The sequence below is a fragment of the Chionomys nivalis genome, chromosome 2, assembly GCF_950005125.1.
Source record: "Chionomys nivalis chromosome 2, mChiNiv1.1, whole genome shotgun sequence".
NCBI lineage: Eukaryota > Metazoa > Chordata > Mammalia > Rodentia > Cricetidae > Chionomys > Chionomys nivalis.
The window spans coordinates 8,345,375-8,633,732 of record NC_080087.1 but is presented as its reverse complement, the minus strand read 5'-3'; the positions used below and the strand labels follow the sequence as shown (position 1 = coordinate 8,633,732).

At 42.6% G+C, this 288,358-nt stretch overlaps 2 protein-coding genes and 1 long non-coding RNA gene across 8 annotated transcripts in view; 2 read left to right on the top strand and 1 right to left on the bottom strand.

The window, feature by feature from the left end:
- Positions 1-9,056, bottom strand: part of LOC130870449 (uncharacterized) — a 13,841-nt gene extending 4,785 nt beyond the window's left edge. Inside the window, exons 1-2 of the long non-coding RNA XR_009056706.1 lie at positions 8,680-9,056; positions 1,974-2,011 (exon numbers count right to left, since the gene is read on the bottom strand). This is a non-coding gene — a long non-coding RNA (uncharacterized LOC130870449). The remainder of the gene's footprint in view (positions 1-1,973; positions 2,012-8,679) is intronic.
- Pacrg (parkin coregulated) overlaps positions 1-67,447 on the top strand; it is a 452,266-nt gene extending 384,819 nt beyond the window's left edge. The window contains exon 5 of the mRNA XM_057763180.1: positions 67,031-67,447. Within this exon, the coding sequence (XP_057619163.1) occupies positions 67,031-67,191 (161 nt within the window). The 3' untranslated portion in view covers positions 67,192-67,447. The remainder of the gene's footprint in view (positions 1-67,030) is intronic.
- Positions 67,448-144,155: 76,708 nt separating this feature from the next.
- Qki (QKI, KH domain containing RNA binding) lies at positions 144,156-255,604 on the top strand. 6 transcript variants are annotated; one of them, XM_057794816.1, is made up of 8 exons: positions 144,156-144,801; positions 173,359-173,501; positions 192,546-192,662; positions 227,805-227,948; positions 244,531-244,618; positions 245,958-246,257; positions 248,943-249,017; positions 252,728-255,604. In XM_057794816.1, exons 1-8 carry the CDS (start codon positions 144,660-144,662, stop codon positions 252,742-252,744), a joined length of 1,026 nt encoding a protein of 341 aa, XP_057650799.1. In that variant the 5' UTR covers positions 144,156-144,659; the 3' UTR covers positions 252,745-255,604. The 6 variants fall into 6 exon arrangements, 5 of the variants coding, with proteins under 5 accessions (XP_057650799.1, XP_057650818.1, XP_057650809.1 ...); XR_009058769.1 differs by having other exon boundaries at positions 144,508-144,801; positions 246,958-249,017; XM_057794789.1 differs by having other exon boundaries at positions 144,508-144,801; positions 245,982-246,257.
- Positions 255,605-288,358: the final 32,754 nt, after the last annotated feature.

Here is a 288,358-nt window from a genome sequence, read left to right as displayed (position 1 = left end):
CTCCCACATCACCTCCCCTTTTCTGTTAAAACAAAAAGGAAGGTTTTAACTTTAACATAGTAAAATTACATATAACAAAACAGGTATCAAACAAGAATTACAGTTACAATATTTATATCTACTTTATCTTTTATCATAGCTAAGGAAAACTATAACTATAAATTTATTAACTCCATCAAAGGCTCCAGAAGGATATAATATTACCTAAGTAAACAGGAAGTGCATTGTAAGCAACTTCCAAAATTCTAGAATTGGCAGAGACATCTTGCTACCTGGACAGTCACCCAAAGTTTTTCTGTCCCATTGTGGCATCCAATCTTCAGCCCACATGTTCATAGCATCTAGCAGACTTTTCCATAACAAAGACAGTTCTTCCTATATTGGCAGTTTGCCAGTTTCTTTTTCTTTTCTTTCTTTCTTTCTTTTTTTTTTTTTTTGCCTGCAGAATGTCTAGTAGAGTCTTTTATGAATCAGGAACCCTGAAGGACCATCTCACCTTTAGGCACATTCAGCAGTCATTTCTCTGTGGGTCCTGCATGTCCAGTCAAGCAGTCTAGGCAAGAGCAGTTTCTTGACCAAATGGCCAACCAACCCCATAAGAAGACTCTTTGATGCCCATCTTCCTCTTGAAGTAAATTGGTGCTGCCAAAAGCCGATGTGTCTCACTGTCAAGAAAAGTCCTAAATTTTTAAAACATTTAAATGCCATATTCTGAAGGTCTCTGAAAGATTTGAAGAACACCTAACTAACCAAAATATACCTCTATATATCTAGAAAACCTAACTAGAGTCGCCATGATTCTCCCATTCGACACAGACGCAGGTTAAAATCTTTCCTGGTAAGCCACACCTTGTGGGGCTACACAGATATTAGAAATGGGTTAGATCAATACGTAAGAGCTAGCCAATAAGAGGTTAAAACTAATGAGCCAAGCAGTGTTTAAAAGAAAACAAAAAGAAGAAAGAAAGAAAACCTAACTAACATGACTACAATCTTGGCTATTATAGATGACTATTAACCTATATTTCTTAATTATACATTACATTTTAAAATGAACTACACAAACACAATACCTTAATCAAGGGCAGAAATATACATATACAATATAACAAAATTTACCTTAAATTTGTATCAATAAACCAAGATCCATACCAAAGCAAATTATTCATCTCTATAGCAGATCCCCCTTTAAATGTAAACAAACATTTATAAACAATATTTGGGAATATGGGTGTAGTTTTGTCACATCACGTTCCCAGTGGTCAGAGCAGATATGTTTGAGATACACTCTTGCCTTGTGAGGACTGAGGAGTAGATCCAAGAGGCAAGTGTAGAAGACACTTTCCAGAAGTCTGCTTGGAAGGGGTTCTCAAGCTGTGGGTCATGGTCCCTTTGGCAAACCTCTAGTTCCAAAACTACTTGCATTACAACTCATAACAGTAGCAAAAGTACAATTGTGAAATAGCATTGAAATAATAGTGTGGTTGGGGGTCACACAGCACAAGGAACTGTATTAAATAAAGGGTGGCAGCATTAGGAAGGTTGAGAACTGCTGACTTAGGGGGTTAGAGGAGCCACTTCTAGAATGTAAGATGTAGCATCTGCTTTTTCTTCCCCTGTACCCAGAAGAGTTTATCATGAGGAGCAAGGCCTTTGTAGCCTCCTCTGTGGATTCTTGGGGGCAAATGTGCCACTTCCTTAGAGTTGGCCTGAGGACACCAGGATGCTAGGCCAGGAGAAGTTGACAGAGGAGGCACAAAGAGACACCCCTCCCCAGGGCAGAGAGAACATTGAAACAGTGAGGAGGGGCTTTCACGTCATCAGGGAGGCCATCCCGGAGGAATCTGGACCTGAATGTGGAGGAAGAGGTAGAGGAGAAATCGGGCCACCAGATTCTCATGGAGACCAAAGGAAAAGACAAACTAAGAGGAAACAACTAACTCAAGGCGGTCTTTTCAGGGAAATATACTTACAGATACTGGAAGTTATTCTTAACACAGAGTTCGACTGCCTGTAAAATAGAAAAAAGTCTGAAATGCAGCGTAGGGCATGATAGCTTAAGAGGACAGTCTATCTGTGTCTTTCAGTGAACACAACACACACACCCTCCAGCCTTCACACATGCGTGCACACATGCACACACACATACACATGTGTACACACACACACATAAGCATACAATACAAGGAAACAGTTTCATCATAGTTGTGAACTGTCATGCTTAGCACATTGCTGTCTTTTCCCCTCCCTTTCTTCCTGGTTCATAATAACTATTTCTACACAGGTAACCGCTGTCTAAGAAAAATATACCCATGTTTAAAGTTCTACTGATGTTAGCTATCCCTGCAGCCTCACTGTCCAAGCTGGATGTTTTTATCTGCTCTTTCTCATGAATCTCTCAGTAGCTGAACTAAAGAAAACAAACTCCAGTGTTTGCTGCTGCATCTTCAGAATTGCAATCTCTGAAAGAGATTTGTGAAAGCCTGACCCGCCAATTCCAAGTGAATCTTCCAAATTTCCATAAACACTTCAACTGACCCCAAGTAGGAATGGAGTCTCAGCACAAGTGTAGTTCATGATAGGACAGCCACCGAACATCCCTACAAACATGGGGATACTACCCCATTGGTGTCAGTATAATGCCCCAAAGGCTAGCTACACTCTGGGCAAAACCTAAGGGATCAATCAGGCTCAGGGAAGCCACCCACTGCAATAGGTCCTCAACCCTCACTGCAGGGACAAGAGTGGAACCCGCATAGACAGGTCTAGGTAGATGCCATATTGCAGCCAAGGCCTACGTACACGGAGACAGAGTTCGCACACTGTGACAGAGTCCACATCCATGCTCCTGTAGGCAACACCCACTTTCTCCCTGTGATCATGGATCTCAAATGACCAACTGTCTTTCTGTGGATCCCTAGACAATTCTTATTCGCACAGTCTTCCATATCTGTCACATCGAGGACTCTTGCAGGGACTTCCCTTCTCCTTTACTGGAGAGACAGAGCACCCGGGTCCTGAGGACCTGCACAGTGGTACCTGAGGGAGTATTTCCAACCAACAGCTCTGGAATCTGTCACATTCCTTCAGAATCTGAGAATCCAGACAGGTTACGCTGTGGTGACCAAGATCCAGGCTCTATCTTGGTCAGACACAGTTCGGAGGACACCAAATTCAGTAAGTTAAGGAACATTGCTCCTGGATAAATCAAGCCATTGAGCCATGAGATTGTGGGAGTGAAGTGCTAAGCAATTGTGACTTACATTATAGAACATGCTCTTAATTGAAGTCAAGAAAGGCGATACACTGCAAGGAGATTTTATTAGTACATGCATGTGTGCACTGAAGAAATGGGCTGAAATTCCCAGGGATTGTTTCTGGGTGTTAGAGTCCCCCAGGCTGCCCCATCAGCTTGACTGTGCTGAGATCAAGAGGTGGAATGAAGGGCGCGTTGCTTGCACAGAAAAGTATTCCTTCCCTTCAGTACCATTTTATACATAGGTACAAGTGCGGTGTTTGCTGTCATTGCGAAGAACCTAGGCATTTGGGCAATTTGCCCTGGAAAGAAGGACAAAGAAAAGAATTTGATCCACTATGAAATAACACAGATTCTTCAGAAGCAGGACCCAGGGCACTCGACAGGCAGAGGCAGGAAGATGGCAAGTTGGATGGGGAAATCCTTTCAGGACAAGAAAGATAGAAAGAAAGAAAGAAAGAAAGAAAGAAAGAAAGAAAGAAAGAAAGAAAGGAAGGAAGGAAGGAAGGAAGGAAGGAAGGAAGGAAGGAAGGAAGGAAGGAAGGAAGGAAGGAAAGAGAGAGGGAAGAATTCGGGGAAGAGGAAGAAGAAAGGAAGGAAAGAAAACTAAATTGTTAAATGCGTAACTGCATAGTTTTACACCTTCATAAAATTATCCAGGAAACAGATGGAAAGATATGGGAGCAAATGGCAGATTGAACTACTTTGTTGGGCCCCAAGTGACCACCAGTTGAGGTAAGGTAGAGAGGCTGTTCTTGTGCCCGTACATCAGCCTGCCATTGCTCTCTGCAAACTGTGTGAGGAAAAGGATGACCCTGACCAGGCAGACCACATCTGTCTTGAGGAACAACACCCCCAGAGAGATAGCCTATAGGGGCTCCATTAGTTCTTTGAGGGATCTGAGAAGTACAGCAGCAGCCTGTTGGGCAGGGAAGGGACTAACTGGAACTGGGCAGTATTCCCTTCGTTTACCTTGATTGTGATGGAAATAGCCAATTGGATACAAAATGATGACAAGCCAAAGAAGATCACATGCTAGGTTTACAGCTTCTCACTGCTCTAGTGAGCCTAGAAGTTGAAGATGTACCAAGCTTATGTGTAAGGGCAAGGAGGGGACAGTAAGATGTTCCTACTGGACTGACATCTTTCTCAAATGAGCAGATACCGTCATCGTCTCAGGATGTGCATTGAGCCATGCTTGCAGTGGTAGATAGAGCTCTACACTGACTGAAACTGCCAAAATGTCTCAAAGTAGAACATTATAAACTGAAGAAATCTTTATTAGCATATACAGAAGTAAATAAAAGAATGAGCATGATCAAACTCCAGAAAACTTAAATTTCCGAGTAAGTAGTTCCCTTCCTCCCTAGAAAAGGCGGCCCTTCCTGTGGTGTGTTTACACAGCGGGAAGGTTTCCCTGTCATGAAAGTACCTGAGCTTCATGTCTGCCCTGAGAGCTCAGTGTTCCTTCCCTGCCTTCACCATCCCCCTCTTCTGAGAGTCCCCATTTGGCAGAAGGATTGCTCCTGGACTTCCCTTTCCTGGTCTCATAAGCTGTCTTGAGTGTGGCCACCAGGCCAGATGAAATTATTGGCCACACACAAGTCCTGGGCTTGAGCACAGTGGGACTATCAACTGAGGAGTCCTCCACTTCACACCAACTTCCTGGCTTCTTCGTGGTATTTGTAAGAAAAAAAAATTCTACAGTTGTTTTCAATATGAGGTGAACTAGTGTTCATTGGAAGTATTGCTAAGCATGGGTCTCCCACAGCTGGCTACCTGCTTGTCTCCCTTTGGGAGCTTCAAAGTTACAGGTCATTTTCTAGTGATTGAGCCTGGGGAGAAGGCAGCCTCAAGGTTCTCCACTGGATAAGACTCTATGTCCTTAGCCAATGACATGAGGAAGAGAGCCACCCTGACCTATGAAAGCAGAGGACAGGAACTTTACTTTCCTGATTGACTAGCCTCTTCTCTGTTGTCTACATGGTTGTGCCTGGCTGCTACAGTGGTAGTGGGGGGGTAGGGAAGAAGAGACCAGAAGGCTGCAAAAGCCTGGTCAGAAACACTTGCAGGGGGTAGGAAGGCTGTGTTTAGCACAGGTGCAGGGCTGGGTCTCCCAGGAAAAGCAGGTCTCACGTGCAGGTATCTGGAAAGCAGTGGTGGGCATGTTGGTGAGGTAGCCAGGGAGAGACCAGTTGTACTCTTATAGGTAGCCACATATGTGAAGGCCTGTAAATAACACAGCCTGTGGGTTTCCCAGATGTGCCCTGAAACAGAACACAGTTGCTTCCCGTGAGCAGTGAGGATCAGGTCTCTCCCACACATCATGGGGTTCCTGCCCTTTCCTCAATCCTCCTCCACTCATCTTCTCCATGACCTCCTCAACACCATGCCACGAAGCTGCTTTCAGAACAAAAAGGAGCCCCTGCCACTTTAAGAGCTTCCTGCTGGGCCCTCATCAGACTCCTAGGTAAAGTGAAGGACCTTCGAGAGAGCCCTGAATGGAAGCTGCACTGTAGGCTGCTATGACACAGTGATGTCATACCCACCCTGGTGGATGATCCCATATAGGCCAATGGCTGCTGATGCAATTGTTTATATTGTTCTATTATTAAATAAAACTCAGGAGTCAGATATTGGGGTAAGAATCTGGTAGATCCACAGAGCAACAGATAAACAGTCTGCTGACCCTGCCTCTCCGTGCTTTCCCCATCTGTCCTTCTAGCCCTATACACTCAACCCATCTTGTACTTTGTTTTACCTGAGATAAAGTTCCAATCCCTAGAAGCTGAATATTTACCTCCTAAAGAGGCCAGTCTGGATGCCAAGATTTTGGTGAAATTAATTGTTATATCTGCACCTGTGTCAGTAAACCTTCAATCACAATGCCATTTATTTGTACTTTTAGCTGTGACCTTTGATCATTTACAGAAGTGTGCCAAAACGCTCATTTTATGGTCTCTCCTGAAAATTTTGTTTTTTATCCTGAAGTTGTTCTGTCATCCAGAGCAGTATAGATTTTAACAACAGGCACTAAGTCTTTTAATTGCTCTCTGGAGGAGTTCCCAGTGCTGACAGGGAATGATTGAACCAAATTTGATCCTGGGGCCGGAGAGAGGCCTCCTAAGGCACTTCCCAATGGCAAGTCCCATGTTGATCTGTATACCTTAGTCCAATGTGGCCTTTGCCGCACCTTCTGCATAATCCAGAAGACTGGGACCTTCTCTTTGAATTTTCTCTAGAACAAACACTGTTTCTAGGAATGCCCTGCCTATAGTTCTTTTTCAGGTGATCTTGTTTACCACAATTAAAACATCTTTTGATTTTTCTTACAATTTTTAGAACTCACTTTTCCTATCAAAGTATCATCATAAATGTGTGATCCAATATCAACTACATTTCTAATCCATTTATCTATTGGTGCCAACCTTGCCTTAAAGGACTAGTTAACATTTGTATTCTGAATTAGCATTTTCAAAAGCCAAAGATTTAATTGGTATTTGTGTAACTTCTGGATCTGAAGTTATTTAGAGCTATTTAGAGCTGAAGTCAGTCTTTGTAAAAAAAAAAAAAAAAGAAAGAAAAAAAAAGTAAAGGCTTCTTTTGTGCTTTGTATAATTTTAGTAAATGACTCAGTCCTCTTTCCTGGTTTGACCCTGTCCCAAGCATTCAAAATTGTGCTATATGATATAGAACCAAGGTGTGGTCATCAAATATAGACTGTTTTTGCAAACCAGCATACTGGCCTTCACCAAGGAGCTGGTCTGGGGAAATTTCAGCACCTCTAGCCTTACCCCATTGTTTTATGACCCTAACTTCCTCTCTCTACCACGCTTTCTATTGTAACTGAGGACCAACTTACAACACTGTTGTCCATTCATCTTTCCAGTCTTGTGGAATAATTCTGTTCCAAGTTGCCCATAAATTTAACATCTTCTTCACAAAGGGTGAATGCATGCTATATGAAATGACTGCTTCCTTAAATCTCTTCAAATCTAAAATTTCTACAGGATCTCAGTTAACTTCTGCGTAGTGTTGGGGGCACCTATCATCTGGTGGTCATTTTTGTCTGGTAACTTAATAAGTTAAGGTTGGTTTTCTAGTGACCTTGGGCTTCTCCTGTTTAGTTTCACAATGCAGTGGTGTGGTAGGTTCTGCTCTAAATTTCTGTATGTGGTTGAATATTTTTCTTAGGTCTTTCTAATAATTTTATCTTATCAATTTTTTTTATATTTGGCACCAAAATCAGACCACTTTTTTAAGGATAAAACATAAATTACCAAACAGATTCAAACCATCCATTGTGGAATCATACATAGTCCTAACTTCCTTTATCATAATATTGTTCCCCACTCTTAATGTAGAAAAGGCTTTTTAAAAAATAAATAAATAAATAAAACCTAATTCCTCCCTTTAGAATGGCAGGTGTCTCACCAGATCTGCTGACTCTAGTTTTTCCACAGCAGCAGTGGGGGAGCTGCTCAAGGGGTGAGCAGCTAACTACAGTGACAGTGCCTGGCTGTGCAGGCAAGGGGGGCAGGCACAGCAGGATGCCTAGAGCTGGGATAGTGTGCCGCAGCTGGCTGCATGTCCTGGCTGAGGGCAACTGCAGCTGCTCACTTGCTGTACGGGCTGTATGGGTAAAGAGAGTGAGCCGCCCGGAAAGAGGACTTAGGGAGACTGATAGACGAAGCCTGCAAAGCTAGGATGTGGCATGGGAGGGCACTGGTCACCTGAATGACAGAGCCAGCTAGCAACGACGTCCTTTGGGGGTGGGGTGAGCAATGTTCAGAAGCTGCTGCAGGGAGATGGAAACAGAAAACCCTCAACTCACAGGGGGTAGGGGAGCCACCTAAGTGGAGTCTGCCAACAAGAAGAGGTGATGGCTTTGCTACCACATGATCTAAGGCTCCATGTTGAACACCAAATGTAGTAAGCTTTCTCATCAGACTTTCTTTAGAACACCAGCCTACAAATAATGATACAGAGACTTGTTATTAATTATAATAGCTTGGCCTTTAGCTTTGGCTTGTTCCCAACCAGCTCTTATAACTCAAATTAACCTGTTTTTATTAATCTACATTCTGCCATATGGCTTTTTACCTTTCTTCTATTCAGTATATTTGATTCCCTCTGTGTCTTGCTGGCATCTAGCTGGCATCTAGCACCTAGATTCCCCAGATATCCCACCTATTCTCTTTCTGCCTGGTTATTGGCTATTCAGCTCCTTATTAAACCAGTCACAATGACACATCTTCACACAGTGTAAACAAATATCCTGCAACAGGCTTCTCTGAAGCTCTTAAGAGTCCTGGAACCAGTTCTACTTGGCCAGCACATCGCGATAAAGTGATTTCCCATAGTGCCACTGAAGGAGGCAAACTATCTTGATGCCCCAAAGCCCATCTGACCATTTTACTCACCCTCTTTATCCTTGGCATCTTCTCTTTTGTGCCCTCTTTTGTTGCAGAAGCTGTGCATATCCAGCTTCTCCTGTGTTACGCATATATCCAGAAACTGGGGTAGCCAGAGAGGGAGAGCAACAGAGAGATCATTTCCACAGCTGCACCCACTCCAGCCTGCGATTGGCTGGATAAGTGGTCCCTGAAGTTTAATGACTGCATTAAGCCTTCTCTCCTACCATGGTTTGCGGTACTTGAGACAAAGAGAGGAACCAATGAACCCTTCCTACTTCCCTCTGCCAAGCAAATGCTCATAGACACTGCCCCACTAATCACAGCTCTTGCTCAGAATTGGGATGTCTAGAAAATGGTCCGTCTGTATAATTCCATGCAGCCACTAGCCCTTGGGCAGAGGTAGCCTGTAAGTAGAATCTGTGAGCTAGAATGTGTTGTAAGTACATGAGCCTTCTAAGCCCAACCAGAGAATGCTAGGCATGCGTTCAGTGTTTGAAAGCGAACCCTTGTCCCTCTCTGCTAGATGGGGGCTACTCATCTAGAGTTCATGTAGAAGTGGGCAGGCAACCACTTAGAACAAATGGAATTAACATCTTTTATTTCGATGAAATGAGCTACCTCCTTGCCGTGTACCTGTGCCAGCTCTGCTCTTAGTGTTGACCTCTGTTAACGCAGGTGGCATTCCACAGGCCTCAAGGCTCCAGGCTGAAGAGGGAGGAGCCTGAGACTAGTGACTGGGGATGACCACACAGTTATATTCATTCCAGTAATATTTATTCCTAAGAGAACACGTAAGAGCAAAAAAGTGGAATCGTGTTTCTACATCAGAATGAGCCTGCCTGCCCTGGGTATGACTTTCTACTGGAATTTGGAGAACTGTAGATGCCCTCAGCTGCTGGAACAAGGTGATCTAGACACACACCTCCCCCATTTCTTCTGACATGTAGGCTCTCTGCTCCACTCTCGGGAACAAAGAGCATCGTACAGAAGCAGGTGGCCTCAGCTTAGAGAAGGAGACACTCACTTAGAACAGTACGGTCCTAAGGAGTGTTTAGGCAGGGATTTAGGAGACCAAGTAGAGAAGCTAATTTTTATGAATGTCAAAAGGAGGTAATAAACAAAGAAGACACCACCACTGGTCCTTGAAGAGCAAGAAGTAAGATGGAGACCACGGATGCCCCTTGAGTTGACCATCAGCCTTGGTCTTCAGGCAGCTTCCATGGAGAGATGAGACCAAAACTTGGCACCAGCCGGGAAAACAAACCCATGAGAGTGGAAGAAAGAAGTCAATCCACTCTTGAGAGAATTTGGTTGAGAATGGAAGTCAGGGTGTATCTTGGTAGAGTTGGGTTTAGGCTGATTTTTAAGATGAAAGTAACATGGCCACATTTAAAGGTAGATAATCTACTGGCTAAGACGTACTTGGATTTACCTAAAGTTGGAAGAAGCAGGCAGCAGCAAAGAGGGCAGGCAGGATCAGATCGCTCAGCATGGTGGGAGGATCAGAGGTGGCCCCTATTCTGCCTGTCTGTGGAAGGCTCACACACCTTAGAGGGCCTTCTTTTGATTACCCAATGACAATCTTGAAACCTGTCAGAATACATTCCCTGTGTCCCCTGTTGTCAGTAGCTGCTTCCCATGCAGACACCACGGCCACGAAGTAGGCTGTCACGGGAGGGCCTTATGATTAGAGAATTTATAGCTCAAGACTGTGGTGCTCTTTGGGTTCTAGACTATGAAATATCTGCTTCTGCTTCTTCAGCGTCTTCCTTGGAGAAGGACATTGTCGTATGTGCAGTGTTGGCCAATTTTGGTGGCTGTCCCCCACAAAGGAAATGCTATACTGCTATAGCTCAGATTCCACAGCTGGCCAGAGCCTCTTGTCTATCCTTTTACTCCCGAAGACATTCTCACTTTTGAAAGGTTTTTACATCTATATTACGGAGATTTATTTTTAATTTTTCAAAACTTCCCTGCTATCCTCCAAAGAGCCCTAAACTATAAGTTCCTATTTAAATTCTGCCCCTGGCAAGCTGATTTATACTTGAGTGTGGTGTTTTATTATTGTCGAATGTCACTTATAAGACAGGGGCTTTGGGGAAACCTGCAGACTTTCTGATTTTTCCAAAGGTCGCTTGGTATATGACTGATCTCTGAGCACTTTTTCATCTTCAACCATCTGGATGTGTTCACATGTCCAGGGTCACCGTGCTGTAGGAAATGCCAAGACCATGTGGTTAGCAATGCCAGAGAAGAACCACGGCTCCCCTCCTGCCTGACAGAGAACACCCATTTCCCCTCAAACTGAAATGTAGTTTACACCCAAGGGAGCGGATTGGCTGCCACCCTTGCACCGCCATCTTCAGGCGGCTGCTTCTGTGTGTGCTTGGGTCTACCTGGTCGTCCATCTTGGTTTTCCATGTTTGTGTGTGCCTCCCATCTTTCCCTCTTGGAAATGCATGTTTGTCACGGGAGACTAAGCTTTATCTCCACTGCAGCCCCAAGCCCAGGCTTTCTGAAGAATTCCATCAGTATTAACCTGCTAACTCATTAAAGAAGGAGTCAAGCAAATGGCATCTCTTTTGTGCTCTCTGGCTCATTGGTCGGGTGGCTATGTGATGCGGGATTCTGGGTCTCTGCCCACCTTCAGATGACTGAAGGGCCATGACCAATTAAGGATGTCTCTTCTGGAGACAAGAACATAGTGAGAAGAGGTAGAAACATGGCGAAGTTCCACCAAGTATTTGCCTTCCTCTAAGAGAAACATTACATCATGGTTTGCATTCACCCCATTTTGCAGTAGATAAAATACTTAATAATTTCCAACTTAGTATTTTCTATAAACATTTTTACCAATGTAGTTGAGTAAATTATGAAAATGGGAGATAAATTAGCTGTTGTTTATTTTTTGTTTTTCTTGAGCAAAACAAAAACATTCAACTTTTGATGACAATTGAAGACAGTGGTAACACTGTCCAAAGCGCAATCCTCCTAATTATAATACGGAATGGGGTGGGCTCTGTTACCCTATTAGTCTTTAGAAAGCTACATTTCTGCTTGCCTAAGGGGTCATTTGAAAAGTTTTAAATGCCACGAATAACACTAGTATAAGGTCATGAGCTAATCCCACTGAAGTCTATTTCTCTTGCAAACTCGTCCTCTGACATGGAATGGCTTATACTGTTGATCCCAGTAGTCTTTAGCCTCAGGGTTTGCTCACTATTCTAAACCACATCATCAGCTAATGCTTGTAGTTACCAGATAACATAGCCATGGTCTATATTGTTGAGAAGATGCTTGATTTACACATGCAAGTGCCGTCTGTTCCTGTCTTAACACATGTGTATCTCACATGCACCTAAAACCCCTGAGGCCTTTTGCTGATATAGAATATTCCCTGAGAAATACTGCAAGAGAATCTCTGACCAATCCTTCCATTTCAAATTGGTTAACCGATAAATAACATGATTGATGGTATTCAGCAACATAAAAATTAATTTTACTCTACAATTGAATATATGGTCAAATTTTCATATCTCCATCTTTTAAGGAGGTGTCAGTTTGGTTCTTAAATGAAGTGTTTTGCTAATTTGTTAGATATTTTGTTTGTAATAGAATAATAATAGCAATGGAAAAGTCTTTGTTTTAGCAAATGAGTTTGATGTTCAGTAGCAAGTCATTAAATCCAATCAATTCCCAGGATTCACAACTCTGTTCTTAAATAGAGACAAATAGGTTTTTGATTTGACTCTATGGAACATGGTGGTTATACTTTGATCGAGCCTATAACTTAGTGTCATTGGGATGACGGGAGAGCTGAATACCAAGACAGAACAGAATGTGAACCATTTAACTAAGAAAAGTCTCCAGAAAGATCTGAAATGATGGGCAAGTGATTCGACAGATTCTCTCTGCTGTTGAAGTCTAAGGCAACACCCCGCAGTTTCCTGCTCCATCTCAGGTGAGAACAGCGTTAGCCTGACCATCACAGAGCTCACGCTTGCTCTTTGGGTGGCTCTCCTTTGATCATAGTGCCTTCCATCTTATTTCCTCTCAATATTATAAAATACGACACAAGATCTTCCCCTTCTGAAGAGTTCCCTAAGCTGCCGTCCCTTCTGCGTGTTTAGGCACATTCTTCCTTCTTCGATCACCACACTGGTGTTGACCCATCTCATCCTTCAAAACAACTTTGGGGTTTCATTTTTTACATTTCGTTGTTTATACAAAGGGAGCATGTCTGTGCCAGAGGGCATGTGTGGATTTCTGAAGAAAATGTGAGGAAGTCAGTTCTCCTCTTCCATTTATGTGGATTCTGGGGATCCAAGCCAGGTCATCGGGCTCAGTGGCAGAGCCTTTCCTGCCTAGTCATCTCACAGTTTCATTCTAGTGTGCTGTCACTGGCCAACAATTTGGTTGTTCATGTCTGTGCCCCCAAAATGACTCTCCTGAAATAAAATGGTACCTGTTCCAGCATCCCCAACAACTAACCCCGTGGTCAGCACTTAGCATGAGTAACTGATTATATATGGGGCCGGTCTTCCCACCTCAACTGACTTTGTCTAGAAATTCCCTCACAGACACCCAAAGAGCCATCTCCTGGGCAATTCTGCATCCTGTCAAGTGGAAAATTAGTGTGAAGCATCCCACTGGGTTTCAGGAACTTCCTCTTTGAGAGACTACGAGGTCTGAACTTCAAAGTCTGATCATTGACACACACACACACACACACCCCTGCCTGGAACTGTGAGCTCTTCCAGAGTCACAGAGAAGACTCCCTGGTTGGGTCTCCTGCTGTCGCCACACACTGAGACTCAGTGCCTCCCTGCACAACTTCTTCCTTTAATCATGACCAGACGGCGGGGCATTTGTTCTTTAATTTAACACAAATGCTATTTGTGCATGCATGCATGTATATGTGTATCTATGTGTGTGTGTATCTATTGTGTGCATATGCATGTGTCTATGTGTGTGTGCAAGCAAGTTGTGCCAACAAGACGGTGGGTGGTCAGCAACTTAGCCAAGTCCAGAGTTTGCCTCAGAAGCTCAGCTTGCTGAGCCACCAAGGAGCGGAACTGGAGAATGGTGACCTGGAAGAGGTGGGGAAAGATGTAAGGGGCAGCTGGGTAGGGAACTGGCATTAGGAATGGAACTCACAAGATAAAGAAGCTGCAAAGTGGAGAGAGAATTTTTAAAGACAAACACACACACACACACACACACACACACACACACACGGTACAATTTGTTTCTCTCTAGGCACAAGCTCTCTGCTCCCATCCCTAAGGCGTCCTTACTACTGTCCTCCTGAAGAAATCTATAGAATCTCTACTAGTGAATGCAGCTTTTGTTGTTGAACTTTAGGTCTAAAACGCCAGGGTGGGATCAGGGGGGTCAAAGATGCTGAAGCTGCCTCACCATCACTGTGGTCTGACCACCTGCGAAGTGCTGGCCCTTCAGTACCCCGCAGGGTAAACTCTGTTGAATTCCGATTGCCCCTCCTCCTTACTTTCCCTTCAATGTGCAGTCTAGTCAAGTGAAGGCTACTGTTTCCTTAGGTGTGAAAGCTAGCAAACCAAGAACTCCTTCTTCACTGGAGACCCCACCAGAGAGATCTCATGGGTGGTGCCTGGGGTAGGGAGATGACCAATCAGAGTCTCAGGTCCTGGCCCTAAGTGTGAGTGTCTGATGAGCAATGAGAGCAAGTTCTTGCCCTTGGTGATGCAGAACTATGAGAGGCAGGATCCCTCCAGAGCCAGCAAGTGCCTGTGTCTCAAACGTGTTCATGTTCTACAGAGATTTTTCCTGCCATCTTATTGAATTTTTGTTTGAAAATGAAGAGAGAAAACTATTGGATTTCTCTTAATGTTTTTAAATCCCTCAAAAAGCAACTTGAGTCTACTTGATATATTTATCTGTCAATCTCGCTTTAATTCTTAACATAAATTACGGAGAAAATTGATGTTTGGTGGTTTTAGGCAAGTTTTTTAGAGAAAGATGAGATTTTATGCGCCATGTGTATTTCATTACCTCATAGAAAAAGGTGAAAGTGCAGTGTGCCTTGGGAGTTAATACCTTTATGACAGAGTGTCCATGGGTTAAAATCAGTAGAATAACCAGCTGTTCACTTAGGTTATTTTTAACAAAGTTCTCATTTTTTTCTCAAGCCTTTATATATTTACACATTAAATATACTAGAAGGGACAACAGGTTGGAATACAATGCAAATTCTTAAGATTTATAATCTTTCCAACTTTGCACTGGAGAAGTGGGTGTTTAGAGGACTGCTCAGCCATAATCATTGTCCCCTCTTTAGTGGGAATGGCGTGGCCAGTACCACAGCTGACCAGCTCACTAGGCTCCACATACTCTCAGCTCAGGAACTCTTCAGACGGGTAGAATCAGGGCCGTCCAAGTGACCAAGGCTAAAAGAAAGAGCACAGAAGCAGCCTCGGAATTAGACCTGCTGGATGGTTGGAACAAAGAGGAACACACTTTACATTGTTGGCTCAGACAGGTGAGGGACTGAGTCCCATTGGGGAGCCATAAAGCTCGGTAAACTGGTTCCTTGGAGGCTGGAGGAGAAACATGAATGAACTAGAGACCACACGTAAGCTCAAGGGATGGAGGCATGTGGTCAGAGGTACAGAGGCATCTAAGTCTCAAGAAAGTCTAACTCCTCCAGAATCCATGCCGTTTCCTAAGGATAAATATGGTGGAAAACGGGACGGGATGGGTGAGGGTGTGCTCTTCTGCAGAGTCAATAGTGTCACTGCCCCGTGTGTCTAGCCGAGAGACAAAATGCTTGCTTGCCTTCGCTCCCTCCCTCCCCTTTTCTCCCTCTCCCTCCCCCTTTTTCCCTTCCCCTCCCTTTCTTTCCCCTCCCCCCTTTTCTCTCTCCCTCCCCCTTCCTCCCTCCCCTTTTCTCCCTCTCCCATCCTCTTCCTCCCTTCCCCTTCCTTTCTTTCCCCTCCCTCCCCTTCCCTCCCTATCCATCCCTTCTTTTATTTCTCCCTTCCTCCTTTCCTTTCCTCTTCTCTCCTCTCCTTTCCTTTCCTATCCTTTCCCTACAAGCCAAAACTGAGCTCATGAAACAAAGCAAACAGAAACCCTTTCCACTGAGCGTTATCTTGACTGTTTTCATCCGTGCAACAACAATAAAGCAACAAAAGAAAAGTGAGATCAAAAGTCAGGAAATGGGTTTAGGTTCGATCACAGAGAGCGCTTTCCTCCTGTCCTGTGGGGCCCACTGAATGGGGCTGGATGGAAATCCTGTCCTCACGACATATTTAGGTAAATGGTAACCATCTGTTGAGTTGGACCGAAAGCTAAAGGCCAGCCGATAGCTCAGGTCTTGATTCCATCAGTTAATGCTGCCGTCACGGCCCAGGGGCACACTACTCACAGGGCAGTGCTGGGGGCTGTGTTTGTCTCTGCATATTCCTTGGTACAGCTCAAATGCATTTTAGAAAGCACCACTTGCCGACTGGCAGGCTGTAATCACTGTAGCACGCTCACCTGATCTACAGGGCACAATTATCTTCCCTCCATCATATAAAATGCCTCTTCCAATAAAAGGCCAAAGAGCGAGAGACAGCGTGTGGTCACCACACAGAAGGACGATAAGATCACGTCAGACGTTCCTGTGCATTAGCAAACATTCACAAACAGGGGAAATTGGAATTGCTCATCCAATATGTCTCAACCTACGTGAACTCAGCTAATAAAGTAACCATGGAAAAATTAATATGTGTAAGCCGGAGCACCTTTATGGCACTTACCAGATTATTGCGTGGCGACGCTTGTAGCAAGGACTGTTCCCAAACTGCAAGAAGGAAAAATTCTTTTTTTAAAATACTTGTTTATTTATTTATTTATTTATTTATTTATTTATTTATTTATTATGTATACAATATTCTGTCTGTGTGGATGTCTGCAGGCCAGAAGAAGGCGCCAGACATCATTACAGATGGTTGTGAGCCACCATGTGGTTGCTGGGAATTGAACTCAGGACCTTTGGAAGAGCAGGCAATGCTCTTAACCACTGAGCCATCTATAAGCCGGGCGGTGGTGGCGCACGCCTTTAATCCCAGCACTCGGGAGGCAGAGGCAGGCGGATCTCTGTGAGTTCGAGACCAGCCTGGTCTACAAGAGCTAGTTCCAGGACAGGCTCCAAAACCACAGAGAAACTCTGTCTCGAAAAACCAAAAAAAAAAAAAAAAAAAAAAAAAAAAAAAGGAAAAATTCTTTTTATTTTATTTAAAAAGATGATGATGTCTCAAAATATTATAGAGAAAATTGTTTCTTTGGTGTCCAAATGAGTGCGCTCAGGCCTAAACCAACACTAAATGGGTCTCCATCATGTCTCACACACCGAAGGCAAAACAGACCTTGTTTTGCCGATATTTCCATCTGCACGCAAATGTCTTTTTCTCTACCCAAGGAAACACTGCATTATGATTAAGTGGATCTGGGTTTGTATTTCTATTGCTGTGGTTTTCTAATCGGTCGGATAAGTTTGAATAAATGTATTAACCCATGCAAGCAGACGTGGACCTATCCATGTCTGTCTTTTCTCTGTAACTGAGACTCAGTAACCGTGGCCATGTATTGTATTCCTGGATAGTGCCATGGGCCGATTCCACTTGAGTTCTATATGAAACATCATCCCTAGCAGCGTAGGACCGGCCTCTCCCTCAGCTCTGCACACCTGGGTGCGCTGCCACTGCCATGCAGAGCCAGTACGAGGCGAGACTACCGCTGGGGAGAAGCTGACCCACTAGACTACCATGGAGAGAGCCTTATCCGCACCTGGCTTGGATTTACTCAGGCCATGAAGAGGTGTCACATCTGAGATGTCCCTGCAGCTCTGTCTCTGTCCTTTGCAGACACCAGGGGACATTCCTGGCCACCCCTGGCCTTCAGCATTCCCCTAAGTGTATGCTGAGATCCTCAAGCCTCTTTCTATGTTTGTCAGAAACTGATCTTTTATTTCCAGAACAGGACACGGAGTTGAGTTGAGCCCCCATGTCCACATGTAGGTAGGCACAACAGGGACAGCAGGGTCATGGACGGCCACCTCTTCATCACTGAGTCCATGGGCCCATCTGACCCCTACCGTGGTGTCCCTTCTTCTTTCTTGTCCATCCCACAAGTAACTAACATTGCTCAAAGGCCAAGAGCACTTGAGTCAAACTCTGGAATCCTAACTTGATTAGTGTTGTAGCATTTTACTTTAGGTGAAAAGCAGTTCTTAATTGATGTGTGTGGAACATGTGCATGAGGCGGCCAGACCAATATTGGCTTCTTCCTGAGTTGCCTCTACCTTACTTCTGGAAACAGGTTCTCTCAGTAGACTGGCTAGCCAGTGGATCCCAGGGACCCTCCTAGCTGTATGTTCCTAGTGCTGGAATCACATGCCAGCTTTTACATGAGTGCTGGGGGCAGAACTCAGGTCCCCACACTTAGCAATCGCCTGAGTTGGTGATGATGATGATGATGATCATGACCACAATTACTATTATCATTATTGCTTCAACATTTAATCTTGCCAAGCATGGTGACATACACCTCTAACCCCAATACTCAGAAGGCAGAGGCAGGTAGATTTCTGTGAGTTCTAGGCCACCCATGTCTATATCATCAAACCCTATACAAGAAAGAAAAAAAATTAACCTAAGTCCAAGTCCTGGGGATCAGAAGTAAAGTCCTAGAAGCTGTCTCACGGCGGCTAAACCAGGGCAGTGACCCTCCGTGTCCTACAAAAGCAGTAGGTGTGACGACCAAACATTGCCACAGAGGCCTATGAGGGCTCAGCACTGTCACTCGCGGTCTTAAATTTGACCTCCTGGCCGCATCTGTGCGTTTACCCAGTGACTCGCAAAGATGATTTCAGTGCCACGTGTGGCTTCAAATAAATCCCAAGTGTCTGTCTGATCAGGAGCCTTCTCCACCCCATGTCCCCGAACAAGGGAAAGCTGCGCACTTGCTAATGTTGATTCCATCCTATACTGTGTCTGAGTCTGTCCTTTTGGTGGATCCTTCTCTGAGGAGAAATTCCTCTCCTGGGTCTCATCTTTAATTCTTCCCGCTGCATTTGGTTTGTGCAGAGTGAGTTTGTGATATTTTTGTAAGAGTGTAATCTAGGATCTACCATAAATGATCAGCATCTTCTGTAGGATTGGACCTAAAATGTGACCTTTAGGAATACACTCTGGACACTGGGGACACTGCACCCAGTGCCCAGCTACTGTACAGTAACTGACGACCTCTATCCTGGGAGCAAGCTGCCTTGTTTGCCCTTGTCACTATTCCCCGAGTTGAAGCCCTGCTGTGTGCGGTCTGTGCTATAGAGAAGACTCCCCACCTCATCCCTGCAGGGCCAGTGAGACCCAACACAAGCCCCAGGCATGAGAAGCCCAACCACAGCAGCAGTGTGTATCACAAAATGTGAACTCCTGCTTCATTCCCAACGTGTCGGTCCTGCAAAGATACCAGCCCATCCCGGTGACACACTTAAGTCTTCAGAACCTCAGTGTGATCTTTAGGGAGAGTGAAGTGGATAATGTTGAGTGAAGTGTGTTTTAGACAACACCGGTGTTAGAGCGTGAGATCTTAGTATTGGCAAACAGTGTGTCTCAGCCCCTGAGAAATCGCATAGTGATAAAAGCTGCTGGGCTTTAGTAAATGGCTACACGGCTGTTCTGAGTGTCCGTCTAGGAAAAAACTAATTGTTCGCATGTTGGTGGTGGGGGGGTGAGGGGGCTTCATCTTCTGCCATTGATGCTTTTAAGCACCCATTTCTGTTTTCTAAACTACATTTTCCAACAAACAGTATCGATTTCGTACATTTCATCATTTATAATTGAACTAAGTAAACCAGGACGTCATTTTGCCAGAGGATGTTAAAGAAAGATTATTCTGGTTTTATCTTTGAACATCAACTTTGGAGGCACGTTTTAATGCAAATCAATTCCATAAACTATTTCTGTTAACTGTTGGGTTTGTAAACCATCGCCTTTTCAAAATGTCCATTTCTGTCTGAATTATTATTACTGCCTGAAGTGAAATATATCATTTAGCAGGTTATCAGATTTGGGATGCTTTTGATGTAGCCATAAAGGACCCCCATTGAGCATGGCCTTGTTTCTCAGAAAGCAGCTGACCCAGCCAGGCCATCACACACAAAGGAGGGTATTGATGGTTGTGAGTTGAAGAAAGGCAGGATCACACTTCCTGGAGCCCCCACCCAGTCTTCTGTCCTTTGTCTGTCTTCTTCCTTGCTATCTCATTCAATCTCTGCTTCCTAAGCCTTCATTCCAAACACAAACACACTCACACGTGAGCGTGCACACACACACAAACACAGAAACATGCACGCACTTGCACACACACATGCATGCACACACACACAAACACACATACCACTAACTCTGCTCTGCTGAACTCCCAGCCAGCAGATATGCTGGGGCCCTTGGGCCTTTTTAAGGAAAAACATCCAAGGCAACTCTTGACCTTACCCCTGAGCATTGTCTTTTCCACCTCAATTCCTATATCCAAGGAAATGAGAGCATCTTCCTCTTTGTCTCCTATCCACAGCCACATCCTAGAGAAACAAAGAGCCCTCTTCCTCATCCCCATGAGTCTGTCCCCTCGGGACTCCAGAGGCCTGTCACCTAGGACGCAACAGTTGCCCTACAAAGTCCTCCACAGCAAAGGACAGGCTGTCTACATCTGTGAAGCAGATACAGAGGTCCTTACAACTCTTTCTTTGATAATGGCCAAGGATCCAAATTAAAATGCAGGACAATGATGGGGAGGTCCAAGCTCTGAGAGTATAGTCATCTGGCATCCTGCCTCCAGCCAGGAAGCCACTTCCCTTCTAGGAGACCGGCCTTTTGATGTGGTGAGAACCCAGGGGAGGTCAGTGGACGTGTACCTTAAGGAACCCATGCAAGGGTTCCCTTCTGGGCTGGAGAAGGCGTTGCCCTTTCTGCCTTCCATGAGCCATCCTAGAGAAACACAGCACAGTTGCTGTTGGGAGCCATTCTTCTACAGACACCCTACTCCCTGTGTGAGGTCAACTCTGCCCTCCTCTCCCCATAGAACCCTGCAGTTCTGCCTTTGTTTACTGTTTGTCTCTGGACTTTCTTAGTGAACCTGTGACAAGAAAAAAAAGTAATGTTGCTAAAAGCATTAAATGTCGAGAATTACAATGTAGTTTGGCTCTTCTCCCGTATGTGCTTCTATATCCTCCATAACATAAGGTGCTAAATCAACCGCTCTCGTCATGGCTGTTCCCGCATGAACACAGAGTGAAACACAGGGCTCGGCTCAGAGCAGAGCCAGAAGTCGGAGTGTGCCAGGCCCCATGCTCCTGGTAGGCCGAAGCTCCTGAGCAGCTGGCAGGCCCAGCTAAGTCTGCGAGCCTCTGGTCAAAGCTACACTCTTCCCATTAGCTCCTCTAGCCTGTGACTTCTGCGCAGCCCATCCCAGAAGCCTTGCCACTGTCCCATCTCATCTGTGAACCAAGGAAATGTATCTCCATCTCTCCAGCCCCATCCAGATCAAGAAAAACTCTTGCTGCTTTTGTCTACTATGAAATTGCTTTGTTCTGCTTTGTCTTGTGTGCTAAGCAAGCTCCTCTGAAAAAGCAGATTCCTGTCAGGTGGAAACTCAGAGTGCTGGTACAGTTTGTCATCTCTCCCCTCGGTACCCCACAGACCTTTTAGTAAAGTCAAAGACTGCCCCATGCCCCAAACCCTCTCTGAGAGGCAGCCGCCTCCACACTCCACAGAATGGCAGCTGGTACCGCATTTCTCTCTGCTCTGCAGAGGGTAGAGTAATAACAACAAGAAAGGGATGCTGGTGCCAGGCAGAGAGCTTGCCGAGTGTCGCATGGGTAGTGGAGAGGCCACCACCATCATGTGCCCTACAAGAAAACATTCCCTTTTGTGTTCCATTCAGCTGTGGTTGAGAATAAAAGAAGGCTTTGGTACCCGCTATTGTGCACAGAGACCATGCTCACAGTCAGGCGGCTGAGGTCTGCTCAAGCGCCGTGTTGCATTTATTCAGTATCTTCATAACATTGAATGAAAGTGTGTTTGCTTTGTAGGTATTTGGGGGCCAGTGTTAGGGTTTGGTTTGGTTTTGCATGTACTTTGTCAAAAGAAATCTTATTGCCAATCCTCTATTATTTGAATATTTTCGCAGTACGATCTATTACAGTAGAAACTCACTCTTGTAAGAGGCGGCCTTTCTCTCCCCTGCACACCCATCCAGAAGTGACCTCTCCGCTACATTCCTGTCCAGAAGTGACCACTCCCCTGCATTCCTGTCCAGGAGTGGCCTCTCTCTCCCCCCCCCGCTCCCCCCCCCCCGCATTCCTGTCCAGAAGTGGCCTCTCCTCTGCATTCCCATTCACTGTTTGTCCAGAAGTGGCCTCTCCCCTGCACTCCTGTCCAGAAGTAGCCTCTCCCTTGCAGCACTCCATCCTCTGCTTGTCTGGATGTGGCAATGGGTGAACAGTCACTTCATCCCACTAAACCGTGCATCCCTTGTTTCCAAGAGAAATCTAAATCTAATCAAAAGCTCCCTGACATCTGACAGCTTCCAGGTTTCTGAATAGTCTTGACTGAGCAAAGGTGAAGGCTCCCTTCCAGGGAAAGTGCTCAGCTGTCTGCCAGTGCAAGACAACACTGGGGCCCAGCTTGTGTGTGACCCACATTTTCGGCATAGGTGATCCTTTAGCTGCAACAGAAACACAAAGCCATAATATATTGGTAATGATGTGTGGCTACACAATAATTATCAGCTGAAACGTTAGGGGGTCTTGTCCAGCCTGCTCACCACCTCTCCAGGAAGGTGGAGGCAACAGTGCTGTGTCTGCTTCATAGAATTCCACATGACGATGAAGAACCAAGTGTGCAGAGAGCCCTTGCCAAGGACTCCGCAGCTCCGGCTCTGCCTTGAGGAGCTTTGTGCCCGCCCAGGCAGCACCTGTGACTTCGCCATATCCCTGCCTCAGCATCTTAGCAGACCCTAAACCAGTTGCTTACATCAGTCTAAGGGTCATCTTCAGCCTAGTGTCGTAGGCTGTGCCAGTTAGATTCTACAGCTTTCTGCTGCTCGCCACAGCTCAGGAGATCTTCGTCCCAGTGCACAAGGGACAGGGTGCCTAAGTCCCGTAACTGGCCCATCCTAACTCTCATCTATAGAGCAACGCAGCAGGTTAAATTTCCAAAGAGCAGTAAGCGGCTCCTTCCCTCCCTGCAGTGTAAGACAGTCTTGTGTCCATGGGCATCGCAGTCTGCGGCTGGCTCCACGTCCAGTGGTGGCCCTAAAAAACTGTTCTGCCCAGTGGGATCTCAGCCATCGTAGGTTACGTGAGTACCACTCAGACACCCCATATAACTAAACCACTTCACGGTGCATCTCCCAGAGTGTTGACATCCTTGAGCAGTGTGTGACCGCCCTATAAACACTGAGCAATCAGGACGTCTGAGGCACCCTCAGAGTTAGTTACTACGGGTCGCACGCGGTGAGAGTCCAGGCAGAACCGTTATACTTTAGTAGCTGCGCGGCGTCCGGTCAATCACCTAGCCATCATCGCTTCTTAAAACTCAGAAACAACCACAGTCATGATCCCAAGTCTGTTGTGAGGTAGATATTGTGCACGCTACTGGTGTCGCTGGCTAAAATGTGCCGTGGCGGGAAAGCCGCTGCAAAGACCATCACAATTCATTCACTGTCATTCCTTCCCTCTCCAGTCAAAAGTGCCCACTCCACCTGTCCCCTCCCAGGGACCACATGAGGCAAGCTCCCCTCCATTCTTCCTCTGGCACAGCTGCAGCATGGAGTCAGTGCCTGCCAGCACGAGACAGGGCTTGCTTCTGGGAGACCAGCAAATTTCCCTTCTCCCACCACGTAACTCCATGAAGCAAGTTCTGTCCAGCGACCATGCCCTGGCTCTTCTCCCCAGGACATCAGATGGTAAACTCTGACAGGGATCACCAGGGGTGGGTGGTTCAGAGAGTAAAAACTCCCTGGATGAGGACCAGAGTGGGAACACTGAGTGAGGAGCAACACCTGAGGTGAGCCTGAAGGTTGGAGGGACCCAGCCTTGTGAGCTCAGAGACAGACAGGTTCCAAGCAGGGGACAGCTACAAGGCCCAGCACAGACAGCTTGCACATTTGGGGAACAAATAAGAAACCCTTTATACAGACAGAAACTGGAGCATGGGGGTGGGGCAGAGAATGAGGCAGGCGTGGTTTAGCCAAGGTTCTCCCATTGCTGAACAGACCTGACAGGGAAACAGGTGAGCCTGGCGCTGCCCTGTCCCTAGACCCCTGGACTTCTCCACACAGTTGTCTGCTTCCCTGTGTTATATACACGCCCACTCCATTTCTTCCCCGCCCCCACCATGGTAACCTGGTTTTCCTCTAGATACTTTCTATAATTTTATCCATTCTACATGTAAGTGGGATCCTAGGCCAGGCAGTAGTGGCACACACCCTCAATCCCAGCACTCGGAGGCAGAGACAGGCAGATCTCTGTGAGTTTGAGGCCAACCTGGTCTACAAGAGCTAGTTCCAGGATAGCCAGGGCTGTTACACAGAAAAACCCTGTCTCAAAAAAATCAAAAACACCAAAAAAAAAAAAAAAAAAAAAGGAATCCTAAAAGTGAGATTCTGCAATATTTACTTTATAACTGGCTCACCTCAGCATATATCCTCCAGGCCAATGTAAGGATAGTGTTACTTTTTAAGGTAATAAAATATTTCATTATGTACATATATATATATACATATAATATAAAACTGATAAATATCGGGGTTTTTTCCACTCATGCCTAAATGGACAGGGCATTCACATATTTTTGCCACTGTGGCTATTGCTGGATGAACGTGAAGCCTTAGACTTTTTCCTGAGGCCCTGATTTCATTTGACAGATGGGGATTCAGCAGTACTGAGCAGCTCTGTCTTCTGTTTCTGTAGGAACTCTCCGATTCCAGTGCTCTGTATAGCACCGACATATGCCTACCAACCCTCAAAGCCCCTTGGTCCATGTGCTGTGACAGGGACCTGCAGCAGCCTCGCCTTCATCTTTCTCTCACGGTTCAGCCTTTCAGTTAAAAACTCGTGGTCCTGGAGTTGTGTAGCAGCTTGGTGCCAAAAGTTCTAGAACATAAAAACAGCCCAGTCAGTATTTTATTCACCAGTGGCATAAGAAGGAAATGGGTGGGATCCCCAAATGTCTGATGACGGTGCAGCCAGAACCCCTCCCCAGCTCCCCCACACAACCCAGTACCATCTCTTTCCGTTCCGGGGTGCTGGCTTTGAGACTCCCTAAGGACTCCCTAGCTTTCCGGTTGTCCCCATACCTCTGCTGCTGATGTTTGCCAAGGCTCTGATCCATGCGCTGGTGCTTTGGGCCGCTGGAAAGAGTCCAGCTCCTAGCAGGACGAAAGATGATGTGTAATACCCAGTAGCCTGGGGTGAGGAGGCCAGGAGGGGTTAGCTCCTGTGCATGTACACGCGTGCATGCATGTATGCGTGCATGCATGTGTGTCTTTGGGGAATGGATTAACACATGTATTCAAGGGTGGTGTGTATGTGAGTGCGTGTGCATGTTTCTTCTCCATCACTGGTACAGCCCATTTTGATTTCAGAAACATCAGAAAACATAACCTGCTAAAAGAAGCCAGAAGGGGGAAGTTTATGGCAGTTCTAAGAAACATCCTTTTGGTCGGGATCTGAAACCATTTTGTAGTTTCTGAACAAATGGAAATTTTTTTTTAAATTTCAGGACAGATGTTTAAATCTCTGTGTAAACACTGGAGATTTTAGAGGTGGGAGGAACGTCAGATTGTCTCTCCAAAGCCACCTCATTTACAGGACAGGAAACAGAGACCCAGGAAGTGGCCTCGCTCTGTAGAACAGTAGCAAACCATCTCCCAGTTAAAGCCGTCTGCACCCTGGCCCGACCTGACCAGACTCTCCATTTAGAAGCATGATGCGTGTTCACAGGGCCGGAGTAACAGGAGAAGAGGGTAACAACACAAAACCACCTCCCCTTGCCAGGTGCCTCCCTGAGCCAGAAATTCCACCCTTAGATCATCCCTCTCTCCTCCAGTGGAAAAACCGACAGCCCAGCCAGAGCTGAGGAGACGGGGGCAGAGGAAGAGACTAAGTCCCTTAAGGCACAGCCACTAGGGCAGGGGTTTCACATGCCACCCTGCCCACCTCCCTGATAAACTGATCCATTGTTGTTTCCTCACACTCAGCCTTGAAGGACAAAGCAGTTGTGTAGTGATCCCCGATGTCAGCACATAGTCTGGGTTCGTCAGCTCGGGGTGGGGGAGCGTGTGGGCTCAGGGAATGTGACGTGCTCTGCTCAAGGTCACTGTAAAGGTTGTGCAGACAGCTTGAACAGGCGGCACCTCTGCTCAGCCTGGATCCGCTGCAAGCCAGGGGATGTCGTTGACAGGAGCAGCCCCACCTGCCTTCTGGGCGCCTGTGAAGCCGGAGCAATCAGAGCAGAGATGAACCCCAGTCTCCCACGTTGCCTGGGGCCCTGCTTTTCTTAATATGTTCTTTTCCAGTCAGCTACATAATTACACAAACCACAGGCTTCCTCAGGCAGGATCCCATTCCAATCAGGGCGAAACCTGGGCTTCACCCCGGGTTGCAGTGCAAACTAAAGAGCTTGTCACACGAAGAAGTTAGTTGCATCACCTAGATGTAAATCCAGCATCCTCCAAGGACCAAGGACCCAGGACCCTGTGTCTGCCCCTGGCAACACCCATAAGTCCAGGCTTTTCCTGGCCACAGCCTTAGTGACATGCAGATGCGACTGCTTCTAGGGTGTGAGGAAGGGGGGGGTGAGCATGGAAAAAGGAAGGGCCGCCAGTGCACAGGGTAGAGCCAGTTCCAGGAGATCTGCCCAGTCCAGTGTAGGCCAAAGGGTGTGGAGAAGGCTGCCAGGCAGGCAGGTGACTCTCCAGGTTCAGAGGTGGCTGCTGAGTGGTGGCCACTGACTGTCTTGAGGTCACCAACATGGTCCCCTGGGCAAGAGTAAACCCAGGCATTGAAGAGGGAGCTGGGCTTGGCTAATGGCGTGCGCACCCTGACAGGAGGTCAGTGGGGGAAGATGAGACCCCGAGAGTTGGGGTAGGACCTGCAGACAGGCACTCTGACCCCACTAAAGTTTTGGTTTCTGAGCGGCAGAACTGATCACTGTTAGCTGTGAAACTTGCTGTCCTGTTTCTGGGCTTCAGGACCCGTACTCTCTGGTAGAGCGCAGTATCGGACTCTAGGTTTTGAAGGTCCTTACACGTTAAACCAGTCTTCATTTAGCCGACAGGAGGGCTATGTATCTAAAATAAGTTTTGCTCTAATATGCTGTATCTCAAAATCATGTATCAGCTAATCCTCCCCCACTGATTCTGAATGCCTGCTTTATCATCTGCTGGATCCCAGCTCCTCGTTCAGTGTCTTTGTGTTCAACAAAAACAGAGCCCTATCCTCCTAACCATGCTCTTCTGGGGTACGGGGTGCAGCAGAAAGCACAGCCAGCTCCTATCTGCATCTGCAGAGCAGCTAGTCTAAGAGGAGACACCGTAAATACCCGGGGCGAACTAGATGGTGAAAAATTCCATGAATCAGAAGTAAAGCTCTGAGAATCCAGGGTGGCTGAGGAGCAATGTAAAACAAAGCACTCAGGGAAGATCTGGATATGAAGGGGGCACTAAAGTTGCAAAGGATGATGGGTGCACGCCGGAGGCCTTGAGGAAACACCATGTCTGTGTCTAGAGGCCATGGGAAGAGATGAGCAGAGAAGGGAACAGCCAGCACTCAGGTAGAAGCTGTCCCACATGAACAATGGTGGTCTCTACAGCTCAGATGACTCAAGTACTATCAGAGATGCAGCTCACACATCCATGGAGAAGAGATGCCCAACATGAATGTATTGCCACGTGGATGTGTATCCCAAGTTTCTGATGAGTGCAAGGCACATTGGGCGTCCTGAGCTGGCAGACGTGGGGTTCTTGTCTCTGCCTCCACCTTCACGAGACCCTCTCCCGTGTGACAGGAGCATGGGTCCTTGGATGTGGGGTCACCCCGAGTTCAGGATGGGTTCACAGCAACTGTTTCGACATCTTTACTTTTGCTGTGTTGCCTACAGTTTGACATGTATTCCCTTTGCATACTGGCTACTCTCTCCTCCTACCTCCCCTCCACAAACCTCTCTCCTCTCTCCTCCTACTTCCCCTCCACAAATCTCTCTCCTCTCTCCTCCTGCCTCCCCTCCACAAATCTCTCTCACCCACTCATGCCCATTGGTCTTGTTTTATGAGCCACTACGGTGGTCAGCAACGACCTCCTGTTTGAAGCTATCCATTGGAACCTGGAGTCAGGAATTCACCCAACCTTCCTTTCCTAAAATTTATCAGTAGTCAATAATTCAAAGGTAAAGAGCACGGCCCTATGAGCCCCACCCCTTTCTTAACTGTTTGTAAATTGCCTTGAAGGGTCCCCTCAGGCTGTGACTTACTGATTACAATGCTTGTCTCTGGTCTAAGGAATGGCTTTTCCAAGCCCTGTGCCCTGGTCTTACATATGTCCCGCCCACTCTTCCTCAGGGCCCCAGGGCTTAGAAGGGTTGGGCTCTTGTGGCTGGGCCCACATCCATTGCTTAATTTACACATCTTGTACAGCCACGAGTCTCCACAGATGCTGGGATGAGCGGCTTCTCTGTTGAAGGCTATGATGCGCTTTTGTCAGTGGTGGAAACACAGGTGTTCAGAAGGCATTTGCTGCTGCATCCCTTTGGTTAACCATTGGAAATAGGTTCTCACGTGGTCCCACTCCCTCCCCATGCCTGAGCTGTTAGCCCGGCTCACAGTACCAGGCTTTGATCCCCCTGCCCCTGTGGAGTGGGTCTTGAATCCTTTCAGAGGGTGGTTGGTTATCTCTCTACAGTCAAGCTGCTGTTGCAGAGAAGGGAACAGTTTGTTCCCACTGGTCTCCTTACACTCTTTTTTCCTAGTTAGTTCTCCCCCACATCTTCACAACCCCCACCTTTGTCCTTCTACTTTTTAAAATCTATGTTGTACTATCTATCCCCTCTCCCTCCTGACCCTCCCCTACCACCCTATGCAAACCCCTGCCCATCCTCTGGCTTTTGCACAATATTCATGTTGGACACGCTATATAGAGCTGACACTAGGATCCTCATGAGAAAGAACATGCAGTGCCCGTTACAGAGCTTAGAATGATCTTTCCCAGTTCCGTTCGTTTCCCTGCAAATCTTACGGTTTCGTATTTCCTTCCAGTTGAGTCATATTGTCGTGAATATGTACCACATCTTCACTACCCACTCGCCAGTGGCAAATAGCTGTGGGCACGGATGGGCAGGTATCCCTTTGGGGAAAAGCCCAGGGATGCTAGGTCTGGCTTGTATGGCAGTTTTATTTTTAATCTTTTGAGACCTCTCCAAAGCAATTTCCAAAGTGTCTGTCTGTACTCGTTCACAACCAACACATCGGTCACACCAGCGTTTATTGTTCCTGGTGTCCTCGGAGATGGGCATTCTGCCTGGTGAAAGAGGGAATCTTACATTGATTTTAGTTGGCACTTCCTAATGGCTGCTGATGTTGAACACTTTTTTTTCTTTTTTCTTTTTGGTTTTTCGAGACAGGGTTTCTCTGTAGCTTTGGTGCCTGTCCCGGAACTAGCTCTTGTAGACCAGGCTGGCCTCGAACTCCCAGAGATCCGCCTGCCTCTGCCTCCCGAGTGCTGGGGTTAAAAGCCTGCACCACCACCGCCCGGCCTTGAACACTTTTTTTTTTAAGTGTTTCCTAGCCATTTGTATTTCTTCTTTTGAGAACTTTCTACTTAGTTATGTAGTGCATTTTTAAAATCTGAATTGTTTGTTCTCTTCTGTTTAGGTTTTTGAGCTCTTTGTATACCCTAAACTCTGATCCTCTGTCAAATGGAGAGCCAGCAAAGACCTGCTCCCATTCTGTGGGTGCCTCCTCTCTTGATTGACAGCTCCCTTTCCTTTGCCATTTCATCTCGTGAGATCCATTGTTGATTGTTGTTCTAATCTCCTTTACTGGCTTGTACCTATGTACCTAAATGTCCACTTTTTCCTTTAGTATTTTTTGAGGGTGAGAATACCTCTTTTGGGGGAGGAAGGTGGCATAGAGAGTTACAGGTAACTTTTTTGGAACTCACTTTGTAGTTAGGATGATCTTGAACTCCTGGTTCTCCTGCCTGCACCTCCACGTTGCTGGGACTGCAGTCTTGTACCCCACACCCAATTCCCTGAGAGCCCTTTCCAAAGTAGGTCACATCCACAGGACTCCGGCAGGACTTGGGATGAAGAGCCACATCAGGAACTTGCACACAGAAGTAAGTTGGTCCATCCACCCTCGGGAGGTAGGGAAAAGCAGAGACCACTTAGGAAATCATCCCAAGGGCTGAGGTTTGCAAAACAAGTCCGCAGCGGCAACAGTAGCAGGGAAGAGTGGCACTTACAAAAGACACAGCAGAACGAGATGCACCAGTAAACACATGAACACATGTTTGACACTCTTAGCCATGAGGGAGATCCAAACCAAACACAGGGGAGATCCCATCTCACCCTAGTCAGAAAACAAGCCAGGGCTGGCGAGGGTGCCAGACAAGGAGCCCTCACTGGGCCCGCTGGTAGGAATGTATGCTTCAAGGCCACCATGGAAACCGGTAGGGAAGTTCTGCCAGAAGCTGAAAATGCAGCAGCCATGTGACTGACTGTCCCACTAACATGTTAGAGATGTCAGCATGCCACCTGCAGCGCCCTGTCCCACAGCTGAGTTACAGAATCGGCCCAGGTGAAATCCTACATGTGCATGCACACAACACACACACAACACATACATGCACACACACACACACACACACACAGAGACACACACACACGTACCATTTGGCCATAAAGAAGAACAAAAGAAAATGGATAGACCTGGAGGTGACCATGTAGAGGGAAATAAGCTAGACCCAGAAAAACAGTGTGCGTTTCTGCTCATGTGGAATCTAGATCATGCAGTTGTTTTAAAGATGAAAACAGAAGGGCTTCTGTTTGGGAAGAGAAAGGGGGTCCATGACAGAGACCAGTGAACAGACTTAGGGAGATACTGTTAAAGGACATTCCATTCATATAAGAAGAACTCTTCATGGGACCCATTATCTATTGCAACTAATACAAAGCAATCAAAACTACAATCAGTGGTCACAGAAGAGATCGTATCGGGCCCTTTCACTGTTCTCTGAGTACCGCCGTCCTGTCTGAGCTCCTCTGGGTTAGCCTGGTAGACTAAGTCGCTTCTCCCTTCCCTTGGTTAGATTATGTAAATCTGTTAAACCAAACTATCTTGTGTCCCCACTCAGGAATACTATCAGTAAATGTATAAATTGTGGGGGAGATGAACATCCGGTATCATTTCTTCCATGTCTCTTCGCATTAATCAGAATTTTCAGAACACTGTTAAGCAACCGTCTACCCAGTAAGCATGTCATGGTTTCTCGGTTTCCTAGTTTCTACTTTTTATTGTGATAAGGAAACAGACCGTGCCTACCTAGCATTTCAGTATCTTTAAGAACCTCATGCACGTCCTCTACGTGAGGAATGGGGCATCTACACACAGACACCTACTCAACTGAGACTGGAGGCAATGACCCCAACTCAGGATGTCTGATCCCAGTTCCGTGTGCTTTCCCAGCCCAGGCAGACAGATAACTTGGACACACCCATCTGGAATGCAGCAGGACCTCCTGCCGCTGTGAAACCTCAGCAGGGCTTCTCGAGAGCTCTCCCAGAAGTTCTGCGCTCCTGAGGCCTCGCCCAACTGTCCCCACCCACTATGATTAGGCTGTTCCTTTGTTGTCAAGACCAACTGGTGCTCCAACCCCAGGTCACCTTGGACCTGGCCTAAGTGTCTCAACCCCTGGTTCCCAACCTCCAGGTGTCCTCAGGTCCTCTCACCTGACCCAGCCTGGGCCAAGAAGGAGACTAGCTTCTAGAGAGTTCTACAGTAGCTAGCATCAGGTTCTGAGCACTGCTTCTCATCTTTTAATCTCTTACCTTTTCCTTGTCCCTCCTTTTCCAGCATTTGTCCCTTCCTCATCTGAGTGACTACCACAGCTATCCTCAGAGACGCAGGGGAAAATGCTGCAGGGGAGGGGAGCTGCTGGGGCGGGGGGCGGGGTGGAGGTGGTGAGGGGGCTGCAGGGGGGGGAGGGAGGTGGGACCCCTCTGCAGTGCCACCCCGTGCCCAAGTGCTGCAGGCGCTCTGCCCACTGGCACCCAGGCCATCCCCAGAGCCCATTTCCATCGTCAGGTCCCGGGCAGGCCCTGCCCCACCCCTCTTTTCCCTCTTCCGGCGCCAAGCACATAGGTGGGGATTGTCCTGGTACCTTCCCGGCTCCCGGCAGCACACAAAGAACAAGGGTCAGTTGGTCTCTAGCTCTGCTATTACTCAGAGCTCAGTCCTCTAAAGCTCTGAGATTTTTCTGCTCCTTCTTCCCACAGCTCTGGCAACTGTACTTTTGTGGCTATTGTCATTTCTATTTCGGTTCCTAATTGCTATTGTAGAAATCTGTGCCTTGCTGAGGCTTCGGGAGTTGCCAATCTGTGAGCTCCCTTCAGATGTAAATGCGTTATGCAAATGCAGTCTGGGGCCCTGAGTGGGACCCTGTGGCCTTCCCTGGATAGCGACAGGGAGCAGACAATCCCCTGACCTCCTTCAAAGCTGGCTGCTCTAGGAAGGCTTCCTGTCTCCGAGCTTCCTCTCCCACTCCCAAAGCTGAATATAAAGAGTGCTCACACAGACTGCTGCTTGGGGCCGGTGTTCCTTGGCGTGTGTGTACTTCCCCAAGGTCTCAGGACCCGGTAGGAGAGGGGAATATTATGTACAGGACTTCCTTTTTTCCATCACTTGTCTGACAATGTATTAAAATATAAAATAGTCTGTAGTTAGCGGCATTGTGTCAGACAGATACCTTGCCACCCTAGGAAAGGTGTGTCTAGAGGGGTGCATGACCCATTCCCAGAAGTCCTTCTGCCTCCTTGTCCTTATACCGGGCAAGGAACACAGTGTTCTCTGTGGGCATTAGCTGTCTCAGAGGATTCCGAGATTCTAATAGCAATCTAGTCCTCAGAAAGTTCTCAGGCCATAAATTCATAAGCCTGCCAGCCCATTCGGCGTGTGACTTTGGGCTCTACTGTGCCAGGAACTCTTCTGAGCCATGGGAAGGATAAATTTATGAACCCCTTTGCCTGGATCCGTGCTTGCTTCTAGTTTCAGTGTTGTTTATTGGTGTTATCTGTGAATGTGAGGGGAAAAGTTACCACAGTGTATAGAAATGTATTCTGTAACAAACTAAACTCTGGGAAAATGCCCCCAGCCCATGATGCTGAGCTATTTGTCTTTATCCATAATAATATATAATATTATTTAAATTGCCACAGTTCAGCTGTATCGTTCTGAATTTGAGAGAAAGTAAGGGGAACCTGTTCTCTGCTAAAATATCATTTATGTTCTAAAGTGCTAAAAAAATTAAAGCAAAAACCTTTCAAGTGAAATTAACTTAAAAGAGTGTTTTCTTAGTTCTTGCCTGCTGAGGTCTCAGGATCCACGGGAGGAGACACTATGTAGAAATGGGCACTTGAACTCCGGAGTCCAGGGGAAATCCCCTTCATGTAGGCTCACAGTAGCCTCCTAATTCCTCAGCAGCTCCCAAGGCCTGATAAACTGGAGTCTCTGATCCACTCAGTGACAACCTGCCTCTCTCTTTCCTCATCTAATAACACAAATCACAAATGAGCACCTCTAGGAAAGCGATTTGTGATTCAGCTCTGTCCTCACCTGTACTGGTTCCATCCAGATCTACAGACAGCAGTCTCTGCCTTTGGTGGCGTTCTCAGGGAAGAAACGGATCTGGCTTGCCTGAAATATGAATGTCCTGATAGTGTGGAAAATAAATGTATATTCTTGCCTCTAGGCCTCAGGTTTTAACAACTTCTAAGTTGGCTATTTTGCCTCCCCCTGCCATACAGGGACCTGTAACTTATGGCTAAGACTTTGAGGAAAGGGAGCCAGACGTCTGGAGTGCCTGCGAGGCAGTCATTGTAACAAAGGACCTCTTTCCCCAAGGAGCAGCGGCTCACCAGAGCATGGACCAGACTCTCGGCACAGTGGGAGGATCGTGAGACAGCCATATTTCCCTTTCCCCCCTGCGTGACAGCCTACAGGGCTTGCCTGAGAAGGCCGCAGTGAAAGGCCGGGTTCCCTGAGACACAAGCCGCTCTGCACACCCTCCCTTCCAGTGACAGAAGTTTGTAGCCGGCTCCCTTGTGCAGGCAGCAGCAGGAGAAACTGTCTCACAGGGCGTACAAGACATGTCCCCGCCGATATCAGGAGCTAATGACCTAGAGTAAGGTTAAAAATGGCATTCCCCCAAAACAATTTATGAAAGGCCTATTACCTAGCAATTTCATATTCGAATGCAATTATGTTCATGTTATTAGTGCATCATGAATGGTACTAATATGATTATTGTTTTGTGTGGTATTACAGGAAATTGATTTAAATAGATTTACATATTTTTCAGATAAAGGGCACTGCTAAGGTGGATAAATAAGAAATTTGACATTGCTTTGAAAACAAACAGCAAGGCGAAGCTGGGTTAGGTTTCATTTGCGATGCTATTATAGATATTACTGTGCCTTCTGGTTAGTGCCAATATTTTATAATTTCAAAAGGTTTTGTTTTGTTTTAAAGGAATAATTTGACTTCACCTCACTAGGCCCCTCCACAGTGCTTTTAGCTCCCTTTACAGCTAAGTGAGGACCATGGCATAATGAAACCTCTTGTCCCAGATGTCCCCAGGTCCAGACACTGCACTACTTAAACTCACCTGCCCAGGCCTCTCTGTTCATGTCATCTGCAAATGGAATTTATTATATCAGATCGGTCAGTTTCTGATGAAATGAGGCCAAGGTCACTGGAAGAGGGGTCTCTCTCTGAAGTTCACTGGGCCAGCTGATTTCAGCATCCAGGGACCACTGTATCGTCTGGGAGTCCAGTCTCCCTTCCAGCAGACAGGCCCACATTTGCTGTGTAGCTGCTGTGTGCTGTGCTCTCCCATGAGGACCAAGTGTAGGAGCTTACAGCACTCAGCCAACACAGATGCTAGGGGGCTGCTGAAACAGTTTGATGGGGACAGAGAAGTCACCGCGATGGTTCTGAGAGGCTACTGTAGGGTAAGATCTTGGCTAGGCCTGGACAGAGCCCAGACAAGCAGTTCCACAGCCCCTGAGGTCAGTGGGCTGTGAGGGCAGCAGGAGGAGGGGAGACTAGCCAATCAAGCTTCACCCTCCTCACGGTAATGTTTGTTCATTTATCTCCCATGCTGAATGCCATGGCAGTCGTCTGGTACCAGAAGTGATTCAACCTATGAGGACAGAAAGCATCTTAAATCCCAACTCTGCTGACGGATGTGTTTCCAAGATTATACGCTCCCCATGGGACCACAACCCTGTGCTTGTTCTGTGTGGCGTTCAAACCACCACACATCTGAAAGGGCCTTCAAAGCAGTGGTGTCGGGAGATATCGCAGAGGACCTAAAACACCAGATTAAAAAAACGATCATTACTGAATGGATCAATTCTACTTACACCGACAGGTCTTAATTCTCAACTCTTCCACAATGCTTTAAAATAGCTTCTTCTCAGAAGACGTCAGACCAGTCCCAGAGAGATGTAGATTATTTGCTGTGAGTGAAGACAGACCAAGTGGGCAGACTAGCAAGTCCCCTACAAATACCTGACCCGCGTGTAATGGAGGCGCAGAGAAGGAGAAGTGAGGTAATCAGAGCAGCTATTTTACTGACGAACCACTTTTAATTCTGAGAAGAGCGTATAGCAGAGAAGACGCTGGTGCCCTTGATATGCGGCTTTGGAAGATATTAATTTTAAGAGAACAGAGGTTATTCAAATGACATATAAATGTAGTGCATTAATTTTAACAGAAAATCCAGTCACTTGGGATGTGACAATATTGAATTATTGTAGAAAATAATCTTCCATTCAAATAATCTGCAGTTTTAAATCTCAGAAATGAAAACATTTTACTTACAAACATATTACTTCAGACTTCTGCCATAACCAAAGCCGTTTGCTTTCTTTCAGAAGAAAGGTGTCAAAAGTTCAGTGCAATGCTCATGTTTTTTCTTGACAACTAAGTCCGTTGCTTTTCCCCATTGTGTGTGTGTGTGTGTGTGTGTGTGTGTAGCTGTGAGCTGCAACCCCAGTCCCTCCAGGCTTCAGCTAAGTCTCTCAAGGTCAATGGCCTTGCTCATTCGTACTTTATTATTCCCCAACCTCCCTCAGAAACAAGACAGGGGGCATGAGGATTACAGCTTGTGTGTGCTCTCCCCCGCCCCCCTGCAGTATACACTAGCTGGGAGCTTTAAGGGTTCTCTACCCCATCTCCATCTCCCCATAGCACTGGGATTACAGATGCACGCATTTTTGCATCAGAGTTAGGTGAGTTCTGGGGCTTTGAACTCAGGACCTTATGCTTACGTGGCAAGTACTTTATCCGTGGAGTAATCTGCTCATCTCTGGTTTTGGTTTTGGAAACCTGACCTCACTGTGTAAGTCAGGTTGAACTCAGCTTGTGGCCCTCGGCTTCTGCCTTCCAAGCACTGGTGCTGGTTCTGGGCACTACCGCACCTGTGGTCGTCTGCCTTCGTCCTCACTGAGTTTGTCAATGGTCTTCATTGATCCTTCCAAGTTGATCTCCGCTTCTATAACTTTTCCTTTTACTTCTTTCCTTGTTCGTCAGCTCATCTCTAATTGTCTCTAGTCACCCTGGAGTCTGCGCCCTGAGATGCTGGACTTTGATTTTCAGGGTTCTATTCTTTCGTGACCTCCTTTCCATTCAGTTCAGCTTTCTGATGGAAGTATTACTCAAAGGCTTTGTCAGCCTTGGAGTTTTGTGGCCGTGTATGTGTGTGTGTGTCCTTCTAATATGCCTTTCTCCATGTTCTCTGTATGCTATCAGTTTTCTGATGACCTTTATTTCAAATTGTTCACTTTCAAAATTCATTGGATCTTTGTTAATTGGAAAGACTTCCTATAAGGGAAGACCCAGTGCAGAGGGATAGGCTGCTCTCGGATTATCTTATTTGGCAGAAAAATTATTCTCTCTAGTTTCCTAAACCAAAGTGACGAAGGAGGGACGTACTTTTAGGTCATGTTGTGATCCACTGCTGCATCACAGGATGTTGCCTGATACACGACTAATAAAAACTCAGAGAGAGATATTGGGGTTCAACCTGAAGATCTGAAAAGCAAAGTAGCATGGATCCCAAATTCAATTAACTTTAGCCAATGTCTTGACAGCATGCTTTCCTGTCATTAAAGTAAAGTCTCTGAAACATTAAAGATAAAATCATGTCCACAAGACACAGATTGGGCTTTTCAAGAACATGTAAAAACACTGTAGGTAGGAAAAATATATGTATTAAAAGAGTAAAACCAAACAAAACCACTAGGGCTGAGCAATGGCTCAGTGGGAAATGCATCACTTTGCAAGCCCAAGGGCCTGAATTGGGACCCCCAAAATCCCATGTAAAAGCTGGGTGTGATATCACATGTGTGAAACTCAAATGTTGGGGGGAGGGAGAGACAAGAGGATCCCAGGGACTTGCTAGCTAACTAGTGTAGCTAAAACCATGAACTCCAGGTACAGCGAGAGACCCTGCCTCAGTAGTTAAGATGCCGAGTAATGGGGGAGGACACATGACGTCACCCCCTAGGTGAGCACAGCCACTACCACACAGTCACCCCATACATATACACGGCCCTACACCCACACACAGCCACTCAACCAGTCCGTAGAACACCTAAGTAGGTAGAGAGGAACAGGCTTATTATTAAGACTATTCTGCTGTTGTGATTTTCTGTAAGTAGAAAATAAAATCTCTTCTTTGGATTACTTGAAGAAAATAATACAATTTTCTTTTTCTAACTATTCATAAAGATATTTAAACCAATACACTACAGAAGGAAAATTCCACCAGAATAACACCAATGGAAAGTCAAAGGTGATAATGGGGTACATGTGCTGTATTCATGCTAATACACACCAGACTTATCCAGCTGGGCAGAAAGAACCTCATGGTCCCTCTGTAACCCCCAGGCAGACACCCTCTTAGAATCAGAGAGGACATCCAAAGTCTGGACCCCCACGACTCTTCCCGTGGCTCCATTTTGGCCTCTGTAATATACATATCCCTCCACTCTTTCAATAAAAAGAAGCTCATTTCATTGGTTTGGGATGTGGAGACACAACCCAATTAGTTGTGTTTTCTACACTTCATTTCCAGCATTAAAAGATAATACTGTTGGGAGCAGCAGTTTCCTTCTGTAAACACGGGCACCAGATTGCTTGCTCATCAGGTCCTCCCAGGCCTCCAGCCCCATTCCATGACTATGCAGTGGCCAGCAGCTGCCCCATGCACGCCGGTCCAAGGAGCTTCCTTCCTCTTCCAGTCCCACGCAGTAATGATCAGGCCAAAGAGGCCCTTGCTGGAGAGAAGGCTGATATGTCACACAGCGCATCTCACCTCTCCTTGGTGTGTGCTTTCGTGTGTATGCATAATCCGAAAGGTTTTATTTTATGTGTATTAATGTTTGGGCTACATTGAAGTACATATATGCGCCATATGTGTGCCTAGTGCCCATGAAATCAGAATGCGGTGTCAGAGCCCCTGAAAGTGTAGTTACAGAAGGCTTTAAATGATCGTGTGCATACCGGGAACTGAACTCCATTCCTCTGCAGTATCAACAAGTGCTCTTAACCACAAACCACCTCTCTAGTCCCCCAGAAGCCATTTCGAACATAGTCTACACGTTATTAAATGACATCATCTTCATAGTAAAAAATCACAGATTAGTTTTTAAGAATTTTTTTTAAATGTGCCAACTTTGCGAATGTGTGTGGGGTAAAGAAATAGATGTCACCATTCATGGTTCAGTTGGTGATGGAGTGGTTTAACTAAGTGCCTGAACTCTCTACTCGGATATACAAAGTTCTTGACAGTGTCCCCAAAAGAAGGTTGACTTAAAAGACATGGAAGGTGTGCAGAAGGAAGTAGCTTTCTTCATTTGTGACCAATTATCATGGGCCAGGGTTGAGTGGAAGAAACGGAACAAAGAGAGCAAAGAAGTAGGTGTTGATCATGTCAGTACGCTCACAATAACAGCATTGACAGCAGACAGATAACTAGTGGATATTCCTAGTTTTAAAAAAAATCAATAGCGTTTCATTAACAGATTCCCTTTAAATGTTTTGAACCATTGTAACCCAAAAACATTGCAGGATTATAACAGGCTGAGTGCTCTCAGGGCTGAATTTGTTCCTTCTACCATCTTAGACAAAAGCAAACCCCAGTTTTAAAAGGATGCATCCACACCCAGGAGTGCTGGGGTTACCGAAGGAAGCCCCAGAACTGCCCTGTCCTTACCGAGTTCTTCCACACCATGAAGAACAGCGCTCTGGCAGAGGGCCTTGGACCAGGAACCTGAAGAGCAGCAGCCGTAACCTTGCTCATTATGGTTCTTAGTGTGCTCGTCAGGTTAAACCCATCTTACCGTGGATATTTTCAAGCATAAAACAAAACTAGTATTGTAGCACTAATGGCGTCATAGGGTTCCTCTTCCAGTCTCTGAGCCGTATGAGAGTTCTCGACATCTGTCTTCCCCAGGCACCTCCAAAGGACACAGCCTTCATGTGGCCAAAGGCAAATCGTTGTTCCTTCCTGTCCCTCAAAGCTTTGTACTGTCCCAGTGTCCACTGTTAATGCCACCCAGCTCTCAGGCCAGCAGTCTGAGCTGAGCCACCCTCTGTCACTTTCTCACGTTCAACACCAACATCCGCCACTCTGTGATTTTTCAAACCACGTCTTCATTTCTCTATCTCCCTATAAGCCACTCTGGTCTCACTACACCTAGATGGTGTAGCCCCGCCAAACCTTGTATGAAGGGCAACCAAAACAAAAGACCAATCATGCCACCCATAAACCCTCCATAGCCACCTACTTGACACTGAAGATAAAGGTGATCACCCTTCCTGTGGTCCCCAAGTCACCTGCCTCCTCCCCTCAGCTTCAGGTCACCTGCACTAGCCCTGCTCTGCGGACTGCTCCCCATCTCTGCATACCCGCCCTCTCAGGACTCTGTTTGCCTGCAGCCCTGCATCTCCCCTCTCTCTCCCTATGCGTTCATCAGGCCTCTCCTAAAGGTCCCATAAAACACAAGCATTTCTTTAACATCCCTCTTCCCTGCTAGATTGATCCACACTGGGCCAGAGCAGGCCTTTCCTACCAGCCCAAGTGCTCAGATCTTTGTACAACCTGGATTCCACCAGGAAGGAGGAACATGTCTCTAACCTCTGCTTTGTATTGGTAGTGGCCAGAGAAGCCTCAACTCTGCCTGTGAAGAGATGAGGGGATGGCTTCTGCTCAGGCGTGGGGTGCAGGATGCTGGCTGAGCAGGGAGCAGAGCTGTCTCAGGTATGAATGAGGAGGCTCCAGTATGGAGAGACCATGCTGCACTGTTACTGGGCTGCACTGTAGACAATAGCACCCAGCAAAGACATTCCCCACAGCAGGTCAGACACGTGGTGGGCTCCACCTCACTGTCATCTGTAGGCAGAGTCTCCCTGTCCGGCCAAGCAAGGACCTCAGGAGGTCACCTGTGTGACTTCACTCCCAGCCTTGAGGGGAAGTACTGGTGGCATGCTTCTGCCACAGACATCACGGTTTGAAGTGATTCTCCTGTCTGTAGCTGTGGGCATGCTTCGAGCCTCAGTCTATGCTTCTGCAGATGGAGGGAAGAGCGGAATATTTCATCAGATAACTGTTTACTGACGTCTCGTGCTGTTTTATAGTCTGTGTCCTTTGGAAAGGATGGAAGTTCATTATTCAGGACTTATAAAACCCTTCAGACTGAACGATGAATTTCCATGCGTTACAATTGGTATGCGTGGTAAAACAGGTGTGAACTGTCCATAAACCTTTACTGTCAGGAAACATCAGAGTGCGTTGCTGTTTTTAGGAAAATAGTACATATTTTATTATCCATAAAGCAGGGCATTTGTGTTTACTACACATAATAACATAAGTATTTATGAAAATTGTATTCAGTAGGGAAAAATCAGAGAAGTGGAAATGAGAAGGAAATTTTGGGTTCATGTGTGTATGTATACACATGCATACATTGGGTAGGTGCATGCATGTGTTTAAGGGTCAGAAGTGAGGCCTTCTGACCTTCTCCGTCACTCTCTGCCTTAGTTTCCGAGGCAAGGGCTCTCACTAGGCCTGGTGCTCATCAGTCTAGCAAGGCACACTGGCCCGCGAGCTTCATGGATCTGCCACTGCCACCCTCTCTCCCCCAGAGCCGGAGGCACAGGTGCATGCTGCCACACCCGGCTTTTCCTTGGGTGCTGGGCTCATGCTCTTGTGCCAGGCACTCCACTAGCAAGGCATTCCCCCCAGCCCAAATGTGGGGATCTGAAATAAGTTTCACAGAAACTTCTTAAAAGTTCATATGATAATATAAACTTCCCGTAACATATTAAGAGCTTCAGCTCCGTGGAGATCTGACAGCTCAGTCCAGAATCTACAGCAGTGCTATGCTTTGCATCATAGTTATGAGATGCTCTTCTGAACGCTGCCCTAAGACCCAAGTTTGTCTCCCAGTGCCCACAACAAGCAGCTCACGACTGCCTGAAACTGGAAGTCAAGATCCAGGAGAACCTGACACACTCTTCTGGCCTCTGTGAACCCCTGGAATGTATGTGGTATACACAAACTCAGGCACACACATAGACATACACACATGCATGTATGCAAACATATATATACACACATAAATATATACATGCATAAATAAATGCATATTTTAAAAAGAGAACCCAGAACGTGATATAGCCTGCCTATCGAGTACTGTAGGAAATCAGCTTTCCTTCCTTTTATGTGGATAAACAGCAGGACAAGGTGGCCAGTGGGTACTTGGTTTTAACTGGGCTGCCTTGTGCATGACCCCATGGCCACGGGGGACATATGCATGGTTGGAAGGTTACTGAAGGATTGCAGAATGAGGACAATCACAGGAACTATTTCTTTGATGTTTTCTTTAAAATTAAGGCAACCATTGAAGAGGCTGGGCCTGCAGGCGCTATCTCTTCTCTTCATAAAGTTAAGACATTGTTCAAATAATGTTTCTCCTGTGTCGTCTTTATATTTAGAGTTTACTCTTCAAAATAAAACTGTGTTGCCTATGATGATGGTCATTGCATCATACTAAGATGGTCAGGAGTTTTCTTCCTTTCCATCTCCTCCACTTGAAATTCCAGTTCCTGAGAGGGGAAGGGAAGCTGTCCTCTGCTTTGCCTGCTGGGTCATACTGGACTTTAGTGTCAAGAAAAGTGAACTTGGAGTGCTAAGGACAGCTCATGTCTGTCCTGGTCCTTCCTTCCTGTGTCCCTAACAGCAGACACAGGAGTGGTAGGCATGAAACGGGTCCCTGCCCCCAACTCGGGTATGGCCATGAACCTTGCCAACACTGTGTTGTTGGCTAAAATTGTCAGAGTTGCTCTGTCTTGATGCCATGCCTTCAGCTATTGATGATAAGGTCTGTCGTGCAGGACAACGGCAGAGTCGGAGTTGGTGTTTCAAGGTGACAGCCCAAAGCCAGCTCCCCTGAGCCATTGCTGTCAGATAACCCCTTTGCTCTGCCTGGCAGTTTAAACGGAATCGCTCAGATGAAGAGTAAGGAGTTGAGCTGATGCCATGTTAGAGCTCACCCAGCTGCAAACACCCCATTGCCAGAATTGCAACACTGAATCAATGTTACAAGCATTTTCTCTGGAATTTTAACCTAAGATTCATTTCTGATTGTCTGGAAGGAAAATAATAAACTGAGAACTTGTCAGGGGAGTGTGTGCATGCCTGTGTGTGTACACGTGTGCAGGTGTGTTTTCCTTGGTGGCACATCTGGGCCAAAGGTCAGTGTCAGGTCAGGGTCAACTGTTTTTTTATAGCTATCATCCCCTGCCTTATTTTTAGAAGCAGTCTGCCACTGAGCCTGGAGCTCATCTGGGTAACTGGCAGCAAGGCCCTGGCACCCTCCTGTCTCTGCCCCCTTGGTGCAGGGGTTACAGACACGGTCCACCAGGCCTATCTATTACATGGATGTGGAACATTCAAATGAATGCCTAATGCCCACTCAGTCAGCATTTCACCCACTGAGTCATCTCCCCAGTCCCAGTCCAGCCCCCGCACCCCAGAGGGGGGAAAATTTTTTTTGTTGTTGTTGTTGTTGTTTTTTTTCCACAAAAGCTTTGAAGTAGAGTTTTCTAGCTACCATCCCAGAGTGCAGCAGGAGCAAACCAGTCGGATGGGATGGCTAAAATGACCTGAGTCTGTTGAATGCGAATGAGGGCAGTCGTCAATGCTTCCTTAGGAATCCAGAAGTGGGCTAAGGGTTAGGTTCTTTGTTAATGTGATTGTCTGTGAGCCACCTTAATGAAGAGAGAAGCCATGAGCACTGAGCAGTGGGGTTAGAACCCAATGATAAAAAGTCATCCCTCCACTGTCGGCCACTCCCAGCCAGAATGCTGGAGTAATAGGGAAGGCTGGGAAAGCTGCGGAAACGTTACTGATGGTGGAGAACTGAACTCTGTCGTTTATCCTGAGGGAGCTCACAGATCACCACATCCTGTGTGTATAGGGCACATACTGTTGTCCCAAACCTCCAGTGCAGCTTTGATCCACTGTCTTGAGTAGACGTCAGACCTAACTGGCTAAAAGGTATCATTTTTTTCTGTACTTACTTTTCCTAACCACGCCCAAACTTCACTTTCCATCGTCAGAGTCGAATAGTGCTTGTATTTCTCACAGTCACTTGGCTTCAGCTTTCTCGTGGAAATAGTTTTTAACTTGCCTTTCTCAGTGTTTCCTCTTCTGTGTTATTAGTTTCTAAAGACTCAAGATGACCTTGGAAATAGTTAGGTGGACATTATATTTGCCTTGTAATTAATTCAGTCCTTCTGTGTTATTATATAAAATAACCCCAACATGGTGCCAGCATAAACAGCAGCTACAGTAATAATAGTGTGTCCACTGGGAAGTCCTCACTCTGGGCTCAGCATTGTGCGGTGGTGTTCCAGATAACCCTATTCTAGTCCCCGGAGGGCATTGTTATGAGCCCATTTTCTCTGTGAGGAAGTGAAGGTGCTCAGAGGTGAATGACTTGCTATTCAAGTTCAACTGGTAAGTCAAGGTAGGAGAGGAGAAAGTGGAAGGTGGTGGTTTTGGCAGCCAAGCTGTGCTCCCAACTTTGACCATACCCAGTTATGATTTAAAACTCCGAACACACACACACAGCAACCACTGAGTGGTCATCTTAATAGGGTTAGGTTGTGTTCAGAATCTACTTTGTAAGAAAGAATTTTCCAAGACCCCCACACTGTTTATCAGCGCCTGGCTCTAAACATTCTTGCTGTATTCTGTCTCAGGAGCAGTGCACAGAGGGAGCCCGAAGAAGCAGGCTGGGAAGTCGGTCACTAGGAAGAGGGTCTGAGAGCCTCTGGGCCTGCCTCAAGCTACCCACTCACATTTGGGCAATCACTTCTTGCTCTGATATTCTATCACCTAAAATCTAAATAAGGGGGGTAAACAGAATGATGCCTCACAAATCGATTGCAAAGATTGAGTCATGCATATATACATATATATGGTTTATGTATGTGTAAGTATACTACTCCATACATTATATATGTGTGTGTATAGCTTTATACACACACACACACACACACACACACCACCTGGCACTAGATATTTCTCATCAGATGTTAGCACTATAACTATGTCACAGCTCACAGGAGGAGCACACAGTGGTCCTTTACAGGTGACACTGAAATGGGTGGAGTCAGACACACCTGAGCAGTCTGTCTCTTGAGCACAGGGTCCACAGGGCTCCCCTCTCTGCTCCGGTGTTTCCCTTTGGACTCTCCCTTTCCTGATCAAAGCTTCTTAAGAAGTAGTTGCCCCTGTTTCCAGCACTGGCTTGCTTTCCAGGAAGTTAACTGCCTAGATTTTGTCCAAAATCCTTGAGATCCTGGCTGCATCCTAGTCAGGACTTCTAATCCTGGTTTTCATCCTGCCTCATCCACAGATGACTCCTCTGGGGGCAGGCTGTCCCCTGTCCTGTGTACTGAAGCCCACACCTACAGTCCTGCAATAGCAACACTATTCTATTCTCTAGCCTGGTTTCCAGCAGTCACCGCCTGCACATCTACTGAGTTCACACAGGTGCCACGGACACCCTTGGATGGCTCAGAGGCGGCTCCCAGCTTCTGGAACTTCACTGCTTGAATAGGAGACATTCTTAGAGTCAGTTGATTACAGCAGCAAAACACCTACTCTTTAGAAGATAAGTTGATGCTGGTTCAGAGTTCTTGGCATCCAACGTCAAAGGGGCTACTTCTCGTGATAGCCTTCTTACCTGCTGAGTTTAGAGATAGCAAACCAGCAAGACAAGGACTCTGTGTGTGTGAGAGAGAGAGAGACAGAGACAGAGAGAATCTTCTTCTTTATACGATACCAGGATTCAAACCTGGGGCTCCACACTCAGGTTATCTTAATTCCCGTGCTAAGATTTTCCCCGTCTCAACACTTGAGTGCCATACTTGGGTGAGTCTCCCTGGTCTCAGTACCTCCCAGAACAGGTGTTTCAACTCACAGATCCCTGGGGGACTGTCACACCACATCCAAGCCTCAGCACCATAAGCTGGGTTTTTCTGCACCAGGCGATAGGGACACCAGAACACCGTATGATGATGAGCTTAAGGGGTCAGAGCGACTTTGCTGATGATCCAGCCTCATAGAAGGGGTGCAGACAAGTGGGCAGTTGCAGGGAAGTATGAACAGGAAGGTGGGAGTCCCTAGGGAGCAGCTGGTGCACCTCAGGCTCCTGAGAGGGAGGCGTAGAAGACAGGAATGACCTCAGAGTTCTCAGGCCTAGGAAGCTACGGTTCATGCATAGATGGTGGGACACATCCAGTGCTTGCCCTAGTGGAGAGATGCAAGGCAGGCTGAGTCCATGCAGACTGGCAGCTGCAAAGGGTGGACGTGAAGGGATGGAGAGGACAGGAGAGGCCGTGGAGAGAGGCATCTCCACGGCAGCCAGGTGTAGTTGTGTATAGCAGAAGTGCACACGGGTCCAACCTGGTAGCCAAGGTAGCGTGACCCCTGAGCCAAACACCATGACACTTTAGCTAGGGGCAAAACCTAGAGCTTTGGTAACAGGGATTCAGTATGCAAAATGTTTCTTTTGTGCAACAGCATTTGTTGGGTAACTACAATAAAACAGTAAATTCAAAACGAGGGAGAAGGCATCATGGGAAACTCCCATTGGGCCAGTGTTTGCTTTTAAATAACGCACAATTCAGAAATATTTATGCTCTTTGACTGTTTGCTGCCTTGATATTCTTCAATAATACTGAACAATCTAAGCCAGATAAACTAAAATCTTGGTTTCTTTCGATTCTTCCAGGAAAAAAATATACTTTTTGTTTTGTTTTTGTTTTTTGGCCTTTTCTTGTAAACCATCAGTATAAAAGAGCAAGGTCACTCTGATATGAGAAGATGATCTCATGTTTTTGCAGGGATTTTGTTTCCAAAGGTGGAAGCAGGTATCAATTTATCCCAATATAAAAATCAAGCGCCACCCAAATGTTTAGCTCTTCCCAGCCTACTAGGGAGACTTCTCCTTTCCTCTGATGTGAGATTGCCAGCAAGGAGGCCAAGGACGCCCTGTGACCATTCTGTTCTTTGGAGATTTTAATAACACAGAGGTTGTCCATAGCAGCCACTGATAAGCCACTGACTTCAGGCTAAATGGAAGTGCCCCGGGCCTTCCTGCCAAGCATTATAGCATTCTACACATAGGCATAAGCCATGCGTGCACGCATGCAAGCAAGCAGGCGACTCTGCAGAGGGTGAGCATCAAAGTTACCTCTGCAGTTTGTGACATCCAGAGACCTAAAGGCAGTTCCTGTCTGCATACTAGCTCTAATAATAAGTAGAACAACAAGAAGAAGTAAATAAAATTTAAAAATAATAAAAACTTTCCAGAAGGCCCAGAGGGCAACCATCAACACAGCAGTAACTTCCAGCTTGCCACACCTGCTTCTGATGTAATGACCTTGCAGCCACAGCTGCCCTGCCTCCCCCCCCCCCCCCCACACACACACACATAGGTCCCTGATGGTGTCAGTTCCACCATGGTCTGTAGAGATGGTAACTTAGGTAAGGTCTGGTGATCTGGTCCCCTAAACCTTGATCCATGAGGTGAGCAGGACTTGTGACTAGAAGTTGTAACTTTCACCTAAAGAATTAGAAATTAAGAAGACCTATAAACTACAAGATAAGCATCTAGTTCATGTCACCATGGAAACCTTGAGAATTCAGCGTGTGAAAACGAGCTGTGGAAAGACATAGGCTTACAGCGCTGTGTTCTTATGAGGCTGCAGTCTAGACAAGAAACACTGTTACCATAAATATAAAAGATGAGTAAGCAAAAGACATCACTAACATTTTAATCTCGGTCCAGTATTAATGTCTGCTAACACTCTCTGACCCTCCGGTTCCACCCTAGTTTTTATTTTTGCTGAGATTGTCTCTAGTCTGAGACCTCCAGCAGTCATTACAGAAAATGACCCAATTATTTCTTTAAGGAAAAAAAATTTGGAGGTTAGGAAACCAAAAGCATTTTAATGAAAATGATCTAAAACAAAAAAATGCAATTGTAGGAAAATAAATGAAGAAATTGTACTTCTTCGTATTAAAATATTTTTCATAAAACATTAAAAATATATTAACGAGAATTTAATCTCATATAAGAGACTTAATCTGCTATAATATTGCTTTATATATGTTTTTATGAAATTGCACACAGTAAAACAAATTATGTCACCATAATATTATCTTGTATCCCCTACGGTAATACTTTTATAAAACCATTAAAAAACATATTACAGTGTGGGGGGAATCTGTAGACTTAATCTTGGTGGTACCCAAAAACAAATAATTTTTGTGTAAAAGCAAGGAATCTTAAAAAAAAAAAAAAAACCACTAAATTTACTTTTGAAATCAGTCAGTGAAAGTGGAGCCAAGGTCAGTCTTTACTTTGCCCATGTGTAAAATGGTGACTTAAGCAAAAGAATGCCACTGGGGAGCCTGGAAAAGAAGGAAATTTTCTGTAAGGAGCAAGTGTAAATTTTTTTCTTTCTTTTGCAATAAATTTTATGACAACCATTTCTGTTTTGACATTTAAAGTAACAGTGACTCGGGGTTACAATATATAGTTATTAATTGGTAATTAATTTTGTAGATGATTTGGAAGCCAGAGATGATTGATGGAGTGAGGCTTAGAACACAGATTATCATTTATTTGTCATGTATGTGCATGCATGTACATGTGGTGGCTGTGTATGTGTGTAGGGGTGTCAGGGATAGCTTTCAAGGGTCCAGTTCTCTCTTTCCACCACTGTCTCAGGGATCAGTCCCAGGTTATTAGATTTAGCAGTAAGTGCCTCTTAGCATCCCAACTGCCTTACTGGCCCTAAAGTGATATCTCTATCTTTTTATATTATTTATTTTGCCATCATATATACACATCAGAACCAAATGGGCAAAAACACCAATAACGACACTAGCCATTTTGCATATGGCCGCTCACATTTTGTACTTGGTAGAAAGACCTGGCCTTCCTTCCTGCACACCCCTCGTCTTTAAGACAAAAGAAATAACCCACCCCACCGAGAAGCCTGTGGGAGATACATCAGACAAGGTTAAAGGAGCAGGCAAGAGGGCACCAGTGCTAAGAGTGCGGGACGCTCTCAGAGAGGACTCACGATTGGCTGCCAGCACCCACGTGCGGCAGCTCGCAGCTTTCTGTAACCTCCAGCTAGTGAGGAGCCCACAACTCTGGCCTCTGTAGACACCTATTCTCACATCTGTGTACAAGGGCACACATACACATGCACACTCAGAAAATTTAAAAGCAAATCCTTTTACAAAGGATCCCCATACCCACGCTTGGATATGTCTCATTACAGAGAGAAGGGAGATCAAGCGGGAAAATGCACTCAGACACTTAACACAGTAAGGGTTGAAATTTAGGTCAGGTTTATGAGTCAAAAATAATTGAATATAGGCTGCACTATCAGATTCAACAGAAAGCAGAATGAGCTTTTGTTAGTACTGTAGGCAATGTGCATATTTTTAAATCAAAAATCTTACTAGCTTTCCATTTTCAACTGTTTCGTTGTTTTAGTTTTGTTCTTCTCCATTTTGTTCCCTCCTGAAGACAGAGGGAAGAATGTCCTAAACCCAAATATTTCCAACAGCCAGTAGTGCACAGAGTCCATTGGGAAGAGTTTAAGGGCCACACTAACCTTGGGATTCCTGGGCATGGAGGCAAGTGAGATGGAAACTGGTTCGAGCTCACCTCTGACAGTTGCTCGTCTGTAGTGTGAGTGTGGTTGGAAGAGTATTAAGCATACAGCAAGCTTCTCAGATCCACCTTAGTAGGAGTGGAAGGACGTAGGACCCTGTCACCTGTCAAGCATCAGAATAGTGTTAGCTCACCTTCTTAGCAGCCACCTGTGAGGCCCAGCGCTGACTTATAGTAATCCTCTCCAATAAATGGCAACAAGCGGTCACGCTTCACCATCGGCTCACACGCATGGCTTTATCTAACCTGCAACCAGCACTCTAACATACCTGAAAGAGTGGTCCGTGCCGGCGTTTTCACCATCACCATCTTCATTGCCAAACCCTCAGAAATAACAAAACCTCTGAGCCATGTACCCTCAGAGGGTCAGTTCCGGCCCCAAGATGCGCGCCTATAGCTGTCTGTCTTAGACCTTCTGCCAGTCAGAACAGTTTGTTCAACGAAGCCTAGGAGAGCACTCTCCCTTTCTTCTGAGCGGCACACCGACCCTCCGTCCCTAGCCTCCCTCCACCCTCCATAGAACAGCAGCCGTCAGTGCTCTGGAACCTTCCATTCCGACCATAACCCACTGAGACAGAGTCTTGAGGAAGCCTATTGTGAGGCCCTTACAGCTTCACGCTTGCAGGAAATAGAGATGCCGTGGGCTAACGGGCTGTGGAACTTCTAATTCGTCATCTTATAGATGTCAGGTTCTTCAAGAGATCAGTAGAACTGATTTTAAAAATGAGCCGGTTGAGTTCTTCCAGCAGAGAACAATTGTAAGAGGGCTTTGGGGCGCTTAATGTTTTGAGTGGTTTCGTCCAACAGCACAGTTGTGTTGGGCTTGTTTGAGGGTCCCATTCTGGAGTTCTGCTGTAGGGTGAATGGATGGTTTCTTGACAGACTCAGTTTTCGGGTAATGGCTGGGTCAGGTGGAAACACATGCAGCCTGAAGATTTATTCTCTCCATTTTATTGTAGCATGATCTCTCAAATAGGCTAGTAATTAGGCCTGCCAGTATTTCCATGTGAGAAATGGCACTTCAGTGATTCACCCAGATCTGTGAACGGCCTGCTCTATCTCGGTTTATACAGCATTTTCTAACAGGTTCTAACTACATAAGAGATAATGAAGAGATTTAAAGGGTGAGCTGATTCTGAACCAAAGATTGCCTGTGCTGAGTGGTCTATCCTTTACCTTAGTTCATTAAATGGCTGTATCAGTTATCGAGCTGACTTTGATTCTGATCACCCTGTGTTAATAAGAAATTCAGAATGATTTCTCAATTTGTTTCAAACTTTGGTGTCTACTCTTCCTATTCCAAAGCCTTTCTTTATACAGGAACATATACATTTCCCCACTCTCCCTATTTCAAAGCCTTCCTCTATACAGAAATGTCTACATTCCCCCTGTTAGCACTAAGGAGGTAGTCACCCTTGCCCAGCCAGCTATGCTTATGGATGCTTTGAAAGGATACCAACTCAACCCTGTTCCCACCAGAGGTCACACTAAGGCACAGGCTGAGGCTGCTGGCGTGGACTTATGTGGAGGCTCCTGTTACAGCTGTCCGCACTGTTCCCTGCCTGAAGATAAATAGCAAACTTCAGTCTCCCCTGCTACTGGTCATTCAGAGCAAACTAGCCTTAGCTTCGACCCCATCCAAGTTCAGCTTCCAGCACCTCTTGTGCCATCTCTTGCTCTAACTCCTGGCCTTATTTAGCTCCTGCTTCCCAGACATCAGGGGCGCTAGTCCTAGACAGCTTCTGTCTTTGAAAGAGCCTATATATTGCAAAGCATAGACATGCCAACTCGAGACTATCAACTGCAGTGTTCTGGGATTGTATATATTTAACAAATTAACACTTTTCACGCCAATGAAATTAACAGTGGTGTTTATGTTCTCCTTAACAGACAATCCAGTTAAAAGATAACCCCAAAGTCAATGGATTGCACAAGGTGGGCCCAGAGGTAGAGTGTTTGCACAGACAGACTTCCTGGCCTCTGGTGACAGGAGAGCCACAACCCATTTTTTTCTCTTGTAACCCTAGGAGGCCATGTGTCTGCAATACTTGTGACCCCTGCTCCTGCTGTGCAGGGTTTCCTATGAGAGAATGTCTAGGCACTGCCTCTCTGAGCTGAAGATCTCTGTGAAAACACAGGGCCCAGATCTAAGAAGCCACCATCATAGAAGCACACCCTTGAGTTAGAAGTCAGTGTCAGTAATAACAGGAATGTGTGTGGGAGCAGAGTTCCCCTGGGGAAGAATGCTTCCTAGGCCAGACCAGAGCAGGGTAGCTCCTAGAGTGGACAGCTGAAGAACATTAGGTCCCCACTGAGAGCCTCTGGGAAGAGGCCAAGAAATCTGGTGAGGCTTTCATCTAGGTCTCCATCTGTGTCCTAATGGGGTCATCAATGTCCTGACCTGACTTGGATCTGGAGGAAGATGAAATTACCGAGTGTAAGCTTAAACTAGAAGCTGCTGGCACCCAAAGTCCTACAGCCAGGGACTCAGATCACCTGGGCTGAACAGAGAAACGGCTTCCCAGTAACAGTGCATGGCACGGGCAATCACACCGTGTTTGCGGTCAGTCTGGTCACACTGCCCTTGAATTCAGCATGCCCCAAGGATCCCATAGCCGTGTTTTAATATCACTGCAACCCTTTGAGATGGCAGAGCGAGCCTATTTTATCATACACTAAGGCAAGAAGTAGACTGCCTGATGCTCAGGGGGGGTCTCTCCCTGCCTGTCCAAGAGAAGAGCTACATTGTAGATAATCTGATGTAATGAAGGAGGTGTGTGCTGCAGCTGTGATGGTCAGTATGTTTCAGCGGCTGTTACAGCATCACAGACACAGCATGCAGACACATTTATCATTGCTGCCAACCTTGGGTGTGGTGTCCAGGCTGTTTCAGAGAGAATTAGTAGCAGGGCTTGGAGGCAGGGCCATGCAGGGTCAACAACAAACCTGTCTGTGCCCTCCTGACCACCCACCAAACTATCATTTTATTTCCATGCTGTCTTTGTCCCCACTCATCTAGACAGAGCCCTGATTCAGATGAAAGTACACGGAGCTCAAGAATTTCAGGAGATAAAAATGTAGCTCAGGCAAATAAACATTCTTTATTCAAAAGTCTCAAATGCCAGCGTGTTCCACTCCTCAACACTTCCAGCAAGCTCTAGGGTCCTTTCTTGTGCAGATCCAGTTCTGCTGTGGCAAATTAAATGGTCACATTTTAATTCCCCCCCCACACACACAGATTCTCTCTCTCTCTCTCTCTCTCTCTCTCTCTCTCTCTCTCTCTCTCTCTCTCTCTTCGTGTGTGTGTCTGTGTGTGTGTATGTGTCTTCAGACTTTGGACTTAGCAGAGCCCTTGACGCTTGTAAGAACATTATTGTTAGGCAAGCCCCAGGGTTCTGCCTTGAGACAACTGGTTACTGTCCCTTGCCACATTTTGCTCACCAATGTGGAAGCTGATAAAAGTTGATGGCTAGAGCTTTGAAAGCGATTTCGGGGTTATTTTTAACTGAGACACTTATAGCGGCTGGAGGGTGTTAACTCTGTCCTGCTTATAGTAGTTAGCTCAGTTTAGCACAGCAGATTGCTTCGATTTGTTCATTAAATATATAATTTTTGCATTAATTGAGCTCATTTGATGTGAAATATTCCCACTCTATAAAATTTCTGGCTAATGGCTTGGAAATCTATTCAAATTCTGTTCTCATAAATACATCTCAGAACTTTCAAAGAATAGGTTCTTCAAGCAAGCAGCCCACAAACCCAAGCACAGCCTAACCCGTAGAACGGCTAGGGCGGCATAACGTGGGTTTTCCATCCAAGTACAATCACCGAGTTATCTATTTAATCTTTTTAAGAAGAACAAATCGTGCATCACACCTGCAAATCTTTAGCTTCCGACTTTGTGCCCTGGAGGTAGGCTTGTCGCCTACAGGGTTCCCTCACCCTGCATCACTGTACGGAGCTTGAGGTCTTGGGAGCTGAGTCCATTACAAAGACGGAAGTCTTTTCTATATGTATTTATCTGTGAGGGCCCATGCATGTGGGAACATAAGTATTCATACTCATGTGGAAACTCGAGGACAACCACCAGTTTCGTTCCTTGGGTGCCACCGGCCCTTTTGCTTTTCATTCTTTGAGACAAGGTCTCTTGCTGACCTGGGCCTCACAAGAAAGGCTGGGTGGGGTGGACTGGCTGATGAGTCCCACAATCCGCCCATCTCTGTCTCCCTAGCACTGGATTGGCTGATGAGCCCCATAATCCGCCCATCTCTGTCTCCTTAACACCAGGACTGTGGCCACACCTGGCTCTTTCTGCATGAGTTCTAGGAGATGGGGACTGCCTGGTTCCCATGCTTGGAACAGTGCACTCTGCTAACTAAGCTGTTTATCCAGCCCTAGATGAAAGTCCTTGGGACCACAAGTCGTAACATCAAATCATGGAGAACTCAGCCTACTGCATTTAAGGATAGCATTTGTTCCGAATCTGGTGTCTCTTTTCTCACCTTTTCGCCTCAGTTACAGAGAAAAAAAACAAAAACACAAGGCTGAGGAGCGGCTTGCATATAGCATCATTTGTGTTTCATAGAAATGAAGGATGATGCTAACGTCTGCCACACAGGCTGGCAGCGACAGCTCCCAGCATCAACCCAGAAGTAGTTACAACTGTCCCAGAAGCTCTGCGTCATTCCTGAGTATCCGTCTATAAGTTCTTTCAAACCAAACCAACCCAACCCCCCCCCCAAAAAATCACTTGCTTTAGTTTTCATCAGACTGACTAGAAATGATCAAGTGACTCTGAGAAAAAAATAATCAAGCAAAACTTAAATATTAATTACAAGCTCCATATGAATCCAGTGTTTTCTGCTTCCCGGAGTAAAGGGTGCTAACAAAGTCACTGGGATACTCTGTTTCACTGCGAAAAAGAGAGATTTCCCAGTGCTCAAAGTCAGTGCCCTCCTTCCCCTTGAGGTTTCCACATAGCATGGCGGGCCAGGTGAGAGCGAGGAGGAACAGCGTCCTGCAGGGAGCCTGGGAACCCCAAACATGGATTCAGAAACGTCCCAACACCTGAGACTTGAGTGTGGCCTTTTGTGTTTGTTCTGAAAGGTATTGACAGGTCAATCCTCTCCCTAGAAGGTTCCCTCTTCCCAGCTTCCCACCTGGTTCTTTAGACACGCCTCTAAGAGCAGCAATAATCCCTCCTCATCTGCAGGCCGTCCAAAGGCACGTCAACCCTGATAAATGCTCATGAAGATGGGAAGATAAAGCGTGAAACTTATCCTACAGTTTCTCCATGCTTAGCATGGATTCGTCGCCCTGAAAACAGTCCTTGAAACAGCAGCCCTCGTCCTGCCATCCTTCCTGTGACCCAGTGAAGTGTGTGTGACTGCACTCCTACGACATGAGGATGAGATGTGCCAGCGCCCACACAGGGGATACCAGGGAAATTCAATGCCGCAGGTCCGGTACCTGCTGGCACGTCTTCACCTGGGCCCTCCCTGGGGCAGCGATGCCTACTCTGTGGGGCTGGCACTTTGCTGTACTGGGGAGGAGGTGTTCCTCAACCTCACAGCCTTCTGCGGTGACAAGTGACACCTGGACCCTCTCGCAAACCTTCCTGTCATCTTTCTTACGCGGTGCAGAGTGCTGCTCTGTTTCTCCCTGTCAGGACCTCATTGTCACCTCGGCCGGCTTATGTCACGGCTCGGCCATCTCACCTATCCAGACATGGCTGCTCCTTTCCTTGGAGGGAAGTGGCAGTAGTATTTGGCTCACACAGCTGTTGTTTTAAAAGACCCACCATGGGTAAGAGATGCCGCGCTCTTGGTCTTCTTACTCCAGAGGTAGCAGATGGGGAGTAGTTGTGGGGTGGAGAATTTGTACCTCCCGTCTTTCCTGATACATCCTCTCACTGAATCATGCTGCCCACGTAGGAAAAGAGATAATTTCTCACCTCTGGGGCTTGAACTCTGTTCACGTCACTGCTACAGACTCTAGATAACTTTATCCCAGACCGGGATAAACTATTTTTTTTCTCAGTATGATATCCACATGGAAACAGTCATTAATCAATGAAGACTCCAAAGCACCTTTTTCTTGTCTTGACCAAATCATTTTCAACTGGACATGTAAAAAGATTATGCTATACTAAGGATGAATAAGCCATAAGGACTTGAAATCATGGACTCAGATAGCATTCGGCATTGTGTCAACAAGTCATTTGAATTTTGACAGTGTTCTTTTGCTTAACTAGAATTGATTTTCTAAACATTTGGTCCCTTCAGATTTTCTCAGAACTTGATGCAAAAACTGAACTTGCCGTTGACGGTATTTGTGAGTGACTTTGAAGAGCTGTGATCATAGGAGCTGTCTGTTGAATAAAGGCCACTTCACGGTGTTTGTCCAAAGTCCTGCTGAAATATAAAGAGCAGTATTAGGATGAGAGGACAAAGGTCCAGCCCTTCTTACACACAGGCAGTGACCAAGGCTGAAGAAAAGCAGCCTTCTCTGGAGTAAACGGCTGCGAAATTACTGCTAATTTGATTTTTAATTGAAAAATGATTTTTCCATACGATATGTTCTGATCATGTTTTTCCTCCCTCACAGCACCTCCTGGATTCTCCTGTGTCCCCAGTTACTGAGGCATTTTATCCTTGACTGTTTCTCTGGGGTGCAGTGTCCTCTCCCATGCACCCGAACTGAGGCAATTAGGCCTCTGCTGATGTTGGGCAAAGACCGTTGTTCAGAAGCACCCGGTGTCTAGGGGAGGGAGATTTAGGTATTGAATTGGCTGTTGGCCAAGACCCATGGTATTTCCGGTTCCACGAGTGACTGGTGACTGCTCAGCACACACAAGGGGACTCCAGGAGCCCTCTGATGGCTCAGCCGCCTCCTGCTTCTGTCCCCAGCTTTGGTGTCAGGGAGAGGCTGATAGTGGGACCTCCAGCTGGGCACCCAGGGTTTGCTTCAAAGCTTTCATCTTCAGAGGAAAGAGGCCTTGTGAATTTCATTAACGTCAACAAGATCTGAGAAGACTGAAGGATTTAAGCCCTTGGGCATCTCCAGCATCCCAGCTGCTTTGGTTATTAAAAGTTTTTGGTTGCAAACCCATGGCAGCTTGGATTCACACACCACAAACCAGGGCCTTGGAAGTATCCGTGGTGGAGACATCCTTCAGGGTGCAGTCTTCAAGGGAAGCAAAGTGTCTGGGTGTGGCCTCTAGCCCAGAATCACCGCCCCAAAGCCAACACCCCTCCCTCAGGGTGGCGAGTAAAATCTGTGTGGAGAAGAATTTTGCTCCAGTTCCTTGCTTCTGCATCACCTTCAGAGATGATCAGACCAGAGCTCACACTCATTTACCTCATAATTATCCAAACTCCAGAAAAGATTTTCTCCTTCTAGAACAGACAAAGCTATTTGGATAAAAGAAACCAATCTGATAGCAAATAAAGAGTGACTTCTGCCAAAATCAAATTTTGATACTTTAGTTACTGAAAGTTTTTTAACAGATAAAGTACATCTGTGTGCATCCTCTTCTCCTCCTTTGTAATTGGAATTAAAAGAGAAAAGGACTCATGTGCCTGCTGCTGTTCCAGCACACAGGAGGCTGAGGGAAGAGACTCTTAAGTCTTGGTGTTCAAAACCTGCCGTGTGTGTGTGTGTGTGTGTGTGTGTGTGTGTGTGTGTGTGTATCTTAGCCATTCTGTCTGGAGTAAGAAATTTCAGAGTAGTTTTTTTTTTTTTTGACAGGGTTTCTCTGTAGCTTTGGTGCCCGTCCTAGAACTATCTCTTGTAGACCAGGCTGGCCTCGAACTCCCAGAGATCTGCCTGCCTCTGCCTCCCGAGTATTTGCATTTCCATGATGGCAAAGATATTAAGGATTTTCCCAAATACTTCACAACAATTTGTGTTTCATCTTTTGAGAACTCTGTTTAGTTCCATGTCATATTTTGTAATTGGGTAGTTTGTTTTCTTGATTTTTACTTTGTTTAATATTTTAAAATTTTAGATACTATTCAAATACAGATGTATAGTTGGGAAAGATTTGTTCTCAATCTGCAAGCTGCCTCTTCACTCAAATAATGCTGTCATTTACTACACAGAAGTGTTTTGTTTTCATGAGATTCCATTTATCAGTTGTTGGTCTTAATGCCTAAGCTACCAGGGTTCTGTTTGGAAAGCCCTTTCCTGCGCCTGTGAGCTGAAGACCATTCTCTGTGTTCTCCTCTGTCAGATTCTGGGTATTGGGTCTTATGCTGGGATCTCTGATCCATTTGTAGTTGAGTTTTGTTAGGGGTGAGAGACAAGACTCTAGTTACATTCTCCTACCTGCAGACATCCACTCTGACCAGCATTTATTGAAGATGTGTCTTTTGTCCAGGGTATATTCCTGGCTTCCTTGTCAGAAACCAGGTAGATTTAGGGATGTGGACTTAAATGTAAACCCTTAATTCTAACCCATTGATTTTCATGTCCATTTTCATGCCAATGTCATGCTGTTTTTATTACTATAGCTCTGTAGCATAATTGAAATCTGAGGTCATGATATCTCTAGCACTGATTTTATTGTTCAGGGTTGTTTAGGCTGTCCTGGGTCTTTTGTGTTTCCATATGAAATTTAAGATTATTTCTTCAATTTCCATGAAGAATTGTGTTGAGTTTTGATGGGGATTGAGTTGAACCTGTGGATTGCTTTTGGTAGAATGGCCATTTTCACAATACCAATCCTACCAATCCATGAACACAGGAGACCTTTCCTCTTCTGGTAACTTTTCAACATTTTTCAGTGTCTTAAAGTTTTTATTGTCCTTCCTTTTGTTGTTGTTGTTGTTGTTGTTTGTTGTATTTTGACTTTGCTATTGTGAATAGCATTATTTCCCCCAAGTACAAATGCTGGTAAGAACATGGAGGAAGGGGACACACACAGCTAGCAGGTGTGCAAACTGTATATCACTGTGCAAGTTCCTCAAGAAGCTGGAGACAGAGCTATCACATGATCCAGCTGAACCACTCTTGGGTGCGCTCCCAAAATTCTCCAAACCCTCTTAGAGAGACACTTCCTCGTGCATGTTCACTGCTGCTCTGCTCACAATAGCCAGGAAATGGAAACAGCCTAGATGTCTGTCAACAGTTGAACGGATAATGGAAACATAGTATGTCAGCACAATGGAGTCGTATTCAGATATTAAGAAAAATGAATGAATGGGGCTGGAAACAGCTGTTCTGAGGGAAGTAACCCAGCCTCAGAAATACAAATATCACGTTTTTTCTCATCTGCGAGTGCTATCTTGATCTTTAAACATGTGTGTTTCATGTCTAATACATAATCATAGTCCATATGGAATACCCATAGAGGTCAGAAAATTAGTAAGGGGACATGAGGGAGGGGGTCTCCAAGGGAGAGGAGAGAGTTTGTATGAAGGGGAGGAGAGATAATGTGACAGAAAGGGTTAAATGAGGTGGAAGGGCAGAGTAACAGAGACCTTATGACTTAAGACCCTACTTAAGTCATAAGACAGAGAAATCCTTCTGGTGCTTCAACCAGGATGCTCCATCTGTGTGGACCAGTTGTCTCGTGATGCTCCATCTGTGTGGACCAGTTGTCTCGTGATGCTCCATCTGTGTGGACCAGTTGTCTTGTGATGCTCCATCTGTGTGGACCAGTTGTCTCATGGTGTTCCATCTGTGTGGACTAGTTGTCTCGTGATGCTGACATGGGCTAGGCACGCTGCTGGAAGAGAAAATCTATGTCAGTCTTACCCATCTGTGAGTCCTGTGAACTACAATAACGACTGGTCTGGTAAGACATGCCCACTGGAGCAATGGGGACACAAATGTCATGGGATTAACCGACCACTTTCTGACTGGATTTAATGCCCTCTCCACACAGTGGGTAAGGACAAACTCCCAGTATGGAACTGGGAGGTAGACACGCAGTCTTATCCCTAACTGAGGAGTGAGTCAGCTTTCTGTAAGTCTTTAAAGTATGACCCCTGGCAGATGACCACACATGTAAGTGTGTGTGTGTGTGTGTGTGTATTGTGTGTGAGTGTATTTTAAAGAGAACACAAAGTAGGGTAGGTAGGGAAGAGGATGGACCTGGGCAGAGCTGGAGGAAGAAGATTAAATGTGGTCAAGATCCATTGTATGAAATTCTCAAAGAATTGATAAAATATTTTAAATAATAAATAATATCCTAGACAACATAATGAGATCTCATCTAAAAAGAAAGGAAAAGTAACTCAAAATTCACCTTTTCTAAACTCATAAACTTTATATTATCTTAGTGGCATTTTTTAATATTGTGAGTTATCATTTAAATAAAATTCTTTTTAAAAATTTGATACCCCCTTAAGTAGCAGTTATCACAAACAGGAAATTGCTATTCTGGCTTTCTCAATCTTCCAATGCTAAATCCAGCAAGCCCGGAGCAAAGTACCACTTAGAAGCATAGAACAGAAAATCTACAGTGGTTCAGTGTCCAAAATAAACATCTCTGATAGTGGCATTTGCCATAGAGTCTGCCCAACTTGCCTGCTGAGACCTGCACCTGAACCCTGGGCATTCTTTATCTCCTGATGACATCACCACAAGTCACTTAAGGAGGAGGGCAGCTTTAACTGTAACTGGTACCATGAGAAAGAATAAATAAATAAATAAATAAATAAATAAATAAATAAATAACTTCAATGTCCAGCCTGGCCTTGAACTCACATCCCTGCAGCCTCTACCTCTGTTTCTTGAGTGCTGGAATTACAAGTGCATGCCACCACATCCAGATATATCACAGGAACTTCTGAGTTTGTTGAGAACCAGACGGATGCATTTTCTGATCCAGAAACAATTATATTTGTTCTGTTGGCATACTTTAAACTCCGCTTCGTGTTCCTTCAGCAAGCTCACCCAGCCACAATAGACAAGAGTTTGAGTATGCCACCCAGGGCCTCGGTGCTCAAAGGTCCTTTGGCATTTCGTTTGGTGTTGGTGAGAACTCCCTCACTGGGGCAGCTTTGATCTTGTTTGGCCTGGAGTTGCATTCAAGCCCTCACTTTCCAGCTGTCATTCAGTCTCTGGCGTGCATAAGCCTGCTTGTCCCCATAGCCGGTGCTGCCCAGCGTGAAGGCCAGCTCAGCCCTGTGTGCTTGCTCTGCTCTTTATCCCTGGCTTACTTCCTGGTTTCTTCAGTTACCTAATGGGCTACCAATCTCTTTGTTGTTAGGCTTGAGTTATATAAATCCAGAATTTCTAGACGTTAGCAAATTGGGCAAGGAAGATTGTCAATAAAAGTCTAGGCATCGTCATAGTCTCCCCTCATCTGGAGTTCTATTCTTATTTTCTCTTAGCATTTTTACTGTGTTTAGTTTTCACTTTCAACTTTAGTTTTTGTTTTGCTTTGCTTTGTTTTTCATGTGTAGAGGTAAATGTTTGCCGTGGCACGCGTAGAGGTCAGAGGACAACTTGTGGAAGTCAGTTCTCTCGTTCCATCATCCAGTTCCAGGAACGGAGCCCGGGTCATCAGAGGGTTGGTGGCAAGTGTCTTTGCTAAGCCAGACGTCTCGCCATCCCTCTGCCCCTCATCTTCTGCTGACCCTTACAGAATGTATGAGGCATTGTAGCCCCAAAGGTGGAGGTGGGGCAGGAGATATTTTTGACATCATCACATGGTAACATTGCTTCCAGCTGTGTGATCTTGTCCCCTCCTGAGGGCCACACTCCCGCAGCCCCAGACCATGGTGTGTCAGAGCTACCAAAGGTGAAAGGGGCTCCTTTCCTGGGGTGGAGCTCTTTATTCCTCAGTCAACGTCAAAAGAATCAACATAGTTCATTCTCTCGTTGTGATGGTGAAGGACCTGAAGTAGGCCTTTGTCTTTTTTTATATATTTCTCTTGACTTAAATAAGCCTTTTATTTCCAAGTAACAGGGGCTGTGACTGCTCATGAGACTTTCTTCCCATTTTCCATTAAAGATCATTACCAAAAACAGCATTCAAAGCAGAAAAAAACAAATCTGAACTGAACTCTTTATGAGCCCAATAACCAAGCCCATGTTCTTTATTGCTTCGCCCTTGGGCACCTAGCTAAAACAAATGGGGCAGAGTTCTCTCAGAGCCCATGTCCAGTGGACAGCAAAAGGGAGACCGAGGTCTGGCTTCGTGGGACACACGTGTTCCCACAGGTACAGGTCATCTGTCCTGTGTGAAGAGTGGACCTATGAGAGTTCCTTGTCCAGCTGGCTAACTCTCCTGCCACCGGGGGCAAGGACCTGATGTCTTCTCACGTCCCTTCATCCTGCCAGGCCCAGCAGAGCTTTCCCTGTGCACAAAGAACACCCTGTAGCAGTAGCCACGGTTGCCGCCAAGGCCAAGGGTGGGCTCAGGACCGAGGCGCAAGGCTTCAAAGCCGATCCCAAACCTGGCTTAAGAAGAAGGTGTTCGCTCCAGCAGAACTGGCCTTCCTTCCTGCTTTGAATCTTGCCTTGGATTGTGCTCCTTTTTTTGTGTAACAATGGCAGCTAAATGAAGAGAAAGAATGAGGCTCCTACAGTCTGGAAATTGAAATCACACTGGAGGTATTTTACCAAAATTCTACATGATCCCTGTGTGCTGTGGCCAGCATCCAGCAAGCAGCAGGTTTCTGTGTGTAACATAAATGTCTCGTGTAACTGTCTTTGCCTTGGCCCTTGGTGAAGGGCTAACCACTGCTCAGGCACGAAATGAGTTCTTTCACCAGGAAGACGCTATCCCTGGGCACAGAGGGAGTACACACACGTCTTGCTCTGACCTGAAGAGGAACAGGAAGTAGTATCCAGGGCAGGACCACCTCCATGGATTAGAGAGGAGTTTGAATGTGTTTAATCCTGAAGCAGATTGCTCAGATAATCAGAGAACAGTCAACATTCAAAATGCTAAACACTGTTCAAATAACTTGGAACTGGGAATTGCCTCCTGGAGGCTGTCACCTGCCTCCTGTGTGCTAGCATCTCTCAGGACATTCCTCACCCCTTGTTCAACTATTTGCATGTCGTTCTGATGGGGCCCAAAGCCTGGCTCATACCCTTCATATAAGCCCTACCTGTTTATCTATAAATAAAAGTTAACTTTTCCATGCGATTGTAGACCCCCCACACACACTTTGTACATTGGCATGCTATCTTCCTAACCAGAACTGACGATTGTAAATAACCACCTGGTTGTTGTTGTTGTTGTGGTTGTTGTTGTTTTAAGTGAACTCTTCTTACAAACATGTTTTCCAGCAGTGTTGTCTGCATTTAAATCAGGGAACTCAACTCCTGCTTCTCAAGAAACTGAGAAGGCGTAGTTTCAAAATGGAGACAGCATCATCACCTGCCTGTCAACAGCGCTCAACATCAGCCTGCCCGTCGTCATTGCAGCATGCAAAACAAGCCGCAGGCTCCTGATTTTTGTTTTGCCTTTTGGTCTTCTTCTGCCCCCGCGATCCACATTCTGCAACCACAAAACAGCGAGCGCAACTCCAACAGCCTCCTGAACAAGCGACTTCTATTCTGCTCTGTTCCTTTATCATTGCGGTTGGTACACAGTGAGAAACAAAAACAGCCTCAGAGCTACTCCTACAGCTAAACATTTTTTAAAAAGTAAGAACATGGAATAAAGTGTTGCTTGTCGCTGCTGCATTGTGAAAGGGAGTGAGCAGCAGGGCGTGTGGAGCTCTCCATTGTGCGCAGACTTCCCGAACCCCCTTAGTGCCATCGGGAAAATGTGCCTGTCCTGTGACCCATTCAGTCCTTGACCTTTTGGGCACAACAAAAGGCGCTATTTACCAGTGGCTAATACATGGATCTTTGTTTAGAAGGAGCCGTGTCAGGGTTGTCACGGCCATGCATCACCAATTTTATTTTCCAGGTGTCCGTGAAGCAGAGGGCTGCAGGTTGGACAGTCTAAGCCCAGCACAGCCTGCTTAATTCTCCCTAGCTATATGAAAGTCCACGAGCTGGTACTGATGAGGAATGTCACTTGGGAGGAAGAAGGACACAAAGAATAGCCAGAGACACCCTAGGACACTCTGTCCACTCACGGTGGACTCCTGGGACATTGACTTCATTCCTAAGGATAAACTTGCACTTAGCTATTACTTAGCTAAGTAAGTAAGGATAAACTTACTTAGCTAAGGATTACTGCACTTGCACTTTCTTGTAGCTTGGCCTGACTTTTGTTATCTTATTTCCTGGTCCCCTTTTGATTTCATTTAGGACTGTTTTTCCCCCCTCACACTGCTACGGAATAATGCTCTTGTACCCTCTAAAGATTTGTCACTTGTATTAGTTAAATAAAACGCTGGTTGGCCAGTAGCCAAGCAGGAAGTATAGGCAGGGCAACCAGACTAGGAGAAATCTGGGAAGAGGAAAGGCAGAGAGAGTCAGTCGCCACCCAGATGCTAAGGAAGCAAGATGAGAATGCCTTACTGAGAAAAGGTACCAAGCCACATAGTTAAACATAGACAAGCATTATGGGTTAATTTAAGTTGTAAGAGCTGGTTAGCCAATTAGTAAATGGGACCTCCTGAAACTGAAAAGCTTCTGTAAAGTAAAAGACATGGTCAACAAGACAAAACGACAGCCTGCAGAATGGGAAAAGATCTTCACTAACCCCACATCAGACAGAGGTCTGATCTCCAAAATATACGAAGAACTCAAGAGATTGGATATCAAAATATCACATAATCCAATAAAAAAATGGAGTACAAACCTAAATAGAGAACTCTCAACAGAGGAATCTAAAATGGCTGAAAGACACTTAACACCTGTAAGAATGGCCAAGATCAAAAACACTTATGCTGGAGCGTTGTGGGAGAAAGGGGAACACTTCTGCATTGCTGGTGGGAATGCAAGCTGGTACAACTCCTTTGGATGTCGGTGTGGCGATTTCTCAGAAAATTAGGAAGCAACCTTCCTCAAGACCCAGTAATACCACTTTTGGATATATATCCAAAGGATGCTCAATTGTGCCACAAGGACATGTGATCAACTATGTTCATAGCATCTTTATTTGTCACAGCCAGAACCTGGAAACAACCTAAATACCCCTCAATTGAAGAATGGATAAGAAAAATGTGGTACATTTACACACGGAGTACTACATAGCAAAATAAATAAATAAATAAATAAATAAATAAATAACGACAGCTTGGATTTTTCAGGAAAAAGGATGGAGCTAGAAAACGTTATTTTGAGCGAGGTAACCCAGACCCAGAAAGACAATTATCACATGGTATTCACCCATGGGTGGTTTTTAAACATAAAGCAAAGAAAGCCAGTCAACAAACCACAATCCATAGAACTTAGACAACAATGCGACACTAAGAGAGACTTACATAGATATAATCTACATGAGAAGTAGAAAGTAGAAAAAGACAAGATCTCCTGAGTAAATTGGGAGCATGGGGACCTTGGGGGAGGATTGAAGTGGGGAGGAGAAAGACAGGGAGGGGAGCAGAGAAAAATGTAGAGCTCAATAAATATCAATAAAAAAAAGAAAAAGAAAAAATAAAAAGAGCTAGTTAGCAATAAGCCTGAGCTAATAGGCCAAATAGTTTATAATTAATATAAGCCTCTGTGTGTTTCTTTGGGACAGAATAGCTGCAGGACTCAGCAGCAGAGAAACTTAGGCCTACATCACACCTCCTCTGTCAAATAGCAGTCACATCCACCCCTGCCAACCCACGCATCTTCTCCTCACTCCTTCTCTCCCAGTTCAACTGAAGGCCCCTCTGGTGTGGAAGACTTGTGTTCTTCCTGCTGTGGCCATTCCCACCCACACCCTCTCTTCTCAGGGTACACCAGGTCAGTCTGTAATGATGGTGACAATGGTGATGGTAAAGCCTGTTTGCTTAAATGAACTCACCTGTGTGGTTTTGACTGATATTTACGCTCTCTTTAAAATTATGACAAGAGTCTTTACCAGGTTTCTCTCCTGGTGATAAACGTTCTCTTCACACAGTGAATACTGTTTTGAACAATGTTCACAAATGTGTTCCATATGTTTGACATTTTGAATAACCAGCCACTTTGTGAGTCAAACTTGAAATGGTCTTAAATCTAGTTTGCAATGTGATGGAGAGGTATCCACGATGTGGGGAGAATCACCTAATTACAAAGGTTGTGTAAACCTTTTTTGTAAGTTCACTTTACGGAATAAATTAAGATGTATTGCAGTTATAAGACTGCTTTTGCAAATTTATTGTATTTCTACCTGCCTTCATTTCTGCCAAGCAAACTGATCCAAATGGCAGTCTGTATTTCTTGCGTCATCTAAGACAGTGTGTTCTTCTAGGAAGTTTCTGGGAGAACGTCAAGGGACAGAAGTGTCTGTCTGCGCGGTGTGGGGCTGTAGTTATCTCTGCTCTGGTCTGAGCCATTACTCCACCTTTTAGAAATGTCCCAGAACAACCCGGATGAGAAGTTCTAAGCCCCACTTCAACCCCCACTATTTTTACCTTCAGCTGGGTAAACATCTAAAGCCTGCATTTGAGGTATGGAGGAAGAAATCCTTCCTCCATGAGAAGGAAACTTTCAGGCTGTGCTGTGCTCCTCGGGCCTGAGCTCACGTCTTCATTCCCCTGTCTCCTAGAAGCCCAACTTGTTGCCTTTTCTATGTCACCAGACAATGTGAGCTGATTCTCTAGGTGCAATGATCTCTCCCTTCTAAGGACTGTGACACTAAAGCCCTTGGAAATGGGTGGCTGTGGCAGAAAGCATGCAATGACTGCGTCGACAGAAATGTGGTAGTGTTAGAGTCGGGGGGCACCCAGGGGGGTCCTTCTATCAGCCCTGTGGTTCCTCTGGACATCTCACAGTCTGGGCTATCAGGAACCTTCTGTCCAAGTAGCTGAAGCCCAAGGTTATTGCATGGGAGATCTAAGTTTTGCCAAGGCCATCTAGGACTCGCTTCCTTCTTGGCACCAGCAAGGCAGCCACAGTGGCTGGCTGCAGGCAGTGAGAGTCTGGGCTGCAGTCAGGCTTCCTGAACTTGCAAGCTCCAGCACTGGCAGCAACACTAACGTCCTGGCCCGTCACGACCCTAAGATGGGTCGCCAAATATCTCACGTCATTCAGGAACAGCCACAGCAAAGTATTGGAAGTAATTCTCCAAGCAAGACTTTGCCATGTACACAAAGTAGTGGAGACATGGGGGTATAACTTTCTCTTGTTCATTGTGAGCCTCATGGAGCTACCTGCCCGGTCCAACCCTCTGTTTGTGCTGAACAAAGCCAAGGCCCAAGGGAACACTCTGATCAGTGACAAAGAGTTCTTCTGACTGGAAAGGGGACTCATGACATGATTCTCTCACATTTGTTTTTTTATTTTAGGTTGATTTTCACCAGCTAAGCTCTGGGATTTGGTGTTTTCTCTTGCCATTTCTTTAATGGGTTGGTTGGTCAGTTGGTTGGTTGGTTGGTTGGTTGGTTGGTTGGCTGACTTTTTAAAAGAAGGGGTCTTATTGGTCAAGGTTAACCTCAAATTCATGGTGATCCTCCTGCCGCAGGCTCTCAGGCATGGCATTAGCATCACCTGAGATTTGGTGTTTTGGTGGAGTTTCCACCAGCCTCCAGTTTCAGCGAGACAGTGTGAAACCATCACCTGTTGGTGTCTCCTAACATGCCCTCGGGAAATGCCTGACCTGTGGGGTAGGGCTCTCAGGACACGACACAGAAATAACTGCCTCTTTGTCTGTTTACCTGAACCAGTGAACTCCGGGGACGGCATTGACTACAGCCAGCAGAAGAGGGAGAACATCGGCGACTTGATCCAGGAGACCCTGGAAGCCTTCGAGCGTTACGGAGGGGAGGATGCCTTCATCAACATCAAGTACATGGTACCCACCTACGAGTCGTGCTTGCTGAACTGACAGGGCAGCTGGGGGAGGGGTTCTCCCTGGTGCCACAATTATCTCTCTCTGCTGCTCCTAGCATCTCGTTACTTGTGGCTTCTACAGCTCTTTATCTGCAGCTGCAAACATAGCGGCTTCTGGGCCCTATGACTGTTAGCCCTATTGAGAGCGAGGCTTTCCGATACATAAATAGTGCCTGTTTCTTAGATTACAATAGTGTACTGTGCTTATTTTTCCACAAGGAGAATTGCTTCTTTATCCAGCTCAGATGGAGGCAGGGGTCCGAGTTAAACCTTCAGTTGTAGAGACAATAAAACTATAATTTTCATATGCGATTCAGCAATTGCTGTGCTGTGTCTGCCTGCCCTGAGGGTGATATCTGGGGCCGTAAGGAAGAATTTGTGCTGACTGCTTAATAGGTGTTTGTCAGGGAAGAGAAGCATCACTTGAGCGGTGCATCTCCAGCAGCTGTGTGGAATAATACGCTTTGACATTTGATAAAGCTGTTGAATCTATATTCCAATTATAGCAGGAGATTTTCACAGCCTGTTATAACCTCAGCTATAACTGTAATTAATGTTTCTGGCCAACTAGTGATCTGGGCTTCTTTGCAGTTCATATCTGGGTGCAGGTGAGAAGTCTGGGGAGGGTCTGGAGTCAGGGTTAGGTGTGAGATGTTACGTTTGCAACACAGTTCTAAAGAGAGCTGGCTGGACTCCGTGCTCCACCATTGCAGGGATGCCGCTGTACATCTCACGGCGTCCCAAGGCTAGGTGTGCTGTTGACAAGATGTTGCCCCGCAGTTTGTTTGGGGCTTTTCATCATCCCTGAACATGGCTGTGTGCCTCTTAATGGCCCTTGGAAAGGATCGATGTCGCCCCTAGCAATTCTTCCCTGACCCCTGCTTCCTCTTGGTTGCCCAGTTCTCACGGTTTCACTCTGTGGGCCTGATGGCAGGATTTTGAAATTTTGAGTAGAGAAAAGACAAAGGACATGTACTTTCTCATTCAGCAGAGAAAGAAAAAAATTGCAAAGCAAAGAGAAACCGGAAAGCAGTCAGCCTTGGGTCATGGCTGCTCAGACATGCCAGGCAGGAAGCTCGGGGCACTTGAAACCCAGCCCAGAAAACTTCATAAAGCAGTAGCAAGGGCTGCACACCTGAGAAATGGCTTCACCTCCCAGACACGCCAAGCCTCGAGTATCTCGCTTCTGAAGCAAAGCGCAATCTCTGCATAAAAGTGGGGAAAGGTCTTGTGTTCCTGCTCTCAGTGCTCTCTGGCCTCATCTTTAGTACTAATTATTTAAGGCTTCCTGATTCCTAAAGTAAAGACCCAGTTCTTCAAGAGAATTTATCGTTCATTTCCTGGGACCAGCCAGGGACAGGGTCTAGCTTTGGGGTACCGCCACCTGCTTCTAGGAGCTCACTGAGGGGAGAGAGAGACCAGGTCCAGGTGAGGACAAAGGTACTTGTAGGTATTTGGAAGGCATAACTGCAGGTCTAGTGACAAGCAAAGCTGTGGTCCTGGCATTGCCCATGTAACGCAAGGAGCCCCCAGAGTCTGTGATACTGTTAGTTAAGAAGACTACAGTGTGCTGGTGCCTCCTAAGGTCTTACAGGCTCTACCCTTTCACCCTGGCACACATGTAAAAACTGCCTGATTTCAAGCAGGAAGACTGGCCAAGAGCTCTGACTTCATCACCCGGCACTGTTACTCATTAGCTGTGCCGCCCTGGGAAAATTCCTTAGCCTGGCTGAGCCCCTTGTGCCCTCCACGGCCAAGTGCAGATTGGCCTGTCTGTAGGAAAGTGACCCACATCGGAAGTTAGCTCTACATATCCATGAGTTGGGTGCTCACTGCGGACATCTTGAAGACAAACAGTGTATGAAGAGTGACTCCCATCTGCCCCAACAGAGCAACATACACCAGAACACCCCTCAGGCAAGACAGCACTTCCTACCCAGAGATGGAAATCACCTCACAGTGAAGCAGTTTTTCAGAGGACCAAGCTACGCACAGAGACAGGACTTTGTTATCTAGAGATTAAAAAGCAAAACTAAACTTAGCCACATATTGTGTATAGAACTAGGAATGGCCTGCTTTTTCTGACCCTACCCCAAGGCAAGTCCGAACCGTTTCCAAGGAAATTAAGAGCGAAAGGCGTAACATGGAGGCATTGGGTTTTATTACAAGCGGAGACCCAGAGAGAAAAACAGAGACACATAGACAGAGAGAGACAAAGACAGAGACAGAGAGAGGCAGAAAGGCAGGCAGGCAGAAAAACAGATACACAAAGAGCGTGTGAGAGAGAAAGAGCTGAGACAGAGAGCTGAGAGAGAGAGTGAGAGAGAGAGAGCTGTTACTGGGCATTAGACCCCCAAGGGGGACATGTCTTCCTTTCAGCGTGTGTGGTGTAGTGAGCTCTGGTCTGTTAGTGAAGGGTTTGTTGATTTGTCTCTAACTTATCCCTGTGTTCTATGGATTGGAACACCTGCATCCAGGTGTCCCACTTCTTAAGGGAAGCAACAGGAGACATGGGGATGAGGACTACACCAAGCCTGTTTGTTTCAGGAGCTCTATAGCTTGAAGCAAGTCATGGTTTCTGACTGTGAAGTCTTTGTCCTCTATACCATGCCAGCAAATTATGTAAATCTTCTAAAATGATAGCCACTTGTCAAAACAGACTCCATAGCATCTACCTGCTTGTTTACATGAGAATCACACACAAAAAGGCTTTTGTTTAAGGGTTCAGTGGGATCCCCGGTTCCATTGCAATGCCTTGGCCAGGTGTATGCTCTGCCCCTCTTTTCCTGACCTCATTCTAATCTCACCTAAATGTCCCTTCCCTATTTGCGGCCCCTCTGCTCTCACTTTGCCCACTCAATTGCTGTGCTTACAAAGCAGAAGTGTCTGGCCACGGTGGTGGGAAGTGTCTGGTCACAGTGGTGGGAAGTGCCTGGTTATGTGGTGGGAAGTGTCTGGCCATGGTGGTGCTGTGCTTACAAAGCAGAAGTGTCTGGCCACGATGGTGGGAAGTGTCTGGCCACGGTGGTGGGAAGTGTCTGGTCACAGTGGTGGGAAGTGCCTGGTTATGTGGTGGGAAGTGTCTGGCCATGGTGGTGGGAAGTGTCTGGTCATGCAGTGGGAAGTGTCTGGCCATGTGGTGAGAAGTGTCTGGTGATGGTGGTGAGAAGTGTCTGACTATGGAAGTGTCTGGCCATGGTGGTAGGAAGTGTCTGGTCGTGCAGTGGGAAGTGTCTGGCCATGTGGTGAGAAGTGTCTGGTCATGGTGGTAGAAAGTGTCTGACTATGGAAATGTCTGGTCACGGCTGTTGTTTATTTACTCATGCATCTACCAGCTCAGTGAGAACAGGGACTGGACTTCACACATGGCAGGCTTAGGCCATGTTCCTCCTTCGTGCGACATTTGCTGAACAAATGACTAAGGTTGCTACCCAGCAACATGGACAGTTTGTTGTTCAGTCAAACACAAAGGCCATCCCAGTCTGTGCTTGTGACTCAGAGAACATTCACTCTGTGAAGTCCTGAAGAGGGACACCTACCAATCTACTGTCAGACTCTGAAGAATGAACCGGAAAGTACAGTCTGGTCCCGCTGCTATTCAGAGGCAAATAGCACACTGTCAAAGGGGAATGTTTTTAAATGTTTTCTGAAGGTGCACACATGCACACACACCCACACATACACATAGGCCCACCTGGCCCTTCCCTAGGTAGGACATAAGCATTGTATCAAGCTCACTGTCTCCTCCCGAGTCTGACTGGATGTCTACCTCCCTCCCCACCCTTCCTCTGGGGAACTGTATCAATTCCTCTGCAGACTCCTGCTGCAACCAGGATACATCAGCCCAATAGGTCCCAGTCATATGCGTGTTCCTCTTCCAGGAAAACAGCCTCAAATATTCCAGTACATATCCCTATAGCAACCAAAAAGAAGGTGCTGTTGTGTCCTAACACCTTGGACAAGCAGAGTTGCACTGGCGAAGGCAGGAAGGCCTGAGAGCTGGGGTGGAAAGCACATCCTTGGGGCCCTGGCTGGACGGCTGTGTCTCAGCCTCCATTCAGGGCCTGTCACTCTGCCACACGACTGTGATGCACCCTGAGGTTTGTAAGTCACCGTTCCAAGCCCAGGCTTTCAGACATCAACTCCCAGCCCTTTGCAAGGTCCTGGCAAATTGAAAGCCGCTGCTCTTCAAGCCAGATTCTCCAGCGATGCCATGAGCCAGCCTGGCCACGCCTGCCGCCTCCACTAAGAACAAGCTCTCAGGTAACACGAGTGTTGCGATCTTAGGGACGGTGGAGTGTCGACGTCCCTTTGGTGGGAGATAACTGTGCTGTCCTTGGTCCAGAGGAAGAAAATTAAGCAATTCAGCACCAAGGCCATTGGCAAGAACCAGTTGTCTTTGTTGTTGAGTGTTATCAAGACCAGAGAAGTCTCAGAGGTCTCGAGGCTCTTCAGCGTTCCCAAATATCCATGTGATTGTCGCCTTTATACTTGAAAAAAAAAAAAAAACTTTAAAAAAAAGAGAGAATCGATTCCTTTAATACAGAAAGGGAAATTTCTAGCAAATATTCAAAGCTCAAAGATTTCAGATCAGCTAAAAGGCGGGCTCGTGAGGCTTCTTTCAGCAAATGCCCACTCTCCCTAAGGAAGATGTCTCCTATATCCTGTCTACTGCAGATTCAGTGTCCCGGCCGGTTAGTGGAAGTAACCTACGGCTAAAACTGTGGCCATGCAGAGCAGAGCTCGTGTGGCACTAGATTCAGTGAGAAGCATAATAGGGCCATTCTAAGACCAGGGCTTTAAATGGCCTTTCTGTCTCCTCTCTCATGCATCTGGGGCAGGGGATGCTGCATTAAAATGCAGCCAGAAAAATGTCTCATAAAGAGCTTTATTGACAAAAAGGTAAAATTTTAATAACCCTTCAGTAGGTGCCATTTGGGCGGGGGGTAGGGGGTGGGTAATATGTCATAGGACCAGGGTTTTCATGGCCCTCCAAGGGATTCTCCATATTAAAAGAATGTTTTCAGTTTAGAAAGAGCCCAATGGGCAAGTATTCTGAGGGGGTGGCAGTCTTCACCCCACTCTTGCTATGTGGTGAGCCTTTGTGTGCGCTCTCTGCCCCCGTCCCTGTGTATATGTGTATGTGTGTATGTGTGTACATGCATGTGTGTGAGAGAGACTACATCCTGCTGAAGGGATTTTCCCCTCAATTTGTAGCTTCACTGCAGAAACACAGAGTAAGGCCTTCAGATTAGCTTAAACTGTGACTAGTGACCCCAGGACTTCCAAGGCCGCCTACCTGACATACACAACGGAGTCTCACAAGCGAGGTCAAGGAGCCCCACTAGGGAAAAGCTTTCCCTCTATAAAGTATCTACTGGGGATCTGCAGAGACTTCTCCCAGCAGCCGCAGAGGCTACCACATAGCTCACAGAAGGAGGCTGTGTGCCTTACTTTCTTGCTCCTGTGGCCATGGCAGAGCTCTGAGGGTACCCTAACACACAGACAAGTATGGACGAGGTAGATGGGGGTTGCAAGCACACTAGAGAAAATACTGTAGCGTTGATCCAAAAAAAAGTGTTAAAATATGAGTCCAGGCTTCTTACTCATGGCAGGGCCATGAAGGAAGTGAACACAAATCGCCGGGGGCTTACTGGTTGCTTGCGGATGTAGCTAAGGGCTTGGTGGCACAGTGACTGTGGACGCACTGAAGCAGCTAAACCCCAAGTGGAAGGATGAAGTTGGTTCCGGGAACCAAGTCTGAGGTTGTTGCACAAATAATAAAAACCCAGATACTGGGGTTCAAGCTGAAAATCAGAAAAGGAAAGCAGCCAGCCTCTAGAGAGACCTTTTACCTCTACCAAATCTTGAGACCAAAAGAGAGCGAGTTCCTGTCTCATCCACCTTGCCTCTCTAGCGCTGAGATTAAAGGCATGCACCACCACCGCCAGGGCCAGGCTGTAACACCGATTCTGTGTTACCCCCGTGGTACCGTTCGCGCACCACACTACCGTAGTGAGCTGGGCAAGGGCCTGGAGATTGAAAGAACACACAAGAGACCCTGGTCATTTGAAAGGAGATCAGCCTAAGTCATTTATTCAACCTTGGGGAAATCCTTAAATACCTAGCTGCTGCACAAGGAATTCACCCCAGGCAGGTGGGAAAATGCCACACCCAAGATGGAGTAAACAATGCCCTACAGCTAATCACCAGGAGGGGCAGAGGGAGCACAGGAACAAACAGGATGTTTTAGCTGGCTGACCAGAAACTGTCCTCAAGATGAACCCCAAGAGCAGGGGTAGACACGGGCCCTACACTAGGCCTCTATGGCTGAGTATGGTTGCTGGGATTAAAGGTGTGTACCACTACTGCCTGATTTGTATGAATGACTAGTGTGATTGTTTTATGTTTTGATCTTCAGGTAAGCTTTATTTATTAAAACACAAGTGAAATATCACTGCAGGAGATGATGAACAGAATCGTTTAGTGAAGGTTAGGGTCAAGGCCAAGCTTTAAACTGCAACTCTGCCTACATCCACAGTGGGCCATGACAAGGTTAGCACGGCGCTCCCGGCCTGTTTCCCTATGCAAAAACTGCAAAGAAAGCATTGAGAAGACAGTGTTCTGTGAAAATCACTTAAATCACGGCTCAGATTTTATTTCTCAGCAGACGGTGTTCAGAACATATAACAGAACAGATTATGTATGTAAAAGGTAAACACATTATATAAAAATAAGCAAAAATAGAAATTAGACACTCTCTGAAATCTCTGTTCATCTTAGAACACATTGCCATCAACGTGGTCACGGTTGGATTTGAGTGACTGACGGGCCACTGTGCCAGGTCGCTCCACACAGTGTGTTAAGATGCTGACCACGGATGGCAAACCCTGTTTGTTTACGGCTGAGAAGACCAAGGCATGAAAAATAATTTTTTTTTCCACATTACACATCCGTGAAGCGATTTTGGTGTTACTACAGAACTCCAGGGAATGTCTATTTTTAGCCCTAGCAAACACGGCCTCCATCACTTTGGAGTTTGTTTCCTCAGCGTTTTGCTGGTGAGACTGTCAGCTCAGCTCAACTTGGTTCACCTCCAGAGAGGCTCAGCCTCCCCCACTCCAACTCTCCCGCCCTCAACATGTCTAACCTCAGCCTGCCCCTAAACCTGACTGAGGGATGGATAAACATGCCAGCTTCCCAAGAACCACAGTCATAAACCAGGGTGAAGGGTAAAACTAGGGTTTAATTACAGCTGTGTTCCTTGCTGTAGTGTGTGTGTGCGCAAGCGCGCGTGCGCGCCAGGCCCCCATGTGGAAGTCACGGATCAACTTGGGGTGTCACCCTCACCTTCTTCCTTGTTTGAGACAGGGTCTACCATTACTTGCCACTTGGTATATCAGACTGGCTGTCTCCCAGGCTTCCCAGAGTCCCTTGCTTCCTCTTCCATCTTGCTGTAGGATTCCCGGGGTTGCAGATGTTACTTACCGCCACATCCGACCTTTGCATCTGATCTGAACTGGGGCCCTCACACCCCACTGAACCATCTCCCCAGCTCTGCTTTCATCTTCCTCTGGAAGCTTCTGCTAACACCACTTACCTTATCCAAGGTCACTGAGCATGCCATCCATCCAGGGCATGGAGGAATAAGGTGAGAAGGTCACCAAAACCAGGCCTGGCAGTGCCTTCTTCACCAGAAATACTTGTTCCAGGGGTGGTGGCCACCATGTAGAAGAAAGGGGGCATAGCTTGCTGGCCCATACTGTCTGGCAGATCCCTGATTCTTACCCAGCATCACCAGGTCCTGGTCTACAGCCCCCTATTGTCTCCTGCTCAGATAGAACACTCTGGCTGCTCATGTGACTGCCTGGGGGTTGAGGGAAGAGCCGTGAAAGGGGGTCAGGAAGAGTCAAGGGGCACAGGAGTGAAGGTTGGGTGAGGTAACTGCCAGTCAGCAAGAGGTTCCAGGCACTTTGGGGTGAGCACTGTGATCGCTGGTCACAGCCCTGGAGGTGGGGCACAGCTGAGGGGACAGTCAGAGAAATGAAACCATTTGCTCAAGGTCATGTAATACCATTGATACCTACCCTGGCAGCTCCTAGGCATGCCCTACCTCCAGGTACACAGCCTCGGCTTATTCAGAGATGTCGGTAGATGCGGTTTCCAGTTCTACACACTCCGTGAAATGACATCCCACCAGGAACTGGTAAACATTCAGGATTCTGGGTGACATGTCAGCCCAGCTCCCAACCTGACTGCCAGCCCAGGTGCCAGAGGCCTCTCCATCTCCAGAAGGGTCTAAAAAAGTCAGCAGTCATGGGGAGCTGGCCAACAGACACTCAGACTCCCTTAATTCCCTGAAATGCTACAAGTCCGTGCAGGGCATCCTACACTACAAGAAATGGATAGACCATGGATAGCAGTTGACCAAAGGCCTTGGCCAAAAAGCAACAAAGAGTGCTGTGCCCTCCCACACTGCCCATCCCTTTTCTGTGCCTTCACACACATGCATACATGTAAATGGCACACAGAGTGACAGCTCAAGAGGGACTGTGCTAAGGTCATGAGCATATCCATCATCTCGGTGTTGGGAGTCTTGATAAATTCCTCCCTCACCACCACCCCAAAACTGACCTTAGCAGCCCTTTCCTCATGGGGTTCAGAACGAGAGAGCCCTCTTCTTTTAAGTTTTATTTTCAGTTATGTTATTTCATATGGGTGAGTATTCTGCTTGCATGTATATCTGTGCACATATGTGTGCCCGGTGGAGGTCAGTAGAAGGCACTGAACCCTCTGGAACTGGGGTTATTGAGGGTTGGCAGTCATCCTTTAGGCATAGGGAATGGAACCTGCATCTTCCACAAGAACACATGCTCTTGGCCCTCCCTCCAGCCTCACAAGAGAACACTCTACTGGCTCTGGGTTCTTCTGGATCCCACCTCTGGGATCTTTTCCACCCATGCGTTTGGGGGACTCATCCTGAACTAGAATTTGGACATCATGCAGTCAGGAGTTCTGGGCCAGGTATCTTAAGCTCATTGGACATCAATTTCTCCCCTCCAAATTGATAAAGTTCTGCCATTGAATCTATGTTAGGAAGAGCCTGGAGGTAATGATCCCTTCTTCCCTCCTCCTCTCTGTCTGCCTCCATGGGCCTTTGGAAGGGAACAAACACAGCCAGAATGACCTCAATCTGGGGCACTCTTGGGGGAGTTCATCCCTCAGAGATGCACGGCTCCTCCCTACTGCCTGCGCCAAAGCTTTTCTCAGAGAGGAAGTGGGATTCTGCCCAAGGTTGTTTGCCGGGGCCTGGGAACTCAGAGTTCCCAAGTGTGGCCAGGGTGAGCAGCACCGTGTGCCAGGCTGCAGCCCTCCTGGAGTTCCTGGGGCACTGCTGCCAGGGACTGCTTTCACCAGCACTGACGGGGGCCAGGACATCAGGGCTTTCCCACAGCCCCTCTCTGCTGGAAGGATGCTTGCCATGGCCGTCACACAGGGGCTCGCCTTTGTCTTCCTGGACTTTGTCATCCATGAGGCTTTTCTCTCTCTAATCCTCTCTGGCCTGATCTTCACATACCCCAGTGTCCAGGCTCTGTCCCTGGCGACCTCTGAAGCAGGGATCTCACTGGGATAGCTTACCCATTGCCTGCCTGCTTGTCTGCCTCCCTTCCTTCCTTCCTTTCTTCCTCCTTCTCCTTCCCCCCTCCTCCTTTCTCTCTCTCTCTCTCTCTCTCTCTCTCTCTCTCTCTCTCTCTCTCTCTCTCTCACACACACACACACACAGACAAAGATTGGGCCTGTGGCTTTGGGAAGTCACTTTCAAGTTTGAGAAAGGCCCTGTGACAGTCCCTCATCATAGAGAAGCAAATCATTGCAGCCTAGAGTGAGACAAGCAGTGGAAGGAAGCTTTACGGCACTGACACAGACCATGTGACATCCATACCCTTCCTGGGCTCATAGCACAGTTCCACTATGGTTCACTTTCCTTAGCGAGTGTGCTAACATTGCACTTGGGGCTAATGTGGGAGGGGTGGGAGAGAGACCTCAGCTTCCCACACACCCTGGAGGAGGTGGGGAGAAGTTGGAGCCAGCTGCAAGGCCCTTCCCCTGCCCCTCCCCAGCCCTCGATTCCTCTGGCCGTTTGTATCCTATGTAATCACTTCTTTTTCCTTCTTTCTCTGTGCTATGTGCCAAAGATGCTCAGTAAAGTTCCTGGCCACCTTGCAAGTTTACAAAATAAAAGATTACCCATCATCACAGCAAGAGGAGTGGCCGTAAGAAAAGGAATACTTTTTTTTTTTTGTCAGTGGGACTGGGCAGAAGGGCCCAGAAGAGGACAAATGCCACCACAATAAAAACAGTATGGGATTTCTTTAATTCTCAGTCACTGCCAGGTAGGCCCGGGAGAGCAGGTGCCAAGCTGTACAAAACCAGGGCGTGAGCTGCTGTGGGGTGGCTCCTGGTTTTGTAATATTCTCTGTGGTAAGCTGTCAGAGCTGCCTCCAAGGAACTTCCACTAAAGCAGGCGTCAGTGCAAAGTTGTCCCCATTCTCACTGACACCCACTCAAACCTCTCTCCCCTCCCATCAGTCTACAAGGCCCGCTCACTAGAGAGAGGGTCTGTCCTGCATCCCGTACCCTGATGGCCAGTACCCTCTTAGAGGCCATGCAGACACAGGACAAACCAGCGGCACCCACCCACTGTGCGTGACAAGACTCACCAGAAGTCTGTGGGGGTGACAGGGATACTAAGCAGCTCACCTCAACATAAACAGCGGGGGCTTACTCTAGACGAAACCCAGAACTGCCCTGAATGGGAGGGAGAGACGGTGCAGTTCATTCCAGCCACACAGAGTTCCAAGAGAGACAGAATAATCCAGGTAGAGAAATAAAACTCAGGAGGCTTTATAGATTATTTGTCTACATGGAGGCTAGGCAGGAGGATCAGGGCTTTGAGGGCAACCTGGCTTGTATAGTGAGACTCTGTCTAAAGAAATAAAAGGAAGGAATGAACGAAGAGAGAGGAAGGAGGGAAGAGAGAAGACAGAAAACAAAGAAAAAAGTTCCCCGTCTGTCCTGGAACTGTAGGTGGACAACGATCAGCTGGGGAGGGGCATGAAGAATGTAGGGAGCTTATGGGAGCATCCTGAAGCTGGATAGAATATGAATTATGAAAGACTAAATGTGTGTTTTTAAAAGTCAGCGAGTGGGTCCAGGGAGGTAGCTCTGTCACCACAGTGTCTGCCACAGAAGCACAAGCACCTGAGTTTGGATTCCCAACCCCTATGGGGGAGTCACACATTGCTAGTCGCACACATCTGAAACCCCAGCAGGGCAGAGACAGAAGGAGCTCTGGAGCCCATTGTCCAGCTGATCAGTGAGCTCAGCTTCAGCGAGAGACCTTGACCCCACAAATAAAAGGGAGAGAGATTCAGAAAGACGCCTGATGTGACTCCCTAGTTTCTGTGTGCGTGTACGCACATGCACACACACACACACACGCACACACGCACATACACACACGCGCGCACGCACACACATGCACACACATACGCACATATATACACACGTGCACACACACATGCACACACATGCACATACACACACACACACACACACACACACGCATGTGCGCGCGCCGGAGAAGACAGCCCTGTACTTCCCTGGAAGGCAATGAGCACAGCTGACTCAATGTCCAAGAGTCTAAGGAAGGAGAGCCAGGCCTTGGAGGCCTATGTGTGCTGGAGCGCATGTGCCCATCAAACCACATGGATGTCAGGAATGCAAGGACTTCTCAGAACCAAGTGTCTCGAGACTGTGGTTCCAGGCACGTCTCAGCTGACCCTGTTGCACTTCCTCCCCCACAGCAGCTGCCACCAGAAGGGGCAAGTTCCCCCTCGGCCATCAGAAGCGTTCACAGTGGAAAGCATCAGTGTCACCAGGGGCCGTCTCCAACATCAGCTCCTGCTTGCTAGTGAGGCAGGAACCCTCCAGCCTGAGCAAGGCCTGCCACGGGCGAAGCAAATGTTCTTCCTCCTTTTCTGTCCCAGGACTCTCGGGTATACCAGCAATGCTTGCCATCCAAATTAGGCTTACCTCGGAGCAAATGGAGGCTTAGCAGCAAGCCTTGGCTCACAGGCAATACAAGGGACCGAAACAAGCCAAACAATGTCATAAGACAGAGTGGCAAATTTCGGGTGTAGAATGTCATGCAGTGTACCGTGGAGATCCAGAGTGGGTCTCCATGCCATAGAAATGGGCACACTGGAGAAAGGCTCCTTAGGGACTCCGTGACCCCTCACAAGGAAGAACCCTGGATCCACTTTTTTTCTTTAAACAAAGCTGCCGTGAAAACCATAAATGAGGTATTGATAAGAAAACATCAGTAAAATGGAAAAGCAAAGATCAGTGAACCAGAAATCTTGCAGTCCTGAGGTACATTCCCAGAAGTGTGTGCCCTAAGTCATCCATTGTGTCAGTCTGAAAGGCAGAAATAAGGTTCACTCCTTTGATATTTGCTTGTTGCGGTTTTCCAGCTTGCTATAGTCCATATAGTCCCCATCTGTCACAGGCTCAACTGTCTCCCTGCAGGACCCACATGGTCCTGGTCCCTACCCAACTTGTACCTTAGAATGTGGCCTTGTTGAGCTAGACCCGCTCGGAAAGGAAGGCGTCACTGTCATCAGCAAGTTGGAGTGAGTGCTGCTGGGGCGCAGAGACCATCATCCATTGTGACTGGGTCCCTTTCACACAGGGAAGGTGTGTGTGTGAAGATGAAGGAAGAGACTGGGTTGTTGCTACATGCTGAGGGACAGAAGGATGCCAGTCACCACCAGGAGCTGGTTGACAGTGGCAGCAGGGCAGATTCCCCCCATCCAGCCTGGGCAGGGAGCCACCTGGCAGCTATGACCTCAAACTTCCAGAATGCCCACAGCAAAGCAGTATATCTCTGCCATTCAGACCACCAGGCTACGGTCATTTATGCCCACCTAGCAAACATGACGTCTCTAACAACAGCAACAACAAATTATTCAACTTTTAGAGTTAAAAGTAGGCCTGGGTGGGTGCCTAAAAGATGCAAAGAGCAGCTGTCCCTACCGAGGAACTTCAGCTCCCGGGTTGGTCACCTCTTCGCCCTCAGCTACATGAGAGAGCATCCTTCCGGCACAGCACCAGAGCTCTAGGGAGTCTTCCCTTCCCTCTCCCCTGTGGGTCTCATGAGTCTGCCTACAGGAGTCACTTCTGCTCCCTGGAGCTGATGGAGACCCTCCCAGAAGCACAGGGTCCAGCCTGACCACATCCCACGTGGCGCAGACTGGGATGCGGCACCTGTTATGGGGTGGCGCAGGTCGTGCTGGGGGCATCATGGAGCCCACGTGGGCCTCCAGAGCCTTGGCGCGCCTCCTCCCTGTGAGCAGCAGTCTATAATTACAATGGATCACCTCACCCTCAGCTTCCCCAGCTCTAGGGCTGGGCTCAGAAACCTGAACCATGGTAGGACCAGCAGATCAAAATAACTTCCAAGAATAACCAGGCAGCCGCGGGCCTAGGCTGGGGCTCTGCGTGTGGGCCTGCATGCTGAGGCACTCGGGCTCTCTGCCTGGGCCTTCGCTTCCGCCAGAGCTCCCCAGGAATGAGTTATCAAGTCATACACCCTGGAGCTCAATCAGCTGAGACAATCAGAGGAAGTGTGGCGCTTTCTCCACATGCCAGCCAAATGGGGAGCCCGCTTATCAAAGGGACAAGATTTATTCAGTTGCTACAAACTTCCGAAGACTTCCTTTCCCAAGAGCAAGGCCCACAGGAAGGGTCATGTCCTTCAGCCACGTCCAGTGAGTCAGAAGTGCCATCTGCTTCACTTCAAGCTAGTCAAGTCAGGTGATTTCCACCCTGCCCCCAGCCACTGGCTCTGAGCACACAGCTGCTCTGGCAGAGGTCTCTCCAAGGGTCCAGAGACAAAAGCACAGCGAGCTCTCAGGCCGCAGCACATAGATGGCAGAGTACAAACTGCCGCCACAGGGGAAATGGGGTGCAGGGTCACGGGTTGCAGGTTGACCCTGGGCCCTTGCTCAGCCTCTTCTCTCATCCAGGCCTCATTCCTCTCCTTTTGTAAGATGGAAACTCTGCAAACTCTACAGAGTCTACCGTCTCTCACGCCCGGCAGCTTGTCTCCTAGGAGGCTGAGCCCCTGGTTTGACAGCCCCTATTCTTTGCCTGTAGACCTTTTCCTGTACCCTGTGCTTGAACTGCAGGCTTCCTGGGGCCTGGATGTGACCTCTGTCAAGACCATCCAATCACACAGGAGAGAAGAGCAGGCCAGCCACACCCACTATCCCAAACACACTGAAGGAACAGAGCCAATTCGAAACCCCACAGTGAGGTTTGATCCTGGACCGCACTGCATACACGTTGCACTCCTTCATTTTGCGTCTGATAGATGTTCATCTGGTCCCTCTGAGGAAGAGCTTGCCCCACCCACAGGTGGGAAGCATTCCCCAAGCTCTCAAGGTCTCCCTGGCATCAGATGACAGCCCACCAACAGCACAGAGTGTCTTGCCAATCCCTGAAGAACACACAGCCCAGACTCAGAGGGTGACGTTTGAATAAACTTGTATCAAAAGGAGCCGAGCCTCTCTCATGGGGTGTGTGCCCGTGGGTGGGAGCAGGGGAGAAGGTGGTGAGCTTCCTGATTAGAAGGCAGAGGTAGGGAAAATAAGTAAGCAGTGTGAATGCATCTGCACCTCACTGTCCATGGAGGCTTCGCTGCTGACCCGGCAATTTCTAATAGTATGGACATAGTTTCCGAGCCTGTTTCAAAACTACAGGTCACTGGCATGTCTGTCAGCAAAGTCCATTTGTCCTTGTGCTCTTGTTGAGGTGGGCAGGACCTTCGTCCCCACCACTGAGTCCTTGGACATCCTAGTCAGGGGACAGCTGGATTCTCAGTGCAACACCCCAAGCCCCCTCCTCCGTGCGCTCTGACATCCCCGCCTCTTTCCTGTGCCTGGCTGGGCTGAACAGCAAACTCGAGTGTGGGCATAGCACATACCCCAGTTAGGCAACACCCACCAGAGGCCTGGTAAGTTCTTCCACCCCAGCCTTCTCTGCCTGGCCCTTGACGTAGAGGTCTGCCCCTGGATTCTTAGTGTGTCCACCAATCCGTCAGCATCTAACTGAACACCCACAGACATCTGCAGCCTTTGGAGGGAGAACCATTCGGTCATGCAGTGCTAACTCTACACTACCGCCCTCATTAATGCTATACCTCTGCTTGAAGTCTATGGTGCTTAACCAATAAGATGTTTGAATTTCATAGGTTGAAGTGAATCCCCACAGGCTGGTAAAAGTGGTGACCCTGGAAGAATAAAGCCTGGATGCCTTCCTGCTTCTTGTTCTGCCCTCTGTGTGCTCCTGCAAGGGTTTAGTCCACGCTGGGCATTGGTATAAGGATGGTGCCTATTAAGAGGGCTCAATCCCCCCGCCCCACAGGCCACCTTTTTTTAATATGAAGGCTTTTTTTCACATGTCCGAGATAAGCTTCCATTTGGCTCTCACAGGTATGCCTGGTGATAAGCTAAAACCAAGCACTACAAAGGAAAGGACCCCCTTGCTGGTATAATCAGTCCTGGGGGGGGGGGGCAGGTGTCATCAGGACTAAAGAAACCATAGAATATACCCCTGCTAGCCGGGTGATGGTGGAGCACGTCTTTACTCAGGAGGCAGAGATAGGTGGATCTCTGCGAGTTCGAGGCCAGCCTGATCTACAGATAAACCGCTGGGAGGCAACAGGACACAAACTGCCTACAATTTCAAGGACTTTTAGAGCACCTAAAGTCTTTCTGTAAGACAGCCCTAAGATCCCCTAAGAGCTACAGGCTAGATACATCAACACCCTGATCCGCAGAGATCATGGAGATCCATGGAAAGCTAATGTTCCAACAGGGGACATCACACAGAAGATTATCGTGTCATGTGTGAATGCAGGAAACCAGGCCGGGGCGTGAGAGCGGTACAGGCTGTGGGGTGTACAGAAACATGGAGTTGGTTGGTTGGAAGGGTGGAGCCTACTCCAGGAGGAAAACAGGCAGGAAACAGGTATCCCACACCCAGAAAGAGGCCAGGGGTTGACGCCATGATAGGCAATTGCAGTTGCTTGAAGTCACAATGGAGCCATGGGCCAGCCCACAGGGGTATTTGTGTTGAGTCCTCTTGATGACAGCGTGAATTCTGAGAACAAAGCTTCCAGGCTCAGGGATGTGTACCTGGAACCTCGGGGACAGAAATAGCTGTTCTCCACATGTGCACCTGGGGACTTGCTCCCTGCACTTTGAAGAGAGCTTTGTCATTTATTAAAGAGGACTCCTCAAAGGCACAAATCAGGTGACAACTGACCATTTCAAACGTGGCTGGGGATCCATCAATGCAAAATACTCTCGACTATTCAATTCTCTCTCGAGTAACTTTTCCTTCAGAAAAGTTCAGTGACTTTTGGCATTCCTTGGTGATGTAGGCATAATAGAGAATGATTTAGAAGATCAAAAAGATTATTGTTCTTACAACAGTGAAGAGATAGACACAAGGGAGCAAGTGTGACTCTGAAGGGGAGTGACAGTTTCCTTGAAGATCAAATATACTTATCCAGCTCCTTTAAAGAAAAGTCAGAAAATGTCCTCACAGTGATGTGAGACCCCTAGATATCGCATCAGGTAAAGGTGCTTGCTGCCAAGCCTGACGACCTGAGTTTGATTCCCCAGGATCTGCACTCCTTGCACTCCAAGGAGGAGAAAGTCAACTCCCACAAGTTATCCTTGAACCTACACACACACACACACACACACACACACCATCCCTAGGAAATAAATTTAGAAAAAGAAAATCCATGACATAGGTAGCTTATATTCCATCCCAGAACTGAATTTTATACCTTCCTATAAGTCAATCCAAAACGAAGGGCTATAGATCCTTAACAGATGTATGGAGAAATTGCTGTTCTTTTTATACATATTCAAATATATTTATTAATTAAAAAACGAAACAGTCATATAAAATTTCCTCTACTTATATAAAATAAAATGCATTGACCTATAGCTTCGTCTGAGCCTTACCCACACATATATGCTGTTTTAAAAATATGTTCAATCATTTTAACTTAAGTATATTCTCCATGACATTATTGTATATATGTTTTATCTTTTTTAGTCATCATGTAACATGTTGTAGACCTGGTATTTTATGGCAAAATAGCCATTCCTGTTTTGTGAGTTTTGTGAAAAGATCTCTGTTGCCTATTACAATCTTTCTATTTATTTGTTTATCTATCTATTTATTTACTCATTCGTTCATTCTGATCTTTATTACCACAGCGTCAGCACTATGCTGAGGGCTCTAACACACTAATCATCTGCTATCTCCCTGTATTCTATACCGCAGTTTTACAACCGTGAGCGGTCTTACCGCTTACACCCTTTGTTCCTCGGCACACACGACTGTCACAAGGTCTGTGTCAGTTTAGCTGACCTGGTATTTTAATAAGTCCACCCACTGATTCCTATCTTGTTTCATAGAGAAATTTGACATTGTTGGCATCATGTGAAACAGACACCCACCAGGGACACGTGGACTTGTTTGTCACACAGTTTGTTTCAAAGATTTCTGCCATCACTTGACCTAATCATCTTCACTGTAAAACTGGCATGAACAATATGACTCACCCTCCTGGATTCTGCTCCATGCTCACCGCTCATCACTGAGGCATAAACCCCAAGAAGCTAGCCTCCTTTTAAAACGATCCCATTTGACCCCCAATGAGCTACAGACGCCACTCCTGTCACATGAGCAGACAAGGCTCTCCTTTTGGCTCCATTCTGCAGATGAGAGCTCAACTACCCCAAGTTAAAATAACATGGCTCACTGGTGTCATGTGTCCAAGGTCACCAAAGGTCATGTCACCTAGAATATAGATTACTCAAAATCTGTATTTAAAATCTACTGTTCTTGTCTCTTGAGTAATTCTGGCAATGGAGGTAATGGAGTCAGTTCCCATGATTATCCTAGCCGGAGACCAACTCTCCAACGCTCGGCACATTCTTCCACTGCTGCAGAGGATCGGAGGGTCCTTGGGAGTCCCCCAGCCTTCCTGGTTACACAGAGGCGGCCTCTGGGAACCACTGACCACTTGGCCCCTGTTGGGGGGCTGACGTACACAGCAGTCAGGTTTTGGTCTCTTCCTCTCACCTCCCTGGCTTGAAGTTGCCTTTCATGTCAGACTTCCCTCCCTCCCTAGTGTCTGGTATGTTCGTTCCTCTGCCTGTTTTAAGATGGTCTTACTTAGCCCAAGCTTGCCTTGAAAGTGTGTTCGAGCTGAGTCTGGCCTTGAATCCCTGATCTCTTGCCCCCATCATCCAAGGGCTGGTCACAGATGTGTGCCCCATGCCCGACTCCCTGAGTCTTGGATTAGCTGGTTTACAGGCTCCATGCCCTCCTTTCTTTCTTTTGATGGCTGCTGACATTCTCCTGGACGTCATGTTGATTAGTTTTGCTTCAATATGACATAAGTTAAAGTCATCTAGAAAGAAGAAACCTTAATTGAGAAATGCCTCTTTCTTACTGGCCTGTGGACATTTTCATTATTGATGATTCATGTGGGAAGGCCCGGTCCATTACATGTGGGGCCACTCCTGAACAGGTAATCCTGACTGATGGAAGAAAACAAGCTGGATAAGCCAAGGGGATCAAGCCAGTAAGACACATTCCTTATGGTCTCTGTTTCAGTTCCTGACTCCAGGTTCCTGCCTCAACTTCCTGCCTTGACTCCCCGACATTGATGGACCATAAGCTGTAAAACTAAACAAATCTTTCCCTTCCCCAAGTTGCTTTTTGTAGGGGGGACCCAGCCAATCACCTTGCTAGCAGGGGGCAGGGTCCCCCGAGGATATTTTTTACTTATAAAGATTGTGGGTGCGCTCCCAGCCGACCCTTTTGCTTTTTTGTTCTCCGTGGGAACCTCTGGTTTTATACGTTTATTTTTCATTAAAGTTGTATATATTTTTACAATCTGTCTACATTTATTTACGCCGCTACACCTGGCGCCCCACGTCGGGCTTTTTTGCCCCACCCCGAGCGGCTCGGGACGTAGTCTTAAGTCTATTTCTCCATTAAAGCTGTATATATTTTTACAATCTGTCTACATTCATTTACGCCACTACAGCTTTTGGTCAGTGTCTTGTCACAGGAACAGAAACCAAACTAGGACTCCTGTGCTGGTGGCTTCTACTGCCAGTTTGCTTCCGTCTTGGTGATGCTTCTGCAGCCAGTCCCAACTGGGAACTTCTCCATGAGAATGGCCCTTTGTTCTTTCGCCTATGGTTTATTCCATGACTGTTCAAATTCTCAAACATCCAATATACAATAGCCTTATCTCTGGACTTTTTGTCTGTTGGTATTTTATTGCAATGGTGAATTAGTGTTTAGGAATGGATGAAACTGGATGTATCAGCTTCCTGGGGCCAACCATCACTAAGTACCACAAGCTGGGGCTTTAAACAACAGAGATGGACCCTCCCACAGTTCTGGAGGCTAAATGATGAGTTTTCGGCAGGAACATGCTCACTTGGTGGAGGCCCTGGGGGTTGCTCGTCCTGTGCCAATATCCCTCTGATTCTGCTTCTGTTGCTCCTGCTCTTTCTGGCAGAGACAGCATCATTAGGGAACACTCAATTGAGCTCAGCTTGATTTACATCTTCAAAAACCCTCTTCCTGCTAAGGTTACCACCCCTAGTCTCCTCCCCAGCTCTCCTTGGACACATCCTGTTCTTGTCCCCATCCCCTATTCCTCAACCCCGTTCCAAAACCACACCAGTATGTGGAGTGAGGCAGGAACAGGCGAGAGCTCAGGGGAGGGTAGATTCCAGGCCTATACACAGGACTGATGGTCAGCTTTAAAGTACTGGTCAGGAGGACCAAGGAGACACAGATGGTTTGGCCAGGAGGACATTGTGTGGGGGTGGGGGGGGATTTGCTGTGCTAACATGTCTGCTGGAAACTTCGAAGTTGCTGGGACCTGAGCAGGCTTTGTGTCCTTGTTCATTTCAGCCCCAACAAGTAGCTTTTTCAAATAGCTACTCACTCCTTCAAGGTAGAAGCCGGTCAAGTGTCCAAAAGAGTAGAACCATCCACGAACCACGAACCTACCAAAGGATGCTCCCAGGGCCTGAGCAGCATAGGATGGGGTTAAGCTCAGAAGTCACTTTGGATCTGGGCAGGACCACCAAAGACCCTAACTTTGAGCAGAAAAGCCACGATGGGGGATGGCGTGCAGACAAAACAATGTGAGCCCAGTCTGACTGCTAAGTACAGTATATGGAGCCCTGAATGTTCTCTCGGTACCTACCACCGTGTCACTGGTGAGCTGGGAGTGGCTCACTTTGCCACACACAGCGGTCCAAGCTGCTTCTGCCATCAGAAAGTCTGGCACAAAAATGAACCCTGTCTCCTGGCCCTCATCCAGACTAAAAGGACAAGCATTCCTCCTATAGGACCTGAGCTGTCCTGACCACTATGCATACAGGGCACAGATCCTCCATTCTTCCTGACAAACAGGTGAGAAGGCTCAAGAGTGGACTCCACTTCCTAAGGACAAACACATCCTTGCCACCGCTGCCAGCTCTGTTGCTCTGCGGAGCCTGCCTTCCTGGGCATCCGGTCTTGGACGAAAGGCAGGCCAATGAGAGTGTGGGAGCAAATGCTCACAAACACACCACTTAAAAGGTGGGGGACGTCACACCTGGCGTGCTTGGGAATCAGCAGCTTGTGCACACTCTGCTCTTAAAATACACCTTCTGGAAATTCCAAATGCGGACAATGGCTACGGTGACCGTTCTCCAGCAAATACGCTAAGCTGCCTCCTTCCAAAGCTGGCTTTGTAGAAAGCCATCACAGACGCTGCAGACAGGGCACTTCTAGCGCGGCCTTCGCGGGGCTGCATTTAGAACGGCTCGTTACTACACCAAGAGCGGAGAGGCACCTATGCGTGCCTGTATAGGAGGATGGCACAGAGACGTGACGCCCAAGCACATGTGAAAATACGCTGACTTGTCATCCACAGAAATCCTTTTTTCTTCTTTAATAATCACCTGCCATTAATCAGACCCACAGACATCTGAGGCTAGGATCGCACCAGGCATAGCCTCCTGGCCTGGCACCCACTAGTCTCATCCAGGGGGCAGAAAAGCAAAACAACCAGCCACTGGCTCTTACCTCAACCGCAGTCCAAAATGGCAGTCCTGCCTTTAGGAATCTCAGAATGAGACTGAGACCGAGAGCCGTCTCCTCCCGTCTTATTCTCCTCTCTGATTCTGGAATTAAAGGCATGCACCACTACTGCCTGGTTTCTATAGCAAACTAGTGTGGCTACTGGGATTAAAGGTGTGTGTCATTGCTGCCTGGTCTGTAAGGCTGGCCAGTGTGGCTGCTTTACTTTTCTGATCCTCAGGTAAGTTTTATTTATTAAAATACAAATGAAATGCCACTACACACCTGTGTCCTCTTTTCCTCTCTGGGCTCCTCCAAGACAGAGATCCCCAAAGCCTGGTGCAAAACAGAACACCCCAATGCACCTTTAGACCCACAGCTCCAGTTGGTACGTTTGGCAAGGATGGAGGGGAGGTTTTTCCCGGACCTCACCCCATTCTGGGTTTAGCAGTGCAGCTTACCTGTGTCTCCCATCCCCCTAATTCCCTCCCAAATCCCAGTTGTAATTCCCTTGGCACAGGCCTTTCTTCTCCATTTGTAGATTTGAACTAGGGGGGGCACACTGAAAATGGCTAAGACAGAAGGCCCCAACTCTCACCTCACAGTTTTCTCCTAGTCCAACCACTCACTTGAAAGATGAGCTGGGAGAGAAGATGATCCTGAGGTATCCAGCTGTGGCTGCTGCAGCTGAGATCCTTTGTGGGACAGCCTGGTAGGGGCGGGGGGGGGGGGTGGGGGGGGGAGAGAGAGGTGGAAGGCGAAGGTGGGGCGGGTTCTCACTCATGGCTTTGTTGAGTGTGTTCACTGCTGTCCTTTTTAAAAGGGAGCTACCTCTTCTCCTTCTTGCCCTTGACCATTTTAACCAGAGCCACACAGCCAGCTGTCACCCTTCCCTGGTATCAGTGTGTATCACTATAGCTAGTACCTAGCCCATACTCTGCTTCCAAGGTATAGAGCTTAAAACTAAATTCACCCCTTACTCTACGCCTGCCGTCAGCACCCAGGATGGAAAACAGAGAAAGGGAATGATTATGTTAGGGCCTCGTGTGCGTGTGTGTGTGTGTGTGTGTGTGTGTATGCGCACGTGAGTAAAAGTGCACATGTGTACACAGGCCTGTCAAAGCCGGAGGTCAGCTTCTGCTATACAATTTGTGAAGAACTCCAGCCAGCCCGAACATGGCAAACACAGGCCCAAGCATGGCAAATGTGGCGTTGACAGGTTCTGCCTTTTACCCTTCTTCCTCTTGCTAAAAACCTTTAGATTACATTCCTAAAGCTAGCACCCAAAGGCCCATTCCCTCATTTGGCCACTGACTAATTCCTGAGACAAAACACCGAGACCAACAATCAAATTCATTATTTTGTTAGTATGTTCAGTTAGGACTTCCCAAGTCACCCTAACACAGACTCTTTCTTTTCTTCTTAAAAACCCACTTCTGGGAAAAATAAGAAGAGAAAAAAAGAGAAAGAAAATGCCTGCTTGCTGCTGCTTACTGTCACCTTTGCAGTCACACATCCCACCCCACCCCACCCTGCTTGCCCCTCCAGGGTAATAAACCTCCCTGTGCTGGGAATTTGGTGTCTGGGTGTGGGATGTGTCTTGCACCAACTCCAAGTGGGATGGCCCTCCCTTATACTTTTGGTCTGGCCAGGAAGGAACGCTCCTGCTCCTGTGAGCCCCAGCCATCCACTGGCCTTTGCTTTCCCAGATCTGGGATTAAAACATGGCCCACCATGCTTGGCTTTTTTCTTTTTCTTTTCTCTCTCTCTCTCTCTCTCTCTTTCTCTCTCTCTCTTTTTTTCTTTTGTGCATCCTGGGGATCAAACTCAGAGCCTTGTTCTTGCCAAGGAAGCACTATAAGGACTAAGCTCTCCTCCCCAGTCCCTGAGGACTTTTGTTAATGTGTCAGTGTGGCCACCTCCATGAACAGTAGCGGGTGGAAGAGAACACAACAGGCGGCTAAACCTTGGCTACAAGGGTTCCTTGACTGCACGGCTTAGTGTCTGGGTCCCAACAATGTCATATTAAAACAGCCCTAAAAATAAGGGCTTATGTCAGGAGGCAGTAGGCCAAGAGCTGGAGACATGGGGCAGGAAGAGAATCCAAACGCCAGCAACAGTGTTCAGGGCCCTTTCCTTTCCTGGGGACGCTGAAGAGCAGTGTGCCCACAGAGGGTCAACTCTGGCTCCAGAAGTACCCTACTGTGGTCACTTTCCCGTCATGATCTTATCCCAGGAAACGGCTGCTGTGTCCAGGCCTGAACTCCCAGGCCAGCGTTCAGCTGGTGAATCTGAGGGGTGGCTGGACGGCAGCCAGGACTCTGACGACCACCAGGCCTGTGAGCGTCTCTTCTGGCCTTGCAACTCTTCTCACAAAAAGCCACCTCTGGTCTGGACAGGGACAGATGAGAGACGTACAGGCATGTGGCTTCCAGTGCACGCCAGCCTGCAGGCCACCCAGCTCTCTAAGTGCCCCAAGAGAAGCTTCAGGTTGGCCAGCTCAGCCCACTGCCAGCCGTCACTAGGAACATTTTTATTTTCTGATTGTTAACTTGTTGGGAGCCGTAGAGGCTCGTAAGACAGCCAAGTGGTTATGGGCTCAAAGGCTTTGTGAGAGATTTTCTCTGAGGGCTCGTTAATGTGATGTTTTAATGGAATATCCCCCAATCTGAATCCCGCACTGGAGCTTTTAATAGAGCCGATAAGTGCTGGGCAGGGTGTGTGGCAGAGCAGACTTGCCTGCTACCCTCCTCACTAAGGAGGTGAGAGGGTAGAGGAGGAGGAACGATGGGACAGGATGAAGACAGTAGCTCATAGACTGACATTAAAAACCGCAAACGGGGTAGGACCGGCACCCCATCCACAGGGAAGCTTAATAGGGTAGTTAAAGACACATTCTGGTGGCCAAGCTCCACAGAGTCGCCTCTCAGAGCTACCATTAACTTGGATAAAACCCATAAATTAACCCAACCATGAACACAAGCACAGCCCACTCCACCCCCTGCTACCCCACCCTAGGGCCTAAAATACTCAGGCAGTTCTTGCCGGGTGAGTCATGAGACTTCCTGGGCCCATCCCTCTGGCCTATAGCCCCGCCTCCCTGAAAGTATAGACACACTGAAGGAATCTCTCTGAGTATTTTTGGGAAACAGCTGTTTGCTTTTCTAGTCAAGGGTCTGAGAGACAAGGGAGAAAAGTGGACTGGGCACAGGCACTGGAGTTAGTGAAAGAGGGCAGAAAAGATGTTGCCTGGATGACCCAGTAGCAAGCCCTGATTCAGGGCAAGGATGAGCAGATGGGTAACTGAGGAATGTCCACCCGCACGTGATGACCGCGGTGGCCATCTCAGTTCCCACAGAAATTTCAGAGATGAAATGAAGGCTTTCTCTCCCGTGGTGTTCAACTCAGGCACTACCATGGGGCAGCCTACATGGAATGAGCTAGATCCAGGAGCCACCAGTCTCTTCAGCCCACGTAATCCACACCTCCAAACCCTCCCCGTCTTCCTGAGACTGGGATCTGTTTAATCCTGAAATGGTAAGTGTTTCTTCACGGGAATAAGCATAGGACGGAGTAAAGAGATTTGGTGAAACAAGATGTGCACATGCCGAATTCTCGGACTCTAATACACACAAGCACTCCAAAAAAGAGCCAGCGTGGAGGGGGCTGGAGAGATGGCTCAGCAGTTACGCATCGGTGTAGAGACTCATGTCTATAACCTCAGCATCCAGGAATGGAGGAGAAGGGTCAGAAGTCCAAGGCCTGCCTGGGCTACCGCAGAGCCTGTTGAGTGTAGTGTTCCCTCTGAGTGGAGGGAGAAGGGATGCTTGTGAAGGAAGTAATCAGGAAGCAGCTGAGACTTATGAGGATCCAGAAGGAAATCCCAGGAAGCACCTAAAACTTATAAAATGCACAGGGCTCAGGCCCCAAGCTTGTATAAGCAATCGCAATGGCTCTGGGTGAAAGATTCTCCAGGCGCTCCAGGCAGTCCAGCTGCCTGCAAGTCATGCAGAGAGCTCAGGGAGGCAGCCCCTGTGTGTAGTCACCCAGGCTGGGTTAGGATTTTTCAGAGATTCAGTTGTCCTTACGTCATCCATGAGCCTGTGAATAACACGGTAAACACCAGCTCACTAAGCTAGACGTTGATAGAACTGGTTCCGCATTCTGTTGCTGGTGCCCTACCTGCCATAAGCAGACTATTTATCCCACCTTCTCAGGAAGGTCACACAGCAAAGCCCGCCTCTACGGCAGAATTCTAAAAGGGGTTGCAATAAAGGAACTCATTTAACTTTATTTAATGCAGCCTTTCCAAAGCATTTTTGTTTGTTTGTTTTCCAAATCCCTCCCCAGGGTGTCCACATCCTCAGAACCTAAGTCTGTGGCTAGGACACACTGTGTGGCTAAGAGGATCCTGCTGTGTGAGTGAGGGGGGGTAACCCCAGTGTGCTAGCCAGGTCGCCATTGTTGTTGTCATTTTTTGTTGTTGTGTTCATCAGTGGGCCTTTAGGAGACAATGAGGGAGAGATGGGACCTTAGGGCACAGCCCCCATGGTTGACATTTTAATTAGGTGTCTGTTAGTGTGACACAAAGCAGCTTGGGAACATAAGGGTTTATTTCAGCTCACAGGCCACCATGAAGGGAAACCAGGACAGGAACTCAAAGCAGGAACTCGGAGGCAGGAGCTGAAACAGAGGCCATGGAGGAGTGCTACTTACTGGCTTGCTGTCCAGGGCTTTCTCAGCTTTCTGTTTTATACAATCCAAGACCATCTGCTGGGGGATGACACCCCCAGGGTCGAGCCCCTCCCACCCCGTGGCTATCATCAATCACCAAGAGTCCCCACAGACTTGCCTACAATTCAATCTGATGGAGGCGTTTGACTGCAGCTTGTGTCAAGTTGACAAAAATTGGGTTGGGGGAGCAAACAGACAAACAACCCAGCACAGCTGGACACTCAGGTCTTTTTGGCAGAAGGTCAGAGGACAGACAGACACATAGGCATGCCACGTGCTCTCTTTCACAGGCTACATGACGGCCCTGCATCCTGAGGACTCTGCCAGCAAGGCCATCACTAAGGCAGCCCCGAGCCTTGCACTTCTAACCTTTGAGTCTCAATAAACCTCTTTTCTTCATAAAGTACATAGCCTCAGACATTTCCTTATAGTTTCAAAAAATGGGCTAACACAGCAAAGACCCCTCAACATGACTGTGGAGAATCAGCTTCATGTCTGTGTTTAATGCCGGAACTGATCTGACTGTGAATTTAAGACTCTCCTGGTGGTTTTGGTGTAAAGTTGGCATGCTGGGGAAAGAAGAGTAAGAATTATAAGCAGCCCAACCTGTAACTATACCGAAGAGATGCTGGTGAACTAAGGGAAGAACGCTGCAGTTCTTGTCGACCTTTGTGCAGGAATTCCACAGCGTGCTGTCGCTGAGGCCCACGGTTCCCTTGCTTTGGATCAATGGTAACGCATTGTTCAGCCCGGGACCTTCAGCCCAGGGTGGCCGAATGAAACATTTTACAGTTTTAGACACAGGCCCATTGTGCTTCTGTCTCCAACTCCCATACATTGTTCCTTGGAATGCTCTCCCACCTCCCCCACCACCCAAGGGCTGTTGTCCCCAAGGCTGGCCAGCCTCCAGGCCAGCTTCTCTCTCAGGCCTCTCCCCACTGAGCGGTCAGAAGCCATCTTCACTCTCTAGAACAGCTGGTATCTGCTCCACACACCCTCTGGGCTCACTCTGTGCTGGCTGCCCTGTCCTAGCTGCAGGTTTGCATGCATGCCCACCCTTGTCTCCTTCCTAAGGAACAGCCGTCACATTACAAGTGTCAGAAAGACAGGAGGACAAAGGTCACATGCAGGGGTGAAGGTATGCGCAAGGCTGTGATCATTCTTTCAGGCCACTACCCCCTCTCTGAACTGACTCCTTTATACCCGAGAAAAAACCGTTTTCACGGAAGTGGTCTCCTGCCCCCAGTAGGCACTAGCAACACAAACAGACGATTTAGGGCATCGCAACAAAGCAGGGTCCTCCTGGTATCTGGAGGGTCTGGGGGAAGGGTGCTGCTGGACATGCTACCATGTACAGTGTAGCCCCTGAATCAAAATGCCAGCAGTGCCATAGGAGACAGACCCCGGCTGAAGTCACTGTTGACATGTTTTCTGATGCATGCAGTTCAAACTGAAGGACAGGCTGAGAGGGGGCTCCATGCCAGCAGGAAGTAAATTGCTTTGGATTGCATTTCTCCATGGTGCACCCAGTGTCACCTTCCTGTTTCCCTCAGGAAGGCTGGTACAGTCTGCCCTGTCTGCCGATGGGGCCCTCTGCTCCCCCGTCTCTGGTGTCTGCATGTCCAAAGTCCAAACTGCCCACAGGAAGCAGCTCATCTCCCTGGATAGAAATCTCTCATTTCTGAAGCCCAGTAAGTAGTTAGTCAGTAGTTAGTAGTTAGTCACCACAGAGAAAGATTCCAGATCAACTTAGTAAGTCAGTAGCACAACATGGCTGCTGTGTCCCTTGGGTTAGTCACAGAGGCTGAGAGATGACATCAAAGCTGTCTCTTCTAGGGGTGGAAGGTCATGCTGTCATATCAGGTGTTGGAGAAGAAGATACTGCATATTATTTTAAAGCAGACTATTGTTGTAAGATAAATATGCCAAAGGAGTTCCAGGTGGTTGGAGGTGCTTCTGGTATGTTCTAATTCCTTAACCTCCCTCCCTCCATCAATTCATTTGGGGGCCATGGCTCTCTCTTCCAGATTCCCACCCACATCCATTCCCTGTGTAACCCAACATGCCCCCCTGTTGGGGACTTGATAACGACTAGACTGGCAGGCGGGTTGAGATGCTAACACAAACAAAGCTGTTTGCAGCTGGAAATGTTTCCTGTGCCTGCCTCTAGAGCTTGGCTTCTGTTTCACCAGGTGCCCAGGAGTGGGACAATGGAGGTGCCCTTCCCAGGACCCACTGACCATTAGTAACAATGCCCATGCCCCGAGCACTTACAGACATCAAATACATCGCCATCCCAAGCCACAGCGCCAGCAGGATCTTCCCTATTCTGGCCCCTCAGCTCTTCCAAGAACTCCTGAAGAGCCTCTAGCGATTGACTACAGACACCTGTTCCACAACGGGGCCTTCAGAAACCAACCATACAGCTCCATAGGAATCTTGCACTTAGCTTTCCTGGAAAACACCTCTGTGGGAAGAGTTTTGGCAAATCAAATCATAAGAGCAATGGAATGGATTCCGTCAGACTCACTGCTGGGGCCCAGCCCCTGGGAAAGAAGAAACTTCCTGTAACAAGCAGCCAAACTTCAATTCACCTGTTGTCTTTCATTATTTCTGTTTTGTTTAGCTTTGTAACAGGGTCTGGCTATATAGCCCAGGATGGCCTCTAACTCGCTGCTGTAGCCCTAGCTGACTGGAACTAGCCATGATCCTTCCTCAGAAATCTCCTGCTATAGCAACAGGTACACACCAGGCCTGGCTTCCCTTTGCTTTCCTCTGTCTTCCTCTTGAGTCACTGCCAAGTGCAGCTAGGTCACAAGTCAAACAGTTTTGCAGAACTGGAAAAAAAAAAAAAACTAAGAAAAAATCTGATAAGCTGGCATTCCCGGCCCTCCCTGAACCTCCTCCCCACTGGATTCCAGCCTCTGCTTTGGCCCAGCAAGCCCTCGGGCTCTGCAGATGGGGACAGAGAGGGCTCTGAAGGACGAGCTAAGGGTGCAATCTCTGTCCTGTAGTCAGAAACATGCAATAATCAGAGTAGCCAGAGCAAGGGATGACCCAGAATCCTAAGGGCACCCAACAGCTGGAAACTTGCTCACAACACCTGCACAGCCCTGCTCCGAGCTGCGCCTGGAACTGGAGTGAGGCTGTGAGCACCCGTGCCTCCCTCGGGTGACCTGGGGACTGATAGGGGGTGAGATGCCAGTAGCTCCACACAGTAACCAAGGGAGTTATCTGAGCAATAGCTTGTTCTGTCCCTTACAGAAAGGCTAAAGGAAACAGTTCCCTTCAGACCGCAGGGCATCAAAATCCACATGCGTGGAGCATTCCTTCCTGATTACAGCAACAAATGCTGTAAATATTATCCTAATTAATCATTCGAGGAAGTGGTTACCTGTACACACACAGGACCAGAATATAGGGGAAACTACAGACGCCACTAGCTGGTCTCTTGGGCTGGGAGCGCTGAAAGGGATCCCCACCTGGCAGTATAGTGGGTGTGGGGTGCCACTATTGAGGAAGTGTCTTGAAGATGTTTTGGCTTCTGAAAGTCAGAAAGGAAATGATGGTGCTAGGGAGATGGCTCAGTGGGGCAGAGGTCATGCTCTACACGCTCGGGACCTGAGTTCAAATCCCCACATACCCAGACACGTGTACATATGGAGAAAACTCTGTGCTTTCCTTTTTATATGGGTTCATGTCTGGGGAGTGAGCACATGTACGCCCATGTACATCAAAGTCAGAGGTTGACATACTGTGTCCTCAACCGCCGTCCACCTTATTTTTGGAAATGGGATCCCTCACAGAACCTAGTGCTCTCTGACTCGGCTAGGCTTGCCCACCGATGATTCTTTTGCCTCCGTCTCACCAGAGCTGGGAATACAGGGGAGCGATTTGCACAACAAGCATTTTGCCAAAGAACTGTCTCCGGAATTCAGCTGCGCTGTCTTTATCTCCTGCTGGTCAAGGCTGGAGCATGAGGAAGAGCAGGCCCTAGGTCTGTGAGGCGGCTGTGGCTTGTGGAAAACATACACTAGACAGAGATGCTATCTCCCTGTCTCCCTGTCTCCTTGTCAACAGCGACACAGTAAGGCTCCAAACAGCCCCCAGGAGGGTGACTCCGCCACACAGGAGAGTGAGAAGGAAGGAGCTGTGTTCACTTCCTTTTTTGATTTTTGGGAGGCCAACTTTCATTTCCCCAAAGAACACACGTACATGCACCACTAACCCATGGTAAGAGCTGGGGATGAAACCCCGAGCTTCGGAACAAATTGTGCAAACTCGAAATGCTGAAAATCTCACAGATTCAATACATTCTGCCTGCGGCCACACACACCTCAAAGACGTGGGTATAAGACGGGGTTGAAGGATAGAGCGGATGTATTTGTGTGTCTAAGAGCCGTTTGACTAGCTCATCTCCAAGTCTCCGTAACAAGAATTAAAGATCACACAAAAATCTCTGATGCATTTTGGCTAGACATGCAGCCTCTTCTTGCCCTTTGACTATAAATGTCTGGAGGAAATGAGTCCATGTTTGGCCGATGACCTCATTTCCACTGTTTTTCCACAATGCCACGGCTGCTCATGAGGACACTTCCCCAGTGGGTCAGCAGGGCCAACAGTAGAAGCCAGTGGCCAAGCAACACCACCCCAACTCCTGTCTCTGAGGTAACCAGTCATACCTTCTCCAGCATGAAGAGACCCTGGCTGTGAAACCATATGGCAGGGTGGGGTCACTAAGTACCCGCAGAGAGGCCTGATGGTGACGGCAATGGGGATTTGCATGACTGCGCCCCAGAGATGAGTCACCCGCCTGAATCAGCATAGCATCTATTATGGATGACGTTTGCCAAGCAAGAGAGATAAATTGAGTGCTTTATTTTGAACCAGTGACAAAGATGTATGACTTCTATTCCATCAGCAGATCAATTCTGGGCCGATAAGTCACAGCACCCAAGGGCTCATCAAAGCCCAATGATGATTCTGAAGTGATGGCTTGCTGTGTGAGGCCGGGGACCTGAGTTCAAATCCACAGAGCTAGGTAAGGTAGCGCATACCTGTAATCCCAGCACTTCTACAGCCAGATGGGAAATGGAGACAGAGGATTCCTGGATGCTCTGGACCAGCATGATAGACAGAGTGAACAGCAAGGAACCCTGTCTCAAAAAAGGTGGAGGATGAAGGACCAACACCTAGGCTTGTCCTGACCTCCATGTTGTAATACACATGTGCCAACATGCATACACACATGCACATATGAACACACACACAGTTTACAAAAGGGAGCTAATAGGTAAGCTTCCCAGGGAATGGACACCTGAAACAGCCTGTGTGTGCACAGAAAGTTAAGTAGCATTCATCCCTGTTTCTCTGTCCTTCAGTTTCACAGGACAATAAGAGGACAGTTCTGGGCAGGTCTCCATGCTGAGCACTGTGAAATGTTTCTCAGGCTACCTGAGTCTGGAAAGAGAACTTCTTATCTGCCACCAGCAAAGCCCCTCATGTTCCTGATCCATCTCATCTGATCTTGACAATTACAGGATAGACAGGAGAGGTTCCTGGGGGTGGGGGCAGCAGCTAGAAATGGAGGGAAAGTCATAATGCACAGACTATGAATGTGGACGGCAGACTCCTGACCACCAGTAGGCCACTGAGTCACACACAACATTCAACAGTTCCTTTCTCATCTGGAGGCAGAGAAATGCTTCAGAATCCAGCAATGCCAGTCCTGAGGCCATGGTCAGTTCTTCCCTGGTTCTACTATATGCACATGCCACACACATATAACTATACATTCCGTACACACACAGATATATACACTACATACACGCATAGCTGCCCATACCTAGCTACATACACATGCACAAGCCAAATGCACATAACTGAGAATAGCACATACATCCAGACATAACTATATAGCACACACACGTACATGCTTCACTTGTCACATGCACATACATCTACACACAGCAACACACATATACATATAACTACGCACATCGACACACATAGCTATACACACAACATGCATGTTAATACACAGACTACACACATACACCACACACATATCTATACATATCACCTGTACACCAATAGCTATACACATAACATTCGCACACAGACACATAACCACAAAAACATGGAAGATGCACACATACCTTCACAGGTGAACATGGGCACATGCAGAAACATAAGCATGTAGACACATATGCATAAGTACATAAACCAGTCCAGGTCACCACCTACACATATGTACTCAGATACACCCTCACACAGTTACACACTCTCACTTGTGCATGCAGACAGGACCACCCTCCTCTCTTATTCGTGAAGTTATGGTGATTGTTGCTTTCTTGCCTCACTCCACCCTCTGTGTCAAACTATATATATATATATATTGGGGGGATAGCAAGGGTTGGTGGAGTTTGGTAAGGGCAGTGACGAACTTATCATCAGGAAAGAGTGGTGAGTGGCAGAGGACTCCCCTCTGTGCAAACATGAGGGAACGAATTCATCACAGCTACCACAGCGTCCAAGTGAAAAGTCAGGCCTGCTTGTAACCTGTGTACACCATAAGTATGCCTGGTCCTCAGAAGGCAGAACAGGGAATCAGCAGCTAACCAGCATTGCCCAGCAGAAATAGGTGGGTCCTAGAGCTGACTGGCCAGCCAACTTTAGCTGAAATGGTCCTTTCAGGCTCGAGGCAAGAAGGCTGACAGTCTGCTGTCCTGCTCTGGCCTCTCCCTGCATGCTCCCACAGGCACACACAGCCAGGGGTAACCACATGCGTATCACACACAGGGAAAGGCAGGTAGGGAACACCTGCCCATGGTCAGTGCGTCAGCCTGGGCCGAAGAGCAGCCCTTTGAGGTGTGGGTGGGGTTTGCAGAGCATACTCGGCTCCGGACGGGCAGTGCAGGAGCTTTTCTGACAGCCTTATAGAGCGAGAACAGTGAGGATACAATGTTTTCTGTCTCAGCAGCAAAGCCACACATGAGGAACCACCATTTAAAACAGCTAACAACTATGAAGAAATAGCAAACCTGGGGCTGGAGGGACAGCTCAGAGGTTCCGGGCACTTGCTTCTCTTGCAGAGGACCCAGGCTTGGTTCCAACATCTATACAGTGACTTACAGCCCCCTCTGAAACCCCAATTCCAGGGAATCAGATGCCCTTTTCTGACTTCTGTGGGCACCAGGCACACATGTGATGCACATACATATTTGCAGGTGAAGCACTCATATACATGTAAATAAATCTTAAAGGAAAAGCAACATAAACCCTCACCAGACACCACCAGCTTCCTTAGCACTGGTCCACCACGAAGGTTGCATGCAACAAGATAATGTTGCTAATTAGATATGCATGGTCTCCAAATATCACCTTGTCAAGCTACATGTAAATAATTTTTAAAGATAAAGACATAAAAGTAAAAGCTTATGAAATTAATATTAAAAAAAGGCACAGAACCTGAACCTGAAAGCCTATAGTTTATTTAGTGCAGAGAGCAAGAATTCCAAAAATAGAAGAACTGTATTCTGCACAGCTTCACAATCACTAAGCAGTTGCTAAAACGGCAGGAGTGACATGGCATCCTAATGGGAAGTTGGCTCAAGGGCCCCTTGGTGGCATGTGACACGCAGTGGGAAGGACAGATGTTGGTGTCCAAGAGCAGGAGACAGAGGCCGGAAAGGTCATTTTGCAAGAAACAAGCTGGGAAGCAAACAGGCTAAGCTAAGGGACTAAGGGACAGGGCAGATCAGAGGGGGAGAATTCCCTGCTAGGTAGGTGCAAACACCATTGAGAAACCCGGGCTTTACTTGATGGGAATTCAGTAAGTTGGAGGCTTCAAGGAAAGTATTACAATGCGCGAGGAGAAGTTCTGTGCACACAGGGTGGGAGAGGGGAAGAAATCGGGTCTGCAGAAGCTCTGGGGATTGGAGTTACCCACTGTGAGGAGGGAAAATAGAAGCAGACAACAGGAAGCAACTTCCCCTGCAGGCCAGAGGCTGGCTGGATATTGTAGATGGAGAGGAAATTCAAAAATAACCTAGCCGTCTTTGGTCTCAGCGACTGGGACACAGGAGTTCACCTGGTGATTAGGGTGCCGGAAAAGAAAACAGTACAAGGGAAGCATCGTGTGGACCTTGGAAATAGATATATTTAGCTATAGATAGTTGTGAATATCCTCCAAAAATAATAGGAAGTCACTGGCTAGACAAGGTCTGGGCAAGTAGAAGAAAATACAAGACATTCCACAGAGGGAAAGACTTGGGTACTAAAGACAAGGCTTTAGAAAGAGTCCCAGGCTGGGCTTGGACCATCTGACCCACAAGAATGAAGGTCTGCAGTCATTCAGACCCAGTAGAAAAATTGCTGAATGAAGGCTAGGGTGTTGCTCAGTAGGTAGAGTGCTTGCCTGGAGTGCACAAAGGCCGGCTTCAATCCCCAGCCCCCAGCACTGCTCGCTGGATGTAGGGGAACACAGCTGGAAGGGATGCAGGAAGACCAGCAGTTCAAGGTCATCTTGGCCATGTAGCAAGTCTGAGACTAGCCTAGGTTTCCTGAGACCTTCAAACCTAAGATTGTCACCAACCGGAAGCTGTCAATAGAATGTCACAGGAGTCTTTTTCTTAACCTATTAAACATTTTAGATATTCGCGTGTCTTCCTCCTTTATCTCTTAATAATCTCTCAGGGAACAATCCGAAATAGAAGAGTTGCAACAATGCTTGCTTCCCTTTTGGCCACATCCCGGGAGTCTCCCTCTGCTCCGTGACAATTTCTCAATGCATCTCAATGCATCTGGTGACCTTGGCAATTTGAGGGTAGTGTTGATAGATGTCCCTCGGTTGCATTTTGTTTTTATTTTTTCTTACATTTGCTCTGGTGAGTGGACTACAGTCGATGGTGGTGGGAAATAAGGCCTAGAAGAAGCCTGTCATGCTTGTCCCTCATCCCACAGGCACAGGCCACCGTGTGATTTGTTACTGGTGGTCTTTGCCTTGATCACTGGCTGAGGGAGTATGCAACTCAACTCTCTGCTCTTCCGGGGAGAAGCAGTAGGCCCACTGCCCTCAGTGATGGGAAGTTGGCAACTTCTCGTTCTGTGTCTTGGGGGCAGCCATCTACATAAATAATAGACCCCTCCAGCCCCGTCAATCACTATCACAAACACAACCGTCCGTTCTGTCGTGGCATGCTCGTGCATGTTCGTGTCACACCTTAGATCACAAAGCAGTAGGGTTTTACTTAGTTTTTTTGCTCACACTTAGGCAGTTCTGGCCATTGGGGGGGGTTCTAAGTTGTCCCTTGAGTCCTTTTGACAAGTCCCCTTCCTGTGTAATCTGAGCACTTTCTTGTTTCTTGCTACTATAAGATGCTTCAGGTTCGACTTTCCCTTGATTGGGTTCTAGAAAGCCGTTTTGCTAAAGCGCTGTGGTTCCTATCCTGGAGAACTGAGTGTAGAGTCTGAGCTATGGAGCCAGGATGAGCATAGCACTTCTGGGGTGTTGCTGCTTTGTTCTCAGTGGGCGGAGCTGGGACACGCACGCATGCGTGCACACACACGCATGCACGCACACACACACACGCATCCTCGTTCAGGGCTGCACAGATGAGATCTCTTGGTCTCTGAACCAGCGGTTCCCACCTTATTTACAGCTCCACTGCCCCACCAAGAAAAAGCTGGCTCCCAGCATCCACCATTCTTTTTCTGATTTGTCCAGTCCCAATACATGGATAAAGCTGCTAAAAGTTAGCAGGCTGGAAACCCACTGACCACTTTTATCTATGCCTTCGACATGAAAATTTATGTATTAGCTTTGTGCACAATAGAAACTTGAAGGAGAACACTGAGATCCAAGAGTATTCTGGTAATCAACTGGAAAACTGAAGCTGAGGAGGATATGAATTCACAGGCATTCAAAAATAAATAAATGACATAAGTAGAGACTGGCGGAGATGAGGCTTACAGCCGACCATGCGAGACTGAGAGAGAGGCGGGAAATTTGACCGACCAGCAGCCCAAGGCATGATGGTATTGCTACACAAAACCAGAGGATGAAAATCCAGCAAGAAAATGTCTACCTGTCTATGCATGAGGCAGACGCATGGCCACCACACACGCACGCATTTGTATCTATCCTTTAAAAGAGTGTATAAGGAGAGGGGGAAGAGCCACGAGGGACAGATGGGATCATGGTCTTAAAATACTAGCAGGGATTAGATGTACCCTGTGTTGCTACAGGGGACGGAATTCATCCCAGAAAGGCTGGGGATCATTCCCAACTGGTGGGGCTGAACATGATGGGCTGCAAAGAATCTCTCCCACACTTTTCCAGTGTCAGGGGACAGTGGACTCCTGGTCACAGGTATGCCCCATGAAATGAAAGGACAGCCCTAGAGCCACATCCTAGAGAGCTGCGGGGAAACAGACGGAAGGCTGCCCAACGGGGTCATCGGTGAGAGATTCTCCATGTAAATAGAAATGAACAATTAAGATGAGGAATTCAGGGCCCGGAACAAGAGTGGGGTGGGAAACACGTGACGATGAAGTCCGATCTGCAGGCCAAGCTCACTCAAAAGCATGAAGAAAGTGTACACGTGACGGCAAAGACAGAAAGGTAAAGCTGGTTTGATTAGAAGGAAAACTTCCAGAGAAATAGAGCGGACCAAATGTCAGACAAGATCGTTACCAAGAGAGGGGTTCCCATCCATGTGAGCACTGCCAAGGACAGGGAAGGGATGCAGATTCTGTGGAGTTCAGAGGACAACTGAACATGGTGAGCGAGCTGCCAGGGGAGACATTAAAAACTAGGGTGAAGGTGCCAGGGGCTGAAACGGCTTGTTTGGGTGCCAAACGACACACACTTGACTCAACGTAACAGAGTAAGCTGCTGGTGTTCTTGTATATGCGTGTTTTTAATTTAAAATAAAAGGTAATTTTCAAGAAAGGAAAACAGACAGTCCGGTCCATGAAACTGAAGCCAAGAGCACAGGACTCAAAGACTCCTATAGGATTGCTGCATAGCTTCTGACCTCTGTGCACCTTGATTCTGCAATCCATAAGGAAAGGACTTTGGACTTCTAAGGTTGCATACAGTTGTAACTATTTTTTAAGAAGAGAGTCTGTTAAGACAAATCAGAGTAAGTGCTGCATTCTAAAGCGTAGCTGAAGCCCTATCCCAAACCCAGTGTACGGTTTCTTTAACATCTTTGTTAGCAGAAGGAAAAGGAGATCAGAGTGGAAACACTGAAGATTGCGATCAGGACCTTACTCCTACCAGGCATGTAGTTCAAACGGAGCTGAGGAAAGGAAAATGGGTTCAAAGCTCACAAATATAGAAGTCAGAAGCGAGTCAACCTGGATCCGTGGCAAGCCCTCTCCACGGGTGCCCAGATGACATGATGGCAATGGCTTGAGAAAGGAACTCAGCACACAGAGGCCAGCGCTATTTTGGTGTGCACGTGGAAAGACATCCTGTCATGGGATATTCCGAGTGGGGGCCTCAGAGCACAGAAGCAAGCGGACTCTTGGGAGCCAAGAAGTGGGGGTAGAACCTGGGAGTGAGCTATCTCCAGACTGTGGGCCTGGCTCACCACGGGAGCTCAGAAAATACTGGCTAAAAGAATCTGGAGGAGCATGACAATGGAGAAAGTGGTTCATTGGAGAAGGTGAATCCGGTAAAACAAGGATGAACACAGTGTCATATGACATGCCTTCATGGTGGTTGCTCTCTCACCACGTATGTGCCCGGTAAGACAACAATGGACACAGCGTCATATGACATGCCTTCATGGTGGTTGCTCTCATAGCAATACCTGGATTGATTCTGAGTCAAAGACTCCAAATCAAAAGAATCTTTGCAGGACTGAGGAGATGGCTTCAACAGCAAAGTTTTGGCCTCTGAGGTATGAGGACCCAAGTTTTGATACCAGCCATTGTGTAAAAAGCTGAGCATGGTGGCATAAGGTGGTGGCCCCAGCTACTGAAGGCAAAGACAGGAGGATCCCTGGGGCTCCCTCACCAGCCAGCCTAGTAAGTCAGTGGAAGAGCCTGTCTCAGAAATGTAAGCTGGAGAGAGATTGCGTGAGACACCCAACTTTAGCCTCTGGCCTCCATGTGTCCGCTCATAGGTGTGCATACACACCTGCACATGCATGGACACACAGGGCATCTAAGCAATCAGATACTGAACGCGTGTACCAGTTATTATCAGGGAACATGGAATTATTGCCCTGAAAGATCAAGAGCCCCATCAAAGCCACAGATAATGACATAATCAGGCCACAGTCCAGTGAGTGGCTACCAGGATGATCCCACACTGAACCCCCAAAACTTCCAGAGCCCCAGCTGGACACAGCCTGGTGTGGGGTCAGATCTGATTCTGACCTTTGATCCCATGATGTAATTTGACACGAGAAAGGTCACCAACCTCTTTGGATCATAGTTCCAGATGTAAAATCTAGACATTTCAAGACTCAACCTTCAGAGCCCTGGTCGCAATGCCTTAAATAATTGGATATTTGGCACCCAAGATGGTCACAGCCAAGTCAATACCTCATTGTGCGTCTATAGGATGCACAGATGAAGGAATGAATATCAATCAAGTCTCCCAAAATCTTTTTTCCCCTGGAAAACCTTGAAGGAACAATCAAAAGTGAAGTTCTGTCGCTGAAAACCAGACTTTGATTCACTGTCACTGAACAAGCTGAAAAATCTCCCTGAGAGACACTTGAACCTTTCAAGAGCCATCTTGGAGTCGTGATGACCTCTCGTGCGTGTTTATACACGAAGATTTGTAATAGCCACTTGAAAGATGAGGGTTTTCTCCCCACAGGGGTGACGCTATGTGAAATGTAAGAAAATATTCCCAGTCCAAAGGTCCAAATATGTAAAATATGGAGTTATTTCCACAAGTGGAAAACACCTTAGTGCTTGACAAACCCACCTTCTGGTGGAGCCCAGGGGCAGGCGCCTACAAAGGTGGTTCCTGAGAGCTGACAAGAGCGAGCCTCGCCCTCACCCAGCATTCCAGGCTGAAGGGTGAGCGGCGTTCCTGGGTGGAGACAGATGACATCTGGAGAGGGAGAAAATGGCTCTTGGTAAGGTACTCAAAGAATTCCAAAGAGGCCCCGCAGCCTGGGTCACCCTCTTGTCATAGTTACTCAAGGCAATTCACTACCTTCTCAAAGTAAAATCCTATGACCCCTGTTTCCTCCATAAGGGAATTGTTTGGTTTCTTTGTATGACGCAAAACACTACATTTATTGTTAATTAACATGCTAACATTGCTTTCTACTGTACTGGACACGGGAAATGGAATTTAATACTTTCAAATGTGTTTTTTAAAAGGCTGCTAAAAATGCATACCTTAATCTCCCCCTCCCTTTCTTTCCAGCTGAGAGTAAATTTTCTTCCTAGGAAACTGCATTTCTTTCTACCATCATAAATGACATAATACCATTTATTTTCCAAATATGGAGGGGGGATAATAATGAGGAGTTCAGATCACATTTCAAAATGAAGATACTTAATAGTTGAGGAAAAAATAAAAACAGAAAACACACAGCCAAGGGAAAGGGGGGACATGCTTAGGACTCAAGACCAACATCGTGCATCAGAAAATGAAAAAGATTCTTTATTTTTGGACCAACTTTAGGTACTTTCTGACTTTTCTGTTTCATTTCTCTTGATCAAAGTGAAATATAATTAAAGATTCAGGAATTTCTCTTCTTGGAGACAGGCAGAAGTGACATGCCCGTCTTAGAGACAGCACAAGAGATCCAGCCCATGGTGGACACCACGGGACTTCATGATTTGCTGTGTCCTTCCCACCTTGATGAAATTCCATCTGATGCTTCTACCCCAGCACACTGTTAATTACTTTTCTATTTACTTAGTAGGCCTGTGAGTGGAAAGCAATCTATTGCCAGGGAGATGTTTGACTCCTATGCTAAGTAGACAGCATTCCGATCCAGTGAGATTGGAGACAGCCTGGGCCCAGCTTTTATCTCGTTGCCATGTCAAATTAGCAACTATCAGACACCTAGTTTGACAGGAATTATATTACTTCTCTGCAAAAACCAGTCATTCCTGGGTGTCAATAAAACTGAAGCACACGGTGTTCTCTGCTTCTTTAGTCCTGAAAACAACGGGAAGAGGTGACTGTGAAGTCCAAACTCCAAGGAGGGGAGGGTTCCTGACGGATCTAACCGAGAGACACTGGCCTTCTAGTCCACGATAGTGAATAAGCAGAGGGCTGGTGAGCTGGCTCAGCTGACGAACACCTTCAATCCCCAGAACCCACAGAGGAAAGAGAGAGAGAACCCACTCCCAAATGTTGTCCACTGACCTCACACATACCTACTCTCCTCCACCACCACACATACACTAATAATGAATAACATGCTTCAAAAATATGCTAAGATTTAGGAAAATGTCTCAGTTTGTAATATACTTGCTGTGCAAGCTTGAGAACCCAGTTTCAATCCCCAGAATCTGAAAGGGAAAGCCAGGTATGGTGGCACACAATTGCAGTCCCAGTACTGGGGAGGCAGAGAACAGAGGACATTGGGGCTTGCTGACTAGGCAGCTTTGCCTACTGGTAAACTCAAGTGCCACTGGGACTGTGTCTCAAAAAAAATGTGGAGAGCTCCTGAGGTTGACTCTAGTCTACATACACACCATACATACACACCCAATTACACACACACACAGAGTTACATACATATTACATGCATACAGACATACACATCACATCCGCACACAAAAATGTGCTGACCTCACAAAGACGTACTGAGAAGAGGATTCATGTCCAAAATGTCTGCAAAGGTCAGCTCTGTGCCCTTGCACCAGGTTTCCTCGGGGCCACAGTAAGGCAGACGACCTGTGCCCACACTGAGGTCACGTGGTGGTCAATCTGAAGGAAAACAGAAGCAGAGATAAGTCTTGGTCTTCCATCCTGTCTCAGGAGCGGAGAAGCAGGCGTGTGGCTGCTCAGCTGGGGGCAGCTATTTAAGGCGAAGAGGAAGGATCCCAAATCTGATGACAATGGAAGATCGGCCTCATTTCTGTTCCTCAAACTGGGGAGCAAAGATCCTGACATCCTCTTCACACAGCTGCTCGCTGCTTAGGAGGGGCAACTACGACTCCCTCTGCCAGTCAGCCTATTAATGCATTTTGCCTTCTTCCTGTTTGGTGAGTTATCCCTATGCTCAGCGAGTCTAGGTCTAACAAGCTCTGAGCAAAGGTGTAGCGATGGCCCAGCTACCAGCATTCTATTCCTGCGACCATCTCTCTGTTAGACCCACTTCCTTGCCAGGGTCATAAGTCTACAGAGGATAACTTTGCACAAATGACACCCTAGGGTTTCCAGGGACAACCCTGGACCTTTAAGAGCATCCCTCCCTGCCTCCCATGGGTCTCAGGTCTCCACTGTCCAAAGACGCCCTATGCAGTTTGGCGCAGTCACCTGACCCTGCCGTGGAGTCTCAGCAGGCCCCTGGCAACAGTATTACTGTGTTTTTCTTCACCTGCTTACCCAAGGGTTTTGTCTCCTTTAACCTCCTTTAACACTCGAAGGTTTACTCTGCCATTCTTACCTGTTTGGATTCCTTTTGGACTCTTACAAAATCTGCTCATAAGTCCTGTGACCTATGACCTCAGATAGAGAAAACAGAGCCTAGCTAACAGGAGATTCTTTTGAGCCCCACTGCCTACAGCTATCAGGCCCTTGGCCCTTCCTGTTCATTCATCTCCCATGATTCCCTTTCCCTCTCCTTCACAGATGTGGGTGGGACTCTATTCTGCCTTGCCCCCTCCCAGTTCACCTTTGCTCCTGGCTACAGAGCAGGACCCTACCCACAGGCTGCACAGCTAAGCTAAGGCTATTTTAGGATGTCTACTAAAGTGTTGTCCATATTTGGAAAAGTCCGTCAGCCATCCAAAGCCTTCTCCCGCAATGCTTGCATTTCTTCCTGACCCTTGACCTTGTCAGTGGGGACAGACACTATCTCACTGTCAGAATGTTACCTTTGAGAAGGTTCGGATAAATCTCTCTCTCCCTCCCTCCCTCTCTCTCTCTCTCTAGGCAGAAGACTCAATTTTGCATCTATTAATCTTAAAAACAGCTATGGAGTTGAGGAGGCTAAGTTGGGGTCTTGAAGAAGCCAGAGTACTGGGCCATTATAATGAAGCCCCGTGATGTCTAGGCATGGCTTTTGGTGATCAGGCACAATTATTTAGGCCTGGGAAAATTATAAATGATGTGTAGGGCCTTTTAAGAAAAGAAGTATGTAGAGTCGCTAGCTTCCGGTACCCCATGTTCATGATCAATCGTCCTCCAGGTCCCCTGATTGGGCCCCCTGCTCCAGCTGGCTCAGGATTTCACCTCTAAGCAGGCAACCTTGCCGAGCCTTGAACTGCTCTTTCTTTTCTGTTCTCCCTGTCCTGCCCACAGGACACAGAGACAGTGACAGAGGACAGCCTGGACAGAGAGGGTGTACTGCCATCCTCTTCTGTTAAGACCTGCCTGTCTGCCTACCTCTTAAATTTGGTTCAGAGGCATAAAAAAGGGAATTTATCTTTTTCCCCAGATGCAGCAAACAGATGCTGGGCTCAGAGACCTTGCATCGCCGACAAAATAAGTTATAAAAATCTGTAAAACTGCTGGAAGAAATCAGAATTTCAGCAAATTCTAGTTTTAGTTTTTTTTTTTTTTTTGGTTTTTTATTTTTTTAAAGGCTGCTTCTTTTGATCTTCTCCAGGATGTGGGGAGCTGTATAAAACCCCATCTGTTCGTATTAGCGTGGACTGAATGTGGTTGGAAGAGGGGTGGGGTGGCGTGTGAGCTGTGATCCTGACATAGCAGAGGCAGCAACAGGGCCAGTGATAGAGATGGCGCTGTCATAATCAATTAGTATTTAACTTTCTGTGCAGACCTCGAAGGCGATGGCTTCTTTAGATTTTAATGTGTGTCTTCAAAGTAATTTTGTAAGCTATTTAAATGCTGCTCCCTTTTACAATCCCACATAATTTGATTATACAAACCATTCTCTAGTCCTTAGATATGCAAATTCAACATCAAGAAGATTTCCCCCATATTCTGGTAGACTTTGATGCTGTTTGCAGTGATAGGAAGAGACACAGAGGGAGACCAACCACTCTCTGTCCAGGCAAAGGGGCCATTCAGACTTTGGTGGCAACAGGTTAAGTGTAAATCCTGATAATTAAAAATAATCTGGAAGCTAGGGGCAGTGGCACATGTCTTTAATCCCAGCACTTAGGAGGCAGAGGCAGGTGGATCTCTGTGAGTTCTTGGCCAGCCTGGTCTGCACAGTGAGTTCCAGGACAGCTATAGCTACACAGTGAGATCTTGTCCCAAAGGAAAAGAAAACTCTGGAACTCATAGGCAGGGTAGTGACTGGGGTTTGCAGTCAATCTGCATTGGACTGTTATCCCAAGGGTACGGGGATAAATCCTCTGGACCTCGGTAGACCCCCCATAGAATGGGGGTCCCCACTCCGTGACGCAGACACAGCTTGAACCAAATGGCGGTCCTGATCTTTTTTACTTCTGCTGCTGTGATAAACAGAAGACAAGTTCTTGGATATAGGGAAGAGGACGTGCAGGAAGAAGCCTCCAAACTCTGAAGCCCAAGGTGGTGGTGGAGGCTGTGTGAATGCTTGTGTTCATTGTTACTCAGCATTGTTTCAGAGGGGTCGACAGCCATGTTCATAAAGCCCGTGTTAACAAAGGATTGACTGACAATTGAGTTCAAGAGATGTAACCTAGGTATGCTGCCCAGGCTAGCCTCAGATTCTTGAGTCTAAGCAATCCTCCTGCCTCAGTCTCTTCAGTAGCTGGAACTACAGGCATCGCCACTGCTCTCAGCTATGACCGAGTATGTTTGAGATCCAAAGTTACTGCTCTGAGAAAGAAAATCAGAGAGGTGAGGTTCCTTCACAGAGAAAGCACTGACTGGACCGGGTGAAACACCAAGGTCGTTCTAAGCTCTGATTCCACCTGTGTGACCTGGAAAATAAGCACATTCCCTCTCTGATCCAAGAGCTCCTAGTCCTGGAAGCAGGATGAAACCTTCCCAGGAAGTGGTAATGTCATGATCTGATACAAGCTCTCAACAGACCCCCGCACACCCACAGAACACTGTGACAGCCTTGAGAGAGGCCCCATGGAGCTCAGCAGCCGAGTTTAGTTATCATGTTGGTAACTTTATCCCTTTGGAACTATTGAGCTACTCTGGCCTTTAAGCATCGATTATTCTATGAATTTCCTGATGCCCTTATCTACTAAAATCTTGGGCTCCGGTGATTGGCGGGAAGAGATGTGCGCTAGCGTAGCATGAGTGGGAGCCGGCTTTCTCTCGAAGATTAGAGACACTGTTACTATCTTTTCAAAAACATAGGCCACACACTTGTTTGGGTAGTTGTCCTTCTCGTTTTATAAAACTAGAAATGAGTATTCCCTACCCACCCAAGGGGCCTCACAGCCAAGGAGAAAATGCACACTGGGAGCAAAAAATCCTGATTTCAGCTGCTTTTCTCCTATGCTCTCAAGCCTATGGTCACAGAGCTCCAAACCACAAGATAGAAAGTCCTTCACCCTTGCAAGGCAATGTTCTCAACTCTTGACTAAGGACTGAAAAGAGACGGCTTCCACAGAAACTCTAAATCTTTACTGGGAGGACCTGCTGCTGTGAGCTGCCTCTGCAATGAAACCCAGACTTCATGGAAGGGAGGTAAGGCTATCAGCTCCACAATCTCTCTGTCAGCCAGGTAGGACTATCCTTCAGACACGGCTGTCCTTGGGAAGAAGCTGGTCAAGACATCCTGGCTTACAGGAGCTGGAATAGGCACCTAAGTGCGTGTGCATCTACTCCTGCAAAGCCCATTCCCCAGTTGGTTCTTGACCACCAACTGAGTCAATGCCAAGAGACCTCAGGTGTCACAAGCACACTGATATATTTTAAATCATTTTTAAGCACTAATAACTTAGATTTGGCCAACCTGGTCTGGAGAGCAAGTTCCAGGACAGCCAGGACTGATTGTCTCAAAAAGAAAAAAAAAAAAAATAGATTTCACATTTTTATTGATTGATGTATCTCAGTGATACCCACCACCGTGCATATCATTTTTTAAAAGATATTTGAGACTGTACTTAATTTTCAGGAATCTTCGGCAGATCTTCCTGAAGATAACGCTTTTGTAGTTCTATCAGGTACAGCCTTGCAGTGACCAAATTGAGCCTGAGTCTCATAGAACCAGACTCCATGTGAGGTTCTGCGCATGGTGTAAGAGCTTTTGCCCAATTCACCTCTAGTCCTTCAGGCAGCGCTATGACAATGGCACCTGTCTTGCTTTGTTTTCAGGGACCATATGGGGATACTAAGAAGCCTTCAGCATCCCCCAGTGTGGAGCCCAGGTTCAGACTCTGGGAGTCATGCCCTAGGAACGCTACACAATTGTGCCAACAGTTCCTCAAATGTGTCTGGAGCTCCTGACTAAATCTATTCTAAGGGCCTCCCAGACCAAAATCACCCCTAGTATTGGGAAGACATCCTTAGTCTCTTTATTCTCTCAGGAGCGGATAACGTTATTTTCTCATGAGAAGACAAGGAACTTCGTTGTTCTTGTGTGGGGTGCAGGCTCATGTGTGGAACACACCCGTGCCATTTCTAACAAGGTTGGTGTTGGTGGGTATAGATTACCCCTCCAGGAATCTAGCTAACTTTTAAAAGTATGAGGAAATAGGGCTAGGAAGATGGCTCAGTGAATAAAGGACTTGCCAAGCAACCATAAGGACCCGAGTTCAGATCCCAAGAACCCACATAAAACCAGCTGTGTTCATGCACACATCTAACCTCAGAGCTTCTGTAAGGAGGTGGGTGGTGGAAACAGAAGATTCCCTGGCACTTTGTGGGTCAGATAGCCTGGCACATGTGGTGCTGAAGAACAGACTGTCTCAAAGAAGGCAGAACGCAAGGGCTGACTCCCAAAGTTGCCTTCTGACCTCCGTGTGTGCTGTGGCAGTGTGTACCAGAACTCACACATGCAAACACATACAGAGATTTCAAAAACAAAGAGTACAAAGAGGTCCTTAGACAAAAACCACTTTGGGAAACCCTTTCCTGGTGACCTGCCTCCAAATCTACTTCTGCCTCCCCCACTCCCATCTATTCACTGTCCAGCTTCAAAAACCCCAAAGCCTTTGTCCTCCCCTGCACACAGACTCCCTGAGGACCCCTGTCCTAGAGCCCTGGCTCGTGTGACTTCCCATTTCCAGAGTGACCATGACTGTATCCTGGATGGTCAGTACCTTTGCTTGGACTGAGTCAACCAAGTTCTCCCTTCCTGAAACAGACAGGAGGACAGACTGACATCCCTGTAGCAGTGTGTCGTGTAGAGTTATAGAACATGGTAGAGTTTGGTGACAGAGTCTGCCCCAGTAATCTCCGAGGTGGGCATCTCAGTCTCTCTCTAGTTCTCTATGCGGCTTGAATAGTTGGCTTGCATCCTATTATCACTCAAGAGACGCAGGAGATGCCGCAGAGGGAAGAGAAGAAGACCACACGGTGATGGAGGCAGAGACCGGGTGACATGGCCACTGGAAGTTGGAGGATGCAGAGAAGAACCTCAGTCCCTGGATGACAAGGTGCAGCGCTGCACAGAACTTAATCTTTGACTTTAATCCCTCGGGATGGGGAGATGTTCAGTCTCTTGAGCACCAAGTTTATGGCCCTCTGTCACAGCAATCCTAGGAAGTGAAGTCACCCTCTGATGACAGCCTGGTAGCTGTAGGGAGTCTCACCTGTGGCCCTCTGCCCCCAGGATAGACCCCAGTGCACCACCCTGTTCCCAGGGCCTCCTCTTGTTCTCTCATCAAGTCACCTGCCTTGGCCTCTGAGCTGGATAACTCAGTTTTTCTCCAGTTCAGGGCCATACCGTCCCCTGCCTTCCTTGCAGCTTCTAAGAGGAACAGTCGTCTTCAGCGAGCCCTTCTGTGCTGAGCTTAATTCCTCTTTCACCTCCCTGACATTCTGGAGTTTCCTGGGGATGTCCACACTTCCTTGGCCACCGCAGCCACTGAAAGCTTGGTAGTGATTTTGGCATGACTTTTGTGGCCCACATGAGTCTAAACAAAAGAAAAGAGGAGCTAGCTTATACATCAGACAATGTGGTGTTCCCGAGAGCTCTGGGGCCCCTGGAGTAGAGAGCACCCAATGTCTAGGGCCTCTGGAGCACAGATCTCCTAGTACCAGGGAAGGACTCAGAGGTGCTTCAGAGCCCTGCTGTCATTCAAAGGCTTATCACGCTTCCTCCTTTCTTCCGGTAGCCCACCTGTCCTTGTCTCTGTCAAAGAGCTGATCACAGCCAAACATTCACCCTTGGCTTGTGCCACTCTTTCTCCAGCACACACACACACACACGCACACACACACATGCACACACGCACACATGCACACACGCACACACACACACATATGCACACACACATGCACACACACACACATGCACGCACACACACACACACACACACACACCCTTAGGACACAGCACCTTCCATCAATGGGTTCCACTGAATTTTGCTTGCTTACACTCTGCCCATTGTTCCTCTGTTAGACACATATGGGGGAAAGCCGAGTCTACCCTCCACACCTGAGGACACTACTCTTCATTGTCTAGGGATGGGTCTAGGAATGGGTTCAGGGTTTTATCACTTCCCAGGTGTTGACCACAGATGAAGCAAAATTAAGCTAGAAAAAACTGGGGCCATGGTTTCTCAGGGCATGCGACAGGATAGAAAAAGCAAACTGAGTTAATAAAGACCCATTTGTTAGACACACGACACTTGTGCAAAGGCAGTCCTACTGTCGAATTATAATTCCACAAACAATTAAAATATTAAGAAGTTTATCATAACAAAAAAGAAAGGGGGGTTGCATTTTAGGTTGTCCAGGCACGCATGCCAGAGACACCCTCCCCTCACTCACATCCCCTCCACATGAACTGGAAGGAAGTCAGGGTTCAGGTGGCCGTTGCTGACCAAGGGTTAACCACATAGATGGTCTCTAACTAAATGCTGGGAATTCTACAGAAAGCATGTGCTCTGGTTTTGCAAGCTATCTTAATGTGCATCATGAAACATTTATTTCAGAGTTTTCACTGGGAGTGAAGTAAAATACGAAACAGACAAATATGAGATGCTGCCCTGTGGGAGCTCAGGTGACTAGGGAGTTCCACCAGAGCCGCCACCATGTCATGCATGGTACCAGTCAGCTGGCACTATGTAACGAGGTCGGGAGTGCTATCCTAGCAAGGGGTGGAGCATCCTGTAAGGTGTGATAGCGAATAACTACCCAAGGCTTAGTCCTGGTTGGATAAAGATAAATAACATTAAAATTCAGAAATTGGCTTTAAATGGTTTGTTAATTACTGTTGGGCTTTAAACATTTGAGTGTATTAATTTCTCCCTCACCCCCTGAATTATATTTCAGCAACATTCCCCTGTTATTAGGCTATTAAATCAGACATATCAAAAAGGAAGCGTTTATTTATGTCTTCAGAGACATGTACGTCTAATTAAGACAGAGTTACAGAGCATATTTTGCGGTAGACTGCCTGTGACTTCCATCCAGTCATCTCTGAAAGCCTCCATGAGCCTTTGGAAGAATGGACTTAGGCCAGATGGGTGCACATCCTACATAAGGGCACTGACTCTTAAATCTCAACCCTGAAACTCTTCCCGGGTGTGGTAGAGAGCCTTGAAGTCAGAGAATTCAAAACAATTTCTGTCAGGAGACAAAGGATTTGGGAATTGGCTGAACTGCCACAGTGTTTCTGCTTGAATGAATCTCACAATCTACCCACCAATTAGGGATCACCTCGTACCTCAGCTAGGGAAGCTACCAGTAAGTATTCATGGTCTTGAATAAGTGTAGGACCACCGGGGCGGGAGGGACTATGAGGAGCAATCTTGTTGGGGAGCAACGGCAGTCACACACCAGCCCACACGGATCACCTCTCTGTCCTGGAGCCCAACGGTGGACCCATTCTACATCCTGACATCGTGTTTTCATGACTAGGAGTGAACGCGCCATTGTTGGTCTGGAAATTCTGTTTGTCTGAGGCATGTTTCTTCCTGGGCGAGCTTTTGTCAACAGAAAGGGTGTCCTCTCTCCTGAGGGATGATCTGTCTTTCCCATGCAAAGTCATTTGCAATGATTAAGAACAGTCAGTTGATGCTCCCTTTTGTTCATGCTCAGAGGCTTCTTTAGGCCAAGATTCTCCCATTGTTGATTGTTTTTTCTATAGTGTGATGGTGAAATTAGTGGAGAAAGTGTGAGCTTGGGTGCTGTGGATAATGTTTTTGTACACTGTAAAGATCTGCCACTTGTTTTGGTTTAATAAAGTACTGATTGGCCAGTAGCCAGGCAGGAAGTATAGGCAGGGCTACCAGACTAAGGGAATTCTGGGAAGAGTGTCAGTCACCAACAAGATGCAGAGGAAGCAAGATGAGAATGCCTTACTGAGAAAAGGTACCAAGCCACATGGCTAAACATAGGTAAGAATTATGCCTTAATTTAAGTTGTAAGAGCTAGTCAGTAATAAGCATGAGCTAATAGGCCAAACAGTTTATAATTAATATCCTCTGCATGTTTCTTTAGAACTGAATGGCTGTGGGATCAGGTGGGACAGAAACTTCTGTTTACACTTGGGTCATACTGGGAAGACAGGATTAAATCACGATTGTGGCTCTTCTTTTTTGTGAGTCCTTAGACAAGGTCATTTCTCCCCTACTCCCCCCCACACCTCTCTCTCCCTTGAGGCAGGATTTCTTTATGTGGCAGCTCTGGCTGACTTGGAACTCTCTTTGTAGAGCAGCCTGGTCTGAAACTCACAGTGATCCGCCTGCCTCTGCCTTGCAAGTGCTGGGATTAAACCCATGCATCACCATGCCTGACCAATGCAGTTCATTTCAAAGAGTGTTGACCGGGCAACACATGTGGAAAAAAAATCACTCATGGACTGGAGAGATGGCTTGGCGGTTAAGATCACATACTGATTTTTCCAAAGGACCCAGTTTGATTCCCAAAACCTGCATCTGGCTCCCACATCAGGTGGCTCACAGTCATTGTAACTCCAGCTCTAGGGGATCCAAGACCTCTGGCCCTTGTGCACCCCCACACATGTAGCATACAAACATATATATATATATATATATATATATATATATATATATATATACATGTGATTAAAAAATTAAGAAAAAGATTTCTTATGCCTCAGAGAACTACGCAGGACATGGGTATAAGGAGAGATGGTCTGCCAGCAAGCAGGTGCTAACTCTCATGAACCAGATGTTTAGTGGGATCTCACTGTGTGTAGCCCCTGTTCCAATCAGAGAAATTATTCAGAACAAGTTTCCCTAAGGTGGGCACAATGGCACACACCCAGAATCCTAGGTCGAGGCACGGGATTGCGAGTTCAAGGTCAGCCTGGCTACACAGAAGACCACCGTGTGTGTCTCAAAGCAAAGCGTAAAGTTCTCACCCTTAAGGAAGGATTGCGGTTAACATAACCATGCTTTTAATGTTCTCAGTGAGTGTGGAAATGCAGAGTAGTGCTCAGGATGAGGAGTACAGAGTCAGAGACGTGGCTTTGAGTCTGAGCTGAGTGACATACAGATTTTCCTCCTCTTCTTTCTGGGACTTACACCTCTTTTCTGTGAAATGACGTCATTGTCTATTTTTCATTACCGAGTATGTATCTGGTGGCAATGTAAAAAAAAAAATGTTAATCTAGCTTACATTCTAGAGGTTAGATATTTGTACAGTATGGCCCTTCTCTGCCTGGCTCTGGTGATGGTGTCATGGGAGATGGCATCATGGCAGGGGAATTTGTAAGAGTAAGAGATTGTGTTGAGACAGGTCGGGTGCAGAGGCCGAACATTCTCTTTTTACAATAACCCTCTGAAGCACACACAAAGTTCCACACAACTTTCAAGGGCAGCACCTCCAAAGGACTTGGCTGCTTTCACCTCTTTAAGGTCCCTCCGCCACACTGGGGACCAAGCCCCACTGTATAAACTTTCAGGGGACACAGGCAAACTATTGCAAAAGAAGACGCGAACAGTTAGCAGAATTGCTATGAAGATAAGCGAGGAAAAGAATGTCAAGGTATAACCGCTGCCTGGCACTGTAGGTGTTCAATAAATAACTACTCCCTTGTTAAGATAAAAATCGGTTCTCCTAATTGCTACTCTGTACACAGTAAGGTATTTCCCCCACTGTTCGGGATTTATTGGTATGGTATAAAGACACACTCAGGATGTTCCCGGAAGTGAGTAGATAAAAATGATACTGAATTAACGTTTAAGGTGCCATAGAATGGCTCTGTAATTCACATATAGGATTTAGTGGCTCAAATAATAATCTTAGCATTTCCTGATGGTATTGGTTGCTGTGATTATTTGCTGTGATTATAGGATCTTGAAGCTTGAAGATGTGTCAGAAAGAATACACAGTTCTGTGGAGAAAGTTCTTAGGAAAACAAGGCAGAGGTAGAGGCAGTGACTTGCTCTAAGTAGCACAGGCAGTCAGTGGCAAAGGAGGGGACAGGGTGTGTCCCTGTGGTCACCAGACACAGTATATATAGTGTTTTAGCCATTTCCAAATGACAGCTGGTCTACCTCCCAAAAGACAACTACCCTGTGCTCTTGGTCACCCAATGGCCAAGTATTCCTCCCACCGTGGACATCAAAGTGAGTCCTCCCTGGAAAGGAGGGAAACTCCCAGACACACGTGGAACCCAGCCATGTTGATGCCCACAGGGACCACAGGACCATTTCCCCAACCTTATCCCATTGCTGTTGTTAGTGCTGTCCGTTCCCTCGTCTCACGATTTCCTCCTCAAGCCAGGAAGTGTAGAGGAGAGCCGCTTTCCCACCCTGTGTTGGTTGAGAGCTTCTAGCGTTTTCTATGAGGAGACTCCTGGAGTTTCCCTTTGTTCTGGTCAAGAAAGAAATCTTGTTCTCTGTTTTCAGTGCCATGCTCAAATTTTGAGAGACAGAGAATTCATAATAGAGAACTGCCTGGCTGGATGTGTTGGCCCACGCCTTTTGTTCTAGCACCCGGGAAGGAGACAGAGGCAGGGGATCTCTGTGAGTTTGAGGCCAGCTGGATAAATAGCAAGTTCCAGGCCAGCAGGGCTGTATAGTAAGGCCCTGTCCAGAATGAGACAGACAGACATTGTATGGTTAAATCTTTGGGTACAAAGCAGGGAACACAATCCCAAACCAGGATTGAATTTTCTTAGCAGAAAATAAAAGGTTTTACAAAAGTGATAAATTTTACTCAACGGCCAATGGACTGAATAAAGAAATCTTTTTAAAAAGTTTTTTTTCCCTTTTCTTGCACTCTAGAGTCTTAACTATTTTTGATCTCCATGAGAAACCACAGAGAAGAAAATCGCAGTCAACTCTGGAATAATGTAGAGCCACCTGGATCTCTCTCAGGTCCTGTCACCAAAGTGAGTCTCCATCCAATTACAGGGTTCAGGCCAGTGAGGGACCCGGGTTCTCTCTCCTTTTCTGTCCTTCCCTTCTAGCAGTGGTGGGGAGGGAGGGAGAGAGGACAGAGGGCAGAACAGAGAGATATTTTCCTGAACTTGTTACAGTCCAAACCCAGATAGCATAGGAACAGTCATTGTCAGTGGCCATTTAATAACTTAAAGATTAAAGTTAATAATGAGGGCAAACTGGAGGTAACTCCATGTATTCACATTTTTTTTTTTTGGTCAGGAATTTCCAAGTAGCAGAAATGGGCTTTGAAATTTCTTGTTTTTCAGGGTGTGTGGTGAGGTTTTAGAAAAAAATGTGTATTTCTTTATTGTGTGTTTGCTTACACACATGTAGGTGCATACATGTGCCACAGTGTGAATATGTGAGTCTTTTACAGAGTTTATGGAATCGGTTCCATTCAGTCTGAGGACTTGTAAAAACAGGATACTCCATTTGGTCTGAGAATATCGTAGAGGTAAGACTTAGTGGCTGGCTGCTCTGCTTCTCTGACCTTTCAGCTTTCATCCCCTAATATCTGACTCAGAGTTTTTATTAAGATCAATTAGAAATTATTAAGGGCATTAGAAACTGTGTCACATTAGCCTTTCTGCCAGGCTTTGTTTTAGAGAATTGCTAAGAGCTCAGATTCCCCTGAAATCTTACGGCATTTGGCATGTAGAACAATATTCCAAGAGGAAGAGGATGACAAGGAAATATGTGTGGGTGGTTAGGTGAAATAAGGGATTGCCCCTTCCACCTCCACGTGCCTAAGTTTGCCCTCACCGCTTGTTGGAAGCTCTGTAAGCTGCTGGGACTCTTTCTTGGCTCCCTGTACTCCGGATGTTCTGTAGGGCTTCATGGAAGGGAGGGTTGATTTTTCTTTGGAGCCTTAAATTGGCTCTCCAGGTATCGGCACTTGTTTGAACTTATAATAACTGGAGATTTCTTTGAGTGGAGAGCTTTAAATGTGGTACCAGAGTCAACTTTGGGTGCTATCTGGGAGCATGTCGAATTTTCTAGCAAATACTGACTGAAAGACCGGGTTCCCTCTGCCTCGGAGAAGGCAGCAGTGCTGTGGCCAGAGGTGAAGACTCTGAGGTGACCTTCAGCCGTGGCACCAGCTCTGTCTCTTCTCTCTTGGCCACCCCTGTGGCTCAGGGCCTCACTTTGGCTCAGTACCTCAGCTTCTGATTTTCCAGGTTACTTTAATTTATGACTTGGTTTGGATTCTCTCGCTGGCCGTGACCTTGGCCCTCACCCCAGGATATTATTTTCAGTATGTATCCTGAAGCTCTCCCGCTGGAGCCTTGGGCGGGAAGGGCTCTGTCCCCCACAGCTACATACCCCAGGTCCAGGTTCTCTGTCTCCCATTCCCCATCAGGGCAAAGAGCCACAGTGTCCCGGCTGCAGTGAGCCCTACTCTTGCGATGAGAGGTCAGGCGCTTGTCTTCTGGCCACACTCAAGGTCACCATTCCTGCAATGTGGCACTCACTCAGATTTTCCATCCTCTGGAGAGACAAAATGTTCACAGGAAGCAAATTGGGAAGAGGTGTAAGCCATGCCCAGAGGCGCCAGTGAGAGAGCTGAGAGTTACGCAGCCGCAGCCACGCACTGAAGAGCTCCTGAGAGGGAAGGGAGCCTGTGTTTACACACACCCTCAGGAGGTAGACCTCAGTTTGTGGGGGTCATCTTTAAGGACTTGATGTGCCCAACAGGGTGGGGAGAGGAAGACAAAAACACATTCTGTCTATGGAGCGACCATCCACAGCAACCTATCAGAATAGCTGGAGGCACCGGTATGGTTGAGATCACTGAAGACCAGGATGTGTGGCCCTGTTTTAGGGCCACAAACAACTTCATGCAAGACACAAGTCCCACTGCAGAAAAGACTTACAGGAGAAAACTGTCCAATAATAGAATGCTCTGGAAAGGCCCCTGGGTTGTATCCTTTCTCTGTAGCTTCTACAACGGGTACCCTTAAACACAGTTGCATGACTAGGTACAAACACCACATAAGCTATAATCTTCCCGTCAGGAAATGTCCAACACTCACCCCAAATGAATCTCCCGAGTAACTCAATAGACAGCAAACACAATGGGAATCATGAGAAAAATCTCTGAAGTAGTGCTGCTTCCTCACAAAACAGAGACAGGGTGTCAGCCCTGGCCTTCGCCTAGGCATGAAGTTGGCATCCGAATAGTCTGAGTTGTGAGCATTGGCCATGCGCGGAGCCTGCTGACTGACTTAGTTGGCCGAGTGTTTCCAGTGTATTTGGTGACTTGCTCTCTCTGGCACCGAGACCACATAGGGCCGTGGAGAAGGGACAGAAGGGACAGAGTTGGGTCACTCTTCGAGCCTTGCTTGCCTGGGACTCCCTTCTCCTCAGAAGGACCTCTCTTCTCCATTGATTTCAATGGTGCCTGCTAAAGACCTGAGTTTAGGCCGCTAAGGCCTCTTTCTAGCGTTTCAAGTTGCCCGAGCCTGAGGCAGGGAGGTGTATTAGTTTTGCTGTTTGTTTTCTGGGAGCTGTGAGATTCTGGCAGCCTCAAGTAATGGCAAGTTTGGTTGAGAGAAGAAAAACAATATACAGTAAGAAGAGAGAAGTGTTTTCTGTTTTTAAAAATGTTTATTTACTTATTTACAATGTGTGTAAATAAGTGTGCGTCTGTTGATCAGGAAACGACTTGTGAGCACTGGTTCCTGCCTTTCACCATGTCGGTCTTGGGGATTGAACTTGGGTCTTCAGACTTGGCAACAAGCACCCTTATTCTCCGAGCCATCTTGTTGGCCCCTGTAATGACTTTTAAAGCTTAGTGGCTTCTTTGCTATATCTAGGATCACAACAAATGCGTTTCTGTTTTTTATGTTTTTCTTAAACTATTTCTAGCTTATGTTTATATTACTTAATTTTCAAAAAAAAGCTAATTGTAACTAAACTATCCATGTTCAAGGTTACACTTCAGAGCTTGCTTTTGTCCTTAGAACCCATTTTCAGTCATCCCCTTTCACATACAAAAAGCAGGGTCTCGGTGGCCTTAAATGAAGCACCCTGAATCTCATATATATCCTATAATATAATAATATTCTATAATATAATAAAGTAATAATATTATAATCGTGGTATCCACTAGGCCCCTCTCTCAGTAACTAGAGCAACCATGTCTCCTTTGGCTTTTGTGACAAGCCCTTGAACCAGGTTTGAACAAACACTGTTAGCTCCGCATTTGGGGGAACTAAGGTTGAAGGATTAGGTGACTGTCTGCTGTCCACCAGCACAGGAAGGAACAGGACAAGAACGTGCCCTGTGGTGTGATGCCCAGCTGTTCTCCATAGCCAGCGCCTGGCTGAGCTCCTGTGCGAATATGCGCACTTGCGTGAACAGAGAGACCAGGATGAGTACACCCACATCTCTAGGACCGCGTTTCGACGTTCTGGGGCGTCACTGCTCACCATCCCTTCACTCTCTGTCATCAAAACCCCAGTCTTGGAGTCACCTGATTTTCTCACGGGACTAACTGGGAGGAAATGTTTCCTATTATCTTGAAACTTGATAAAATATAAATAGCTTGCACTTTGCCTCTCGTGGTTTTAATTCTAAATGAAAGAAACGTGGAGAAAAAGAAAGGGTAATGCATAAGAGGAAAGCAAAGAGATAACTAATTCAGAGACTCGCTTCGGGAGGCTCCAAAATTAGATCCCGTAATTAGTTCACAGTTTGGAATCCTTTGGCGGAATTACAGTTATGCAAACACATTCCATTCATAGTTTTAGGAAGACTAACTTTATAGGTGAGTTCTGCTTAAAACGGAGGGTCATGAAACTCTTAGTCCTCGTTTTCCTCCTTCTGACGAGTTCGTTCTAACAACTCAGAAAAGCCATTGAGCTGACTACCTGGTTATTTACTGGAAATATTAGGGGCAAGTAAAAAAAACCAAAAAGCTAGCACCCAACCAAGAGAAGGCTCACAGTATTAAACTGTACCCGCTGTTTAAGAGCAGGAAACGCCTGCAAGGCCAGTGGCCAGCAGTGGCTGGCTCTACATTTGATCTGCCCTAGTTTCAGCGTCTTTGTGTAATGCTGCCCAGGGCTGACATGGGTAAAAGTCTAGGTAGGATGTTTGGTTTCCCAGTTGCATTTTTGTACTCGTCTTGGAAAGTTCAACAGTCAATGAAGTAGAAGCAACAAGGACTGGCCCAATTTTATAGTTCAGGAAGTGACTCCTGAGGCCACCCCATCCCCTGCACCCCTCCTGCCCCAGCCTGTTAGCTGCTGGCCAAGTTGAGAGCCATGGAGCTTCCCACACAAAGTATTTAGAACACATTGTTAGATGCCTTTAGCCACATGCTTGAATATTTGTTTAAAAACACACACACACAACAACAACAGCAAAAAAAACATTATGCAATGGGAATTACTAATATTGTAAAAATTCATGTTAAAGATTCAATTCTGCAGACAACTCAAAGATTAAAAGATATGAATAAACCATGCAATTAGGTTGACTCATCAAAAATAATTTCAAAAGAAGTAGCTGGGCACGGTGGCACAGGCCTATGCAATGGCTGGGTGATAGAAGAGCAGAAGGGCCAAGATTCAAGGCCAGCCCCAACTACGCAGAGAGACAGAAGCCAGCCTGGGTTCTAAGAGACCTTACCTTAAGAATTAAAAAGCAGCATGTGTGGTGGCGCACACCTTTAATCCCAGCACTTAGGAGGCAGAGGCAGGAAGATCTCTGTGAGTTCGAGGCCAGCCTGGTCTACAAAGTCAGTTACAGGGCAGTTAGAGATGTTGCACAGAGAAACCCTGTCTCAAAAAACCAAAAATGGATGAATGAATGAATGAATGAATGAATGAAGCAAGCAAACAAACAAGCAAAAAATAAATAAAAAGAAAATGGTTAACTCCTCCCCCACACCAAATGCATTGGCTATCTGGATGGACAAAAATGGGAGGGGGGAGGATTATATCATCCTGGGTGTAACTTCTTGGGGAGTTTCTCTCCCTACCTACAAAGAGACTCCTTTTGAACAAGTTTGTACGTGTAAGAAACACCATCAGAAAGCAGAGGAAGACAGGTCAGGGGAGTTTGGAGCGTGGCAGTTAGCCAGCAAACTTTCAAACTCTGTGGATTTAGGATCAGTTGGGAAACATTTCCAGTCTTCTAGAAGCGTGTGGCAGCCACTCCAGGTTCCCGGGCGCTGGGGGCTGGGCTGCTGGTCTCATTGGAGAAAGATGTGCAAACTGTACTTTTAAACTTCATAGTGATCTGGCTCAACCAGATTTGACTCTTGAGAGTCAAATATTCCTAAGTGGTTAAGTGGTAAAACTGTGCCCTCTGAGAAGCCCTGGAGAAAAGCCTCCATGAAGAAAGAGCATGGAGGCGCGCCCTTTAACACTGCGGCACCGAGCTCAACTTGGACTGGTCCGAGACAGGTCGTGTTTGGTGATGCTTTTCTGTTTTTGTGGGACTCCATGGTGATGCATTTGCAGTAGAAAGAGTCTGAGGCCCAGCCCCAGCGCACAGAATGTCGCCGTTAACTGAAACAGGATTTTTCTGCTTGTTTGACTGCACCTAAAAAAGCAAATGGGAGATTGTTTGAATACTGTTTTTAGAAACTTATATTTGAGTTTATTCAAAACTTCAGATCATGGTCACTTCCCTGAACTTTTCCAGGATTTGACTGCACAGGGCACAGGGACAGCGTGCTTGATTCAAGTGTGCCAGCCTTAGGATTGACCCCCAGAGTCACAGGACAAACAACCCTTTATGGAATGTAAAGACGTGGACAGACTAGTTTGGGCCTAACTAATTTTATTACTGATCTCTTCTAACAGAATTAATTCATGATTATTACAGAGATAGCTAAGCCGAGCATAAAAGTAAATAATAATTAAATACAAATCTTTCCTTCTAACTTATTCCACTTGAAATAACAATATTGTTCTCTGTTCATTCATGATAATTTATACAAAATTCCTAGAAGTGAGATTATAGCCCAAAGGCATACAGAATCCTAAACCTGTTGGCATTTATCATCAAATTGCCTGCAGTAATCTATCAGTTTGAAAAGCCTCCTTTGGTGCACCAGAATTCTTGCAACCTCCTCTTCCTGATGCAAACAATGATTAAAATATGCATTGTGATTTTATAGTTTTGTGTTTGTTTCGTTTTCCTGAACAAACTTGTAGACTCTGTTTATTCTTAGTTCCCTTTGTCCAATCAGATGTCATCGGGCTTGTTTTCTTCCCTAGCCCCGAAGGTTCTATCTTGACTTTCAGGGGACCTCATCCTTGCATATTCTAGTATGTTCTTCTACAGGATAGTAGAACATGGGCCTGACCTTTTCCTTCTCTGTGACTCTTTGTTTTAATACACAGCTCCCACCACCAGCCCATTCCTGCACATGTTACTTTAATATATTTTAAAACTGTTTAAGGAGACGCTAATTGATGATATCATTCCAGAAAAAGAGACACATTTGTTAAAGGCTCATAACTCATAGGAAGCCAAGTTATGTTGGCACACCCATATTGATAGCACTGGAAAGGTAGAGGCAGGAGGATGGCTAAGAGTTCCAAGCCAGTAGAGGGTTTCTTAGGGAGAAGACATAGCCTCAGAACAAGCAAATAGACAGATGCATCAAAACCCAAACCAAAATAAAAACCTGAGATGAATTGTAAGGGGCTGTGTTCGTTGGTGCTAAAAGCAGTTTTGCAGTCAAGAGCTCTGTTCTAGTCCTTTGCAGATCCCAGCAAGGTAAGCTGGAAGAACCCCATGCCTGCCACGGCTGGAAGGAACCCACACCTGCAGTGGCCGGAAGCTCAGGAGTAGAAGCTGTAGTGATAGATAGTCACAAGGTAGCTGTGCTTATGAGTTCACACCTACTTACTCAGAAAAGAACAACTAAATCTAAACACGCACTCATTTGATCAAAGCTATGGGATGCTCACTTAAAACACTAAATATTCCTAACTTCCCCTTTTCGACAAAAACGCCCTTGTGAAGAAGTATCTAAGTAAGTCTTTCTCCTATGCGAAATTTGGCATGCGTGCCTCTGTGTGTGTGTTTGTGTGAATCCAGTGATTAACTTAAAGTGTGGGGGGGTAGCTATAATCTTTTTAAACTATTTAAACTATTTAAACTATTATTTAGACATGGACAGTGTGCATTCATTTGGACAATGGTGCATGTAGTCACTGACTGTGATGCTCTGCTGTGTCAGTTCCGTCTCTGGATTCGTGTTTCTTGGCCATTCTCTTGCCGTAATTCATATTAAAGACACTGGTTTAAAGATGCTGGGCTTGGAAGTTAAAAATTTGCAGTGCTTACAGACAGCAGCAGAGGGGTGTGTGTGTGTGTGTTTGTGTGTGTGTGTGTGTAACTCAGTTATCATCTGGCCTTGGAATAATCAGGAATCAAGGAGCCAGATCTGGGTGACAGGGCAGGGTAGGGCATTGGGTTCTGAATTTTCCAACATGAAGTTGTAACACTCTACATCTGACTTACAGAATGAGTGTCACTGAGTTGTGTGGGGCAGGCACCTCGCCTGGAGTGTTCAGAGGGAAGGTAGGTTAACACTCTGCAGCTGACTTACAGAGTTGTGCAGGGCACCTCGCGTGGCGTGTTCAGAGGGAAGGTAGAACAGGGTCATCGTTTGCTTTGCCTCCCTTTGGCAAGAGCAAAAATTTGGGCCATGGCCAGGTCTGAGGTATGATTTCCTAATTGTTTTTTATTTTTTAAAACACCCTAGGAAGATAGATGAGGAGAACCAAGGTTATATATTTCTTGCATCCAGAATAAATTTTTGAAAGTAACAAAATCTGAATGTTTTTGTACATTGAGATCTACAATTAAATACAAACACCACTGTATGGGTGACATCAAATTTTCTACAGATATGAGTGACATTGAGGGAGCACTCAGCTCTGATTGCCTGGAGAAGGGAAGGGATGGGTGTAGGCAGGCCGATGATTAAGGGTGAGGAAGATGATTCTGGTGGTGTGATGTTAAGGCCATTACAATGACCCGGGTTCATTTCCAGTGTGTAAATATGTTATTCTTTCTATTCAAATACCATGCAGACCACCTGTTAGTACAGGTAATTGACATTCCAAGCCAGAATCAGAGCCACTTTCGTGCAAACATATTTTAGGGAGCGTTCACTTTAAAATGGAATTTCGCTAGCCTAATGAAAACAGCATACAAAAAGACCCTAGCACCTTCTGCAAGGGGTCCAGACTAAAATAACGGCAGAAAATGGGACTTAAAAGAAAATGTGGGTAGGTTCTTTGTCTCCTAGGAAACTCTTCATTTCCGACTTGGGAACCGAGCGGGCCAGTCCCCTGCCTCACTCATATTCCTGCCCACTCCTGAGCGTTCCATCAGGCAAAGATGGAACTCTGTTCTTTCTTTTATGTGGCTGGACCGTTTGTTTCTCTCCTGGCAACAGCTTCTCCACCCTTCATCCTCTCTGCTTTCTTCCGGGCCTGGGAACTGAGCGGCCAGGGGCTGTGTGGCTGTCCCTTTGCCCGGTTTCGGGTCCCCCTGTGCAGGCACGCATTCATAAGCGTTTCCCAACACCCACAAGAGCACCAGAGGCCGGGACGCCTCATAAATATTTAGAAGCTCCAACCGCCTTCAAGAGAGTTGGGGGTGGGGGTATTTAGTGCGGAGTCGGTCGGGGTGATATGCATGTGAATCAGAAGGGGGACAAAGGATGAAAGGTGCTGGTAACTCCAACAAACCCGTGATCCCCCGGGGGTCATTCTGCCGGTTTCTGCCCACACTATCCCGGGCCTTCCTGCGCATGAGCGAACTGAGCCTGTTTTCCAAAGACAGTTGGCAAAGGATGTGTGTTCTTTGTTCTGTCCTGCACTTTCTTACAGACGGATTTGCCTTGCCCTCTCCGCTGGGCTGGCGGCTGCCTTCTTCTCTGCCACCTACAGTAGTGAGGCGTGTAGACCCAGGGATCTACACTAACACATAAGGCAAGAAAAGGGAACAGAAGGTGTTTTTGTTGGAAAAGATGTACAGAAAACCACTCTGTGGATCATAGACAGTACATGGACACTCTCTACACCATCAGGTTGAGTAACTCCACAAACGTTCTTCTGATCGAACCCATGGTTCCAAGAGAAAGTCTGCACACAGTTACACACACACACACACACACCTCCTAGTTCTTATTTTGGAAGGTGTGGTGTGCACGGTGCAAGGGAAAGAAAGAGGCTCAGAGCTCAAGAGAGGAGGCTAAAAAAGTCTTTCTTTTTTTTTTTTCCGAAGAACTGTCTCCCTGAGAAGACAACCTAAAGCTGGAAGTGAATTCAGGGGGCAGAAACATGATTGGTTTAAACTGGTGGGACTGTCCCCAAGTCTAAGTCCCTAGCAAAGTCTTGTAATGCCCTTACAGTGATTGAGGCAAAACAAATGGATTACAGGTCATATAAACTATCCTTCTCAGTTTGGGGCATAAGCTATACACATGGAGAGCCTGAATAGTTAACTGGAGGAAATAGCTTTCCTTGGTATTTCACATTTGGAAATACCTGGGATTGCAACTATGCTGCTTTAAATGAAAGTGTACAGATAGCTGCGGTTAAATTTTTATATCCTGTGTTAAATTAAGAAAACATTGGAGAAAATGTGCAAAAATTCACAAAAATTTCCAATCTCCTCCCAGTCTCCTACTTATTTTAAGAAACCTTTAATAAAGCCAGGTAGTATGGCAGCGGCACACCTCAGAAGCAGGTGGATCTCTGAGTTCAAGGCCAGCCTGGACTACAGAGCTAGTTCCAGGACAGCCAAGGCTACAAAAAGAAATTCTGTCTCGAACACTCTCTCCCCTACCCCACCCCCAAGAAAAGAAAAAGAAAAAAAGAAACCCTTTAGTAAGGCAGGAGTTCCCTGGAAAGGGGCATGGGTCGTTGCAATGCTTGTGTTTTAAGAGGATCTTGTAAAGCCAGCACAGCAGCGAGCCCCTCCTGAGACTATCGTCAGCTGCGATGAAGGCCTAATATGATCCCCGATCATTTAGAGAATTTTAACAGAATGTGTACAATGAAAATGGGATTGTCAAGACAGGTCTCAGGGCGTGTGTGTGTGTGTGTGTATGTAGGGCACTGCGCCTGAGTCAGAGGCCAGGGAAACCAGGGCTACCTGGGCTAAGCTGCTAAACTGGTAACTTGCACCTCTAAGCTGGTGAAAGTAGCTCCAATCAGCTTAAGCCCTATGGAGGTTTGTCGGAGGTTTGTGAATCAAGGTAACTGGGAACTGGGAGTCAGTGTTAAAGGATTCAAGGGCTCCAAAAGTCACAAGGCAAAGCTCCTCTTCAGCTCTGCTTCCTGTCCCTGACTTCTTTGACAAACTCCTGTCATGCCACCCGGATTCCCTGAAGCATCTTTGTCTTTAGCAGGGAATCTTACTCAAACAGGAGGCCCTGTTTTCTGCTCACAACTCCGGCCACTTGCCACAGGCTTGATTTAGCCTGCTTTGGGTGAGGCAGTAGCTACCCTTGAACCAGTCCGTGTGGCCCACGGGTGTGCAGGGTGTGCAGGGTGTGCATTCCTCCACTCACTGTGGACTGCCTGATTAGTCTGGTGACTGTGGCAGCCGGTCACCAAAATCATCCAGTAGATATCCCAGAGAGGGAGTGGGGAGGGAGCTCTTGTTATAGGAGGGTGAAGGATGGGGAGTGTGCCAAACGCACAACTTTACCCTCCACATTCCACTTCAGCGTTGGCCCTTCCTCCAGCTCAGGGTACATCCATGGCCTGCATGTTAGTGCAGATACAGCGAAACTATTTGGGCTGTGGAATCATGGCAATGGAAAGTTCTGAAGGATGGCCTTTGTCCACGCTGTCATGGTGGGACCCATGTCTTCCACAAAGCTTCTTCCTAGTTGTCTGGAACCAGTCAGGCAATGATGGAGGAGAAAAGGGAGAGGATGTCTTCAGGCCAGACCTGGAAGGGGCACAGCCGCCTAGGCTCAAATCCTGTTGACTGGAATTCATCACTTGGCCACACCTGGCCTCCAGGGAGGTGTGAAATGGAAGAAAGGGTAATAAAGCTTACCAAGTTACCACCAATCTCCACCTCAGGCATGCTGCTGCAGGATCCTAGCCGGGACCACACTCCTGAGGTAACATTCCCGTAGCTACTGCCCCACATCAGTGTGGGGGGTGCACCCTTGCTGGAAGAGGGGGAAGCAGAGACAAGATATTTACTTGCAGACCTGGGAACTGGTGCAGCTAGGATCTAACAGAGGATGGGAAGTGCCAGGCTATGAAAGAACACTCCTGGTGGAAGTCACACGAAGACGCTTCTCACTTCCTGCACACTGTCCCAGAGGAAGGTGTTTTAAAGCTGTGCTATAACCACAAGGCCAGGCTCCAGAGGTCCTTTCCCATGGACCCCATACGCATGAACTCTATCTAAGCAGTCGGTGAGGCGGCCATGTACCACCAGAAGGGCATGCCTTGTTTTCCTGGCAGGGTGTCCTTTCATCCCTGTTCCAGAGGCAACTCTGGCCAGCAACTTTAGGAGCTTTCTCTGCATAACCTTCCTCTGCTTTTGTTCATTGGTGGAGCTAGGAGCTTCGTCTTAGTGTCCCCCAAAGTCCTCAAACACAGGCCAGGCATGGTGATGCATACCTTTAATCCCAAGCACAGGAGGCATAGGCAGGTAGATCTATGTGACTTTGACCAGTCTGGTCTACACACAGAGTTCCAGGACAGCCAGAGCTATAGAGAGACCCTAACTCACAGAAGCAAACAAACAAAAAGACCCCCAGCATATTCCCATTAAGAGACAGAATATTCCTCGGTGCTCACCCCTTCGGCATCCTGAGAATTTCTTGAAGGTATAGATTAGCACTCATTTTTAAATGGCCATGCTTCTCATTGTACTTGGCAAGGGGAGCCAGGTTAAGAGCAATGACCAGATGTTAATAAGAATCATAGTAGAAGTCACTATGTATTGAAGAACCATCGTACGTACACAGAGACGGGGCTTTTATATCTATTTTAAGACAGGTTTGCATGTATCCCAGGCTGGCCTTGACCTCTCTATGTAACCAAGGATGATCTTGAACTTCTGATTCTGCTCTGCCTCCCAATAGCTAGGATTTTTAGGCCTGTGCTACCTACCATGCCTGGTTATGCGGTTCTGGGCAATGTCTCTAACCCAATGGACGGATGCTACTGGCTTTCCTATTTTGCAGCTGAGAAACCCGAGGAGATCAGGCTGCCTGCCCAAGGTCACACATAGGGACAGAGCCTTAGGTCATGATACCATTTTACCTCTCAGGGCCAACGTAAGTCCAGTGACACTCTGTGTAGGAATGGACGGACACCCAGGAGACTGGGAAAGAACATGGATGGTCCTTCAATGAGGCTCCCTGCAGGAGGAGTCTCTGAGGGGAGGGACAGTATCTTGGTTACCTTCCATGACTGTCGGGGTCTAGTGCTAGCCTGGACTCTAAATTACTTCTCTCTGACCAGGCCCCAACATAAACTATCTCTCTGGACAGGCGTGGAGGCGCGGGAATAAAGACACAACTTACATGGCTTTATCGGGAGGGAGATTCTCAGTAGTCCCTCATGAAATCATGAGTTCACATCCTGAAGAATTCCTCTGTTGTTTTCTCCAAACAGTCTTTATACCAAAACTTTACCAAGAAGGAAAATACATTAGCATTCTGTTTCCTAGGTAACCAGGTGAATGGCTTTTTGTCATGTCCAGAACTACGCTAGCTGTCACATAGGTGGGGCTTATGGCTTTAGAGCCTGGATGCCACATCATATAGACATATGAGCCTACACGTGACAAAACGCCACAGCTAAAGAACTTATGAGTGTTTGTTTGGGCTTACGGTTCCAGGGGATTAGAGTCCATGATGGCAGAGTCCAAGATGCAGCAGGAGCAGGAAACTGAGGTCTCATATCTTAAACTGACAGCAGAATGGGGAGAGAGAGAGAGACAGAGAGAGAGAGAGAGACTTCAAACTCTCCAAACCTACCTCCTTTGACACATCTCCTCCAACAAGGCCACAACTCCTAAGCCTCCTCAAACGGCATCATCAAGGGACGACCAAGTATTGAAATGCCTGGGCCTACGGGAGAGAGTACTCAAATGACTGTAGTCAGCAAGAACAATTTCCTGAGACAGCAAACATGAGGTACTTCTTGAGACACATGGTGGGAAATGAAAAGTCAGGACATCCAAGAGAATGCCCAAGAGAAAAAGGACCATTTGAGGGGCAGGAGAATGAATGTCGGGGGGTTGAGCTCAGGTTCCCCAAGCGTAGACAAAAACCAAGAACAGAGAAGGTGCCTGTAACCTGCACCTATATTTAACATTGGTCAGAATGTTTAAGAAAGATTGGGAGCGGTTGACCCCGGCCTCTGCTGAGATGTAAATGAGGACAGCCTCTGGACCCTCTAGAAACCTTGTGGTTTTCCCAGGGTTGGTAATGTCTAAAGCTCTGACCTTTCTTAATGGAAACACCTTTGTCCTTTGGCTAATTTGTGTTTGTTTTGGAGGCAGCAGGGATGAGGAGAGGTGGTGGAAGCTGAGCTCAGCTCTGCAGGCATCCTGAGGAGAGGAGTTCTGGTGTAGAACTGGAGAAGCAGTCAGAGAGCTGAAGTGGGATGCAGGGATGCAGGAATGCAGGAATGCAGGAGCTTACTGAGGCGGATAGGGCTGACCAGGCGGCAGCTGGATAATAGCACCCTGTACACGGTAGATGTTTGTAGTGGACACAGGTAGTTTCTGGAGATCTACGCATGCTGGCATCTAACAGAGACTGGTTAGAGCAGGAGGGTGTCAAGATATGCAATGTCCCGAGAGAGTTTGGGGGGTCATAGACCCTGGAGTGCTGTGGTGATGCACAGATTAATGGAGGTGGGTTAAATTAACATGTAAGAGTTAGCCAATAAGAAGCTAGAGCTAATGGGCCAAGCAGTAATTTAAATAATACAGTTTCTGTGTGGTTATTTTGGTTCTGGGTGGCCGGGATGAAAGAGTGGAGATGGGGGTGTGCTTTGCCTGTTTCAGCTCTTCCCTGGATGACGCTTTCCCCTTCCTATGTGATTCCCTTTGCCACAATGACATCCTGAATGAATGTTGTAAAGGCCATGTTTAGACCACGGAATCCAATGCCAAACGAACAGCAAATAATAATCAAAATCAAGCAAAGTGTTCCTAAAAAGTTCACCTTCAGGAAGTCCAAATGATAGGCAGCTGTGACAGGGTTTTGGGGGTACATCTTACAGCACTGGGATGCATACATGGCAAGAGGCCCCATCGTGTTAAACCAGCAAGTTTCATGGTTTCTGATAGTCTGTCCTGGGACCAACAGGGACCCCATGACGACACAGAAAGTCGACACCCTGGGGAAACCTTGAGGTTGAGAGCCACGAAAGCCCAAAAGGCAGGCTTGGAACTGTATGCGGACAACTTGTAATATTATTGGAATTTTGCTGTGGGGAAATCTGGTATGGAAAGGACGTTGTGTGTTATTGTCTACAGCTTCGCCTTTACTTATTGCTTAAGTGCTGTACAAGGGTCACCTAAGTCATTGTAGAAATAGGGCTACGGAGGAAAGTTCTCACCAGGCCCCCAAGGCGTCAGGGATGCACATACAACAGACTGGATGGGGTCCCAGGTGTCTTGATAGCATGGCCCTCTGGGTGAAGGAAGGGGGAACGAAACACAGGATTCAAATCCAAATCTTGTTCAGCTCAGCGGGAGAGCTACAGTGGGGGTGGGTGTGGTTATTTGGGAAGCTGGACTCCTAAGAGATCCAAGGCCTTGAGAACTCTTTTTTTCCCTTTCCTTTTAAAGTACCCTGGTTTAATTGTGCAGACTTTCATTTTGAAATGATGCCTTGAAAACCACTGAGAGCAAGTTTTGGCTTCAGGGGTAAATGCTTTTTGCAGGTCATGTGACCTAGGAGGTGGGTGGTAGTGATGGTGGCATGCAGCTGAGCAATGGAAGCTGTGGTGTCAGGCCGGGGGTCCACTGGTGATTGAAGGGCTCTTCAGAGGACTTCTGAAGAACGTACAGTGAGCTGCGTGTCACATAGAAATGCGTCTGCAGAAGCTGCCTGTGACTATGTTTGTCTTCCCCTTTGCTCATCTAAGGTGTTTAAGTTCCTCATGGCAAGAGCTGTTTTCCTCTTGGTATTGTTTTTTAAGTGGGCAGTGGCTTTTGCTGATGTCTTGTGTGGTGAGAAGGAAGCAGAGTCTTGCTGAGCGGGCAGGTGGGCTGTGGCACTCTCCTGCAGTTTGACTGTGGTACCCAGGGACTGAGACCAGAAACTCCTTGGACTGGCTCAAGACATCCGGCAGCTGGCTCCCATCTCTTCTCTACTGGGGACTGAACACAGCGCGTGCACACTAGGCAAGCGCTTGCCACCGAGTTACATTCTTGGTCATCGGTAGTCTTTTCACCCTTTTTTTTTTTTTGGTTTTTCAAGACAGGGTTTCTCTGGAGTTTTGGTGCCTGTCCTGGAACTAGCTCTTGTAGACCAGGCTGGCCTCAAACTCACAGAGATCCGCCTGCCTCTGCCTCCCGAGTGCTGGGATTAAAGGCATGTGCCATCACCTCTTTAAAGATCAAGATGGGATCAAAGTTACCCAGCTGGCCTTAAATTCCCTCTTGGTCCTCCTGTCAGCTTCTCAATCAGCTGGAACCACAAATCTGGGCCAGCATGCCCAGTGGCTCTTTCACCTTCGAGTCCTGTCACCAGGCCTGTGGGTCAGTGCTGGAGCACCCCAGTGGCATCTACACTGTGCTGTGGTGAGTCCCAGCACAGCCTGGAGGATGACGGTTGTCCACTTACCTCCTGAGCGACACCCCTCAACGAACTGGCCAGTTGCTTCCGGGGCAGTGGTGGGCATGCAGAAGCCTCTGCCTGGCTCCTGCAAATGGTTTCTCCCATCCAGGAGTGGAGGGTAAAGAACCGTGGACAGCTTCTCAGAAGCTGTTGCTTCCGACAGCACAGCCGGCTGGGGTCCAAGCTCCTTCCTGCCAGGCTGTGGTCCTTTTACCCCCTGCCATCAGCAGTAGGAAGTGGTTTATGCAATTGGAAGCCACAGAAAAATGATGACCACGCATTTTGAGCTGTGTGAAAAGCAATTTCTACGTATGTAAGAGATATTTACAAATATTCCAAAGCACACATACGCTGAGCAGTATGAGCTAATGCAGGTTCATGTCCCTCTTGATTTATAAAATGGTAGTAATAATTGAAAACTTACAGTGTGTGGTAGCTAATCTTGTTACCTTGATGGGACTCACGTCTGTGTCTGTCGGTGAGAGAATTTCTATATTGAGATAATGGAAGTGGGAAGACCCAATGAATGTGGGCTGGGGCTCTCACACTGGATGAATAGAACTGAGATAGGCAGCTGAACCCTGGCAGTCTCCCTCTGCTTCCTGACCGTGATGCACTGGGACCAGTGGCCCCACCCCACTGCGGCTGTGACTGACTTCCAGTAACCTGTACCCTCCAACTGTGAGCCGACAGAAATCCTTTACGTTGCTTTTTGTCAAGTATTTTAGGGAAAGCTAACTAACACATTGTACCCCAGACATTTTGGTAGTTTTGGGGGGCCCATGTACTCATGTAACCCTGATGTTTTCATGCTGCCCTTTGTCACACATCAGTTTAGGATCTGAACCTGGGCCCTGCTCTGCTGCATCTTTGGACCCTTGAGCTGGGTGACACATTTGCTCCCGGGGAAGAAGATTTCAGGCCTTTGCTTATGGATCAAGACTGAAAGATGGCAACACACCCACATCACCTGGGGCAAGTCGTGCCGTGACTTGGCAAATGGAGAAGATGCGGGCTGCAGGGTTATTGCCCAGGGCAGAGGGAGGTACAGGCTGGAACTGCTCAGACATGGAAACCCTCCTTACCTCTGTGTGCTCACTACTGAGTGGCTGTGACTTGGCCACAGACTCGGTCTCAGACTTAGTGTCTGTACCCTACCCCTAGCTGGAGAAGTGTCAGAGCCTGGCTGGGGCCAACACTCTTCATGAAGCTAGGCACAGGCCCAGCTGTAGTGTTGAAACCTGGTCAGCTGAGGGAGAAGAGAAAGTTAAGTCTGGCCATTGGGCCACAGAGGTCAGGAACCTGGCACAGAGAAATGTCTGCTGTCACTGCCTAGCAGTGGCCCAGCTGTTCAGAGGGGAACTAGAGGCTGTGGTTTTTTTGCTGGCGCATCAGCTGATGACAGTTACAAGGCTGTCTTCAGACTCCTTGATCCTTCTTCTCTTTCCTGATTTCACAATTGAGTAGTTTCTTTCCCTAGTTCCCACCCCGCAGTCATCCTATTCCCCAGACAGCTGTATCTGGACACAGAATCCGACTGCATGCGTGCCACCCATCCTACTGTCTGCCACAGTTTGAGCTTGCAGCTTCTCACTGCTACTTAATTCCTGACACACACTATAAATATAGGGCACACACTGTGGAACTGTTAGACAAAGAGTGTTGCTCATTTTAAAATACCACATTTTATTTCTATGTAAAAACAATGCTACCCATGACTATTCAAAACAAAAAAAACCAACAGTGTAATTAGCGATAATTATTCAAGTTGGTGGCCCTTAAAGTCTATTTTTATAATGGTACATACTTGATGACTGGCCTGGACAGAATTATTTGGGAATAGATGCTGGCACCATCAGTGTAGCTCAGCAGGTGATGAGGGCCACTAAGGCAGGGCTGCAGGCTGCTCAACCATACACTGTGGTGCTTAATGAGAATGTGAAGTCTAGCAATGACCCATTTCTGCAAGTATTAACCTGGGAGACACACCTCTCATCCCAGCAACTGGGAGAGAGGGACAGGAGGATTGCCAGTGTGTGGCCTCTCTGGAAGACCAAGGCTGAGCTAAGGAAACTGTCTTTAAAAGGGGGATTGGGTGGGAAGACAGTGTGGTAAAGAGCATGCCCTGCAAACCACCTGACCTGAGTCGATCCCTGGTCCAGATTTAAAATCATGAAAACAGCTGGATAGTGTAGCTTGCATTTGCAATCCCTACTTATACCAAGCTTGTGTGCTATTCTGCAGAACCAGTGCAGGGGATGAGGGAGGCCTTGCCTCAGCAAGGTAGATGATGAGACTCTTTCCTCCACACGTGGTACACCAGTGCACCACCCTTCCTCGCCCAATAAAAATGATTGGGGGTCCAGTTCATTGGTAGAACAATTGATTCCCAGTCGTGAAAATCCCTGCAAAAACTGAACACAAGGAGCCAACTTGCAGACGTTCTATTTCCCTGTAGCGAAGGCAGAAGAACCGTTTGGACTCCCAGAAGCTGCTCCCCCACCACCTACTTTCAAGTTTATCTACAAGGTCTTCTTCTGTTTACTCAGTGTAGCTGTCGGAAATGGGCTACCTGTGAGGAAGACGAGGAGGAGCAAAGAGCAGTTCCCTTCCTTCTGTTCGGCTGCAGTAAGTCTCTTCAGGAAGGGTCTTAGAGTTCCACCTGTTACCAGGTTATACTGCAGAGTTATAACGTGTTGAGTAGGAAATTTATTCTTAGAAAATGTGAGAATATAGGGCTTCCAGCTTTACGTACTTCACATCTAAAGGAAATGAAAAGTTAAATATTTTTAAAAAGTCTTGGGAGTACAAAATCAGACACTTAAAGACTTTTGTTTTTGCAGTGCTGGGGATGGGACCCAGGACTTCCTGCCCGGTAGGTAAGTTGCTCACTCTACTGCTGAGTTCTGTCCTCAGCCCAACAGCTGAAGGCTTTAAATGCATCTCTTCTGTCATCTGGTGACAGGGCCACCCCATAGACCAAACAATAGGAATCTGCTCTTCTTAGTGAAGACTATCCAGAACCTGAAACTTCTGAAATTTTGAAATTCCTCAGCTTTCCTCCAGTCCAACCTTCAGATATAGAGTTATCTGCTCAGGCTTTGTTAGGAAAGAAGCCCAAAAACGTTATGCACAGAGAGAGCGAGGCAGTGAAACCTTTGTCAGTATTTCATCTGTAGATACAATGTATCTTGATCCTACCCACCTCACTCCACTCTTTACTGACTCCCCTCTCGACACCAGCACTATTAGATATGAGAGCTTAATGCATGAAAGATCTCACATGCTGATCAGGTAAAATACCGAGAGAAAAGAGGCGATAGCTCCCGGGCATCTGGATTTAATGTATGGAAGGGCCAGCCGCCTGTCCAGCCACCCCCTTTGAAGGTCTGATGAGAATCACAGGTCCAGGATTTACTGACCGTGGAACCAACCAGTCATACTACTCTCTGAACCTCACTGTCTTCAACTGTAAAATGGAAGTAATTATCAACTCAGGGCTGCAGGGTACTGAAATAACCAAAGTGCCTGACACCCCAGAGGACACTCCTTTTGGTCTCTCACTGACCTTCTGGGAACTCAGTCACTTATGCCACACAATTACCAGAAAAATACATTCTGCTTCTAAGTTGTAGCAAGGGTAATGCATTTGATCATATGTCTGGGGATGACATGAGCAGTTACAGCCCTTGCTTATAAAGTGTTTACCCACATTAGCTGTTTAAAATTAACACAGTGTGAACCAAAAGGCATCTATCGAGCATGCTAAAATAACCACTGACTCATTCTAAGGGACCTAGATCCTGAAGGGAAAACCATGGAATTAGCCCAATCCAGAGAAGCACTACTGGAATTAACACCATGAGTCAGTATGAAACTGATCAAAACAGAGCACATTTGAAGCTCATTCTTGCGGTCCTATAATTAACAGTTATTTTTTACTTGGAGATCTGTTCAAACACGGAATGAAGGTCAGATTACATGACACAAGGACCCACATCTGGGCTCTCAGTGATTTTACCTCTATAGTTTCCTTTAGGGTCAAATGAGCAGAAACCTTACACGGGTAGTTAATATTTAACTGCTGGGCAGGGGTCGGAGCTGCATGCTGGAGCGCTATCTCAAAGACCTCGGTGGTCTAAAGGCTGCACAAATTGTTCTACAGCCGCCAAGGGAGCAGAGCTCCCCATCTTACAGGACACAAGCAAGCCTCACGAAAAGAAGGCCTGCTGCTAGCAGACCCCGCTTCCCGCCTTCCCCCCAAACACCACCACCCCTCAAGGCTCCATCTACATTCTTATCTGACATCTGAAGTTGACCAGAGTCCCTAGATCGTTTTCAGTGCTTCCAGCAGTATCTGATAAACCACTTTACAATTAAAGAGGACACTAAAAAGTTCTGTAGAGTTAATTATACAAACACACCCAGATTCCCCCATCCCCTTTTATGGAAATTGAAATTATTTTTTAAAAAAAGAATATTGGGACCAAGAGCCATCAAACACTAAATCTTAAGTTTAAAATAAGTTTTAGTTCTTGTAAAAATGCCATGGTGATAAAAAACAGATGTGCTTGGATACTCTAGATTTTTATTTTAAATGTCAAAAAATGCAGTAAGCTGGTAGAGCCAACGTTGGGGTCTGGTGCTAGCCCGGACTCTAAATTATTTCTCTGAACCAGACCCCAACATAAACTATCTCTCTGGACTGGCGTGAAGGCGTGGGAATAAAGACACAACTCACATGGCTTTATCGGGAGGGAGATTCTCAGTGGTTCCTCATGAAGTCCTGAGTTCACATCCTGAAGAACTCCTCTCGTTTATTCTCCAAACAGTCTTTATACCAAAACTTTTTTTTAAAAGTATTTATTTATTTGTTATGTATACAATATTCTGGCTGTGTGTATGACTGCAGGTCAGAAGAGGGCACCAGACCTCATTACAGATGGTTGTGAGCCACCATGTGGTTGCCGGGAATTGAACTCAGGACCTTTGGAAGAACAGGCAAAGCTCTTAACCACTGAGCCATCTCCCCAGCCCCCTTTATACCAAAACTTAACTGAAGCTGAAATACATTAGTATTCTGTCTCCTAGGTAACCAGGTGAATGGCCTTTTGTCATGTCCAGAACTACCTGTCTGCTGTGTATGCTAGCTGTCATGTAGGCTTGAATCAGCATCTCTATAAGGCATCCTCCAAATTACAAAGGAAGGAGCAAAACATCCTGACCTTTTGTTAGGTTAGGGGCAGCTGCCTGGCAGGATATGTGACCCATCTCAGGTGTGGCCTATGGCTTGATGGCTTGGCTGCCATGCCATATAGAAATATGGGCCTACAAGCCAATGAAGAGAACACAAACTGCATTTCCACTCCTGGCTAATTAGTGTTAGGATGAAGAGCCAATTTTAGTGTCAACAGAGTAGATGACATGCTTTTTCACTGAAATAAGCCATTACAAGGGTCTTCACATCCCTGTGTATGTGTATCTTCATGTATATTCATTCTGCTCATTTTGGCACTGTAGTTAAGATATTTGTAATGACACAACTAAAGGATTTTAACAATAACAATTGTTAAAATCATAAGCTTGAAAGGTACACATCCCAGCAAGCTCTGCAGTCTACATTGCATTCCTCATTTTGACAGATGAATATTATAATGAGCCCACAATGTGCAGAAGCAGGAATGTAAGACAGAAAACGGAGGGTCCTATGGATGGACACCTGGGGAAGGTCAGATGCTCCAAAGACAGCATGCATGCTTCTTGTACAGCCAATAAAGTGTTTCGAGGCAGCCAACCACGTCATCTCTCAGATATGGCTGCTCATGCCTCTAGACGTGTTGGGTGAGCACCGAAAGAAGCTAGATGAGAATTTGGACCTCCAGCATGCAAGTAGCACCAGACACTCCTCTTTGGAAGTGCTTGGCTTGGATACCTACAAATATGAAGGCTGTAATGGGGGTCAGGAATTCTAAAAAGAATTAAGTCTTTGATGGCAAACAAACTAACCCACAGATCTGACAGGGCATGTGAGAACGAACAGAAAATTTAACAAGAAGTAGTGGTGGCACGAGAGCTGGCGTGGGAAAGCTTTCCAGTGGGGACACCACGCTCAGAGCCCTAGAGACGCCAAGCACTAGGTCAAGGTGGGATTTCGGGGAGACTAGAGTCCATGCAGTGAGGCTGGCCAGCAGCAGGCAGGGGAGCATGTCATGGGGAGAGAGCCACATGCACTTGAAGTCTCTACTGTTTCCAACCAGAGGCCCATCAGGGGTTACTCCACGGGGAATGGAGATGCCCCACAGCATTGTTTTGTTTCAACTACATTATAAAACTGGTTGAATCCATGGGTCAAAAATGATGGCACACTGTCATGGGTTCAACGGACTGGACCGGGTCTGTAAAAAGGGACTCTGGTTGGCCTGCACAGCACACAGGACTCATTAGCTGTAGTGCTGTGTAAATATTTAGTTTACCTCTTCCTCTTCGGGGTTTCCTCTTCTGTAAAAACGGGATGACAGCATTACCTAAGACATAGGACTGCTCTGATTGACTGAACTACAGCAGTTAGGGCCCAGGAAGCTAAACAAGCCAACTTGGAAAGGGGACTTCATCTTGCACAGTAGAGAATATTCAGCAACAAAATATTTTAAAATATTTTTAAATGATATGTAAGATACAAACTGCTCATTTATCTAGGTTCTGAAGAAACATATTTAGAAAAAGTAGAAGCTGCTTTTTGATCAAATTGCTATTTCATGCCTTTACATAAGTTGTCTAAAGAGATAATTAAAGTGAATAGTCTATAGCACTAAGAACTATTATAGTTATTGTTGGAAAATTCAATTAAAAATAGAAAAATTCAAAATAATTGACTTATGTGTTTTTAACTTTGTCTATCAAGGCAACATCATTTGCTTTATCAAAGTAACTTAACTAAAAACAAAAAACAAACTCAAACAGTGGTCTTTAAATGAAATTGCCAGAAGCTACTGGCCATGAAAGACTATTTAAAATTGCTTTAAATACATTTGGTACCACACAATCTCAGCAATGCTCTTTAGAATTTGTGTAAAGCAAAGTTAAAAAAACAACCACCACCTCCCTACTTACGTTCACATTTAAAATATAGTGACATGATTCACAGAAAATCACAGCCAGGGACAACTCTGAAAACGGTTAATTTGATAATCTTGTCTACATTTTAATGGAGCACGTTATAAAGAACTTGCAACAAAACAAGGATGATGCAGATTTAATGACTGACAGTTTCTATAAATCACAGGACCTCATTGCTGCGATTCACAAAATCGTTTCCCAAATATCAACGGCAGAACTCCGTCATACTGCAAAGAAATCCCTTTTCTGGCGCACTGGTTCCCCCTCTTCAGCACCCCTGGACGCAGAAATAGATGTTGACTTCTTCCTCCCCCCCCCCCCCGCACGTGTGCTCCTCACACCGGCTCCCCCTCTTCTGCGGGCGGCCGAGGAGGCTGCGTCCCCGCTCCGCTCTGCCCCGAGGATAACGGGACCGCGAGGAACACAGCCCGCCCGCCTGTACGCCCGTGGGTGCGCACGCGTGTCCCGTCTCCAACACAGTCCGGGGCCGCCTCGCAGCTCCCGGCAACTCGAGGTCCGACACGCGTGTGTGTGGGGGGGGTTCTGGCTCCCGGGGAAAACCTCCCTGGAGTCCCGCGGCGGGCGAGTCTGCGGCGCGGGCGCCCACGCCAGCATCACGAGCGGGATTCGGACTCGCCCGAGCCTGGTCCGACGGCCGGGTACTCCCCCCACGCCACCCCTCGGTCCGCAAGGTGGGCGCCGTGCCAGAACGGGTCCGCCCCGCTTCTCGGTCCGGAGGCCAGCGCCGCCCCCCAACCCCCCACGCAGGCGCGCTCCGGGCCCGCCCCTCCCCCAACGGCGCGCTCTCCTCCCGATAGGGCGGAGCGACCCTCGGAAGGGGCGGAGCCACAGCCCTCGACGCGCGCACGCGCTTTCAGCCTCACGGCTACGTGTCGGGCCACGTGATGCCCACCCGAGAGTCCCCCAGTGAAGCAACAGGACGTTAAAAAAAAAAAAAAATTTTTTTTTTCCAGGGGTGGCGAGGAAGGTGAACAGAGAGGTTTAAAAAAAGACAAAAAGGAAAAAAAATCCCCAAACTATAGTAACGCGCGCAGCCGCGAGGCCGGGGCGGCGGCGGCGAGCGCAGCAGAGTCCCGCCGGAATTCCTCTCAGCCGACGCGCCCGACCGCGCCCGCCGCCTCAGCTACAGCGCGCCGACGAGCCAGCGCCACCGCCCGCGCCCCCCTCAGCCGAGACCCCGGCCCCGCGCAGGCCGCCGCCGCCAGCGCGCATCCCGTCCGCCGCGGGCCCGGCCCTCGTCCGTTCGTCCATCCGTCCGTTCGTCCCACCCGAGCGGCCAGGGGCAGGGGCGGCGGCGGCGGGCGGGAGCGCGCCCAGCCCCGTAACGGCCGCCCTGCGCGGCCCCGCCCGCCGCCCGCCCCCGGCCCTGCCCGCGCCCCTCCCCCCGCCGCCGCCGGCAGCGCCGCCTGAACTGAGGCGAACTCCGCCGCCAAGTGAGTGAGGAGGAGGAGAGCCGCGGAGGAAGAGGAGGAGCGCAGTCGGAGCGCGGCGGCGGCGGCAGCAGCGGCGGCGGCGGCAGCGCGGAGCGCCGCGGCGGACAGCACCGCAGACTCGCGAGCCTCGGCGCAGGCGGCGCGACCGGCCGACGAGCGGCCCCTCCGGCTCCTCGCGGCGCAGCGGCCCCCCGCGCCGCGCTCGGCCCGAGACCCGCCTCCGCCGCCGGCCTCGCGAGGGAGCCGCGCCGGGCGGCTGAGGGAAGCGGCGGCGGCCGCGGCGCGTCGGGCCGGGCGAAAGTGCCTGCGGGGGGCGGGCGGGCGCGCGGAGCCGGCCGCCCCGGGGCTCGGCGCGGGAGCCGGAGCGGGAGCCGGCGCGGAGCGGGACGCCGCGTCCCGAGCGGCCGGCGGCCGGAGCTCGCCCCCGCCCCTCCCTCCTCTCCTTCGGCGGCGGCGGCGGCGGCGGGCGGAGTGAGCTGCGGAGCCTGGAATATGGTCGGGGAAATGGAAACGAAGGAGAAGCCGAAGCCCACCCCAGATTACTTGATGCAGCTGATGAACGACAAGAAGCTCATGAGCAGCCTGCCCAACTTCTGCGGGATCTTCAACCACCTCGAGCGGCTGCTGGACGAAGGTGAGGCTCCCGACCCAGGGAGGGCACGGCGGCCCGGGATGGCGGGGCGGCGGGAAGGTCAGGCGGGCGGGAGGGCGCACAAAGGCAGCGCGGGCGGCTCGCGGCGGCCCGGGGCCGGGCCAGGCCCGAGGGCGGACCCGGGAGCGCGCGGGGCGGCGGGGCTGCGGCCGGCTCCCGACGGCGCGGCGGATAGGCGCCCCGCCATCCCGGCCGATCCGGCCCCGGCCACGCGAGTCTCCGAGCTCCGCCGCGCCTCGCCCGCGGAGCCCCGGCCGAGTGGGCTCGTTTCGGGGGAGTTGCGTGGCCCGCGGTACAGGAGTGGACTGAGAAACAACTGAAAAGTAGTGCTTATGTGGCCGAAGGCGAGGACAAAATGACAGAGCAGGGCACTTTTGTCCTTTGTTTAGGGAAGCGAGAACTGTTTGGGAGTTTAACTTCACTTTTTTTTTTGGTGGTGCTGGGGGGGAGGGGGGGTACGAAATACCGCGATGACAGACCTGAACGGAATCCGAGTTCGGAAGAACTGGGGCGGAGGGTTTAGCTCCCGGCGTATCCGCTGCCTGCGTTTGTAGGGCGGGGAGCTGGAAGTTTGGAAGGACGAGAATAAAATAGAGCAAAAGTTTGCTGAAGCCGATCTGGGAGCGCTGTGGGGAGCCTAGAATGACTAGAAGATGAATGCTGGTCAGCCCCGGAATTCCTTTAAGAACTTCTCACAGCAGCGACCTGGAGTGTTGGTCTCCAGTAGCCCTGGAAGTTTCCGTGGACTCCCGGGGCGGGGTGCGGGTGGGGGGGGGGGAATGGGACCAACAAGTCCATTTGGAAAATCGAGGAGTGGGGAGTTCCTTTGTTTTTTTAAAGTCTACGGGAGGACTGTCTAAAGGAAGCTGGAAACTGCTGTTGTGCAGATAACAATGGATTTTAGGGTCTTGAGAAGAATCTCGAAAATTTTCAAATGCAGCTGGAGAAATCACGCTTAAGGAGCTGGCGTGTCAGGGAAGAACAAAAGACTGTGAACATCTCCTACCTAAAAGATGGTTGAAGATTGGTCCTCACAGCTTCTATTGGGCGGGAGCCGTAGGCAGGACTTAAAAGAGAAAACACTCGGGGATTCGTATAAACGTGCGACAGTAACGCATCGAAAGGGGCATTTTCCACTGTTGGGTCCGCGTGTCTGTTCGGATGCCCCGGAGAAAACTTGAGTTGCCCCTTTAAGGGGTTTAGCTTTTCCTATTTGTACTGGCATTTGAAAGATTGTGGAGGCAGAAAACTTTCTGGAATGTCAAAAAAAAAAAAAAAAAAAAAAAGGCTGGAATTCTTAAATTGAGTATTTCCGAATGTGAGCGCTAAGGGGCGCCAGTTATTTTTTTTTAACGTTGGGCATGTTTGGAACAAAATTGTGTAGCTCACTTAATAATCTGACCTATATTGAGTTCAGTAGAAACTTCAATTTTATGTCTTTATCCATAAATAAGATTACAGAGAAAACACCTAATACACTGGATTGGTTATTTTCGTGATATTAGTGTCCAGTTTATCTTGAAAGAGTTTTTAAAAGTACAGTCTATGGGCAATCTCTTACACAACTAGACAGCATTTTAAAATGAATTAAAATGCATTCTTAAAATGCTCTGTATACTCAAGTGACCTAGTGGAGATTATAAAAGTTTGGGTATGCCGTGCAGAAAACTAGTAGTAGAAGTTTCTTCGGTTAGTTGTAAAAGAATGCTTATGTGGTCTTTCAGACTACTCAGAAATAACTGCCTTAGTTTGAGGGTGGCGTAAGTCTTCCAGCTGGAGGAATTTCAATTATGTCATTATTTCTGCTCAGGCTTGTTTATTTCTCTCTGGCGAGAAATAGTAACCCTTTGAGTTTCAACTGTAGAAGAAAGCTAGTGTAACATTACAGTGTTCAAAGTAATGCTTTTCCCCCCTTTTTTCTCGTCTCTCAACTCATTCTGTCTCTACTCAGTCTCTGCATCAGGCCAGTGTAAAGAGAGCTTCAGTGCTGTAGGTAGTGTTTACAGTAGACAGCAGAATGAGTAGGAAGTGATTGTTTTCATTAAACCAGAACAAACCTTGCAGGAAAGGGGCTAGTCCTTAATGTGTTATAAGCGTTTTCCTGTACTTCTTAGTCTTATTATAAATTTAATTTGACATGAAGATACTGGTTTCTTAAGTGCACCATCATAATTTTCTTGTTAGATGACTTAATTGTGAAAATTGGCAACTTGTGCTTTCCCCCTTGTGGCCTCCTCATTGTCCAAAACAAATTAATCATGACTTCTGTTTGTGGTTAGGGATTACACTTTCTTTTGTCTGTAATGCTTGACAGAAAAATTACTTTTAAATTCAGATAAAACTGTTTCACTTTAAGGATTCTACTGTTGAATGACATTAAGATAGTCTGCTCTCTGATAATTAGGAATTTTGAATGAGACTCTCTAGCACTTTTATTTGTAAAACACTTCAAACAGTGAGCTTTTGATATAGTTCCTGTTTGAGAATTTTCAGTCTGCTAGTGAGGAATGAAGGATTCTGTTGTTTTATGCTTGTTAAAACTTGAATGATACAAAAAGAGTGCTCTGATTGTTGCCAGCATAAAGTAGCCTGTGGTCCATAATTAGCCAGGTAGTCAGCCCTTGCCTTGTTGGCTCTTGATGCCGCTCGGTGAGTTGTGTCAGTCTTCCCCTAGTGTCTTCGTTCAGCAGGGATATTTTTTAAATTTGAAAATATATTTTAGGCCGAGTACGTTCTGAAATAAAAGATATAACTTGAGTTAATACTTCTAAGACATAAAGAATCTTTCCTTAAAGGTTAGCCCAGGATTACAAATAAAATGTGGGTCTTAAACTGCTTTCTCTTCAGATTTTAGCTGACTCCTCCCGGTACTATCCCTAGAAAAGAACAATTGCAAATTATTTTAATAAAGATTTACAAATTATTTTTAATAAAGATTTTTCTTTGCCGTGGAAGTGAAAATCTTAAAGTAGTTGGATGCAAAACATGTTTTTAAAATAAACATTTTATAATTTAGTGTTGAAAATGAGCAACAGTGAATAATAGAAAAATATCAGTAGAGGAGAAGGAAATGTGATACTTATGCATCACATTTTACAGTTTTAATTCACTAGGCAGACTTACGGATGAGAGAAGCTGCTTCTATGAGGATGAGAAGTGTGGTTTGAGGGGAAAGGGCAGTTTGAGGCTTTATGGAAGCTATCAGGAGACGTGAACAAGTATGTTAGATTTTGCATTAGTGGTTTGGAAATGTTTTCAATTTTCAGATAATCCCTTCTTATAATAAAATTTCCCACTCTTTTAAAATATGAGAATATTTTTAATTAAAATTGACTTTGCTAGTTACTTTCCATATTCATGTTTGTCTTTGAAGATGTGGCCATTGTTGCACGTTACACCTTTTTTTAAATTTTAGTTTCCTTTTTTTTTTTGAGAAACTTGTTTGTTCATAAATGCTATGGCTTAAAACTTTACATGCTGTAGATATTGAGAGGGATTAGGTTATATAGTTTGTTAAATTTTTAGTTTTTGTCTAAAAAACAACTCATGTTGACTGTAGGTGTTATTTGTGACATATTTTACTTAAGGTGGGGTAATTTAACCTGTTCTTTGGGAGCTAAGGCACTGCTTTGTAATCCACTAACAGTTGTAGCAAGCTAGTGTTGGTCACCGGTTCTCTCCTGTATGCTCCTTTTGTGAATACAGTGGGAAGGACAGAAGGACCATCTGCGTCTCAGCTAGGTCTGCTAGGTCGTTACTATGCTTTCACACTGTTCTCAGGAACCTTGGCTTCTACAGAGCAGGAGGGTGGCTGGGGCTTTAAGCTGTATCTGGTTTACATGGTTCATAGTTAAGGTTGTACTGTTAAAGGTACACACAATTGAGTTTGTACTAGAAACTATAAACTCTGGTATCCATGTTTCCCAGTGTATATGATTGTATCAATGCCTTTTCTGAAATGAATATGAGGGTATCAAGGTACAAATTTTCGATTTGATTGAGAGTGAATGTGTGCCATGATAGGGACCTTCAGAGCTGTGTCCCAGATCTGCGTTTGACCTTTTAGGTGGTTTCTGAACATTATGTGTCCTTGTTAATTGTGGCCCTGCCACTGTCCTGGAGCCAGAGTTTCACTAGTTTCTTATCAGATCAAGTGGTTTCTAGTATCCCAAAGGGAAATAGAGCCCTGTGACAGAGTAAGACAAGTATAATAACTGTTACTGAGACCTTAATAAAATGGGGGCGGGGAGTACTTTTCCCAGCTAGTCTATTTAGATAAGTTTTTATTTTTCTTTTTGTTATTTGTATTAGGGAATTAATTAGACCATTTGATTCTATGGACAGCTTTTTATAAACATAGTGGAACTGCACTTTTATTTGAGGAATTCAGTGTAATGAATGTCGTTTGTTTGGTGCAGTTGTAAGCAGAAGTTACCCTCTGTCTGAAATGGAATGTGCTGTGACATTATTGGGTTTTGTTTGTCGTTAGCTCAAAAGATAATGCACTGAGCAACTGTCTGCTCTTAGTATGTCATCTGTTGGGAATAGCTAAGAATCTATTTTAAGGCTGAGGGAGGGATGATAGGGAAATGGACCCATGTTAGGAGGTCATGATTAGAGCTCTGTGCCAGTTTCTTACACGGCTGACTTGACCATTTCCTTTCCTCTCCTTTATTTGACTTTAAGACAAGAATAGGAATTTTCAGTGCAGGATTTTTTTTTCCCTTGCAATGAACTCTTTTAGGAAATTATATACCTTTATAAAAATTGACTTTTAAGCTTTAGGGGACTCGTGTTGCTTATTTGATGTCTAAGTAAGATTGCTTACAGCATTATTTTCATTAAATATAAAAGCAAAATAAATATAAGCACTAAACTTACAAATCAGTATAGTTTGTTAGGTTATTGTGGCTGTGTTAGGGAAAGGATCTATAAACACACCATTTTCTCTCTGGTGCTACTTTTTAGGTAGTTACCGCCATTGGAACTTAGATCTGATTTGTTTTTGTGTGCCTTGTTAGTGTCCAGTCAGAACTTGGAAACAGACATTCTAATGTTTGAATTTAAAAGCACATCACAACTTACTTCTATTGATTTCTAGTTTCTTTTAAAATGCTTCTAAACAAAATACATAAGTGAAATTAAACACTAATACTTTAAACACAAAGCAATTTTGTAGTAATTAGTGATAGCTCATGCTTTTTTTTCCCTCTTAAAAATCTCATCCACCCCTCCTTGTATTATCACTGTCTGTGGTATTTTTGAATAAAGTGAAATGTTGATTTTACTTTATTACTGTCAATGAGAGCAGGAATTAGAAGTATAAGATTCATTTGCTTAAGTAGGGTAAGTTTCTAGCCGTTCCTTATTCCAAAGCATAAATAAATAGTCCACAAATAGAAAAATCTCAAATCAGTGCTTAATTTTTGAAAGTTTTGACATTTTTGGAATTACATAGGTAACTTTTTAAAAGACATTTACTCCTAAAGTCAATATGTATAGGCCTTGCATCATTACTGCCATTTTTATAAACAGAATTTGTCAAGTTCAGGTTGTTTTGGATCCTCTTCAAAGGGAGTAAAGTGCCACAAAAACAGGAAAAGGCAGTTAACTACTCAGATTGGTTCTATATTGCAGTCATGATATAAAGAAAAGGCATGCTTGAGAGTGTGTAAATCTGTGTATCTTACAGGAAGACAAGCAGCTGAGTGCTGGTGACCTTCAGAGTGTAAGGCAGGAATCAGGTTTTGGAGGTAGTGACTAATTAGTTGGGTCAGGATCGAAAAGGGAGTCAGTTTTTAAGTTTGTTCTGCCTTAGTACAAAGCAAGTCATTATAGAGTCAGGGGCATGATCACCTTGGTCAGTAGTAAGTTATTATTGAGCTAATTTTATGATTTAGAATATATAGGGCAAAATTAAGCAAAAATAGTTACAGTCTTAAGAGTATACTTAAGAAAATAAGAAATTTTGGGGGCTAGAGAAATGATTCAGCAGTTGAGAACTGAATATTTTTCTCAGAGAACCTGGATTCAGTTCCCAGCACTTATACGATGGCTCACAAAAATCATCTGTAGGTCCAGGGGGATTGGTTGCCCTCTTCTAGCCTCTCTGAGTACCAGGCACTCAAGATACACAGTGCACAGTCAGATGTGCAGGCAAAATGCCCACACATAAGTAAAAATGGAAAAGAGCTGGATTTTTAGAATTGAAATGTTTCATAAGCTTCCATGTTATACTGTTTTCCCCAGTTTTAAAACGGTCTCATAAATAGTGTGGAAGGGAGTATAGGAATAATGGCAAGAAAGGCATTTCTGAGATGTGTTTTAGTGGAGAGAACATACTACTTCAGAACTTCTAGGGCCTGAGATCAGAAGGATGTAGATACAGCAGTCTGGAGAGGGTAAGCCAAGCTGTAGCAGAGGTGCTCAGGGTTCTTCATTCTGTATGCTGATTTGTTTTATGATGTGCCACTCTTGTAAGGGTTCTGAGAAGAAAGTTGCAGCATATTTCAATGCATTGAAAAAGTGTTAGTGCTTCCAGTTGTAAACAGAAAGAAAACGGAAGTAATTTTTGCCAGTTCTATCCCATGTTGGACTTTAACAGATTACTGTCAATTTTGGAACTAGAATACATAGTCTTCCTAAAATAGCTGAAAATAATACCTTTTTTTTTTTGACAATTGAGATTCTAAAAGTTAGAAACTAACGAAGTGCTTAGATGATTTAAATGTACTTGAACTTTTATGTAACCAAAGGATAGAGAGCCTCAGTTCTTAAAATAATATTCTACAAATGAATTCTGTTTTTTACTACTTATTTACTACTGCTGCTATCTTTATTATTGTTATTTTAATAACTACTTAAAGGAAGCAATATTTCTGATTAAAAGATTTAATATAGATGTTTAATATTGTTAAGACTTTAAAGCCAGGAACTTAAGTGTGCTTCAATTTTTGATCTGCATAAAGCTTGTTTGTTTGTCTTAAATCAGGAAGATAACTGGAGAATGACACTCTAGAACAACAGATCTCAACCTTCCTAATGCTGTGACACTTTAATACAGTTCCTCATGCTGTTGTGGTCCCCAGCCATAACATTTCGTTACTACTTCATAAATATAATTTTGCTACTTATGGATCATAGTGTAAAATTTGATATGCATGATATCTGACCCCTGTGAAAGAGTTGTTTGACCTCAAAGGGGTCATGACCCACACTTTTCTAAGGGGAGATGATTGTGAGTTGGGAAGTAGGTGTGCTGTATTCTGTGTCTTATTCCCATGCCAATATATGGAGGATAAGTAACTGTTCATTTTTAATTATATTTAGAAAAATGAAGTAGAAGGCTTGGTTCTTTGTCAGTGGTGTTACAGTAATTTTATTACTTAGATGCTGTATATGCTAAGAATTGAATCTAGAGCCTCATGCATGTTAGACACTCAGCAAATGCTGTGTCATTTGTTTTATTCTTATAAATGGAATTAACTTCCTTTCCAAACAATCCATATTCTGAGGTAGAAGGATATAATATGCGGAAGACTGCTTATACAAGACATTTCTGTCGACATGATTAAATTTTATTTCAGAGATTTTTTTCCCTTCTCTCGAGACAGGGTTTCCCTGTAGCTTTGGAGTCTGTCCTGGAACTAACTCTGTAGACTAGGCTGGCCTCAAACTCAGAGAGATCTGCCTGTCTCTGCCTCCTGAGTGCTGGAATTAAAGGCGTGTGCCAACACTGGCTGGCTATTTCAGAGATCTTTAGGGGTGTGCTGAACTGTTGGATTTTTGGGGTGTATCATAGTGAACTTGTGTGCAAGCTAAGAAAAACACACGGCATTATGAGCCTATGTAGAAACTTGGCTCCGAGTTGAAAAGTGAAACATTTGTGTATGGTTGACTGATTCCAATCCTTTTCTGCACGATGCTGGGGAACCTAGAGCCAGCCACATAGTACATAAGCCCCTTCCTGCAAACTACAAAACAGAGAGGGAGGGAGGGAGGGGAGAAGAGGAGAAGGGGAGGGGGGGGGAGAGAGAGGGGGGGGGAAGGAGAGGAAACGCACGCAGGTAGATCTCAACCCAGTTTTGGTTACTGAAGAGAGAATTGAACTATTTTTTATTTCTAAGTGAAAGTTGAAAAGAGTGAAGAAACTCTTTGCTTTTGTTGACTCTTTGGAATTAATTGGCTTGGCTTGGTGAGATGTTTGTGAAAGTGATGTGTTACATATGTGTTACCAAGCATAGTGAGGATTTTCTGAGAATCTTACTATAGCCGATGTGTTCTGCTTCTGCTGAACTATATTTTCAGTATTGAATAAAATACAGTAGAAATACATTGGTATTACATTCTTAAATTTTGTATTTTTCAAAATTAATGTTTTCTCATAGTGACACCACAGTAACAAAATAGATTAATGTGTAAACAGTTAATATTTGGATTTTTGTAATTGCATCTAGGATGTTCTTTATACCTGCAGTGTCCAAACCAAATCGTTGAATTTTGTTAAATTGCCTCACTTTACCTTCTATGTTCCTTTATGCTTTGTATCTTTAGTATGTTTAGTAGTTAAATATTTATTTATAGTTTGGTATTTGTTTTATATGTTTAACATAGGGTCTTTGCTTTGTATATCAGACTAGCTTTGAACTCATGTAGTGCCGAATTTTAGTAGTGCCTCACATTTGTGATGATCCTCCTGCCTGAGGCTCTGAAATGGAGAATGCCATGGCACTTGGTTTAGGAAGTTAGATTTAAAGGATATATCAGAGGTGTTGCTGTGTTCTTTAAGTTGTATCACATGAGTAGAGACAGTAGTCAGTTTCACTATTAGTGAAACTCGGATGGTTTTGTTTTGTTTTTGAGACAGTGTTTCACTGGTACTCACCCTGTAGACCACTCTGGACTTGAGCTCAGAGATCCGCCTGCCTCTGCCTCTGTAGTGTTGGCATTAAAGGCGTGCCCCACCACCCAGCTAGATTGTTTTCTGAATCTTGATTAGAGTGCAGTATAAGAGGTATAAGAGTCTGGGTGATCCGCCAGTAAAACAAAGTGTTTTCGTTCTTTCTTTCTTTCTTTCTTTCTTTCTTTCTTTCTTTCTTTCTTTCTTTCTTTCTTTCTTTCTTTCTTCTTTTTTTTGAGAGAAAACACACATTGCATTTCTGATACACAGTTGCATCCGTTTTCCCAAAAATGATATGTCAGTCTTCTTTAGAGCTGCAAAGATTGAATCATGAATATAGACCACATTTTCTTTATCCATCTCTCTGTTGTGGGATGCCTCGGTTGGCTTCATAATTTAGGATTTGTCCATAGTGCTGCATGTGACACCAGTGTGCAGATGTCTCTGATTTGTGCTGCTTGAAGTCCTTTGGTGAACACCTAGGAGAGGCACCGCTGGGTCATATGGTAGGCCTAGTTAAAAACTAAGGTTTATTTTTGGTTTTGATTATAATTTTACTCAGCTATAGGTATGATTTATGAACCATTCATGCTGTGGTCTTACAGGTTGCTAATCTCCCTGAATTCATTTTATTAGAATTTCCACCATGATGCTTTCCTCATTCTAAGCAAAGCTATCTAGATTTATTATTTAGTTATATAGATTTGCTTGCTGCTCTGTGGTGACCTTTTATAATCAGCATTATACGTACAAGTTGTGGTTATGGGTAATCAGATTGGCTCCTTTATCTTGTGGAATGTTTCTTGCTTTTTTGGGCAATGTATTCTTCAACTACCCTGAGTATGTTTTCTGCTTCATATATAAAATTAGCCTTTTCACTAATATTCTTTGCAGTTCTGAATGTTGTTACAGACTTGTATTTAAGCGCTAACAGTATTATTGTTCGTGTTAGATAATTTTTAGGCTATGTTTTGTGAATGCACTAGGTAATATTTTATTTTGTGTTTGCATATTTTGATTGTTTCATGGCAGTTTTAGCTTTTTTTTTTTTGCCCACACCAGAGTAATATATATTTTTTTAATTTTATGTGTTTCGGTATCTCATCTTCATGTATATCTGTTTACAACATGTGTGCCTGATGCCCACAGAGGCCAGAAGAGGGTATTGGACCCCCTAGAACTAAAATTACAGTTTTAAGCCACTAAACGAGTGCTTGGGATCAGGTTTGAGTCCCCTGGTAGAGCAGTTAGTGCTCTTAACCACTGAGCCATCTCTCCAGCCCCCAAACAATATTCTTTTTTTTTTTTTTTTGAGTGAAAGCTCATGATTTTATTGTCTTCATAACAAGATCAGGCTTAGAACTGGATCACTTGGCCCTTTCTCTTCTTATCACCTCCCAGTTCAAAATGCTTGCATCTCTTAATAGCCAGCATCCTCTTAGATCTGCAGTTGGGCTCCACAAATTCCAGTCTCAGCACAATCTTTGTAGTTTTTGCCTTTTTGCGGAAAAAGGCTTAGTCTGCCCACCATGGCCACTCTGTTTCCTGTCATAACGCCGCTTTCCCTGGGCATACAAAGAATATTTGCCCTTCTTGTACTGGGTCACTTTGGGGTTGGTGCTTGCCACATTTCTTGCAGAATGTCCGGCGGGTCTTAGGAACGTTCACCATGTTGGCGGGTGCGATATTGGCACAGAAAGAGGGAAGGCCCCCCAAATAATAATCTTTTTTTTTTTTTTTTTTGGTTTTTCGAGACAGGGTTTCTCTGTAGCTTTGGAGCCTGTCCTGGAACTAGCTCTTGTAGACCAGGCTGGCCTCGAACTCACAGAGATCCGCCTGCCTCTGCCTCCCTAGTGCTGGGATTAAAGGCGTGCGCCACCACCGCCCGGCCCAAATAATATTCTTGATGGTGGCATAAGTGCTTACTTGATTCTTTCTACTGTGTAAAGGAGATACTCTCAAAATCAAAGTCAGGAAACTGCTAAGTAAATTAAAATTTTCTTGTTTATTTTATACATTGCAAATTTTATATATAACTAGTGATTCATATTTCTGGTTTTTTTTGCTTTATTTTATGTGTATTTTTTTAGTTTTTTTTAATTAAATCTTGCTGTTGACCTTTTGATGCCTACATTTGCTGTGTAAGATCTTTTATTCTATCATTTTTAGTAGCTTTTAACTCAGACCTATCAGAGATAAGGACAACAAATATCTTTTAAATGAAAAGTGTGTGTGTTTGCGTGCTTGTGTGTGTGTGAGATAGAGAGAAATATGGAGGTATGATCCATACCATATTTTAAAAGAAGAAAGTTTTCTCTTTAAACCAGTGCTTTGTAACTTAATCACTAAGATTAGGAACAGAATAGAAAATACCAGGAAAAGAGTTTTTATTGCTAGTGAAAATTATTTACACTTTTAAAGTTGTATGCGGTAGACAAGCCTCCTTGGTAGAAATGAAGCTTTGAAGCTGTTTTTCTCTAGCTGTAGAATCTCTACTGCAACCTTTTTTCGTTAAGAATCCTTAACAGTAAGGAACTTACATTCCAGCAGATGGGGATGTCAGTACACACAAGAGCATTTAGTGACTAAAATGTGTTGGGAAGTGATCTGTCAGAAAAGAACCTTTTATTCTTTACCTTGGAAGGGGCGCTCAGGATGAGTTGCAGTTGCTTGTACTTCCATTGTGGAGTGTGCCTAAAGTATATCTTTAAGAGACTGTATGTTGGCTATTTAATGTAACTAGCAGATAGATTACACATTTTTTCCCTGCAATGTTTTCTGTTTTATATCATTGAAAGGATGTTGGGGTGGGGTAACTAAGCTACATACTAAGCACAGCATTTGGGCATAATCCATACAGTTCCGGATCTTAGATCAAGTGATTGTTGTTTGGTAATGTCAGAAAAAAATGAGTCATAGCTCACTCTTAAGTTTCATATGAAGAGAAAGTTCTCAGGATCATAGTTTATTACAGCTGTAAAAAGTTATCAGCAGTTAACCCGTCATCTTATCTCACTTTATTGTCAGTTTATAGCATTGTAAGATTTCTTGTCTTTTTTTTTCCTTAAGTAAATATTATATATTTTGTTTTAAAATGTGTCTTACAGTTACTGAAAAATGCTGTTTGTTACTGATTGGAAAATATGTGCCTTTTTCAAGTTGATAACATTTAAATTGTTTTTTATAGTTTATTAGTTTTCTTCCAGCTGTATAATATCATTGTTTCTCAGTCACTAGAAATTAAACTCCCAGTATAAGGCGAGAATGTGTCTTTTGTTCCTTTGTTTTTATGTGGAGACCTAGGGAGGAGGAAGAACCTGTCAGGAACCTTGGTATAACTATACCAACTTGCATTTTAGATGTTGATTTCTTTTTTCTGTGATTCTTATAATATATAGAATTGAATGCAGAAGTTTTCAATTCAGTTTTGGTAGGAGTAGTGCTGCATTTATCTTGAAAGGGGAGAAGAGTAGATGAGAATGCTCAGTTTGCCGTGCAGTGTGTTGTGGCACAGTTCTGAGTGGGGTGTGGGGGCATAGGCTGGAGGATCTCTGAATTCGAGGCCAGCCTGGTCAACCTGGTGAGTTCCAGGTCAGCCCAAGGACTAAGTAGAGAAACCCTGTCTCAGCAACAAAGACAAAAGAATGGTAAGTTTGATGTGCGTATTTTGAATATTTCTGTAAACTTCTGAGGAACTTGAATTCTTTCTTCTTACTAATTAAAAGTTGTTGGAAAGAACTAGACAGATTTGTTTTATTCTAAACAAATATTCCTTCTCTTAAGAAAAAAATTTAAATATCAGTTAAAAAGTGAAAAACCACATATAATTAATAGGTACTGAGTTTTGGTGAATTTCCTTCTAGGCCTTAATAATGGATGTGATAAAATTGAGTTCCTGCTGAAATAGTATCCCTGTGTGTTGTTTCTTTAAAACAAAACAAACAAACAAACAAAACTCACAGTGAACATTTTCCCCTGTGTATCTTCTAGCTCCATTTCTCGTTGTTGTTGTTGTTGGCATTTGATGTCGTCAAAGTGTATTAGTTACTGAAGCTGGTGGGTTTTTTGTTTTTTGTGGTGTAGTGGTGATTTTTTTTTTTTTTTGACATACCACTTTGCTTTTAGGATACTTCTGTATATAATGTAAATGATTTCAGAAGTCTTTTACTAAGTCTCAGAAAGCCTTTAGTTACTAAATATTGTGATTGGGCCAGTGAACACCAAATTTATAGTGTGCAATGCATTTAATGTGTTTTTGGTGCATTAAGTAGAAAGTGATTATTGTGATGTAGTGTTTTGAATTGCAGAGAACCTTATTTCACATACTAATTTTTAGTGTTTAACATACTGAAACTTTATTGTATTAAAAGTATGTGTGGGAAATTATGAGGGATGTATGAAAGCTTCAGAATTGTTCCGTAGTTACTGAGTAGTTAAAGTAACTAAAACAAACTAAAGCCTGGTGCTAGAAAGATTGCAGCTTTAGTCTGGGAGGTTCTCCAGTGAAAAGAGGTGGGCTTGGTGTTCTTAGAGGACTTAGAGGATTTAAGTAGAGAAGAGTTATGGGATGTGCACTAAACCCAGGAACAACATTATGAGTATAAATAGAATAAATAGTTCTCTGTGAATTTAACTTTAAATACCTGGAGTTTATGCTTTAAGAGGTAACACAAGAGCTGTTGAATGTGTTTTCTTTTCATAGCTTAGTTGTTTCCCCCTTGACCTGCCTCCATATATCTGCTTTGAATCTAGGCTTTCTTTAGTTTTAAGAGCATTCAGTTTTAGTGCAATGCCTTAATGTGACAAGTTGCTGTACTTGCTACTGCTGTTTTTCCCTTTCAGATTTTTTTTCCCCTTTGGTTTTGTCTCCTTTGGGGTACTGGGATATCTTACTTTTGAGGGAATCAGGGAGACAGGGTCTCATGGCTGGCCCTGAAGTCACTGTGTAAACTAAAGGATCTGGTAGAGTGGTGACCTAAGGCTTTGGGTTTAATCTGCTCTCAAGCAAACGATTGGTGTGTTTGTTTGTTTCCCACAGAAATACTACAATTCTGAAGTTTTGGAATTGAAAAGAAATTTGCAACTCAGTCACAAAAGTATGAAGAAATTTTATAGTCTAGACCTGGGTTTCTCAACCTTCCTAATGCTGTGACCTTTTAATCCATATGGTTCCTCATGTTGTGGTGACTCCCCCCCCCCCCCGTTATAAAATTATTTTTGTTGCCACTTCATAACGATTTTCTTAAGTAATGAATTATAATGTAAATATTTGATATATTGGATATCTGGTATGTGTAGGATATCTGATACATGACCTCTATGAAAGAGTAGTTCAACTCAAGTTGAGAATCATCGGTTCTAGACAGTTTTCAGGAATGGTAGTTTGGCTCTTCTGCAGAATGTAGCTAAGTAATACTATTAGCAAGTAAGAGTGCCTGTAAGCCTAAATTGTTAAGGAGAATTTTGTTTAACTGTTAATTTATGCTATGTAGCGGTCTACCTTCAGATGTGAAGTCTCAATTATTTTAAATTTTATTACTTAACACATCTCCCAAGTCTTATTATTTTTAACTTTTTCCAACTAGGGACAAAATTAAGCATCCACTGTACAAACTCATACTATCATTAAACCAATGTTGAAACAAAGACAAGATGCTCTTGTTTATGGTGATAGTTTCTGTTGCGGTTGCCACCTGACTACTTTTAGTACCATTTGTGTTGATGGTCTGTAATGACTATGCTTTGTAGACAAGATGAAGCTTCCCTAAATTTTGAAAGGTGTGATAACTTGAGAGATGTCTCTTAAAGCATATTATGTTTTTTTTTTCTCTTGACTTAAAAATATAGAAAGGGGAAGTGAGGACTGAGAGTCTGTATCCATTGCTTTGCATATTCAAGGTCCTATGTGCAGCCCAGTACTGGGTTGGATGAGTATATAGAAAGTGAAATGTGTTGGATAGGAGAATAATAGTAATTAAGGAAGATCAAAAGTAAGATATGAGTTTGAAAAACCCAGGTTAGTTTTTAGGTTAAGGTTCGCCTGAGGCATCTTACTGGATGCTAGGGATATAGCGATGAGTGAGATGCAGTGATCTGGAGATGATTTCCCAGAACATGCCCAATTGTAGCTAGAAACTTTTCTCTGTTCTCTCTGGTCCCACAGAATCTGTTTCTCTCTCACCCGCTGGTCCCTGCAGCTGCTTTAAAGTGATCGTTCGGAGCCTTAATATTAGTCCCTGCAGCTGCTTTAAAGTGATCGTTCGGAGCCTTAATATTAGTTATAATTGTTTGGCCAATGACTCAGGCTTCTTCTGGCTAGCTCCACGTATAAATTGACCCACTTAAAAAAAATAATCTGTGTATTGCCCCATGCCCTGTGGCTTACTTACTGGTAATATTCTTGGATCTTCTTAGACAACTGCTGGCATTTCCCTGACTTCGCCTTCTTTCTCCGGTCTCTCTGTATGGATTTCCCACCCAGCTGTATTCTGCCCTCCTGTAGGCCAAATCAGTTTTTTTATTAATTAATGGTAATATACAGAGGGCATCACCCAACTTTAAGGAAATATCTTATTTTCTAGCAGGAACATGACCATTTCTTTGAGGGACATATGTTTTATAATCTGATAATTCTTCTTTCTAAAGTTTAACTTAATGTGAGGTTTAGTTTTTTTTCTTGTCTTTACATTCTAAAATGAAAATACCAACTATGTTATTTGGCTTGCTAGCCAAGTTTGTTAAATGCTAGTTACCTAGCTAATCTTTAAAATACTAAACTTCACAAATGAGTAAGATTGTTTTTCTAAATATATTAACTAGTTTAAATGTAACTATTTGAGAAGTATTTCTTTTCTGACTCCTCTTCCCCAAGTATATCTTCTTTGTAAAGGAACTGTAGAGCGTTATGTAAACATTTGTCTTTGACTATTGGCTATGTGCCCAGATGATAAAAGTTAAACTCTTAAGCCATGAACTTGTAAACAATGAAATAAAAAGATAAGCTTTTAATTTGTCTTTTTTTGGACTTTGGAAATATTCTAGACTCTGACTTCATCTTTGCAGTTCTTTACAAATTTCATGTTTGGGAGCAAGGAGAATTATACCTCTGTAGTAGAACGCACCCACCTGTTAGTACACTAGTGGTTTTCATCTCTATCATGGCAAAGTAAGAGAAAATTAAGTTAAAAATTTAAAATTAAAACATTGAAAACTGAATGTTTAGTTATATTTTCTCTAAAAGCCTTAAAGCATGATATTTCCATAGAATTTAGTTTCCTTAGGTTGAACAATTGTTACAGATTTTTCTCTGTGTGATAGGGTACTGCAACTGGTTGAGGAAGTTAATGTTTGAATGGATATGATGGTTTCCCTAGAAAGATCTTGCTGTTAGCAGTACAAAATGTTTTTCTTATAGTTCCTGTGCAGCAGGCCATGGAATAAAGCACATTTTTATAATAAAGGTGATGAATTTAATCACAAACTGGCAGCCAAATGGAAACTGCAGGCCTTGATAAGGGGAGAAAATTGCCTATAAAGCAACTCTTGAGAGAAGAGGCTTTAAATTTATCCACCCATTTCAACATTGAGGAGAACAGGAATCAGAGGATACTTTGTTTGCCTGCTTAGTTCAGATGAATGACATTTGAGCTTTTTACTTAAGCTAGAGACAGTTTATAGTTCCTTAAGCTTAGGCTTTAGGAATACACTTGCTTTTTATTAAATATTTTAAACATGGTTGCCGTTTCAGTACTTGATATTTCTGATGAATTAAAATCCTTTTACTACTATGCTTGTATTTCATGTTTCTTCTGTGTATATGAGAAACTGCACTATGTATGTGAGAAAGCACACTTTGTATAAGAAACTTATTGAATGCCATTGGTCATTACTTTAAATTTTTTGAGTTCTTTGAGAATTTTGTACATTGTATTTTGATAATATTCATTTTCTTCCTCCATCTCTTCTCAGATCATTTAATATCCACTCAACTTTGTGTCAAAAATCTTAAGAACCCATCACATTTTATAGGTGTCAGTACTATTTTGTGTTGTACCTACTTATGCTATAAAATGTGAGCATAATGGTGGAACTTCTATTATGGGAATCTAAGCTCATTTTCTTTTATTTACTCTAAGTGATTAATTCTTATCATTTCTGAGGAATAACACAATTCCTGATAAACTATAGAGTATTTGGAGTGTTTGACTCTTGAGTTTTGTTTGGTACATTGTAGCATGCATTTTGAAATACCTTCCCTAAACATCCATGATATACATTAGTAGATGGCTATTTTAGATTCAGAGAATTATTTGTGACAAGTGAAAACTGAAACCCAACCAAGGATATTAAATGTTCTAAACGTGAAAGTGCTGATGCAAAACCTAAAAAGTTGTTAACCATAAAATTATTAAGCTGGGTGTAGTGGTACACACCTTTGATCCCAGCACTTGGAAGGCAGAAGCAAGGTGGATCTTTGAGTTCCAGGTTGTCTGGCCTATGTGTGAATTCCAGGACAGCTAGGGCTACACAGTGAGAGTTTGTCTTGATCACCCCCTTCAAAAAAGCAAAAAACCAAAATAAAACAAAACAGCAACAAAAAATGGGGGGATTTAAAATTAAAATATTAAAAGTGTGGGATTTTAAAGGGAAATAAAGTTTATTTTGAGGTTATTAGATTAATTTATTAGATTTTTTTTGAATATACACCACTGATGAAATTGATTATTTTCTGGGCAGTACAGTATAATAAATATAGAGAGTACGTTTGTGGTAAATTTCTTAAGTGTAGAGTAAGAGTTCAGTTTTTAAAGCAGACAACAAGGATAGAAGGAAAAAAGGGGCCCTATAAATGTTCTGTAGTCAGGAGAAAATTTATTGAGGTTATAGATTGATGAAGAATATGAAAACCAAGAATAGTGTTTCTTTTAAAAATACTAAAATATGAAACAGTAATTGAATCTTTTTTTTTTACTGAAAGTAGTTTTATTTAATTATTTTCAGGTGCTAATAAGTCTTTGAAAGAGTGATTATATTACATCTATATAAAAGGAGACCTTAGCTTGTAATAGTGAACATAGCCCATCTTACCATCACTGAAATTTGCACCGAGGGCACAGAATTAAACCTTAAATTCCAGCACTTGGAGGCAGAGGCAGGTAGATCTTGTTTCCAGGGCTACACAAGAGAAACCCTGTCTGGAAAAGCAAAACTAAAACAAGTTAAAAAAGAAAAAAAAAGTTAATGCTGTCATTCAGTTATCAGTGACACATTATTGCTTGGCCATTTGTTTCACTTGATTTTAGTAAGCTGTGGCAACTTAACAAACGTAGACAGAACCATGATTAATATTCCAGTTGTGTGAACTTTATTCTGTCTGACCAGACAACTGATGACAAGCTTTATTTTATTTTGAGTATTTAGATGAATGTGTGACTGTGTCTTTACATTACACCTTCATTTTCCTATTCATGACTTATGTGCAGGTAGTGTGTACTAGATGCTTTGCCCAAGTATTCTTTTAAGCCAGCATGATGTTATACACCTTTAATCCCTAAACTTCAGAGGAAGAGGTGGGTGGATTTCTCTGAGTTAGAGGATAGTCTGATTCACATAGTGAGTTCCAGGCCTGCCAAGGCTACATAGTGAGACTTTGTCTTTAAGGGAATATACTTTAAAAATATATAGTACTACTTTAAAAAACTTAGTTTGTGAACTGATAGTTTGTTTAGTTCTGAACAGAGTTGGAGAGTCAGTTTTTCTCTTATCTTTCCTGGTCCTTCCTAATATGGAATTGAATTATCTTTCACCACTAATTACCTCTCTCAGGGTATGTTGACTGTAAATAGCTTGATTTGACAGTGTCACTCTGTGAAAAAGTACTTTTCTTTTTACTTAAAAACTTGGCAAAGGCAGAGCTGCATAGGCTTTGGTGTGCTTTAGGGTATGACATTCAGATCCAGTTCCTCTTTTATCAAAAGAAAAAAACAGCACATCATACTTAGAAGATGTACATTAGGTTCCTTTCAACACTATTTACCCCACTAATGATGATTTTTCTTTTAAAAATTGCATACATATATGTATATATAGTGTATGACTGTTTTACCTGTGCATATGTCTTTGTACCATTGCATGCTCTGCTCACGACGGCTAGGAATGGCATCTGGTCTCTTGTGACTGAAATTACAGACAGTTGTGAGCTGACGTGAGGGTGCTGGGAATTGAACCCTTGTCCTCTGGAAGAGCAGCCAGTGCTCTTAATTGCTGAGCCATCTCTAGTATTGATTTTCTTAAAATGTGTTCACCCTATGTTTTGATGTTTGGTGCACCTCTTACGGATGCTGCCAGCATCTGCGAGTTGAGAGATTCTGCCATTTCTTATCACTCCCTTGCTTAGAAATAAATATATTGGGAATTGCTAGTGTACGAATACGTCTCATGCTTATGAAATTACCCGACTAAAGATGGTAGAGGGGCTGGGTTGTAAATTACTGTGTGGTAAAGGTTAGTTTCTAATTCACACCCTATGGTCATCTCCAATAACTAGACTTCACTAGTTTTCCATTTACCATGTGGCAGTTCTAGTGAAGTACTGTTTGGAATAATTAAACAGACCTATTATGTTTTTGTTTCTTGTTGAATAATTTAGTCCTACCAAGGTAGGCCTTTGGTGAAGACAGATGTTTGTTTGTAGAAGTTGAGTTTGTTCTGAATATTTTTAAGGAAACATCAAGGAACAAATGCCTAATTTGGATGGTAACTTGTCTAACTCTTAGTGTGGCTGCTGGTAAAATACACAGCTGTTCATTGACCTCTTTGACAGGTCTCTGAGTAAAATAGAAAATGCCTAGAGGAAGAAAAACAGAACTACTTGGCTCCCAAAATGGGATTAGTAATCAGAAAATTTAAAAATATACTAGTATTCTGTATTATGCCTTTTATTTTATGTCTTTTCGGCTACTATTTCATTAAGTTAATTTTGTGTCATCAGAGTGATTAGAAATTCAGTTCTTTCTGCTTTTGTTTTCATCTCTTTGTAATGAGTAACATGAGAATTTAAGTGTTTATAGAGTTTAGTATTTTTCCTAGTGTAGAAACCAAATGAAGCCTGTCTCTTTTTAGAAATGACTTTCTCTAGTGTCCAGGCCCTAAGATATATCCCAGAACCCCAAGCTTCATGCATTGTTTCTTTCTTTTTTCTTTTTTTTTTTTAAAGATTTATTTATTTATTATGTATACAAAGTTCTGGTGCCAGCAGGCCAGAAGAGGGCTCCAGATCCAGATCTCACTACAGATGGTTGGGAGCCACTGTGTGGTTGCTGGGAATTGAACTCAGGACTTCTGGAAGAGCAGGCAGCGCTCTTTAACCACTGAGCCATCTCACCAGCCCCCATGCATTGTTTCTTTTACCATTACCCTCCAACCTTTTTAACATGGAAGCCAATTCTTACTCCTGGAAAACTCTAGAGACAAGTTCCTAGTCCCATAGACAGTAGTCAATAGTAACAGAACATCTGTTTTATTAGGCATTGTACAAATACTTGCTGTTCAGAATAACTTATGAATTGGACAGAACAAGTTTACCCACAGAAGTTTAATACAAATATAAAGGGAAAATAAGAAGAAAATAATTATGTAGATAAAGCAATCCAATTCTCCTCACCGCTACAGACCTAACTTCTTCAAAGTTCTTGGAATGTCTTGTTTTAATTTTTACTCTGATTTTTTTTTAATGGCCTTGAGTGTTTTGTGATATTTAAGAAGGCATTAACTTAAAAATATAGGTGTACAGGAGCCTGGTGAAGTGAAAGATAATCTTTATAATTTAAAATTTAGTAGTGTTATTCAAACCATAGAAAAGATGATTGTGGATGATTTTGATTTCCTTAGTTATATTGGTATGAGTAGTTTCCCATTTTTTACCTTTTTTTTTATTGACTAGGTAAGTTAAATTTTTTTACTAACTAGTACTTTTGCTTCCCAGGGGTATTATTTCAAGAGAATCTTGACTTCTGGTAATATAACATAGCTTGAAGTATGTAGTTCTAACCTGAAAAGGGTTGAGTTCTATATGATTCAGTTTGTGGTTGATTGTTAGCTCTTCTATGTTGGGGTGTTTGTACAGAGGGAACACAGAATGACTAGTTGGAAACTCACTTTGCTCCAAAAGGTAATTTTTCATGGATTGTATGGGCTTCCTAAATATCAGACGTGAAGGATACTAATAAAATTTCAAGTGTTTTGTAAAGAAAGTCACATCTGCAGTTGGAATAACTGTTAGCTTTTGTTTCTGGATTTTATTTTAGAAAATAGTAAACATTCTAAACACTTAACATTTAAACAATAAAAAGCTGAAATATTTTGGGTGACTAGTAAATAGAGTACTTATTGTGAGAAAGATAATCTATATAGTTAAAAGTTTAATTCAAGCTATAGAAAAAAAATGATTGAATGACTTTTATTTCCTTAGTTTAGTTGATAATTATCTCCCCCCCTTTTGTTGACTAAGTTAAATGTTTTACTATGTAATAAGATGTTTTCATGACATTATTTCTCATGAATGTTCACCTCTACTTACTGGAATAAATGCATCTAAAAGCCAAAGCTAAGACTGCTTACATTTTAATTCTTGATTTTGAAATAAATTTAGATTTGTAAAAAAGTGAAAAAGTAATATGGAAGTTGGTATTAAGTCACAGGAAGTTGTATTTGGGAACATAAAATTGTTAATTGCTTTTCAAATCTTGCTCAGCTTTTAAAATTAGTCCTTTTTCTTTGTCTCTTTCTCTCCCTTTCCTTTGGTTTGAGTCATGGTTTCATACAACTCAGGCCTACCTTTAACTCACTGTGTAGCCCAGGGCTACCCAAACTTGCTCATCTTCCAGCCTCTGCCTCCTATGGCCTGGCATTATAGGAGTATACCACTAAGTCCAACTCATGCACTTTCCTTCCTCTTGGTTTTCTGAAGACAGGGTTTCCCAGTAGCTATGGAGCCTGTCCTGGAACTCGTTTTGTAGTCCAGGCTGGCCTGAAACTCAGAGATCTGCCTGCCTCTGTCTCCTGAGTGCTGGGATGAAAGGACTTTTCCCTCCTCTTTAGTAGCCTTTAATTCTGTGGTGGTGCTTTTTTCCTTTATGACACCCTCCTCACTCCTTCTCCTATGACTTCAGTACTTTCGAACAGTTTTTAAGTATTGAGTTAGTTTGCTTTTTTTTATTTAAATTTATTTATTTATTAAAGATTTCTGCCTCCTCCCCACCGCCACCTCCCATTTCCCTCCCCCTTCCCCAATCAAGTTCCCCTCCCTCGTCAGCCCTAACTAAGAGCAATCAGGGTTCCCTGCCCTGTGGGAAGTCCAAGGATCACCCACCTCCATCCCGGGTCTAGTAAGGTGAGCATACAAATTGCCACAAAGCCAGTACGTGCAGTAGGATCAAAAACCCATTGCCATTGTTCTTGAGTTCTCAGTAGTCCTCATTGTCCGCTATGTTCAGTGAGTCCGGTTTTATCCCATGTTAGTTTGCTTTTTTATGATTAGATTGAGTTTATGTAGTTTGGCAAGGAAAATCACACACAAGTACTTCAGTGTGTCAAACAAGGAAGGGTGAGTATATGTGTTAACTTTAATTGCTTGATTGTGGTGAGTTATATTTGACATTCTTTCACCATATAGTTCTTTTTTCTCCTTTTTAATTAATAGTACTCCATATCCTGTGTTGCTCATTGATTTAGCAAACACTGCTCTTAACTGTTGAGCCATTTCTCCAGCCCTTGATTGTTTTTAAAATTAGTCTTTAACATGACTATTCATTTTAATGTTTGTATGTTACCCACACTACTCATTTTCACGTCTCTTTTCTCTCTTCCTTTCTTCCTGAAGATTCCCTTTCTCCCCACTAGTATTTCCCCTGCAACTTACATGATACATACATGCATGCATGCACACGCGCGCGCACACACACACACGATATCTTGATTTTTTTTTCTTTTTACATTTCTATCCTGCAGGAGAAAACATGTGGTTTCAGTTTGAATTCCTTCATAGCTAAATAAAACTCTAGTGTGTGTGTGTGTAATTTTCTTTATAAAAATAATTTGTTGCTGGACATCTGGACTAATTTTGTGTCTTGGCAATTGTTAATGCTACAATAAAAATGGGCTTGCAGATCTTTGTGGTATTCTCACTTTGATTCTTAATTTATATTATTTTTAATTATGCATAGGTGTGTGCATCTGTGTGCAGATTCATGCATGTGAGTAAAGGTGTATGCAGATCCCAGAGACATCAGGTCTCCTGGAGCTGGAGTTAGAGATGGTTGTGAACCACCTGAGGTGGGTGCTGAGAGAGTCTTCTGGAAGAGTAGCAAGTTCTTTTAACAACTGAGCCATCTCTCTCCAGCTACCGATTTTAATTTTTTTGGGCTATATATTTAGGAATGGAATAGCTATGTCATATGACATTTCTGTCGCTAGTGTTTTGAAGAGCCTTTAGTGATTTCCATCGTGACTGACCGTTCCCACTAGTGGTGGCTGAGGCTTTCTGCTGTCCCTCATTATCCTTGGCAGCATTTGTTTTCCTGATGGGTAGCCATTCTGACTGAAAGGAGGCAGAATCTCGATGTAGTTTTGACTTTCCTTCATGTTAAAGGATGTTGAACAGTTTTTCATATATTTATTGGCCATTTCTACTCTTGAGAATTGTCTCCTCATTCCATTTGCTCATCCTTTGAATGATTTTTTTTGATGTTTAATTTTTTAATTCGTGGATTCTAGTTATTATTAATTGTCTTGTTGACTGAGTTTTCTGTCCTGCGCAAAGAAACACACAGAGGTCTACATTAATTATAAACTGGTTGGCCTATTAGCTCAGGCTTCTTATTAATTCTTATAATGTATATTAGCCCATAATTCTTGTCTGTGTTAGCCACATGGGTTGGTACCTGTTATCAGTGAGGCAGTCTCATCTTGCTTCCTCTGGGTGGGTGAAGACTGCATCTTTCCTCTTACCAGAATTCTGTTCTCGTTGCCCTTCCTCTACTTCCTGCCTGGTCACCCATCTATACTTCCTGCCTGGCTACTGACCAATCAGCATTTTATTAGACAAGTACAAGAAACAAATCTTTATAGGGTAAAACTGTTGTTCCACAGCATTCTCTGTCAGAGGCATATAACTGACAAAACTTCTCTCATTCTGTAGGCTATTGCTGTTATTTTTTCCTTTGTTTATAGAGGCCTTTTCACGTTATATATTCCTATTTGTTAGTTCTTGTTATTTCCTGGGCTTCTGGAGCCCAGTTCAGAGTGTTCCTGTATACTCCTGTGCCTTGACGTGCTTCCCTGTGACGTGAGACATTCCGGTCTTGCATTATGGCCTTTGATCCATTTAGAATTGTTTTTGTACAGGATGAAAGATAAGGATCTAACTTCATTATTCTACGTGAGGATACCCAGTTTTCCCACACCTTTTATTTAGAGTGCTCTTTCTCTGATATATGATTTTAGTACATTTGTTTAAATTCTTGTTTCTAGCACTGTTGATTTCTGGATTCTGTGTATTCTGTTAGTCCTGCTGTCTGGTTTTGTACCACTGCCATGTAGTTTCTGTTGGCTTGACTCTGGTAAAAAACTGGGTGCTGATAGATGCTTCTAGCATTGTTATATTTGTTGGGATTGCTTTGACTTATTTAAGGTGTGTGTGCGCGTGTGCATATGCGCCCTGACAATAATTTTAGAATTGTTTTTTCTAGTTCTTTGAAGAATGTCATTGGCATTATAATGAGCACTGACTTGGCCCTGTAAATTATTTTTAGTAAGATGGCAATTTTGCAATATTCTATTCTAGGTGTTTCATGGGATATTTGTTCATTGTATATTGCCAACTGTATCATGCCTTTAAAAAAAAAAGCAGCAACAACAACAAAACACCCAACAATAAATTTAATGCTTAGAACTCCAGAGATGTTTTTTAACAAACTGTCTTTCTTAATCATAGGAATATTTAATTGGAAGATAAATGCCCAATTTAGGAGTTACTGTAGTAGAAATTTTAAATACTAATGGTTCAAAACTTTGATCCCTCTGAACCATTGTTGTAGGTTGACTATTGTGTATGTATGTGGAGCATTTCAGCAGGATAGTGTTAGCGGAATCTCTGATTGCTACGACTTAGGGAATGAAAAGTTTTGAGCATAGGGGTTTTGGAAAAAGTACTAAATAAAATTAAAAAGAATTGGATTGAGTTGAGCAATTCAGTAAGTGAGTTGTAATAACATGAGATACAAGTTCAGAAAGATTAGATCAGAGATCTCCCAAATTAGAGTTACTGTTAGAACTAGAACTTAGAAATAGTATAGCCCAAATTGTTGAGGCTTTTCTGTCTAGACAGGTGCTATTTATCTGCTCAGATTCAGCTATGAATTAGTTTGTAATCGGGAGGACTACAAGTTTCAGTTATTTACATTCCTGACAGCCCTATCTTCTAAATAATTTATATACTATTATTAGAGTGATAAGTCTTTAAGACTGAGAAGTCAGGGTGCAACACTTACCTTAGACTTGAGGTCTTTGGAAATTTAGAACTGTGACTTGTGGATCTGGGAGGAGGAGGTATGTGTGGATATGATCAAAATGAATACAATATTATTTTAAAATAATAATGTTTTAAATATTGACCTATTCTTGCATTTATAGTAGCAAGCTCCCCTCCCCTAAGGTTGAATCTTGGGCCTTGCACATGATGTATACGCACTCTGCCATTCTGCCACATGTGTAGTCTTCCCCTTTGTTTTTGATGCTGTTTGTCTGTTTTTGGATTATTTAGCACCTCTTTTGCATTTATAGATTATTTAGAACCGCTTTTGTATTTATAGCAGTAAACACCATTTCCCTACTCTATCTCTTGCCTCAGTGCTGAGAGTTGAAACAAGGACCTACATTACTGACTTATGTTCCCCAGCCCCCCACTTCGTTTTGACTGCTTTTTTCCCCTTCTTTAATTATCAGTCCTACTTTCAGCTTTCCCACCTGTATTTATATACAAATTTTATACATACTTTAAGATGTAGTTTTAATTATGTGAATGCGCTTGCGTGTTAGTGTGTGCACTTGAATGCAGGTCTGCCTGAATGCCAGAGATGTTTGATATCCTTGGAGCTGGAGGTACATGTGTATTTCAAGTGCCTGATTGTATGTATACTGGGAACTGAACACACAGGTCCTCTATAAGTAGGAGTACATGCTCTTAACCACCTCTCCCCCCTCATGTGTATTTTAAATTGATTAAATTTTCCATTAAAAATATTATATTATGTGTATGGGTGTTTTGTCTGCATTTATGTTAGTATACGATGTGTATGCTTGGTACCTGAGGCACTCAGAAGAGGTTATAGAACTGGAGGTTACAGTCGTGAACCCCCGTGTAGGTATCAGAGCTATTATTTCTTAGCCACTAAACCATCTAGCCCAGTGGTTCTCAACCTTCTTAATGTTGTGACCCTTTAATACAACAGTTTCTTTTTTTTTTTTTTTTTTCTTTTTTTTGGTTTTTCGAGACAGGGTTTCTCTGTGGTTTTGGAGCCTGTCCTGGAACTCGCTCTTGTAGACCAGGCTGGTCTCGAACTCGGAGAGATCCGCCTGCCTCTGCCTCCTGAGTGCTGGGATTAAAAGCGTGCGCCACCACCGCCTGGCTCAATACAACTGTGGTGATCCCCAGTCATGAAATATTTCATTTTTATTTTATAACTGTAACTTTGCTATTGTTAGGAATCGTAATATAAATATCTGGTATTCAGAATATCTAATACACAACTCTGTTGTATAATATTTTAAGGTATGTTACATTTGTTTAATGATGTAAAGATGTGTTGCTTATGTTTATGTTGCATTTGTTTAACTCTGTGAAGCTCTGATTCTTTGCCTGTCTAAAACATTGAATGGTCTAGTGAAGAGCTTAACAGCCAATAATAGCAAGGCAGGAGAAAGGATAGGTGGTGCTGGGAGGCAGATAGTATAAATAGAAGTAGAAATCTGGAGGAAAAGAAAAGGAGCAAGATAGAATAAGGAGAAGCCAGCCACCCAGCTACAAAACAAGCAGTGTAGTAAGAAAGAAAGATCTAGAAAAAGGTAAAAGCCCAGAGGCAAAAGGTGGATGTATTAATTTAGGTTAAGAAAAGCCAACAAGAAACAAGTTAAGCAAAGGCTGGGCATTTTATAAGTAACAATAAGCCTCCATGTGTGATTTATTTGGGAGCTGGGAAGGCTGTTAATTAGTGGATTTTTATACTAGTGGTATGTTCATATCATGAGAATTGACTAATTTGTGAAGAAATTTAAGTGATAATAAATTAATAACAACTAATATTTTCATTTAGATACCTGAGCAAAGAATATGTGTAATTTTAATTAAATATTTAAAGTATAAAAATAACTTAGAGGGACTGGTGGAATGGCTCAGTCTTCTTTTAGTCTAATCTAGTATACTCCTTTTGATTCTATTTGCTGATTATCAAAAGAGAATGTGTGCATTTCTTTGAATGGTGAAGATTTTATAGCTGATTAAGAACACTTGGATTGTACCTTTTTCTTACGGATTTTACTGAAGAAATATGAGTTAAGTAAGTAGTTAGAATTATATTTGACAGTTCCTTTTTGTGTGTGTATGTGTGTGTGTATTTCATGATTGTGTGTGTGTATTTCATGGAACGAATGGTTTTTTCCTCCTTTTTCTCAAGGAGGCATTGCTCAGTTATATAGGCGCCAAACTAGCCTTAATAATGGAATATCATATTGTAATGATAGTATGTTCCAGTGTGAAGGGCCTATATATTGATACATAGTTGAAGCACATTTCATATTTAATGGAAGATTCCATTTTTCTTCATAGGATTTAATTCATTAAAGTAAAACTTTCATAATTTTCAGTGTGGTTTGTTTTCTGTTACTGTCTTTCCTTGGAAACTCCTACCTTAGTTGTCTAGTCCAGGGCACCATCCTCTGACTTACCAGTATTTCACTGCATCTTGATGACCTTGGCACACCGGGGTACTTGTCTTCCCTAGTTCTTACCTCCTTTTGTGTTGTTATTTAGGTACTGTTTTCCTCTTCCCTGGAATGTTGCTTTATTAAGGTTCATATAGTTCTGTCTCGCTTTTTCTTTTCAGAGCTTTAACTGCTAAATTTGTACACCTCTAAACTTGGTATGTGTTGTCTTTTGAGAATTTTGTGTATATTAAAGATATCTAAAATATCCAGGGTGTGTCCATTTTAAATCTTACTGTGGCAGATTATTTATAAAGAATAAGAGTTTTTGGTATTTTCTTTTATGTGTTCTTATGACAAATAAAGCTATTTAAAATGACTGGCCTCATTTTTAAGCATGAGTATTTTATGTAAACTAAAATTTATGTGATTATGATTAAGAGTCTCTGCTCTGAAGTTAGTTTTAATATGATGTGTAATTTGGTTGATGTAATTTGATTTATGGTAGAAATGAAGACTGTCACCTTGTAAACAGGCTTAATCCAGAGAATGACAGATAGGGCACCAGCTGTTCATATTGTATCAGGGACGTGCCCCTTCCCCTTTCCCTGGATTAAGAAGGACATATTTTTGTCTAACACATTTGAAATTTTTACTTTTAACAGAAATTAGCAGAGTACGGAAAGACATGTACAATGACACATTAAATGGCAGTACGGAGAAAAGGAGTGCAGAATTGCCTGATGCTGTGGGACCTATTGTTCAGTTACAAGAGAAACTTTATGTGCCTGTAAAAGAATACCCAGATGTAAGTATATTTGTTGTTTTGCTCATTTTTTCCTGCATCACACAATATGCATTCAAGATCACTTTTATATTTATTAGTTGCTTTAAAAGTGCTATGTATGAAACTGGAAATGGAAGTAATTTTATGTGGCTAATTAAACATTTTCTTTTTAGCATATATTTCCATTTGGTTTTTGCTATGTCACTTTGGGAAATACATATGGTGAAGACTTTGGAATTTCATACTTGAGGTCAAGAATTGTGGGAAGATTTGTCCTGAATGTTCAAGATGAAGTACAACTCTGGTGGTCTTCAGTCTGACCACACAAATCCCCAGCTTGGACCATGTATTCTTTCTGTAAAATGAGAGTCCTAGACTTCATGGTGCTTCCAACTCTGTTTCTATGGAAAGGATTCTTTGCAATCCGATTCCTCCTTTTCCTAGTCTTCTTTAGTCATTTGCTCAACCAGTCTCTAGTATTTTTCTTTTGGAAATAGTCTCCTCCTATACCGGCTGATTTTGAAGTACGCCTTTGGTTTCAAAATCCTATGTGATAAAATTAATTCTATTTCTCTGCCCTCATCTTAAATGATTTTCCCACTTCTTTCCAGTGTAATCATATTGGCCTTTTTTTTGACTTTTAGGATAAGTCAAATCTATTCCCAGCTTCAAGATATTGTGTCATTTATACAATGATAGAGTTTTCATTGTGACTGGCTGCTGCTTTTCCTTAAGTGTGGTTAAGTGTCATCTCCACTCCTCCCCTAACCCTGTCCTCTCATGCTCCACCTCTACAGCACTGTTACCTGGTGTTTTAGTTTTCTTTCTCCCTAGCACAGCAGGGCTGGGGATGTGGGGCTGTCAAATGACCCTTCACAGGGGTCACATATCAGAAATCTTACCTATTAGATATTTATAATTCATAGCAGTAGCAAAATTACAATTCTGAAGTAGCAATTTAATTTTGTATTTGAAAGTCACCACAACATGAGGAACTGTGTTAAAGGGTTGCAGCATCAGGAAGGTTAAGAATCGCTGCCCTAGCAGAATTTATTGTACATAAAACAATATGTACAATATTTTTAATATTTGTTAATTCACTGCCTTTTACTACTGATCCTGTAATACTAGCACATAGTAGCTATTCATTACTTACTGAGTATGTAAAGGAAAAATAATGACTGTTGTATTTGAGAATACTTATTGGAAAACAAATGGAAGAATGACTGATTTTAAAAACGGTTTTTGAACCCATTAGTTTATTCAGACAATATTAGTTTATAGGTGGAGTATAAATGTCTTAAATGGGGGGGTGGAGTTTTGGTATTTTACAACTTGCAATTTTTAGTACACCTTTCTTTAGTTTATACATTTACTCTATTTTTGTAAGTAGTTTTTGTTGCAAACACACACACACACACACACACAGAGTTCAGGATAATCTTGCCAAAAGAGGGTTTTGTTGAATGATTATAGGCCTTGTAGAAAATTAGTGACAAGATTTTGTGGATCTTGTCACTGGAGAGCCTTGCTGTTAGATTGTTAAAGATATACAAAGTTAATCTCTGGACTCTTTAGGAATGTGCATGAATACATACATACATACATACACAACAAGAATTAAATCTTGTCTAAATGTTATTTTGTAGGATGTAGAACTTCTTGTGTTTTTCAGGGTTAGTTGATAATTGTATAATCATCAATGCAGAGAATACTGCTTCATATCAATGCATAGTACAAAATGGGAGAAGAATTTAGGGTCCTTTCATAAAGTATTGGAAATCCTGTCTCAATTTCTAGCCAGCATTCATTCGTCAGTTAAAAACTTTCTTAATTTATTTTTATGTGTAAGGGTATTCTGGTTGCCAGAAGAGGCCGTTAGATCCCTTGGGAGTGTAGTTGTAACTGGTTGCAAGCCATCATACGGGTGCTTGGAATTAAACCTGGGTCCTCTGGAAGGGCAGCCAGTGCTTTTAATCTGATGCATCATCTCTCTAGACAATCCCCCTCCCCCAGTTTAAAAAAATGAAACTCAGTTTCTAAAATCAAACATTATAAGACAATATAGTATAAAGATAGAATTGAGTCTTACTAAGGAATGACCCTCAGAAAATAATTATCTTTGTTTTGTGTAATGAAACCATGATGTTTCTGTAAGAACAGCAAACTTTGTTCATACAGTAAAAGCACTGCAGTTCCTAACTATAGGTTTTTAATCTTCCCGAGGTATTTCATGAAGCATTCATTGGCATTGCATGAACTAATGGCATGCACAGTGCAAAATGTGTGTATTCTGTCTTTAGGACCAAGGTTAGGAATATGGCTCATTTGGGTTTGCACAAACATGAGGACCTAACCATGAACCCCAAACACCTATACACAGAAAAGCCAGAAAAGCCAGACGGCATGTGCCTATAACCCCAGCATGGTGGCACAGGAGTGGCAGCACATGAGGATCCCAGGGACTTGTTGACCATCCAGTGTAACTGAAACACAGTTTCAGGTTCAGTGAGAGAGTACCCTGTCTCGAATTAAGGCAGAGAGGGATAGAGGAAGACAACCACTGTCGACCTTTGACCTGAGTACACAGACATGCATACACAGTTGTACACATTTATTTACATATGTACAGCAATACAGAATAAAAATAAGATGATGTTATTTTACTTTTACCTAAATTTATGAAATGTTTAGATTACATAGTTATCTGTGGTAGTTTTAATTTGTTAGTGTATTTTGACAGTGTAAAACTATTTTATGTTTTAGATACAGGAATTATTAATTGACTTAAAGCTTCAGAGACGGCTAGATTTTATGACTCGTTTTTCAGTTTGAATTTTGCTGCTGCTTCTTCCTCCTCCCCCTCCTCTTCCCTCCTTCTCTTCTTATTTTTTGCTTCATTCTGTGCAGAGGTATATTGAGGACCTACCTGTGCATATTTGGCTATACTGAATTTCTGAGGATAGTAGTAGTTATTATTTTAGTGAGTTTCAGGAGAGTATGGAAGCAGTAAATTTTCTTTAGACCTGTTTTGTTTTTTTGAAGTCCAACAGTTTCTAATGTCATAAACCTATTTATAGTCTTTAAAATGGTAGGTGCTTTATTTTGTAAATTATATATCTTAATATTTAAAGATAGATAGTATTCCAAACAATAGTTAAAAGTTATTTTTGGAAAAGACTTACTTGTAAGCAATTGATTGTCAGCCTCAATTAAGATGGAGTGTTTGGTTCATCTTATGTATTATGATCTGCTTTGTTAAACTTTGTTAAGACGGACTTACCAGTAAAATACAAAAGTTACAGGTTTCTAAACTATACATTTCTTTCTTAAAATTCTCATTACACACAACAAAAGGAATCTAACAGAAAAATTGCAAAGAACCCTGTTCCTAGGGGCATTAACTGTTTGTGATAGATATTAAAGGAGAAAAGTTGCTGGTCTAAATTATATACCCATCTTGGGAAAATGGAATTTTTTTGTACCTGAAACAATCAGTTCTAACCTCCCAATACCAGATAGACATGTGGAATGGGCTATGAAGGAAAGTTAATTTTACTTGAACTCTACTGCCCATCTCATAACCTGTTGATTCAGGTTGATACTAATTATTTGAAATGCTCGGATCTAATTTTTGTTTTAGAATAGAAATACTTGCATGTGTAGAAACAGATGTGGGACCTATACCTGAATATGTTTTTGTTTCACATGCAACTTAACACACATTCTGAACATAACTTTACAGAACAGTTTTATTGGAACTGCATTTTCAATACAGTCATGAGTTCAGGTATGGAATTTTCTACTTTTGGTAGCAAGGAGTTTTGTATTTTGGAGCCTTTTGAAAGTTAGGGATATTCAGCTTGAAGCAGTGGTCCTAAATTTATTTTTTAGTGATTGAAGTCATTTATATCTTCTTTTGATTTGTCAGCAGAAATCTGTCTTTAAAAAAGAGAGAACAAATTCTTCTTATGGGTATATCAAGGAACTTTGGAACTAAATTTGATTATTTTGTTCTGAAAGTGTAATTTGTCTTAACAGATCTAGCTATTTATACCAGAGCAGTTCAATTGAGAATTCCTGAAATCAAGTTTCTTTATCATTAACTTGGCTATGTTTTCATAGTAAGATTTATTACTTGGTAGGAATTTTTGCATTTTAAAAATTTATGCTGGTGATTATTGTTGAAGCAGTTAAGAATACTTGTTATTCCTTCTGTGGGCCCAGATTAGGTTGTTAGCACCCCACCCCGTTCCTCATCCTCTGCATGTACTAGTCATGTACATGGCACACAGGTATGTATGCAGGCCAAACATTCATAAACATAAAATTAAAAATAAATCAATCTTTAAAAAATTATCTATGCTCTGTTATTTGTGGTTAATGGAGGAGAGGTTCATTTTTATTAGGGTCTAAATTTTTTCATTTATGGCTGTATCTAAGTAGTATAAACAAACTGTTTAGAATTGTAAAAGAAATGAGAGTTATAAAAGTCTAGGTCTTGGTATATGGTCCAGTGGTAGAGTTTGTGCTGAGCGTGTTTGTCATTCTAGGTTCAATCTCCAACGAACCAACCAATTGTAAAACTACCACCATCACTAACAAAACAAAAAGAAAGCTTAAAATAAGGCATGAATATAAATCAAACATTTTGTATCATTTAGTCTAGAAATGTTCGTATGTAATCTGTGGTAAATAACTACAAAATAATATGAAAATCTATCTTTCCTCAGTCTCACCCAGTATCACTTGACCAGTTTCCACCTGCTGATCCCCACAGCCGCTTATAAGATAACCACTCAGAGGCTTAATGTAATTGACCCATCGATTCCTACTAGTTTGTTTATCACCACATGGCTATGGCTTACTAGTGATACCTTGGTATATTTCTTTTTCTTTCTTTTTTTTTTTTTTTTTTGGTTTTTCGAGACAGGATTTCTCTGTAGCTTTTGGTTCCTGTCCTGGAACTAGCTCGTGTAGACCAGGCTGGACTCGAACGCACAGAGATCCGCCTGCCTCTGCCTCCCGAGTGCTGAGATTAAAGGCGTGCGCCACCACCACCCGGTTTGTGTGGCTATATAGCTCTCCTTGACTCAGCCTTCATTTTCTCCGTATATTTGTTTGGATTTCCTGCCTGGCTTTATTCTGCCTGTCAATTGGCTGAAATACTTTTATTCATTAACTGTAGTGATGAGGTGAGCAGGCCTGCTTTTCATCCCGCCCAGCTCCCGCATGGCTAGCTTTACACCAGAAGTAACAACACACAAATTGTATCCATTTAAAAACTGCCTGGCCCATTAGTTTCAGCCTCTTGTTGGCTAATTCTCACATCTTGCTTTAACCCGTATTTAGTAATCTGTGTAGCACCACGAGGTGGTGGCTTAACCGGGGAAGATTCAGCATGTCTGACCTGGTGGCTGGCTCCATGACGTCTGACCTACTATGCTTTCTTTCTCCCAGCATTCTGTTCCATCTACTCCACCCACCTAAGGGCTGGCCTATCAAATGGCCAAGGCAGTTTCTTTATTAACCAATGAAATCAACACAAAACAGAAAACCCTCCTACATTAATTAACCGATGAGAGAAACACCTTTTCACAGCATACTGAAGGACCTCTTACATCATCTTTGTTCTCATGGAATGCTTAAAGATGTGACAAGCTGTGTAATAATGAGAACCTGAACTTAGAAGTGATTGTTAAGTAAAGAATTGTAGAAGGAAGTTTCTGTCCCTGCTCCCGCAGCAGTTCAGTCCCAAATAAACATATAGAGGCTTATATTAATTATAAACTGTTTGACTGATGGCTCAGGCTTATTACTTACTTAGCTTTTATATCTTAAATTAACCCATTTCTACTAATCTGTGTATTGCCACGTTGCTCTGTTGTGCTTCTGTGGCTATAGGCATCTGCGTCTCTGCTTTTCCTCTTCCCAGAATTCTCCTTGTCTGGTCGTCCTACCTATTCTGTGACAAACGCATTATCCCACAGCAAAGAAGAGGGCATAGAATTACAGTGAAGAATCTGAAGATCTCTGCCTTTGTTATGTGTAGGGATTAAGGAGGAGGAGGGCCTTTCAGCAGAATGAGTTACTGAATAGGACAACAGAGTGAAAGACAGTCTCTCACAGTAATGTAGGATACTAAACAGGACAGTGTGAAAGACGGTTGTCAGTAAATAAGATACAAGGAAAACTTGTGTTATAAAGATCAGTTCTCCTTTTAATTAATAAAACTTCTAACAGACGATGTTTGTGTAGCAAGATGTTGACTTTAAGAACCTTTCTTCTCTATGGTCACAAACATATTTTGTTTCCTAGATTCATCTGTAGTCTTTAGGTCTTGGACTCACTGTGTGTGTGTGTGTGCGCGTGTACGTATATGTGCTTTAAAGCCAGCTATAGTTATACAGTGAGACCCTCTGTTTTAAAAAACAGAATAAAAAAAATGTGACCCAATGGCTAGAAGACTGAAAACATTAATAAGTTGAGGCATGGTTTTCTCAAACACTCGTAGTGTAGTTAGGGAAAAATTATGGAAGTAACAACTGAATTCATTCTGAAAAGCTTGGGAGAGGATTTTTAAATGTAAAATATATTAATCATTTAGAATCCCAAGATTGTTAGTTTAATGACCTTACAAAGGAGATACAAGATGGTATTAAATTTCTGAACTTTTAGGATTTTGTCTACTTAGTAATCCCTTGTGCTTTAAAGGTACATAATACTAATAATACATTATTCAGTGTTATTTTGAGAATTCAGTAACTCAGTATATGCATCTTACCCAAAACAGAATTGGGCTTATTGTCTTGAACATAATACTCCTCCTTTTTAACATGTAAAAATGGTTGCATGGTACAACCCTTGTACTCTAGTTATATCCCTATTGAAGTGGAAAGTGAAGATAATAACTGATTTTTTTCCCTACAGTGTCTTTTACTTTGTTCTTTGAAACAAAATGAGGACATGAGTCAACTTTATTGAGGAATTTCAGACTGTGAGTTCTGTGTTGATTGTAACCTACTATCTAATCATTATTGAGGTATAGTTGGCTAATTGTATACTTTTAAGAAACATAATAGAGTAATTTTTAATTTTATTGAAAAAAGTCATATAATATATTTTGATCACATTCTTTCTTCTTGCCCCAACTCCCCCTATATTCTGTTTACCTGTCCATCCAACAAAAAACACTAAAAATAAACAACTTAAAAACAAAATACCCAAACAAAAGGTACACCGAAAACAATGGAGCCTTTTTTTCTTTTTTTCTTTTTTCTTGTTTTTGGTTCCTACATCTGGACGTTGGATCTACCGTGGACTCCATTGGAGAAAACGAATTTTTTTTTTTTTTTTTTTTTTTTTAAAAGCAGGCATCATTTGTAAGTAGATTCTTGGTTAGGGGTGTGAACATACATATATCAGTCCTGTTGTGTCTGGATAGTTTTTGGAGTCAGCCACCACCTCTGGATCTTAGAATCTTTCCTTTTCCTCTTGCACATGGATTTGTGAGCCTCGAGGGGAAAGTGTTGACAGTCTTTCACCGTGGCACATTGTCTAGTTAGGGGCCTTTGTGTTAACTACCAACTTCTGTAGGAAGAAACTTAGAAATCTGTCATTAGAAGTCACTTTATTGCTATGTTCCTTTAGCAGAACAATAGTAGTGTGTTTTCCCCTAGGTTCCATTACATATCTAATATCAGGTTCTTGGCCACTTTAGCGATGTCAGCTAAGGGTCTCATCTTATTAAGTGGGCCTTAAATACAAGTTAAAAGTGGTTGGTTACTCCCGTAACATTTATACCACCATTGATTTAGCATATCTTGCAGGAAGGTTGCTCTTGTATGTTGCAGCGTTATAGTGGGTAATATTAATGATTTTTCTCCTCTGATAGATGCAGAATACTAAAGTACCATGAGTGCTAGTCAGTAGGGGTGAAGCCTCTAGTTGGGCATCATCTTTCTCTGTATTTGATGACATAAGTAATTTTGTGTCTTCAACATTAAAGTCTTACCAATCAGGTTTTAGAGAGTAGCGAATAGTAGCCTTGGCACTAGCTGGTCATGTATGAGGAAGTTTATGGGGACCCCTTCTAATGTGACTTTTTGATACACGTTGTGAAATGATACCACACTCAAGCTAAGGAAGAGCACATCCATTGCCTCACGTACGTGTGTGTGTGTGTGTGTGAGAGAGAGAGAGACAGAGACAGAGAGAGAACAAATACTTAGTCATCATGTTATATCTGGAACTCCAGAATTTAGTCATGTGGCATAATCAAAACTTTATACTCTGTCACTTAGCTACAGTTTTAATAGTACTGTGTGAATGCGCATATTGGTTGCAGGAAGGCAAGAAATGGATGTAGAGTCCCTGGAGTTGGAATTTCATGTGGTGGTGAAGCCATTATGTAAATACTTTGAGCTGAACTCTGGTCCTCTGAGATAGTAGCAAGGCCTCTTAACTGCTTCTCTCTAGCCCCCAACTCTTTGAGCATTGTGTCTTGAGCATTATCTCTATACTTATCTTACTTATTCTCATAAAATGCAACTCTGTTTTCTGTTCTGTGAGCTTTGATGAGATTCCCCATATGATTGAGATTATGCAGGATTCATGCTTGACTCTCAGTGCGTTGTCTTCCAGATTAGTTTGTATTTTTGAAAAATGACAAGATCTTCCTTTTTTATGGCTAGATAGCATTTCATTTTCATTACCCATTCGTATGGCAGTAGACAATTGAGTCATTTTCATACCTTGGCTAGTGTAAGTAATACTGCAGTGAAAATGGGGTATGCAAAACTTATCAGCACATGATTTAATGTTTATATATTCACCAGTTATGAGATTGCTGGTTCTGGTTGGTTGGTTTGTTTTTAATGTGTTATGTGTAGAATCTTGACATTCTTGTTAGAGATTTGATCATTTCTGCTTGTGTTTGTTTCTGAGTTTCATTAGACTATTTTTGCTAGTTCTGCTTTTAATGTTTTGAAGAACTTCCATGTTTTCCAGAATTGTACTTATGTATGTCCCCATCTGTATGGAACAAGTGTTCCGTTTTCTACCGTATCTTTGCTAGCATGTAATCTATAGCGGTCATTATAACAGGTGTGAGGTGGTATCTTGTATGCTGACTAGTGATGTAAGCTATCCTTTCTTGTGCCTGTTGGATAAGACATTTCTCTGTTTTCTGTAGGAGACTATATTTGTGTATTTATTTAAAATCAGTCTTTTGTTGTTATTGTTTGTTTTGTTGAGTATTACCCTGTTCAAGATATTAGTTTCTCACATATGAATGGCTTGTAGATATTGTCTCTTACTCTATGGTTTGTCTTTTCATTTTGCTTAATGGTGTGTGTATGCTTTATTTTCTTGTTAATAGTTTCATTTGTTTTTCCTTTTGGATGCCTGTTTTTTTTCCATATTTAAAAATCACAGCCAATATTAAGGAGCTTATTTATCTAGTTTTTTTCTTCCCTATTAGGTATGGTATTGTTGCATTTTTGTGTTGGGGTAGGTGTACATTGTGTGCACAGACGTGGAGACAGAGGTTGGTATGTGTCTTTCTTGATTGTTTGCTACCTATATAGGTATGGCTTCTCATTTGAACCCAGAAGTTACTGATTTTGCTAGTATAGGTAAGCAGCTTGTTCAAGGGATCCAATATTGTGATATTTTATTTATCTTTTAATAAATAAAGCTTACCTGAAGATCAAAGGGTAAAACTAAGCCACTAGAGACCCGGCCACGGTGGCACACACCTTTAATCCTAAGGATTTGGGAGGTAGAGGCAGATTTGTGTGAGTTTAAGGCCACCCTGGGCTACACAAGATCAATGCAGAAACAGATTCGGGCAGTGGTGGTGGCTCACACCTTTAATCTCAGTACTAGGGAGTCATACTCCTTTAATCCCAGCACTAAAGGGGAATGAATATAAAGTGGGAGGAGAAAGAGGCTCAGCAATTGCCTAGCCTTGGTAGAGGTAAGACTTCTAGTGGCTTGGCTGTTTTGCTTTTCTGATCTACTGGAACCCCAATATCTGTCTCTGGGTTTTCATTATTTGTGCTATAATCTGATCCCTTGTGTCTGCTTCCCAAGTGCTGGTTTACAGGTGACTTGATACACGCACACATCTGGCTTTTTGAATAGGATTTGGCAGTCTGCACTCTAGGGCTCATACATGCTCATACCAGTGAGTCGTTTAGAATGGACCAAGCCTCTCAAGGAGCTTTATATCTTGTTTCTTTCTAGTTCTACATTTTCAAGTCAAGCATTTTTCTTATTTAAAATAAATTCTTGTACTGGTCTAAGGTGAAGGTCCAGTTTCATTATTCTGAATATGTAAATTCAAGTTTATTTGTATGTGCACCCAAAATGGTTAATGAAGATCTCTTTGATCTGTTGTGTGTAGATTCTTGATAGATTATTTGGCCATTTCTACTTTGTGTTTGTTCCTGAGCTTCATTAGTCTTCGTGATAAAAAAAAAATCAATTCTGTACTGTTTTCATTACTTGTCTTTATAATATAGTTGATTAAATAAGTGTGACGCTCCTACTTTGTTCTATTATAAGATTACTATTTCTGGGGTCTTTTATAGTTTCATGCAAATTTTAAAAAGTATTTTTTTCTGTTTCAATTAAAAATGTAGTTGGGATTTTGTGTAGGGATTTCATTGACTCTGTAGACCATGCTGGCTAGTGAGCACATTTTACCAGTACTAATTACTTGAACTCACTAGGGTGTGATAGCATTCTTTTTGATGCTATTATATATGGAATTGCCTTCTTAATTTTTCTTTTGTGTGTTTTTAATCCAATTTTATGTATGTATATGTTTGTGTACCACATCCTGCGTGGTGCAAATGTGGGTCAAATGCAGTAGATTCTCCCAGAACTGCTATTACAGATGGTTGTGAGTTGTCACGCAGGTTACTGAGGACTGAACTTTGTTCCCCTGGAAGAGGAAGGAGCAAATGCTCTTAAGCATTGAACTATCATCTCTCCAGCCTTTTAATTTTTCTTTTGGCTATTTGTTGTTAATGCATAGATACAAAGTCTGGAATTTTTTTTTTTGTACGTAATTTTGTATCCTTCAACTTTATTGAATTTATCCTAAGTTTTAGCCAGATGATGGTGGCTCACTTATGAGGCAGAGGCAGGCGGATCTCTGTGAGTTTGAGGCCCGAAAAACAAAAACAACAATAAAAATTTTATCCTAAGTTTTTTGTTTTTTAAAATGAAAAAAATTAAGGTTTCCATTAGATATAGAAGGTCGTGCCCTATGCAAAAGAGACATTTTAACTACGTTCATTTCTCCTCTCCTCCCTTTTAGTTCCTTAGATTTTATTTTCTTGGCCTGATTGGTAATTGGTCTGACTAGGACTTCTAGTGTTGTGTTTACAAGTAATGAGGATGGGCATCAGTCAGTTGTCTCTAATCTTAGAAGAGCAAACTTTATTTTGCTTAGACTTGTATCTTTCTTCATCGAGGATATTAGCTTCTACCTTTTTTGCATTCTTATGTGTTCATATCTAGCTTTGGTATGAGGGTAATGTTCTTTTTTTTTTTTTTTTTTTTTTTGGTTTTTCGAGACAGGGTTTCTCTGGTTTTGGAGCCTGTCCTGGAACTAGCTCTTGTAGACCAGGCTGGTCTCGAACTCACAGAGATCCGCCTGCCTTTGCCTCCCAAGTGCTGGGATTAAAGGCGTGCACCACCACTGCCCAGCGAGGGTAATGTTCTTGAAGGAAAATCTTGAAATTGTGCTTTTTTAAAGTTTTGTAAAAGAGTTTGGGGGAGATAGTTTAATTCTTTAAATGTTCGGAACTTATCTTTATCTGGTCATTAGGCTTCCCTTTATTGGGAGGTTTTGAATTGCTTTTTAATCTTATTTTTTTATCATATTTAGATTATTCTTTGAGTCAGTTTGGTAAGTGCTGTGCTTCTTAGGAATTCAGAGATTATTTTGTCTAGTTTGTTGGTAGAATTATTTGTAGTAGCCTTTTTAATTTCTTCTAATTGTTTCTTGCTTCACTTGTCTCCTGGAAGTTTGTTGTTTGAGTTCTCTATTTTTGGTTAGTTTAAAGTTTGTCAAATTTATTTAAGCCTTTGGGTGTAACTTTTTTTAGTCGTCTTTAATTACCTATTTCTCTGCTTTTTCTTCCTTATATTTAGACCTGTGGCACCTGTTTCTGATTAATCTCTTACTCATTTGTTTTAAAATTTTAAATCTCACTTTTTTGGGGGAAGAGCATGAAAACAAAATCAGCTTAGTTCTTTGTTGACAATACTTAATTAGTTTTTCCTTTCTCCAGTTTCAACTGTTTGGGATGTTTTTGAATTTTTATATAGATTTGACTCGATTAACTTTATCTAATCTGAAATGCTGTAAAGTGTGAGGGTTTTTTTTTTTTTAATGATTTACTGATGCTTAAAATATTTTGGATTTTGTGTTTTCAAGTTAGGGACACTTTCCCCTTTTTTCATTGCCTAAAAATACCATTCATTCATTCATTCATTCAAGTTTGCATTTATTCTGTAAAGCACTGTGGGCTTAACAAACTTAGATTATGGCCTCTAACTTCAGGAATGGCCTGCAAAAGACTACTTTGATAAGGGATGTAAGAGGAACATGGAAAATTCTTCAGAGGAGGGAAACAACCTGTCTTTCGGGTTCAGGGTTCCTTCAGAGGGAGTCACAGAAAGGGACCTGTGTTCATTATTGTGGGATGAATGGAAAGATTCGGACTTTTGTTGGATAGGAATGAAGGAGCAAGGCAAGGGTGACAGAAAGAAAACTTTAGAACTACCTGAGAGTTTGAACAGAATAAGAAGTTACTTAGAGGTTTGATAAAAGGAGCAATAGCGAAAGTAAAGCTTGAGAGACACGTGGGGTCTTTTTACTAAACATATACTATCATAGATATTGTCTGCTTGTGGCATAAAACCTTGTACACTCCATTTTATTTTCTAACCTACTCATTTATCTTCTGAAAAGGGCAAGTACAAATCTTACCCAACTCTTTTGGATGGTTTTATTGTCTTACTGAGTGAAAATTTGTCTTAACTTAGAGTATCTTAATTCATATGCCAGTTTAAAGTCTTGTTCTTAACTGTTTAGCAATTTTTGTTTATAGTAGCAGTTGGTGTCAGTGACTTTACTTGAATAGTTTTGTGAGAAGCCTTTTATTAAATAACACTTGTTAAGTCATAGGGCATAAACACAAATGTTTATAAATGGCAAATATAAGAATGGTTTATTAAATGGTTCCTATATATAGTATAAAATAGCCTTTTCTCCAGGAGACCTTCACTACTTATCCATAATTAATATAAATCTATAAACAGGATAATAATCTCCCTCCATGACATCTTGGTTTTGGATAAAATGTTTAGCCCGGTAGATATTGAACCAAAATAAGTTCTCAGTTGTTGTCTAAATTAGAGGTGACCCTGTTCTGTTTTCTACTAACAAGTACATGTACATACATACATACATACATACATACATACATACATACATACATACATACTTTTAACTGGGCAGGCTTAATGCCTACTCTTTATTGTTATTATTTTAAATACCTAGTTTGTAAAATACCTAAATTACAGAAATGGTAGACATGGGATTGGGAATATAGTTTAGTATAGAGTTCTTGCTCTGTGTGTGTGAGAAGCTCAGTTTAATTTCTAGCCCTGCTAAGATAGTCCTTAGAGTACAGAAGAGTTTGAGTCCCTGTTGCTGGAATTTAGAGATAGTTTTGAGCAGCCTGACCTTGGTACCGAAAACCAAACACAGATCCTGCAAGAACTATATTTGCTCTTAACCGCTGAGCATCTATCCAGCCCCCAAATTATCTCTTGTACAAAAGAGTAAGCCAATGCTGGGTGGTAGCATGCAGATGTCTGTGAGTTCAAGGCCAGCCTGGTCTACAGAGCAATTTCCAGAACTACTAGGGCTACATAACCTAAAACTTGCATGCTATTTTATATCTATCTGTCTGTCTGTCTATCATTATCTATCTATCTATCTATCTATCTATCTATCTATCTATCTATCTATCTATCTATCTATCTATCATGTATGTAGTGTTCTGTCTGCATTTTTGCCTGCAGACCAGAAGAGGGCACCAGATCTCATTATAGACTGTTGTGAGCCACCATGTGGTTGCTGGGAATGAACTCAGGACCTCTGGAAGAGAAGTCAGTGCTCTTAACCTCTGAGCCATCTCTCCAGCCCATAACTTTTTATTTTTAATTCCAAAATTTTAAGCAGAGATTACTGTCTAGTAATTCTTAAAGTGCTTCTGAGATGCTTTTGGAAATGTAGTTTCTATCAGTCATATTTTTGGTAATATCTCATAAGAAGATTTTGTTTTTAATTATGCTTATTTAAGGAGGTTCCAGGAGTTTTCATAATTTGCATTTGTCACTGGGAAAAAAATCCATTATTTGTTTTTAAAATGTAGTGAACAAAATGAATAGCAATAGATATAACTGTTTAACTTTTAGAAATTAACATACCACTTGGTAGAAATATAATTGGTGAGCTGCAGCAAAAAGGTCTATACTTAAACAGTAGGGCTAATTGACTATCTTTTATTTTTTTTTCTCTTTTTTTCTTTTCCTTCTGTTGGCTATTCAAGTTGTACTTAGTTCAAGCTCTTTGAAATGATTTTCTTTGAAAGCATTGTGACATTGTTTTAATTGAATGAAGCTGCAGAACTGGCATGATAAATCAACACAGAATGAGTTTTAATGCAAGGCATAGCACATTAACCTGGAAATTGGTTGCAATAGACAAAACAGCTGTTATGACTAATTTTTTTCATTCTCTGCTTAAAGCATCTTGAGAAGGATGACCTTGACAATTCCAATGCATTAGAATCCGTATGGTATATACTTCAGCGTACTTGAACTTTGTTGGTTCATGGGTGCAATAGTAATTGGTTTTTAAGGTTAAGAAAATTTTATCTCACAGATTTCAATATTTGTTTTATCTGCTTTGCAAACAATTTTAGAGTAAGTAATAGTTGTTAGAATTAGTTTTTTTCTGTGTAGTCTCAAGACTCTAATTGCAATAAAAGATATTTAATGTGTCAGAAGGGTAGGGTGTGCCCTCTCGGTGGACAAGTGGTAGGGTAGACAAGCTTATTTGATAAATGATACAGATCAAACCTACTTAAGTTTTAGTTATCATGCTCAGATGTTTCCATAGGAGCTGGGCAGATGGCTCGGTAGATCAAATACTTGCTGTGCAAGTGTAAAGATCTCTGTTTAAAACCCCAGAAGTATGTAAAGTTGTGCCAAGACCTCATCTTTAATCCCAGTACTTCTGCAGGAGGTAAGAAGCAGAGGACAGAATCTTCTGACAGTCATAGACTCCTGGTATGCAGAGTGGCAAACAGCAAAGAGATACTCTGTCTCAAGGTAGAGGCATCTGACACTGACAGTTAGTTGTATTCTGGCTTTTGAATTTGACACCTTTATGCACACATGATATAGTTGCATACACTCCCCTTTGTATGCGTGTATACAAACACACACACACAGTTTTTATTTTATTTTTAATTGACTATATCCTGTTGTAGCATGAATTCTGTTTGTTTTTAATAAAAACCTGGAGTCAGATATTAGGACTTGAAAGCTGAGAGATCAGAGCAACAGTGCAGACAACCACTAGAGAGACCTTTTACTTCTACCGAATCCTCAGATCAAAAGGGTGATTCTGTCCTCAGATTGTGTCCTCTGACTGCTTTAGACTGCATCTCCAGACTGCACAGAGCTTTTGTCTCCTCTTGCCTTGTATTCCTCTCTCCACCCAGCCATATTCCTTCCTTTTGCTATCCCCCTAGTGCTGGGATTAAAGGCGTGGGACTCCCAAATACTGGGATTAAAGGTGTGAGCCACCACTGTCTGGCCTCTAGTGTCTTTAACACTGCACTCTGATTTTCAGGCAAGCTTTATTTGTTAAAACAAAATATTACTACATCCTGTGTTTAAGAGCAAGTCTGAACAAACATTAGAAGGTGTGTGTGTATGTGTGTGTGTGTATAGCATAGGAAGCTAGAAATCAAACAAAAGATAATTGAAATTTTTACATCCTTGAAAAATCATTATATATTTTATAGCATGTAGGAAACATGCAATAAGTATCTGTTTCAGATTTAGATTAAATCTAACCAGTAGATTAAACCTTAGAGGAAGAAAAGATGGAAATAAAAAGCTAAGAATAGATATCAGAGGAAGAATATATGAAATAAAATAAGCCAAAGTACCAATGTAATAAGCAAACCCAAAAATGGCAGTTTTCAATGAATCATTTACTGAAGTTTTACCTTTGTTCATTAGAGCAATTGTGGTTTGTGTCTGCAGCCATTGTTCTTAAGATAAACACCTATTACATTGTATTTTCAAAACAAGTCCTCTTCTTCTTCTTCTTCTTCTTCTTCTTCTTCTTCTTCTTCTTCTTCTTCTTCTTCTTCTTCTTCTTCTTCTTCCTCCTCCTCCTCCTCCTCCTCCTCCTCCTCCTCCTGCTCCTCCTCCTCCTCCTCCTGCTCCTCCTCCTCGCTTTCCCCTCCCCTTTCTCTTCTCCTTCCTCTTCTCCCTTCTTTTTTTTTTTTTTTAATGGATCAACTCCAGTGAGCAAAATTATCAGTCTATGTTTTGGAAGAGTAGTAGCATAAATAACCTGTAATGAAAAATCCTTATAGGGTTGGGGAGGTGGCTTGGATTTGAGACTAGCACCCACACAGTGGTTCACAATCATTTGTAACTATAGTTCCAGGGGACCCAACACCTTCCTTTGGCCTTTCCAGGTACCAGACCTGAACATGGTGCAGAAACGTACATGAGGCATATACTCACTCATACGCAAAAGCAAAATTGCAGGTTAACAAATATTTAAATAAATTTTATTCTATAAATTTGAACATTTAGGGAATATGGGTGCATTTATAAGAAAGACAACCACAGTACATCAAAATTGATAATACTAAGGTATAAAAATAACAGTTAATGCAACTGAGTCTATCATCAGTGAGTTCCAATTGGTATTTAAGATAAAATAGTATTCGTTTTATATAAGCTCATCCAGATAGTTGGAAACATTTCAGCTTGTTTGGAGACCTGAATAACCTTAGTGTCTAAATCTGAGGTCCTTAATATGAGAAAAGAAAATTAGAGGTATTTTATGCATGTGAATCTTTTTTTGCCTGCATGTATGTCTGTGTACCACATGCATGCCGGGCTCTTGGGAAGACCGGAAGAGGGTTTTGGATCAGTGGGACTGGTATACAGAGGATTTTGAGCTGGCTTGTAAGAACTAAGAATTGAACCCAGGTTTTCTGGAAGAACAGCCAGTGCTAACTGCTGAGCCTGTGCTCCACCTCTGTGAGTGATTTTTTTTTTTCTTTTTCTTTTTAAAATAAGCCACCAAAACGTTGGGAAACTGAACCTAGTAGGCCATAAAAATAAAAGTAAATGCATAATATCCAACTTGAGTCTATTTCAGAAATATAAAATTGATTTAAAAAATTAGTTGTAACTCTGATTTTTTGAAGGATATAAGATGCTTAGATCACCTGGAACTTTATCAACTTTGTTCTTGAAACTAGTGGCAAGTAGTAGCTTTTGAACTCAAGGTGTGCTATGTAAGTAGTAAATAAAAATATAGAGTTGGAAGAGAAAAAGATATGACTCCGTGACAATGGCAGTTTGCAGACATAGCCCCTAGGAAGGCCCCCAAGAACAACTATAAAAATCAGTGATCAAGAATATGTGTTTCCGGGTATTAGAAACTAATTATGTATTCACATGTTAGAACAAAGTAGGTTTCAAAATATTTGCAGACTTATTAGGAAAACTTAAGTTTTTAGAAATAGCTTAAAAATAATTAAAGGCACCGTGAAAAATGTTTTTACATTCTTGAGAGACGAAAGAAGGCCAAACTAAATGAAATTAGGCCGTTATTCATGATTTAAAGTTTTAGTAGTTGATCCCAATGCACACTTTACTGAGTATGTAAACAATTAGTGAGATATATGCAGTAATGGAAAATGGCTGGAAATAGCTAAGATACTTTTCAGTACAGTTCCACCAGTTAGTACATACAATATGATGTAGTAAGAATAAATAATGGACTAGAAAGTTCCAAATATGTGTACTTGTATGTAGCTTAGCAATGGGGTAAGTCCTGAGAAGTGCATTGTTTGACAATTATGTTTTTTGGAGAGCATAAAATATACTACAGGTCTAAGTGATACAGGCTGGTCACCCATCCGATGTGGTAAATTTAATGTGTGCGAGGCTGATACAAGTATAATGTTACACGATGTTTACAGCAGGCTAGTTGTTTTTCCTGGTGAGTGGAGGTGTGTACTTCTCAGTGACCTTTTAAATTGTATAAATGTGAATAATATAAGAAGCTAAAGTTTTCTTTATACAATACTTTTCATCACTGACTTTTTTTATAGAAAGTTTAGACTCTTTGCATTAACTTTTAAAAGTATAAGTTAAAAGTGGAATTGAAAGAAAAAAGTAATTAAGAATCCATAATAAAATTGTTTAAGAATTATAATTTTAAAAAGCATACTCAAGAGTTTTGTACGTAGCACAGGATAGAATCCTAGTTTGAACATTAATATTCTATCAGCAATGTGGAACTGTCACTTACACAGTTGTTTCTGGAGACAGCTTTTATTGTTAAGAAAACAGGACTCTCACCCAAGTATTCTTGTTAAAGGACAGGATTTATTTTGTAGAGTGTCACTGCCTGTGTGGTACCCGTGTTTTGTTAGCTATTTATCCTCTGGCTTGGATTATGTGTTGATGGACAACTCAATAAAGATACCTTTGTTTAGCTAGATTGTTCTATAGCTTGCATTAGTGCATATGAAATTCCTCATAAGGCAATGATTTACATCTCATTTGTTAAGAAATTAATGAGTTCTAGGTTTGATTTCTTCCTGGTTTATGTTCAGAAGAGATTGAGTAAGTTAATTCATATGTTTGCTTTTAAAGAACTTCAATGCAACTTCAAAAGGGAATAATATATATTATCTTTCCCTACAGTTTAATTTTGTTGGGAGAATCCTTGGACCTAGAGGACTTACAGCTAAACAACTTGAAGCAGAAACAGGATGTAAAATAATGGTCCGAGGCAAAGGCTCAATGAGGGATAAAAAGAAGGTAAGTCCTTTATAAATGGATGTTCTCCAGCATTTTTGCCTGTTAATAATCAATTTCCATATCTCAGACATTGAGTATGATCCTCACAATGAGAACTTTGGAGTTGTTTTAAGACATTCTGATTTTCTCCTTACCATTTTCATTCAAGAACTGAAGTATCTAAGTATCCCTTACTCTAGCATGATAACTTGCTTTGCTACTTAATATTTAAAAACCGGCAATAAGAATCTGACTACTGAGTTTTATGTAACAACATGCAACTAAGCAACTAAAACTTGAAAAACAAAACAAAACTGAGGTGGTTTTTTTTTTTTGAGTTCAAGGCCTTGAACTGTGCCATGAAGTTGTATCACCAGGTCCTTAAGTTTTAGGTGAGGTCTCACATCCCATACTGTGATAAGCCAGCCCAGGCTTGCTTTAATCTTGTTATCTTACTTTACTTTTCTGGATAGCTGGGGTTGCAGGCATAACATTGTGGTCAGCTCCTAAAGTGTTTGCTTTGATAGACCCCAAATGCGATTGGCCAGATGAGTGGGGACAGTTAGTTTCAGCAATTATGTTTTTCTTGACTAAAAGCAGTTTTCTAGACATTTTACTTTAGTAAGTAAATCTGCTTTCTATTTTTAACCCCTGCTCCTAGTGTCACTTCTGTTACTTTGTGTGTGATCGAAAGAGTGAAGAAAAGGAGGGAAAGCTCTGAGGAATTGTCAGTTGAATTAAGTATTTGATGCTCAACTATTTACTTTAAATATTGTCATTATGGAGATTCTATTTGCCTCGTTTGCTTTTTTTTTAAAAAAAGAAGATTTATTTATTTATTATGAATACAATATTCTGCCTGCATGTGTACCTGCACCCCTGAAGAGGGCACCAGATCTCATTATAGATGGTTGTGAGCCACCATGTGGTTGCTGGGAATTGAACTCAGGACCTCTGGAAGAAGAGTCAGTGCTTTTAACTGCCGAGCCATCTCTCCAGCCCCCTCGTTTGCTTTTGTCCAGAATATTATGAGGTAGAATATTAAAATTTCTGTCTGTGGGAAAAAATAAACACAATGTGATTTTAAATATTACGAGTTCTATTACTTTCTTTAAAATTTTTTTTAAGGGTGATTTTATTTTTTTTATAAACTATTGTTTTTCAAAGATCCATTGGATGATAAGTCTGGGGTCATTTTATGTTGGAATACTTGGTGGAGTTTATAGGAAGAAAGCGACTCACCAGTGTTTTGATGCGCTGTCACCTGAGCCGCCCCAAGCTGACAGCATCTTAGTTCTTAGTTCAGTGCAAAGGAGTGGGTATCTAGAAGTCTTGAAGGAAACTCTGATGATATCTTTAATAATGTCTTCATTATTTAGTTGAATTTAAAGATATTTTTGTGGGAGTTATATGATATTTTTCTCCCTAGAACATTTTTAGATGTTCATTTAAACTTTTTAAAGTAAAACTTGTAAATACATTTCGAACTTAGGTGCGTTGTAATCTGAAATTTTGGTTCCTTTGAATAAGTGGCGTTAGGGTGGCATTGGCTTTTAACAGTACAAATACAGTTGTTGCCTAAGGACTTCGAATCAAGTTTTGACAACTTAAGAGCATACTGATCTTCACCAGAAAAGTGGTGTCTATCCATTCACTAGTTAAGAAATATTGTTTCTTGGGTTAAAGAGATGGCTCAGCGGTTAAGAGCACTGATTGCTGCTGTTTCAGATGACTCAGGTTCAGTTCCTAGCACCTCACAACAGTCTGTAACTCCAGGGTCCAACACCTTCACACAGACATACATACATGCAAGCAAAACACCAATGCAACGTAAAAATAAAAAAAGAAATATTTCTTAAAAGAAAATACTGTTTCCTTTTCTAGGTTTCTGCTCATTTGGTTTGCCCCATTATGTTAAACTCTGCCTATACAGTACTCATAGATAAAAATTAGAGATTATTTTAGCCATGAATACAGATATTTTCTGTTGTTTTTGGCAGAATAAAATGATAAGGAGCGAGCATTAATCAAATGGCTTAGGTTTGAATCTTGGTTCTGCCTTGTATTGTTTGAGGGTTGGATGAGTTATGCATCCAACCTTTAGAACAAGGAGATGGATACTAATAAGTACTGTAATAAATGATAGCAATATATTGTGTTTTAAACTACAAACTCATGGAGATGCTTATTTAATATGAGAAAATACCATAGTTCTTTTACTTTTGTAACTGATAGTATTTCCTGCTGTCTGTTCTGGTCACTTTTGAGTGTCCCACGTCATAGTAGGGTTTCTCCTATTAACCTTATTTGTAGAAACAGTCCCCACATTTTATTTTCTCCTATTGTCTGTTGAGATGTGAAACCTTTAAGATTATACATGTTATATATGTATACATATTATATAATATATAAAGCATGTCTCCCATACATGTGCAGAATATACATATGTATATATTAATACACATGTAGAAAACAATAGTAAAATAAATGAAAACACCTGAAAATGAATTATATGCAGAGTGTATTTTCAGTGTTGTTAAAATGCTATAGATGATCTTGCTATATTGAATGGCTTCTGTGTGACTGATACTTTTTATGTAAATTTTGTGAGAAATATATAAATTTTTTATCATCAAAATGTTTTCATAATTTAATTTTGATGGCATATAACACTATGTGATGTAATTCATATGTGCTTTTTTGCATGTGTATGAGTGCACGTGTGTATGTATACATCTGCTCATATATATGCATACATGTATATGTCCACATGCATTTAGAGACCCAAGCTTGATGTCTCAGTTTTCTTTTATTGCTTGTGTATTGAGTCAAGGTCTCTTACTTGAACTTTCCACCTTATGTCTTGATTCAAGATCTCTCACTTCAACATAGAATACTGATTCAGCTAATCTAGTTGCCTTCATTTTGTGTGTACTGTGATTATGAGTGGGTCTCACACTCAACATGACTTTCACATAGGTTCTGGGAGATCTAAACTGTTCATCAGCCTTGGACAGCAATTGCTTTACTGAGCCATCTTCCCCAACCCTGGGTGGCCTTTAGAAGTGTTGATAGTAAAAGAAAGTGAAAAATAAAGGTGTTTTCACTTGGTGCTTGTCTGTTGGATAAAAAATAGAACTGGTAATGACATAAATTAATATAACAAGGCTGATGAGTATGTTGTAATAGTTAACGAAAATTTATTATAATCCTTTATGATTATGTACTAAAATAAAATACTAAGAAAGCTAAAAAAACAATCTTAATTTCTTTGTTTCTTCATTGAAGTTGGACAAAAGTATGATAGAAACAATGTTTGCTGACAGAACCCTTTATTAAATACAACACATACTATCTTTTATGGAATTTCCTTGCTGTTTGGTGAATACTTGGCATTGAATAAGCATTAGAAAAGATGGCCCTGTAGTTGAGGTAATGAAAGGATGATGTTGATGCCTCTCCTTGGCGTTCCCCTTAAAGGCTTGGCAAACAGTGATGATTTTAGGCTCTGTCTGCTTTTAGTTCTTTCTGGAAGATAGATAGTATCATGCAATTCTAAGATGCTGATTTTAACCACATAACTTAATTTGCCAATTAAGCTTTCGTTTTCTTGGCATTGGTAATGATTTATTATTATGGGTGGGCTTGCCAACACTGGTTTTTGTGTTTGTTTTAAAATTTAAGTAGCTGTCAGAATAGGGGCAGGTAACATAGAATCTGACGGCAGGAACTGATAGAATTTGGAACACTATTAGGAATGTCTTGTCTGTACCAGGAAGCATATGGCAGTGTCCCAGTACTCTCTGTCTCTGCGGTTGAGTATGTTTGTGGTAATAGCATTGTTAGAAAATATGGTGTTAGTGAAAATCAGCTACTTTGAGGTCATTTCTTAAGATTTAATTCTGTGCATTAGCTCTGTTCTCAATATTTGACACACAATCTTCCAAATAGTCTGAGAGGCTAGATATAATGGGCCAAGCAGTGTTTAAAAGAATACAGTTTGTGTATTGTTATTTCAGGGCATAAGCTAGCCAGGCGACCAGAGGCTGGGGCGGCAGGAACACAGCCCGCAGCTCCCACTACAGGTTTTATTGTTTACATTTTGTGTGTAAGGAAATTTCTTGTCAGGGAGGTTGAGTGACTTGGCAGAGTTGACATTCCAAAAAAAAGTGGTAGTCAGATGTTGAAACGACATGTGCAGTGTTTTGTTTCATGTACCACCTTTTACCAGTAAGCCGTTTCCAACAGCAACAGCTGCAGAAATACTGCAACATTTGAATTTAGGAAATCAATTTAATGTATTTCGTTTCATGTTTTCTTATTTTTCCATGGGTCATAATATGTTTAAATTTTATTTGACTTAAGGATGAGTGGAAAGCAAGTTATTTTTTTATTCCTTGAGACTACTGAGTACTCCTGATATTAGACGTTTAGGGACTTCTTACACTACAGTAATCAGCAGTCAAGTCTTGGGAGCATTTATGACATCATATAATTTGCTTCAATTTCAACACTATCTATTTGGAGATTATATCCGATCACAGAAGTTATGGAAGCGAGCTCCACTCCAAGCACAACCCCATCTGTGGTCCCTATTCAGCTCTAAGACCTTTTTTTATCCCTCTTTTAGGTTTGGTTAATTTGCTAGAGTGGTCTACCTAGAATAAAATAACATTTAGGTTTGCCAGTTTGCTATTAAAGGATATTTAAGTGGTACAGATGAACAGCCTTATGAAATGAATGCCTAGAGTAAGTTATGGATGGGGGAAGGTAGAGTTTGCATGGCATCTTCTGAGCGTGACAGGCACCATTTGGGCTTTTCTGGTTGTTGAACTGCAGAGAAATTTTCCTATTTCTCTCCTTAGGAGTTTTTATGAGGCTTCTTTGGGGAATGGTAAATGTGACATCATTGGCCATTTGTTCCCTATCCTTTTCTCTTGGAAACTAGAAAGTGCCAGCCTTTTTAGTTAAAATGATTTTGGTTTCCCTGGCAACCCACTCACAGGCTGGGACTGTCCCATAACCTTTAATCATCTATTACCTCATTAGTATCCAAAGAGTAAATGAGAGCTCTATTGCCAAGAAATGAAGAACAGATACAGATTATTTCTAATTTGAAATCTAATGGTGGGCTTAAAAATTAGATATTTAATATGCAGTGGGGGGAGGACCTGAAATTCAGCTATGTTTTGTATACCTTTCTCTTACATGTTGAAGGGTGCTGTGTACTTTGTTGTTCCACCTGTCACATGGGGCCATTTAGAGAATTTTCTGTGTATGACACGTGAATACTCAGGAATAATTTAGGTGTTTTGGAGTATTTTATAAATGGTTTCTAACTAGGGAGTTTCAATTGGGCAGTAATTCCCTTGATAGGAATTGTTCATAGGATAGAATTCTTCAAGGATTTAATCTTAGTTTTTCCAATAGGAAACTATTTTGAACATAATCCAGATACTAGAGAAAATAGTTTAGGGAAAGAAAGTAATAGAGCAGCACTGTATTTTGTATACTGCGATATTTTATTTGTATTCTGATAAATAAAGCTTGCCTGAAAATTAGAGTACAAAGCTAAGCCACCAGAGTCCAGGGATACCTTTAATCCCAGGATTCCTGCGGTAAGAGACTGATGGCTTTGTAAATTCAGGGCTAACCTGAACTACAGGAGAGCAAGCCAGAAACAGATCCAGGTGTTTTGCTTATACCTTTAAATTAATCCCAGTGCTTGGCAGTCAAACACCTGTAGTCCTAGCACTAAGTGGAGACAGGAGTGTTATGGTTGGGTGGAGAGAGGATTATAAAGGGGGAAGAGATAGGAACTCACTAGAGTGTGGCCCCTGAGATTTGGTAGAGACACACTGCAGTCTAGGCAGTCTGAGGATTGCCCCTTCCGTCTGAGCATTGGTAGAGGTAAAAGGTCTCTCTAGTGGCTTACTGCTCTGCTTCTCTGATCATCAGCTTTAACCCCTACATCTCATTTTGTGATTTTATTATTCATACCATAGTACACAACTACTTACTAATTTTTAAATTTATTTATTTTATTCTGACCACAGTTTCCCCTCCCTCCTCTGTTCCTATTCCTTCCTCCCAACTCCTCTCTGCCCACCCTCCACCCCCTCTGTTTCTGTTCAGAAAGGGGCAGGTCTCCCATGGGTATCAACAAAGCCTGGCTATCAAGTTGCAGTGTGTATTAAGGCTGGGCAAGACAACCCAGTATGAAGAATAGGTTCTCAAAAGCCAGCCAAGGTGTTAGGGACAGCTCCTACTCCCACTGTTAGGAGTCTCGCTCGCGCGCGTGCGCGCGCGCGTGTGTGTATGTGTATATGTGGACGGCCTAGTTCAGCCCCATGCATGATGTGGGATTCCCTTCTGTATGCTGTGAATATGTTTTACTACCATGGATTAATAAAGAGGCTGTTTTGGCCAATGGCTTAGCGGAGCAAAGTCAGGTGGGAAAACTGAACAGAGATATATAGAGAGTAGACGGAGTCGAAACACCCTATAGCTGCTCAAGGAGACAGATGCCAGATCCTTACCAGTAAGCCACAGTCTTGTGCCGATACATAGATGAATAGAAATGGGTTAATTCAAGATGTAGGAGATAGCTAGAAATATGCTGAACGGTGTTGTAATTAATAAAGTTTCTGTGTGATTATTCGGGTCTGGGCAACTGGGAAACAGACACAGTCCCCTTCTACACATGCAGGCTCCCTGGTTGTTGGGCTCAGACTCTGTAAACTCCTGAGTCTAGGTTAGTTGTTTCTTTGGGTTTTCTTGGCTGATGTCCTTGACCTCTCAGGTCCATACAACCCCTCCTCTCCGTCTTCAGCAGGATTTCCTGAGCGTGTCCTTAGTTTGACTGTGGATCTCTACCAGTTACTGGATGAAGGGTCTGGTGACAATTGCGATAGTCACCAGTCCCAACACATCCTATAGGCACTTGCTCATTTTTGTGGGATGATAGTTATAGTGGCAAAGGAAGTTACTTCCATAGAGAAAGTCTTTGTAGGACACTTTAGAGTTCTAGTACCAGTCTACAGATATACAGCTACTACAGTCTACAGCTCTTCCCTGTCCTAAACAGAAGGGATCAAAGTGTGCAAGCCTATGAATTCCTGCCTCACACCTCATTCTATTTAGTCAGATCCACCCATGATTGAAATGTTTGGAGTTGGTGAAGCTAGGTCAGTCAAATCTGTCTTATAGAAGTTCTCAGACTTGGAAGTTTTAGTTCAAACCCTTCTCACTATGAAGGACAATGTGTGGGCAGGGATCTGCCGGTCATTCTAGGACTGCTAATAGTCGTATGTATATTCACATTCATTAAACAAACACTAAATATAATTAAAGATTAAAAACCAAGTCCATTATTCTAAAACTACTTCAGACAGTTTGGGGATATTTTCTAGGTTGTTCAAATAATTGTTCATATGTACACTTCTTATAGAAAAAGTGGGTCATGCTGGTTCATAATTTTATATTTCTTCTGCAATATTATGTTCCATCCTTTTTCATTTTACTATGTAGTTGAGCTATATGTTGAGGGATAGAAAGGTGTGAAATTGAAAAAATGAAATTTATGCCCTGGCAGTGCTGGAGCATGCATGGGAAGCCTGTATATGGAGGCTCTGTTGAACTTGCTCATATATTGGGCTTCATAGGGAAAGGTACTCAAACAGAATTCCAAGTAATACACAAGCTAAGTTTCCTCCATTTTTAGGAGTGTAAGGATTGACACACACTCTCTCTCTTTAAATGGAGGGCTACTGTTGTCTAAGTATTTTGAAAGAGAAAAATTAGTTTTATGGTTGGTATACACTTCTGTTTGTTCTGAAGTATTCCCATGGATTTTGCTAGTTAAATTTTCATGATGGATTAACATTTGTCTCTTGTCTCAATGTCATTGACAGCTAATGGCAAAATTATCTAGCATAAATACAGCTCCAAAGAACTTGTTTTATTCATTTTGTTAATACTGTGTTCTTCGTGAATAATACCTTAAGCACTGATATGATTTATTTATTTTTTTAAGTATCTTTTCACTGTGGAAATAAATAGAAGCAGGACAGCCAGAAGCCTACTGGGCTGTTACTTGCCCATCGGTCAGCATTAACACTTCTTGTCTTTTCACAGGCGAGTTCTTTCTTATCTCCTTTCTATTCCTCCCCACTCTGTGTTAGGGTGTTCAAGGAGCAAATTCTAGACATACAGTTTCAACTTTAAATATTTTATTAAGTAGCTCTAAAATAGCCTCAATAATAATAAGTAATAATAATGTTAATTTTTGTATCACCAAATGTGTAGTTCATACTCATAGTTCTTCTCATGTCCTATAGATGTTCTTTCAAAATGCATGTTTAAATTATATCTAGCCATTCCCATTTAATCCCAGCATTACCAGAGGCAGGCAGATCTGTTAATTCAAGATCAGCCTGGTCTGCCTCTCCTGGAACTAGCTCTTGTAGATCAGGCTGGCCCCCGGCCTTTTTTTGTTTTTTTGAGACAGGCTTTCTCTGTATTTTTAAGAGCCTGTCCTGGAACTAGCTTTTGTAGACCAGACTGACCTTGAACTCACAGAGATTCCCCCTGCCTCTGCCTGCTGAGTGCTGGTATAAAAGGAGTGAGCCACCACCACCCGACTCAGGTCCTGTTTCTTACTAGCATGCTAATTTTTATGTTAAAAGTTTGAAGAACTCACTAGCTCGTACATAGTGAATCAATTCCCAGAAATGCTCTTAAGGTACAGCATGAGGCTTGCTGTGCTTTTCTTTTCTTTGCCATGCATTTAATAGTTGTGATGGGTTGCAGTTCATTGTATCTTTTTTTCCCCCTCACTGATGTAAAGTGATGGTTCCTTTTCCCCTGGTAAGATAAAACAGTCTTAGTAACAGGGAAACCCTACTGCTGGTGATGTAGGCAATGAAAGCAGTTTTACCTTGCTATTCCTTTTAGGGTATATCCCACTACTGTTGTCTTGATTTATGCATTTTAAAATATTTATGTGCTTTGAAATCAAATCTTAACCTGGTTGAGAAATTTTCAGAGAACTTTTGCTTTAATCCTAGTTTACCTATTCAGTCTCTTACCATTGGGTAGATTTTAACATTTTAATTTTTCCTTTAATTTTATCTTGTAAAAAGGCTTTATTACAAATATTTGTATGTAGTGGTGTTGAGTGTGTGCCACAATGCTCATGTTATGGCCAGAGAACATGTTGTGGGCGTTGTTTCTCTCCTTCCACTGTGTGAAGCCTAGAGATTGAACCCAGGTCCAGGCTTGACATCAGATACTTGTAGCTACTGAACCACCTCACTAGCGTAATCGTTTCCTCTTCCCTTTTTATCATCGTCTCTTCTTCCTCATCCTCTATACAGTTATGTAACAGTCACATACATCTTAGGGGTACCTGTGCGCTTGTATAATTTCTTACTGGTCCCATAGATTGCAATATACAGAACATTTTCTGCACCTTGCTTTATTACTATTTTTACTTAATACCCTTGTTTAACATCACTTATAGAAACATATCTATATAGTTTTCTTTTAAACTGCCACACGTTGACTTGTGTGAATCAGAAAAGATTTCTAATCTTTTGCTGTTATACACACATACATACTATTAAATACTATATTGAATGTCTTCTGTGTTTGTCTTTATTTGTAACTAGTTACCTGTTTATATTCAGGACAGAATTATTGTATTTTGGAATACATTTTTTTTGGCTAATTTTTGCACTGCATCACCAACAGAATTAAATTTCTGTGTGTTACATAGGAGACTGAGCATCTTTTACAGGTATTGGGGAAAAACCAATTGTATATAGTTACACCTTAAACTGAACATTAAGTTTTGACTTTTTCAGAGAATCTTCAGTTGAAAAAGATTGTAGTTTGTAAGGAATGTTTTTTTCTCTCTGAACTTTTTATTCTTGCCTTCACATCACATCACAGTCCACCTTCCAATCCATTACTGATTACTTCTTTAAAAGAATATTTTGTACAAGGAACAAGATTGACTGTGGGTAGGTGAGGGTGCTTGGTTTCCCATAGTGAAAGGTTTGAGGTAAAATTGGAGAAGCTGTTTGACATTGAATGCAAAGTTGAATGCTGTGTTAAAGGAATTCATTTTCCCTTTGGGAGCAGTTTTTAATATTATAATATGTTAATTATTTTTTTAAAAATAACTACATTGGAAGAGGTGGTCTGAAGGGAAGTCATGAATGATTATGAAGCCTTAGATAACCCACCTAGAAATTCTGTTATTGTAATGAAGTAAGATTAATGTCTTTGAATTGCCAGTTCTTTGTTCTTTTTGTGGATAGAAATTTTTATTTTTAATTTACAAATAGTTGATAAATTTATGGGGAACAGTATGGTATTTAGTAGTTATACAATTTATAACCATCCAATCAGCGTCATGTTTATTTGTGTTAAGACAGTTTGCTGGGTTTTGGTGGCATATGCCTTTAATCCCAACACTGGGGAGGCCGAAGCAGGCCCATCTCTGAATTCAGGCCAGTCTGGTCTACAGAGTGAGTTCCAGGACAGCTAGGGGCTACACAGAGAAACTCTGTCTTGAAAAACCCAATGAATGAATGGGGGGTGGGAGGGGGAAGAAAGGAAATACTATTCAGGATCATTTATCTTAACAGTCCTGACCTTAACACATTAAAGTAATAGCACATCTCCATGCCTCAGAGCCATGCTCTGCAATGCCAGTGTCTTCCAGATGTCTATGTTGTTGACAGCTAGTAATTTGATTTTTTTTTTTATGTGCTGGCTATATTTGTCAACATGACACAAGGTAGATTAGTTATCTGAAAGGAAGGAACTTAGTTGAGAAAATGTCTCTAAGATCTGGCTCTTAAGTTATTTTCTTAATGAGCAATTTATGGAAGAGGGTTCAGCCCATCGTGGGTGGTACTATCCCTGGGATTGTGGTTCTGGGTTCTCTAAGAAAGCAGGCTCTGTAAGCCATTAGGAGTAAGCCAGTGAGCCATACACTTCCATGACCTCCGGCTTCTGCCCCAATGAGTCCTGACCTCATTGCTTTTAATGATGAAATATAAGGACCTGTATTTGAAATAAGCCCTTTCCTCACCGAGTTGTTTTGTCCTTTCTTTTTGGTCAGTTGGGGATATGTTAGACTTTTAAAGCAGAAGGAAACCGAGTGTATTGGTTACTTTGAAGTCACGGTAGTCAGATAACAGATGTGACTTCAGGGAGGGAGGCTGCATTCAGGGGATATGGACTTGTCATAGCATCCATTTTGGAAAGTGGCTCACCTCAGTAGTCTGTGTCTGCCAGCTGTACCTAACTTCCTAAAGGCCTCACCATATCCTCTCCAAACAGTGAAACCAGGAGGGTAGAAAGTGTTCAGACACATGGACCCATAGGAGCTCTTTCAGCTTGAAACCTTAGCATTTGTTCCTCGGCAAAAGACTAAATCCCTTTCTCTTCAAACCATCTAGGATAAAAGACCACTGTAAGAAAAAGGAAACTCGCTGGAGACAATCTCTTTGTTAAATGTAAGAAATTATCTACCAGAGAAATGGTACTTTTTAAGATAACTTATCCTTATTTGAAACTTTTCAACAGAAAAAATTAGCCAGTCAGAATGCTGTCAAGTTTTTGTAAACATCCTTGGTTTACTTGTTTGCGGTCTACAGTGTAATTTGTGGCAACTTCTGGTTTTTCAAGGTTGTAAACTAGCTTCAGTGGCGCCTGTTCACTCACTGCCTTTGTTAGCATTTTGCCATTTGTCTGTATCATTGTTCTGTATTGCTTGATGTTCCTTTCCATAATTCTGTAATGAAGAACTTCATTATTGGACAATTTCATGAGTCTAGTGAGCTACTCTATTCTATTATAGTAGATTTTTTCCAATTTAGTCCTTCAGCTGTGAAATACTATTACAGTTTTTGTTGCTTTTTAATTTTAAAATGTTTTAATTTTATAACACTCGTAGTTGCAATAAAATTAGGTACCAGAGAAATGGACTTTTTAAGATAAATAAAAATTCTTTTTATTTTAAAGATGTATTATTATATGTTTTGGGGGCTGTGTATAGAACCTATGGTCTTTTGTATACTAAACATGTGTTAGAGCTAGGATGTTATCACTGCCTACCCTTTTCAGCAATTAAAATGGGAACTCTCAAGACACCTTATTAATTGTTAATAATGATTGTTATCTTTGAAACTAAAAGAATTAATTTCTGACTAGTACTGTCTGCTCATCTAAGTTGTGAGTTCACTGAGTAATAAGAAACAAAAGAGTAAACAAAAATTGGGTGAAAACATATAATGTGGACAGCCATCATTAGCAGCAACTCATTCAAAAGCTGTAAGATTTGAATGGCATCAATTTAAAAGACGTCACAAATAGGAAACACAACTAAGTTCATTTTCAAAAAATAATTTAAAAAATTATAATAGGATTTCATGTATTTTAGTATTTAAAAAAAAACCCTGGTTGAAATTCAGTTTTTAAAAATCCCAATCTTTTCCCAGTCTAGTTAATCATTGTTTATATGCTTATGTGTATTTTGGGACTATGTATATTTATAGTGTGATTTTTTTTTTACTTGAATATTAAATCTAGATCCATTTAAACATTGTTAATCTGATGGCATATACCTTTAATCTCAACATTGGGGAAACAGAGGAGGGTAGATATCAGAGTTGAAGACCAACCAAGTCTACATAGCCAACCATGATTTCAAATAATGATCCTCTTTCATCAGAAAATGAAAATACTCAAACCAGGAATCTTTTTGAAATTAAAAGATACGAACATAATGAAGGGATCATTTCTACTGCTCTGAAAGTACAAGTTCTTTAATTCTTATTTAATAAAAAATTATACTCATAGATGAGGTGTGAGAGTAGTACAGTGGACACTAGAGAGATGGCTCCATTGCTAGAATATACAGTGTGCTTGCAAGGACTGCAGTTTGGTTCCCAGCACCCAAAGCAGGTGGCTCACAACTGCATACAACTCCAGCTCCAGGGTATCTAAAGCCACATCTGGATTGTGGGCACATATGCATGCACATGTGCATAGATAGACACACATTTGAAATAAAATATATGGGGGATTTTGTTTGCTTTTGTTTATTTTTTAGAAGTACAACGAATTTCTGTGCTCCTTTAAAATTGGTTTGGTGTAATTTTTAGCATTTTATTTTGAGGGGCACACATAGCTGTTCATCATTTACAATATTTTCTATTTATAATTTTACCAACTCGGTAAGACTTATTTGTAACTCAGAAATATTTGTGATACTTGGATTTACTCATGGAAGCATACATAATGACAGAAAGGAATCATCTAAAGATTTTCCATTGAGACGAAACAAGATGAGACACTGCCTTTCTGCTCTAGCGTTCACACAACACGCCCTGTTCCCGTCACAGTCTATTTAGTACCTCATGCTTATGCTTATGCGATCTTCTCTTCCAGATATTCCCTTAAGTATGCTGCTGAGGGACTTGTCTAGTCGTGTTCTTGAGCAAAAGGCTGTGCTACCTTACAGAGCAAACGGCCACATCAGAGAAACTAGATACAGTTTGTTGATTGTTTGTTTAGTGTTAATGAAATCAACAGTTGATATTTAAAATTTAAACAAGTTTCTTTAAACAAGAACATATATAAAACTTAGTTTTATGCATTGATTTGTTAATAAAAATGTGACCTCATGTATTCATGAAGCCTAACCCCATTTTTTTTCTAAGAGCAGGAATTTAGGGTTCAGTATTCTTGATGATTTTATTTTAGTACATATTGTGAGAACTGACTTTTACACCCCAAGTGTATACGCCACAGACATTATTATTATTTATCCCTATAATAGAGATATTTCTTTAAATCGGTGCTATATTAAGGTTAAGAGCACCTGCAATCTTGCCTCGGACCCGACTTCAGTCCCAGTGCTAACGTTGGGTAGCTTACAGCTTCCTGTAACTTCGGGTGTGTGATACCCTTTTCTGGACTCCACAGATGTCAGTACTCTTGTGCACATAACTGTACACATAGACATCTATACAGAACTTTAAAATGATGAAAATCTTTTTTTTTTTTAAAAAAAAATCCCTTTATCTCATTCCAAAGATTTCATATTGCTATCTCCAAGCGATGTGATTTTTTTTTCTCAATATACGACATTTAGCAGTTAGAAAGTATGGGGTTGGCTCTTTCTGTTGATGCTCATTGTAATCAGGTGGATAACAATAGTGCTTGCCATATGTTTTTTACTATAGCATAAGATTAACTTTTCCCTTTTAAAATTTTTTGGTTTTCGTTTTTCTTTGTTGTTGCTGTTCTTTTCTTGAAACGGGGTTTTGTTTTGTTTTTTGTTTGTGTATTCCTGACTGTCCTAGAGAACAGGCTGGCCTTAAAACTTGGTCTACCTCTGTCTCCTAAGTGCTGGGATTAGAGGCATGTGCCTGGTCAGCTTTAAATTTATAACCAAGAATATTTCCAATAGATATTTGCATAATTGTAGCACAGATAATCAAAACCCAGATTAGATAACCAGAGATAGATAAAGGGGTTAAAGCTGTAGATCAGAGAAGCAGGGCAGTAAGCCACTAGAGAGACCTTTTACCTCTTCTAACGCTCAGACCGAACCGTCAATCTTCAGACTGCCTAGATTGCTCTCTATCTCCACCATATCTCAGGTGCCACAATCCAGTGAGTTCTTATCTTTTCCTCTTCATATTCCACTCTCCACCCATAACACTCTTGTCTCCATTTTATTTGTATTTTAATAAATAAAGCGTTGCCTGAAAATTTGATTGCTAAACTAAGTGACTAGAGGTCAGGCAGTGGTGGCCCATACCTTAAATCCCAGGCTCAAGTTCAAGGCTACCCTGGGCTACAGAAGATTGATCCAAAAACAGATCCAGGTGGTAGTGGCAGCTCATACCTTTAATCCAAGCTCTAGAGAAGAGTTTATGATGGGAGGAAACAGGTTTCAGGCACAGTCTCATTCTGAGAATTAATGGAGGCAGGATCGTTGTTTTTTTTTTTTTTTTTTTTTTTTGGTTCAAAGTAGAGGTAAGAACTCTATAGTGGCTGACTGCTTTGCTTTTCTGATCTTCAGCTTGACCCCCCATGTCAGTCTCTGGATTTTTATTATTTGTGCTACACATAATGGTTTCAGAATTCGGTTAATGACTTGTGCCCATTTTTTTTTTTTATGTTTCTGTAATTTCATTTATACTTCCTAGTTTTGTTGTTTCTGATAGACTAAAATATTTTTTGTAGCCTCCATTTTCTGTTGAGTTACAATTTATATCTTTTAGCTAATTTCTCTTCAATATCAAGTCTGCTTACTTGATATCTTTACTTCATTTTATAATGTAGGATGGTAAATTCCATTCTTATATACTTTATTACTTTACCCTTTAAAACAACTGTAATGACAAACATTTTGAATTGTTTTTATAATGGTGTAGTTTACTTCAGTATGAGAAAAACTTGACAATTTACTTTTAAAATTCTTACTTAAATGAAATTTTTATTAACTTAATATTTATTTTTTGCTTTTGTATTCCTACTGAGTGTTGGTTGGGGATTAACTCTGACTGTCCAGGAAATTACGTAAGTTGTGTTTTACCTAGTTTTGCTGCATTTATTTCCCAGTTTTCTTGGAGGAAATAAAAGACATGATTTGTTTAAGAGAAAAGAGAAAACACAAGCAGTGATGCTTCTGAGTCTTACCTGTCACCTTATGTTTTGATGGTGTGTGAAGGTTATTTTTTTCAATATCATAATAGGTATGAGGCTATAGAAGTATGTCCTTATCTCTTAATTTGTCCAAAATAACCCAAGCTGTATAACTGCTGTGATGTGATTATTAACAGACTTTCTATTTACTCCCAGAGCACTGGGGTTCTTAGTTACTCATTATAGGACTCTCAAATCATTTAACCTATCAAATTTAGAATACTATATACAGGACAGGGCACTTAACCTTTCCATTAGTTAATGGGATTAACTAATAGCCTAAGATTTTTGTGTCAGATCTGCCTTAAATACATGGTCCAGTGTTTTCATTTATCTTAAAATTTTAGTAGGAAGTGTAGCTGTTCAGAAATGTTCCATAATTGGAATTTACTGTACACTTTAAAATACGAGATTTCTTTTGTAGACTTACTGTCAGTAGAAAACAAATCTGTAGTGAACAGCTCATGGTTTTATGTTTATACACATACAGGAGTAACTGACGGAAGGTTTTAAGTAAAAATTAATATATATGTATATAATTTGACATGGTATTAGGAATCATTTGGTGTGAAATAAAAATTGATAATTGCCAAATGATGTTGGTAGTGCTTTGAAATGGGACATGCTGTGTGCTAAGGTGTGTGTAATTCCACAGATGATCTGTCATGCTCTCTATTGTCCATAGTTAAAAGATACCGTATGGTGATCTTGGTGACAAAATTCAGGATTTCTGATGTTTGTCCCTGGTCGCTCAAATTCCCCTAAATTCTTGGTGTTGATTTTGTACAATTAGAAGCTAGTTTAAATGCTGTACTCACAAGGATGTTATCATTGGTTGCTGTTAAACTAGTCTAAGCCTGTGCTTTTTTTGTAAACTAAAATTCTAGAACCACATTGTTCAGCAAGGTCTATTTGTGCCACTGTAACCAAATATATGAGAATAGGTAGTATATAATGAATAGAAACTGTTGCTTTTCTTGAGGCTGTAGAATTCCAAAGATCGAGGCACTAGCAGGATCCAGTATTTGCTCAGTGTACTCCATAGGAGACTCCACTGATGTTATCCTCCACAAAGAGAAGTGTGGTTGAACAGATAGATGTAAGGAACAGAAAGGGAGATAGATATTTCCTCCTTTTGAAGCCAGACTACCTCCTCAAAGATCCAACTTGCCATTGTTTTATTGTGGGTTTTCTCACTCTGAATTTGGGGCAGCAAATCTAGACCATACCACACCACCAGCTTACATATGGTTGTAAAAATGGAAACCATAAGAGAGAAAAAACTGAACAGTTGCATGATTCGGTTGAAGTCCTCAGTGGTGACAAATGGCTCCTTTTGTACAGGAAAAGTGAGTTCTATTTTCACTGATAACATTTTGTTGTTTGGGAATGACTTTTTCAGGCAAAATCTTTTTAGTAAATCTGGAAAAATAAAGGCTTAGCAGTATGTAATGTCTTTTTTTTTTAACTCTCTCTTTTGAAATAATTTTAAAATGGAAAAAACTCCCCATGCTTACCATTCACCTCATCACAAATGTATATACAAGCGTTTTAAGTCTGGGCCCTGAGTATTTATAGTATTTAAATACTTATTTATTTGTTTATTATTATTGGCTGTGTATATTTTTTTGTGAATGATATGTTTGTACAATGTGTGTGTTTGTGTGTGTGTGTGTGTGTGTGTGTGTGTGTGTAGGTGACTGGACAACTGTGGAATTGTTTTTTTATTCCATCTTTATTTGGGTTCTGGGTACCAAACTTGGGTTGCCAGGCTTATGTGGCAAGCACCTTTACCTGCTGAGCCATCTTGCTGACCCCACTTGTTTTAGCTTATTAATTACTGATATCATTTAGTAGAAAAAATTTTAATGATAAGATTGCATTCTGTAGCTCAGGCTAGCCTGGAATTTATTAAATAGTTCATACTAGTCTCAAATTAAAGACAGTTCTTCTTCCTCAACTTACCTGGTATGTTTAAATTTCAGACATGAGCTAATACACAATAATTTTTAAAATTGTATATTAAAAAGTAATTTTAGTCAGTTTTGTGATGACAGGTCTTGCATCATCTAACCTTAGTAACTTGGTGTTAAGGCTAGAACATGTATATTGTTCTCTTTGGTAATTTTCCATGCTTCCCATGCAGTGCTTTTGAGTACACATTTAGGAAGTCACCAAAAGAAAGATAGATGGCAGCTGCAGTGTATTCAGGTTGTTTATGACATTACCAAAGTGGGTGGGGGAGCTTGAGGCAGACATGCCCTGAGACAATAGTTGTTTAATGAGTTTGCTTGTATGTACAAGAGAAGAGAATGGGCCTGATTGCTCACAATCTGAAGCCTGAAAATGTATTTTTCTGGATCTGTATATTTGCATATCTAATTGCTATGTAATCAAAACTAAGTGAACTGTAGCTACTTCAAACTTTAAAATGAAAGGCAATCATGCTTCTGGGGGCGGGGAGGGAAACTCTAAACTTGCAAGCTATCCTGAATATTAGCATTATAGTCTTCTTGTGCTTAATTATAGGTGTCTGGCTGAGCAGTAAATGTATGCTTGTGTAATACAGAAGTGAATGTGACTCTGACACACACTGGAGCTCAGTTGTAACAGAGCCTGAGCTTTGAGAGCCATTGCTGTGTATCCATTGTGTGTTTTGCTTAAGGGATGGTGCCAGAACGACTGTCAGTTATCTGCTTTGTTTGACATGGAGAGCAGTGCCCATTGACCTCACTCAACTAAAACTACTACTAGAATATACTTGGTTTTCTGATGGGAAGAACCCCTTCCCCTCTCAAATTGTTAGTTGACAGGGTTTTTTTTTTGTTTTTGTTTTTGTTTTAAAAGCCCTTTGAGGTTAACCTGTTTGCCATAATATGAGTCTTTGGATTATTGTTGATTTTTCTTTTCACTATATTATTAATTTGAGAGATGTTATATCCTTAAAGTCCTTAAATGCCATTGAAAGTTTATAGCCATTAATTTCAAGGTTTTCAGACTACTTAAGGCTCTTTTTATATTTTCACATTGAATTTACATATATAACAAAGGCTCAAAACATATTTTAGTTTCAATTACTGTCAAGCCAGTTCTTCTTAGTCATTCAGTACCTGTGGAAAACATAGGTTCAGCATGAGACCAAAGTCTTTAAGATTCAAGGATTTAGACTGAGCCAGGAGACTATTGAAATGCCTGAAACTCCCTCCCACTCAAAAAAACAAAAACAAACCACAAAATCATTATCACCTTAAACTATTTTTTTTCTCATTTCAAAAGTTTTTCCTTTTTCTCGAAAAAAGTTTATCTAAACCTAAAATTTAGGATTACTAAACTTTGTTTTTAAGAATACTAATGGTTTTCTGAAAAATTTCCCTCATTCTTAGAAAAAAGCCTAGTTGAGGTGGAATTAACAGACGTTTCAGTTACTCTCATGAAGTTGAAGCCAGGCATAGTATGTGTGTGCACACGCACACACCTGCCTGTGTGCCGAGGCATACCTGTGCTGTGTGGCACACTTGTGGAGATTAGAGGACAACTTCATGAGTTGTTTTTCACCGAGACCAGACTCGGGTTACCAGGCTATTTTATTGCCACATGTCTTACCTGCTGAAACTTTCCTACCCTTAGTATCCCCTCCCGTCTTTTTTGTGTGTGAGTGTGTTCATGTGTGTGCTTGTGAAGTCCAGAAGTCAACCCTAGTTGTCATCTGACTGTCCCTTATTTTTTGAGTAGGATCTCTGATTGGTGTGATGTTAAGCCACCTGTCCCCACCTACTAGTGCTAGAATTATTATGATAACACTGAGCCTGATGTTTTTGCCCAGATTCTGGGGATTGAACTGAAGTCCTCAAGAGTATGCAACAGGTACTTTTTGGCCAAGCTATTTCCTCATCCTAAAATTGTGCTTTAAGATCACATCTACTTTTAGTCACTTCTTCCTCACTGGCTAGGAGGTGTGTGTGTGGGGGGCTGCACGTGCGCGCCTTCCTCCCCCTTGCCCTTTTGTTACCTAGAAGTACTTTCTGGAAGAAACTAGAGAACCAGTTCAGATTTAAGGGTAAAGTAACCAGGAAGATGAGTCTGAGAACAGGCAGTGGGTATTGAAGCTGTTTTACAGGTGTAATATGAAATTTGAGTGTGCTACATCACATTTGAATAGAGATGAAGCTGTGCTTGCTGCCTAGAAAGAAACCCTGGTGTCAGGAGAAAGTGTCATAACCAGCCCCAAGACCACAGCTGCTTGATGTTTGAATGTAGAGCTATTGATAATTCCTATGACAGAAAGTTTTGAATTGTCAATGTAAGAACTTGGGTACTTTTTGTACTGCATGTGTAAATTTCTGTTAGGACAACTTCTACAAATAACTGAAGAAAGAACTTCAGAATTCAAAGTGAAGTTCTTGGAAGAAGAATGTTTGTAGGCCTGGTTTTTGAACCTGTTCACAGCACAGTGAGTATCATGAATTTAATGTTGAGGAATCCCTAATGCTATAGATGAGGAGAGAAAAGATGACAAAGGAGTTCCCAGATTTTAGCTGCAGGATTCACAGTGTGGTTGAAAGAACTTAAATAGTATGAGCTGAAGGTGTGACACTAAGGCCAGTTGGTGTACAAGAGCAAAATTTGTAGTTCTTCATTGAACCGACATGATTGCCTGCTAGGAACCAGACAGCTAAAGGCAAACAAACTGAAATAACAGAATTTAAGAGAGCTAACTAAAAATATGCTTAAGCTATTGGCCAATAAGTATTGTAATTAATACAGTATCTATGTGATTATTTTGGGTAAGGATGGCCAAAAAACCAAATGAGCTGCCTTTGCCTACAGTCATGCAGTTCAAAATTAGGACCTGAAGATGAGCTACATTCTTAAAACTAAGAGATAGTTACATTTAAAGTCATCTTGCAAGGTAGCCTAGGCTACCCTCAAACTAGAATCTTCAGACTTCCAAATGCTGTAATAGTAGGCGTGTACTACCATGCCTCACCCCACAGGTGTTTTGACATCCTGTCCTTAAGATTCGGATAAACTAAGATAGGGAGAGATGGACAATACAAGCAGGAAAATAGAAATAGTTAGGATGACATGGAAATTAAAAACTTCAAAATAGAATCTGTTATGGGTGAATAAATTTTGATAACTGAATAACCTTTACTGGATTGACCTTACTATATATTTGAAGGTAGTAGAGAATCAAGGGATGAGGAGAATTTGGAAAAACTGGTTTTGCATATTATAGGTGCAGATCAGAGTTCCAGGGGCACCTGCTTAAGTTTCTAGCTTCTTTGTGCCCAGGGATAAAGAAGTACACTAGGGACACATGACAAGGCAATGGGATAGAAACAGTTTATATATGAAAGAGTCCCATAGAATAGAATGGGCTAAGATGCTGGGAAAACACGTGTGCAAAAGCCCTGGGCCATGAGGTTCAATACCATTAGTTTACACAGTGCCCATCTTTTCTCCAATTTGTGTATCCAGATTTTATTTTGTTTTGTTTTTCTCTACATGCTCTTTTTGTTGCTTTTAGGCTAGGGTAAGGGGTTCCCTTCATTGTTTTCGACTGGCTTCTTTGATGTTGATGCTACTCTTAGTTGCCACTCAGATGGTGTAGCAGACATGTATTTGACATCCAAGGGAAGGGGAAAACAGATGACCTTGAAAAAAATGTTTGAAGAAATGCTCGCTTAGAACCTCTGGAGTTTTTTTGGAAGATATAGTCAGGTTCCAGATAACCAGCCAACAATAAGGTGGAATGAACACACAGACGATGTACAATGAGCTATATCAGAATAGATCTTGGACACCAGGTAACAAAGGGCCAATCTTACCCAGGTGTGCTGGCTCATACTTACATTCCCAAATATTTCGAGTGCTAAAGCAGGGAGATTATCAATTCAAGTGCTGGTTAAGTAGTAAATGTAATAGATCATATAACCTTAAAAGTATTGCCTATAGGTATAATTAGAAAACTACTGAGGCTACATTAAAGAGTTAAAAATAGCCCAATATATGTACATAGGGAGACAGTGCTTTAGTAACAAACCTTGGTGCTTTTGAATATATACTTTTCCCAAGTCGCTAACCTGTACCTTTTCTTCTAGGGCCTCCCCCGCCCCCCATTTTCTCTGTTTCTGTTACATTTTTAAAAAATCTTTAAAGCAGAGAGAAAAGAAAATTATATACAAAACATTAAATGGCTGAAATTTAGCAGAAAATAAATGGAAAGAGGAAAATAGCTTCTAAAAACGAGACTGTTAAAAAACACAAATACCTGAATTATCTAACTAGTAAAAAATGACTCTTAAGTGAAAATGAAATAAGATACAAGAACTGATTGTCAGCATGCTGATTACACTAGGAAATGTGAATGAGTGTCCTTTAGACTAAAGAAAAATTATAATAACTGAAAATTGGTTGCTTAGAAGGAAATGGCTACCACCAGTAATAGTAAATATCCTGATAAGTAGGCCTTACCGGATACATTATAATTTCTTCATAAAAGATAATGGTTATTTGATAATATAGATTTCATAAATTATGTGAAAATATATGTTGACCTATATGATTACAAGATTTCTACACATTATGTGAAATAGCAAACAAATAAATGTATGTAGATCATATAAAATTAAAATCTAATTTGTAACTTTTCTTTCTATGATGACAACCATAAAAATACTGCTCTTTAAGAAGTATAATTAGAAAGCTACTAAAGTTAAAAAGTACAATGCAGTTATGGAACATACTCCAACAGAGGCCGAAGAGATGGTCCAGTAGTGGTTAAGAGCACTTGGTGCTCTTGCAGAAGACTAGGGTTGGACTCCTAGCACCACATGATTGCTCACAATCACTTGAAGCTCTAGTTCTAGGGGATCTGATGTCTTCTCACTTCTGGTGGTAGTTCCTGCACACACACCTGTTACACAGACATACAACCAGGAACACATAACATCCATTAAAAATACAATAAATGAATAAGAAAATGCTGATGGATCTGATAGGTTAGGGTACAGAAGAGTCTGGAAAGGAAAACCGAGAACCACAGAATAGTACATGGAGAAAATTTCAAATGGAGCTGCAGCTTCAGCCCTGTTAGAAATTGCTTAAGTAACAGTGGAAGAAATGCACCTCAGAGCACAGAGGCTTTCATGAAAGCACATCAAGAGCTATGCCACAAGGAAAGAATACTGAATAGGAAGACAGAGGGAGGTTGAAATAGATACATGGAAACAGTCTTTCCGGAAACTAGTAAGTGTCTCTGATGTAAAATATAGTAGTTTCAAGAGGAAATAAAAAGGGAATACTTTGTAATGATTTATCAGAATTTAACAGCCTAAATACAGAACTTTTAAAATATGAGTCGAAATTAGATAAAAGTAGAAAGAGTAATTTCACAATCAGAAGGAGTTTTTAAGTCACTGAGTGAAGAGATGGACTTTATCCCCACTACCTTGGCCTTCTGGGCATTGCTAAAATATTGTACCTCATCATTGGGAAATTCACGTTTTCTTCTAAGTGCACTAGAATGGAACCTATGTTATGTCTTGGAGTAAGAAAAGATGAGAATTTTATAATGTAATCTTTGGCCATCAAGGAATGAAGTACCAAATATTTTGAAAATAAGCAGCACAACTCTGTGATCTATTGGCCAAGTCATAGGTTGGAAACCAGAAAATAGTTTTAGTTGAATGAATATAAATTACAAGACAGCAAAATTTATGAGGTAAAAACTTGTTTAAAGGAGAATTTTATTTATAAATATTTTCTGGCTTAGAAACAGCAAATACCAGCAATCTAAGCTCAGTATAACTAAAAAGAAACTAAGAGCTGTAAGATGGAAGTTACTGAAATTGAAAAAGGACAATAAAGAAATGTGATGAAACTGAATATCTGTATTTCAAATGTCAGCACAGGAGGTAAAGCTTCTAATTAGGTTGATTCACAACAGGTAGAGAATACTGATAACTAGTATCTGAAAAAATGGAGGATGATATATCCTATAGACCTTTTTGAGGAAATACATGTACTGAACTGTTTCGAGACAGAGTCTCATGTATCCCAGTATGACTTTGAACTCTTGATCCTCCTATCTGTACATCATTAGCTCTGAAATTTCAGGTATGTGCCAGTATATCTTGCTATATGAGGAAATCTGGGACAAATATTAGAAAATTTAGATAAGAATAGATTCTCTAAAAAACAAATTATTATGAAAAGTAAGAAATTATAGTGATATTTTATTTGTATTTGAATAAATAAAGCTTGCCTGAAGTTCAAAATGCAAAGCTAAGTCACTAGAGGCCAGGCAGTGGTGGCACACACCATTAATCTCATGACTTAGGTGACAGAGGCAGGCAGATCTCTGTGAGTTCAAGGCTACACTGGGCTACACAAGATTGATCCAGAAACAGATCCAGTGGTGGTGGCTCATACCTTTAATCCCAGTGTTTAGGACTCACTCTTAATCCCAGCACTAGTGAGCTAGAGACAGGAGCAATATTAATATTGCTGGGTGGAGAGTGGAATGTAAAGGGGAAGAGACAAGAACTCAATGGAGTGTGACGCCTGAGGATTCGTGGAGACAGGACCTCGCCCATTGGTCTGTAGATTTGGTAGAAAGATCTTTCTAGTGGTTGACTGCTTTGCTTTTCTGATCTTCAGCTTGAACCCCAATATCTGTCTCTGGGTTTTTGTTTTAATAAAAGAAAGCATATAGAACAGAAAATAATTTAAAACTTTTTTCGGGCTTAATTCTTTGTATAGAAATTTCTAGGGTATGATAAAAGATTATGGTCACAAAGCTGTGTTTACCAAATACCATGCCTTAAAAATATGTAAAGTAGAAAGTACCAGAAGTACTTTAAGGCACATATTTTTGCAGCGAAGCAGATCCAGTGAGAACACTATACTGAAGTGTATGTTGGATGCTAGGCATGCTCACTGTGTTTTGTTCTATAAGGAAAATCTTGTTAGATTCAGGAGTCTCAAAGTTTCCAGTCTGTTCTTAAACAGTAGAGGGTATGAGTTAGAAATCAGCTTGAGATGGAAAATTAAGAGTGTTCCTCAGAGAGGTGTGTTTTCACTTTATAAAGAGCACTGAAGTAGATGAAAAGTTAGGAGAAGGAAAGCAATAAAGAACATGTTCTGATATGTATGAAATTTATTGAACAAGGATACTAAAGATGAACTCATGATGTTTTTGTGAAAATTAGCAAAATGTGCATTAAATTGAAAAACAATGAATTTATTATCTTTAATAGCCGTATCATTTTAATAGCTTTTTGTTGGCTTAATCTTTTCATTGTTTACTGTGATACACATTAAAGGAAGAAGTGTCTTTATTTTTAATCGTGTTTTTTTTTTTTTATGTCATAGTAGTCTGTGCTGTCAGTGTTGATAATATAGGAACTTTAAGAATGAAGTTTTAATATGTGTTGTCAGGGACTATTAAAAGTCTGGTTTTTATCTTAACTAAACTAACAAGTTAGTTTGTTGCCACAATTCAACACATGTTTATCTGTTGGGAGCAGTATTTGCAACCAAACCTGGAGTGTGTTCAAGTTACTGGCCAACAGACACAGAAGGACTTGCTAAGTGACCATATGCTGCATTCCCATGGGTTGTCTGATCTTACACAGAATTCAGAAATGAATGCCCATGGCAATAGGCATTAAGATTGCCAGCAATAAATAGGGTCCCCAATTACCACTGGACCCAGCCTCCCATTTGGGCTATGGTATTCAACCATCCCTTTGGCTAAACAGTTACAATCTGGTGTGCTAATTGTAACATTTCAAGGGCTATTCAAGTAGCCATTGAGTTGTTTCACCACATAAGAGGCATTAGCAATATTAACAGATGTGAACTAGACATTTGTTGTACTAGCCATAAATCTACCTGTTCTTACAATAGGGCAGTCTTTTAATTTAAATTTGAAAGTCCAAATTTAAAGGCTCTGGGATACTTGAATCTACCTGTCTTACAGGCTTAAGTTGCTCTCTTGTGTTTCCTAAAAGCCAGTATTCTCCTGAGGAGAGGCTGTCTCTCTCTCCTGAGTACAGGTTCAATAGAGTGCTGGCCAAAGTGAATCTAGGTGCAGTAGAGACCAAAAGGCTGTGTGGACAGGAGGGTCTTCTGTTTTATAAAAAAATTTAGGGGGGAGATGTTGGGAGCAGTGAGACCACAGATCCTGAATTTCTTGTAAACAATTTGTTTTCCCCTGATCTGAGTGCCTGATGGCAGGAGAGTGGTTTCTGGTGGGTTTGGCTTGTGTGTGGCTATCTCTATATAATCTGCCCCTGAACAGAATAAAGGGGCATTCTTGGGGCTTTCTGAACCAGCGTTTGGAGGTCTGTGTGTCAATCTGTCTCTGCGTCTGTAAACTCAACCTCCAGCCCCTTTCCCGAAGCTGGCAGACCGGGGCCGTGATGTGCGGCATTTATCGAAGACCAGTGAGTGCTTCCTGATTGGAAGTAGACTTTCTGGTTGACAACAAAAGCAGGAACCATATTTATAGCTGAGTCTCGTGTGTACCAGGTATGCAAAGGGCTGTTACCTCTGCTTCTGTCATATTTGTAAAGGGGAGCATTAACCAAGGAACCCAGGACCTTCTAAGCAAGCAGCAGACAAGATGGTCCTGCCTCATTGTCTTTGCAGCCTTCTTAATATCCTCTGTCACTAGAAACTGGTTTGGAAAAATGGCTAAGCATTACTCTTTGGGCATCTTGGTGAGGATTTAAAGCATGGGGATCACAGCAGCAATGGCTGTGCAAGAACAGCAGTGTTTCACTGATGCCTCACAACATTAGTAAGACATGCCAGGCTTCAGAAATGTTGCTGTGGCACTTACATGACTTAGAATTTATCCTTGAGATGACCGAGTGGGTAAATGCTTGCTGTGTAGATTTGACACTGATTCAACCCCTGTAGATCCACAGTGGAAAGGATAATCAGTTTACCAAATTTGTCCCCTTGCAGGATCGGGCAACTGCACCCTTCATGTTACGTCATACACACAATGTATAGTAGATAAACTATAAAAAAAAAGAAAAAGAAATTTCTTAGAATGACTGAAATGCTGCAGATCAGTAGAATTAAGTGTAGATGTTGTGAAAACATTAGGAAGAATGCAGTGAAGGATTTCAGAGCTAGGAATTTGAAAGCCATACACGATGTTTTTATTCATTTGTCTCTTGAGAAGGAACAAATCATTTTACGGGCTACCCTAAGCAGTAAGCCTAAATGGGAATCCCGGCAGCTAGAGTTAACCTAACTAAGGCACCAACCACAACTTAGGAATCCACGACACCAAATAATCACTCTAACAGTAGCTCCCCATGTTTTGGTTAATTTCATTGTTGACTAAGAAATAGTGGTGTTAGATATTTCTGGAAGATATAGATCAGCCAGGCCCCTGTGTTCTACCTAACTCTTAGTGATTTTGTTGGTGTTGAGCGCAAACTCATATGTTAATATGTTCAGTGTGAAGGAGAGTGGTCATGTAGGTTTTGGTCTGAGCAAAGTTATGATTTATGTAATTTAGATATTCTTGTCTTAAATGGAGTGGAGCTGTCCATGACCAGGGAAATCATTAATGTGGTGGCTAACATTTAATAGCAATTAATTAATATTATAACATAGATCATATATAGAACATTTTCTAAAATTCAGTTTTATGCAAGTAAAAAAGTTGTGAATGTAATATGATTTTTAGATGGCAAGTAATTTTTGGCATTTTCAAAAGTGGTTTCTTGGAAGTTATGAAATTTTAATATGAAACTATAACTTAGATAGGGGATTCATGAAACTTTTTACCTGTAAACCTTATAAAATGGGGAGTTGGTGAGATGGTTGACATTGGTACTTTGTTTTGGCATGGCCTCTGTTAGCCCTACACTGTTCATGCTTTTGACACGGGCTTTGCTAACAGCATCATTAAAGAATGTTTTTAAAATGATGCCTTTAAATTTTCAAAAAATAAACACCTGTTTGATTCTGAGGGATGATGTTGCAAAAGCACCCAAAGGAAATAAAAATATTGAAGAGAAATGGATGGGCGTGACACTGTGCCTTGCTGCACTAACTGTACTGTGTTATGGTTTTGCTTTGCTGTTCAGATTACAGAAAAAATACGTGAAAAATTTCTGTAGTTATTTTGTTAGCCAAATGTAAATGAAATATCAGAAGCAAAGTCTTAGTGTTATAGGTTTTGTATAATAGATGTACCAAATGAGAAATGCCCAGAGAATCTTTCAGTTTTCAAATTATGTAAAATGGACCTTTTAGAAAAAAAAACCACAAGTATTGGTGCCATGGAATAATCCTGAAAATCGTGAAAATGTGTTCTCATTGTTAATAAAAACCTGATTGGTCAGTTGCTAGGCAGAATTTTGGGGACAGAAAGAATGCTGGGGAGAAGGGTGGGCACAAGCCAGACTTGGTAGAAACAACATGGAAATTTCATAGATGAGGTAAATGAGGCTCCTCAGAGCAGCTCATAGATTAATAGAAGTGGGTTAATGTATATTGTAAGAGCTAGCTGGAGACAAACCTAAACTTTTGGTCAAACTTGTATAATTAATATTAAGAATGTGAATGGTTATTTGGGAGTGTCTGTCAAGACATAAAGAAACTCTGCCTACGTATGGGTATGTGAAATATTGTAGTGAAGATTTTTTTAAATATTAGAAAAAGGACTGCTCATAAAATCAGTAGCCATTTGAATAATCCAGAATTAATTATATCTCTCTATATATTTACCTCTACCAGATGGTATTTCTTTCAGATCATTAAATAAGTATAGAGGTGTTCCGTTGCTGTGTCTGCCTTCTGTCTCCTAGCTGTGCAGTAGAAATACCTGTAGAGTTTTAAAATGTTGCTGTAGATTACCTCTGTGATCTTGGTTGCTTACCTAGCTATGAATTTTCAGGCAAAAGCAGATAACTTTTAAGATAATCTTAAACGTTACAAAATATTTGTTTCCTGAGTCTATTTAACCATGGTCTGATACTCTTCTTTAAAAAATTACTGATTCTAACTTTGATACTAAGGAAAAAAACTACAATCAAGAAATTTAACATTTCAAAATTTTCTGTGTGCCTAGCACTCCAGTAATCATATAATCATAGTAATATGTGATGAGTGCTTGGCACCATGGAATCCAAACAGTTATAAATTATGTACCTGTTATCTTGCCAAGGTGTGGTACGAATAATAAAAACCCAGAGACAGATATTGGGGTTCAAGCTGAAGATCAGAAAAGCAAAGCAGCCAACCACTTGAAAAGCTTTTTACCTTTATCAGATCTTCAGACTGAATGGTTGAGGTCCTGTCTCCACGAATCCTCAGACTCCACACTCCATGGAGTTCCTGTCTTTTCCCCTTTATATTCCTCTCTCCACCCAGCCATATCACTCCTGTTTCTAGCTCACTAGTGCTGGGATTAAAAGTGTGTGACTCCCAAACACTGGGATTAAAGATGTGAACCAGCACCACTTGGATCTGTTGCACTCAATTCAAGTCATTCTGCAATTGTTTGGTAGTGATGGGTTCAAAATGCCACAAGGGCAGCTGTGAAGTAACATTTTCATAATAGAATAGATCACACAGAGTCCGGGGCATAAATTAATGTTTAGCCAGTATATTTTGTGTTACTTGCTATTTTCAGTTTATAGTAAAATAAGTTATTATCAAATGTTTCTTCAGTATTTATTACATGCAAAATACTTTCCTGTATATTTTAGGAAGTAATTTCTAGCATAAATATGGTATATGTTAGCCTAATATAGTGAGTTAAAGTACATGATGATAAAACTGGGTTTAGTATTTGCTAGCAGAGTAAATGTTAGGAACTAGTACATTTGACATTTCATCAGTTGAATGTAGAGCTGTTAATAACAGATATGGAAATTAACATCTAGAACACTCACGAGGATATAAAAGATTCAAATCTGTGAAAACGAAGAGTAGAGCAATAAATTATTCATTGTACACCAGACACTCTTAGGTATATTGTGTAAAGATTAAGCACTGGGGTCAGTTCTTATATCCATAGTTGGTGTGTGTGTGTTTCAGGGTGTTACTGTGTGTAGTTCAGACTAAGGTTTATTACCATCAAACTAGCTTCAAACTGAATTCTCCTACCTGCTTCTCTCTAGTGCTGGGACTGCGAACATACTTCACCCACTTCCAGCATCTTCTGTTTTAAACTTAAGAAAACAATTGACATTAAATAATACAAATTCTTTGAATGAACAGTTGTTCTTGTCTAAACTCAGTTTAATGAGAATTTGCTTAATTCTTGCTGCCTATATTTTTCTTAAAACAGTTTCAATAAACTAAATATAAAAATTATTCTGGTATTTATGTATGAGTAAATTTTTCTTGTTTGCAAAGCAGGATTTTTGTTTGACTCAAATTTAAGAAATAGGATTTGAGGTTAGCTTTATGACTGGAAGAATTGTACAGTGTGGAATGTACTTTATGTCCGGTTTTTCTGCTCAAGTGCTTTTGTTTTTTGAGATGATAACATTTCTTCCTTCCATCACTTTACCTCCAGACCCTCCCATCTTTTTCTCTCTTGCTCTCCTTTAAATTCTTGGTGTCTTTTTTCCTCACTAATGAAATACATATTTCTTAAACTAACTTAAGATGATATATATAACTGAAAATTGTTGTGTTTTGATATTTGACCTAATGATAAAACTTGTTAGAAACTGGTTTGTTTCAGTATATGTAGATTTATAAAATAATTTTCCAAAGGATTTAATCCTGAGAGCTTTCACCTTAAGAGCACAAGAGGACAGATAATCTTGTTCTGATTTGCCTGACTGGAGATAAAAACTTCAAAGAGTCTTTCCAGGGTGGACAGTCAGTTTGCTCTGATGCTGTTCATGTTACAGAATTCCTTTATTTAAACAAGTTCTGCAATTAGAACTGAGTTTCAAACTGCAAAACTGGCAGACTTGATACCACATAATCAAAACAGTAGTTGTTTCTCAAATGTTTAGAATGGTGTTTTAAATCCTACTTTTAGGTCACTAGATGTAGCAGCTTTAAAATAATAAGTAGGTAATTTTTTATTTATTTTAAAGAAATGGTTGTCCACTGAAAGTGCCTTAAAGCTACATTAAAAAAACAAAAACAAAGAAACATCACCATTGCAATTGGGAAGAGTTCTCTGCGCTAAATGACTACATGTCAGTCCTCTTGAAATTTTATGAATGGTCCTCTCTTTGAAGAAAAGATTCTTGATACTTTTCACTTAACCTAGAAAATGGCTTGCGAGAAAGGAATTTGACATGACCTTAGAAGATAAAAATTAGTCTTAAAAAACAAGACAAAACTTTAATCCGTTGTGTCTGTGTTCCGGCCAAGATGTGCTTAGAATCTCACTCAAATATGGTTAGAATAGCAAAACAGAATTCTAAAGACTCAAAAATTTTATCACTCAGAAATTTATTCCTTCAGTAAGTTAAAGCATAATTGCAGATTATATTGCAACCTATTCTTTGTTCCTACAAGGCAGGTAATATCTTTTTTTTAAGTTCTTTGACTTTTGTGTTTTTTGTGCATAAAATTTCTGTGGTAAGTCATGATTTCAGTTTTATTTTTAATCTTTTCTGATATGCCTTGAATTAGTTTTTATATCTCCTGCTAGTGTATGTATACATTACAAACACACAATAGCTTTTGAAGTCTTTATTATAACATTTGTTATTAGTAGATTTGTTTTAAATTACTTTTTTCATCTCATACAATCTTTAATGACCACCACCATTCTGTGTATGTGTTCGTTCACGTGTGTGTGTACACAAAGGCAATAGCATGAGGTTGAGCATCTTTCTCCCCAGGTCTCTACCTCATTCATTCACTTTTTATTTCATGTATGTCTATACAGCATGTATGTACAATGCCAACAGGGGCCAGAAAAGGGAGTCAAATGTCATGGGCCTGAAGTTACAGATAAGGTAGTTGTGAGCTGCCATGTTCTTGGAGTGAACCAGGTTCTCTTGAAGAGCAACCACTGCTCAGTATAGTACCCATTTATTTCTTAAAATAGGTTTTTCACTGAGCCTGGAGTCCACTGTTTCAGATAGATTGGTTGACCAGTGAGCGCTCTAGGCCCACACTTACTTACTTACTTACTTACTTACTTATTATTAGTAGAGTTAGGGATCTGAACTTAGTTCTTGTGCATACAAAGCAAGCATTTTATTCACCTAGTGATCTCCCCAGCCCTGGTGACTGTTAATTTCTGACTAGACAGCAGATAGAGAATTTTACATCGTTGGGAAGATATCCTATTACTCTTAAAAATGCCACTTAGTTTATTGTTTTTTTTTTTTTTTTTTTCCTGGCAAGTAGTTGAGGTGGTTGGAAATGTTTAGTTTCCTTAAGTTTTTTTTTTCTTTTTTTTCTGTAGTTCCCTTAGTTCTTGGTTTTGTAATTTATTGGGCAATACTGTAGCTTATACTAGGTTGAATTGTTTCCCTTTGGTATGCTGTTGGTGAATCATGAGATGTTTCAGTCTAGCTCCATGTGAGAGAGCTAGGTACTTTGTGATGTGGAATCCTTTGGTTGCTTCCTGGCCTTTAAGAATTCTCTCCCTAGCATGCATTAGGAACTGTTGCCTGTAGTGCTTGAGAGCTCTCCAGCCCTCTTCAACTTTGCCTGCTTTCCTTTTCCTGGACTCACAGGTGTGTGGACCAAAACTAAAGCCATGAAGTTGGGTAGTTGCAGGTTGGTCCCTGCGCCTTCATCATTGCTATTTTTCTTCTTCATTCTCTAATTTCTAGTTTGTGATTGTTGTCTCATACACTTTGGTTGTTGTCAGTAGAGTGAGGAGTGAGTCTTGCTGCTTCTGCTTCTTTGTCTTGGCTAGAAATGAAAATCCCAGATAGATAAATAGGTAGGTAGGTAGGTAGGTAGGTAGGTAGGTAGGTAGGTAGGTAGGTAGGTAGGTAGATAGGTAGATAGATAGATAGATAGATAGATAGATAGATAGATAGATAGATAGATAGATAGATAGTAGATAGATAGATAGTAGATAGATAGATAGAAAGAAAGAAAGAAAGAAAGAAAGAAAGAAAGAAAGAAAGAAAGAAAAATTTATTTAGACATATGGGCACATTTTTAGTTTACCAGGTAATACAGAAATTTTCCCCCAAGTCTACCAGGGGGATAAAAATAAATAAAAATTTTCGGTGTGGTAGTGCCTTTAATCCCAGCTTTCGGGAGGCTGAGGCAGGCAGATCTGAGTTCGAGTCCAGCCTGGTCTACAAGTGCTAGTTCCAAAGCTACAGAGAAACCCTGTCCCCCCAAAAAACAAATAGATAAACAAATATATAAATGAGTAAATAAATAAATTAAAACTTTGGTGGGAAATAAAAACATCCTTTAACATTAAAATTTGCTTTTTAAATTGAATCTTGCCACAGAAGTATTATGTGTGTGTTGTATTCTTTGCCATGTAAATGACGCCTGGGGTCCCAGTTTCTTGATTCATTGACTCTTTGCACTCACATCTCTTTATGGTATACCCTAGGTAAAAAGAAAGAGCCCATCCCTTTATTTATTAAATATTGACAAGTAACTGAATTGGTATTTATATAATCTTAAAATTGAAAATATTTTAAGTAGCCACAGTTAATATTTTTTGATTGCTTTTGTAGTTGTTTTCTTGTGTACTCTTTAGATTTTCCGATGATGCATTGCCACCATTTTATTTCACATTGATGTCTTCATGGAAGTACTTTTAAAATACAGTAACCACCAGGAACCTAGCTTTGCCAATATGTGTTAAAAGGAATTGGTGTGATGTAATACTGAAATAGTTAGGCTCCAGGCTAACTAGTTTGCATAATGTTTGATTGTTGCTACTTTTTCTTGAAATCCATTTCGCCATGACTATGTAGGTACATTTTCCTACTAAAGTCACTAGTTGATAAAACTTGGTACTTAGTAAATCTTACTTTTGTCTTTATTGTTTGTCCTCAATAATGTGCACATGGTGGCTCACAACCATCTGTAATGGGGTCTGATGCCCTCTTCTGGCATGTAGGCACACACACAGACAGAATATTGTATACATAATAAATAAATAAATATTAAAAAAAACAAATAATGTGCAAAGTAATAGAAAAGCCTGTTTTATCATATCAGTTTACTTCCCTTGACTGTAATCACAGTAACAGACTAATGTTCTTTACAAGAAAGGTCTGACAAAAAAGATGTTTTTATTTTTTACCTCTGATAATTTGTTTTAAGTCTGTGTACCAGTCATATTTACACTCACAATCTTAAATTGTTTTTCAAGTTTAAGACTTTGTACATTCATAAGTTGCCTAAGTCTGTATTTGGCTGCCTGCCCTCATCTTGCAAGTAGTTTGATAAGGCTTTCAACATGTAATTTGATAAGGCTTTCAACATGTACATATATTCCTTGCTTGGTAACCAGAAGTTATCACAGAAGGGAGAGACAGTCAGTCACCTACGAAACATGTATTTAGGACTTGATACAATGCAAGAGTAGACTGTATATTTCATTTTTACTTTAATATTTGAAAAATTTGTATGTGTATACAGTAAAATATCAAATCTAACCACGTCCAATTCCCCTGGGATTCCCATACATACATTGATCTTCATACTTCATGTCCATCTTTTTTAGTTTTATTTTTTTAAAACCCACTGCGTCCATTTAGTGCTATCCCCATGTGCATGGTTTTCACTGGAGTGTGGGCAAGAGCAAGAGTGCTCCATTCAACTGAATAGTTCATTTTTAAAAATAAAGGTCAGTAGAAATACAGTTAAACAATTACAACAGTCATTGGCTATGGTTTATTTTTGCCATAATTACTACTTGAAATAGTCACATCAAACAGTATGTATTTCTTTTACATGATGGAACCTATTTTTCAAAATACTTTTCCTAGTATTGACTAGAACCAGTGTTATTTAAAAGTGTTGCAATGAATGGAAGCATCACTCAATTGGAGAATAAGTTTGATTCATCTCCTAAATTAGCAGCTTGTTTGCTGTGATATTGGTAAATGACTTGTTCAACCTTGATAACTTTGTTTTCTTATAAGTAAAGAAGTGACTCATTATGCTTTCGAAATGGCTCTGCAGGATTCCTAGAGTAGCAGCACTATCACTTATGGTTGTCTTGGTCACTTATAACCTCAGCTGGATACATAGTAGGTGCAGCATGGATGTTTATTGAGTTCTCATTTGACTGACTAGTCCCATTACCAGGCTTTGGTTTGGGTTTGGGAAATAATTGAAAATCTTTGTAATGTCATTGTAGTAGAATAATAGAAACAAGGCTTTAAGCAACTAGCAATAGGTTCATGTTACAGAATATATATTCTGTCTTTGGAAAACGGTATTAGTGACATTGAGCTTTGTAAAAAAATTTTTTAGGAGGAGCAAAACAGAGGCAAGCCTAATTGGGAGCATCTAAATGAAGATTTACATGTACTAATCACTGTGGAAGATGCTCAGAACAGAGCAGAAATCAAGCTGAAGAGAGCAGTTGAAGAAGTGAAAAAGTTACTGGTACCTGCAGTAAGTAATTTTCATGATTTACATTTGTTAATAAAGAATGGGTTGTTATGTGTTAGTGATTTTATTTATTTTTTGACTTGTGTTTTTCTTAAAAATTGAGTAAGTTGAACATTTTTGCACATGCTTATAATTCCAGTTCTCAAGAGTCAGAGGCAGGCAAATCTTTTGAGTTTGATATTAACCTAGCTTACACAGTGAGCTCCAGGGCAGTCAAGGCTATGTGAAGAGACCGTGTTTGGAAGGGAGGGGGTGTAATAAGTTGGAGGTCTGTGAAGCTATTACTGTGTTGGGAAAGTAGACTTAGTGGGAGCTCATTATTTGAATTGCCTGTACACTAGGTTCTCTTCTGGCTTTTTTCCCCCTCAGTAGAAAAGTTAATGTTGCATAGTAAAACTTTGTTAGAACATTGTAAAAACTGTTTTCTTACTGAAAGCTGAGTTTTACACACTTTGCTAATCTAAACTAACAAGCATATTTGGGAATCTTTAAGATATTAAAAATAAATTTGAGATTTATGTCTCATGGGAAATTATCCAGTTATCTGTTTTTGTGTTTCCTCTTCTCATCATTTTCTCCCTCTTCACTCTTTTGTGTTGGTACATACTGTTTTTTTCTTTTTAATGGAAAATGAAAAGAAAGTTATTTTTTAAGTGGTTCTCACTCACCACTGTAGATCCTGGGGATCCAACTCAAAGTGAGGCTCTCCAACCAACAAACAATTCACCCCACGCTTGCAACACACATACATAAGGTTTCTCTGTGTATCAGCCATGGCTGTATTAGAACTTGTTTTCTAAACCAGACTGATCCTGAATTCACATAATTTATTAAGCTATCTCTTTCTTATTAATAACATGGAAATATTGACTGCTCTTTTTTTCAAAAAAAAAAAAGATTATTTATTTATTTATTATGTATACAACATTCCTTCCATGTATGCTTGCATGCCAGAAGAGGGCACCAGATCTCATTATAGATGGCTGTGAGCCACCATGTGGCTGCTGGGAATTGAACTCAGGACCTCTGTAAGAGCAGTCAGTGCTCTTAACCTCTGAGCCATCTGTCCAGCTCCCCTTGACTGCTCTTTAAAACGCTAGGAAAATAGTTGCCAATGGAGCCATTTTGTTGCTTAGATAAATGAGCTTGGGATCTGTCATTCTTTATATCCCAGTACTGTGTTCTTCAGTGTCCTAACAGTTCGCTTTGGATTCCTTGCAAGGAAGGAATTTTATATGAACTGTGTTTATAGATATATAAGGAACCTGAACTGACAAATTGTTTGTAAATGCAGGTCTTTGCACACTGTTAAATCATGCCCTCTTCCTTTTCCTTATTGTGTTGTTTTGAAAAGCAGTGAAAAGGGTCTTTTGTGAACACTGTTAACTAGATTTATAAACAGAAAATTATTGAAATGCTATGTATCTAACAATGCAGAACTCCCATTACCCTGAGTACATGTGTTTGTTACTGCAGCAAAAAGAAAACTGTATAATAGTTCACACTCCTTTTTACTCATTAGATTTTTCTAACCATTCTTTCTATAATTTACTTTTATTATAAAAGATATCTTGAAAAAGAGCATTGGTTCAGAAGCTTATTAGTAAATTTAAGAGTATTTTGACCTCTCTTTCTTTAGGGTAACAAAATACTAATGGTAAGACCTTAGAGCACTAACTCTTTTATTTGTAGAGTTGTGCTTGACGGTGTTGGTGCACTCCATTAATCCCAAGGGAGGCAGAGGCATGCCTCTTTGAGTTTGAGGCCAGACACCCTGGTCTACAAAGTGAATTTCCAGGACAACCAGAATGTTTGTTACACAGAGAAAGTCATATGTGTAATTGTTTGTTGATTGGTAAGCCTCACTAGAGTTTATCCCCAGCTTCTACATGGTGGGAGAGAGCTAGCTTCTAAAGTTGTCCTTTGACTTTGAATGAGAGCTGTAGCATGTGCATCCCCATACTCTCTCATTTCCCACACAAATAACTAGTTAATAAGAATGGTTTGTGTCCAGAAACAAAGGTGGTAGCAGATAAATGAATGAAACTTTTAAAAAGTGCATACTTAGTATTTTATGACGAAATAGCCAATTTTAGTAGCTATCTCTCCTTAATAAAGGTTTTTAGGATTGTTGCTGTCACTATTAAATAGGTAACTGATTATAAGTGGTGCTACTTGGTATTGAAGAAATGAAACTTCAATAGGATAGAAACACATAACTTAAAGCATGAGTTCCATGTATTGATTTAACACTGCATAATAATTTTATTTTCTGATATATTTCTATACTTAGTGTCTTTATTATAATGTAGGCATTATATTAAAGAATTTATTTTAATTAAACTGAATTTTAAGTGTATTTTTGATGCCTATGCCAAGATAGTCAGACTTGAAACAAAACAGATTGACTTTTTAAATTTTCTCCATAATTGGCCAGTTCTGTGATACCTTGTGTTATGATGATATCTTTCTTAGCTAAGAAGAAAATGGTGTTCATAATCTATAAACAAAAGACATATAAAGTTAAAAATGCCCAGATAAAGCATTATGAGAAAAAAAAGGGAGGGGGATACTCCAAAATATCATTAGCTTCATTTTGTGTTGCCCATCTCCTGCTGGACATGCAGCCTACCTTTAAATGTCGTTTGTATACCCAGTGAGAATCCATTAGAGAAAACTAATTTTTTCCCTTTGCAAATGGTTATCAATTGGAGATGCCTTCTAAATTGGGGTGGGGGGTTGTGTCTACTTCTCTCAAAGGATTCTCCTGGCTGCTAGGTTTGTTGACTTTGAGGGCAGTGGTAAAAGCTCAAATGCCAGGTAGAAAGCTTTCAAGTTTAAGTGCTTATTCAGAGTAGGTCCTAGCTAGAGACACAAAAGGTGTTGGAACTAGAGTCACAGGTGTGGAGGTATTTCATGGAGGGGTTATTTTGAAGGTGAAGTTGACAGGAATTTTGATTAAACTTCCGTATGGTCTGATATGTGATGACTTAAGGCAGTTGATGCTGTCCTTTGTACTATTAGAATAGCAAATTTTGAAGAGAAACCAAGAAATGTGAAAATCGAGGAAGCAGATGTTGAGCTACACATGGCTAATACCAAATGGGAATTAAGTAAGAATGTAGAGCCCTCAAACTGTAAGCTTTTAGAGCCAAAGGATTAGAGGTGCATATCATCATAGAATTTGAGATACGGGGAAAGACCACAGTCTGAACCGTGGAATCTTCACCATCTAGCTGTTAGGAAGAAATTGATTTCTGAGGTGGAGTACAACTGAGAGTAGTAAATCTTGATTCCAATTCTACACAGTTGTTCATTCATTAAAGTCTAATGGATTGACTGTTGCATATAGCCAGGCATTGGTTTATTTTGTTTTTGCAGATTTAATGTAGGAAGTTTCAAAACTTGATTGTCCTAGCCTCAGGAAGCAACAGAACATTTAGTATTATATATATGAAACTAAGTCTTTTGAAGAATTACTAGGTCAAAGAATACTTCTACTTTTAAAAGTATAGTATATTTTAATATTTTGTTGATATTAAAATGCTCCCTAGTTATCTTCTGGGAAGTTTGTACTAGTTTGCAGTCATGGCATTATTAATTGGCAGTGCCTGTTTGACAGTCTCAAGCCTGGGTGTTATCCCAGGTTTTAAATTCACTGCCAGGTTCTGTAAAAAACTATGAGTAATTTTGCTTTGTTTTTTATTCCTGCTTGGCCTGAAGCTTGCACTCTCAAGCACTAATTATAGGCTATGCAACAACATCACAACATTGCTTCATTCATCTATTCATTGATTCATTCATTCATTCATTCATTCATTCATTCATTTTTTTGAAGTGCACCATACACTACAGCCTTTGGTTTCTTCTTGTTGGGGCTATGTTATTTTGCTTATGATAATCATTTAAAGATTAAATTTATGACTAAAGTCCAAAATGGCCTTGTTTCTGTTTTGAATTTAGTGTCAGTCTTTTCTAGAAAGTTAAGAGAATAACTCTGCCCTTTTTGTGGAGAGAGCTAAATCTAGGGTGTGTGGGATGAAATGTGGAACATTGTCAACATTGTTTGATCTGAGCTTTATAGTTAAGTGTGTTTGTGTTTTGATGTCTGCTGACCAATGTTGTATCCTCACTTCTTGTGATGCAGTTGTAGCCTATTTAATTTTGAAAATTTAAGCGTAATATTTAGTAAGTCAGTTTAGATGCCTTAGTTCAATCTTCTAAATTAAAAAATTGTGTCTGCATGTGTATCAAATGTTCATCTGTTTGACTGGGGACTCAGGTGGTGGAGATCAGAGACAACCCTTAGATATTGGTCTCCACCTTTTAACCTTGTTTGAGATAGGGTCTGTTGTTTCTGCTAAGTATGCTAAACTTCCTGGAGTGTAAGTGCTTAAGGGTTTTTTTGATATCTGCCTCCCCATAGGATCACCAGGAATATAGGCATGCACTATTGTTCCCAGTTTTATATGGATTTGGGGAGTAGAAGACATTGGGTCCTCATGCTTGCTCAGCGAATACTTTACTGTATTCTGGAGCAATATGCAAAACCCACATTCTGTTGATTTTGGTTTAAACTTCTGTTTTTGTTTTATTTTGAGCCTGGGTTTTACTTTGTAGCTCTAGATGGTCTGAAGAAGATCAGGCTGTCCCTAGACACTCAGATCCTTTTACCTCTGCTTCCAGAGTGCTGGGTTTAAATTTGGGTTTTGAAGCAACTTTATAAAGTAGATTTCATCCCTTTTTCCAGTAAGCATATAATGAACAGTATACTAACTTTCCCCTAGATAATAGTGAAATATTCAAATCTAACTGCATAATTAATAAAGGTTTTGTGATGATCATATATGCTCATTAGAATCAGATATTTAGAGGACTTGTTTTTGAGAGAATTAATGTTTTTATTTTGGATGTTCCTTTTGATGATCATTTTACTTGAATTCTTTTGTTTTCTATTTTATTAATAGACCATGCAGTAAATAAGGAGTGAGGAGCTTTTTTTCCATTATATTTTTTATCATACAAGTTCGCATTCATTGTCTTCAAGTATCTACTACAAGTATACTCATCTTTAGGGATCCTCAGCAGAAACTGTTGATAAGTCTGCCTGCCTCCTTTCTTTGGAGATTGGAGAAACAAGCTCGGGATCCTCCTGCTTCGGTGTACCGTTCTGTGTTCTGGTATAAAGGCCTGAAACCATCATACTAGACTTCCAAAATATTCCTATAATATATCTATTCGCTCTGACAGAAACAGTATCCTTGATTCTCATTTTCACTCCTTTGAACTCATTCTCCCAAGTAAGTTAGTGAAGGTGAAATAGTTTTAAATGTATGCACATCAAAGAATATCTTCACTTTTGCCATTTTACTTAAGTAAAACTCAAACTGTACCAAATGTACAGTTCCTCTGGAAGAGGAAATGAACTGTTTGGTTTTAAAGTCTTTGCTGTATAGAACAGGAAGAGTCTCTCGGTGTTTAAAGAAATAGTATTAAGATTTGGGGTAGGTTCGTGCAACTGCCCTAATTTATCTTCTAAATGGGAGTTGGATATTTGCTGTCTCAAAGCCTAGCCTTGTACAGATAGACAGGTAAGGTACTCAATGAGTTATATCCATAATACTCAGAAACAGTTTCAAGTCACGCACAGGATCTTATAAAAGATCTTACTATATGAATATGCCTTAAACAGAGCTTATTCAGAAAGGAACAATGCCTTGTGCTAGAGTTTGATACAGTGGTAGCCTTAAGTGTATTATATAAAAACATTAGTATCATTTGGAAAGAATAGTACTTGTATCTGGATTTTTGTAACTATTTTATTTAAATTTATTCATAACTACACCAGAAATTTCATAAAGACCTTATAAATTCTTTAGTAATTACAAATGGTATTTAAATAAATTACATACACAAGTATGTATTTATGTAAAATTTGAATAGAGAAGACTTCTTTCATTTTTTTGAGACAGGGTTTCTCTGTAGCTTTGGAGCCTGTCCTGTAACTAGCTATTGTAAGACCAGGCTGGCCTCGAACTCACAGAGATCTGCTTGCCTCTGCCTCCCAAGTGCTGGGATTAAAAGTTGTGTACCACCACTGCCCAGCTAAGAAGACTTTTAAACATCAGAGTTGAACTATGTTCTTAAAACTAGAAAACTTGGTCCTCTTTAAAAATAAATTGGCACGTCACCAAATTTACTTTGGATCAAATATTTCTTAAGATCTTTGCACAGCACTCATCTGTTTACAGTCTACAGAGCTCTGAGCTGTTTGTGATTCACTGTCATATTTAATCTCACAGAAAGGCTGCATATTAATGGTGTATGTCATCATCTGAGAAGAGGGAACCTCAGTTGAGGATTCACCTCCATATTAGCCTGTGCGTCTGTCTGGGTGGTACAATTAATAATTGTAATTGTTGTAGGCAAGTGATAGTATTATGCATATACCTGAGCAGGCCATAAGCAGCATTCTTCCGTGATCCTTGGCTCTGTTCCTACCTGGTGTTCCTGCATTGGCTTCGCCTGGTGATGGACTGACCTGTAAGCCAAGTTATTAACTCTTTCCTCCTCAAGTTTGTTTTGGTCATTGTCTTATCACATTGACAGAAAACAGATTCGGACTTTTTGTAATTCTGTATCAAGTGTAATACAGATTTAAAACAGGTGGTTTTGTGTGTATTTAAATCAACCCAACTTCCTGTCTTTTACTGATGGCTTTCTCAAAGTTTATTATATTTTAGGTTTGAGTTACGTCACACAAGTCCTTTCTTCTATTTGTAATAAGCCTTTTTGATACCCAGAACTTTTTTTGTTGTTGTTTTTCTTATAACTTCCTAGTGGTTAAAATTTTTATCATGAGCATGTTCATTTATAAATTCCTTATCTTTGTTAGTATGTAGGAGCTGTGGTAGTGCTCTTTTTCATCATGATGTCAGTAATTTGTGATTTTATTTTTCTTGATCAAATTCATTAATCTTCTAACTTTCAAGTTTTGACTTTTGCTGTTTTCCCTTTCTGTTTTACTGATCTCTTCTGCTTTATTTGGGCATTTTAAAGGTAAATGCAATGATCAGAGACCTTTCTTTTATGGAAAATTATAGCTGTATCCCACAAATAGGGTTACGCTATATAGTTTTAACTATTCAGTTCAGAGTATTTTCTAATTTCTTTTGTATGTTTTAGAGCTTTTCTTTATTATTGCTTGTTTTTAACTTAGTCTTGGTGAATATATTTGATCTGTTTTTGTCTTTTTAAATCTGGTTATAACACTTTTTCTTTATATTATTTACCTATTTGTCAGGTGGACCTGGGACTTGGATTCCATGCCTCATACATACGTTAGTCAGGAACTCTACCACTGAATTGAATTCTCAGCTCTGGTTATAACTTATTTATAATTTAGTAATATGGTCTGTTTTGATGTACATCTCCTATTTACTTAAACATACTTGTTTGGGTCTAATGGTTTATAAGTCTCATTTCGATGAAAATGGTTACAAATGTTACAGTCTTTTCATTTATTGTAAAGATTCTCCTCCATGGTACCAAAAGGGCAGGTGAACTCGGTGCACACATGTAGCGTCTCTAACTCTCAAAACCTGTATGAAAGGGTCTGTTGTTTTGTTTGCATGGTAGCAGCATTCCTCCTGTTGTATAGTCTTGACCTTTATTCCCTCTTACCTCAAGCACCAGTTACTTTCATACATCAGTTTTCTACAGACAGTATCAGGCAGTGTGTCCTGCATGCCACACAAACTTGTGAGGGGCATTGTGAGAGTCATTATTTTAGCTGGGTATGAATGAAAGACATGTGTCCCTCTTCACCCCTCCTGTTCCTCAGTGCAGCATCTGTGAAGCCAGTTGTGGATTCAGTTCCTGATAATGGGAGGCACTATAAATAAAATGAAGTAATTCTCTTCCTGATCCACAAAATATAAAAAATGCCCTATTGAAACAACCTATTACATAGTGTGCCTACTCTAAATGTAATTTTTAAGAAGAAAAAAAAGCAACAATAAATGTTTTCACACACATCATAATTTCAGAAAGGATTAAAAATAATATCAGATGAAGAAAACAGGGTATTGTTGCTGAAGTGGAGACTGAGAAAGAAGATAAAGGATGCATGCCTTCATCTCTTGATCTCATTGTACTTTGCCATCTTTCTAAAAGAAAACAGTTTCTGTATGAGTTGCTAGCGCTAAACTGGAGCATTGAATTGAACAGTGCTAACTTTTGACTAGAGAGATTAATGAGACAACAGAAATTTACACTGATAATTTTAACAGACTGACATACCAGATGCCATTACCATCAGGCAGTTTATGAAGTGTTTATCTGTGGGCTGTATGGCTTTATGGTAAAATCCTACTCCTGTTTTCATGTTTACTCAGTGGTACATTGATCTTAAATATGAATGAGTTTTAATATACAGTTGATTTTTTTTTTGGAAGCTTTAGCATGCGTGGGGATCTAAATTAATGTTAATTAAATAATTGACTGTAACACCTTACAACAAATTCCATTTAAGGAATTTGAAATTTAAAGTTGTGATAATTAATCAAGAAATATTATGAAATTTGAAAATATTTATCACAACAAAATCATTTTAATTTGCTTTTAAGAAATACCAATTATCAGCTGGGGGGTGGCAACACACTCCTTTAAATCCCTGCACTCAGGAGGCAGAAACAGGCGGATATCTGTGAGTTTGAGGCCAGCGTGGTCTAGAAGAGCTGGTTCTAGGACAGGCTCCAAAGCTAGAGAGAAACCCTGACTCGAAAAACCAAAAAGGAAAAAAAAAATACACCAGTTATCACTGTCATTGCAATTGAGAAAAAATAAGAGGAATACTATTGTACAGTATCTATTTTTAAAGTTTTCATGTTTCTCAGGGGCTCTCCATTGCTTAATGGCCTATGAATTTGATTCATAGTACACTTTTAATTATAGCCTGGAAATAAGTTCAAAGGTAAAATGAATGATAGTAAGAGGCATCTTGACTAAATTGTTTCTTCTTAAAATCTTTTTAACCCAAATTGTTAATGATCTGGTTAGTTTAAATTTTTGACCAAGTACTACTAACTGAAATGTATGTCATTTTGGCTTTGTTTTATTGAGAAAAAGATAGAAATTAAAAGATGTTTAAAACATCTAACCAAAATGCATGTGGTTCCTGATGGAGCCACAGTGAGAACTTGTGAAGAGTGTTCTCACTGCCATTTTCATCTGAATGGGGCTCCAAGTGCTGCAGTTAGTCTCTTCATAGTGTCAGAGCAGAATCACCATTGTGATTCTTAGCTGAGGATGAAAGGATTGGATGTGGGTCTGCCTGTCTGCCAAGCTAAATGAGTTGCCATGGGAATTTTCAAATGTGAGAGGCATTTACTTAAAGCAATTTGGTGGGTTTGAATAAACTTACAAATTACAGGTTTGGAAAAAAGAAGCCAGTCCTCCTCCTATAGACAAGGTTTTTGTAGAGGCCAACGGTCTCATAGATCCTTGATGAGAATGAGTTGACTTCTCCTGTATTAGCACTGCAGAGTGTTGTATGAAGAATACTTTGCTTTTTATAAACAATAAGATAATATTTTAATTTCATACAGTGTGTATAGTAAATAATATATTTTTACACCTACTAGACCCAAAGGGTGGAATAAAAAAAATTAAAAAGTTTTCAAATCAAATGGTGTCATTCAGGTTTCATGTACATGTCAGAACAAACTTTAAATTTCCCGTGTCTCCACAGAATTGTATTTTAATATAACTTTGTGTATGAAAATGACCCCCTAAATGCCTGAGACTGTATAATTGATTCATAAAATAGATGAGATATTTTGTGAAGCCTGTTAACACTTTTTAAGTCACTAGGCTGCTGTTTTATTCCGATAATTATAATTTGGCTGGAAATATTGTTCCATTTTTCAAAATTTATTACCAAGGTGATGCAGTCATGTTAGGAAAATAATAGTTATTTAATTAGTAAATGGCAAAGTAAAATATTTTTAAAGTGAAATACATGTCTTTTTGTTTAGTCATTTGTAGTATGGAGGCGAGCAGGTCTGCTTTTCATCCCGCCCTTCTCCTGCACGGCTAGCTTTACCCAAAATAATTACACGGAAACTGTATTCTTTTAAACACTGCCTGGCCCGTTAGTTCTAGCCTCTTACGGCTAATTCTCACATCTTGATTAATCCATTTCTAATAATCTGTGTAGCACCATGAGGTGGTGGCTTACTGGGAAAGATTCAGCATATCTGACCTGGTGGCTGGCTTCATGGCATCTGCCCAGAGAGGAGAGGCATGGCAATTGCCTCACTTCCCTCTTCCTCCCAGCATTCTGTTCTGTCTACTCCACCCACCTAAGGGCTGGCCTATCAAATGGCCAAGGCAGTTTCTTTATTAACTAATGAAGTCAACACAAAACAGAAGACCCCCCCCCCATCAGTCATTAGTCTTTAGTGTATGCTGTTCAGTTTCACATCAGCATCATCTGAGTAGCATCTTGTACTCTTAATACTTGATTTGAATCATTGGTGAAACTTGACTCAATGGCAGGTAAGTTCCTAAAGGCCCACATCAGTGTAAAGGAAAAGCCATAGAAGCCCTTACCATTGCTGTCGAGTACCTTAGATTCCAGTTGACATAAGGCTACTTGTGCTGTCTGTAAGGCCCTCTGCTTTGTGCTGTTTCTGGAACCATTTCAAGACAGAAAAGAACCTACAGGAATTGAACTGTACTGGCTGGTTTTTGACTCCTAAAATAAAATTTAATTCAGTTCTGTATCAGTTATCTTTTGATAACACTTCTGTTTTAGTTGTCTTCTACATTAAGGTAAGAACATTTGTTCCAACTAGGTGATAAGGAGTTCCATTTCTGATTAGCAATCCATACAAAAGGGGTAAGAAGTGTGATATACTTTATATTCTAAGACTTTAATCAGAATTATACATTGTTCTCTTAAAGCCATTAGCTGCTAATGATCCGGTCACTGTTTGTCCTGGCTGTAATGCTGTCAGGCTCAGGCTTCTTAAAAAATCAGGGGAGCACCTTCCCTGTCTTTTATAGACAGTGATTTCGCTCTTGTTTTCTGTATGAGTGACAGTTTTGCCTTCGTTCGTTCACATCTGAGATTCCCTTGTTCCCATTCTTCCCCAGCTAGTGTGACACTGGTTCTCATTCTCCTTTCACGTGGCCACATCTTTTCTTTTGTCACAGCTCACTTGAAGCTAGAGCTGTCACACACACAGTCACATTCCAGTGACACACTTCTACTCAGCACCAGTCTAGAATTGCCTTGTGTTCCTGCATTGTCTTTTGGAAAGTCCTTGTCATCAGTTTTTCTTAATTACCAGATATATTAATTTTCTTTTCCTTCACCTTCTCTTTCCCCATGAGTCCCCCCAAACCTGATTTGATCTGTTAAAGTTATACTTGAAAGTATTGTTCTGTAATGATGTTTTTACAGTTTTTTTTCAAGTTTCAAAGACTATAAGTGTGAAAAATGCCTGATAATATATTTCATATAGTTACAAAACTAGGTATGGCCAGATACACTTTAATCCCAGCATTGTGGCATACTAACAGGTAGATTTTTTTTCTCAGTTAAAGACTAGCCTTGGTTGAAGAATTAAACATTAATCATCAATATTTGAAATTAAGTAAAATTGTATGACAACTATTAATAGAAAATAACCATAAAATCTAGATTGTAATAAAACTATTCAATTTTTATAGAGTAAGTTATCAATAAATTTTTAAAATATAATATAGATTCTTCTAGATTTGGAACACAGACACACACACAGGGTGGTATGGGGAAGAGTTGTTTGGAAATGCTTAACAGTTATAGAAAAGCATGACAACATGTGGCTGTGTATCATTGACACTGTCTTAAGTAAACAACATAGGTTTCTGAAAATAGTATGACTGTGAGAGTCATCAGATGAGTCTGCACTGTAGAAAAGTAGTACAGTCTGAAGGCTCTGTGAGTGCTTCTAATTCTAAACAGGAGCCTGCTCAGTTCTGAGACTGGTCTAAGGGGCTTCAGATTTGATTTTGTTTGAATAGAACTTGGAAATGAGGCTGTAGGAATCACTTCTCCTACCTACCATGTGGATCCTAAAATTGAACTCAGGTTATCAGGCTTGGCAACAAGTACCCTTACCTCTTGAGCCATCTTACTGGCCTTTAGCTCCACTTTAATCAATTGCAGTATTAATAAGTAAACATGATTTTCTTCATAAAGTGCAGTCTTTGATGAATTGGGAAGGCAATTCCACATAAAAGGTATTGTGGTAGTGCTGAATGTGTGTAGTACCAGTGTACTGATGTAATGGGTAAAGTCTAAGGGCTTTGGCTCATGTGCTCTGTTTAGGAGTTTGTTTTGTATTATGACCTTATAGAAAAAAATCATTTGTCTGAGTCTTGGTGATAATGTGTGCTCATACTATAGCATTATTGTGAAGTATGGTACTTAGATGATGAAGATTTTATATTTCATTCCAATAAAATAAACAGCACTTAAACTTTTGTACTGTATGTTAAAACCCTTTCAGTTTAATGGTATTTGACCTGTTTGTTACTTTGATATAGCTTGTTAAAGCTGATGACATACTTACATCTCATTGTAACATATGCATACGTTTAAATATATATTTATATATGTCCATCAGTCTGCCATCCACAATTCCAAAAAGTTAAGAAAATTATCTTTACAACTCTTTATTCTACCCGGTATATATATTTTGTCGTAGGTCGGATTGTTGTAAGAGATTTTCCCAGACACTGGTAGAGATACTATGTTATCTGTGGTATACTGTCTTTTTGCAAATCTAAAAATCTCTGTAATCTCAAGACTCTTCTGATGCCACGAGTTCTAAGCAAGTATATATTTTTTAGCTTTCATACTTTAAAGCTAATTATGCTGTTTATAGTATTCTGATTCACTTATTTTTCCCATGGAATTAATCTGTCCTGTGACTCAGCAATACCACTTCTATATATTTATCCAAAATAAGTCGAAATTTAGATTTACAACAATGCCTGTGTGAGAATTTTCATAATGTATTCTCAAACTAGAAACAAGCAAAAAATCTATAGCAAGAGAATGAATAAAAAAAAAAAAACACCACTGGGCGGTAACAATCTGCTGCTACAAACAACGTGAATGAGTATTCATAAACACACTGAAATTGTGTGTGGCAGTATTCTCTTAATTCTGGAATTGAAAAACTGAGCTATGATATGAGGAAAGCCATATTAATGTTGGTGCTTAAACACAAGAAACTGGTGGAAATGCTCTGTCTTCATAGCATTCATCAAAACTGGCCAGGTGTGTCACTGGACATCTTGGGATGTTGTTCCTGTAAATTATGCCTCATTTTAGCATGATTAGGTAGAGTAAATAAAAAGTGAAACATGAAGGAAATTGAAGGTGATAACATAAACAGTATAAAGTACAAATTTTTGACCTCATACAGGTTCTTAGGAGCAGTTTTGTCCCCCTTCCCAGTAATTATCACACCTGACATGAATAAGCTGACTTAAAAATACTATCTAGGTCTATAACTTGAGTTCTCAAAGACAATTGTGGTCTGTGAGAGAAGTCTTAGAAGGACTAAGTGAGAGCCTTTACATCATAGCATAATACCTGCCAGCAAGTTTTCTTATCTGAATTTACGTTTGAAAAAAGTTTAGGCAAGTAAATATACTAAATTTCTGTCAAAATGGGGCCAGAAACAACCACTTTCACATGAAAATAATTCTGTAATGATTGTAGTCTAGTGAGACAATAAACCCAGTATCCAGCTCTCCTTGAATAAAGAGTGTGACAGGTGGTAAGGATATGAAAATAATAAAGTTCTTTCTGGAATGTGACAGCTTTGTTTAGATTCTAAATCTGCCACATAATTGGAGGAGTCAAGGCATATTAATTAATTCAGCCTTCCACAGTGGTCACACTGGAAGAAGTTTTATACCATCACTATGTGGGAAGCCCTGCTTCTTTAGGTTTTGCTACTTACCCACTGCAGTGATTTCTACCCAGTTTTTAGTATTCTGGGACCTACAAATGACATGGCCACTTGTATGTACACACACGGATAGGAACACATGCATTTCTTCTACCATCTTCCTCTCTGGCGTTATCGCCACAGTTGATGTGGATCACGTCTTAATAATAGTAAGCAGTCCTATTCAAGCCTCTTTTTAAGCACATGCTCTCTTACAGACCATTTCTTCTTTTATGTTTTTGATGAAGGACAAATTTCCCCCTCGTTAATATTTTCATACTTTTTATGCATCTTTTTTTTTCATTATGACTGAAAATAGTTCTGTGTCTTTTGTTTTCCTTTTTGAAAGTTTTCATATTTCATTATTACATAGATTAAATTTGAACCAACTGTTGATAAATTTTAATTTGCAGTATTAATATTTTTAATGAACAGATTTAGGAACTTTGATCATATTAGATATGTACTTCTTTCCAATAATAGCTCATGTAGTTTATATATAACCAAATAAGTCATTTATTCATCTTTATACACACTGATGACGATCAAAGAATAATAATCTAACAAATATGCAAGTATCTTTTTCCTTTACTGCAAAGGAGACTTTTACAGTTATAGTGGCACATCAAATGTTACCTTCTTAATAGTTTCACTCATGTGTTCTTTAATTTTTTTTAATTCTTTAAGTCTGTGTGATTTATTAAATACTTAGCAATTCTATTTAATACTACAAATTACAATATATTAGTCAATCCCTATTCTAAAGATCTTATTTCAATTGTAATAGAAATAGAAGACTGAGAAACTTGCATATGTATTAGTATCACCATGTGGTGATATTTTGTTTGTGCTATAACAGATAAAACTTACCTGAAGATCAGAGTGAGAAGCTAGCCACACTGGTTATAACTATAGAGAGGCCAGGCAAAAGGTGGCACACACCTTTAGTCCCAGCACTTTGGAGAAGGCAGGCAAATCTTTGTGAGTTCAAGGCCACCCTGGGCTACACAAGATCCAATCAGTCTAAAAGGAAACAGAGCCTTGCAGTGATGGTTCACACCTTTAATCCAGCAGTAGGGAGGTGGAGGCAGGATATTGCTGGGCAAAGAGCAGAATATAAGGCAAGAGAAGACAGGAGTTTAGGATTCATTCTGAGGTTTTGTAGAGACAGCATTCAGTCTAAGGATTTGTAGAGACAGGAAACCCCATTCCGTCTGAGAATTTCGTAGAGGTAAGAACTAGTGACTGGCTGCCACATCTCTGATCTTTCAGCTTTTACACCCAAATATCTAACTCCAGTTTTTTATTATTAAGACCAATTAGAACTCGTGCTACACTCCCATGTTTCAAATGGACTTGCACTAAAGTGGGGGGACATTTGATGCCATAATCTTTAAAGGACAAACTTCCTAGTCCTTTTTCTACCACTTCTTTTCTGCTTTGGCTACTTAAAACGTGTCCTGTAGAACTCACACGTGTGAACTTTGTCAGTAAAGTTAGGTTTCTCATAACCAATCAATAAGTAAATTTTAGCCAGGAGTGATGGCACGCCTTTAATCCAGTAAAGCAGGAGGAACTCCGTGAGTTTGAAGCCATCCTGTGAGTTCTAGGACAGCCAGTGAGATCTTGTCTCTAAACAAACAAAAATTAGTTCTAGCAAATACTTTGGGGATCAGTACACAGGGATCAGGTAGTGATAAATAACAAAATCAAGACTATTCTAATGGCACTTACTTTAGGAGTGGTGACATTCAACAAGCTGTAATTGAATACTGCAGTCATAGATTATAGGCGTGGCTCCTGAAGAAGATAGCATTTTTCTTGGAGTTGTGTGACTAAGTAGGGCATGGAAAGGGAAGCATACAGAAATGTGTAAACAGCATTTGCAGATAGGCAAATGGAAATAAACACTAAGACATTAACAGAGTTAGTCTGGTCTATTGCTGTATAATAAATTATCTGTGTGAAAGAGCAAGTTACACCTTGAGGTGGTAGTTTGAGAAAGGTTTAAAATCATTTTTTCAGATAGTAAGAAATCACAGTAGGGTTTAAGACAAGAGAATGCTGTGAAATATTAAGGTAGAAACTGTGGGGAAGTTTATCTGGACCTTGGATCGAGATTTGGTGTTTAGATTGTGTATGTATGTATTAAATGACAGGCACCACTGACAGCTGAATTCAGTAGTTTGGGTAGTATAACAGTAATGACTTCCCAAGAGCAGTATTCAGCAGGGGTAAAGCCATGGTAAACGATGTAGCCTTCCTGGTTTCTGCCTATGTAGTCTAGTTAGTTTAGTTCCCTTTTCCCTTGTGTGTATATATATCCTATGTAGGTAGTAAATTTTATGATTATCCTAAATATAGAGGGCCAAAAATAGAATTGATAGCATTTGCTAGGTACACTGAAGGAAACCAAGAACGGTGGCATAAGGAAGCAGAAATAAGCATTTACAAATTGAGTGGTTATTTTTAGTTTCCATTTTTAGTTCTGAGTCACTTGGTATACAGTTTTTAGTTGTGATATATGTATATACCGTCTCATACTTTTTGCTCTTGTTTCTCTTATGCAGGCCGAAGGAGAAGACAGCCTGAAGAAGATGCAACTGATGGAGCTTGCGATTTTGAATGGCACCTACAGAGACGCCAACATTAAATCACGTAAGAATGAGCCTGGGCAGGATTACACCTGTTTGTCTACAAGCCTGCTTTCTTTTGGTACCACAGCATAAAGCCAGTTGAAGTAATGAGAACATTTACAATACAACCAAGAGCCCCAGTGTTGTTTTGTTTTTTTGTTTTGTTTTGTTTTGTTTTGTTTTTAAATGCTTCTGTAAACGATGGCTTGCTCAATTTTATTATATACCGGCATATCAGGTTTGGGGTTATAAATTTACTCCTCTGGTGAAGGGGCTCAGAAAGTGTCTTGTGTTAACTATCCAGTTAAGAGTTTAAACTTGTTATATTATGCAAAAGACAAAATTTTGAAAGTTTTTTTTAAAAGAGCTTATTTTAAGTGTCTAAATGAAATAGCTCTGCTGTTGAAGTCTTTCCCCTTGCTTGCATGTTTGCATTCATGTTTGGGTTTTTTTTCTTTTCTTTTTTCGTGTGTGTGTGTGTGTGTGTGTGTTTTGTTGTTGTTTTTCTACTTAAGTTCCTCTTTGAGTTCACAGAGGTCAACAGGTGAGAATAGTTTTTAGCCAGTGTTCTCCCTTCCATGGATTATGGCATAATTTTATAAGCTGTCTGAAAGAATAGTGTTTTATAAAATGTATGTTTTGAGACAACCTAAGGTTTATATGAACATATCATATTTAGAGCATTATTAATTTTAAGAAATTGAAGTTTGAAGGCATAGTCAAAATTCCCAAAGGTAGGCAACCCTGTGAATTTAACAATAGTTACTTTAAATGGTTGCCTTTAATTTACTCTTAATAGTCATGAATTTAATGATAGGACTGCTTTCTGGATTCTTTTTCTTGTGCAATAATTCCAGACATACTGGAAACATATACACTTAGTGCTTACTTACCTGACTTAACCCAGGTAGTTTCCCTTAAGCCTGAAGCCAATGCTGCTCTTTGGAAATAAACCATATCTGTTTCTGTGGAATTCAATTATAATTTTTTAATTGCACCTTTTAATTTGAATGTTTGGTTTTTGGGGGGGGGTGTTTTTTTTTGCGTGCACTTTTAGACTGACAATGTTTTATACTGAATATATCACTAAATGAACAGTATAACATTTTAATGGTCTTGGTCAATTTTTTACACTGGGTTTTTAATTTTTGCATTATTTTCAATCATGTTGTAAAGGGAAAGCTGGTTGCATTTGATTGGTGTGCTTTGACATTTTTGTGTGATCAATGCATGTACTAATGATTTCCTTTTATTTTTCTTCTTTCCTGCTTTTTCTTTTCTTTTTCCGACTTCCCTCTCATTTCCCCATATTTTATACTGCTATCCCTGTACTTCTTTCTAAATTTCTTTGCTTACTGTAGCAGCCCTTGCCTTTTCTCTTGCAGCAACTGCCCAGGCTGCTCCAAGGATCATCACTGGGCCTGCGCCTGTCCTCCCACCAGCTGCTCTGCGTACACCTACGCCAGCTGGCCCTACCATAATGCCTTTGATCAGACAAATACAGACCGCTGTCATGCCAAACGGAACTCCTCACCCAACTGCTGCAATAGTCCCTCCGGGGCCTGAAGCTGGGTTAATCTACACACCCTATGAATACCCCTACACGTTGGCACCAGCTACATCAATCCTTGAGTACCCCATTGAACCCAGTGGTGTGTTAGGTAAGTATGAGTCCATTACTAGATGGTTAGTGCATTCCTGACTGTGGTGCTCCACCTCCACCCCCCAGACTCTGAAATGATGTCTATCGAAGTCTAGAGAGGCAATATAAGTTTTGATTAGGAAAGGTTGAAAACTAAATTTGTGTTTGTTTTAGTTCCTCACAAGAGTTCTCCCATTAAGTAGCTACCTATACCTTAATTTGGTTTACATTTAGTGTAGTATCTCAGAATCACTAGGTATACTTACCATGTACATTCTCAACCAGACAATGCTTTTATTGCTCAGATGATTGAAGTTCTTGAATTTAAGGCTATTCTTGCCACTTTGTCCTAATGGCCTCATCAGCTCTACCTCCCAAAATTAGGTTTTGTCTCAGATGTTTACTTGCTAGCTGAATTTGAAAGCTCATTGAGAGTTTATTAAATTTCTATTGTGTATTATTTAAATATTTATGATCACTTAAAGGATGTAGTTAATAGTTGCCGTTTGAAGGATTTTCAGCTTCTGTCTTTTGAAGTCCTGGTTAACATGACCAGTATTTTACAGTTTCCATAGTCACTATGAACTAGATGACCACACATCATCTTAATAAATTCAGTCATGTTAGAGGCAAAAATTAAAGTCATATAAACTCACGGGTTTACATGATCAAAAAGCTATATTCTTGAAAAAGACATTATTGATGCCTTTTTTTTATAGAGTGGATTGAAATGCCAGTCATGCCTGATATTTCAGCCCATTGACTTGCTGGATGAAGGACTAGAGTACAGCAGCTGTTATAGCACGACCAGTCAATGTGGAAAAAAAACTCTCTGTGCAACACCACTGTTTTACCAGACAGAATTTTGAAACTTTTTTTTCCCCTGAATTGTGTATGACCTTTGGTGCTGCGTGCTTGCTATTGATTTTTTAGAACTTTGATCTTTTAAAGGGCTTCCCCAGCTTAATATTAATTGGAAAATTGTTAATGAACTTGGACACAAAGATTTAAACTTGAAAATTTATTGTTCATTTAAAGAAAGCCACAGTGCTCTGTATGTTATCTGTGTGTGTGCATGCACCTACGTGCCTTTTGTTTTATAAACAAATGCATTTTATTGTAATGTTTTCTGTCTGAATCATTGTATAAAATAAGTCAAAATTATACCACAGAAATGTTAGTGAGAAAAGCTGTGTTTTGTTGTACATTTCTTGAAGCATTTTTTAAAAATAACATGTAACCTGTAACCTTATTTAAGTTTTCCTTTCTATTAATACTCTGTCCTGTGGCCCTGTGCATGCTCCTTCCCCAGCACTCCTCTCTGCTGCACTCACAGCATCTGTTCCTGAGGAGTTAACTACTCTTGGCTTTCTGCATGTCTGGGGCTCCTGACTCTTAGTACAAGAGCTCCCTAGTTTTGCCAGATAGAATTATATTTCTATGCAATCTGCATATCTAAAATGAAAAATAGATTCTCAACCAGTTTACTGCTTAGAGCAAGAGGCACTGCTCTAAAATTTCTCATTGTAAAGCAGCATGTTTTGTTTGGTTGGAAAATCTAAAATTATGAAGACTTGAGTATTAAACCAGGAAAATTAAGAGCAAAATATGCAGATACCCAATTAGCATTTTCAAGGTTCTTAATAATAAGTACTAAGTGATAAAAATACCCTTATGATTATTGTCGTTTATTACTTTGCCACCTAAGCAGTAAAACTATGATATCGGCCTTCTGGAGAACTGAAAAAATTTTAAATTCCCATTTATAGTAAATTTGCACACAGATAACATGCATGCTTATATATCCAGTTTCAACATTATTTTAAAATAAGCAGTGCCCTTCAAAACAGATGCAGACATGTGTGTTGGTGGTAGTGAGGAGATTGGTATTAGCATCAAATCTTCATTGATGACTAATGTTTAATTCCCTTCCTTTTATCTTTAGGTATGGCTTTCCCAACGAAAGGCTAAGAATTCAAGAACGGTCTTAACTGAACCCTCATCAGATCTGAATTTAACCAATGCTTAGTCTCAGCAGCCTCCGGGGAAAAGCTTAGCCTAGCAGTCAGTGACTTACTTGCACTTTTGCACATAGAGATAAAGTAAAATGTTATTAATTTGGATTAGTCTGTTATACTGCAAAGCAACGGTAATTTATAAAAGGAGTGTATAGTAGTATACTGACTGCTAAGTGTACTGTACTGTTTGCTTTACTAATCACCTAATTCATTGCAGTTCATACTTATTGACTCAAAAGTTTAAAACCACAATCTGTAGGCTTTAAGAGTTGCTTTTTAAACCTTTTTAAGTAATAAACTCTGAAAGTTAAGGTTAGCAAATACTCGTCAGTATTAAATGTGGCATTATTTGAGTAGTTCTGCTGCAAGAAAGGCACTTCAGTGAATATGTGACTAGTAAAGCCCACTACGTCTGATCTCAGAGAGCTTGTGAGACACTGTGACTTGGGGACTGTCCATGAAGGGATGAAGTAGGAGGAAGGCCAACCTGTTCGAAACGAATGCAATATTGGTAGATGCATATATACATGACATACTACAGTTAATTTTAAAACTACTGTGCCTTAACGTGTTTCTTAAGCTTTTTGTAGTAAGTGAACATTTGAGATCCATTTTGATAAACCTGCTGTCGATGTTTCCCTTATGTATGTTTTCTAACTTTGTCTTGGTAATTGCAATTTAACTAGGTGCGGTGGCTACTAAAGTTCGAAGGCACGATATGCGTGTCCATCCTTACCAAAGGATTGTGACCGCAGACCGAGGTTAGTTTAGTTCTGCAGTTCTTGTTTATAAACAATGCGCTGGGTGTCCATAAAGTTTGCAACACCACACCTGATGGAAAAATGTAATTGTTTACCTGCACACATTTCTTTTTCCTTCCCTAAATTAATTTAATAATTGATTGATTTAAGGTTGGTTTTTGTGGTTTTATGATTTTTTTTGGTGGTTTTTTGTTTTTGTTTTGGTTTCTTTTTTTTGTTTGTTTGTTTGGTTGGTTGGTTTGGGTTTTCACCCCTTCCCTTTATATTTTAATTTATTAAATCTTCTGTTACATGTCCTAAGATTTATTCCAGTTAAAACATAAATTAGTCAATTTGAGAAGTTATTAAATTTTTATATTACCTTAGCAATTTTTAGTAATAATTATTGCTAAAACTTACCCTTTAATTATTCTGAATATTTGGGTTGGTACTGCAAAATGAATTGAACAGATTATGTGTTCATGAGAGAAGTAAAAGAATTGCTTCTGTGTAATTTTGGAGAAAACTGAAGATTTATTTTTCATTTTTCTATATAATAAAACATTGAGCCACTGTATAAATATGAGGGTATACATGTCAAGTATTTAGCTAAAATCAGCAGTCAGGACTGTGAAAATAATTTCTTTTATGATACTTTTTAATGAATTAAAAAATGAGTTCCCTCTTACTCTATTTCTTGCCAAAATGGATCCTTTGATTTTTGTCTTTTGCTGCTAAAATACAATACCTGAAGGTAAACTATCCTGAAGTTCTGTGGTATGTGAGATCCAGCTGTTCGGATATCCTTTTTGACTAACCTGTGACTGGAAAACAAGTCCTCATTTTTCTCACTTTCATATTTGTAATTTGTGCCCTATATATGCCCTTGGACCCATTTTTAAATTATTTATTCTTATTCGAAAAATGGTAGTTTCGGTTTTTTGACATTGAATTGTTTTTTACTTTTTTGTGTGGTGTTTTGTTTTGTTTTTTTAATTGCAAGATTGGAGCCCCAAAAAAAGTAGAAAAGGACCTAGCCCACTTGACGTGGTTACTCTTGAATACCCACCATAAATATTGGACACAGTTGTTTTGTGTGTTCAAAATAAAATGCCTTTCCAAAGACACCAATGATATTTATTTAATATCATATATGCTGAAAGAGTCCTGAAAATTTTAGCTGCTGTATTCATTTTTCTGTGGTGATTATTTGTTAAACAAAATAAATCCTTTTCTGGGGGAACATCCATAATAATAATACCCCATGCAACTGTGCCAAGTGTGAGCATATCGACCATTCGAGGAAGTTAGATGGGGAAAGTCACTTTAGGTGTGGGCGTTATCATATGTAATTGAAGCTGTATCATACCGTTTAAAGTCTAAAATAATTCTCTTACAGAGTGTTTTGATTTTGAAGTAATTTTTCTTTTTAGATTTTTCTTTCGTCTTAGGAGACTTTCTGTCATTTTGTTAACACAACTGTCCTTTTTCACTTTGTACTCCAGAGCCTTCAGGTAGCTGAAAATAATAGACCAAGATCTTACTGTGTTCAGAAAATGGCAACACATTCCATACATGGCTCATCTGTAGCTGTGTTTATTTTGATTAGTTATATTTGTATTTGAAATGCAATGTCAGCAAACCGAAATGCCTTTCCTTCCCTCCATCCCTCCCTTCCTCCTTTCTTCATCTAGAAACAGATGGCTTACACTTACTATCACCACATGTACTACTCATTGGGTCTAAGGGAGATGACCGAAGTCCTTGACTTACATTATTTTATGATACTACTGTTCTCTCTTTTTTAATTAAAAAAAAATCTTTCAAAGAGAAGATTATTATTAGCATTCATTTGATGCAAGGACACACAACCATGTAACTATTTGTGAGCATTTAGAGTGGTTTCTTACTGAAAACAAATCCACCACCATGCTTATTTCAAAATTGGTTTGAAACTTAAAGACCAACTGACTATAGTTGTAATGAACTGTAAGTGATTTTGCACAGTTGACATAGCTGTGTGTACTGCAGGAAGCCAGGACATGGCAGAGGATGTATTTTAGATGCACTGGATATGATAGTTGCTTTGTTAAATACTCCACACTCAAATGTCATTAGAAACTGTCCATGCAATGATTTGATAAAAACTGTTACTTATACAAATTAAATTTTGGAGAGAAACATTTTTATTTTTAAATTTTAAATAAAATTCTACTTCCTTTTAAGAAATTCAGGGAAGTTTTGATTATATAGAAGATACAGTATTTTTGTAGTATTTATAAACTGTCCTAATTGATAAACTATAGAAAACATTTTTGTCATACAAAGGTAAATATTATAGAGAGCATTTAAACCCTGTGAACATTACACCTGCTAAGTCTGAGTTATGAAGTGGCATAGAATCTTAACTTTGCACTGAGCATCTTTTCATTCACATCTCTCCTGCCTTTGTCACAGTGGCAGCAACAGTACAGAAAGTTCTGTCAAACCTCAGAATAGAGTAGAAATAATTAAGCTGTTGAATGAGTCTTAAGAATCATACTACTGTTAAGTGGACCAAGTTTGGTGAAGTAGACTGTGACAGGCTGATTCAGGAAGGAGCTACTCAAGGACATTTGGAGTAATAACTTTTCCACTTGAGAACTACTTTATGTTTTACTGTAATTTTTTAAATTTTTTTGTTCTTTTTTGTTACTTTGCAAAAGAAAATAGTATTTACAGGTGGCTTCTTTTAAAATATAAAAATATAAAGCAGGAATGTATATGAAATGTCAGATTTTATTGTATTTGCAGAGTATTAGCTTTGAAATTGAATAAAGAAAGCTATTTGTAGATTTAAAATGCCTTATTGGTATCAGTTAGAAATTTCTTCTATTTTTTATGTACTTAGAGTTCTTTGAGGTATAGAGTTTTAAATGGCAGGATTTTACAGTGTTTACATGCAAGTGCATTTTATAAGTGTTCTATATGTGTAAATTAGTATTTCAACTGGAAAGTGTTGGCTGGTGCAAAAGGCCTGGCCTTTTCTGGTTCCCATGATGTTGCCTACACTGCTAGACTACAGTATTGCTTTGTATCATGAGGCCAAGAAAATTCCATGTTGTTTGTAAATAGAATAATTGAAAAAGCAATAAACATTTATTGAACAAAAGAAACCTTGTTTGGCCCAGAGTTTATGTTGAACCAAATTGTTCATAGTAATTTAAATTTCTTTAGATTCATTTCTGTTAATCATCAGTTATTAATAATCACATCCATCATTAATAGTTGCTTTATTGCTTGCATCTGAGAGAATACTAATGCTTAATAGCAGTCAGATACTCATAACTGCACTGACTGTTCAAAGTTCTTTATACCAAACCTATTCATCATTGTTTTCCAGTTTCCTTCATTGACTGCTACTAACTATTAGTTGTTAGCTGTATTTTATTTCTATTTTTTCTGTTAACAAGTTGGGGTTTTTCAAATTATTTTTGTGGGAGTGGGCTCTTCTTCATTTATTTGTTCAAATCATGATACGAAATTGTCATGATTTTTATTGTATTCTGTAGATGGTGTCAATCAGTTTGTCAGAATTCAACATGCTTTTTTTTATTAGTTGTATTAGTTTTCATGTTGTCATTAAGCCGTCACTAGCTGAAACTAATCTCTTCTCTATCTTTTCTTTTCTTTTTTTTGTTTTGTTTTTTTTGTTTTTTGTTTTTTTTTTTTTTTTGTTTCTAACCACCCAGCCGCCACCGGCAACTAACCTATGACCTTCTGACCTCTGAACTCTTCACCCAATGATGACCTGACCATGCCTGCCTGCTGATCAGTTAACTGGTAATCGCCTTTGCTTGCCTGTCGTCAGTGCAGCGAGCTGAGGCACTTGTCCGTTCGTCTTACCATCTAACCAAACAAAAGACAAAGAAATTGTCCTCCAACTCAGCTTTTCCCCCCTGTTTGGGTGAAAGTGGTTCTAGAACCTGCACTGAATAGTAGTAAAGCAATAAGGCCCGATTCATCCCACAGCACTGATCATCTTTCAATGCCCACCCCAAGCGAACGGTAAGAAGGCCTCTCTTAAGAAGGGGAGACAGAAGGCCCTAACTACTCAATGACAGAGGCAGTTACTGTGAGAGACTTGTAGGACTCTTTTTCTTCTCATAGCAAAGTCAAAGCTCTCTCTGAATGTACTGTGTGACAATGCATCATGCATGAACCTTCGGTCAGGGATGTCATTGGTGAAGTGACTTCAAAAGTATTCAAAATTTGACATGCTGTTTGTTTAGTCACTACAGTGCCCTCAAAGGGCAGAAATTGCAGCCTTTTTATATTGCCTGCCAAAATTTGAAGTATTAGAACAAAGTGTGCCATGAGAGAAAAACTTAACAAGGAGTTTTGAAAAGTAATGCAAAGAACAAAACTGCAACACTATTTTTAAAAAGTTGAGTATCTTAGTTAATTTCCAAATCTTTATTTTACACCACCTTAAAAATTATTCGAGAACAAGGTACATGCATTATGTGTCACATTACTGGGCAAACTGTTCAAATATTTTTTTTAAACCTCCCTGTATAGAAAATATCATTAAGGATGTAAAAGCCATGCTTGCCTATTTGCTGTATACATGTAATGAAATTGTAGATAACGTGTAGTGCATTGAAACAAATGAACAAAAAGTAGATACTTTTACTATACAAGGGTGCTGGTGCAGAAAAAATATATATATTTTTGGAAATGTAGCATTTTATACTTTCAAGTGTTATAAAAAAAAGAAAAAGAACAAAGAAACCCTTTATTTCATTAAATGATTTTTTCTGGTGGTTGTCAAGAAACAAAAGACCAAAAGAGCCTTTTTGTCTTTGTTTTTTATTTTTTAAGTATTGGAATAAGTCTAAAGAAAAAGAAAGTGCCTTATTTTCCTTCATGGTCATTTAGTCAAGTGTCCTGCAAGAGCAGCTCCTCCCTCAGAGTAAAAGTTAGTGCATGTCCTCCATCGCCCAGTATGTGAAAGGAGATACGAGGGGAAACAGATGAGTTGATGGTCTAAATTATATGATTTGTGTCACGTTATCTTGATGCCAATTTGCCAAATCTGATACTGTGAAAAAAAATGTAATAGCTTTTCTAATGTCTGACTAGTAAATTTTAAAATGTCATTCTCTTACAAATCATAATTGAGTTTTTTGGTTATTACCGTCTTCAGTGTTAGCCCAGAGGATTCTGAGGTTAGAAAAAATTATGTGAGATCTGAATATTAGTTTACAGATGACATTAGAGCTTCATTTTTTTCAGAGAAGAGGGATACGTTTAATTTTTTTCTTAATAATTGGAGATAATCGTAATGCCTAACAAACTTTTTCACAAAAATAAATCATCAAAATCCTTTATTGTGAAAAAAGTGTTAAGTAACCCAAATTTAATCAGACTTTATGTCATACCAGATACCTTGTGTAGTCCATCTCTGCTGGCTTCAGTAACTGTTCCTAAGTACACATTTTTGTCCTCTTTTTAACTTTAAAGGAATGTGGGAATCTAGCATCACAGTGCATATAAACACTCAGCTACATTCCTTTCATCCTCAGTTTCTCACAAAGTTCCAACAGTTCTCTAGTTGAAGCGGTTTGTGTGCAAAGCCTGCATCTAAATACTTGAGTTCATAAATTTAATTGCTCAGTACCAGAGGTGGCAAATCTCATGTGATAGAAGACTCCTGGCTCATCAACTCATGCCCTCTTCCATACCTTCATGGCTTCACAGTCAAGGTCAGCAGGAAGCTCATTGGGCACCTTCATGGTGACCTCGCCATTATTCTGTCTCTCTTGGAACCATTTTCAGTTTATTTACTATGCAATAGACAGTCGTTGTTTGTACTCAGCTAGCTTTGGTTTAATGACCACGGCTTTGTCTTTCTGTTACACACATGGTGATTTTGATTTATTTACAATATATGCTGTGCCATTTTTATTTTGTTTGGTTGGTTGAATAAATTTGCGACACTCAGAACACTTGAGGTGATAGTTTAAAAAAAAAAAACAGTACCAGTATTTGATCCAGTCTCATCTCAGCCGTGTTATACCTGGACATTTTAGATGTTTATCAAAGGTCTTTTATGGGGAAGAAAGTAAATCTGTAAACAGTAGACGGTGACGTTTATGAGTAATGCTGGCTCTGAACAAACTTCTGAAAACTTAGTTGACAATGTTTTGTGTCAACTGATAAAAGCATGACTTTTGGGATCTCTGAATGCCTTGGTTCTCAGTATTATCACTATTGAATTTTTTTCTTATTAAAATACGTAGTTTTTAAGACTTTTTTCCTGACAGTATTATGTAATTTTTTAGCGTGGGTAGATGGGAGTGTCGCTGGTATGTTACCATACAGCTGACATGTATTTTTTGTCTATTCTTTATTATCTTAGTAGTTTCATGCTATGTATGTACCATAACCAACCTATTGCCTATGAGAAACATGTAAGATAATGTATTTACAGCCATTGTTACAAGTTTATAATGTATTTTTCTATCTTGTTTTATATGTATGTTATATAACATTCAGAAGAATTTTTTTCTTGATTGAGAAAAGGATACAAAATGCAAAATCCACAATTTTGATAACTGAAAATTGCCAATTGTTTTGCAGTACTTTATTATATTGGGTGTCTTGTCTTTCTTGGGCTTTTAGTTAGCTGATGAATGAATACATTAGACACTTCTGGGTTTTAGTTGGGATTTTACATAGCTTGCATTTTAATTCTTTGGTTCTTTGCTGTTTCTATTAACCCATAGCATTATTTTAATAAATGTTATAATACCAACCTACTAACTCTGGACTATGTCTGTTTATTAACCTTTACATGTTTAATGAAAAAAAAACAGATAAATAAAGTCTCAAGTTCCTGAACTAACGTTGAAGAACATGACCACAGATAACATAGGGTGACTTGTTTTCTGTGTTGTCTGTCAGCTGACAGTTGTGCACACTACTGCTAAAAGCTTTTGGGTGTTCTGGCCTTTTACCTCGAGGGTAGGTGCAGTGGAGATGGGAACAAAGTGGTATCTGTTTGAGTCATTCTCGTTATGGCACTGGCCTTTCTGCATCTGCGTTACTAATTGCACACTTTTATTTTTCCTGCTCCACAATAATCCCTGTCTGCTGACAACACAAAGAGTAAACAAAGGTTTGCCTTGATGATCACCTTGAGAAACCAGTCTGATTCCTTGTTGACCCATTTCTACGAACAGGTCATTTTCAGTCCCATCATAATTTAATATTTTCCCTGTGTTGTTTAGCCAGCTGCTTTTATTAAAGCTAGTCTGTTTCTCTGGGCAGTGCTGCCAGTCTTGACCATCCCCTTCCCACCCCCACCTTCAGTGTGTTATGGATCTCTCTCAGGTGGCTTTCCTCTTAGTCACTTTCAAAACAGCCTAGACAGTTACACAAGAGGTGCAGTAGAAGCAAACACTGTAATCTGGCGTGTGTTGTTCATTTCTAGCATAGACATACATTTAGGATTATTTCCCTATCCCATGCTTCACTTGGGTTTGTTCTATGTAGAAGGACCTCTTGAGTATAACTTCAGTCTGTATGTTGTTCACAGATTTATAATTTCCTGCATGAAAAAAATCCTTTAACATTTAAAAAAAATCACTCTTAGGATGAGTTTTGCTTTTATAAATTATGCTTTACATTTTGAAATTATATTTTAGAGTCCTTAAAATTAGGAGCTGAATTATAGGATAACTTTGTGAAAGCATACTGTTAAAATATTTGTGCGTATGTGAAGCTTAGAATAGCAAGACTAGTTTGATAAAACCATTGATCACTTTTGACCCTGTCCACATGTGGAATATTCTCCAATTAGAGGAGGAGGAGGCTTTGTAGTATCATTGGATATGCAGGTTGCATTGCCATAACCACGTGTGTAGTGCTGCATGAAAATTTGAATATACTGTCAGACTGCTGCCCAAATTTTCATGGTATTTGGCACAACAGTTGATGAGGAACTTCTGTGCCGTTAATATTCTCTGAAGCCTCAGTATGCAGTGAGGATATTTCATGTATGGCTGTGTCTTATTACCACTGTTCCTACTGAAAATGTTGTTCAGAGACAGTCTCACATGATGCAGATAGCATTGCAAGTCACATTTTTATATTATTGCATAGTATTAAACAGCTGTATTGCTGGGGTGGGGGAACTTTTAGAGTCACTTTATTGTTTGATGCTATTTGATGAAATTATTACATATGTGTTTTCAAAAGGCTGTTGATATTAATGTTCTTAGTAAAGCATTTTTCTTTTTCATTAGGTAAAATATCTAGGAAAACATGAAAATTACATTCACATCATTGTAGTGCACCATCTTCATGTATGGCAGTGCCCATGTGAGGGAGTTGTTAAAGCCCCTAAAAAATGATGTTTGTATGCACACAACAGAGGTGTTTGGGGAAAGTGTGTGTGTGTGTGTGTGTGTGTGTATGTGTTTTGCAGAGAGGGTTTGTGTGACTGGAAGGGGATGCCTGTCTGATCCTTGATGACAGCTAACTGGTACAGCATTCTTGGCCTCTGATTTTTTTTTTTCCTGTCAGAATGGAACATGTTACCAAATTATGCATTAATTAAGCTAAATTTATTCTCTGAAAACTTCTTGCTCCTCCCACATTTTTGAGTGTATAGGATAATATATATTGTTACAAAGCATTTAATACCTTTAAAGTGGGAATAATAGCTTAATCCATTTTATGGACAGTATCATTTAACCACGTATATTTAATGATTGGTTTCTTCTACATAAAATTACCTAAATTGAGTTGTCTTTATTTTGAAGGGACTTGAAAAAAGTATCTATAGCTGATGTTCAATGCTGAATCAAACTGGTTAATTTGAAACACCATACACTCCTTTCTTTGTGTCTGTTGCACTAATTGCCAGGGATTGGGAGAGAAGAAGCAGCAACTAATCCATGGTTGATAGTTGTGGGCAATGGTTCCTGTGAATAGTGACTGGATAATGTGCAGTTCACATTCTTTGAAGTTTGCTGCCCCTTGAAGAGACACTTGACAAGCCCCTAGGGTAAACATTACTTTATAGATGTTCCCAAGTCACACTTAAATGGGAAACTGCAAACTGTACATGAGGTTCAATATAAACTGGACAGCGTGCATTGTTGCATCTTGTCAAGCCAAAAAAAAAAAAAAAAAAAGGTGAGCTGAAAATGTGACAGATCCCCTTCCTCCCCCCGCCCCCACACAGAGAAATACCAACGTAGGGAGCACATTTATGTTTTTATTGATCCTTTAAATGGTGCTTAGAAAATTCAAGAATCTCACATCGTAGTTCTAGTTCTTAATAGATCACTTTTTAAAAGAAGAAAATCTATAAACTACTCTGTGCTCCTTGGCTGGTCCTGTGCATCCAAAACACCATGGTAGTCCTTAGTAAACATTAATACAGTTTTTAGGTCATTTCCTACATGTAAGGACTTTTTGGAAGAGGGCTGAGGACGTAGCTCAGTCTGTAGATCTAAGTTGCCAGCTTAGATGCATGCCTAGCACCATAAACAAAGCATTGTTTACCAAATCCTGGTGTCATCTATTATTGTGTATAAAGGGTTAATATCTTAGGTATCTTGAATAAAGTGGAAGAATTGCTAAGATTTCTCCCAGTAGCTTCAAACCATTAAAAGTTTTCTTTTGACATCTACATTTTGCATCTCTCCGTACTTTAAGGTAACCAATTTTTCTTGTTACACCTGTAAGTTCTTTTTGCCTCTATCTGCTCAGTCAATAAGATGGTATCCTTTTCAGACGTCAGCAGCCTTGGCACCAGGTATATAGACTGGCAGCCCTGCTGGTTTGATAACTTAGCAGGCATTAAAATCTAAAGATTAGATTTTCACCAGTTCTTCTCTTCAAAGATCATATTTTCACAGTAGTAGTAAGCTAAAAATATATTTCTTGTTTTCCTTATCTCATAAACACATCTTTTGTTAACCCTACCACCACTTCTTAGGGCACCTAGAGACACACAGACTGTCTGCCCAGGTACAGAAATAAGATTTGTATCTTTAGACACTACCTACCCTGCCTTCTCAAAAAGGGGGTCATGCCATACAGATTTAATGCCTTCCTCCTGAGAGAAAAATCAGATGAATGTGATCTGTGAATTGGTTGAGACTCTACCCACTGGGAGGTGACTCAGCAGGTAAAATGCTTGGCCTGCAGTCCTTACAACCTGGATTTGATCCCTGCAACTCTCAGTAGGAGAAAACCAAAAGCTGTCTTCTAACCTCAGCGTGTCTGCCATGGCATGCAAAGCTCACACATATCCACACATATCACAAACACAATAAAGTATTTTAAAAACCACTGTCGTTCATAAAATTTTTATTTCTTACAGTGAAGAGTATACTAGGAGCTGGGTGGCCTTTAGGGATTTCTGTAATTATTGGTTTTAAAATAACTAGTCTGGTTAGGAAACTGGATGGATAGACTGATTTCATCTAAGTGGATCAGTTCTCGGGGTGAGAATGTTTTCCTAATTTATGCCCTGCTTATATATTGGTTACTTCATTGGATACTGATTAAAACGATAGGTGAGCTGAGTGGAAACAAAATGAGGAAAACTTTCACAGGTTAAGTTTTCTTGCAGTACTGAGTTAATCCTAAAGTTGTCAGGATCATTTCAAACTTGTGTGGATGTTGGTAATGAATGCAGCAAATTGGGTATACTTGAAGCTTTTGGCAAGATATTCTTGTGCTGTAGAATTCTAAGTAATGCAGCCTATAAAACTGAAAACAGGTTAGTGGAAAGAGTTGGTTAGAACATATTTTAAGCAGATGTTCAAATTTTAAAATAAGTTTGAGGATTTCAGGTGGGAAATGTAAAGCCCGAAATTAGTGGGTGAAGTGTAACATGAAAGATAGGAAGCTGAAATTTAAACTGGTCTCCCTGGCTGATACCTAACTCAGCAGGGGAAGGCATTCAGCACCCAAGCTTAAACCCTGATGGTAGAAGGAGAGTACTTGACTCCCCCAAAGCTGTCCTTTGATTTCTACACACATGCTGTGGCATGTGCACACACAAATGAACCAGTATCTCAGAAAAAAAAAAAAAAACTAGATCAGTGAGTTGAACAGCCTGAGTTTCACTGAATTAGTAGTCAGCGTTTAGGTTTTCGTTACTATCAGAACAATTTTAAAAAGAATAAAAATAAAATGTATATCTAGAAGTGCCCTGCCATCAGTAAGATTTAGTAGTTTAAAGTAAGATATTACTCCCACATTGTTCTTGGTTTCTAATTCAAGCAGCATTGGGGGGTGGGGGGAGAAATGAGGTTTTTGCATTCTGTTCTCCAAAGAGGCATGCCTTTTATGCCTTCTCAGTCACTGGTGGGCACAGTTCCACTAATCAGGTAGTGTTATGTACATTGACAGCTGATTTGAGAGCCATTTCTTTATATGTTGAAGCCTCAGTGTGTATCAGACCAACTTCCACACTCACAAAGCTCTTGTGTCCAAACTTTCTCCAAACGGAATAGTCCAGTTTCCACAGAACTGACGTTACTGTTGAAACTTGACACCCCAGTCAGATGGAGTCCCAGCCTAAACCTGGCTTGGGTACCTCAGAAGTCGTTTATACGAGTGATGGCTAGGGCAGTCATGCCTAATCCCCTAAAACACATTTGTAGCTGACTTGGAGTGATAAGCCTATGCCCAGAAGTTCAATAGTAAATGTGTGTTTTCTGATGTCTTTGTTGCCAAGTCCTGTGCTGTTTTTGCAATAACTAGAATCACTTGATTCTGGCATACTTTCTATTAGAAGCCATTAGGAAATCTAGACAGGAGTATTCAAATGACTAGACATGAACAGCATGGCTGGAAGTGTATTCTCAGCATGAGGTGCCCAAAGGGCAGCTGCAAGGACCATGGTAGGGCCATTGCTGAGCTGCTCTCAGGAATCCTCCTAGTCCACTAGGAAATGGGAAGAGTTGGGCCTTACAGAAGGACTACCTCACCCTTAATATTGCGGTCTGTGTATCCCCGTCACCTTCCCTGTCTGAGGCTTGCTGTTCTCCTTTGGACCTAAAGAAAGACAAGTGAGTGCCACCTTTAGGACTTTGTCCATGTTTATATTCCACTTGGCACTTTTTGGTAATGTGAGTATTGTTCTAAGGGTTAGCTCAACACCCACTCACCCCTATGGTTTAAAAGAAAATGGAATTTGTATGATGACTGTCCGAATTTAGGTTAACCAGGAGCTGGCAGCAGCCTCCAGAACTCTGACAAACGCAACCTGGAGAAGGAAAGGTTTGCTGTTGTTTCTGCATGCTGGTCCAGTCCAGCATGGCTGGGAAATGTAGCAGGATCATGAAGCAGCTGGTCACAGTGTCACATTCAGGCCCCATTCTGAAACAGGAATAAATGATGCTGTCTGGCCCTTTCTTTTTAAATCAGTCCAGGACTCCAGCTCTTGTAATGGTGCTGCCAGCACTCAAGAGTGGACCTTCTCAGTTAACCTGATCTAGAAAGTCCCTCACATGTTCAGAGGTTTGCCACAAGGGTGATCCAGAGCCCATCGAGTTGACAGCCACCACACCCCACTGTTTACCCCATTCTGCGCTTCACAACACTTCTGTCTAGAGACAAACATGGAGCTATAGAAAGGAGAGGTGGTTCTTGTCCAATAACAGCTATTGTCCCTTCTATTTGGAGGACTGAGGTCATGAGTCTGCCAAGCCAAGATAGTAATTTTCAAGTTCATGTATTTTTTTGTTTGTTTGTTTTTTGGATTTTCGAGACAGGGTTTCTCTGTGGTTTTGGAGCCTATCCTGGAACTAGCTCTTGTAGACCAGGCTGGTCTCGAACTCACAGAGATCCGCTGCCTCTGCCTCCCGAGTGCTGGGATTAAAGGTGTGCACCACCACCGCCCGGCTATTTATTGTTTGCAGTGTCGGACATAGAACCTAGGGCCTTGAATGTGCTGGTAGAGCTCACAGCTACAGCCCCAAATTTGTCAGTCACTTAGAATTTGCAGCTAGAAATGTACATACTTACAGTGTTCACTGGTATCCCTCTGAATACTTTCAGAGTCCTAATTTGTCTGTACATAGACGTATTAGTCTGTTAACTGGTGATTCTGGACATGTAACCACAACTTCAAGCTTCACAGAGGCTGGGGAAGACAGCTCAGTAAGTATAGTGATTGCCACACAAGTGTGGGACCAGAATGCAAATCCCTAACCCCCAAATGTGTAAATGCCAGGTGGGTGAGACCTGCAACCCTAGCATCTGGGAGGCAGAGATGGGTCCCTGGAACAAGCTGACTAGAATACCCAAACCAGAGCTCTAGTTTCAGGTGAGAGACCCTGCTTCAACATGTAAGGTAGAGATCAAAGGCAGCTCATGTCAACCTCAAACAACTACATGCATGTACACAAAATATGCATGTATGCATGTTCACATTCAGGAGGCATGTGTACACATTGGGATAGACACCACATTTGTACATGGGGAAAAAAGCTTAGATTTCTCATCTGTAAAATAGGTGCAGTTCCTGCCTTATAGGGCTCCTAAGAGTAGATTACATGAGATCATTGATATGACCCTCTTAACGTTGCCCAGCACCGAGGTCTGATTGTGAGTATATGCCCTTGCTGTTTGGTTCTGCTATTTCCTAGTGCTATCTTGAAGGCATGCATTTAAAGTAGAGTCACTGTAGGGGATGGAGATCATGTCCCACATTCACTTGTGAATAAACACGCCTTCTTAAGACATGCAAGCATTCAAAGGGGCTCTGAGCCATATCCCACAGGTTAAGTAACTTTGTATGACATGTTTTGTGTGTGATTCATTGATGCATAGTGCAACTAAGCTGAAGCTTTCAAGTAAAATCTAGCAGAACTCCCACATATAAAACTGTGATTGCCGTAGAAATTAGTGTGATTATTTAGCATATTTACATCTTCTCATGTGTTCATGAAATAACATGAAAACGAAGTAAGACGTAGATAGACATCACCCCCAGTAGTTACACTCTAAATGGCAGCCTACTGCCTTAGGCCTCCCGCCAACAGCCAAGAACATTTGTAGAAGTGCATTTCAAAAGGAAGAACCATGTCCATAGCTAAGTCCTCTGCTTGCTTGCTGAGTGACTGGGCACGGCCTCCAAAGCATCACCACGGTTCCTAAAACGCTTCTTCAGTGGCAACTGAAAGTTGTAAATGCCAACATTAAAGAAACCCAGGTTAAAATAAAATGAGCAGATGAAGACAGAGAAGGAGTCTCTGATCTTCATAGCATGTTCCCTGAATCCAGAGAAGGCTACCTACAAAGACCTCATTGTCTCTTTGCCCACAAGAACACATTCTTGATTGGTCAAGAATGATGGCTGTGATTTTCAGCAGTCAGCTTTGCAAGCATCCCAGAGGCAACCCTCTCCTGAGATGTACATAACGGTGAGGTGCTGGGTTAGTCCTCCTATCGCTTTGAACAGAGGATAATCAGTCCCATCTGCACTCTCCTCCCCTGTGGCTCTTCATTGTGTGAACATTCTTGCTTCGGTGTTTCCGTGGATATTAGACCAGGATGCAGACCTTAAAGTTCTGAGTCTTTGAAAGTACCATATGCCTGTTTCGGGGCAGTCATGCACAGAGCAGGGAAGCACCTCTGATGGATCTGTGGTGTTGCCTGTGTGAGCAGTTTTACTTGGCAAGGAGACTAGCTTCTTTGAACAACTCTACAGAAAGAGAAACACTCTCTGGAACACTGAATAGGCTTTTGAAGAATTCAAAAAATCATGTAGTAGGGAGACTAGAAGATTCGTGCTGAGGTTGGGGCCCAGGGGAGGCAAAGACTGAGAGATGAGTAAGATGCAGTGAATCTTCTAGCTGGGCCACTGGAGGAGGGGGAACAGGATGTGAAGCTTCTGGTGTTGAGAATTCTACTTAGCAATTCTTACATTCCCAAATTGCACATAGTGTACTTGCAGGTAGACAAGTGTTAGAAGTGTGTATTTCTTTGAATAGATTAGGAAAGTTCACCAGAAACCGTGAGTCTTGCAGTGTATTGTAGAAAGCTTCTGGCCTCTGAATCTAAATAAGTGGAAGACAGACATACAGACAGTAGGCTGCAGTAGAAATGGTCCAAATTCTGAATTGCTGAGGTTGAACTCTATCATTTTAATAGCCAAGGATAGATAAAGACAACCTAGGCTAAATAATGATGATGATATAAAAAGTCAGCTGTGTAGTCAAACTGGGGACCTCATCTTATATTCAGGATTGTGGAGAAATTTGTTTGCAATGACATGATTAAAAAATATCAAAGGGACCAGGTGGTGGTGGTGCACACCTTTAATCCTAGCACTCAGAAGGCAGAGGCAGGTAGATCTCTGAGTTCAAGGCCAGTCTCCTAGAACAAAGTGAGTTCCAGGACAACCAGAGCTACACAGGAAAACCCTGTGTCAACAAAACCATATATATATGAACTGTCTCAGTGGTTAAGACTGCCTTCTGCTCTTACAAATGATCCACATTTAGTTCCTAGTGCCTAAGTTAGGTGGCTCACAACTGCCTATAACTACAGCTCCAAGAGATCTGACATCTTCTGAGTGCCATCACTTACATACACACAAACAAAAACAAAATTAAAATATGGGAGGAGTAGAGAGATGACTCATAGGTTAAGAGTACTTACTCTTAACATAAACTCATTCTCACATATAGAGTCCTGATCCTGGTCATGCCGTATGACTCAGGAACAGATGGATTGAACTTGATCCTGAAGCCACCCCGGAACCTCAACCAGGTAAATGTTCCTGATGGAATGGATATTCTGTGGCCAGGCTGAGAATGAAAAAGGGATTGAGAGGTTAAAGAAATTGCTTCCGGCCACCAGATGAAAGTGTTTTAACTGACAGGCCAGCAGAAGTCCGTTAGCCTCACTGAATTCTAGTTAGAACCAGTGTAATAAAGTCTTCCACCATATGAATATCAACAGCAAAACTGCATCCAAAGAAATATAAAAAGAAACGTTGAAATGTCACATGACCAAAAAAAACCCCAGAAAATCAAAGAATTTACAGAGCAAATTAGTTACAGACAGCATTCCAAAATGAAAGTACAGAATAACAGAAATTGCCACCCTGAAAGAGCATCACAGAAAAGTTTTTTTAAGTACAGTCAATTAAAGGGACAAATTTATAATTGGAGATGAGATGCATAAATTATATGCTAAACTACAATTGTTAATAGAAACATTTTTAAAAAAAAGTTTGAAGGAAAAACATGAAATTATTTCATTTTGCAAGGTGCACAAAAGAAACAGGGAAAGTAAGAATCCTAATGGAGAAGATAGGACGGATAGGGAAAGTAAGAATCCTAATGGAGAAGATAGGACGGACAGGGAAAGTAAGAATCCTAATGGAGAAGATAGGACGGAGGAAAGTCTAGGGATTATGAAGAAGGGATAGTGTAAGTACTGGCAAAAGAGGATAAAGAGAAAGGACAGATGAAATCAGGCAAAGACATGTTTGAGCAGGTTTCAGTCCTGGAGAAATAATGACTAGGACAGACCTTAAAACCAATGCAAGAAACTTCCCAAGAGAAGTAAAGTTATTCTAATATCCATACAGAAGAAAGGTCCCTGGGAATGCCCAGGAAAAAGAAGATAGGGGTTTTTGGTTTTGGTTTTGTTTTGTTATTGGTATTATTATTGTTTGTTTTATTTTGTTGTCAATTTGTCAGAAGCCAGGTTTACTTAGGAAGAAGGAACCTCAAATGAGAAAATTACATTGCCCTGCAGGCAAGTCTGTGGGGGCATCTTCTTGGGTAGGTAGTCCTGGATAATGTATGAAAGAAGTCTGAGCAAGCCACAGAGGAGCAAGCCAGTAGACAGTGTTCCTTCATGGCCTTTTCTTCAGGGCCTGTCTCCAGATTCCTGCCTGAGTTTCTACATTGATGTCACTCAGTGACAGACTGTGACATGAAAACGTAAGATAAACACCTCCCTAAGTTGCTTTTGGAGAGTGTTTTGCCGCAGCTGTAGGAGGCAAACTGGGACAATGATCTTAGTCACATGTCACCAGAACCAGAGGATGGATGGGCACCTGAACCCGAGAAGACTACCTCATCCATGAGCATCAGATGCCAAGCTGCATGCAGTGCTTCAGCAAAGCTTTGGGTTGGCTCCATTTGGAAGGCAGATGTGGAAATCGGGTGGTGGCATTTCACAGCCCCTGCCTTAGCCTTAAGTGCATCTATAGGAGTGGGCTCTCCTCAGTAGACTGTGGGTTTCTATTCCCACGCCCTTCCCCTGCTCAAATGGAGATGTGGAGAACTTAAAAACCACAGATCACAGAGCCTAGGCCCCTAAGACCCTGAATATCCACCAGGAGAATAGCTACCTCCTGCCTGCAACTCTGCACTGAGATGTTCAAGGTGGTGTGTTTTATTTTGTGTGTGTATGTGTGTGTGCACAAACACTCGTGCCTATGTGTAAAGACAGAAAGGAACATGGCATTAAGTACCTTCCTCGCTGTTTCCCACCTTCATTTATGAGATGAGTCTCTCACTGAACCTGGACTAGCTCATTGATTTGGACCCTGAGGATGCTCCTGTCTCCAACTCCTGAGCATCGGAATTACAGGTGCAGTCACATCTGGTTATTTGACTTGATGCTAGGAATCCAAACACAGATGCTCATTCTTGCTAGGCAAGACTGATCTGTCTCCCTAGACCCTAGGCTGCTGCGTTGGTAAAGTGGCTAGTAGTAGCCCAGAAACTTGCATAGTGTTCTTGTTCCGTGCTGTAATTAAGGCTAATACCACAAACACAACTTCAGGAAGGAAAGGATCATTTACTTCAGCTTACTGGTTCTAGTCCACCATTGAAAGAAGTCAGGACAGGAACTTAAGCAGGATTTGGAAACAGAAATCAAGGAGGAATGTGGCTTGCAAACATCCACACAGTCTTAGGCTTAGCTGACTTCCTCGGACAGCCCAGGGCCACCTGCCCAAGGAATGACGCCACCCACGGTTGGGCTAGTCCCTCCACAGTTAGTTAGCAAATCAAGACAACCCCAGCAGGCCTATGCACAGGCTAATTTGTTTGAGCAATTCTTCAATTAAGACTCTTCTCAGAGGACTCTAGGCCACATCCAGTGGACAGTTAAAACTGACTGGGAGACAGTTTACTGGGGAGTGGGGAGATCTTTGAGTCCGTGCGTTCCTTTCTTACGGCTGATGTCACGGTCACGAATCCAGTGGCTTAGAGTTAATTGACTTCTTAAATCTTTTGTTCTAGAGATAAGAAGCCAAGGCGTCTGTAGGGCTGAGATCCTTTAAGGGCTGTGAAGAAGACGTGATTCTGCTGCCCGCTTCCCTTTTTTAAGATCCTGGTTATGACCTTGAGTCCTTTGGGTGTTGTTGGGTAATCTTCCACTCAAAGGTCGTAAAGTAACCCCATCTGCAAAGTCTGTTTGGTCCTGTAAGGTGGCAGTCAGGAGTCCCCGGATCAGGGTGTGGGCATTTCTGAGTGGTGACATTATTCTGTCTCTTCTAGTGAGACAAAGAGAGGAAGGAAAAGGGGAGAAGGAGGTTAGAGCAAAAAGCCCTAGTGTTTGTACATTGTGTAAAACAACGTATGTGTACACAAAGGCCATTCTAAAAGAGAATGTTGTAGTAGTATTTCATTTGTATTTTAATAAATAAAGCTTGTCTGAAGATCAGAGAGTAAAACAGCCCCACTGGTCAGCCTTATAGAGCAGGCAGTGGTGACTCACACCTCTAATCCCAGACACCACACTAGTTGTCATAGAAACTGGGTGATGCATGTCTTTAATCCCAGCCCTAGGGAGGATTATACAATGGAAGAGACAGCTCTCAGACACAGTCTCATGCTGAGATTCCTGGAGGCAGGATTGCCATTTCAGACTGAGGTAAAGATAAGAGCCAGTGGCTGGCTGTTTTGCTTTTCTGACCTTCAGATTGAACCCCAAAATCTGTCTCTGGGCTTTTATTATTCATGCTATAGGTTGTTTTGGCTCTTTTGATGTTTTGGTCTTTTGGGGGCCCACCAACTACCTCCCAAATAAATCACACACAGAGGCTTATTCTTAGTTATGAATGTCTGGCCTTAGCTTGACTTGTTTCTTGCCAGCTTTCCTAACTGCCTTTTACCTCTGGGCTTTCCCTTTTCTTCTGTGTATCTTACTTTCCCTCTTACTCCATGGCTGGCTGGCTGGCTGGCCACTGATGTCCTCGTCTCCTTATTCTCTCTTACTCCTCTTCTTCCTTGTGTCTCCTATTTATCCTCTCTGCCTGCCAGCCCTGCCTGTCCTTGCTCCTGCCTCACTATTGGCCACTCAGCTCTTTATTAGAACCATCAGGTGTTTTAGACAGGCAAAGAATCACAGCTTCACAGAGTTAAACAAATGCAGCATAAACAAAAGTCACACACCTGAAAACAATTTCCTCAACAAGAGAAACTTTAAAACGATAGGTGACGAGGAAACGTGGAAAAACCTATGTCTGAGGAAGACTGTAAGCTGGTGTATCATCTCATAACACACAGGAAGTTTTAAGAATGACACATTTTCTTGTGTCTCATGCTTGAGGAAAGTGTTCTCATGGAGGCCTCTGCTGAGTAGATCCCAGCGTGCGAGTGCCACTGTAGGATACCCTAGAGTCACATCCTCTCAGATGCCTCCAGGACGCTCCTCCCACCGTGCCCGGTGCCTCCATGGTGTTCCAGCCATCAATAATGCTAAAACTCAATTGTCTTCAGGAAGTTGTCCTGTTGCTTGCTTAGGTTAAGGCTCCAGGTATTGCTCAGAGGTCAGCAATTGTAGGTATGTGTGTGTGCATAGATGTGCAAACAAGCAAATGTCCAGTCCACGTGGGTTCAAAGACTGTAATTGTCAGCCTAGTGGTACCAACAGCTGCCGGAGTTTCTTTCAACCTCTTTCCATCTAATTCACACAGCTCATCTTGATGGGCTGAGCAAAGGTTTAGGTCAGAATTCCCGGGGAGCCTGGGGAACAGCCTGCTCTGCTGAGTGTGTGCAGAATGAAGCAGAGCAGGTGCAGGTTCTCCTGCTGTGAGAAACAGGGCACTCTGCCAGCCCAACTCTCATCCCCTTTGCAAGTACAGAGCAGGAAATAGAACATGTACAGCCCACATCTCTACTCTTCTTCCTAGTGCTGGCCAGCGACACAAGGCAAGCGTCTTCATCCACACATTCATTTTCTCTTCCTAATTATATACCAAATTTTCTTTATGGTTTCCTGAAAGCTGTCTCTGGATTTCCTTATAGTGGCCTTGGATCTTTGATGAACTCGATGTCTGAATCTCTTCCTAGCTTGTCTCATCCTTCTGAGAGCTGAATAGTCCCTAAGTGTATGCATGTATGGGGAATATGCTACATACTCACAGTCTCTAAGTGTGTGTGCATGAGAATATACTACACACCCATAGTCCCTAAATGTGTGTGCATGCACGAGGAATATACTATACACCAATAGTCCCTAAATGTGTGTGCATGCACAAGGAATATAATCCACACCCATAGTCCATAAGTGTGTGTGCATGAGAATATACTACACACCCAGAGTTCCTAAGTGTGTGTGCATGCACAAGGACTATAATCCACACCCATAGTCCATAAGTGTGTGTACATGAGAATATACTACACCCATGGTCCCTAAGTGTGTGTGCATGCACAAGGAATATGCTACACATCCACAGTCTCTTAGTGTTTGTGATGCACAAGGAATATACTACACACCCATAGTCCCTAAGCGTGTGTGCATGCATGAAGAATATACTACACACCCATGGTCCTTAAGTGTGTGTGTATGGAATATGATACCCATAATCCCTAAGTGTGTGTGCATGCACGAGGAATGTACTACACACTCATAGTCCCTAAGTGTGTGCATGCACAAGGAATATAATCCACATCCACTTCTCCATTTTTATTCCATTGCAAATACTTAATAAAAATATCCCCAGCTTTCATGTAATTTTTGTTATAAGACTATCACAACACCAAAGTTACCCCTGCAGTGATACAACTGATGGACTTCAGACTACCAGAATAGCCTGTTCTTGGGAAACACGTAGAAAAGGGATGGATCAAAATTAAGGAATGTTTTTAGAAAAATAAAGTTTTCAGTTACAGAAAGATATGGAATTGAGGAGAGACCCGGGGCTGTGAATCAATCAAGGATTTCACAGAGAAGAGGTGATCTGGTGGCTGTGGACATAAAGTCTTACACTACAAAAACGTACTGTTTAGCAATAAGCCTGCCCTGCGTCTATTTAAGAGTGGCTTTGACGAGCATACAGAGTGCACACACCCAGATTTTAATTCTTTTCTTTGTATAATCCTAGTAGAGAAGACCATGTAAGCCAGGCCTCATAGCACAGGCCTGGGATCCCAGCCACTCAAAGGCTGAGACAGGAGGATTACAAACTCAAGGCCAGCCTGGCCTCCAGAGTGAGTTTGAGGGGAGCCTTGGAAACAGTGAGATCTATTTCAAAGTTAAAAGTTAAAGGGAGAGGGTAATGGTGGTTGTGGTTAGGGATTTAGGCCAGTGGTAGGGAGCTTGCCTAGCATGCCCAAGGATTAGGTTCAATCCCCACATACACAGATGGCGCACGTACATGAGAATCCACAATGTTGCTAACCAGACTGAATCTGAACTTGAAGTTCAGATCCACTTCCAAGTATTCTTTTAGTTTTTTATTTTTTAAAAATGTGTAATCTTTTATCTTTTAAAATGTGCATTGCGTGTATATCTATGTGTGGGTTTGTGCACATGCATGTAGGTGCCCTCGGAATTCAGTAGAGAACACTAGGTCTCCTGGCGCTAGAGTTGTAGGTGCTTGTGAGCTGCCTCACATGGGTGCTAGAAACCAAGCTCGGGTTGTCTACGGGAGCAGAGCAGCTACCCACCCACCCACCTACCCACCCCCCGCCACTCCCCACCACCCCACCCCCCGCCACTCCTGCCATGTTCTTTTGGTTAGTGTTTTTAAAAATTGGGAGGGAGTAAAAAAGTTAGTCTTACCTTATTTTTTAAATGAATAAATTAGGAAAATGGAATGTGTAAAGGCTAAGAGGAGCCTTAATAAAGGAAAGAAAGAAATTACTAAACCGGACACCACTGGGGGACTTAAGCTAGGCTGAATCATACACATCCCCCATGTTTAAATGTAAGAAATTGCTACAGAACAATGCTTTTATCTGAAAGATAAAGCATGCTGAGGAGCTAAACTTTCAGCAATAAAGAGCAGGAGAGGAATTTTGCTTTTCCTGGAAAATATTTCATAAGTTATACACATAGCATATGTGCAGAAGGGGTAAAAGGAAATTATTAGTAGCCAGATTTCTCATGTTCTTGCCAAACATTCGATGTACACCATGTTGTAGAGGGAGATGTGCTTTTGCTGTCCTAGTTACCAAGTGTGGGGTCAGATGGTTTGTACCGTCACTGGAAGGACAGAAGGACACACATACACTACATGCAACAGAAGAAACAAGAGTCACACCAATAAGTTAGATGCTAAGAACTGGAAGATGAGGGAGGGGCCCTTGGAATTCACAGCAGGATGGAGGGTTGCCTGGAGTTCTTGGGTTCCTACCTCTGCCAACAGACAGCCATTGTTTCCCTAAGTTTAGTGTTTGTTCTGTTTGGAAAATCCTTCTGTCTTACAACATGGGAATTCCATAACATAAAGGAGAAGTCTTAGACTTAAAAGACCCAGCTTCAGCCTTTAAATGGAATTTGTGGGGAGCAGATGAAATCATGAATGAATACATATTCTTGACATGAGCATAAACATGTAAGGACCCCAATGTCTCAGACTCATGAGAACTTGCAGGCTTTCTCCATCTCAGACTCAAGGGATAGTAAGGCCTTCTGGTCTGAGTATGGATGTTGACTGTGTGCAGGAAGTATGAACTTCAGATTTTCTCCTCCAGGATGACTGCAGTCTGAGACCACTCTCCTACAGAGACCCCCACTAAGATTAGCAAACCAGCCTCTTAGTTCATCTATATGTAATAGTCAGGCTTCGTTTCCAGACTGTTGGTGCCTCTCCATCAGAGGGCCTGGCCCCTCTAGTCCCAGTTTTTCTGTATCCTAGTCTGTCATTTCTTCGTTCCCCATTCTGTCACCCCAGTTAGGTCACTCCCAAAGGCATGCAGACTGCAATCACACTTTATGAAATATCACTATACTGTCTTTGTCCCAATTTCCCTTGGAGTGAGAGGAAAACCCTCATCCTGAGCCAATGACTTCATCAGAGAAACAATGATTGTTTGAAAAGAAAGCAGCTGCTTTCTATAGGGGTGTGTTTTTAAAATGTTGGCATTCTACAGTAAGGTCATGAGTCCTTTGACAGGGCTTGGCACCCCAACTCCCTGCCCTGGAGAATGGGTTCCCTTAATACAGGACAGCTTGGCACAGTCTCATTGCTGTCTCTTGCCTAGAGAACTGGAGTTGGCCTCCGGTGATACGGAAGATGTCTGCCTCCAAAGCTCAGCCTCTTCCTCGGCCTCACAGCTGCCACCCCATCTTCATTCAGATAAAGCCACACTTTATAGAAGGAAAGAGCTGTTGTAACTCTTGTTCAGGCACGCTGCCTTTTATTGTATCTGGTACTGACCAGTTGAATTGGCTTAGTCTGCTCAAAATGAGCTTTTAAGACATTTTATTTAGCAGCTTCCAAGTCCTCATGACCAGATACCTAGCGAACAATGTGGAGAAGAAGGGTTTGTATGGGAGATGCAATCGTTTACAGTGGGGAAGGCTGTGTCATAAGTGTGGTCCAGATGCCAGGCAGATGGGGGCCTTCCTTTGGAACGGGTCTGTGTTTCATTACTGGAAAGGCAGGCTATTTACTTACTGGAGGCTATCTTGTTGGTACCAGTCCTTCTATAATACTAGAAATTTTGTTTTTGTTGCCGGTGAGTATCAACAGAGACCACAGAGATTTAGAAATCTATCACACTTTGTAGCCCTTTCTAGTTCTTAAAAAACGATATTCCTTTTTGACCTTTGTTCTAGTTGCTCTGAACTAACACTGACCAAAACCAACCCGAGTATCTTACTTTCCTATTGCTGCGATAAAACATGATGACCATAGCAACTTATAAAGGACATCATTTAATTTGACTTATGGTTCCAGAGAATTAGAATCCATTATGGCAGAGTGAAGGAACACCTGAGAGCTCGGATCTTGATCCACAACACAAAGCAAGGAGAGCTGACTGGCAATCCCATGAGTCTTTCAAAATTTTAGAGCCTGCCCCCAGGGACACACCTCCTCCAAGAAGGCCATACCTGGTAATCCTTGCCAAACAGTTCCACTAACTGGAGACCAAGTATTCAAACATAATTGTATGAGGAGCCATTCTCAGTCAAACCACCACAAGGATGAAAAGGTTTGTTTGGCTTACATTTCCAGCTTGCAAAAGTCAGAAGCAAAAACCATGGAGGAATGCCGCTTCCTGGTTTGTCCTCGGCTCACGTTCCGCTTGCTTTATCATACACTCCAGGTCCACCTACATAGAGAAGACACCACCCACTATGAGCTGAGCCCTCCCACATCAACCACCAATCACCACCCACTGTGGACTAAGCCCTCCCACATCAACCACCAATCACTGCCCACTGTGACTGAGTCCTCCCACATCAACCATCAATCAAGACCGTCTCTCACAGACCTGCCCACGGGCCCACCTGCTCGACTGAGGCTTTCTCAGATGTCCGATGAGTCTGGGCTGCGTCAAGATGAAAGCTGAAGCTAATTAGGACAGCATCACAGATAACACGAACGAAAATGAGAGTCTGTTTCTTTCTAATCTCATAGGCAGAAGCTAAAGCCTGGAGGTTGGATAGCCTGGAATCCTCATGCTAGATCGTGAGTTTCAGCCCCAGACCCTCCGGCACCGGCTGTGGAGAGGAGAGATGAGAAGCTCTGGGACACTAAGATTGTTTTCAGAAATGGTTCTAGCCGTGCGGGAGACGATATACAGAGCTGAGAATGAAACATGGGAGGGGGGGGGGAATGGCTGTCTGGTGGAGACCAATAGCTATTTGACTTTTATTAAATTATATTCTCACTGGTCAGCGTTCTGGAAGACTATATTTTCCTCCTGTGGCCAGGTCCAGGAAGGCCCGTGTATTTGCTGTAGTTAGGGAATGAATGATGAAGCTATAGTTGAACTAAGAATGTTGAAATCTGATAAAGCTCTCCCAATGGCTCCGGCCTTCTGAACCTGGTGGAGCAGTTGTCAGGATCTGAAGAATTTGTGTTTCTTCTTGGCAGCCCACATGGAGTGTGGTTTCTCACAATACCAGCTTTCCGCAGGGCCCCAGCCTCCTCTGCTCTCCTCAGAGCTTCCTCACCAGCAAGTTTGGTTTCACCCTGGCCCATTATTTAGCCTACAGCCCCCTCACTTTCTGTCTGGTTCCGCATGGTTAACACAGAGGGTCCCTGTGGAAGTTCATCATCTGACTCCAGGCTATAAAGGAATCAAGGATGAGATGCCCCTGGTGGAATCGAGGGCTCAACGTCGCTCCAGTCAGTGAACACTGGAGAGAATGGGACCAAGTCATATGAAACAAGCTTTCCGATCAACAAGGGTGGATCACGGGTGTGACCAGTGACAGCAAGCACATAGCAGGTAGGGTATGATCAGCGAATTCAATGATGATATCAACCTTAGAGCCATTTTGTGCATCTCTGTAGCTTCGGAACCTGTCCTGGAACTCACTCTGTAGACCAGGCCGGCCTCGGACTCACAGAGACCTGCCTGCCTTTGCCTCCTGAGTGCTGGGATTAAAGGCGTGCACCACCACCGTGGGGCCCAGCCGTAGACCTATTAAGACCCATTAATCAAGTCTGCAGGCCAAAAAGTTGGGATCTCTTCCTAGCCTCTAGTAGCATAATGGAGGATGTGCCTCTGGGGAAAGAAAGTTGAGCATCTCTTAGTCTCCTTCACCCACCTAACTGATAGTCTCCTACCAACATTCTGTTGGCACCCAAGGATTCAAACTTGTGAGGAACTTCACTAGCTGCCTGGCGAGCATCACCTGGGACCAACAAGACGTGTCCTCGGTGATGACTATAACTCGTTCAGAAAGTAAGGAGAAAGAGAGATCCAACATTCATGGGTGTGCTTCTCCTGGTATGTTCCCATTATCCACGAGCCTCTGAAAATCTGGCTTGCTCAAGAAGGCATTAGAACTGAATTATCATTTATGTTTGTCATAGGGCTTGAACGTGTGTAATGAGATTCCAGAGTTAATGTTTTGTGCAGAGCACTTAGGAGAGTCAGGATGAAATTGGCTCCAAATTCTGATGGGGCGTTTTAATTAAAGATAGTTTCTAATCAAGGGTGGAGCAGAGGCTGCTTAGAAAATGTCAGTTCATCGTCCAACCCACTGGTGCGGAGGTGGGCAGGCGGTCTCTGCAGAGCTCTGCTGCCCAGAGGGAAAGCAACGGCGAGGAGCGAGTTCTGGGGGCAGGAGAGAGGGCTGCTCAGCCTCGGGTTCCAGGAGCTATGTGCCATCTTGGTCCTTGTGTGCAGGCTCTGCCTGCAGCCTCTGTGTGTCAGTGGCCATGGTTCTAGGTGTGTCATACCTGATGCCAGTGGTTCTGCCCACAACTCCTCATGAATGCTGGCTGCTTGGGCCTAGCCAGAGCCCCACATAGATTCCCTAGCTAGCGTGTGCAGCCCTATCTCCCCACAGTCGACGGGAAGGTGCTGTCTTAGATGTGACCTGCATCACTCTTTCCAAAGGGCACACATACACAAGGACCTTGAAAGAGGTTGCCTGAAGAAGGAGCCTTTTTGACCCTCTCATGAGCCATCAGACCTACAGAGAAGGAGAAATTAGGATTCTCCTGCCCACTGCCCTCTAACCTCTGAAGTGCCAGAGGGCATGGTGTCCTTCTGATCTCAAGAAAGCACTTTGTAACTTGTCACGGTTCTCTTTCCTCGCTGCAGTCAGGCCTAGCCCAGTTTGTAGCCCAGAGAGAGATGCATTTTAGACTGGGAAGAATCTGCGCAGGCGCACAGGCATGGTCTGCAGTGAACTTCCGGGCCTTTGAGGCTTGCGGACCATGTTCTAGCCCCCTCCCCCCCCCCCCCCCCGTGACTGGGTTAGCATTTCCACAGGTGCTAGAACACAGCTTCTGCTCTTTCCTCTGTGCCCCACCAACAGTTCGTTCTCCTTGCAGGGTCTTAGCCCATCATGAGGGTGACCTGGGTTCCCAGCACTCCCCGCAGTTACTCAGAGCAAAAGCATCAATGAGAAATTGAGTTGGTGTTTGAAGAGTGACTCGCTGGGAGGAATTGATGCATAAATGCCAGGCAAGGCAGGCAGTAAGCAACTGACACCAGGTGCTTGCTCTCATTTTGTCTGTGCTGCAGCTGCAGGGCCAGGTTAGGGTTAGGGGAGGAATTGAGTCAAACAGAGAACCAGCCATGGTCTCAGAGGTTGCAGCCGTCACTGGGTCTGTCAGGAGTCACTATCATATCTATCTGAAGAAACTGAATGGCATGGCTCCCCTTGATTATTTAGAAGTCATGACAGCCTTTTTATTTATTTTGAAAGTTGTTGTACATACTTATCTGCCTGCATGTATGTCTCTGCAGCACACATGCACAGTGCTCACAGAGTGCCAGGGCATTGGATTTATTGGAAGTGGAGTTACAGACTGCTATGAGCCACCACATGGGTTGCTGGGAATTGAACCTATAGAATATTAGCCAACGCTCTTAATTGCTGAGCTGTTTCTCTAACCCTTGACATAGGCTCTGGATAGTTTGTGATTGGTCCAAGATTGTCTCTCAGCTCAAAATATGTTCTGTTTAAGCTTGAAAAAATGTTTTTGGTCTAGCAAAGAATAAGGAAATCATAGGACTTCATTTAGCTGCTCTTCAGTTCTGGCCTTGAGTCTGCTCTTTGTGGGGATCGGGGTCATTTTTGCAGTGGAATGAGTTAACGTCAATGTGTGCAACGACTTTGTAGATTGAGCCTGAACAGACAGAGATGCTGACTGGCTCCTGTTCCTAGGTCCCAGTGGTACAGGGCCTGCTGTATGAAGCAGAGAAACTCTTTCTCTACCTCCTCCTCCACTCTGTCAATGCCCAGTGCCTTTCTGGCTCCAGATGTTCCTTAAAATGCAGAGGCAGGCGGATCTCTGTGAGTTTGAAACCAGCCTGGTCTACAGAGCTAGTTCCAGGACAGGCTCCAAAGCCACAGAGAAACCCTGTCTCGAAAAACCAAATAAAAAAAAAATGCAAATTCCCCTGGCGCTGATTGCTTGTTAGCTCTTAACCACTCTGCTCTTCCTGTGAATCCAGATTCTCTCCCCGGCCCCCTGCTGCAGGAGCTCAAGGTGGAGCTGAGGGAGAAACGGGGCACCCTGTGGACCTTGTGCCTTGACCCCGAGTCCGCCAGCCTTGCACACATGGTTGTTTTCTCACTCAAATTGTAGAGTTTTCTCTCTGAAGTTTTAACCTTACATTTTAATGTGTTCAAATAAACCATGCTTCCCCCCTCGTTGGTATTGTTTTAATATAAAAAGCCAAATAATTTTTCTATTTTCATTCATGATAGTCATTAAGATTATTTAGCTGCATTAGTTAATAACAGTCTGTCATCCAGAAAACTAGTTTGCATTTCATTTGGGGGAAAATGTTAATAATTAAATATAATCAATAATGGAATTACCATTCCAGCAACCATCTCAACCTGAGAAAGATGTTGTCAATTCGCACTTAGAGCTAATGTCATTTATTCCATTAACGGCCCTTATTTTAACAAGCTTAATCATCTTTATAGGTTTCTCTTCTCTTCCATCTCTTTCCCGTTTTTTATTGCTTTGCTCATATAAATGCTTCCACGATTTAGTGACGATGAGGCAGGAGGCTGAGAGGGTGCATCTAACTTGATCACGGCCTTCGGTAAGCCTCCTGGGGGAGTCGTCTTGTAGTCATTCCTACTTGGGGCCAGCCACGCCCTTTGCACAAAGCACACTTGATTAAAAGCATGTAGATCATACTGCCTTTATGTCCAACCTCAAAAGGACTATGTCTTATTTCTTGCCAACTTGGCACCATTTCCTTCTACTCATTTGGCTCTTTCTTAAGTTCAGGAAGGATGGGTGTTGGAAGGAAGGTGCTCAAGAGACTTACTTAGGCCAGATCCTCCCTGTGACATGACCCTGTGAAATACTACAGCATTATGATTTTGGTGTGTGCCACCTCAGGACTTCACACTGCCACCCTCTGGTTCCTATAACACCATTTAAACCACGCTGAGGGTTCAGCTTCCTCCCATGGGCTCCTTTGCACCCTCTGAGGATGTGGCTATTGCCACCACTGATGAGGTCAATGATACCAAAGAGAAATTGGACTCCAAAGCAACCACTTCCCAGGATGCATTGTCATGCACCTCCTCTGGGATGCAGATGAAAGGGACGCCCAACTTTCTGAATCTTTCTCTCCAATCTTAGTCTGTTTCTGGGTGTCAAATCATGTCTACATTGAGAAAAGATGAACTTCCCAACAATTTGGTCAGCACCCTGGAGCATGTGACCCTTAGCTCCTTATGTCTGGGAAGAGCTGACAGCCATGATGCATGTGGACCATGGACGTGGTAGACCCTAGGTGTAGGTGGATGCCATATCTAAAGCCAGAGTGCTGCCCTGGAGGAAAGTGGCCAGGTGGGACTGTAGCTTCCTGCAGTTTCACACACTGTACCCTTATGGTCTTTAATAAACTAAACACAGCACAAGAACAAGAACATAATCAAGCCTTCCTCCATGACTGGCTTCAGGCTCTCAGGTTGCTGCTGTTGCTGATACTGTTGGCCCCTTCAGCTCAGTGCAGGTGATTACCAGCCCCCTCCTTACAACTTATGGATGGCCCGAGCCTGTCATAGTCCTTCCTCTGCCGTGCATACTGTCCCAGTCACCACGGGTCTATTGCTGTGAAGAGATGCCATGGCCAAGGCAACTCTTGAAGAGGAGATTTTGTCTATTGTTACCGCAGGGAGCATAGTGGCAGGCATAGTCCTGGAACAGTAGCTCAGAGCTCTGTCTGGGTCTGCGGGCCAAGAGAAGAGAGGCTTGGCCTGGCATGGGTCCCACCTCTACTGACACGCTTCCTCTGACAGGGCCACACCTCCTAATCCTTCTAATCCTTTCAAATAGTGCCACTCCTTGGTGACTAAGCATTCAAATATATGAGCCTATGGGGGTCATTCTTATCCAAACCACCACACATAACCAGTCATCCCTCCAGGCCTTTGTAGGGAGCTGTGGGGCTGGAGGGGTGTGAATTTGGCAGGTGGGGCTGAATGAATATGTTCTGTGCTTTGCTGGCTTCAGACTGGAATGCTAATATGAGATCAATAGTAGCAATATCTGTGATAACAACAAACAGAATAATGACCAATAGTAACAGATGGGTAAGCAATGTCAGACAGTGTCCAAACCTGGGTGCCCACATGTCACCTCATTGCTTCACTGACATGTCACAAAGCTGACCCACCCTGGTCACCAGGAAAAATAGCCTCTGCCTGGAATGTTAGATCGGGGGCCGTAGGCTTTTCAATTCAACCAGTTCCCAGGTCCTGTAGTGTTACTCAGTTGATAACTACACATGGAACCAGTGGTCAATCAAAGCCCTGTGACAGTTCTATAGGCCAGCAGCCCTCTGTGTCATAGCTGAGCTCCCAGGAAGAGGACGGAGTGACTTGTTATTTTCCAGACAGTATGGGACTGAAGCAGCATCTGGTGACAGGTACAGTAGGGCTGTCTCCTCTAACTTGGGCACGACCTTGTGGGATTCACCAGAAATCCTTCCTGGTGGAGGGAGTGAAGAGATGCATGAGGCCCATTCATAAGATGGTTAGCACAGCCTCATGAGGCTCTACCCAGCCCCAGACTTAGACAATGTGTAAACAGGTGAACTGGGGCAGGACTTCTTGGTGTAGCTGTCTGAATCATCTAGGGAACCTGATCTAGGCTGTGTAGTCTTCTGTAAATTGCCCACACTCCTATAATCCCAAATAAATGAATTTATTCACCAAGCTGAACTTAGACAGAGTCTCTTTTCTGGTTTGTCATTGCTTCATCTTTCTGAGGCCCACCGTGTTTCTTTATAACTCCCCAGGAAAAGTCACATGACACATGGCGCACACAGCCCGTGAGCTGCTCAAGGGGCAGATCCTTACAGAGCGTGTCACAGTGAGAAGCACAGGCCCAGGGGTTTAGAGAAGCTACTGTAGGCCAGCTGTTGGCCGCAAACATTGAAAGCTAAACTAGGTTCTCAGTTTCCTCATGCTGAGTGTGCCCTAGAGACTAGTGACAATATGGTAACAAACTTCAGAGTTGTGACAGGAAAACTGACATGAGTCCAGAAGAAAACTCATGGTTTTTCGCTTGTTTTAACAGTAGGATTATGGGAGGACTCTTTGCTGGAACTGAAGAAGTACATTCTATTTTTTTTTATTTGTGTGTGAGTGTGTGTAGGTTCATGTGGATATCAGAGGTTAATAACAGGCACCTTCCTCTATAGCTCTCCATTTTTTGAGAATTCATTGACCACAGAATTCATTGATTGACTAGGCTGGCTGGCCAATGAACCCCAGGAGCCATGTGTCCTGCCCCAAGGTTACTGATAAGTACCATCATGCCTGGGTTTTTATGTGGCTTCTGGGGACCCATAGAACTCAGTTAGCTCAGGTATTGTCGCCTGATTGTTCAGACTCTTGACTAGTCCATTTTAAACACTGTAGCACGAGAGCAACATGCCATTCTGATGGTTGGATTTATTGACAGGTTCTTGCTTGAATGCTCAGCTTCCAATCTTTCTTCTTTGTAAGTGACATCACCGTGGCTTCTCTTTCTCTTTGATTTTTGCTCCAATTACTTGGGTGATTTTCTTAGGAAAGACTGACAGGTTCAAGTATGTCCAACTTGCACCAGAGGTCTCCAGCCAATGACCAGCTTTCTTGTAATGACCATTGCTCTTCAATCCTAGAGTCTGTCTACTCACTTTTGACCTCCTTCGTTCTGTTTCATAATGATTTGCAGATGTTTTCCATCTTCATAAAACTTCCAGTTTGGAGGAAGCCGGCTCACCTCGAGATCCAGGGTAGAAGATGTTGGCCTATAAGTGAGACTGTAAATAGACCCTGAGAACTATTACCGTTTCAGGGGCCTAACAGTGCAGTAAGTGCTTTACCTTTGCTTTGGGGAGAGGCTCGCTCTTGCTAGTCTTCCTGGCCATGCATAAGAATATTTGTTGCTTCAAGGGCCACTGTAGCTCTGCTGCCTTGGGAGGACGAAGCCAACGCCCTACGTGCCTTTCCAACTGAGCTTCTAATGTGAGATCACGTTAGCTCCTTTGTCATTAAATCTAACTCAAACTGAATCCTGTTACATGCAGCTCAACTTGTCCATCAGAAGTGCCATTTGCTTCTCCCTAATGACCTTCAAGAAGATACATCCATGCCCTAACCCTCAGATTCTATGAAAGGGATGTTATTAGTTAATTCTCTCAGGATGAAGATATTCTAGGTTATTCAGATAGTCTCTGAGTCCAGTGACAAGCATCTTTATGGAAAACAGGAGAGCTGGCACAAGCATTCAGAAGGTCACATGATGGTGGAGGCAGAGGCTGGAGCGATGTGGCCTCAGGTGCCTGAGGATGCAAAGAAGGGTCTTCCCTGCAAGGGGAGCGCAGCCTCAAGAGCGTGTGTGGCCTGCTAGCATTTCGACTTTGGATTTCTGGTGTTCAGAATCCAGAGCTGTTGTTGGCACTCATTGAGCATTAGAGCACCACAGGCAGAGACACAGCACCCTCAACACAAACAAATAGGGCTCTGACACATGGCTCCCCCACACACATACCGACTGCACTCCAGGCACGTGGCCCTACTCTGGTACTCACATAGGCTCCAGCCGCAGCAGGAGAGGCACATTACCTAACCTTTGTGGAAAGTCCTGTGGATAGCATCCTGTGTATTGTGTGGCCTGCCTGGGATACTTTTCTTCAGAAATCCCCGTGAACTGTCAGGGTCTAAGGCCTCTTGTGTTGAGGCTAATGGCCTCATCTTTGGCAGCGCTTCTGTGTGAAGAAGGGGTGAGACACATGGGGATAAAAGCTGCAATTCCATGGCATCATTATTCAGAGGAGATTCTCAAGGAGCACTATGCTGAAAAAATTTTCAATAAATTAGTTTTACAGACTTTTAAGGGACAGCTTTTAGATGAATGGAAATATGGCTTGGATTTAAATTCAGCTCATTAGGTCATCATTTACATTATTGCTGCGGCATCCTGTGTTTCACGGCACTGACACACACAAGCAAAAGAGAAGCCACACGAGGAAGCTGTTTGCTTTACTGCTTTGGGTGAGCTGAGCCAAAGGCTTAACCAGATTCGGTCTGAGCTGTGATGGCAGAGCTAGGGCTGGAAGAGAAGGGATGGCGTAGAGGTAAGGGTGCACATATAGGAAGCATCCCTCCATGTGACTTCATGCATGAAAATTTGGAAAAAAGATAGTTGACTCATATTATTTATTGTTCATATAATGGCCATTTCTTTAAAAAATATTTGGGACAGAGTACAATTATGGGGTTGATAAAATAAATATAAATATAAAGGTCAAAATATAGAAATGTGAACTCTCAGTTCTCACTCACACAGAACATTAAGTTGGCCAAAGGCCTATGGGAAGCTTCCTCTTTCTCCAGAACTTTAAGTCATATAACAAAAACAGCCACACACAACCATACAAAACAGCCAATCAGGCAGGGAAGAAACTGTGGAGCAAGCACCCTTGTGTGCCCTAATGATATTTAAATGTGTTGAAAACTTCCTACCGGTTACTTAGCTAACATTTTATAAAACCATTAGATACTGCCGTAATAGCAGTTTTCTTTTTGAAAAGATTTATTTTAAAATCGTGTGTTTGTGTGCTCATGGCGGGAGGGCAGGGAGTGTGTATGCACACGTGTGCAGGTATTGCCAATGGCATGAAACATCAGCTCCCCAGGAACTGGGTAACAGGCAGCTGTGAGAAGCCTGGTGTAGGTGCTGGGAACAGAACAGGGTCCTCTGCAAGAGCTGATTGCACTGTTAACCGGGGAACCATCTTCCCAGCGCCACAATTTTATTCTGAAAAATAATTAAGTAAATGGATATAATTTACACATGTGTATTGGGTTTTTTAACACTGAAAGCCTTCATCTTAGTATAATTCCTTATTTTACTCCCAACACAATGCTCCACCCGCCACATGTTTCAAGACAACTCCCAATGCTGTGACTGATGGAAGGGAGACAGAAGGTTAGGCTTCCTATGAGGCATTTGGAGCCTTAGGACACATCCATTAGGGAGACACCAGCAAGACGCTTTGAGATCACTGTAGAAATTCTTCTTTATGTAACGGTGCCAACAAACAGATACTGTGTTTATTTATTTTCAATCTTTTTATAGATCATACTTTTAAAAAATTAACTTGTTTTTGAAAGGTTTGTAAAACATCACATAGATTCAAAGTCAAGATGCTCAGTAAGGTGCATTCGTTCCGAAAGATTTAGCTTGTGTTCTTTCCCCTGCCTGAGCATCCCTTCTGGTCCCACCGTCCCAGCTGGTCACCTGGTTGTGCATCTTAGGGTTTCCCATTAACTTTATACTGTAGATTACTCAGCAGCAGAATGGGAGAGAGGGAGACAGACAGACAGACAGACAGACAGACAGACAGAGACAGACTCACCCCTTTCACAGTCTCACAGCATCTGGATGAGACAGGCCGTTGTGTGTTCTCTCTGGTGAGGTCAGTCAGTTGTCAGCAGAGTGATGCTCCTGCAGTGGCAGCCTCCCTGGGGGGGCTACACCGTACTCCCTCCCACTGGGTGAGTGCCGCTGCCCTCCCTCGTCAGCAAAATGTGTTTTAGGCTTTGGATTGTTGTGAATCTAGTTGACCTGACTCTCACCCACGGTTGTACATAGTTTCCTGCAAGTATGGTTTAAATTTCTGTCAAGGCGTTTTCTCATCATCTCTCGTTCATTTTCATGAGAAACACTATTTTTCATTTATTTATTATCTGTCTATCTATCTATCTATCTATCTATCTATCTATCTATCTATCTATCTACCTACCTATTTATGCTTGTAGTATTTGTGCATGTGTATGTGTGTGTGCCTGCATGTGCCTGGGCACGACCTTGTATTCACACAGAGGCCAGAGGAAGATGTCAAGGGTCCCGCCCTACCACTCACCATCTTTTGCTCTGAGACAGGATCTCTCCCTGAAGTTGGAGTTAGACTGTCAGCCAGTAACCCCAGGGGTCTCCCATGTCCACCCCAACACACACTGCAGTGGTGTTACAGAAACCTATGCTCAAATCCATTTCTTTTACGTGGGTTCTGAGGATTTGAACTCAGGTCCTCATGCTTGCGTGAAAACCACCCTGAGCCCTCTTCCCAGCCCTGACTATGTGACCGTTTTAAAGATGAAAGTATCTTTCTTTGTTTTATTTTTCTCTCTACCACCAAGAGCATAGTCAATTAAAGTAGAATAACTAATTTACATAGCTACTAATTTTATTTAAGGGATTTCTGCCAAGTTTTGATCTCCACAATTGTCAATTAGATCAAATGATTGATAGTTTTGGCATCTGACCACTCCCCATCCCCAGCCAAAGACTGCCAGGAGCAGACGTCTGTGTTGACGTTCTGGTCTTCCCCCACTGTATTGAAGGAGCACACTGTAGGTATCAGATGCTCTTGGCGAGGACGTGCAGAAGGTGGGCTTTGGTGGGTGACTGAGGTGAGGGGAGAGTTCGGGAAAGTCGAGATTGACTCCAGAGTGGATGTTGTCTAGAAGTGGAACCGACTCAATGACTAAACACTGTAATCAATCTCATTGAAAGGATGGAAGACCAAAGCAGGGCTAAAGTCTCAGCTGTTAAAGAATCGAAGGTCTCTCCTACTAGCTGGAATGAGAAAATGGCTGATATTTTGTGGCTGGGATAATATCCATGGTTTGTACATGTTTAAAATTCACCTATTCATATTTTGATACATGAGATCACAAAGTGGGATTCTCTGATGGGATTTTTGGCATAAATAATACAGGCAATATTCAGTAAGAGAACGCCCAACCTGTTAGGTTTGCTCACAGGCATACCAAGCCCAGAGTCTGTGTTTGGCCTGGGTGTCTGTGTCCCTCTGTTCTCAGAATATGTCTACAGCTAAGACCCAGAACCCATCACAGGAATGACAGAGACCTGGAACCCATCCCTAGAGCCTCAGAGACCTGGAACTTATCACAAGAGCATCAGAGACTTGGAACCCATCACAGGAGCCTCAGAGACCTTGAACCCACCACGGGAGGCCATCATGGTCTACATAATGAGTTCCAGGACAGCCAGAGCTTCATGGTGATACCCATTCTCAAAAAAAAAAAAAAAAGAAAAGAAAAAAAGAAAATTAAAGAATAAGGAGGAGGAAGAGGAGGCAAAGGAGGAACATGAGTGTAGAAGGGGGCTACTTACCACAGTGCACTGTTCAGAAAGGTCCAAAGTAAAAATAAAATGAAAAGAGAAAACAAGCCACAGAGGAGAGTCTACACTTCAGTCACAATGGGAAGCTGGGACCGAGAGCTGCCAGGACATCTCAGGTCTAACGAGGAGATAGTGCTTTGGATGCTCCCTGGAGTCCTGGCACATGTAAAACTCTGGACCCTCTCAATACATAAAGCATGCATTCCATGTTTTTGTTTGTTTGTTTGTTTTTCGAGACAGGGTTTCTCTATAGCATTGGTGCCTGTCCTGGAACTAGCTCTTGTAGACCAGGGTGGCCTTGAACTCACAGAGATCTGCCTGCCTCTACCTCCCGAGTGCTGGGATTAAAGGCGTGCACCACCACCGCCCAGCACATTCCATGTTTTATACATACTGATTAGATAACAAGAAAATCATATTTGGGAGACTAGCAAGCTGAGTGTTGAACACAGGTATCACACCCACCTGGAAGACACGTCACTTTCCAGAGCTGGGCTGTTGTGATAATGATCTGTGCGGCGAACTCCCTGACCAGCAGGAAAGGACGACCACCAGACGAGGATTCTTCCCAAATCACACTTTATTGGAGCCTCTTGGTTGAAGGGAGAGCGGAAGCGAGGGGGCTCCGAGCACCAAATGGCGGCTGCTTATATAGGGGGTAAGGGAACGAGTCGTGCCTGGATTGGCCGATGCGCGCCTGCCGATGCTCCTGGCCACGGGATTGGCCCTAAGCACATCATCGTCACTGCACATACGAGAGGCACGGTTCCACTGCATTGCCTAAATGGAGCTGTCCAGCAAGCGAGGCTGGGGCCAAGTGCCATCTTGTAATGGCGGCCACTCGAATCGGCTCCCAGCAGATCTGATGTGGTAATGTGTTTTCACAGCGTGGAGTGCACTTTCCAGCACGCAGGAAATATACAATAAACAGAGGCCAACCTTGATAACAAGTCTGAATTTTCTTCCCTACTAAATACTTCCATCGTTTTAAACTAATTATTCATTTGGAGTTTTTTGTTATTTAAAATTTTTCATTTTAATGATGTTAGTAGTGAATACTCAAACCTGTCTTTAATATCACTGTGTCTGTGAACAAGTTGAGAATTCTGGTCTATAAGTGCAGGTTTCTTTGTATTCTTAGCCTTAGTTGTGGTCTTTCATAGAGGTGTTTTGTGTAAACGTGCATTTGTGAACACAGAGACCACAGCTGCACACCTGAGTGAGTGCACAAACAACAGCATCTGTTCTTCACTTGTGCAGTTGTGGCTGGTATTCCTAACTCAGGAATGCCTGACACTGGATTTGAAACGCCTCCTGTGAAACAAAACATTTTAAACAAAAAATTGTACTCTACCATTGCAGTCAAATCCACAGTGCACAGATTGAAACAAAGCTGCATTGACAACCCAAACGCCGACTTCATCAGGGCACCAAATAAGTAGACATCGGGTTACAAGGGAAAGGGGAAGGAGATCCCACTGTAACCACTCTTCAGAAATAGTAACAAACACAACAACCACAAAAAGGATGTTTTTTACGCTATCTGGATATGTATTCATGAAGAGATACAGGTTGGAATTCATCAGCCTGAAGAAAATAATTATGTGTAGTAAGAGAAAACCACAGCTTCAAACGTGATGCTTATAAATTTTCATGTTTTAGGAATTTAAATAAAGTTACAATTTTAAAAGTGATATGGAAATTTTATAAAGAATTTAAAAATATGATTTTTTCCCCTCTTACCAATATTTCCTATTTGGTAAATGTTGTGGTTTTCTGTCTCTTTAAGAGACAAGCCACGCCCACTCCCTCCCCCATCCGCTCGCTTTCTTTTCCTTCTTCCTCTCAGAGAGGCAGCTTCTCTTCTGCCTCTCTCCCCACTTCTCTGCTTCCCCCCTTCTCTGTCTCTTTCTCCTCTTAGCTCTCTGTCCCCCCCTTCACCCTTTCCCCTCCATAACCCCTCGAATAAATATTCAACCTCACTCTGCAAGTCGTGTCTATCCTGTCTCTGTCTTCTGCCCACCTGCCATGTGTCTCCCTGCCTGGGACCAGCCACTGCTCAGAGAACCATCTCTGCCTGGAACTGGCTGCTCGCAGGGCCCACTGTCTGCCGCCACATGGCCTGCTACCACCTTTGGGACCTACAGCATTTCTGCTATCTTCTGCCTCTGGGGATCTTGCAGCATTTTAAAATATATATATAAAAGTAAAGTCTTAAGAAAATTAGCAGTTTCTGGCTCAACATACTATGAATCATGATTACATAAACTTGTAACTTCTTTGGGGATCAAGAGGGCAGTAACTGGATTCTGTGAAAATGATAGGGAGACCCTTTTGGCAACTGAACTAGTAATGGATACCAACGCAGAATGACTTCTTACATGAAATCTCTCCGGATTTCTCTGTGTATTTGGAGACCAGGGTTTTGGAATGGGAACCCAGAACCTTAGACATGCTAAGTTTGATAATATTTTAAATTACAATGTAAGGATCAAAAGTGGACATGCCACCAGTGGGTGGTGAAAGTAACAATGAGGGTGCAGATGTTCCTGGAACTCCAGGGAGGGTACAAGCACTCTCCACAGTGGTGTGACATGTCCCACAGAACTCCATGCAGAGTCTGAGGGGCCAAATCCTCCCTGTGGGAATTGCACTCGAGTGTGGCTCCACTCTGGTTTAGAGTGTCAGAAGGAAGAGCCTCATCTGTGTTCCTATGCCCGTACTTTGGCAATGATCTTTTGCCCTACGGATGCCTAAAAGATAAAGTGCCCTGGCA

Excerpts from the sequence above, each read along its gene's own strand:
- Qki (XM_057794816.1), top strand. The coding sequence starts at position 144,660 with ATGGTCGGGGAAATGGAAACGAAGGAGAAGCCGAAGCCCACCCCAGAT. Across the intron at positions 144,802-173,358 it reads CGAGCGGCTGCTGGACGAAG|AAATTAGCAGAGTACGGAAA; the intron begins GTGAGGCTCCCG and ends TACTTTTAACAG. Across the intron at positions 227,949-244,530 it reads AAAAGTTACTGGTACCTGCA|GCCGAAGGAGAAGACAGCCT; the intron begins GTAAGTAATTTT and ends TCTCTTATGCAG.